This window comes from Salmo salar, chromosome 06 (genome assembly GCF_965601325.2).
Source record: "Salmo salar chromosome 06, fSalSal1, whole genome shotgun sequence".
In the NCBI taxonomy this organism is placed as follows: Eukaryota; Metazoa; Chordata; class Actinopteri; order Salmoniformes; family Salmonidae; genus Salmo; species Salmo salar.
In genome coordinates, this window is record NC_138296.1 from 27,401,476 (window position 1) to 27,689,833 (window position 288,358).

At 43.5% G+C, this 288,358-nt stretch overlaps 6 protein-coding genes, 2 long non-coding RNA genes, 1 other non-coding gene and 1 pseudogene across 20 annotated transcripts; 6 read left to right on the top strand and 4 right to left on the bottom strand.

Annotated features, from left to right (window-relative positions):
* Nucleotides 1-8,868: 8,868 nt before the first annotated feature.
* LOC106593273 (uncharacterized) lies at nucleotides 8,869-10,759 on the bottom strand. The gene is made up of 2 exons (XR_001325828.3): nucleotides 10,258-10,759; nucleotides 8,869-9,726 (listed from the first exon to the last, which is right to left on the bottom strand). It is a non-coding gene; the product is annotated as an uncharacterized LOC106593273 (long non-coding RNA).
* A 357-nt stretch (nucleotides 10,760-11,116) lies between these two features.
* On the top strand, nucleotides 11,117-22,413 carry LOC145879814 (uncharacterized). Of its 2 annotated transcripts, XR_014392620.1 has the most exons (15): nucleotides 11,117-12,603; nucleotides 13,663-14,108; nucleotides 14,478-14,638; nucleotides 15,080-15,197; nucleotides 15,483-15,554; nucleotides 16,977-17,033; nucleotides 18,411-18,801; nucleotides 19,049-19,279; nucleotides 19,676-19,849; nucleotides 20,547-20,886; nucleotides 21,016-21,133; nucleotides 21,214-21,305; nucleotides 21,406-21,516; nucleotides 21,845-21,946; nucleotides 22,264-22,413. It is a non-coding gene; the product is annotated as an uncharacterized LOC145879814 (long non-coding RNA). The 2 variants fall into 2 exon arrangements; XR_014392619.1 differs by lacking the exon at nucleotides 11,117-12,603 and having other exon boundaries at nucleotides 12,627-14,108.
* A 10,107-nt stretch (nucleotides 22,414-32,520) lies between these two features.
* On the top strand, nucleotides 32,521-32,639 carry LOC145879897 (5S ribosomal RNA). Its single transcript, XR_014392784.1, has one exon. It is a non-coding gene; the product is annotated as a 5S ribosomal RNA (ribosomal RNA).
* Nucleotides 32,640-49,902: 17,263 nt separating this feature from the next.
* On the bottom strand, nucleotides 49,903-66,276 carry LOC106606747 (cerebellar degeneration-related protein 2). The gene is made up of 7 exons (XM_014203109.3): nucleotides 66,033-66,276; nucleotides 63,876-63,988; nucleotides 57,211-57,359; nucleotides 56,863-57,039; nucleotides 54,095-54,400; nucleotides 53,737-54,010; nucleotides 49,903-53,668 (listed from the first exon to the last, which is right to left on the bottom strand). The coding sequence occupies exons 1-7, from the start codon at nucleotides 66,112-66,114 to the stop codon at nucleotides 53,399-53,401; spliced, it is 1,371 nt and encodes a 456-aa protein (XP_014058584.1). The 5' UTR covers nucleotides 66,115-66,276; the 3' UTR covers nucleotides 49,903-53,398.
* On the top strand, nucleotides 66,250-74,848 carry LOC106606752 (uncharacterized; annotated as a pseudogene). The gene is made up of 8 exons (XR_014392621.1): nucleotides 66,250-66,954; nucleotides 69,456-70,505; nucleotides 70,640-70,936; nucleotides 71,076-71,198; nucleotides 71,404-71,558; nucleotides 71,817-71,900; nucleotides 72,459-72,602; nucleotides 74,538-74,848. The product of XR_014392621.1 is annotated as an uncharacterized LOC106606752 (transcript).
* Nucleotides 74,849-74,987: 139 nt separating this feature from the next.
* On the bottom strand, nucleotides 74,988-78,680 carry LOC106606748 (immunoglobulin superfamily member 6). 2 transcript variants are annotated; one of them, XM_014203111.3, is made up of 6 exons: nucleotides 78,579-78,680; nucleotides 76,801-77,142; nucleotides 76,530-76,630; nucleotides 76,323-76,373; nucleotides 75,883-75,993; nucleotides 74,988-75,651 (listed from the first exon to the last, which is right to left on the bottom strand). In XM_014203111.3, the coding sequence occupies exons 2-6, from the start codon at nucleotides 77,135-77,137 to the stop codon at nucleotides 75,601-75,603; spliced, it is 651 nt and encodes a 216-aa protein (XP_014058586.1). In that variant the 5' UTR covers nucleotides 77,138-77,142; nucleotides 78,579-78,680; the 3' UTR covers nucleotides 74,988-75,600. The 2 variants fall into 2 exon arrangements, with proteins under 2 accessions (XP_014058586.1, XP_014058585.1); XM_014203110.2 differs by lacking the exon at nucleotides 78,579-78,680 and adding an exon at nucleotides 77,289-77,651.
* On the top strand, nucleotides 77,740-81,823 carry LOC106606750 (ER lumen protein-retaining receptor 2). The gene is made up of 5 exons (XM_014203112.3): nucleotides 77,740-77,978; nucleotides 79,284-79,384; nucleotides 79,693-79,851; nucleotides 79,997-80,249; nucleotides 80,506-81,823. The coding sequence occupies exons 1-5, from the start codon at nucleotides 77,888-77,890 to the stop codon at nucleotides 80,538-80,540; spliced, it is 639 nt and encodes a 212-aa protein (XP_014058587.1). The 5' UTR covers nucleotides 77,740-77,887; the 3' UTR covers nucleotides 80,541-81,823.
* Nucleotides 81,824-81,894: 71 nt separating this feature from the next.
* LOC106606751 (lipid droplet assembly factor 1) lies at nucleotides 81,895-147,621 on the bottom strand. 4 transcript variants are annotated; one of them, XM_082976404.1, is made up of 6 exons: nucleotides 147,403-147,621; nucleotides 86,093-86,198; nucleotides 85,783-85,951; nucleotides 85,451-85,589; nucleotides 85,289-85,348; nucleotides 81,895-83,531 (listed from the first exon to the last, which is right to left on the bottom strand). In XM_082976404.1, exons 2-6 carry the CDS (start codon nucleotides 86,186-86,188, stop codon nucleotides 83,492-83,494), a joined length of 504 nt encoding a protein of 167 aa, XP_082832530.1. In that variant the 5' UTR covers nucleotides 86,189-86,198; nucleotides 147,403-147,621; the 3' UTR covers nucleotides 81,895-83,491. The 4 variants fall into 4 exon arrangements, with proteins under 4 accessions (XP_082832530.1, XP_014058588.1, XP_014058589.1 ...); XM_014203113.3 differs by lacking the exon at nucleotides 147,403-147,621 and adding an exon at nucleotides 86,593-86,693; XM_014203114.3 differs by lacking the exon at nucleotides 147,403-147,621 and adding an exon at nucleotides 86,475-86,603 and having other exon boundaries at nucleotides 85,289-85,345.
* Nucleotides 98,313-111,531, top strand: LOC106606746 (interferon-induced protein 44). 2 transcript variants are annotated; one of them, XM_014203108.3, is made up of 9 exons: nucleotides 98,313-98,489; nucleotides 98,584-98,719; nucleotides 100,088-100,132; nucleotides 108,641-108,674; nucleotides 109,024-109,225; nucleotides 109,393-109,545; nucleotides 109,640-109,811; nucleotides 109,957-110,057; nucleotides 110,500-111,531. In XM_014203108.3, the coding sequence occupies exons 3-9, from the start codon at nucleotides 100,090-100,092 to the stop codon at nucleotides 110,686-110,688; spliced, it is 894 nt and encodes a 297-aa protein (XP_014058583.1). In that variant the 5' UTR covers nucleotides 98,313-98,489; nucleotides 98,584-98,719; nucleotides 100,088-100,089; the 3' UTR covers nucleotides 110,689-111,531. The 2 variants fall into 2 exon arrangements, with proteins under 2 accessions (XP_014058583.1, XP_045575975.1); XM_045720019.2 differs by lacking the exons at nucleotides 98,313-98,489; nucleotides 98,584-98,719 and adding an exon at nucleotides 99,244-99,395.
* LOC106593977 (C-Jun-amino-terminal kinase-interacting protein 4) lies at nucleotides 141,866-203,496 on the top strand. 5 transcript variants are annotated; one of them, XM_045720020.2, is made up of 32 exons: nucleotides 141,866-142,417; nucleotides 154,947-155,067; nucleotides 161,273-161,343; nucleotides 162,552-162,646; nucleotides 167,642-167,792; nucleotides 169,894-169,980; nucleotides 171,526-171,664; nucleotides 171,827-171,920; nucleotides 172,074-172,207; nucleotides 173,034-173,045; nucleotides 174,247-174,304; nucleotides 181,525-181,677; nucleotides 181,922-181,973; nucleotides 182,193-182,323; nucleotides 184,070-184,126; nucleotides 185,407-185,583; nucleotides 186,561-186,690; nucleotides 186,784-186,876; nucleotides 188,958-189,080; nucleotides 189,767-189,959; nucleotides 190,186-190,395; nucleotides 190,689-190,878; nucleotides 191,051-191,167; nucleotides 191,405-191,485; nucleotides 195,305-195,372; nucleotides 195,750-195,898; nucleotides 196,399-196,570; nucleotides 197,286-197,399; nucleotides 197,958-198,002; nucleotides 200,134-200,310; nucleotides 200,459-200,602; nucleotides 200,691-203,496. In XM_045720020.2, exons 1-32 carry the CDS (start codon nucleotides 142,118-142,120, stop codon nucleotides 200,807-200,809), a joined length of 3,957 nt encoding a protein of 1,318 aa, XP_045575976.1. In that variant the 5' UTR covers nucleotides 141,866-142,117; the 3' UTR covers nucleotides 200,810-203,496. The 5 variants fall into 5 exon arrangements, with proteins under 5 accessions (XP_045575976.1, XP_045575978.1, XP_045575977.1 ...); XM_045720022.2 differs by lacking the exon at nucleotides 197,958-198,002; XM_045720021.2 differs by lacking the exon at nucleotides 173,034-173,045.
* The last annotated feature ends 84,862 nt before the right edge of the window (nucleotides 203,497-288,358 follow it).

A 288,358-nucleotide genomic window follows, 5' to 3' on the forward strand; every position in this document is an offset into this window, starting at 1 on the left:
GGATATAAAGTTTAGAATTATAAATGTTTGTGCCAAATAACGAAATAGAGCGTAAGGTTTTATTTATTGAAGTGGGACAATGGAGTGTGGGAAATTGTATTGTGGTGGGGGATTTTAATGTGAAATTGGACCGATTGGATATGACAAGGGGAGCAGCTTTTAGAAATGATGCATCTAGAGGGGTTTTAAAGAAAATTATGTTTGAGAAAAAAAACTTATTGACATATGGAGAGATGACAATCACGATAAACGAGAATATGAGAAGGCAGGTGGTTTTAGGGGAATTAAAAACTAGAATAGATTTGATTTTAGTTAAAGAAGGTTTAAGGGATTTTATGAAAGATGTTAAGTATGTTTTTACAACTTTTTGTGATCATGCATGTTTAAGTTTCTCGGTGGGTTTAGACAAGGAAAGAATAGGAGGTGGTACGTGGTGTATGAATGCAAGTTATTTGGGGGATGAGGATTATTGTAAACAATTTAAATCTTTGATAACATGTGAAATGGAGGATAAGCAGAAAGGGGATGATAAGTGTATATGGTGGGACAAGGTTAAGGAAGAAATACAAGTGTTTAGTATAAGATATGCAAGGAAAAAGAGGCAGGATGAAAAGAAAAGAAAACAAGTTGAGAGCTAAATTGGATGAAGAAATGGGCAAGTGTGACAGTGAACCTAATTATAATATAGAAAAGTTTTTAGAGTTGAAAGCAAAATTGAGTAAATATGACATGGATAAGTGTAAGGGGGCTATTATAAGAAGCAAAGCAAAGTATTTTTTGGAGGGGGAGAAATGCACTTCCTTTTTTCTTGGATTAGAGAAGAGTACTCAAAGAAGAACATATCTTAGACAGATTGAAAATGTAAAGGGTCAAGTAGTAGATGATTATGTTGAGATTTTAGAGACAGTGCAGAATTTTTATAAGGACTTATTTAAGAAAGGGGAGGTGGATGAGGGGTGTTGTACAAGAAATTTTAGGTAGGGTGGAGGTGAAAATTAATGTGTGATGGGAAGATTACAGTAAATGAAGTTATAGATGCGATAAAGGATTTACAGGTGAATAAGAGCCCTTGTGTAGATCGTATCATTGCAGAGTTTTATACAATTTATGAAAGAAAGTCTTTTAGCACCTATTTTATTGGAGGTTTATCACTATATGGAGGAGAATGATTGTGTATCAGAATCGATGGTGACAGGGATGATAACTATTTTATATAAAAACAAAGGGAGTAAGGTAAAATTTGAAAATTATAGGCCTATTAGTTTATTAAATGTGGATTACAAGATTTTAGCCAAAATCTTAGCGAATAGGATGAAGAGTTTTACATGATATTATTGCACCAACACAGAATTATAGTGTTCCTGGGAGGGATATAGCTGACACAATTAATACAATTAGAGACGTGATACACAAAATGAATGGAGATAAGATGTATTGTTTTAAGCATAGATTTAAATAAGGCTTTTGATAGGGTAGAACATGAATTTATGTTTAGGAAAGATTTGGCTTTGGTAATAAAATAATAGGGTGGAATAAATTATTATATAGAAATGCAAAAAGTAGGGTGAAATGCAATGGGGTTTTAACTGATTATTTTACTCGAGAGCTCGGTAAGACAGGGATGTCCTTTATTGAATTTTTTATCAGTTGAACCTTTAGCGGCTTTTCTTAATAAGAAGGATAATTTTATTAATCGTGTAGACTCCACAGGGGGGTTTGAGTTTGATTCACCAATATGCAGATGACACAACTATAACAGTTAGAGATGAGGACAGTGTAAAAAGGGTAAGAGAGTGTTTTAAAGTATATGGAAGAGCATCAGGAGCTAAAGTTAATATGGAAAAGTCTGTTGTAATGTATATTGGGAAGGTTAATGAGGAAAATTTATTTTAAAGGAGGTCCAAGATTATTTTAAGATGTTAGGAGTTTTTTTAGGGGTAAAAGAAAAGGAAGCTAGGGATTTGACATGGAGTGGTGTGATAAAGTTAGGAAGGTTGTGAATATGTGGAAGGGGAAGCTGTTAAAATTAAAAAGGGGAAAGTAATTGTTATAAATTCTTTATTGATGTGAATAAAAATTGACGTCATGAATGTCTGGATTCCGTGATTCCGTGTGGGTGCGCCATATTTTATAGGGCCCTAGTCTATGAAGTTGTCATAAGTGTCAACATAGGATATGCCCTCTCTCAAATATAGGGCATGGAAATGTAAGCAAGGTTTGAGCTTTTCACCCTATGAGTGAGCGACACATTGACTTTATATAGTGTACCAAGAACTGGCCCTTCGCTTACGGCCATACCAGACCTGAGTGAGCACTTCCTGTTTGGAAAGTGAGACAGGTGTAGGTGATTGAGTTTGCTTGAGAGCTTTTTTGGTTCTTTTTCAATGTTTTTTGAAGTATAATTTAGATTTTTGCATTTTGGGGGAGAGTTTTTAGGTCTCATTTTGGTTTACTATGACGGACAACACGGTAATGACTAACGGAATGGACAAGGACAAAGAAAATGCTCAACGGAAGAAACATGGAGATGAAGGAGGAATGAAATACGGCAAAGAATTTACAGTGGCAGTGGAGTTGATGGGAGAAGATAAAGTTACAACGATGGAATTACAACGTTCGATTAAAGAGGTGTGTGGGGAGGTGGTGGGATGTAGAATGAAAGGAGAAAGAAAGTACGAAATTACAATGCGAAATGGAAAGGAACGCTTAATGGATGGTTTAATGATAAAAGACAAGGATCATGGCGAGAGATATGATTGCAAACGAGCTAGTAGTATCTTTCATGAATCTTCCAGTATACATCGAAGAAAGTTATACTGCATAAGCTGAGTAAGCTGGGGCGTAACTGCTGTCTCAGAAATCAGGAGGAGAGTTTGGCCAGGGACGGAGAGAGTGGATGGGACGAGATTTTGTAAAGTAAAATTCACTGAAACAGTACAAGCATTGCCATATTCGACAAAATTTGAGACACTGGAGGGAGGAGAGTATTTTAGAGTAATACATGATAAGCAGGCCAGGGTTTGTCGACTCTGTATCCAGCCTGGGCACATAGTCAAAGACTGACCTGAGTTTAAATGTTTCAAGTGTGGGAAACAGGTTCATTATGCAAGGGAATGTGTTGGAGGGCAGGAAATGGCTTTTTGTGGTGGATGCCGAACGAGACTAGAGGAGTGCAACTGTGGAGAGGTTTTGGCTGAAGAGGGGAGTCAGGAACTTTGAGGAAGCAGTTGTATCACCGCAAGAAGGAGAAGAATATGGAGAGGACGTGATAAATAAAATGAATCATGATAAGAAGGGGGGGGGGAGATTGTTTTAAACATAGATTTAAATAAAGCTTTTGATAGGGTGGAACATGATTTTGTGTTTAGGGTAATGGAAAAATATGGTTTTGGTAATAGAATGGATAAAATTATTATATAAGAAGGCAAAAAGTAGGGTGAAGTGTAATGGGGTTTTAACTGATTCTTTTATTCTTGAGAGGTCAGTGAGACAGGGGTGTCTTATCAGCTTTATTATTTGTTTTATCGGTAGAACCTTTAGAAGCATTTCTTAAAAAAGATCATTTTATAAATTGTGTACAGACTCCGCAAGGAGGTTTTAGTTTGATTCATCAATACGCAGATGATACCACTATAACAGTTAGAGATGAGGGAAGTGTAAAAAGGGTGATGGAGTGAGAGGAGAATCTGTTTTTGAGCAAGAGGAGATTTTGTCTGCCTAAATCGGCATTTATAGTATAATTGAGATTTTGTTTTTGGATTAAGTTTGCTTTTTATTTTGTGTGTGTTCCCTGGCAGCTGAGTGCTGTTAGGGGGACTCACCCCAGTTTGTGTACGGACTGATCTAATGGCTGAGACCCACGCGAGTATAATGACGATGAAAAAAGGAAAGGAGGCTGGTGAATCTACAAAAGAGCAGAAAATGAGTTATGAAAACCTTTGCGGGGCATAAAGGAAGTGTGTGGAACGGTGTGTGGCTATAGGTTCAAAGCGGACAGGAAATATGAAGTCACGGTGGCGAATGCAAGTGCAAAGGAGAGAATGCTGGATGGTTTCAAGATAAGAGACTCCAGTATTAATGGCAAAGGACTTGTTGAGGGATGAGATGGTGGTTTCGTTCCTAAACCTGCCAGTATATATCACGGATCAGGCGATAGTGGAGAAACTCAGAGTATGGCGAGTGTTGGCGATATCTCAAATTAAGAGGCGCTTCTGGCCAGGGACAGACATAGCGGATGGAACGAGATTTCTCAAAGTGAAGTTCACAGACACTGTGCGTTCGTTGCCGTATTCAACCCAACTTGAGACGCTGGAGGGGACTAAATATTTTTGTGTTATACATGATCGGCAGGTGAGGGTATGCAGGCTGTGCATTCAGCCAGGGCATGTACTACGAGACTGTCCAGACTTTACATGCCACAAGTGTGGAGTGCAGGGGCATTACACACGGGAGTGTGCGTGGAGGAGAGAGCGGCGCTGTCCAGGCTGTGGAAGTAGTGCAGCGCAATGTTCCTGTCCCAGGAGGGAGTGGTTCCTGAGACCCAATATGAGGATCTCAGCGAGGTGCGATGGAGGAGAGAGTGGCAAGGACAGGACGGGAGAGGAGAGTGGCGATGAGGAGAGGGGGGGAGGAGAGGAGACTACCCAGGAGCAGATGGAGGACGGAGAGGGGAGCTGTACCTGTGGTGGAGGAGGGCTCCAGAGAGGATGAACTAGGGTCGACCCTGGATGATCTGTATGGAGATGGAGGAGAGGGGTGGTGAGGAGGAAACGAAGGAAGCCGCTGGTCGAGGGGGTGTCTTTAGGATGGTGAGTCCTGAGCGGGAGGAAAATGGAAAACGGAAAGGGTCTGATGAGGAGCAGATGGGGGTGGAAGTGGATGCGATCCCTGAAAGGTGGAGGGAGAACATGTTGAATCTGTGCGCAAAGAAAGGGGAAAAAAAGGACTCAACATGATGGAATACATATATTTTCTCCTAATTATGTCCATAATGGTGAGTGACTTCTGTAAACATTAACGGACTACGTAGTGTGAGAAAGATGGAAGCATTCTCTGTGGACATATGCTTACAAGAGACGAATTGGACTGAGACATGTATTAAAAGCGTAAAGCAGAAATGGAATGGACACATCTATATGAGTAACGGAACAGTACGTTCATGTGGGGTTGCTATACTTAAAGAAAGGAGTGGTGAGTAACCTAAGACTAATAATGAGCGACAACGAGGGAAGGATGGTGGGAGTAGGATTTGAACATAAAGGGACAGAATATGCTCTATACTGTATATATGCACCGAATACGGAGAGAGAGCGATCTTTTTTGGAACATTGCGACAGAAGTGTGTGGGGAACTGCATAATGGTAGGAGATTATAATGTGTGGGTAGATAGGCTAGATGCATCAAGAGGGGTGCATTTCAGATCAGACTCCTCACGAAAAGTACTGAAGGAAATAATGAGTGAGAGAGGAATGGTTGATAAATGGAGAGAAGAGCACCCAGAGGCTAGAGTTTTTTCAAGGAGGCAGATGGTGATGGGGGAATTGAAACAATCCAGGATAGATTTGTGTTTGTTAAAGAGGGAGGTAGAGCACCTGGTCGGAGGGGTGGAGTATCAGTTAACGGCGTTCAGTGACCATGATGCTCAGTCCTTTACGCTAGGGCTGGAACAGAGAGTGGGAAGAGGGGGCTTATAGTGTTTTAATGCAAGCCTGCTTAGGGAGAAAGGGTTTGAGGAGGTGGTAAGAGAATGTGTGCTTGGCCATGAAAGAACAGATGTATGAGAGTGAAGTGTAAATTAAAATCGGTGACAATAGCTTTTGCAAAACAGGTAGGGAGGGAGAGGATGAAGAAGCAGGGAATAGACCATGAGAGGGTGGATGGTATCCCAGGGTATAATATAAGAGTATTTGAGGGTGAGGCAGGAACTGAGGGAAGTAGAAAGGCGGAAATGTGAAGGGGCTGTAGTGAGGAGTAAAGCACAATATGTGATATAGGGAGAAAGGAGCACAGCCTATTTCTTAGGTCTAGAGAAGAGAAAGCAAGAAAAGGGGAACATTTTAGAATTGGTGCATGAGAATGAGGGAAAAATGACAGATTTAGTAGGAATTTTGGACACTGTTCAAGCTTTCTATACAGATCTGTATACATCTGGGGGAGTGAATGGAGAGTGTATGAACCAAGTGTTAGGGGCGGTGGAGGACAGAGAGATAACAGAAGAAGGGATGAAGTGTGATTCAGGACTGACAGTGGAGGAGATTAAGGCAGCCATAATGGGGTTAAATCTAAATAAAAAGACCAGGGTCTGATGGTTTGACACTGTACAGAGCTTTTATTGATATACTGTCCCCTATCCTGGGTAGAGTGTATGAGAGTATGGAGAGAAGAAGGGTCGTGCCGGACTCTATGGGATTGGGGGCACTAACCCTATTATATAAAGGCAAAGGTGAAAAGAATAGTTTGAAGAACTACAGTGAATGTATGGTGTTTAAATGACGTACTGTCACATGCCAGGTACGCCATATATTCAAGGAGAAAATTAGCAAGGTTTGAGGAAAAGAGGGTAACTAAGGAAAATATTTGAAGGATTGGTAAGGAAGGATGTGGGGCTGATGTATAGGACAGGTCAAGGGGATTTTGAGAAGTTTGTTCAAATGGATTGTGGGTTTATCAGAACAGGGGAGGATGGAGGATTGGAGTTTGGTTTTTGAAGCAATCATGTGTTTTTTTTAAAGTTTGTTTTCGTTGATTTTCCGGGGGGCAGTGCCTGCCCGGTATTTTGAGTGCATGCCGGTCATATGGTGTGTAGGTACAAAGAATGTATTGTTCAGGATGTTTAGTGGTATGCCCATGTAACATTTTGATTTTGTCAATCATAGAGAAAGAATGGAGACTCCTGATTTTTGTTTTATGATTCTGTGAGCAGTAGAGGGCATAAGGGAGTGATGAGACTGTATAATTTTGTTGATGGAGTGGAATAATGTGAATGTTATATCTATGATTGTTTAGTATTTATATATATAAAATATTTTACAAATATGCCCGATCTCGGAAGCTAAGCAGGGTCGGGCCTGGTTAGTACTTGGATGGGAGACCGCCTGGGAATACCAGGTGCTGTAAGCTTTTTCTCCAGTAGAGGGTTCTCTTGTGTCATGCATGGAGCAACTGCCTTTTATTTATCGCCCTAATAATATAATGTATTTTTATTGGACTAAATGCAGTTTGTTAGTGCTTCCCCGCCCCACCCTGATCAAATCATGGACAGTGCGTTTCCCTCAAAATGTAGGCAGTATTGTCAGCATTTGTTTTTAGTCTAAGAGACTGTCAATGTCTTTAGTCCAATAGGGTAAGGTGAACAGATTTCTGAAATTAAAACCGGGGACATTTCCAGTTCGGCGGTCAATATATCATTAAAATATCCAATGTTATTATCTATGAAATAGAAAAGGGGACAATTCCAGTTTCATGTATTTAGTCTAACAGGCACACTGTGATAGAGAAAACAACTATATTACAGAAACACTACAGACAAGACAACTGTCCAATCTGAACAGCCATTCAGTGGTCCTGGTAGTCTGGGTAGAATAAGAACAGAAGAGAACATGAGCAAAATTTAAACAGAAAATAGTATATGTGAAATACTTACCAACATAATAAAGAAATAAGATGAGATTGGTAACTACATAATATACTAATACCAACCTAATCTGTATATTTCTCAGAAGAATGTATCTCCTTCAGGATTGCTCTGTCTTTGGCATGCTTCTCCATGAACTCCTGGCAGGGGAGGTTGAAGTTTGTCTTCACAATAAGCATGACCTTGATGGTAGGAACAGTGAACCTATTTCTTGCTGCTGTCCATATATCATTCATTTGGGAGAACACTCTCTCGACTGGTGCATTACTTCCAGGTAAGCACATGACAGCAGACGCTAATCTAGCCAGGTTAGTGTGTGGGATGTCGTTCTCTTTGAAGTGGGTAACCACCGGGCTCCATCTCTGACTAAGCGGTGTCTCAGATGTTTTCCATGCTTCAAGCGATCCCCCCCTTTAGGAACTATTGCAGGCCAGTAACATCGTCAAACAATGCATCGTCATTGATGGTCACATTGGGGCATTTTTCCTGCTGCCTTCTGGATCTCTTCACGCTGAGATTGCCTTTTTAAAAGGAGACAATGTAAATCTTCTAGATTATCTGTGTGCTTTCCCCATGCTTGCAAGTAGTTCACAGCCGTAGTGAAGAATGATTGGGATGTTTTGAGAAAGCTCTTGTTAGACATTGCTCCATTTCCCTCTAGCTCTCTCAGAAGTCCTCTGACCAAAACTGGAATGAAGTTGTCATCACATCTTGCAGTCAATTTTGCCTCAACGTTTCTCAGAATTGCAGCTGACTCCACAGCCCAGTGGTCCTAGCTTTCAAGCATCTTGATCGTGTCACTGAATGCGGTCAAGTTACCATGGACAAAGGCCAGCCAAAGTTCAGTCAGTGGATCTTCGAACATTGTTCGCAGGACAACAGGACATTTGTCTTCAGAAAAAAGGATTTCAATGGCACATACCTTTTCAGCACTCTTTCTAGCGCAGGGAGCATGGACAGCCAGCAAACATTGCTGTGTCCTAAAATGTTATGGTACTCCTGGCCAACAAACTCACAAAAGCTCTTCAGTCTTTCTACTCTGACGGTGAAAATATCCAAATATCTTTGTGAGCAGGTACTCAACATCAAGGGGAATCATATCCAAAGCTGTTCTGGCCATGTTATGAATGATGTGGGCAGGACAACCTAAGCCAATCACCTCCCGCTGCAGAGCACTTTTAACTTTGGTAAGGACATTGACCCTCCCCAGCCTATTCAGTCCTCCAAAGTTGGTATTTGTGTTGTCGGCAGAGAATGCCATGACTTTATTTTGCAGGTTACATTTTTGGATGACCACCAGGACCTCAGCTGCAATCTCCTCTGCTGTTTCTCCTTTCAATTCAACAAACTCAAGCAATTTTGTTTCCACAAATGTGTTGCCACCATATATCTTACAATATCTGACTACTATTGGCAGCAGCTTTACATGTCTATGATTGGACACATCAATGGACAGGGACACAAATTCAACCTGGTCTAGGTCCTGTGTTACCAAAGTAGTTGCCCATGGAGCTAACACGTTACTCACTATGGCTTCACATTTTGTCCTAGCACATGTAAACTTCGGCTCATAAAGCTTTCGTGTCAGTTGTGCTGTGCAGTCCATAGATCTGTAACTATGATTGTGTCGCATAGTGTGGTATGCAAAGACACCCTCCTGCACAGCTAAATCATATTCTTCTTTTAGAATGTGGTGACAGAGGGCATACCAACACGGGAAATCAGAGAGGCTTTATGCTTTTTTGTCTGTTGATGTTCTACCACTGCCGTTCTTCCCCCGCTGCCCATTGAAAAAGAAGAATTACAAAGGGTGCAGTTAACCATTCTATCGTCTTGACCTGAGCGTATAAATGGAAAGTCTCTCAGCATGTTGTCATTAAAATGGCAATTCCATTTCTTGGAAAGAGCCATTGTACCTCCTCTGTCAGCTCTTCTTCACTCTCCTTGTGTCACTCTTCTTACTCTCTTAACTTTTTCTTCTCCTCCAATCTTTCTCCACTCGTCTTCCTTTCCCACCTCACTCTTCCACACTCTCCTCGCTTCACTCTTTTTACTCCCTTAATTTTTCCTTCTTCTTCTTCTTCTTCTCCAATCTTTAATAAATAGTACACTATTAGATAACCAAAGTATTTTAACAGATTCCCATTACTTGCCCCATTTTTGTATTTTATCTCAAAAACATTGTTTGGAATAATAAATTGGCAGGCTCTGTAATCTCTTTCACTCTTCTTCCTATCCAGTCTTCCTCCTCTCCTTCCTCTCCACTCTCTAACAGAAAACATTATGCTAATGTTATGCATGAAAATGTCAAAATATGTTCATACTACTTATAATGCCAAAACATTACAATTGTAATCTACAAATAAATACTCATAATTGTGCATTAATTTAATATAATCATATTTTCAAAATAGCCCGTACACTGCATGTTTACATGTGAACGTTTTTTAACCTAGCTACCATGACAGTAGCTGGCTAACCTAGCTAGCTAGCTAACTTAGTCGACAGAGCTAATGTTAGCTAGCATAACCAATTTAAAACCTTATAAAGCAGAGCATCTATCTACATACTAAATTGTGACATTATAACATCATTAGCTAGTATTTCAAACGAGTGTAACTTACCTGGCTTGAAAAGATGTTTGTGGCGATGTTTTAGATTCACTTCACACTTGCTAGCTTCTGGCCGAGTTTTCCATAGCAGATTTCTCTAAAACTAGCGCGAGCAAGTAGTTAGAAGAAGAAGAGTGAATGAAGCTGATATACCGAGCAGCGCCCTCTGCTGGACAAAACAAGCACAACGCGATTGAGACGTCAACCGGTAGACTCTGCTCCGCGGTCTTTCTTGCCACGTAAAATATTATTTCACTTTGCAGTCTGTTTTTAACGCACAGTTAAAAACGGGTACAGGCCACCAAAAACGGGGACTGTCCCTGGAAAACGGAGACGTCTGGTAACCCTCTGTAAAATCCCTTCAATGTTTTGCCTGATTGACCACCCAAATCCCCCCTTTTCTCCGTTTCTGCAGGTTTTCGCTCTCAAAAGTACACCTTTCTAATAGAAAAACAACACGATTGAATGTTCTATGTCAATGACAATGTTTAAACTCTATCAGGAGACCACTTCTCTACCACAAGAAGGTTATCATTAGCCGCATGCGCACAGAAATTGGGCAGTCATGTGCCGTTCCTGAAAGTTACATGGAAAAACGAATCGCTGATGCATTTTGTTCATGTCTTATGATTCACTTGGGCAAATGAATGCATTTTCTAACAAGTTGAAGGGATTTAATTGATTTCCTCCTTAGGTCAATACATTTTAGAATATTGTTGAATTTCGGTTTAATGTCTGGATTCCGTGACTCCGTGTGGGCGAGCCGTATTTTCTAGGGCCCTAGTCTATGAAGTTGTCATAAGTGTCAACATAGGATATGCCCTCTCTCCCCCCCCCCCCCCCCGCCCACAAGAGTCAAATATAGGGCGTGGAAATGTAAGCAAGGTTTGAGCTTTTTCAGAGTGTGTCACAAAGTGGACATTTCTCTGTCTCGCTATGAGTGAGCGACACATTGACTTTATATAGTGTACCAAGAGTTTCCCCTTCGCTTACGGCCATACCAGCCTGAGTGAGCACTTCCTGTTTGGAAAGTGAGACAGGTGTAGGTGATAGAGCTGTGAGTGACAGAGTGTTGGCTTGAGAGCTTTTGTGGATATTTTCAACGTATAATATTTTGAATTAAAATAAGTTTATGTTTGGTTAGTCCCCCCCTGCAGTTTTGCTGCATGGGGGTGAGTTTTCGGGTCTTTTTTTCTTTCTTAATGACGGACAACATGGTAATGACCAACGGATAAGGACAAAGGCAATGCACAACGGACAAAACATGGACCTGAAGGTGGTTTAAAATACTGCAAAGAACAAACGGTGGCAGTGGAATTGATGGGAGAATACAGGATAATGACGATGGACTTATTAAGATCAATTAAGGATGTGTGCGGAGAGGTGGGGTGCAGAATAAAAGGCGACAGAAAATATGAAGTCACGACGCGGGATGGAAAATAGCGTTTAATGGATGGTTTCATGATTAAGGACACGAAGATAATGGCGAGAGACATGATGACAAACGAACTAATAGTCTCGTTTATGAATTTGCCGGTTTATATCGAGGACGGCGCTATACTGGAGAGTTTGGCCGGGGACGGAGATGGTGGATGGGACGAGATATTGTAAGGTGAAGTTCACTGACACCGTGCAGTCTTTGCCGTATTCCACCAAGTTCGAGATACTGGAGGGTGGCGAATATTTCAGGGTGATTCATGATAAGCAGGTCAGGGTATGTCGCTTATGTATTCAACATGGACATATTTTAAAGGACTGCCCTGACTTCAGGTGTTTTAAGTGCGAAAACCAGGGACACTATGCGAGGGAATGTGTCGGAGTGAGGGATAGGGCAGTTTGCGGTGGATGCCGGTTAAGAGCAGGGGAGTGCAACTGGAGAGGTTTGGGCTGTGGAGAGAAGTCAAGAACTGATCGATGAAGCAGCTGTATCACCGCAGGGAGAAGAAAATGGTAGAGAAGGGGACGTGGTGGATAGGAGATGAGGAGAGAGGGAAGGTGTAGAAGCAGAGGGCGGATGACATTGGGAGTAGTATGGATTCGGAGATGAGAAGAGGGAGTTTTCAGGAAGAGGGACAGGTTGGGCTGGGTGGGCACACTGGGGACTCACAGGTTTTGGGGGAAATCTCACACCTTGCGAGTACCTCGGGGGGTGAAGATATGGAGGGGAGTTTTATGTTGATGACAATACCAGAGACGGAGACACGGGGAGCACAACGGATGTGGGAGTAAAGAAATTGAGTTGGTTGGACGATATGGACTTGGAGGCGATATCTGTTACGGACGATGGGGAAAAGATAGAAAGAACAAGGGGAGGATACAGGAAGAGGGGGATGGAAGAGGAAAGAAACAGGACAACTGGTAGGACTATATATATATATATATATATATGTGTATGTTTGTTTGTTTTTAAATGGTTATATATTTGTTTGTTTTTAAATGGTTAATTTTATGTCCCTAAATGTAAATGATTTAAGGACAATGGATACATTTCAAAATATAGTTCAAATAAAGAATATGGATATTTATGTCTACAAGCAGCCCAACCTCACATTAAATTCGCGTATATATGTACAAAATGTATTTCAGCAGATTTCGTACGTTTTTGTGCATTTTTGTGTGGTTCAAATCGTTCGAAAATACACGAATTTATGTGCTACTTAATTCGTGCGAAAAGACACGAATTTAACCAGTAGGCGACACACAAGCATTTGCAACAACCATAGACGCAATAGTCTGTAATAAATTATTGATTTATTTTACTTTATGAATATATAGGTATGTTGTATTTTTTTTAATCCCTATTAAAACATTGTAGTTGTATGCCTATATGTACTGTTTTCGATTTTTCGGAACTGACTTTTCAGTATAGAATGAATGTAAGCAATGCATGATGGCGAATTGTGTTTTATTCGGTTGTATTTCTTACAAAAAAACGTGTAAACGATTTTTATTGACCAGAATGTAACTGAAAATACAATAGCAGCCTTGCCATTGTCCTTCAATACCAAAACATTTTTTTTCCGTACATTTTGGGAAACGTATGCAGTCATTGTAGTCTTAACTTTAGTTGGCCAACCAAAATGACCAACACGTTAACCCGTGCTAAGGCAAGGGTGGAATTGTACTATGAGCTGGCTGAGTGTAAATACATGGCTCTGAGTGTAAGCACCTTTTCACTCGAAACTTTCTTGCGTTCAAATTCCCATCAGTGCGAAATAGCTAGAAAGCTTTCGTATGTCCACTTGGCTGCACCTACGGTTATGAGAACGATAAATCAAGTGCAATACCTGCGTCGACCTGTGACGAGCAGCAAAACACCGGAAAGCTTCTCGGCTACCGGAAAGTTACAAGAAGAACAATAATGGTTACCTCATCCGGTCATGTGACATTTGTTGATTATAGATTTTTCGCCCACAGCAGACGTTGAGACCCTGGACAGATAACAGGTAGATCGCCAGTTCGTCCCTTGTTGTCAGAAATAAAGCAAACATACACATTTGTTGGGTTGGAAAAAAACGTGTTAAACCAGCAATGAAGGTTACTTAACTAAGGTGAATAAAGTTGCATACACAACATAGAATGTGTGGATATTTTTGGTGCATTACTTACATATATTTGGATATCATTCTCACTTATTATTTGAGCCACCTATACATTAGGCTATATATTCCCCTTTTTATTTTATTTTATATATATTCCCCTTTTTTATATATTCCTCCTCTGTGTGGAGGAGGATGATCTTCAAAGAAATACACATTGAGTGGCAATCTATTCATCTTGTGACTTCTCCTTGGAAGAAGGAGAGAGGGACCCTAGGAGGGACGTAAAGGAGTTGATGAAATCCTGTTCAGACAGACAATCAGGTGAGAGGAGGTCCTATCTAGTCAATGATCTAAATTGATCAAAACCTGTAGACACTGTAGCCTTTAAGGACTGGAGTTGCACACATGCCATAGAACAACATGAACAAGGAAGTGACAGACTAATAGTGCATTGTTGGTAAATAGAGACATACTGACTGATCTGCAAGTAATAATAGATATGTATTTGTTATTCAAAGTGATTTGTAGATCAGTCAGTCTGCGTGTGGGGGAGGATGAAGACCTTTAGTGACGTGCAGGACATAGTTAAACACACACGCTATCAATGACATGCAGCTTTTCTCATAGACGGGAGGTTACTATGTGAAGGAATGTGTTAGGATTGGAAGTTATCTTTATGTTTCTTTTGAGATGGTATGGCCTCTGAGGACCCACAAGACCAACTGGTTGAGGCTATTAAAAAGGCAGAACGCCTTGCTGAAGAGCTCAACCAAGAGAAGGACCCACAAGCCCAACTGGACGAGGCCATTAACGAGGCAAAAAGGCTGGCTGAGGAGCTCAACCCAGAACGGGTAATGTAACAAGTCATACATTACCGGTAATGTAACCCCTATAGCTCCCATACGTGGACAAATATTCCCAACACAACCCCAGCACCACAGCGTTATGATATCATTGCTTTTTGTTTGTCAAAGTAGACCCCACATGGCACAAATGTGAATTTAAAAGTAGACTCCGTGATATGCCCTGAACACGGGCATCAATGATATTGCCCATTGAGCATGAGGCACAGGGGTGCACTTGTTAGCATCCTTGTGAACTTCTACACATGTTAGCTGTGTGAGTGAGCCAGAACGTGGGTCTACTGCAGATGTATTTCCTCAGCTGACAAATCACTTCACCTTATGTGAAAATAAAAGTATTGCTTGTGCTCCATATGTGCACAAGCAAGCCATGCTTGTGGGAGACCTTTATTAGTGGGCCAGCCATTATAATTGAAATATACTTTTTAGGAAAATAATAAGAAAAAGACAAACAAGCCTCCAGTGATTAGGTTCAGATGGAGACAAAGGGATGAGAGAGGACAGATTGTTCCTCAAACCAGGAAGGCAACTACATCCACTTCTGTTGGTAAGTTTCATCCCGTCTAGGTGTTTAATTTTATTGGTCCCTGATCTGACTTTTTCCTTCCAAACATACTGCATCATAGCATATCAAACGTTTGTTGCCGTGCCATAGGCCGGTCTAGTACCATCTACCCACAGCAAATAATACATTACATGCAGGTCTGATCCCACCTTTCACGGTCTCTAACTGTTGTCTGTCTCTGATGAAAATACATATTTAACGAAAGGAGAGTCAGAACTCCAGCAAATCTTTAGAATTAAAAACCTTTTTATTACACATTTTTTTCAGCTCCAAGGGCCAGTACATCAAGAGCCAGACTAGTGCAACATTTTGGGCCAGTCGCTGAGGAGGAAGAATCAGGTATTGATCTATACAATTCCTTGTTATTCAGTGGCCTTGTAAAGAATGTATTGTATTTGTATTAAATCTGTGATCGGTAGTTGAAACCATAACAAAGCACACTCCCCTCCCCTGTTTTGGTTAAAAGCTGAGTGATGGGGTTGGCGAAATGTAACCACTTTCAATTTATTGACAGAGCTATTATTGTAATCGCATCTCTGCATGTCTGTCAGACATATCAGTGTGGATGACGGATCACCAGCTCAAGCTGAACCTCGGCAAGACGGAGCTGCTCTTCCTCCCGGGGAAGGACTGCCCGTTCCATGATCTCGCCATCACGGTTGACAACTCCCTTGTGTCCTCCTCCCAGAGTGCTAAGAACCTTGGCGTGATCCCGGACAACACCCTGTCGTTCTCCACTAACATCAAGGCGGTGACCCGATCCTGTAGGTTCATGCTCTACAACATTCGCAGAGTACGACCCTGCCTCACACAGGAAGCGGCGCAGGTCCTAATCCAGGCACTTGTCATCTCCCGTCTGGATTACTGCAACTCGCTGTTGGCTGGGCTCCCTGCCTGTGCCATTAAACCCCTACAACTCATCCAGAACGCCGCAGCCCGTCTGGTGTTCAACCTTCCCAAGTTCTCTCACGTCACCCCGCTCCTCCGCTCTCTCCACTGGCTTCCAGTTGAAGCTCGCATCCGCTACAAGACCATGGTGATTGCCTACGGATCTGTGAAGGGAACGGCACCTCCATACCTTCAGGCTCTGATCAGGCCCTACACCCAAACAAGGGCACTGCGTTCATCCACCACTGGCCTGCTGGCCCCCCTACCTCTGAGGAAGCACAGTTCCCGCTCAGCCCAGTCAAAACTGTTCGCTGCTCTGGCACCCCAATGGTGGAACAAGCTCCCTCACGACGCCAGGACAGCGGAGTCAATCACCACCTTCCGGAGACACCTGAAACCCCACCTCTTTAAGGAATACCTAGGATAGGATAAAGTAATCCTTCTAACCTCCCCCCCCCCCCCCCCCCCCCTTAAAAGATTTAGATGCACTATTGTAAAGTGGTTGTTCCACTGGATATCATAAGGTGAATGCACCATTTTGTAAGTCGCTCTGGATAAGAGCGTCTGCTAAATGACTTAAATGTAAATGTAATGTAATAACTTACCATCAATGTTATTAAAATAATAGTTTTAACCATGTTTAACCAGTGTTTTTTTTACATTTACTTTGTTTGCAAACATTGACTAAAACAAGCTTATAGTTTGGATTCTGATGGGTTATGACAGTTGAATTAAACTCATGAGGCATTAATATGTTATAATCTTCTAGAATCAATGGGTATATATCATTAATATAAGTCCAAAAATGGCTTTATCAACTTCTGAATGCCCCTGTAAGTCTAATCCTTTCCTTTTTTGCATATCTTATTTTAGAGACAAGGACCAGTGGATTAGAATCCACTCCAGTTTTAAACATTGATGAATAAATAGGTATGTTTAAATTGTTTTACTTTCAAAATAGGGGTTATCTTGGTGTTACTGAATTATACTGCACTACATCTTTATTTTGACAGTGATGCAACATTTTTAAATGTGGCTCAAGTCTCCAGAATTTCGGATTTGAGATCAAATGTTTGATATGAGGTTACAGTACAGAATTTCTCCTTTTATTTCAGGGTATTTTCAGACTTTTCTGATTTACCGTTTCGAAATTAAAGCACTTTATATGTCTAGTTGCAGGTTTTATTAGTGGTATGTACAGGATACTGATGGTAACCACATCCCACAAAATGCTTACTTGCAGGTAGCTTCTCGACAAAGCAATTCAAAATACTGGAGTATAGAGACAAGTTCAACATTTTAGCATCACTGTCCAAATATTTCTGTAGGGGAGTGCAATAACAAAATTCTGGCAGAGCTTTTTCCTGCACATTTCCTTTAATATGAAGCAATCTGCCATTCCACATTATGGAATTAGTCTTAGTTGAATTCATTCAAATCCACTATTGGAATGTTTACACAGTGTCGTTCCTTTTGCAACCGCTGTCTGTAATTGTGAAAGCATTTGCCTTTGAGGCGAGTTTACTCTGTAGTCAAAATACACTGAGTGTACAAAATACTCCTAATATTGAGTTGCACTCCCTTTTGCCCTCAGAACAGCCTCAATTCGTCAGGGCATGGACTCTACAAGGTGTCGAAAGCGTTCCACAGGGATGCTGGCCCATGTTGACTCAAATGCTTCCCACAGTTGTGTCACGTTGGCTGGATGTCCGTTGGGTGGTGGACCATTCTTGATACACACGGGTAAATGTGGATCGTGAAAAACCCAGTAGCGTTGCAGTTCTTGACACAAACCGTTGGACCTTGCACCTACTACCATACCCCTTTCAAAGGTACTTAAATATTTTGTCTTGCCCAGTAACCCTCTGAATGGCACACATACACAATCCATGTCTCAAGGCTTAAACATCCTCCTTTAATCTGTCTCCTCTTTATCTACACTGAAGTGGATTTAACAGGTGACATCAATAAGGGTCATAGCTTTCACCTGGTCAGTTTGTCAGCGAAAGAGAACGTTTTGTACACTCAGTGTGTTTTTGCTGTTTTAAGAACATTCAGAATTTCTATTCGACGATGGGATCAAGTTCTATTGTTTGATATTCCAATTTAGACTTTACTCAATATTTTGGTTTGCCCTGTGATTTAATTAACTGTAGAATCAAAGCTGAGGTTTTTGGCTTGTCACACCATAGATTGTGCAGAGATATATTTGCTGTGACCTACTTACAGCCCTATGTGCGTTTTAATAGATTAATTATATAATATTCTTAATTTAATCCTTTTCCCATTTTTGTGTTTTCAAAAAAGCAATACTTCCATCGAAAAATTAACATCCTCCTAGCTGACTTAGAAGACTCTGAGTGTTCAAATCCTGCTGTGCCTGGTGCATCACACAGTTGGAGTGTGAGGATGGAACTCACAGCATAGTTGGAGGGAGTCCAGGCCTGAGATTGTAGATTCTCTGCTGGCTGCAGAGCATGCTTCTCAGAAGATCTGTCAGTCATGCAATGTGAAAAGGGCTATTCTGCGATGTGGAGACTGTCTGCCGAAACAGCTTTACTGCGAAGACTGCAATGTCTCTACACATGCAAAGTTCCCCCGGCACAACAGTCCATGATGGAGGGATTCTACACGCCCCTTCCTCCAACTACAGCCATATCACTCCACACTGATGGCAAATATGCACTTCATGAACAGGGTGTGTTTTCATTTATTTTGCGGCTGAATGTATTATATCAAATTTCAAATGTATTCTTGTTTATTGTTGTATATAAATATTGTCCCTAGATTGATATGTGGTTGCCTGACTAGCACCATCCATGTTGGCCCTGGGAAACATATCCTCGTAGGAATAAATAGTATGTGCAATATCTACAAGAACCAAACAGTGATGTAGCAATGCTATGTAAAACAACATTAATTCAGACTACATTTTTTCCCTCAAGGTCGCTACAATGTTACAGTGCCAGTGCTGACATGCACAACCTGTCTTAGCACCTGGACAGCAAACTTGGCAGATCCGATAAAGAATGGCTTCTGGCCTGCCACTGTCAACTGTGACACCATATACCAGGTAGATCCGTTCAGCTCTTTTGAGGAGCTGAAAGTGTCAGCCCCAGGAATGTCCCGTCTGGCGTTTGTGGATTTTGGAGCAGCGAACTGACTTCTTTGGCAGGGTAACAATACATTATACTCAGCTTTACCAATGTATGACTTCAGGTTAACTATGTTACATTTTGTTACAACACTTTGTGTAACTTAACTTTATTTCCAGTACTACAACTATGTTAAAAGTTCAGGTCTCTTGCTACAGTATGTGTTAGCCTCCTGCACCACTGTCCTGCCATGCCCCTTATCTGTGCCCCTTATCTGTGCCCCTCTTGCATCCAATATTTCCTGTTCTTTACAACATAAGTACTCATCCTACTTTTGCATTGGCTTTCACCTGATTTGCTGTCAACACTATGTACTGGCCCTGCTTTAACTCAAATCCAGTCAGCCATAGTGAATTATAGTATGTTTTGTTTATACTATTGTTGTAAGTTATTTCATATGTATTTTTCCCTTACCAGAATGGAATGATCTGTGGGGACACTTTTCAAAAAAGCTTCTTTGAGTGGATGTACTGCCGCTCTGAAAATGATCAGGTCTGTGATATACAGTACTTTGACTGTTCAGTCTGTTCACCCAGCATGCTTGCAGTGTCAGTGGATGGGAACAAGAAGCTGTATCGATTCAAAAAAAGGGTATGTAAAACGATTCATAATTTATTAAATAACACCATACTCTATATCATTTAAACAATCCAAACAAGGTTTGCCTTTTCTTTGTCCAGTGTGAACGTTTTCAAATGCAGTTGAGTTTATTTTAGCTTAAATGTTTTGAGTTTGTAATTAAATTAATTATCAACATTGTCAAGTGTCCCACAATCAGTTACTGAGGTTGATTGCTATGTCATATTTAATGTATTTCACGTATCCTTTCAAGGACTGATGACAAAGGATTATTTAATGGCGTGTTTATCTGCAAGGATGAGGATGTGTCTGACTTTGAACTATGTCCATAGAAAGACTAAACATGTACGTTTCCTGTGTATCTTCTAATAAGTGAAATAGGACTGGCCTCGGGCCATCTGACTCAAAGGCAGACTCGTTATACACTATTCCAATAAAAACATTATTTTGGAGAGATGGTAATCCTCGCTCTTCAAGTCCATGGTCGTTACACTACTCCCTCTGTTCAGAAATGCAACACACTTTACAAGTGCTTCTTTTTGACAGTCAATCTCCAACTTCTGATCTCCATTGTAGCGAACATAGGGGGTAGCTCAGCGCCCTAAGCTAGATTTTAAAAACCTAACCACTGTCCCGTTAACACTTCCCCCCCCCCCCCCCCCCCAAAAAAACATTTTTTCTACCTATACTCTTCTACTTCCTTGTCTAGGGTTATGGAAAAGGGGCATGTGGAGCATCCCAGTTCACAGCAGCTAAACAGTCGTCGAAAACAAACGACAAACTTGATGAAGAGGGACTCGAAGTTGCCGTCTGCCGCCACGGAATACTACTAAGGAGCCTCAACATGATGCGTGAAGAGATATTTGCTGTTCTTGCAGAAGGAATTGTCTGGCAGCAGGAACATACAATTCATGTGTACAGATGTGATCTGCAAATTTTGGCCATACCTGACCAAAGTTGCCCTTCATTGTCTAGAGCTCGCCACTCTTCTAGACATGAAGCCACTTCTTTCCGTCATGCATGCAAAGGCACATCCTTTGAAATGCAAGGTAAGTTTTTCTTTATTAAACTGTTCTAAGAGAATTTCCAGCTTCAGTCCTTTACAAGGCTTCCCATTTAGATGTTTGTTATTCACATAATTGCAATATTAAGTCAATATTTTTTTAATGTAAATTAAGATTAAGTGGGGAGGACGGAATCAGGAAGGAGCTGGCACAACTCTGGGGGAGGAAGTGGAACAAGGGAACAGCTTCTTGTCGAAGGCTGCAATCTGTTCCAAGCAAATGTCCAAAGGAGGTAAACAATTTGTTTAAGGTTGTTCTATTCAGCTATGTTAATACTTATCTGGAATAAGGACTTCTATTTGGCTTTTCTAGCAAGAACAGACATGCTAACCATCCAGGCCATGGGGTGGAACAGAAGGAAGAAGAACAACCTGCACAGAGTATTGTCCAGAAGATACTTGAAGGTGTATTGTGTGGAACAATACATTTATTTTAGAAGTATTATATCTACGCATTTAATTTATTTTAAAACAATTATTCTGTTTTGTTTTTGTCAATTCTCAGACAACAGCAAAAATCCAGGAGACCCAGACTCTTGAAAAGTTTGAGAGATTTGGGTGTAGGCGATGAGACTCTACAACTGGACAACGGAAGTTCAGCAATGGGCTAATACAGGTAAATGAATACAAAAATATAAATAATCCTAAATGTAACTCTCCTGGACTGTCACCTTGACGTGGTGGAGAGGCTTGCGTATTCCAATGACCCCGAGCTAGCCCTTAGAGGGTGTATTCCACCGGCAGGTGCAATCAAGCTGGACAGGTGGAAGGGTAGGAGGCAGACAAAACATTCCCTGGTTCTCCAGGTTGGGGCTCACTCACCCCCCCACATAACAAATCATTTATTACAGAAACCTTCACAGGGCCTATGTTCCTCCAGGAAGTGAGTGCAACTACTCACCGTTGGAGATACGTTGTTAATTTATAGATTTATTGTATTTCAGAGGAAACAAATGAGAACATGGATGGTCCCCAGGTACTACAGAGAACTGAAGTCCTGTTTCTTAGCATCAAACAAAGGAAACAGAACCTCTACCGTCAGACAGGTTTGTTACATAGTTCAACTGCAGTACCCTATCAGATCCCAAAATATATTTTTTTCTACTCCAATGTTTGTAAACATACACTAGCATGTGTCAAACTCATTCCACAGGTGAGCCGAGTGTCTGTGGGTTTTTGCTCCTCAAATGATTGACGAATTAAGGTCACTAATTAGTAAATAACTCCCCTCACCTGGTTGTCTAGGTCTTAATTGAAAGGAAAAAACAAAAACCAGCAGACACTAGGCTCTCCCTGGAAGGAGATTGACACCACTGGACTATAGCCTGGAAACATGGTTTAAACTATGGTTACATTTCTCCAGCCCCATCCCTCTGCTTTTTACAGAACCATTGGCAGGGAGAAAGATTTGTTTCACCTGGTGATTTCCGATTTAAACATTGTTAAACTGTAATGTACTGTGCTTGTGTGTGCTTATTAGTTTAGTTAATAAAAAGGTCATCCTTGTCTTCAAGTAATCGTTTGCATCCTGATGGAGCTACATTAGTCATTTAAGTCAACGATTCCTTATGTATGAGATGTACAAATGCTTAACTAGTACTGAGTACTTTGACCAGTTACTTCTTTACTCAAGGAGTTTGAGAGGGCTACTTTACTTGTACTTGAGTACAAGAACTGACTCCCATCAGCTGCAGATAAAACCGGTTAGTTGAAAAATGTTGCCAAGAATCTACAGGCATTTGCAATGAATCATCAAAAGTATGGACACAGAATGATTGAAGTGATTATTGTATTTTATTATGCTGACCCAATTATGACCTATGACATCTTTTGGGAAGAGTAAGGCATAGATAGCCCTTGTGTTAAGCTGCAAACTTGGAAATGTTCCTATTGAAATGGGGGTTGTCCCATCCTGAACAGGCCAGTTGCAAGTAACATGCTACTATTAGCAACACCGTATTATTAAAATTAGATGAAAAAAAAGTTATGCAGGTCTGACAGTGGGAGAATTGTGAACATGCGCACACACACACACACACATATGCACATGCACATATATACATATGCACACACACATACATACACATACTGCTCAAAAATAAAGGGAACACAATGTAACTCCAAGTCAATCACACTTCTGTGAAATCAAACTGTCCACGTAGGAAGCAACACTGACAATAAATGTCACATGCTGTTGTGCAAATGGAATAGACAACAGGGGGAAATTAGCAAGACACCCCCAATAAAGGAGTTGTTCTGCAGGTGGGGACCACAGACCACTTCTCAGTTCCTATGCTTCCTGGCTGATGTTTTGGTCACTTGAATGCTGGCGGTGCTTTCACTCTAGTGGTAGCATGAGACGGAGTCTACAACCCACACAAGTGGCTCAGGTAGTGCAGCTCATCCAGGATGACACATCAATGCGAGCTGTGGCAAGAAGGTTTGCTGTGTCTGTCAGCGTAGTGTCCAGTGCATGGAGGCGCTACCAGGAGACAGGCCAGTACATCAGGAGACGTGGAGGAGGCCGTAGGAGGGCAACAACCCAGCAGCAGGACCGTTACCTCCACCTTTGTGCAAGGAGGAGCAGGAGAAGCACTGCCAGAGCCCTGCAAAATTACCTCCAGCAGGCCACAAATGTGCATGTGTCTGCTCAAACGGTCAGAAACAGACTCCATGAGGGTGGTATGAGGGCCCGACGTCCACAGGTGGGGGTTGTGCTTACAGCCCAACACCGTGCAGGACGTTTGGCATTTGCCAGAGAACACCAAGATTGGCAAATTCGCCACTGGCGCCCTGTGCTCTTCACAGATGAAAGCAGGTTCACACTGAGCACGTGACAGACGTGACAGTCTGGAGACGCCGTGGAGAACGTTCTGCTGCCTGCAACATCCTCCAGAATGACCGGTTTGGCAGTGGGTCAGTCATGGTGTGGGGTGGCATTTCTTTGGGGGGCCGCACAGCCCTCCATGTGCTCGCCAGAGGTAGCCTGACTGCCATTAGGTACCGAGATGAGATCCTCAGACCCCTTGTGAGACCATATGCTGGTGTGGTTGGCCCTGGGTTCCTCCTAATGCAAGACAATGCTAGACCTCATGTGGCTGGAGTGTGTCAGCAGTTCCTGCAAGAGGAAGGCATTGATGCTATGGACTGGCCCGCCCGTTCCCCAGACCTGAATCCAATTGAGCACTTCTGGGACAACATGTCTCGCTCCATCCACCAACGCCACGTTGCACCATAGACTGTCCAGGAGTTGGCGGATGCTTTAGTCCAGGTCTGGGAGGAGATCCCTCAGGAGACCATCCGCCACCTCATCAGGAGCATGCCCAGGCGTTGTAGGGAGGTCATACAGGCACGCGGAGGTCGCACACACTACTGAGCCTCATTTTGACTTGTTTTAAGGACATTACATCAAAGTTGGATCAGCCTGTAGTGTGGTTTTCCACTTTAATTTTGAGTGCCAAATCCAGACCTCCATGGGTTGATAAATTGGATTTCCATTGATTATTTGTGTGATTTTGTTGTCAGCACATTCAACTATGTAAAGAAAAAAGTATTGAATAAGATTATTTCTTTCATTCAGATCTAGGATGTGTTGTTTAAGTGTTCCCTTAATTTTTTGGAGCAGTGTATATATATTCCATAAGTCAATGGTGCCACCTGTCAATGATTTTAGAAGGCAGGATGATTTAAATGGTTTTACTGTCAACTCCAGACGTGGTCAGGAAGATCTGATCAAAATGCTTCTTTTAATCGTCTACACCTGTCTGAAAATGTGGGAACAATCAGACTGTGGACAAGATCAGGACATATAATGCATGTTAGAACCAGGTATAAACGGGGCTAAATAGAGGTAAGAAGGGCCCAAGGAAAGGGTGTGATGTGTGAGTGAGATAGCAGGTGAGTGAGCAGGTTTTGCGCATATGTGTGAAACAGAAAAGGTGTGTGTGTGGGAATGGTAGGCCATGGTGAAGAGGTGGGTTTTTAGGCAGGACTGAAAGATGATGATGGACTTAGAGTGACGGATGGCTGGAGGAAGGGAGTTCCAGAGCCTAGGAGCAACCCTGGAGAAGGCCCTGTCACTGAAACTCAGGAGCTTGGACCTGGGGATTTATTATTTTACCTTTATTTAACTAGGCAAGTCAGTTAAGAACAAATTCTTATTTTCAATGACAGCCTAGGAACAGTGGGTTAACTGCCTTGTTCAGGGGCAGAACAACAGTTTTGTACCTTGTCAGTTCAGGCATTTGATCTTGCAACCTTTCAGTTACTACTCCAACGCTCTAACCACTAGGCTACGCTGCCGCCCCAATGACAAGTTGGCCAACTGTGGTTGAGCAGAAAGAGCATGAGGGCTGGTAGGAGAGAAGGTCAGAGAGGTAAGGGGTAGCAAGGTGGGGGGAGAGTTTTCTTTAGGTCAGGAGGATCTTGTAATTCATGCGGTGCGAGACGGAGCCAGTGGAGTTCAGAGGATGGGGGTGATATGCTGCCAGGATGATTTAGTGTGGGTTAGAAGATGGGCTGCTGAGTTTTGAACCATTTGGAGCTTATTGAGGGAGTCTGTGTTAGTGCCAGGGAGTAGTGAGTTGCAATAGTCTATTCGGGAGAAGAAGAAAGCATGGATGAGAGTTTCGGCCCGCAGGACAGGAGAGGGAGAGGCTGATTTTGGCGAATTTGCCTAAGTGGAATAATTCGTTTTTTACAGTCTGACGGATGTGGTGGTTGAGGGATAGAGTCTTAAGGTAGACAAACATACATATATGTCCAAATACCTTTCACAATTGCCTCATACAACCTTTGGATTGCTGCCATTGAGGTCTGATTCATCATACCGCTGTGAGGACACAGTGCAGTCGACGGCAAAATGTTATCCTTCTTCCTCTTGCTGAGGAAGAGGGTACACTCCTACATTGTGGAACCTATGTACCTAGAATCATTAATGACAAAATAACTTCCAGAAACACAACAAATATCAGTCAAATAATGACATTTAGATTTACACTCTTAAATGACACAATGAGACAACAACAAATAAGTGCATAGGGCCTATCATATCCCTAAGCTAGAAATGCAGAAATCTTTTTAGAGGAAAACATAAAGCTTACCAGCTTGTTTGCTGCATTAACCAAGGTAGAATATCTTCCATGTCTTATTTGCCCATTCATCTGTAGCCTTCCTTTTTTGGGCCTCTAACTTGACCTTTAGCTGGATTGTTGCACCACAGAACTTGCACTTCTTTGATACTACTCCTATTGATGTGTTACAACTAGGACACAGCTTACGACTGGAGCCAGGAGCCATTCTGCATGAAAGGTGGATACAAAAGTGTCAGAAAGAATAGCCCTATACACAACTTTGACTGATGGAATGCACCAGGGAGGTCCACTCTGGCAATGGGCTTGAATTGACAAGGAGAACTAGATACTGAGATAAAAACTATACTAACAATAGCAATTAATAAAGAGAGTTTGGCCAACTAAGCAGCTAATGTTGAGCTCACATTAAACATCAAGCCCTGACCCTTCTCAAACCCACTAAAGAAGTGCTGTGTGTGTGTTTGAAGGTGACATGGGTTTCAATGACTCAATCATATGGGTCAGATCTGATAATGGACCTCGTCTAGTAATAAAACTAAGCCTGAGGCTTTAACATGCCACACTGTAACATGTCATACTAACTGTTGACTACTATTGTAATCTAGATGTTAGCTACCTGCCATAGCCTCAGGTGCACAGTGCAATGAGTGTCATTAGTTGGCAGATGAAACAATACCTGGGCCAGTGGGATTTGGTTACAGATGAAACAGTACCTGGGCCAGGGGGATTTGGTTACTTATTTTACGATACAATTTTTTTAATAATCTCCTCCAGTTGGTTTACATTTTAAAACTACAACCTGGTTTGTTTTTGAAAACAAGAAATGGGGAGAAAGCTGAATTAAAAGAGAAAAAGTCTCCACTTACTTAAAATGTAGCCAGAGGATGGATCAAGAGATCTGTATCAAGAGGATGGATAGAAAGAAGAGAGATAGAGAGACTAAAGGTGTCAGCCGTGGGTCTGAGTGGTCTGAAGAGAAGGGTGGTAGGTGTGAAGAGTTTATTTGGAGCTGCAAAGTAAAGAGAATAGAACAAGTTTAGAATTGTATTTCACAGCTGTATATGTAGGATACTTATTTTAATAAAAAAATGTAACTGTGGATTTAAATGTACTTAATTTGTAAGTGGATTACATCACAAAAACTACAGGTGGTGTACAAAAATGTAAAGAATGTGAATGATGGATAACAAGATGACCATTGGATAGATACACATTCACTGTGGATGGGAGCATTGTTGTCTGGTGGTCCCAATTCATCCATTGGTTGGAATTGTTTTCTCCACAAGATCTAAAACTGTCTTTAGAAAGGCTTTGCAAAGACCAGTTGAACTAGCTCTATGAAGCAGGGGTGTCAAACTCATTCCACAGAGGGCCAAGTGTCTGCTGCTTTTTGGTTTTTCATTTCAATCAACACCTGGACAACCTAACCAGGTGAGGGGAGTTCCTTAGTCATTTGTGACCTTCGTTTATCAATCAAGGGTGGAGCAAAAACCTGCAAACACTCGGACCTCCCATGGTAGGAGTTTGACTCATGTGGATTAAAGTAATTAACCACTCAAACTAGTTTAATCAGGTGTGTAGATGTTGCCCAGAACAAAACCCTGCACCTACCATGAAACACCAGACCGTAGCCTAGCTAAAGCTAGCTGAAACTGTTGAGTAGGCCTATAGCTAAGATTTTGATTGAAAACTTTGACAGATCAGTGAAAATGCATAGTGATTTGAGAAATGTCGTAAAAAGCAATAAATCAATCTCCATTACATTATATACTAACGATTACAACCACATGGTTTATTTGCATACTTCACTTACCGGGAAAGAGAATGATCGCATGGGAGGATCGGGTACGTTCCAAGTTGCCTTTTTTGTTGAGGTCATGATGCGCATTTGTGTTGTAGGTCAAATTACACAGAATCTGCACAGAATAAGAATATACATTCAAACTGCCTGGAAAAGCGTTTCTTAGATTAATTTAATTTGATATTCTTATATAAATTGAACAACACAGAAAGTAACCTCCCCTGCAGCCGATTGTGTTGACGAGCTGGAACGCTGTCCGCATTACATTGGGTTGAAGTTGCATATGTACAGTACTGATCTTGGGTCCGTTTTCCGTCATTTTCTCGTACGACTTGGGGAGAGAAAGCAACATCACCCGCAAGGGTTTTGATCGGCCAACATATTTTCTGACTGCAATGAGCGCAACACCCAAAAATATTAAGTGAAATCAAGCATAGAAAACTGTATTTGCCATTGATAATGTATTTAAATGTTCCCTGGCAAAGATCCCAAAGAGTGCCATTACTTGGAGTAATCTCTGAACGGTTTCAAAATGCCTACCTGTTGAATATCATCTTGTCTGCAGCAAATAAATGTATCGGAAGAGTGGAGTGGATGATTAAATACATTTCTTCCAATGGGAAAAAAAATTAAATAAATAAAAACACACCCATAAAATAAATCTGAAGACAGATGTAGGCTGCTATTACACATACTAATGCCTCGTTCATGTACTATCGAAGTTCTCGGGAATTCCTAGTTCCGACTGGGAAGTTTAACTTGAATGACCCTCCAAGTGGGAAATTAGAAATGTGTGTGGCCAATCTTATTGGTTTAAGAATTGTTCAGACTTCAAAAGCACTTGAACACAATCATGTCGGAGTTAAAACTACCCATTTTCCCGTTTCCCACGAGAATGTGAAGCCAGCATAATAATGCATTCAAGTGCCAGTCGGTACTAGGAAACTGACATTTCTGACTTGCTAACTAGTTGAACGCGTTACAGTAGCCTAAGTATATAACATGAGTGACATGACCGTAATAATCATAATGGAAAGGCCTTGGAAGTGCCATAAGTGTAAGCCAACATAATTCATTATTTTACATTCACCTGTTTAACATGTAATACATGCATCATGAAGAAAATTGTGTGATTTAGGCTCCACGAAATATGAAATGGGTTAAAATCGTGTACTGTTGCCTACATGACAAAAAGGCCTTCTGATTACAAGTGCACCTGTATCCAAAGTATTAAGCGAAATCAAGGACAGAAAACAGCATTGGCATAAATAAAACCCATTTTCCCACGAATTAAGTCGCACGTAAATGTGCGTCTTTTCTCCAGAATTCTGTTCAGAAAATCTAAAACAGTGCATATAGGCATTCAACGACACGTTTTAAAACAGGGTTAAACAAAGACAACATTTCTGTATATTCATAACGTTGAATTAGCCATTAAGAACAGCAAAAATGAAAAATAAACTATCGCGTCTATGGTTGTTGCAAAGCCTACTGGATAAATGTGTCTTTTCGCACGAATTAATCCACACAAAACGCACGAAATTTGCTGAAATGCATCATGTGCATATATGCACGAATTGATCGTCAGACTGTTGCTACAAGAGACGCATTGGGACAATGATTGTGTATTGAAAGTAAACAAAATATGGAGGGATTTTATTTTTGTGAATAATGGTAGAGGGAATTCTAGTGGGGTTGCTATTTTAGTGAGGAAGGATGTGGTGGACAAAGTGGTACATGATGATAATAATGGGAGGATTTTAGATTGAATATATGGTTATGATTTTTAGAATTATAAATGTTTATGCGCAAAATAACGAAATAGAGCGTAAGGTTTTATTTATTGAAGTGGGACGATGGTGTGTGGGAAATTGCATTGTGGTGGGGGATTTTAATCTGAAAAATGGACAGATTAGATATGACAAAGGGAGCTATTTTTTAGAAATGATGCATCTAGCGGGGTTTTAAAGAAGATGATTTTCAAGAAAAAACGTATTGACATATGGAGAGATTACAATCCCGATAAACAGGAATTTTCTAGAAGGCAGGTGGTTTTAGGGGATTTAAAACAAACAATAGATTTGGTTTTAGTTAAAGAAGGTTTAAGGGATTTTATGGAAGATATTAAGTATGTTTTTACAACTTTTAGTGATCATGCATGTTTAAGGAAAGAACAGGGGGTGGGTGGTACGTGGTGTATGAATGCGGGTTATTTGGAGGATGAGGATTATTGTAAACAACTTAAATCTTTGATAACATGTGAAATGGAGGATAAGCATAAAGGGAATAATAAGTGTTTATGGTGGGACAAGGTTAAGGAAAAAATAAACGTTTTTAGTATGAGATATGCAAGGAAAAAGAGGCAGGATGAAAATAAAAAATGAGTTGAGAGCTAAACTGGATGAAGAGATGGGGAAGTGTGACAGTGAACCTAATTATAATATAGAAACGTTTTTAGAGTTGAAAGCAAAATTGAGTAAATATGACAGATACGTGTAAGGGGGCTATTATAAGAAGCAAAGCAAAGTAGTTTTTTTGGAGGGGGAGAAATGCATTTATTTTCTTGGATTAGAGAAGAGTGCTCAAAGAAGAACATATCTTAGATAGATTGAAAATGTAAAGGGTGAAGTAGTAGATGATTATGTAGAGATTTTAGAGACCGTGCAGAATTTTTATAAGGACTTATTTAAGTAAGGGGAGGTGGATGAGGGGTGTGTATAAGAGATTTTAGGTAGTGTGGAGGTGAAAATTAATGTGTGATGGGAAGATTACAGTAAATGAAGTTATAGATGCGATAAAGGGTTTACAGGTGAATAAGAGCCCTTGTGTAGATCGTATCATTGCAGAGTTTTATACAATTTATGAAAGAAAATCTTTTAGCACCTATTTTATTGGAGGTTTATCACTATATGGAGGAGAATGATTGTGTATCAGAATCGATGGTGATAGGGATGATAACTATTTTATATAAAAACAAAGGGAGTAAGGTAAAATTGGAAAATTATAGGCCTATTAGTTTATTAAATGTGGATTACAAGATTTTAGACAATTTCAGCGAATAGGATGAAGAGAGTTTTACACGATATTATTGCACCAACACAGAATTATAGTGTTCCTGGGAGGGACATAGCTGACACAATTAATACAATTAGAGACGTGATACACAAAATGAATGGGGATAAGATGGGGGGTATTGTTTTAAGCATAGATTTAAATAAGGATTTTGATAGGGTAGAACATGATTTTACGTTTAGGAAATATTTGGCTTTGGTAATAAAGTAAAAGGGTGGATTAAATTATTATAAAGAAATGCAAAATCGAGCCTAATGGGAAACTTGTGTTTAATTATTAATTGGTCTTAGTGGTTGATTTGGGTTCTATTTATATTTCCCTTTTATTTCTCTATTGTAAGAGGATGAATTGTTCATCCCTATTTATTTTTAAAAAAAGGTTCCCGATCTCGGAAACTAAGCAGGGTCGGGCCTGGTTAGTACTTGGATGGGAGACCGCCTGGGAATACCAGGTGCTGTAAGCTTTTTGCTCCGGTAGAGGGTTCTCTTGTGTCATGCATGGAGCAGAGCAACTGCCTTTTATTTATGGCCCTAATAATATTGTGTCTTTTTATTGGACTAAATGCAGTTTGTTAGTGCTTCCCTGCCCTGATCAAATCAAAGCAAATATTGGACGGTGCGTTTCCCTCAAAATGTAGGCAGTACATTCAGCATTTCTTTTTAGTCTAGGAGACTGTCAATGTGTGTAGTCCATTAGGGCCCAGTAAAATCCCTTCAATGTTTTGCCTAAATCCCCCAAAGTCCCCCTTTTCTCCGTTTACATTTCCCCGTTGACCGTTTGTCCCTGTTTCTGCAGGTTTTCAACCTCAAAAGTACACCTTTGTAATAGAAATATAACACGTTTGGATGTTCTATGTCCACGACATTGTTTAAAGCCTATCAGGAGACCACTTTTGAGGTCTGGGAAAAATGGAAGACATTTCGATTTTGGGGTGTAGTTACCCTTTAAACCCGAGTGTGCGCCAGGGAGAGACCTTTGTTTGGTTAAGCGGTGTTGCTGTAGCGCTCATGTGATTGCGGAGTTTGCAAAACAAATGGCCACTGGATTGACGCAAATAATCATGATATAATTCTGCCAGGCTGGCATAGGCTACTTTGCAGTTAACATTTAATTGAGAAGGTTTTGGGGGAAGCCTTTCCTTCTCTACCACAAGAAGGTTATCATTAGCCTCATCGCTAACGGCTACACAAAGTGTAGACACGCGCGCGCTCCGCACGAATGCGCACAGAAATTGGGCAGTCCTGTGCCGTTCCTGAAAGTTGCATGGAAAAACGAATCGCTGATGCATTTTGTTCAAGTCTTATGATTCACTTGGGCAAATGAATGCATTTTCTAACAAGTTGAAGGGATTTAATTGATTTCCTCCTTAGGTCAATACATTTTAGAATATTGTTGAATTTCGGTTTAATGTCTGGATTCCGTGACTCCGTGTGGGCGAGCCGTATTTTCTAGGGCCCTAGTCTATGAAGTTGTCATAAGTGTCAACATAGGATATGCCCTCTCTCCCCACCGCCCACAAGAGTCAAATATAGGGTGTGGAAATGTAAGCAAGGTTTGAGCTTTTTCAGAGTGTGTCACAAAGTGTACATTTCGCTGTCTCCTTATGAGTGGGCGACACATTGACTTTATATAGTGTACCAAGAATTGTCCCTTCGCTTACGGCCATACCAGCCTGAATACGCCCGATCTCGTCCGATCTCGGAAGCTAAGCAGGGTCGGGCCTGGTTAGTACTTGGATGGGAGACCGCCTGGGAATACCAGGTGCTGTAAGCTTTTTGCTTCAGTAGAGGGTTCTCTTGTGTCATGCATGGAGCAACTGCCTTTTATTTATCGCCCTAATAATAATAATAATCATCTCTTTTTATTGGACTAAATGCAGTTTGTTAGTGCTTCCCTGCCCTGATCAATTTAATGTCTGTAGTCCATTAGGGCTCTGTAAAATCCCTTCAATGTTTTACCTGATATCAAATCCCCGCACGCATGCGCACAGAAATTGGGCAGTCCTGTGCCATTCCTGAAAGTTCCATGGAAAAACTAATCACTGATGCATTTTGTTCATGTCTTATGATTCACTTGAGCAAATGAATGCATTTTCTAACACGTTTAAGGGATTAAGTTGATTTCCTCCTTAGTTCAATACATTGCTTAATTTCGGTTTAATGCCTGGATTCCGTGATTCCGTGTGGGCGCGCCGTATTTTATTGGGCCATAGTCCATGAACTTGTCATATGTGTCAACATAGGATATGCCCTCTCCCCCCCCCCCCCCCCCCCCACAAGACTCAAATATATGGCCTGGAAATGTAAGCAATGTTTGAGCTTTTTCAGTGTGTCACAAAGTGGACATTTCTCTGTCTCCATATGAGTGAGCGACTGTTATGTGCACCTCTTAGAGGAGGGAACACAACACCCTGCTACAACTCAAAGGCAGAGAATTGATCGTTTACTGGGAATTTATTTATTCCTTCACACAGTAAATTTGGGGAAAAGTGGCTGGATGGAACCAAAGAAAAGAAAGTTGAAGTTAAATAGCCCCCTCTCCTACCTTACCTGCCTACAAACTATTTACCTAACCTTTTAGCACCACCTGGTGCGCTAACCAAAATACAGGGGGTGGTCCGCCCAGGTCTTACCTAGTGTGCATAGACAGTAAATACTAGGGGTTATGTATGCCCGCAGGCCTCTTGCCTAAGCACTCCCTAGGTGCCTTCCCCTTCCCCCCGGGAACAAAACAGAATAATACAACCAATTTCAATAATAAAAACAGTCCTTTGGACATAAACATACCTCCGCAGAACCGATTACAAAATACTTCACAAAAAATGCTTGAACCAATTAATTTGTAGTTTTGATTTCTGGGTGTCTACTACTTCCAACACAGGAGTGACGTTACCACCAGCAATATCGTTCCCTAGTAGCAATGCGACTCCTTTTACTGCAGTGTAGACACTACACAAACACGGAAACATCCTGATACCAATTCTGACACTAAGTGGACCCAGTGTAATGGTACAGGTACAGTTTGTCTCTATACCCTGTAATATGACATGCGAGCCACAATACGTTTCAGGAGACCCGGGTAAAGCATCAGTAATGATTACTGACTGCGCCACCCCGGTGTCTCGTAACATTTGTATCGGCTTTTGATCCGCTTGTTCTCCAGTTAAGGAAACACAACAGGCAGAGATAAACGGAGCATAGATATTGATTCACCAATTGGGAAACCGAATCCTAACTCTGTCCAACGGATGAGCCAAAGAATTGACTAAACCCACACTTTTCAATTTAGGGGATGGTGACAGGGACTGTTTCGGTTTATTTTTCAAAACCTGGCAGTCCGCAATCACGTGACCCTTTTGGTGACAGTAAAAACATTCACGGATTTCGTGCGAAGGCTTAGTGTTGTCGTTCGGCCTTCAAAACGAGGTGCACCAAAGACAGTCTTGTGTGTCAAAGCATACTCATCTGCCAACACTGCTGCCTGGGCCAATGTCGCCACTTTCTGTTCATTTAAATGAACTACAATTCTATCAGGGAGGTTGCTTTTAAAATCCTCCAACAGCATCAACTCCTGAATATCAGCACAGGTGTTAGCTTTGCTGGCTGAACACCAGCAATTAAACAGAGACAATTTGTCCCAAGCAAAGTCAACAAAAGTAAGGTGAGATGGCTTTTTGTAGTTCCTGAAGCGCTGCCTATAAGCTTCAGGCACCAACTCATAAACCCGCAATACGTTTGTTTTAACTATATCGTACTGTAAACTGTCTTCCAGGGAGAGAGCAGCTACTACTTCCTGGGCTTTCCCAGACAATTTACATTGTAACAGGAGCGGCCAAACCTCAAGTGGCCAACGCAGCGCAGCAGCCACGCGCTCAAACGCAGAGTAATAGGAATCAACTTCCGACTCCTGGAATGGAGGGACTAAAGCAATATTTTTACTCACATCGAAGTGGGCTTGATGATGAGCAGGTTGTGGAGCCAGCGTCTATCGCCAGTTGTCGGATCCTCACCTCTAGATCAAACGTCATCTGTCTCGCTCTCTCTATCGTTTTGTGCCATTTCCAAACGGGCCAGCCTCACCTTTAGCCTACCGGTCCCATCTGAAAGACCCGAAGCAGAAGCTAAAGGGTCATATCGGGGCAATGTAAAGGGGGTACGATGAACCCCTTCCTCCACCCCATCCTCAGACTTGGCATTGGAAGGTCTACCCGTCTCCTCTCCTGAAGCCTCCCTCTTGTCATTCAATGAGAAATTGTTTTCTCATTAAACCCTCCGACTTGCACCAAAAGCTCAGCCATTAGGGCGTTCTCAGGGACGAAGAGTCCATAATGGTCAGTTATGGCACAAAGGTCTACTTTACGCAACCCCACCAACAGATCAACAAAGGGCGCTTCAATAAACTTGGAGATTGCTGAGGCAGCCATTTTGTAGACAGCAGCTTACTGAACACAGGTAACTAAACAAGTCATCCAAACTCACAACCTACCGTCACACCCCAATCACAGAGAGCTCAGAGCAGGGTTTAATTAATTATCCCGGATGAGCCCCCATTATGTTACGAACGCCTCTTAGAAGAGGGGACACACCCTGCAACAACTCTACTCCCCGTGGAGGGATAGAGGAATGGGATTATAGGTGAAGGTAAGGATGACAAAGGCAGAGAATTGACCGTTTACTGGGAATAAAAAAAAAAGGGGCTGGACGGAAACAAAGCAAAGAAAGTAAAAGTTAAAGAGCCCCCTCTCCTACCTTACCTGCATACGATATTGTAACGTGAAATTCACTGACACCGTACAATCTTTGCCGTATTCGACGAAATTTGAGACACTTGGAGGGTGGAGAGTACTTTCGGGTAATCCCCGATAAGCAGGTCAGGATTTGTCGGCTATGTATCCATCCTGGACACATAATAAAAGACTGCCCTGAATTCAAATGGTTCAACTGCGGGAAGCAAGGACATTATGCGAGGTAATGTGTTGGAGGGAAGGAAAGGGCATTTTGCGGTGGATGCCGAATGAGACCAGAAGAGTGCAACTGTGGAGAGGTTGTGGCTGTGGAGGGGAGTCAGGAACTGGTTGGTGAAGAAGCTCTATCACAGCGAGAACGTGGAGAGAGGAAGGGGGGAGAAGATGGAGCAGAGGCCGGATGACATCGGGAGCAGTATGGACTCTGAGATAAGAAGAGGGAGCTGTCAAGAAGAGGGAAAGATTGGGCTGAATGGAAGCACTGGTGACTCACAGGTGTTGGGGGGAAGCTCAGCCCATGTGAGTACCTCGGGAGGTAGTGAAATGGAGGGGAGTTTGTTACCGACAGCTATACAAGAGACTGAAATGGACACAGGGAGCACAAAAGATACGGCACAGAAGAAAATGAGTTGGTTGGAAACATGGAATTAGAGTCTATTTCCGATTCAGAAGAATTTGAAAAGATAGATAGAACAAGGGAAGGCTACAGGATAAGGAAAGCGGTGGCGGATGCGAAAAAGGACGGCAGAGGGAAAAAAAACAAGAAAACAGGTAGAGGAGAATGAGAATATGTTTTCTATTTCTATTTAATGTAATGGTTAATTTCATGTCAATAAATGCTAATGGTTTAAGGATAATGGAAAAATGTCAAAGTATAGTGCAAATGAAGATTTCTGATATTTTATGTCTGCAAGAGACACATTGGGACAATGACTATTTTAGAAGTAAAATTAATGGAGATATTTTATTTTTGTAAATAATGTTAGGGGGAATTCAAGTGGTGTTGCAATTTTTGAGGAAGGATGTGGTGGAAAATGTAAAACATATTCATGCTGATAATAATGGGAGGATTTTAATTTTAGATTTTGAATATGAGTATGGTTTTTAGAATTATAAATATTTATGCGCCTAATAATGAAATAGAGCGGAAGGATTTATTTCGAGAATTAGGACAATGGTGTGAGGGAAATTGTTTTGTGGTTGGGGGTTTTAATGTTAAAATGGACAGACTTGATATGATGAGAGGAGCTACTTTTAGAAGTGATTCATCTAGGGAGGTTTTAAAGAAGATGATGTTTAAAAAATGAATTATAGGTTGGAAGCCAAGGATGTAGAACGCGTTTCCCTATTGCTCCTGAGTTAGTGACCAAATGTATATATTTAACCTTGCTAAATTGTATTATATATATATTTTCTGTTTGGCCAGGAGTCTGAAGAGACCCATAAACAATTCAGATCAGGTTTGAGAAATCTAAGTTTGTAATGTCGTCTACCCGGCCACAAACGGAGTCTGCAAGAGCAGGCCGCAGCAAGCCCGCGCCCTTTCCTGATTAACCCCCGCCAACGGACGCTGCTAATGCCGGACACACCGACTGTGGAGATGCTACATTCCCTGATAGGTGTAACCGATGTGAAATGGCTAGTTAGTTAGCGGAGGTGAAATTATTTCCTACACCGCACATGAGAACTAACTGGAAAGGGATAGGCTATCTATGTTAACACTCTGTATTCCCCAATTAGATGACATTTATGCCGTTTCACCATCCCCGGATATTTATAAGCAACGTTTAACTCTGCAAGCAGAATTTGACACATTATTAACAGACCAGGTTACTGAACTGATTGTCAAGTCTAGGAGCACTTACTATGAAGAAGGACATAAAGCCAGTAAATTATTAGCTCACAAGTTACGTCAACTATCATAATTTCATATTCCTAAAATTCGTACATCATCTGGGATATCGTTAGATCCTAGGGGGATCAATGATGAGTTCAAGAGATTTTACCAGTCTCTATATATTTCTGAAAGTAAAGCGGATACAATGGAATTGGATGATTTCTTCCACTTACTTGCTGTGCCTTCTGTCAGCCGGGATTTGGTTAAAAAAAAATAGCAGTCGCTGACTGCTTTAGAATTGTCTACTGCTGTCAAATCCCTTCAATCTGGAGAGAAACTCAGGGCCTGACGGCTACTCTGCAGAGTTTTATAAAAAGTTTATCCAAAATAGCCCCTATTCTAATTGAAATGTACAATGAAGCATTTGTAAATGGTGCTCTTCCACAGACTCTCACTCAGGCAACCATTTGTCTTATTCTTAAAGAGCCTGTCCAATTACTGTCCAATTAGCCTGCTAAATGTTGACTATAAAATTCTAGAAACGCGTCTGGAAACAGTCCTCCCATCAATTATCTCACCCGATCAAACAGGATTTATTAAAAATAGACACCCATTCCTCAATCTTCGACGATTATTTAATATTATATATAATCCTTCTGTCGTCAATACTTCTGAAGCCATTATATCCCTGGATGCGGAGAAAGCGTTTGATCGGGTGAAATGGAAATACCTGTTTTACACTAAATAAATTCGGCTTTGGCTCCAAATTCATGGCTTGGATAAGACTTCCGTACTCATCCCCTCAAGCCTTTGTCAGGACTAATAACACTCAATCAGACTGCTTCCCTTTGCAACGATCGACACGCCAGAGTTGCCCTTTAAGTCCCCCGCCATAGAACCACTTGCAATAACACTTCGCTCCAACCCCCTCAAAGGTATAGTCAGAAACGGACACAAACTGTCTTTATCTTTATATGCAGATGATTTATTATTATACACATCCAACCTTTCTGTCTCTGTTCCTGCTGCCCTTGCCACGTTTGCATCCTTCGGTCACTTATCAGGGTATAAACTGAATCTCAGTAAATGCGAATATGGTAAAAGATGAATAAGCTGAATATGGCCGCAAAAAAATCCCTCTACATAACTTGCCATTTAAAATTGCTCACAATAGTTTCATTTATCTCGGGGTACATGTCACAATCAGATTTGAAAAACCTTTTTCAAGGCAACTTAGCTCTTCTTTTGTAACGCTGGTCTTTGTAACGCTGGTCTTTGCTACAACTCTGGTCTTTGCTACAACTCTCCAATAATTAATTATATTAAAATGAATGAATACTCTCCCTAAATTCATCTCTATCAGTGCCTATCAGTGCCTTCCAATTTTTCTTCCCAATACATTTTTCAAAAACATCGACGGCCTAATACTACCCTTTATATGGGACAAAAAGCCCCCCAGGATACGAAAACAGCTTTTGCAGAGGCCCAAACCAGACGGCGGTCTAGCTCTACCGGATTTCAGAATCTATTATTGGGCCGCTAACCTTAGGATCATTCACTACTGGTTGCAGAGCAGAGAGATATTCCCACCCCCAATTTGGCTAGAGATGGAGGCTGCCTCGTCTATAGCAGCATCATCGTCTTCCCTCGCTCACTCCTCCGTTACAGGCCCTTACTCCTCCATCACCAAAAATATGTGTGTCAAAACAACATTGAAGATCTGGAATCGATTTAGGCGCCACTTTGGGTTTCAAACAACAGTATATTAACAATACATTTAGTACGTTTGAACAATTATCAGATACATTTGGTCTCCCAGACATACTTTTTTTAGGTTCTTACAAGTCCGGAGTTACATCCGCAGCATAAATCCAGGATTCCCCACCCTTCCTGGTGAAACCCAGTTTGACACATTTCTTGTCCCACTTCCTACTCTGAAAGGCACCTTGTCAATAATCTATAGTCAAATTTGCTCACTACAAGTTCTCATTAAACAATATTAAATCCTCATGGGAGGAGGAACTGGGTGAGGAAATATCTGATGAACTATGGGAAGGGGCACTCAAAAGGGTACATAGCTCTTCTATTTGCGCTCGACAAGGCCTCATTCAATGCAAACTCATTCATAGGGCCCACTGGACCAAAGCAAGATTATCCAAAATTTACAAGGATGTGAACCCTAATTGTGTATGATGTAATCATTCTCCTGCTAATCATGTACATGTTTTGGTGTTGCCCATCTCTTGTTGGTTTCTGGAAAGACATCTTTAACACACTCTCTGAATTAAGCGGCACACAGATTGAGCCAGACCCTTTTATTGCACTATTTGGGGTTTCCTTACCCACAATACAATTGACCAAAATGAATAAGGATGTAATTGCCTCTGTCACTTTGTTAGCGAGACGATTCATTTTACTTAGATGGAAATCCTCTGCAGCCCCTTCTCATGCTCTTCGGATTAAATCTGTTTTGAATGGCATAAAGTTGGAAAAATGTAAACACACTGCAGACAAATTCTACGCAATATGGGCTCCCTTCTTTCTTATGTTAAACGAATACATTTCCCTGCCGTTCCAGAGTGATGTATATTTATATATTGGTGACGTAAGAGGCCAGGTATGTGCAAACACGACATCTTGGATGTTAAGGACGGTATTAGAATATGTGGACAACTACAAATACCTAGGTGTCTGGTTAGACTGTAAGCTCTCCTTCCAGACTCACATCGCACATCTCCAATCCAAAGTTAAATCTAGAATTGGCTTCCTATTTTGCAACAAAGCATCCTTCACTCATGCTGCCAAACATACCCTCGTAAAACTGACCATCCTACCGATCCTCGACTTCGGCGATGTCATTTACAAAATAGCCTCCAATACCCTACTCAATAAATTGGATGCAGTCTATCACAGTGCCATCCGTTTTGTCACCAAAGCCCCATATACTACCCACCACTGCGACCTGTACGCTCTTGTAGGCTGGCCCTCGCTTCATACTCGTCGCCAAACCCACTGGCTCCAGGTCATCTTCAAGACCCTGCTAGGTAAAGTCCCCCCTTATCTCCGCTCACTGGTCACCATAGCAGCACCCACCTGTAGCACGCGCTCCAGCAGGTATCTCTCTGGTCACCACCAAAGCCAATTCCTCCTTTGGCTTTCTCTCCTTCCAGTTCTCTGCTTCCAATGACTGGAAGAACTACAAAAATCTCTGAAACTGGAAACGCTTATCTCCCTCACTAGCTTTAAGCACCAGCTGTCAGAGCAGCTCACAGATCACTGCACCTGTACATAGCCCATCTATAATTTAGCCCAAACAACTACCTCTTCCCCTACTGTATGTATTTATTTATTTAGCTCCTTTGCACACAATTATTTCTGTTTCTACTTTGCACTTTCTTCCACTACAAATCTACCATTCCAGTGTTTTACTTGCTATATTGTATTTACATTGCCACCATGGCCTTTTTTGGCCTTTACCTCCCTTATCTCATCTCATTTGCTCACATTGTATACAGACTTATTTTTCTACTGTATGTTTGTTTTACTCCTTGTGTAACTCTGTTGTTGTATGTGTCAAACTGCTTTGCTTCATCTTGGCCAGGTCGCAATTTTAAATGAGAACTTGTTCTCAACTTGCCTACCTGGTTAAATAAAGGTAAAATAAAAAAAATACAAATACAATTATCTGTACTACTTGACCCATAACAACTGTATCAAAATATATTTTTCCTTATTATCATTATTTAATTTTGTATTAATTTTTTTATGTCTGTCTCTCTATGTTTTGCTGTATTGTTGTCTTTGTGTTTTATACTACTACCAAATAACTTACAAGTGCAATTCTTTTCTAAATGCTGGTATTGAAAATTCAATAAACAAAGTGTAAAAAAAAAAGAAAGGAATTATGGATATGGAGGGATGAAAATCCAGACAAAAGAGAATTTTCTAGAAGGCAGGTGGTTTTAGGTTAATTGAAACAAACAAGGATAGATTTGGTATTGGTAAAAGAAGGTTTAAGGAATTTTATGAAAGATATTAAGTATGTTTTTACAACTTTTAGTGATCATGCAGCGTTACTATTCTCGGTGGGCTTAGATAAGGGAAGAACAGGAGGTGGAAAATGGTGTATGAATGCAGGGTATTTAGGAGATGAGGAATATGGGAAACAACTTAAATCATTGATAGAATATGAAATGTAAGATAAGCATAAAGGATATGATAAGTGTCGTTGGTGGGAAAATGTTAAAGCAAAAATTAAAGTATTTAGTATTAGATATGCAAGGAAGAAGAGATTTAGGATGATAAGAGAAGAAAATGAGTTAAGAGCAAAATTGAATGAAGAAATGAGAAAATGTGAGTTAACCTAATTATAATATAGAAACCTTTTTGGAATTAAAAGCAAAATTGAGTAAATATGAAATAGATAAGTGTAAGGGTGCAATTATCAGAAGTAAGGCAACGTGTTTGAGGGGGAGAAATGTACTTCCTTTTCTTGGTTTAGAGAAGAGTAAACAAAGGAAAACATAGAGAGATTGAAAATGTAAAGGGTGAAGTTGTAAATGATTATGTAGAGATACAGGAAACAGTGCAGAATTTTTATAAGGATTTATTTAAGAAAGGGGAGGTGGATGAGGGGTGTGTAAAGGAGATTTTGGAGAGTGTAGTGGTTCAAATTGATGTGGAAGACAAACAAATGTGTGATGAGAAGATAACAATGAATGACGTTAAAGATGCGATTAAGGATTTACAATTAAATAAGAGTCCTGGAGTAGATGGAATAATTGTAGAGATTTATAAAATATATGGAAGTCTTTTAGCACCTATTTTATTGGAAATGTATCAATATGGAGGATAATAATAGTGTCAGAATCTATGGTGACCGGGTTGATAACAATTTTATATAAAAATAAGGCGAGCAAATTGAAACTGGAGAATTATAGGCCAATTAGGTTATTAAATTCAGATAAGATTTTAGCTAAGATACTGGCAAATAGAATGAAGAAAGTTTTAAATGATATTATAGCACCTACACAGAATTATAGTGTGCCTGGTAGAGATATTGCTGATAAAATTAATACAATTAGAGATGTGATAAATAAAATGAATCATGATAAGAAGGGGGGATTGTTTTAAGCATAGATAGGGTGGAACATGATTTTATGTTTAGGGCAGGGGCGAAAATCTGATATCAACTTTGGAGGGGACAATTACATTACATTTTCTCAAGAGCAATTCCTGAGGGGGACACCAAAAGTAGTGCTGTAACACATAGCCTACGTTTAATATGGTAAATGTATATTGAGGAACCAAAGAAATAAGGTGTTTGCCATACTCCTAACTACCGGTACCCAAAACTACACAACTAATCACAACAGCAATACCATGCCTTTAACAAATCTTAGTTCAGTCACCAGTTTAAGTTGAGAGTGGGGGTATCCATGGCATTTTCCAAAATGTGCCTATTTTACAAGTAAAAAAAATGGCGAACCTTTCATAATGTTGCCAAACAAAGACTCAACAAACTTACCTGAGACTCCCTGTCTCTGCCAGTCTGTCCCTGCATATCTGTCCCCAACTCTGCTGTCTGTGTGCCATCTGTTGCCTGCTCTGCCTAATGACATCATTGTGAAACATTTCCATTAGAATTTCATTTCTTTCTTATGAACATTTTATCAACTAGTCTTTGAGATATTAGGCTACTAGGGTTCTTACTTTGCGTTTTGGTGTACTGAAAAACACTCTGATGTCCGTCTTTTTTCTTTTTTCTGCCATTTTTCTACCTGGCTGGCTGGCTGGCTACACACACACACAGGATGTAGGTTATTTACAGTAGGAGATGGGCTTCTATCATCTTATCTTCTATCATTCTATATGGGCTTCGATCTAAAAGGTTGCTAGCAAATGTGAAACGGATTGCAGTGACAAGAGTTGACAGCTGTATGAGTTCACCATTTACACAACATATGCTGCAACCTTTTGTAATTTTAATCGTTTGTTTCATATTGGCTGGCTTCTAACAATAGCTGAATTTGCAAAGCTAGCGAGCACCAATTCAGTGGTGTTTGCTATAATCTTTGCTACCCGGGTTAAATAAAGGTGAAATAAAATATATAAATAAAAGTTCCCTTGCGACAATTTAGCTTTTGCAACGAGACCATTAAATATATTTAAAACAATGGTAGAAGAGAGTGTAGTTCTGTTCAGTTTATCGCTAACCTTATCACAGGGACTTTGAAGCACTAACTTACATGCATGCTGATCTTGGAATAAATTGACGATAGCAAAGATTCCATCTTTGACGACGCCACATAAATGGAATAGGTACTAGCTAGCTTAATAGTTAATATTTGCGGACTAGCTCTGCATATTCAGCTAGTGTGTGTGCGCGATTGACTGGATTAACCTCACGTCAGTTACGTGCATTGAGTACCTTTCAGACAGTAGATACGACCTCTACGTTACCTCGCAAGCTAAGGAACTGGCAGTGGATCAAACCATTGTGAGGCAAAGGGTGGGGGGGGGGTCGCAATCTTTTGAAACTTAAAAACGAGCTTGAGTGCATTTCCCTCAAAATGTAGACAGTACATTCAGCATTTGTTTTTAGTCTAGGAGACTGTTAATGTCTGTAGTCCATTAGGGCCCTGTAAAATCCCTTCGAAGTTTTGCCTGATTCCCCCCCAAATTCCCCCTTTACATTTCGTCCCTGTTTCTGCAGGTTTTCGCTCTCAAAAGTATACCTTTGTAATAGAACATCCAATCGTGTTATATTTCTATGTCCACGACAATGTTTAAACCCTATCAGGAGAAAAAAAGACATTTTGATTTTGGGGTGGTGTTACCCTTTAAACGCAAGTGATGATACCATCTGTACTGTGCGGGATGGAGGGAGTGTGAATTGTCTGATGAAGTGTTTTGATGTGTATGGGAGAGCTTCTGGGGCAAGGTGAATGTTGAAAAATCTCTAATGTTATGTGCTCCTGATACGGTTGTGTCTACATTTAACATTCCTTTTAAGACTGCTACGGAACATTTGAGAATTTTGGGTGTGAATATTGGGGTAGAGGAGCGGGAGGCGAGGGACTTTACTTGGACAGGGGTGATTAATAAAATTAAGTCGACTTTGAATTACTGGAAACAAAGGAAATTAAAATTGAGGGGGAAAGTGGTGGTGGTGAATGCTCTGTTGATGTCAAAATGTGTCTATACTTTAGGGGTTCTGGACATGCCTGTATGGGCTCTGAAGGAAATTAATAATGTAGTGTCTGGTTTCCTGTGGGGTGGGAAGGGTGTGAAGATTGCTCATGATGTGATGATAGCAGATTATGATAGGGTTGGGTTGAGATTAGTAGATCTGGAGGTTAAGTTAAAAGCCATGCTGGTTAAGAGAGTGAAACGGTTTTTGTATGGGGAGGAGGGTCAGGGGTGGAAGGAGTTTTTTAGGCATTGGTTGCATAGGAGTGGAGGATGCGGTGACTATGGGTTGTTAATGTGTCTAAAGCCTAGCATGTATGCAGAGGTGCCTGCATTTTATCAGGTGTCCAGGGCCTGGGCTGAGTTTTTACCGCAGGTTAGCTATGAGTGTGACTCTATTGGGATGATTTTGAATCTACCGGTTTTTATGAACCCATTGCTGAAATCTGAGGGAAAGATGCTGGAGAGTAAGGTGCTTATGAGGGCAGGTATGATAAGAGTGAGGGACTTTAGGTATGAGGTGGTGCCGGGGTTCCTGCCTGATCAGGCGATCTTAGATACTGTCTGGGGTGTTGATGAGGATGTCAGGAAAGGGACGGTGTTGAGAATGTATGAGAGGATAAAGAGTGTTTTCCAGGGAGTGGGTGAGGCTGCTGGACAATCACTTGAGTAATGGGGTTTTAGAGACCTTGCCTGAGATGCAGGTGAAATGTGGGGAGTCTGTGCAATCCTTATCCTCTACCCAGGTGAGGGCCTTCTACTGGGCTCTTACCAGGAAGGTCAAGGCGCCTGCATCTGAGAAAGTGTGGAGGCAAGTGTTTCCAGGGTTGGATGTAGAGCGGTTGTGGGAGAATATGGTAGTGAGGCTCAACAGTCACATTTTGATTTTATGTTGAGGCACAATCGGGTTTTTACCAAGGTGGTGTTACATCAGGTAGACAGGTCAGTGTCTCGTGTATGTAGAGTTATGGATGAAAATCTGATGCACATGATGTTTGAGTGTGTTGATGTAGCTGGGTTCTATGTGAGGTTGAGGGACATGTTAGAAAGGTACTGGGGAGTAGAGTTAATAGGAGGGGTAGATTGGAGGTGTTTGGTATTGTTTGGAGTGTGTCAGCATGTGAGGGGGGTGAATATTGACTTATTGAATTTTATGCTGCCACATTGCAAGGTATGCTGTATATTCGAGGAGGAACTTGGCAAGGTTTGAGGGTGACAGTGTGGAAGGTGTTTGAAGGTTTGGTCAGGAAGGATGTGGGATTTATGCATAGGTCTAGGATTGTAGATTCATTGCTGTGGGGGAGGATGGTGGTTTGGTGTATTGGTTTTGATGTGCAAAGTTTTGGGGAGATATCATTAACAATCTTGAAAGCATTGTTTTGAGAATTTCTTAGATTTTATTTGATAGGGGGTTGCTTTGAACCTCTATTTTTGTGGAATTTGTTTTATCTTAGTCTTGCATGCAATGTTTGTATGTAGTTGGTTTTGGTATTTTTATTTCTTTGGGTTTTTTGATTTGATAGGGGGTGAATTGTTTACCTGCCTATGTTGTTTAGTCGTGTTGATTGAATTGGTTTTTGCAAATTGAATTGAAAATATTGTCAAATAAGATTTTCATAATAAAAAATACAATTTAAAAAAATACGTCCGATCTCGTCCATTCTCGGAAGCTAAGCAGGGTCGGGCCTGGTTAGTACTTGGATGGGAGACCGCCTGGGAATACCAGGTGCTGTAAGCTTTTTGCTCCAGTAGAGGGTTCTCTTGTGTCATGCATGGAGCAGAGCAACTGCCTTTTATTTATGGCCCTAATAATATTGTGTCTTTTTATTGGACTAAATGCAGTTTGTTAGTGCTTCCCTGCCCTGATCAAATCAAATCAAATATTGGACAGTGCGTTTCCCTCAAAATGTAGGCAGTACATTCAGCATTTCTTTTTAGTCTAGGAGACTGTCAATGTCTGTTGTCCATTAGGGCCCAGTAAAATCCCTTCAATGTTCGGGCTTGGTTAGTACGTGTATGGAAGACTGCCTGGGAATACCAAGTGCTGTAAGCTTTTTGTCCAATGAAATGCACTGCAAGCAAATAGTGTAGTTTGTGTAGACAATAGCAGCAGGAAATAAATTATCAATTTTTCCCATTCTATATTGTTTTATTTTCAATACAAATGGACTTTAATTTAAGCGCTTTCATATGCTTCTGAAATAGGCCACATGATAGAACTTGAGATGAAATTCAGTTCTTGCAAGATGAGATTACTGTTTCACCACTGTTCCTGCCAATGTGAGTGGCCTTATTGTTGATAGTGGATGAGAATAGACAAACACCAATACCTCAATCAAATCCATACAATAGGCTATGCCCATAATGTCAAGCTGATCAATAATATATTCTCCCTATCCCAGTCTGCTGTCCCCACATGTTTCAAGATGGCCACTATTGTTCCTGTGCCCAAGAAGGCAAAGGTAACTGAACTAAATGACTATCGCCCCGTAGCACTCACTTCTGTCATCATGAAGTGCTTTGAGAGACAAATCAAGAATCGTATCACCTCCACCTTACCTGTAACCCTAGACCCACTTCAATTTGCTTACCGTCCCAATAGGTCCACAGGTGATGCAATCGCCATCACACTGCCCTATCCCATCCGGACAAGAGGAATACATATGTAAGAATGCTGTTCATTGACTATAGTGCAGTATTCAACACCATAATACCCTCCAAGCTCATCATTAAGCTTGAGGCCCTGGGTCTCAACCCCACCCTGTACAATTGGGTCCTGGACTTACTGACGGACCACCCCCAGGTGGTGAAGGTAGGAAACAACATCTCCACTTTGTTGATCCTCAACACTGGGGTCCCACAAGGGTGCGTGCTCAGCCCCCTCCGGTACTCCCTGTTCACCCATGACTGTGTGGCCATGCACTCCAACTCATTCATCAAGTTTGCAGACGACAACAGTAGTAGGCTTGATTACCAACAACGACGAGACAGCCTACAGGGAGGAGGTGAGGTGTCAGGAAAACAACCTCACTCAATGTCAACAAAACAAAGGAGATGATTGTGGACTTCAGGAAACAGCAGAGGGAGCACCCCCCTATCCACATCGACGGGACAGCAGTGGAGAAGGTGGAAAGTTTTAAGTTCCTTTGCGTACACATCACAGATAAACTTAAATGGTCCACCCACACAGACAGTGTGGTGAAGAAGGCCTGACAGTGCCCCTTCAACCTCAGGAGGCTTAAGAAATATGTCTTGTCACCTAAAACCCTCAAACTTTTACAGATGCACAATTGAGAGCATCCTGTCGGGCTGTATCACCGCCTGGTACGGCAACAGCACCGCCCACAACCGCAGGGCTCTTCAGAGGGTGGTGCTGTCTGCACAACGCATCCCCAGGGGCAAACTACCTGCCCTCCAGGACACCTACAGCACCCGATGTCACAGGAAGGCCAAAAAGATCATCAAGGACATCAACCACCCGAGCCACTGCCTGTTCACCCTGTTACCATCCAGAAGGCAAGGTCAGTACAGGTGCATCAAAGCTGGGACTGAGAGACTGAAAAACAGCTTCGATCTCAAAGCCATCAGACTGTTAAACAGCCATCACTAACACAGAGAGGCTGCTGCCTACATACAGACTTGAAATCATTGTCCATTTTAATAAATGGATCGCTAGTCACTTTAATAATGTTTACATGTCTTGCATTACTCATCTCATATGTATATACTGTATTTTATACCATCTATTGCATCTTGTCTATGCTGCTCTGTCATTGCCCATCCATATATTTATATGTACATATTCTCATTCATTCCTTTACACTTGTGTAAGGTAGTTGTGGAATTGTTAGATATTATTGCACTGTTGGAACTAGAAGCACAAACATTTCGCTACACTCGCAATATCTGCTAACCATGTATGTGACCAATAAAATTGTATCTCTATAGATAATTAGAATAGGTAAGCCTACTGTAATGTTATAGGGTTGGCATACAGTGCAGAATTCATTAGAAATTGAATCATGAATCACAAAAACATGTTCTTTACATTTTCCACAGTGGTGTAAATCTTGAGGACAGGACAACCTCTGGGTGTTGTTGAGTTCCACCTGGCATACGTTCTGTTCTCTGCTGAGGTCACAGAGCTGAGGAATGCAGTGTGGAGTCTATACAATGAACTGAGACATACAGCTATGCATTTGGGACAGAGAGGCATGGGGACGTGCATAACATTCTGACTCCCACACCTCAGTCCAGCTAGCCAAAATATTTGAATGGAGTTCTGGCTCCAAGCTGGAATCTAATAAGACATTTCACATGTATATAGGAGCGCCATTGACAGGCTATAGCCTAGCCTACATTTCAGTCTCCACTTTGTGTTGCATTGAAGTTGTTACAGGCCTGAAGAGAACATACGTCGCTTTACCATTACAATCTTTTATCAGAAATCAATTGCAGGTTGATTTGAAAGCCAACACAAAGTTCTCTCAGTGTCCACAGAGTCCAGAGCCTTTGCAAGACAGTCTCTTTATGGCCGAGATTAGCGTGTAATCCCCTTTTGTGGAGGGTTAGTGGATTTGGGGGTTGGGAGTAGGGCAGGAAACTAGCCGTTATGTAAAAGCTATTAGCGGTCTGGAAGACAAAGCCCTATTATTGGCCTGAGAGGCGATCCCCAAGGACATTGGGGACTGAGGTGCTCGTTCAGAATTAGGGGGTGGGGGGGGGGGGGGGGAGATTTGTCCCTTGATCAGAAATACTAATTTGTTCTATAATACATGTAAAGTAGGATATCTAATATACTGTATGACACAAAAGTTGTCATACTGGCTGTATTTCTGCCTGCTTGAACGGCGAATAGCTCAGATACACAAGAAAACATTAAAATGACCCCGGGAATTGATAGAACATCGCTCAGAGATGCACAAATACGATATAACATCAAAAATGGGTTTCTTTAAGAGGAGGCCATTTTAAGAGTACTGTAGGTCTACATGTGTGACGGTTGTCTACTTTGTACCCTTTAGGATGGATTCTCTCACCATAGTTTGTCAGTTCACATGAATATTGAGAGAGATTAACATGCCCTATTTACTACTACAGACATTAAAACATGGAAGGAGGGCTGGCTGAGACAGCCCTCCAAGTAACAATGCAGGGACACGATGGTATCAATCTATGAAGCCTATTTTATCTAGCCAATATATATCCCACGTTTGCTTGGGCATGTTCTCCATGAGGCTCTTGTATGGGAAAGAATCATAACATCTCTTGCACAATTATTTTTTAATGGTTCACTGTAAGCATGTGTTAGTCATCATGGAGAACACTTGTAATGCTGATCTATGACATCTTACTATAAGCTGCATCTATATATTAATTGCAGTTGTATATTACTATGAAATTGCCATTTGTAATAGTTCTCATTTTCATTATATCAAGTATAGAATTAATAAATAGTTCAGCCAAATAATATCATTTCAAGTTCTAATTTGATGTAAAACACAAAATGTAAGTCAAGTTTGAGTCTCGGTCCAGGATAAGTAACGCCATAATGGACCCTGGTCGTAGAGGGAGAAAGGGCGACTTGCAGTTCACCATTGTTGATGTACAGCTGCATTTTGAGCCCAGAGACTGTTATGAGGTTTATTCAAAACAGAACAGTCATGGAGGTAATGGGAAACTACACAACAAAGAACATAGACCAGGGGATCAGTTAGCTTACATGTAAGCCATCTTCCACTGTTCTGAATAAGCTCCTGAAACAAAGAAGTAGGCTATAAGAGGAAATTCCTCATCTGACCGTTTGGCTACTGATCATCTAATCCAGATTGTATATTCATCTAATACACACAACTCTAGTCCTTGAAGGCTGCAGTCCTGCTGCTTTTATGTATCTCCTTGTCAAATTATAATTTATTTTTATTCCTTATGTCTGCCCTGAGACACCAAGTATTTTGAAAGGAGCAAAAAGGAAGTCAATATTGACAGGCTTTGTTTCTACTTTTCAGTCCATCACAAGTAAGAAACAGTAAACCCATCCGGAAAACCAGACACTGAGAAGCATTGGACTTGAGATGGAAAAGATGTCGATGTATTGATCTGACCTCTTGTTTTTTTCTGAAGTGTCTCAGTGTCTGTTTGACCGACTCCACTGCTCCTACCCTCATTTGTTGTGGTCTAAAGGCAGGATATTGCTGAGCACAGAACCACCAGTCTACCATTCTTAGGGCTTTGAGATTAAGCACCTTTTGTTGAGGGATCCACAAATTAAAAGACAACTCGCTGCAACCTTAATCATATCTTCTTTTTTCTGTTGTGTTAACACTTCCGCTTACAAAACCTAAGTTTCACATATTCAATTAAGAAGCACCTTAACATACTTTGAACCTCAGTGTCAGTCAAACTCAAAACCACTGAAGTCCTCTGAATCAGCATTCGCTACAGCAACAATCACATTATAGATTTGGAATACAGTGACAAATATTAGCATTGTGAAATAAATACCATCTCATCGTCTAAATAATTGTCAAATAAATACTTTTTTTTTTTAAAGTGTCAATGGAAAGTGCAAAGCCGCGATGTGTCCTGTTGGCATAGGTAGCTATAGGGACACACATTACACAAACGAACATAGAAACAGTGAGAAAAGACTGGGCCTTTTCCAGTGTTCACTTATGGTTCTCTAGTATTACAGGCCAATCTATCTATAAATCAATGTTGACTACTATAGGCCTAACCTCCATAAATACACTACATGACCAAAAGTACATGGACACCTGCTCATCGAACATCTCATTCCAAAATCATGGGCATTATATGGAGTTGATCCCCCCATTTGCTGCTATAACAGCCTTCACTCTTCTGTAAAGGCCTTCCACTAGATGTTAGAACATTGCTGTGGGGACTTGTTTCTATTCAGCCACAAGAGCATTAGTGAGGTCAGGCACTGATGTTGGGCCTGGCTGTCAGTCGGCGTTCCAATTCATCCCAAAGGCGTTCGATGGGGTTGAGTTCAGAGCTCGGTGCAGGCCAGTCAAGTTCTTCCACACTAATCTCGACAAACCCTTTCTGTATGAACCTCACTTTGTGCACTGGGGCATTGTCATGCAGAAACAGGAAAGGGCCTTCCCCAAACTGTTGCCACAAAGTTGGAAGCACAGAATCATCTAAAATGTAATTGTATGCTGTAGCGTTAAGATGTCCCTTCACTGAAACTGAAGGGTCTAGCCCGAACCTTGACAAACAGCCCCAGACCATTATTCCTCTACTACCAAACTTTACAGTTGGCACTATGCATTAGGGCAGGTAGCGTTCTCCTGGCATCCGCCAAACCCAGATTTGTCAGTCGGACTGCCAGATGGTGAAGCGTGATTCATCACGCTAGAGAACGCGTTTCTACTGCTCCAGAGTCCAATGGCGGCGAGGTTTACACCACTCTAGCCAACGATTGGCAATCTTACGCTCCCGCCATGGAAATCTTACGCTCGGTCATGGAAATTTCATGAAGCTCCTGACGAACAGTTCTTGTGCTGACGTTGCTTCCAGAGGCAGTTTGGAACTCGGTAGTGAGCATTCGGCGTTGCCGTTCTGTGAGCTTGTGTGGCCTACCACTTTGCGGCAGGACCGTTGTTGCTCCTAGATATTTTCACTTCACAATAACAGCACTTACAGTTGACCTGGGCAGCTCTGCCAGGGCAGAAATTTGACAAACTGACCTGTTGGAAAGGTGGCATCCTATGACGGTGCCACGTTGAAAGTCACGCAGCTCTTCAGTAAGGCCATTCTACTGCCAATGTGTGTCTATGGAGATTGCATGGCTGTGTGCTCAATTTTATACACCTGTCAGCAACAGGTGTGGCTGAAATAACCAAATCCACTAATTTGAAGAGGTATCCACATACTTTTGTGTGTGTGGAGATATATATAGATATATATAGATATATATTGCATAAGTACTTATTGAGTCTAAAGTACTCCATCTAGTCCAGTACTCTTTAGTTGGCATAATAAAAAGGTACACAAATGTAGTTAAATCTATAATCTGGCAATATGTACAGTGTGCACAAAAGGTATGGCTCCCCCGACATACTTAACACTAAGCGGATTGAACACAGACTGCTAGATAGTCTAAGCAAGTTCAAGATCTGTACAATGTTGGTTCTGTACGTGGTATCAGCGTACAAACAAACACTTTCAAACACAGCGTAGGCCTACTCATTAAGCTGCAAGACCAAATCTATGGTACATACACATACCATTCTAATTGCTATGATTACTTGAATTTAGTAGAAAACAAAAGAATAGAAAAACCCTGCTTGTTAATATTTTTTGCACCCACTGACCTCAAGCGAAGAGGTGGTGCAATCGAGCTAAATGAGGCATGAGAGCAGTCGGCTGCTAAGAGGTGATAGCATCAGGACTCAAACAATCCATTTATCAACATCTGACCTGGAAATGTTTGCACCAAAAACAAACTTGTAGATAAGGATGGAAAGTAGTCAAAGGGATGGACGGTAGATAAGAATAGTGCTTATTGATGAAACCATCGGAGCGTGTCGAGGTGATAGTGTTGACAGGATTGAAGGAGACAACAGGGTACATGTAGTATAAGAGGTACAGGTGTTAGTGCACGTGCGCACACACACACAGAAAACACCCTTTGGGATCTACTATTTGAGGCCCTCTCCTATAGCAATATCCTCTTGAGCAGTCCATTCAAAGGTGCAGAAAAAACAAATACTGCCATCACTGTCCCCAGAGTCAATGACCCTGACTCGGCCACTTGTTCTCACTTAGGTCCTCTTTGGTCTTCTGGATGCAGGTGAAGATCTCCTGGAAAAGGGCCTTGTACTCCGGCTGAGGCCCGTTGTCTTTGGGGACAGCTGGGAGCCCGATGGAGGTGGCTGAGCTTGAGAGGCGCCGTCGGGGGTAACTGACAGTGCCGTGGGAACTGTGGGGTGTCTGCACGGCCTTGTGACTGAACCCGTCTGCCCCCAGCTGGCAGCGCCGAAGAAGCTCCTCGTATTTGACCTGCAGGAGGCAAACGTTCAGTCACTCATTGGCAACTTTAAGCAATAATGATAAATGAAAACCTTTACCTGTAGTGCACTATACTGGGCGTCCACCTCATTGAGCAGGGAGATTCCTCTCTGCTTCACCGCCTCTGCTCTTCTGATACATGTACGCTCATGCCCCCGCCGGATGTCGTCTGCTAGTGTCCCCTTCAGAACACTTTCGCTGTTGCACCTCTGCAGGCTGCGCCTCCCCTGCTCCCCCACCTCCTTCTCCTCCTCCCTTTGTACCAGACTGGGCTTCTCCTCTGGGGCGAAGAAGACCGTGTCGGGCAGCAGTAGCCGGTCAGGTCTCCTGACGCTGGTGGAGTAGAGTATTGTCTTTATTATGCTGAATATACAAACAACATGTACCAAGTATGAATAGAAAGTGTTATGATCATACCTGTTGGCATAGTCGGCCTGCCACAGCTGCCGTAGCTCCTCCACCTCTGCCTCCAGCTCCCTCTGCCTAGCCCGGCAGCCCTCCAGCAGGGCCAGCCGCTGCTCCAGAGCCCCGTTCTCCCTGGCAGTCAGCTCAGTCTCCTGTTCCGCTGCCTCCCGCTTCCCCCGCTCAGAGGCCAGAACAGCCTGCAGGGTCTGGATGGAGTGCTGGAGCACAGAGTTCTCCTCCTCTGGGTCTGGGTCCTGACAGGACTCCTTCCTTGCTGGCCAGGAATGCTCCACACGCAGGCTCTCATAGGCCATGTACCTGGGACAGGGAAAAAGACTAAGGGTCAACAAGATGGTGAAAGTGGTTATAGAGGCCTGTTTTTTTATCATGTACAGTACCAGTCAAAAGTTTGGACACCTACTCATTCAAGGGTTTTTCTTTATTATGACTATTTTCTACATTGTAGAATAGTGAGGACATCAAATCTATGAAATAACACATCTGGAATCATGTATTACCAACAAAAGTGTTAAACACTCATTCATCACACACTCATTCTCTCAACCAGCTTCATGATGTAGTCACCTGGAATGCATTTCAATTAACAGGTGTACCTAGTTAAAAGTTCATTTGTGGAATTTCTTTCCTTCTTAATTAATGCGTTTGAGCCAATCAGTTGTGTTGTGACAAGGTAGGGGTGGTATACAGAAGATAGCCCTATTTGGTAAAAGACCAAGTCCATATTATGGAAAGAACATCTCAAATAAGCAAAGAGAAATGACAGTCCATCATTACTTTAAGACATCAGTCAATGTGGAAGGTCAGTCAATGTAGAAAATTAAGAACTTTGAAAGTATCGTCAAGTGCAGTCGCAAAAACCATCAAGGGCTATGATGAAACTGGCTCTCATGAGGACCGCCACAGGAAAGACCCAGAGCTACCTCTGTTGCAGAGGTTACGTTCATTAGAGTTACCAGCCTCAGAAATTGCAGCCCAAATAAATGCTTCAGAGTTCAAGTAACAGACACATCTCAACATCAACTGTTCAGAGGAGACTGCGTGAATCAGACCTACATGGTCCAATTGCTGCTAAGAAACCACTACTAAAGGACACCAATAAGAAGAGACTTGCTTGGGCCAAGAAACACGAGCAATGGACATTACACTGGTGAAAGTGTCCTTAGGTCTGATGAGTCCATATTTGAGATTTTTGGTTCCAACCGCCTTGTCTTTGTGAGATGCAGAATAGGTTAACGGATGATCTCTGCATGTGTGGTTCCCACCATGAAGCATGGAGGAGGAGGTGTGATGCTGCTTTGCTTGTGACACCGTCAGTGATTTATTTAGAATTCAAGGCACACTTAACCAGCATGACTACCATAGCATTCTGCAGTGATATGCCATCCCTTCTGGTTTGAGCCTAGTGGGACTATCATTTGTTTTTCAACAGGACAATGACCCAACACACCTCCAGGCCGTGTAAGGGCTATTTGACCAAGAAGGAGAGGGATGGAGTGCTGCATCAGATGACCTGGCCTCCAATCACCTGAACTCAATCCAATTGAGATGGTTTGGGATAAGTTGGACCGCAGAGTGAAGGAAAAGCAGCCAACAAGTGCTCAGCATGTGGGAACTCCTTCAAGACTGTTGGAAAAGCATTCCAGGTGAAGCTGGTTCAGAAAATGCCAAGAGTGTGCAAAGCTGTCATCAAGGCAAAGGGTGGCTACTTTGAAGAATCTCAAATATATTTTGATTTGTTTAACACTTTTTTGCTTACTACATGATTCCATGTGTTATTTCATTGTTTTCACTATTATTCTACAATGCAGAAAACAGTACAAATAAAGAAAAACCCTTGAATAGTAGGTGTGTCTAAACTTTTGACTGGTACTGTATGTGCTTTATCAATGGTTTTGTATTGCATGCTAAAACAGGCTACTAAACTATGTATGTATGTTAGTGTATGTATACAGGCTAGACTTAAATCTTTCAGAGGGGGTTATCTGCAGGGGATTATGTCCGAAAAGCCTTGGCCCAGACTAGGTGACCTGGGGACGCCCAGTCAGCACACGGCTGAGAATGGCGGTAATACATAGTCATTAGACTATGGACCCATCTCAATAGTCAAAAGTGTCTCTCTGCCTGTCTCCTTTTCTTAATATGTACTGAAAGGGAATACACAGTACGCAGATCACTATAAGGGGAAGAGAGGAGAAGCGGCTCTATGACTGCTGGTTTGACACCATTGATAGTGCAATTTCTATAAACTTTCAGAAAGACCTGTGCCTTGGCCAGACACACAGTTCCTGGAATGATGTACTTTAGCTTGGCCAGTGACAAACATTCAGGCTAGCTGAAGTAAAACATTCCTCTCAAGGCACATGCTTGTTACTGTACTTTAAAATAACATTTAAGGTAACTTCCTCTGTTTATTATTGTGTTCCCTGTCTTAGCATGCACATAATCTCCAAATTGTTTAGTTACTATAATCCGAGTGCAGGAAATTAGTGTTGTGACACAAAGTTCACGGTGACCATTCCCACTGCAGAATAAGGCCAGCTCATTTGGTTTCTCAGAGTTGGTCTCGTCTCCATCTACTCTCTTCTCAGCCTAGTCTTGGTTTGCATGGTTGAGATGAGAATTAAATTGATCAACATTGATTTGAGCTGAATAAAGCTGAACACATCTGGTTCTGTGGTGGAATGGCTATGTTTTAGAGTAACAATAACATTAGCAGTTTGTTGGTACCAGGTTCAATTGCACAGCTGCAGGACACTCACTTGTCTTTCTGCAGGTCATACAGCTCCTTGAGGCAGGACACACTCTGTGCTCCGAGGTTGTGTCTATGTTCGGCCAGTTCTCTCCTGCTCCGGTCAGACTGGGCTGTCCTCAGCTCCTCCACCTGGGTCTGCAAGTCCTCCATGTGGGTCTCAAGACTGTTGATCGTTTCTGTCAGGCTGAGAGAAGACAAGCATAGAAGTGGTTCAAATTACTGAGCTTTGTGGAGAAAATGTATTAAGCCAAAACCTTGCCACTTAGTAAATTTGGGTTCTAAGTATTTATACTGGGGGGGGGGGAAATGTTTGCAGTTACTATTTTCAGAAAGGAATCAAAGTCCTGAGTCTCACCAGTTGATCCTCTGCTGGGCGACGCGGTTGTCCAGAATCAGCCTGTGGTTGCCCTGCTCCAGGTCTCTGGCCGCCACATCTAGCTGCTCGTATACCTTAGCATGCTGGTCATTCATGTGCCTCAGCAAATCCACCTGCTTAGTCAGGTACTGGGAGGAGGTCAAAGGTAATTGCCATTGAAATAAGATGGATAGAACCGTTTTTGGGTCCACTAATAGGGTCCAGCATTTGTCAGGTGAGAGTTTATACTGTATGTAAGTATTAATCAAGCATTTAATTATGGTTCCATTATGACTGCTACAGTATGCGAGTTCTCTCATTCTTGCAATTTGATTCTCAGAACAGTGATCCATTACGAAACAGGTCAGTGCGTCTTCTGAAGAGGACCAGAAGCACCGAACACACTATTGGACTGGCAAAACACTGTGGCTTTGTGACCGGAATACTTTATGCAAGCATGGAGCTGGGACATATACCACTTAGCATTATCAGGATGGGTCACTGCCACTTGTTAAAGGACTCCTAAGTGATCCCCCTGTGTGCCCTCGAATTTAGGCTTAACCATCATGACTCATTCAAATCATTAGATTTTGATATTAACTGACTGGCAGACGAGGCATAGGAGGATAAAGCCCTAACCCACATCACTCAGTGAGCTCCTTCAGAGAGACACAGTTCAGTTGAGAAATACATCAATGGAACTTTGAGCTGGTTCAATTACATGTGAAAGATACTTTACTGATCTTGCAGTCAAAAATGTACAAAGATCTTAAGAGTCCAAAGTGAAACAAATAGCAGTGTCACAATACTGACAGATGAGTAACACTGTCACAGTAGTTGCATAGGTGACAATAGTACCTTGAACTTTACATATCTATCTAACCATTACCTGAAAATAAAAAGCCTATATTCCTCTGTTAAAGGATCCAACACTTTAAAATTACATACCCAAATCTAACTGCCTGTAGCTCAGGACCTGAAGCAAGGATATGCATATTCTTGATACCATTTGAAAGGAAACACTTTAAAGTTTGTGGAAATGTGAAATTAATGTAGGAGAATATAACACATTAGATCTGGTAAAAGATAATACAAATAAAAAAACATGCGCTCACTTTTTGTTCCATCATCTTTGAAATGCAAGAATAAGGCCATTACATGACTTAGGACTCTAGGCGCAATGTAGCTTTTGGCCACTAGATGGAAGCAGTATATGTGCAAAGTTTTAGACTGAGCCAATGAACCGTTGCATTACTGTTCAAAATCTTGTATCAAGTCTGCCTAAATTGGTTAATTGAATCATTTAAGTTCATAACAGTGCACTCTCCTCAAACAATAGCATGGTATTATTTCACTGTATTAGCTACTGTAAATTGGACAGTGCAGTTGGATTAACAAGAATTTAAGCTTTCTGCCCATATAAGACCTATGTCCTGGAAAATGTTCTTGTTACTTACAATGTCATGCTAATCACATTAGTGCACGTTAGCTCAACTGTCCCACGGGGGGGGACACCAATCCTGTAGAGGTTTTAACCCTCTAGTCTAAGACCTCTGTCTTGACGTTTAACCCCAGGATGTCTGACTATTACTGACTGTACCAACTGTCCCGTTCTATTTGAATTACTGGAGAGACCATCTAACTGACAGCAGGTCAACAAAGGACCTTAAAATTCTTTAGTGCTTATTATGAGGCCAATGCCTTCAGTGCTTAGAGTTGTAATCCCATGTATCTGACCATCTCTATATGTGGTGTCTGTACCTGGTTTTAGGCTACTCTTGGGCTATTCCACGATAACAGAATGATGGTCTGTGCTGTTTGTGCCGTCATTCTGTTACCAAACGTTGCCTCTGCACTGTTCTTCAAGTAAACGTGTTTTGGTAAAATTTTCTGTGGAAACTGTTCAAAGTAGTCCTTGTACATGAAGTTTTATGTTTTTATTTTTTTACTTTGCGATCATTGGTTTTTATTTTACGTACATTTGAAAGTGGAAAATCGGGAGTCTCAGCATCATTCTGTTACTGTGGAATTGGCATTTTTCGTTAATGTTAAAATCCCCTGTGGTTGGTTGTGTGCTGAACGAACACGTTGCGCCTGAACACCCTTTGAATGTATCACCTGTTTGTGTGAACTCATTGAGACTCCTCACCGAACACATACTGCTTGTTCCACCATGGTCGCCCAAAGCTAGCACCTGCGCAGTGCACATATTTGCCAATCTTTGTACAGATCTGTTGTTCATGCTTATTTCTTTGGAAATGAAGTGACTTACTGTACAAATCAGACCTGTTCCGCATGCCTGGCACCTATAGCTCAAGTTGACCCTTGTGAACAAGCAAGGAGTTCATACTTAAGAAGTGGTCACTAGACAGGATGATGGAGGAAAGGCAGAAAGGTCTGATACGAAAATGTAATGTTGTTTGCACCACCACCCTAACTGAGAACATGTGTGTTTGAGTACTCAGCAGGATACATCCCGTGAATATAGTGAGGGTACTATTAGGCAACCCCAAAATGTTGGTCGTTAAACACATCATGATACATTTTAGTCATTTAGCAGACGCTCTTATCCAGAGCGACTTTTTTTTTTTGTACTGGCCCGCCGTGGGAATCGAACCCACAACCCTGGCGTTGCAAACACCATGCTCTACCAACTGAGCCACAGGGAAGGCCCATATATCATGAGGTGTGAGGCAGGAAAAAGCATTTGCACACCAAGTTCTCTTAGGCTGTGCTGTCTAAACACAGCCTTAAATACCCTGTGTTGAGAGGCAGGATAACATCAGTAGTAACTATGAAAATTCACTACCTTGACTAAGCATAAAGCCGTTGGCCACTGCTCTCCTTACAGAGAGGAAGTGAAAGGTGTCCTAAAGGTGCCTTAACGATAGTAAGACAAATACCTGTCCATGCAATGCACCATGCCAAGGACCAATTAAGACATGAGCTAATCCAGACAGGCTTTCACTTGATCCCATTAAACGAGAGGAAACTAACGATCGGAAGAGCCTGACAAGAAAAGAGATTTGGGCGAGAGATTTGTCAACGTGGACTTTCGGCTCCCATTGACGGACTTGTTGGTCTGTGCGTAGGGTTGTTTCCTAATGACGTCATACAGTTGAGCTAAGCTTCTTATTGCTTTTGAACACCGGAAGTCCTGTTTTTGTTTATATACAGGACAGGTGCAGTTCCTTCGGAAAGTATTCAGACCCCTTGACTTTTTCCACATTTTGTTACAACCTTATTCTCAAATGGACTAAATACAACAAAAAATCCTCAGCAATCTACACAGAATACCCCATAATGACAAAGTGAAAACGGGTTTAGACATTTTTGCAAATTGATTCAAATAAAAAAAACAGATACCTTATTTAGATAAGTATTCAGACCCTTTGCTATGAGACTCGAAATTGAGCTCAGGTGCATCCTGTTTCCATTGATCATGCTTGAGATGCTTCTACAACTTGGAGTCCCCCTGTGGTAAATTAAATTGATTGGACATGATTTGGAAAGGCAAACCAAGACTAGGCTGAGAAGAGAGTAGATGGAGACAAGAGACCAACTCTTATTCTGCAGTGGGAATGGTCACCGTGAACTTTGTGTCACAACACTAATTTCCTGCACTGGGATTATAGTAACTAAACAATTTGGAGATTATGTGCATGCTAAGAGAGGGAACACAATAATAAACAGAGGAAGTTACCTTAAATGTTATTTTAAAGTACAGTAACAAGCATGTGCCTTGAGAGGAATGTTTTACTTCAGCTAGCCTGAATGTTTGTCACTGGCCAAGCTAAAGTACATAATTCCAGGAACTGTGTGTCTGGCCAAGGCACAGGTCTTTCTGAAAGTGCAATTTCTATAAACTATCAATGGTGTCAAACCAGCAGTCAGAGCCGCTTCTCCTCTCTTCCCCTTATAGTGATCTGCGTATTCCCTTTCAATACATATTAAGGGCACTGCGTTCATCCACCTCTGGCCTGCTCGCCTCCCTACCTCTGAGGAAGCACAGTTCCCGCTCAGCCCAGTCAAAACTGTTCGCTGCTCTGGCACCCCAATGGTGGAACAAGCTCCCTCACGACGCCAGGACAGCGGAGTCAATCACCACCTTCCGGAGACACCTGAAACCCCACCTCTTTAAGGAATACCTGGGATAGGATAAAGTAATCCTTCTAACCCCCCCCCCCCCCCTTAAAAGATTTAGATGCACTATTGTAAAGTGGTTGTTCCACTGGATATCATAAGGTGAATGCACCAATTTGTAAGTCGCTCTGGATAAGAGCGTCTGCTAAATGACTTAAATGTAATGTAATGTAAATATTAAGTAAAGGAGACAGGCAGAGAGACACTTTTGACTATTGAGATGGGTCCATAGTCTAATGACTATGTATTACCGCCATTATCAGCCGTGTGCTGACTGGGCGTCCCCAGGTCACCTAGTCTGGTAAATTAAATTGGTAAATTAAATTGATTGGACATCTATATAAAGGTCCCACAGTTGACAGGGCATGTTCGAGGCACAGATCTGGGGAAGGGTACCAAAAACAATTCTGCAGCATTGAAGGTCCCCAAGAAAACAGTGGCCTCCATCTTTTAATGGAAGAAGTTTGGAACCACCAACACTCTTCCTAGAGCTGGCCACCCAGCCAAACTGAGCAATCGGGGGAGAAGGGCCTTGGTCAGGGAGGTATGTATATACAGGCTAGACTTAACCCCCTCTGAAGGATTTATCTGCAGGGGATTATGTCCGAAAAGCCTTGGCCCAGATTAGGCGGTCTGGGTCTGTGTGACCTGGGGACACCCAGTCAGCACACGGCTGATAATGGCGGTAATACATAGTCATTAGACTATGGACCCATCTCAATAGTCAAAAGTGTCTCTCTGCCTGTCTCCTTTACGTTTGGAACCCCCAAGACTCTTCCTAGAGCTTGCCGCCCAGCCAAACTGAGCAATCGGGGGAGAAGGGCCTTGGTCAGGGAGGTGACCAAGAACCCGATGGTCACGGACAGTAAAAGGCACATGACAGCCTGCTTGGAGTTTGCCAAAAGGCACCTAAAGGACTCAGACCATGAGAAACAATATTCTCTGGTCTGATGAAACCAAGATTCAACTCTTTGACCTGAATGCCAAGCGTCACTTCTGGAGGAAACCTGGCACCATCCATACGGTGAAGCATGGTGGTGGCAGCATCATGCTGTGGAGGTGTTTTTCAGCAGCAGAGACTGGGAGACTGGATCAAGGGAAAGATGAATAGAGCAAAGTACAGAGAGATCTTTGATGAAAGCCTGCTTCAGAGTGCTCAGGACCTCAGACTGGGGCAAAGGTTCACCTTCCAACAGGACAATGACCCTATGCACACAGCCAAGACAACGCAGGAGTGGCTTCAGGACAAATCTCTGAATGTCCTTGAGTGGCCCAGCCAGAGCCCGGACTTGAACATCTCTGGAGTGACCTGAAAATAGCTGTGCAGCAGCGCTCCCAATCCAACCTGACAGAGCTTGAGAGGAAGAATGGGAGAAACTCCCCAAATACAGGTGTGCCAAGCTTGTAGCATCATACCAAAGAAGACTCAAGGCTGTAATTGCGGCCAAAGGTGATTCAACAAAGTACTGTAATGAAACAGGCAGGGAGCAGGTCTCGAACCCTCGACCTTCTAGCCCAGCACGACTTTGCCGCAAAAGCATGCTTGTGCGGCAGAGTCGATATCCACGCTTATAAACACAGGGTCGTTACACTACTCCCTCCTTTCAAAGAGCGCGTCCTCACGCTAGCTTGCGACTCTACGTCTTACAGGAACGCGCTCACCGGCCAAGCACACGCACTGTGTGGCTCAGTTGGTAGAGCATGGTGTTTGCAACGCCAGGGTTGTGGGTTCGATTCCCACGGGGGACCAGTACGGGGGAAAAAAATAATAAAACAAATGTTTAACATATATGCATTCACTACTGTAAGTCGCTCTGGATAAGAGCGTCTGCTAAATGACTAAAATGTAAAAAATGCACTGCCGTGGATGCAAGGTCCGATCACTTCTGACACCAATGTAATGAAACAGGCAGGGAGCAGGTCTCGAAGCCTCAACCTTCTAGCCCGAAGTCCAGTGCGCTATCGACTGTGCCGCAAAAGCATGCTCACGCGGAAGAGTCGATATCAGCACTTATAAACCCAGGGTCGTTACACTACTGTGAAAAGAGTCTGAATACTTATGTAAATGTGATGTTTAGTTTTAATGAATTAGCCAAAATTGAAAAAAAACTGTTTTTGTTGTCATTATGGGGTATTGTGTATGGCTTAATGAGGGGGAAAAAACTATTTAATACATTTTAGAATAAGGCTGTAACCTAACAAAATGTGTAAAATGTTGTGGGGTCTGAATACTTTCCGAAGGACAGGTTAGCTAAGACTAAGTCAATTTGGTGAATGAATGTAGGGCTACTCCAGTGGTATAGTATCTGCAAAATGATAATTTATTAACAGTCAATATTCCAGCCATAGTGACCTTCAGAGCAAGGTTTAAAAAGTGATTCATTCATATTACACAACTTGCAGCCGTTCAATATGTTGCGGACTGATTCTAAATCACTGGGGGGAAAAATTAACCTACAATGTGGTGTGCGTGTTTGTATTTGCTCTCAGTGGCTTAGTATGATCATATTTAGACTAGCTACCTCAATCTCCTGCAGCTGCTCCTGGTTGGTGGAGTACATCTGCTGCAGCCCCTGCTCCAACTCATGGTTCCGGTCCAGCAGGGTCTTACCCAGCTGAGCCGCCAAATGGAGATCTGTAAATAGATACACGCAAACAAAACACATTCATTGTATATGTAACCGGGTTGGTTATGTTTCCAACTTGCCTCTAAAGAAAAGTGTATTTAATGTTCAAGCATTCTTATTGGTTGGTTCAATTCCGATGACAATAAGGCGTGTTGTTATTGGCCCCGCTTGCAGATAGGGGGAGATCGCGAACGTCAGGTCTCCCCAGTATGAAAATGTGACGCAAGGGGTAGGTCAAGTTCTGAATACTGTTTTCTATTTGACAATGTGTTACATTGCTGATTTATACATGTGTGGGTATATGATTGCTGTATATAAGTGTGTTAGCTAGCATGCACCGATGGAATGGTCACATAAACCCACTGCTAACACAGTTGTTTTCGTGCTACAGATTTCACCATCAACAGCCATCAACATCATTAAGCCCTGCACAACTAACGTGCTGTTTCCTATTTAACAACAGATACTAAATAATGCTCAACTGGGACGATTTATTTATACAAAACACTACGCAAGGAGAGTACGATTATCATCTGTTACATATACACACTAAACATGGATCAGTTCACACTTTCACAAATGTGTACACACACAGTATGTTAGGCTCCTTTAGTCCAATATTGGGCTAACATTACTCCTTTTAGTCCAAGGACCTTACATGTTCTGTTTAAAGGTGAATTGGCTCTGGAAGTCAAAACAGCCAAAAACTCCATCTAAATCGATTCTCAATTGCGGTATGGTTCTAGAAACATAAATCCCTCTACTTTCATATCACAATATAATTTCCAAATGCAAAATACACACTTACTGTACACAGATTTAAGCGGTTTTAACACAGTTGCAGCCGACAGTATTTTTCAGTGACAACACATTTGTGGCGTCTGACTTCCGTTTACACAAGTGTTCGGATACGCAGATAGCTAATTTACACAGGTAGTCCACTTGTTGTTTTCTGTAAACAAGCACTGTAACATGGAAATATGGCTGTGTGGGAACCCTAACAAAATAAAGGTGTATCAATTTAACCTTTTGTTTTGTATAACGTGAACGTCTAGCAACCCAAAGGTTGCGAGTTCGAATCTCATTGCGGACAACTTTAGTATTTTAGCAACTTTTTCAACTACTTACTACTTTAAGCTACTTTGCATGTTAGCTAACCCTTAATCATTTTAGCCAACCCTTCCTTTAAACTAACCCCTTAGCCTAGCTAACGTTAGCATCCTAGCCACCTATCTAAAATTCGTAACATATTATATTGCAAACTCGTAACATATTGTACATTTTGTAAATTCATAACATATCATACAAAATGGGTGATAGACATCCACAAATTAATACATAATATACAAAACGTATCATACTAAATGGAGTGTGTTGGATTTACATACAGAATAATACAAAATGCTCTGAGACCAGGTTGCAGACAGCCACGTAACGTAATGTAATGAATGTCATGATCAACAACATACAGGTGCACAATAATAATGCAGTACACATGTACATGCAAATAGTGCCCAAACAAACTACAAAAACTGTAGCCTACACACACACAACACACAACAATCAACACATGGGAAGTGACAGCCTCAGGATATCCTGGCAACAAGAAGGCTCTCAGTAACTCTCAATATAGACCCCACTATTACTGACCGTGTGAGTGTCACAAGAGTTACCATTTACAATAAGATGTGTTAGATACAAATCACTCATTTTGTTGAGACTTTAATAAAAAAAAATGAGTTTTTAAAATGGAATGGATGTGGGTCTATGAAATGGTATCATTTGAGGCTTGCGGTTGCAATGTGGCAATTGCATGTCTGCCACTGAAAATGTAATCAGCCTGAGTGCAATAATCGTGAGGCTATTCACTGATTTTGTCTAGGACAGTTTAAACTGACCTTGTAATTATATTCTATCTGTAACCTCAGATGACTGTAGAATAGTGGAGTCGTATTGCAATAAGAGGCTGGTGATTGTTCTCTCTCAACTGCGGCTGTTTAGGGCGCAACCGAGCTATCCCTCCCTTCAACGCCCGCAACACAAGTCTCTTACCGTGCTCAAGGTCCTGTTTGCCATACCATGGCTCCTCATCCTTGAGCTCAAACTCTTCCTCCACTATCATATCGGTCAGCATTTTCCACTGACAATTGTATTCCAATAGAGAGTGCGCGCTCCACCCGGCAGAATCCTAAAACACCGGTGTGATAAACAGCCTGGAGTGACCAGACAATATCCTCTGGTGTCGTAGTCCGGTGTCTTTCTGCGGCAACGTGGCAATCTGCGCAGCCGGAGAACGAACTCAGCCCCTAAGGAAAAAGCAACACTACTTTTTTAGTGACAGTTCATTGACCAATAATTAGAAAGTAGGTGGGACCAGAGCACCTTTTTGTCCAATGTTTGTTTGTTATGGTTCGGTCACATGGATTATTGCCCCGCCTATTTCCGCATTTACAGAAACGGGTTCGATAGCTGCAAGTGAGGAGAGGAGCATAATGTTATTATTTTATATTAACACATAGTTGTGATTGTGTATTCATCAGTGAGGTTATCTTAATTAGTATTTGTAAAGCCTGTTTGCTGACTAAGCCGAAATAGTAGAAATCCTGCGCGCGACTGCAGCACTTTTGCCATGGAATATGAATAGCTGTGAACTCCGTTTCTATAACCTCACCTTTCACTCAAGTGACACTCGACTCACTTTGCAAATCTGTGGTAATTAGATCAAAGTGAGTAGCCTGGAGACATTAAACCACCACCAGGCATGACCTTGGAGAAACCAGCCGCAGGTGTTCGCACCTACGGCGGCCTGAACATCCTGAGGCACCTGGCGAGTCTGGGGGCTCACCCCGCCGCCGTGGCTTACTCCATGACCACCCTGGGAGCAGGCATGATGAACAGCATATTCAGCTTCTACTATGTCAAGCTGTTCCTCAACAAGTACAAGATATCAGAGGGAGCTTTCCATCAGTCACAAGTGAGTACTGTACTACAGTAACAGATACTGTAAACTTTATGAGAGGCAGGTAGCCCAGTGGTTAGAGTGTTGGGCCAGTAACCGAACCAAATTATTATTTATTAAACAGCAACTGTAGCCTTTGGGCCCTATGACTATGGTGCACTTGTATAATAATAGGCCTACATTGTGCACTGCCCAATAATAGTATGTCAATTCAAAATGGGAATAACTGGCTTGATATGTCAATGGAATAGTTGGAATATTTATATTTGAGTGTTTCAGCGAATGGTTAGTGAGGGAGGCCCTGCTCTCTCGCTTCCCCAGTTGTTTAGTTAATTTTCTTTCCAATCTCCTTTGCATTAGCGTAGCCTGTCAACTATGTGTCTGTCTATCCCTGTTCTCTCCTCTCTGCACAGGCTACACAAACGCTTCACACCGCATGGCCGCTGCCACTCTAACCTGGTGGTCCCAGTGCGCACGACCCACGTGGAGTTCCAGGTCTCCCGCAGCCTCTGGAACTGCCGGTCTGCGGCCAACAAGGCAGAGTTCATATCAGCCTATGCTACCCTCCAGTCCCTCGACTTCTTGGCGCTGACGGAAACATGGATTACCACAGAAAACACTGCTACTCCTACTGCTCTCTCCTCGTCTGACCACGTGTTCTCGCATACCCCGAGAGCATCTGGTCAGCGGGTGGTGGCACTGGAATCCTCATCTCTCCCAAGTGGACATTCTCTCTTTCTCCCCTGACCCATCTGTCTATCTCCTCCTTTGAATTCCATGCTGTCACAATCACTAGCCCATTCAAGCTTAACATCCTTATCATTTATCGCCCTCCAGGTTCCCTTGGAGAGTTCATCAATGAGCTTGACGCCTTGATAAGTTCCTTTCCTGAGGATGGCTCACCCCTCACAATTCTGGGTGACTTTAACCTCCCTACGTCTACCTTTGACTAATTTCTCTCGGCCTCCTTCTTTCCACTCCTCTCCTCTTTTGGCCTCACCCTCTCACCGTCCCCCCTATTCACAAGGCAGGCAATACGTTTGACCTCATCTTTACTAGATGCTGTTCTTCTACTAATCTCACTGCAACTCCCCTCCAAGTCTCCGACCACTACCTTGTATCCTTTTCCCTCTCGCTCTCATCCAACACTTCTCACTCTGCCCCTACTCGGATGGTATTGCGCCGTCGCAACCTTCGCTCTCTCTCTCTCCTGCTACTCTCTCCTCTTCCATCCTATCATTTCTTCCCTCTGCTCAATCCTTCTCCAACCAATCTCCTGATTCTGCCTCCTCAACCCTCTCCTCCCTTTCTGCATCCTTTGATTCTCCATGTCCCCTATCCTCCAGGCCGGCTCGGTCCTCCCCTCCTGCTCCGTGGCTCGACGACTCATTGCGAGCTCACAGAACAGGGCTCCGGGCAGTCGAGCGGAAATGGAGGAAAACTAGCCTCCCTGCGGACCTGGCATCTTTTCACTCCCTCCTCTCCACATTTTCTTCCTCTGTTTCTGCTGCTAAAGCCACTTTCTACCACTCTAAATTCCAAGCATCTGCCTCTAACTCTAGGAAGCTCTTTGCCACCTTCTCCTCCCTCCTGAATCCTCCTCCCCCTCCCCCCCCTCCTCCCTCTCTGCGGACGACTTTGTCAACCATTTTGAAAAGAAGGTTGACGACATCCGATCCTCGTTTGTTAAGTCAAACGACACCGCTGGTCCTGCTCACATTGCCCTACCCTATGCTTTGACCTCTTTCTCCCCTCTCTCTCCAGATGAAATCTTGCGACTTGTGACGGCCGGCCGCCCAACAACCTGCCCGCTTGACCCTATCCCCTCCTCTCTTCTCCAGACCATTTCCGGAGACCTTCTCCCTTACCTCACCTCGCTCATCAACTCATCCTTGACCGCTGGCTATGTCCCTTCCGTCTTCAAGAGAGCGAGAGTTGCACCCCTTCTCAAAAAACCTCCACTCGATCCCTCCGATGTCAACAACTACAGACCAGTATCCCTTCTTTCTTTCCTCTCCAAAACTCTTGAGCGTGCCGTCCTTGGCCATCTCTCTTGCTATCTCTCTCAGAATGACCTTCTTGATCCAAATCAGTCAGGTTTCAAGACTGGTCATTCAACTGAGACTGCTCTTCTCTGTGTCACGGAGGCTCTCCGCACTGCTAAAGCTAACTCTCTCTCCTCTGCTCTCATCCTTCTAGACCTATCTGCTACCTTTGATACTGTGAACCATCAGATCCTCCTCTCCACCCTCTCCGAGTTGGGCATCTCCGGCGCGGCTCACTCTTGGATTGCTTCCTACCTGACAGGTCGCTCCTACCAGGTGGCATGGCGAGAATCCGTCTCCGCACCATGTGCTCTCACCACTGGTGTCCCCCAGGGCTCAGTTCTAGGCCCTCTCCTATTCTCGCTATACACCAAGTCACTTGGCTCTGTCATATCCTCACATGGTCTCTCCTATCATTGCTACGCAGACGACACACAATTAATCTTCTCCTTTCCCCCTTCTGATAACCAGGTGGCGAATCGCATCTCTGCATGTCTGGCAGACATATCAGTGTGGATGACGGATCACCACCTCAAGCTTAACCTCGGCAAGACGGAGCTGCTCTTCCTCCCGGGGAAGGACTGCCCGTTCCATGATCTCGCCATCATGGTTGACAACTCCATTGTGTCCTCCTTCCAGAGTGCTAAGAGCTTTGGCGTGACCCTGGACAACACCCTGTCGTTCTCCGCTAACATCAAGGCGGTGACCCGATCCTGTAGGTTCATGCTCTACAACATTCGCAGAGTACGACCCTGCCTTACACAGGAAGCGGCGCAGGTCCTAATCCAGGCACTTGTCATCTCCTGTCTGGATTACTGCAACTCGCTGTTGGCGGGGCTCCCTGCCTGTGCCATCAAACCCCTACAACTCATCCAGAACGCCGCAGCCCGTCTGGTGTTCAACCTTCCCAAGTTCTCTCACGTCACCCCGCTCCTCCGCACACTCCACTGGCTTCCAGTTGAAGCTCGCATCTGCTACAAGACCATGGTGCTTGCCTACGGAGCTGTGAGGGGAACGGCACCTCCGTACCTTCAGGCTCTGATCAGTCCCTACACCCAAAGAAGGGCACTGCGTTCATCCACCTCTGGCCTGCTCGCCTCCCTACCTCTGCGGAAGCACAGTTCCCGCTCAGCCCAGTCAAAACTGTTCGCTGCTCTGGCACCCCAATGGTGGAACAAGCTCCCTCACGACGCCAGGACAGCGGAGTCAATCACCACCTTCCGGAGACACCTGAAACCCCACCTCTTTAAGGAATACCTGGGATAGTATAAAGTAATCCTTCTTCCTCAACGTCGTCTCTCCATCCTGTATGGTGCTCCCTTCTACGCAATCGCCTTCCTGCTCGCCTGGTTTCCATGGCAAGAGTACGCCCCCGGCGACTGGATGAGCGGCGTCCACCTGATGGTGGCGTTGTGTGCGTTCAACGGGATGCTGACGTTTGTGTTGCTGGCGCAGTGCGCCCTCTTTGCAGAGATATCAGGCCACCACCAGAGCAGGCTGAGACTCATCAAATACAACCAGGTAGGAAAGGGAGGTGTTTTGTGTACTGTTTTCTTTTACACGTTTTATTTTAGCCTGTATATGGTATTTATTTTGTTGTCTGAAGTCAGTAAAGTGTTCTCACGTTTGTCTCCTCTTCCCCCTCCTCTCCCCAGGTGGCGTCACTTATAGGTTCCTCCAGTGTTCTATTCTGCGGCCTCCTCTCCCAGAACATGGATGACTTCCCATCCTTCCAGGGCTTCACTGTCCTGGTGGCTGTTCTGGCTTGTGGCTGCATGATCTACACGGGCCTACACAGCAAGAGCCGCTTTGACACCAAAGGGTCAGCACCGGGGTCAAACTACCAAGGTTCTGGCCAATCAACTCTTTCCTTCTCTTTGGTGACCTCTATGACCTTGCAGATCCTGACCAATAGGAACTTCCAGCTCTTCGTGCTCATGAACTTCTTTCAGGTCAGAAAATAGACTGGGATACAGCCACTCAATGGGGCCACAGAATGTGGTTTGATCTGTTAATGGGGATGTGTGTATATGAGTGTGTACCACAGCTGACCATTACATTTATATTTCCTATCCATTGCACTTTTTCCAGGTCTTCATGGTGGCATTCTGTAATAACTTCACTATGATCTTCGCCGAGCATCTGATACCCCCCAACGTGCTTCCGTCACTGGCCAAGAGCTTCATGTATGGAGCTGGCTTCATCTGTCCTCAGGTAACATACCGCAGCTCAAAACACTTTATACTGACTGGAGGGAGTCACTAACCTCACTCAGCATCACCAATGTATTGCATTGAGTGCCTTGCCAAGTGCTGACCACACACTAGACCACCTATTTTATAACATTGCCTCATTGATTTATTTCCCAGTGTTACTTACTGTATCTTATTGTCATCTCTCTGTGGTGCGTCTCTCTCAGTTGGTTGTGCTGAGCAGTCAGAGCCTGCTCCACGGCCTAGGTTACTACAAGATCATCCTGCTCACCTTCTACGTGGAGGCTGGCATGGCTGCCGTCATGCTGGTGCTGGGGCCACATCACTACTACATCCTGGCATTCTTCCTGACCGCTAACATGTAAGAAGTTATGTTGTGGTAGTGTCATTTTAATGCTATTATATCATCTATTTCTATGTTATTGTAGCCACTGGCATTAATGACAGTGAATTTCCACATATATCAGTGTCAGTTATGTAATTCAGTAACATGATTTGCTCCATGAGTTGGATATTCAACTGTGCCATTTTACAACTGTTTGCTTTATCATACAAACACTATTTAATTGTAAAAATATATATATATATATATATATATATTCTCTTTGTCGCCATTAAGGGTCCTTGTCCAGGCAGCCTTCAGTCTGTTTAACCTGCCTCTGGCTGACATTATCGACTCAGACCTTCAGAGACACAAGCGCAGGTAAACCCAGGTCTGCTGTGTGACAGCACAGTTATAAAAGTGCCACATCAGCACACAGTGACCTCCACACGCCCAGCCATCCATTACAGATAGACAGAAATAGAACACTACTCTCTCAGGTGTGTTCTGTAGGTTAACACTGAGCTTCATTGGCAGTGCTACAGTACCTAACAGCCTCCCTTGGAAGGGCACCTACCTAACACTACAAAAGTAACAGAGGCTGTATGTACTTTGTAGGGCACATTAAGTATGTATTGATATTAACCCACCAAAGTAAGTGTGTAAGAGGAAGTTATTTGAACTTCAAATGCAAAAGGTTACAATCAATGTGCATCTCTGTAAGTCACGTACAGTACACAGACAGGAATGTAAACACAGTGATGGAGATAAACACTAGCAAGGGTATGGCTAAAAGCGCTTTGAGCCCTTGATGGAAAATATAAATCCAATCATTCCAATCCATGATTATTATTGTCATTGTTATATCCTTATGACGTTTAAGTAAGTGGATCAAGTATTAAAGCCTTGTTGTGTCCTTTCCCTCTGTGTCCCCTACAGCTCCCCCCTCTCCTCCATGGTGTTTGGGACCAATGCTCTGTTCACTAAACCAGCCCAGTCTCTGGCTCCTATGCTGGTGGTCTCCATCCTAAACCAGTTTGGCTATGAGAACCTAAAGGACGCTGGGAGGGATGCAAACCCCTGGTAAGGGCTGCTGGGAGGGATGCAAACTCCAGGTAAGGGCTGCTGGGAGGGATGCAAACCCCAGGTAGGGGCTGCTGGGAGGGATGCAAACCCCCAGGTAGGGGCTGCTGGGAGGGATGCAAATCCCAGGTAGGGGCTGCTGGGAGGGATGCAAACCCCAGGTAGGGGCTGCTGGGATGGATGCAAACCCCAGGTAGGGGCTGCTGGGAGGGATGCAAACCCCAGGTAAGGGCTGCATGTCAATAGTCTTATGTCCACTCCTTATCTCCTTTTTGCTAATTGTATTATTGTGGTGAGCACTGAATAGGTGAAAGTGAATTCCCTGTAGACATTGTCATGACATTGCCCTCTGGGGACAGCGAGCACCATCCCCCTCTCCCTCTCTATACCCCTTTCACCAGGCTCTGTAAGAGAGGTCGTAAATTCCTGTAGGAGATCCTCTCCTCATGGCCACAGTATAGAGAGAGAGTGAGTTTTCTTAGAGAGAACAAAGGAATTTCTTCCACCTCACAGAACTGGAGAACCGAACGAGATTTATGTTCTGGAGAAGGTATAAAAGATCGGTGAAGAATCCAGCTACGAACTGGTCCGTTTGGTACAATTTTGTGAAACTCATGAGAGACAATACCGCAACATTATCATAACCATGTTTATAGAAGACATTTGGGTTAAAAAAAGGTGACCCATTTTTCCCGTGTCCAAGGGCATTGAAATATTTGATATTGATTTATACACTTTGTTCTGTTGGAATTTAGAATTCCCAAATCAAAGCTTTTGAGATAGCAAAAGCTCAGGTTGCCCAGGCCGGCGGAGATACAATCTTCGGCAAAATCATTCGCAAGGAGATTCCTGCAAAAATATTATAGGATGAAGCTATTTGTGAGATGATGGGATGTAATGATGTTAATGTGAGAGAATTGTATTTCTGTTTAAAGTTTCACTAAGTCATTGGCACACCCCCCAGGGGCACAGACAGGACCTGGCGTCATGAGACAGCCTTTTCTATGTCCCGAATAAAACCCCCACCTAGGTTTTCTATCTGCAGACCACTAACGTGAGGTAAATAATAATTCATTAATTCGAAGACTAATTGATCAGATATTAGAATATCTGAAAGTTATATTAGGAAAATTATAACTTTGTAATCTGAATATTTTCCTTGGTGCCCTGACTTCCTAGTTAATTACAGTTACATGATTAATCAGTTTAATCGCATAATAATAATTAGAGAGTTATTTGATAAATAGGTCTTCAGTTTTAATGATGCCAAAGACACGACAACATCCATTTTGCTTTTATCTGATCTGTGTCTTCAGATAAGCGAGGCGAGGAAGGCACTTTAGATTATCAAGGACAACCATTTAGGATCCTGTTCTGTGTTTTGCATTATTAGCTATAATCCATGTTTGCTCTGCCAGCATGCAAATTAACTTTAGCCTGACCAAACCAGTCTTACTGTTACAGCCTGGTGTATTTTGGGGCTGAAGGAGTACGAATGATCTAGGATTGGTTCACAGCCAGCGAGTCACCTGCTGAATTAAAGTAGCATTTGATTCATTTCAGGTGCCGATATCACACATTGTTATCCGTAGATGTAGTGTTTCACAACTTGCTGGGGTTAAAGCTTGAACTCTAATGTTATGCTTACTGAGATGACTGCCTACTCCCCCTAGTGGTGAAATAGCTGCATTGACATGTTACATTAATTGTGTCAGTGAACCCATGGAAAGCAACTGCATTTATTCTACGACATAGTAGTTAATTGTACGTTACTTTAATGTATCTCTCTCATAGCATTATTAGATGTAATTTTTATGAATTGTCTTGCTACACAGACATACTGGTTGAATTCATGACAACACATTTCCAGTAGCTCCTCTATATCTTGTAACGTATCCTGTACTGTCTGAATAATGTCCTACTCCTCCCCTGCAGTGGCTTGGAGGCCCTCCACACCACCATGTTCTACCTGGTGTGTGTGGTGCCCATGTGTGTCGCCGCCCTGCAAGTCTTCGCCTGGAAGCCCTTCTCAATACGCAACAGTCACACCGTGGACCCCATGTATATCGACGGCACTCAATTTATGCTGTTTATGAGTCACTGTCTATGCTGTCTTTTAAGACTTGATAGGTTGCTGCAGCACTCCTAAAGGGAACATGGGGGTGTAATGGCCCGAGGGTACTGCAGAAGAAAACACTCCATCTGTATGTGTTTGTTATGTTTGTCGGTGAACTTGTCTGGTGGTGATGAAGGGAATGGTACTGACCCTAACTCTGGTAGCAGGAGCACAGTACCTGAGTCTGCTATTACTCTATGCAATAATATTGCTAGTTACTGTGAAAACTGTATGACTTAACCAAGTTTGAGGGATATTGTAGCATCAGATTACTTTCACATAGTTTATTAGTTTGCGGACTTTGTTCTCCAAACAAATTGAATGTAAAACAGATATTTTCTTTGACATTGTGTTTACTACATACTGTTATCATGGGACCTGAACCATTGTGATGTTGTGCCTTTGTCTAAATAGTTAATACCAAACAAATATGCAATTACTTTTCATTCAAATGATTTGCATTAATTTGTTGGGGAATGTTTTCTACAAGTCCATTTACACTGTTTCCATTTGAATTAAAAACAAGCCTTCATTCAAATAACTTGCACGTGTTATTTACGTTGACTTGAAACTGAAACATGGACAAAAAAAATGGATATTCAAATAGGTGAACTTCAGATTCAGTAGAGGGACTTCTGTTTTTCTTTCTGATTAATTTGAAGTTCATCAAATCGGGATTGTTTTTGTCTTGTTACTCTCTTTGGTTAAGGTCAGGGTCAGTTTTAGATTTTGGTTAGTCGTTTTGCAGGTCAGCAGTGTCCTTATAGTTTACAGTCTCCCCCGCCTGAAAATCAGTCTGTGTAGCCTGAAGATCAGTCTGTGTAGCCTGAAGATCAGTCTGTAGGGAAGTAGCTGTCATTAGCGGTTCTCCTTTTTGTTGAGTCACTGGTTTTGGTAAATGTCCTCTGGATGGTTGGAGTGGGGGCTTTCAACCTGCAAGACGATTCAGTTGAGTTTATCAGCTGTCGAGTCAACATGGTGTAGATTAGATGTGTTGATGGAGTAGAGTTTGCTTAAGAACAAGGTGTGATAATTTAGTCAATTGAAAACAGGTTGATATAACTGAGTCATAACATAAAATCTAAGCACTTTCCTAGCCTCTCTCATACTCAATAGGAAAGCCAATAAGCCATATTAGGAAAATGCAATGTGACCATCCCGTACCTTGTTTTGAGCAGGGCCACTGTGGTTGGGGTTTTTCTTGTTACTTCGTAACTTCCTCTTGCCGTACAGCTCTTGCACAACAGCACCAAACTGTACTTGAACTTTATTCTTCTGTAAGAGAATGAACAGCAAACAAATCGGTTACATCGCAGTGGTAAATAACAACTAAAAAGTGTTGTATTTCCTTGTCTTTCTGCAATGTAAACATACATTAAAGTCTCAACATTGTGAGACAGGATTATACTAGGAATTTACTGAAGAGGAATACCCCCTCTTACAAAACAATGATAGCAAGGGCTAGGGCTTGTTTAAGACATTGGGCTTTCCACAACATGGTGAAACTAAATATTGTGAACACATTGCACATTGTGGTGGTATCAAGTATTCTTTAAGACATCATGAACAACTTCAGTGAGGCAGTACAAAAGAGAAGACTGCACCTGGATGTCACTCTTCTCTGTGCCTCTGCAAACGGCAATGTCTTTCCCAGTCTAGTGTAGAATGAGCAGGTTAGAATCCAATGTAGACTAGATGATTATGATGGTTGCATGATTGGTCAATATATTTTATGCACTGTTATGTCTCAAACAACAACCAATTCACAATGATCATTATATGTATGTATCTAGAGTAATACAATAACTTACCTTCTTACGAATGATCAGAATCAGTATTGCCAGGCTGTACAAGACCAACAGGACAAACAGCAGGCACAGCAAAACATGCCAGGCCATCTGCATGCCCCTCTCTGAAAGCACACAGAACTGTCACTTGGTTTTCATATAGTTGTAAAGGCAAAACTTGAGTAGAACTGAAAAGTCCCCCTTGCTACCCCAAACACTCTAACCCATAGAGATACATTAAATGATGAGTAATAATTTCAAATGACACATGTTCTATTTAATTCTATGCTCTTACCTCTCACCACCAGCGTGGTGCCCTGCCCTATCTCCTGTGCCCGGCTGCATACCACGTCTCTAAACACGGCAGCACAGTGGTACACTCCGCTGTCATTGACCTGGAGTGAGTTGATATTTAGGCTGTTTCTCTCCAGGCTGTATTTGTGTTGCTGGGTCATCAGATCGACCGAGTGGTGAGCGTCCTGCTTGAAGACGAACCAGAGGACATCAATTTTCCTATTGGTATCATATGCGATGTTACAGGGGAGAGAGGCTGACTGACCCCCTATCCGCCAAATGTTCTCGTCTGGCTGGTGTAACGATAACCCTGCGGGGCAGTTTTCCTTGTTCTCCATGATGTCTGGAGTAAAAAGAGATACAGGTACAATCATAAAGTTGTACTCTCAATCGTTATAAGTGAAGCTAATATGGAATCAAAACAGTTTTAATCTGATATTTTATCATACTGACATAAAGATACATTTAATTTTGCTGATATGTCCTTACCGGCTGTCGAGATTAATTCGCGTGATAGAGGAGAACACTGATAAATCCGTTTTTATGAAAACATAATGTTGACACCATAAGTGTGTGCGCGTTGTGATCTCATGACTAAGTGTGCAATAGACAGAACAGGAAGATGGATGTTTTCACTTCTCTCAGTTTTCCATCCTGTTTACTAAGTATCTCATCATTATGTGTTTGGTGTTGTAATCCCAAACTAATTTTCTCACAGTTGTCAGTCAAAATTGTCTTCTCGTAGTAATGTTGCAGCATCAGCGAGACGTGGGAATCAATCTGTTCGCCGTTCTTCAAATTCAAGGCCCTGGCATGACGGTCACATTGAGTATTATTCAACTAGACATTCTTACCAATGGATGCTGGTGGGCGTGTTTAGCACAGGTGTCACTCAAACCGCTGTATCCAATCCGAACACAACTTGCTTTGTAATTTACGTTTTTCTTACGCCCCCTTCCACGTCGACTTGCCCTATCGCCATATTTCAACTCGTTGCATCAAAAAAGGGATAGTGAAGCCGGTTAAATAAATTAGATAGAAAGCTAGTTTAAACCAGAAAAAGTTAAAAGAAGGCATCAGCTCTAGCAATGAACATCTTCAGGTTAACGGGAGACCTCTCTCACTTGGCAGCTATCATCATTCTCCTGCTCAAAATATGGAAAACCAGGTCGTGTGCTGGTGAGTATATTAGCTACTAAAATGTATATTTCTTCAAATGACTTATTGGCTATGTGCTGTTTACTTATGTATTTAGTTTGCCGTCTGCCCATATTCCAACCCATCCAGTTAGCTGTAGTTTAGATCCCTGTAGACAGCTAGCTAACATGGATAGTTAACGTTATATTCCGAACCCACTGATATTTACCTGCTAACTGCAGAACAAACAAGCAATGAATGGCATTTTAAGTGCTGATCAGTATATATAATGCATCATGAAACAATTATATGCAGATCATGTTGTGTTCGCTAACTAGTGAGCTTCAATTGGTTGAACGTTAGCTACTTCACCACCGTAGCATGTCAACTTGTTAGCTGTCTATTCTAGCGCGGCAACTTGGATTGCTCTGATTTTAAAGTTAACTACTAGCTATACGGATTACTGTTTAATCAAAGCCTTCATTGAATATCTGGTTTGCCACCTATGTAACTGGTAGCTAACTTGCTACGCAAAACATGTTAACTACGGTATCTAATTAGCTAGTTACGTGTAACAGCCAAAATAGTCGATTAAAAAAAAAATCGATTGCTCATAGAGTGATGCAAGTTTGGACACTGTACCGTGCTTTCAGATGAGGTATTTATTAAGAACTTCTGTTTAAACATCCCGTCTAGTGTCACCTTGTTTTCTGCAACAGTCTGGCATGCGAGTTCACTCAATGTAGCCTGGCGTTTGATTGTTAGATCTGGACTCTGACGTGGCATTCTAGAAAGTCTCACGAAATTAAATTAGGTGGAAAGGAATCAATGCATTCCTACTCATAAGTAGTCGACACTTCTACATTTATGTCTCAAATTAGCTGAACACATCCTATATTCTAAACACTCGCACACGTTTCTCTCATCGTACTTGTTTGCATCGAATTAATTTGCCTTTGGGGCATTAGGATCTGCTGTCTTTTTCTAATACCAGTCACTGTAATATATGGAATAAATACGTTTTCTTGTGCACATTGCGATTAGGCCTACATGGAGATGCATTAGTTGCAGAGTGATCACCCTGGTCTTAAGATGCAGCTGCATTTCTTGATGTAGTCAGACATGGGGTTTGTCTCATTCACATTTCCAACTGCTGTTGATAAGATACTGTCATACTTGCAGCCCTGACCGGGCAGGGGCTTGCAAAGGAAGACTATTTCAGAAGTTGTGAAGGACTTGCCATTCTTCCAGAACTTGTTCTTGAAGTGATGCAAAACTAGAAGAATTTCTTATTTCATTCCAGGGTATTATCTGTCCTACTGTTGTAAAACTGGTTGTCCCTTCCAGGTATCTCCGGGAAGAGCCAGATCCTGTTTGCTTTGGTCTTCACTACTCGCTACCTGGACCTCCTCACCTCCTTCATTTCCCTCTACAACACCACCATGAAGGTAAGAGGATGGCAGGGCCTTAATACTGAGCCTTCGTTTCCTTCTCTCCATACCTCCAAACCACTGATAGTAGTGATTAAGTGTTATGAGTTGGGCCAGGCGGAATCTGTGGAATCCCTTACAGAGTTGACTGCATAAGCAATTGACAACGTCATCACCAAATCTCTCTGGGGCTTCAGATAAGTTCTATCTGTAGATTTCTTCTGGACCTAGTCCTTATGAGAGACGCTCTAGACTGTGCTACTATTTTCTTCTCAGCACCATTAACATGGGATACCTTCATTTTCTCCCTCTCCTCTTCCCTGCAGGTGATCTACATTGGTTGTGCCTACGCCACTGTCTACCTGATCTACATGAAGTTCAAGGCCACCTACGATGGGAACCATGACAGCTTCCGAATGGAGTTCCTGGTGGTTCCTGTAGGGGGCCTCGCATGCCTGGTCAACCATGACTTCTCTTTCCTAGAGGTTAGAGACATTTACATTACATATGAAGGAGAAACCCCTAGTTGATGGCTACTTAACCTATTCCACATGGTCAGTTGTTAGCGGGTGGGTGGATGAGATTAATGGCTAATATACAGTGTTGTGTTTGTCTTTCTCTTTCTATCAGATCCTGTGGACATTCTCCATCTACCTGGAGTCGGTGGCCATCCTGCCCCAGCTCTTCATGATCAGTAAGACGGGAGAGGCGGAGACCATCACCACCCACTACCTGTTCTTCCTGGGTCTCTACCGGGCCCTGTACCTCTTCAACTGGATCTGGCGCTTTTACTTTGAGGGTTTCTTTGACATGATCGCCATTGTGGCCGGCATGGTGCAGACCATCCTCTACTGCGACTTTTTCTACCTTTATGTCACCAAAGGTGAGTGTCCACCTAAATGTCCACCTCTGATTTATGTTCTGCCATCTGTGTATTCGCTGTTTGACCTTCTGGTATTTTATGTATGCGTAAGTAAGCATTGTTGAGTTTGTAGGACTACATCATATCCTAAACGAGTTATAATCTATCTAGATACACTTTGAATGTTGTAGTACACAGGAGTCAGCACACTGCAAGGGAAATGCATTAAAAAAATAAAATAATTGGACCCTCTGACATGTATCTCAATAATCCTCAGTGCTGAAAGGAAAGAAGCTGAGCCTGCCAGCATGAGCGGTTCAGACGGAGACCCCGTGTCTCCCAGCAGACTCAGGGTGCGTGGAGATAACATCATGGAACCCCACCGAGCGAACGCAAGATGCCTGAGAGACAGAGCGACTCAAGGGGGAAAAACACTAGTCTTCTTCATGAATAACTTTGAACTGGTAAACAACAAACGGCTCCAAAACTGAATGGGAGGTCATCCCAGGTCTTCACGCAGTCTTCAGATATCTATTTTTAGCATCTTGCCTTACCTTTTCTCATTGCTGTTCAAAATAGAAAGAAAACATGTTTTGTTTTTTCAACATGTGAGGTGTGCTCTTTGATGGCTCAATATGCATTGTATCGATTAGGGTTGACTCAATGCAAAGTACCATGCCAAACTTCAAAATGAGATGCAAAAATCTAGTCTGTATGATTAAGATGGAAACGATGTGTCAAGGAGTATTATGTAATGATTTTTATGTCTTGCTATTTTTTCATACATAGTTTTTTATGTGACTGTACCCCCTTGGCCAATGTATTATTCACAACTACATTTACTTATGTTTTGTAGGTGCTCTTTCATTTGGATATCCCACTTTGCACTCCTCTCTTGAAAAAGTTATCCTGCAAAGCCCACTTCTGGGTTCTTGTTTTTATAGAACCCTTTGCCCAATATTCTTTTTCTCCAGTTGCCCTTTTGACATTTTTGGTAAAATTTGCTTCAATGCAGTTGTCAAATTTGAAAAGCATAAATTCTTCATCTTTGTGTCCTCCATTTATGTACATACTTGCCATTCTAAGATGAAGTTCCCATCTTAACATGATACATATCACCTTTCACATCACCAACCAAGACGACTTTATTGCATTACTTAGGCCCAGCCTCAGCTTGTTCAACATTGGAAGTAATTTAGGGGTCCGTGTCAGTAAATGTGCTTCTCGCGATAGGGCTATTTGGTTTATTTTCAATGCAGTCATAGACTAAGGTTAATTTGATTGAATACTGTAATTGCCTTACTTGTCAGTTTTTTTAGCTGTTTAAATAAAGATGCAGTCATTTGTCACAGAGGTAAAAGACCCATTGAAATATACATGATATTCTAGAACAGGGTTGAGGAGGAATGTGTGTTAGATATGGTGTTTGGTATGTATGCATTTGAGTTAAATGTTGAGATTTGACCAATTTTCCCAGCTAAGTAAACCCCCATAGTCTTTTCATTTGAGTCATTCCTATAGCTTCTTTTGTTTTAAGTTGCATGATAACTGTGATACCACCTCACCTCCAATAAACTTTTTATGAAAAAGCACAATTTTACCTTGTTAATGTGAAAAAACACCTATGTACAGACAGCTAAAAAAAGATTAGCCAAAAAATGGTAAGTACTTTAGAATTACTTGTATTTTATTAGAATCCCCATTAGCTGTTGTGAAAGCAGCAGCTACGATTCATGGGGTCCACATTAAACATGACAATACAGAACATTTAACAAGAACTGCTCAAGGCCAGAACTACAAATCTGTGAAGGGTCAATTACAAATGGGCACACTTTTGTACATTAGAAAAATATCTTACAATATTGAGACACTGGCTTTCTAGAGCAAATCAATTTAGTGCAGTTGAAGTGATTTACTTGAAACATTCCATCAAAGTAACATCTCACCACTAATCTTCAGAGGAAAAGGTACATTCAATTGAATACATATAAAAACACTTTTTGATACAAATCATCAGTCACTATCTCTATTAGTGCATACTTGACATTTCTGGTTTACACAAACTGACATGACCTTAGTAACAGAAACTAGCTCCCACTGTTCAAATGGCCCACAGATTTTAAACTTAAATGACTGACCTGTTATTAATCCTATGTGGATCAAAACTAGAGGAGCGCATTTAATAAAATCTTTGGAAAATGTACAATATGGATTATAGCATACTGCACACATTGTTTACAAAATACACAGATTATTGTCAAATACAATGTAGCAGTAACATGTATATTATTTGCACTGCTACCTGGTCATCTGTCATGTTCTAAATGGGCTTCGTTTAACAAATCATTTCTACCATTACAGGTGCTTAGTCACCTCTCCATTGCAAATGATGAGGACAATAAAAACCAAGGTACATTCATTGCATGTAACATCTGACAATCAGACTAGCAACCGATAGCAGCTTGAATTTCAACTATGTTTATGTATAAAATATACATCTTTGTACTCTTAACCCTTAGAAAGATCAAGAAAATAGAGATAATAGTACAAATGCTATAATGCAATAAAAGAAATCAACAATCAATGTGCCTACATTGTCAGGTGAAATTATACAACCTCTAGAATCATATAAAGAAATATTAATACTTGTATCAAATGGTGATGATTCCATTGGACTGTTTGGATAATAGATTTTTGTAGTTAAAGGCCCAGGGCAGTCAAAGACATGATTTTTCTGTTTTATAAATATTTGTAGAGTATGAGGTTGGAATAATACTGTGCAATTGTGAAAATGATGCCCTTTCAGTGCAAGAGCTGTTTGAAAAGACCTGAAATTTCAGCTTGTTTTGGTGGGCTGAAAATGTGGCCTGCCTGTTGACATCACCTGGCAGTAAATTAGTTAATAGACCAATAAGAAAGTGAGTTCCAAACATCTCTGACAATAACAGCTATTTTTCAGTTTTTCCCTCCCCACTTAGATCTAAACAATTATTGCTTGAGAACATGCTCTTTGCTAAGAAGCAATTTTTTCTTGTTTTAATTTAAAACAAATCACAGTAAGGTACGTATTAGCCAGAAATGATTTGATATTGAGATAAAAACAGCTGCATTGGGCCTTTAATGAAAAGTCAACCTGAGGTTTTACTCTATCTAGTTCTCAAGTCTAGAGGAACCCCAATCTGCCAGTGAGAGGACTGCAGTGCAGTGATCAGTATACGATTGTGTCTATAGAAGGCCATCTCCATCACTGACGCTGCAGCTCCTTAAACCTCCGGCTTCCCATAGGCTTCTTCATCTTCTTCTCTGTCAGATTTTAAAGTAGGGGAGAGAACAAACAATTTGAGGATTAAATTAAAGGGACACTTTAAACTTATGAGCAACAACATTGTATGATAGTTAAAGTACACCTTAGCCAAATACCTTTAAACTCAGTATTTCACAATTCCTGACATTTAATACTAGTAAAAATTCCATCTTAGGTCAGTTAGGATCACCACTTTATTTTAAGAATGTGAAATGTCAGAATAATAGTAGAGAGAATGATTTATTTCAGCTTTTATTTCTTTCATCACATTCCCAGTTGGTCAGAAGTTTAGATACACTCAATTAGTATTTGGTAGCATTGCATTTAAATTGTAAAACTTGGGCCAAATGTTTCGGGCAGCCTTCCACAATAAGTTGAGTGAATTTTGGCCTATTCCTCCTGACAGAGCTGGTGTAACTTAGTCAGGTTTGTAGGCTTCCTTGCTCGCAAACGCTTTTTCAGTTCTGCCCACAAATTGTCTATGGGATTGAGGTCAGGGCTTTGTGATGGCCACTCCAATACCTTGACTTTGTTGTCCGTAAGCCATTTTGCCACAACTTTGGAAGTATGCTTGGGGTCATTGTCCATTTGGAAGACCCATTTGTGACCAAGCTTTAACTTCCTGACTGATGTCTTGAGATGTTGCTTCAATATATCCACATCATTTCCCTGCCTCATGATGCCATCTATTTTGTGAAGTGCACCAGTCCCTCCTGCAGCAAAGCACCCCCACAACATGATGCTGCCACACACGTGCTTCACGGTTGGGATGGTGTTCTTCGGCTTGCAAGCATCCCCCTTTCTCCTCCAAACATAACAATGGTCATTATGGCCAAACAGTTCTATTTTTTGTTTCATCAGACCAGAGGACATTTCTCCAAAAAGTACGATCTTTGTCCCCATGTGCAGTTGCAAACAGTAGTCTGGCTTTTTTTATGGCGGTTTTGGAGCACTGGCTTCTTCCTTGCTGAGCGGCCTTTCAGGTTATGTCAATATAGGACTCATTTTACTGTGGATATAGATACTTTTGTACCTGTTTCCTCCAGCATCTTCACAAGGTCCTTTACTGTTCTGGGATTGATTTGCACTTTTGGCACCAAAGTACGTTCATCTCTAGGAGACAGAACGCGTCTCCTTCCTGAGCGGTATGACGGCTGCGTGGTCCCATGGTGTTTATACTTGCATACTATTGTTTGTACAGATGAACGTGGTACCTTCAGGCATTTGGAAATTGCTCCCAAGGATGAACCAGACTTGTGGAAGTCTACAATTTCTTTTCTGAGGTCTTGGCTGATTTCTTTAGATTTTCCCATGATGTCAAGCAAAGAGGCACTGAGTTTGAAGATAGGCCTTGAAATACATCGACAGGTATACCTCCAATTTACTCAAATGATGTCAATTAGCCTTTCAGAAGCTTCTAAAGCCATGACATGATTTTCTGGAATTTTCCAAGCTGTTTCAAGGCACAGTGAACTTAGTGTATGTAAATTTCTGATCCACTGGAATTGTGATACAGTGAATTAAGTGAAATAATCTGTCTGTAAACAATTGTTGGAAAAATGACTTGTGTCATGCACAAAGTAGATGTCCTAACCGACTTGCCAAAACTATAGTTTGTTAACAAGAAATATGTGGAGTGGTTGAAAGACGAGTTTTAATGACTCCAACCTAAGTGTATGTAAACTTCCGACTTCAACTGTATATCTAGAAAGGAGTTTTTGTTCATCAACCAAATAATGTGTTAAGTTGAACACACCCATCTTGTTCCATGACTGTTATATTTGTTGCAGGCTCCAACCTAGTGACTCGGTACCTACTGGCATTGGGTGAAAGAGAGAAAGAAAGAGGGAGAGAATGAGAATCTCAAATGAAGGGCCTCTGTGTGTGTGTGTTTACTACAGGCTGTGTGTTTCGATACCGCTGGCTGTAGTAGAAGTTGAGCACATTGTTAGAGGTAATGTAACAGGCACCGAGGACCAAGGAGACCAGGATGGCGAGGATGGCCAGAGCAGAGAGCACACACAGCAGACTGACCCCTCCCAGGGATAGCAGAAACACTGGAGGGAGAGGGAGGAGGTAGGAATAATGAGGAAAAACAAGAAAGGGTGAGAAAGGGTTTCAGTATTAGCCACCATCATTGTCCCTGATAGACAGGCATTCAGGCTAGTTGTTACACTACACAGCTGGGAAGAGTGTATTGGTACTGTAGTAGTGGACAGTAGGTATTGTATAGGTAGTGTGGGGACTTACCCTCCAATAAAACTAAACCCATGGTGGCACCAATGAATGTAACAGTGGCAAAGGTCAGGAAAATCCCAATGGGTACAGTGGCCATGGCGCCAAATACCAACACAGCCAGGGCTAAGAATGGGTGGCCATTGAGGAACTGCCCCATTGACGTGTTCATCAGCTCTGCCACCTAGTGAGGAGAGAGAAGTGTCATGAACATGCTTCACATGACCTATTGTCCTATTAAGAAGTAATAGGTCCCTACATGCCTGTCACTGTTAGACCAAGAGTTTGTAACAGTGTTGCTGAAGAGGAGACAGGGTGCAGTTACCTTGGGGTCATAGTACAGGCTGTCCATCATGCTACTCAAACTGCCTCGAAGCTGCAGTAGCCCTTTGGGGATATTTGTCACATTGTTGCACTGCATCGTTTGGTTTCTGTCATGCACAGAGGTGGAAGAAGAGGAGATAACAGGAGGGGGTGAGGGATACATTTACAAATAAATAAATGTCGCTATGTCACATAGTTTAGCTTCCTCTCATGGAAACACACATATGAATACCGAGTATCTAGCTAGTTCACTTATAAGTCTATTTCAGCAAAGCGCCTTGATGACACATCAGCTAACGTTAGTAGTAGCTAGGTTTCTTGGTTTGTTTACTTTCACTAACGTTAGCCTAACTGAATCGCTAAAGCTATTTCCAACGACTTACTAGCTAAAAAAGCAAGCAACACATTTAGTTACTCCTCAATCACACACGACTTTAATTTTAACACAGCAAATCGTGTAGTTCGCTACTAATCCAAACGTTTTGCGAAGCTGTTCGTTACCTTCTTCTTCTATAATATTATGGCGGTCCGCAAACAAACGTTATCGTTGAATGCCGCCACCTACTGTACTGGAGTGTCTAGTCAATCACAGATTACGGACTAAAGAACCAAACCCTCCTATCTAATCCTGTACTACTCTGTTCGTTACCGACCTGTCAGTAAGTGTGCCGATTGGGTTGACGCTGCGTGTGAACTATCGCGAGGTTAACAAAAAGGTGTAAAATGCATAGAACAAAAATGACAAGGACTGAAAAGCATGTCTGACTGATACATAGAAATAGAACCTATAGAACAAACAACCCATTCAAGAAGTTTGCATCCAAATTATGTACCCTTCTCCCCAAGTGTACACAGAGAGGAATAGGCAGTGGTCAGTTTAAAAAAATATATAATAATAATCTTATACAAAGGACAACAGACAGAATCAAGGCTTGGACTGGCAACCCTTCAGTCTTGAGGCAAATGCTACATCCCTTTCTTCACAGATAAAATTACATAACTGTTGATGAGAACTGCACCTGTTTCTGGGAAATCATATGATACTGTAATACGAAAATAAAATATCTAGGTTATGTAAGAGCCCAGACAGCAAATAGATTACAACATGGAAGATCTCTATGCTAGGTGTGTTCACTGTGTGTGATATATGCCCTTCAGTAAGAGTGGTCTGGACACCCAAAAAAATTCTAACATTCCCCTAGATGTGGGCAGTGGGCTGTGCCTTCTCAAAAAGAAATCTGCAATAGTTTGGATCTCAGTACAAAATGTGAGACACATTGAAATATAATTAATAGAACTGAAAAAACACATAGAGACACATAGAAATTGAATTTATATAACTGGCATCCCCATTCAAGAAGGTTGCGTTCCAATTCTCTACCCTTCCCCCCCAAGTGTACACAGAGACGGATAGGCAGTGGTCAGTCAAATAAATATTTGCTTACTGGTCATGCAAAACTAAAACAGAAAAGCAACAAAACAAGATGATGCAAAATAACTTGTCTGTACTTCATGACAGAGAAAATAAACAGAGCCTGCCCACTGGTCATTCTCAAGCATGCCTCTCTTCCTTGCGCTCTTGCGAGCAGGGAAACACTGTGAGACATCTCACTCCTATTATCATAGAACCGGGGTTACACAAGTAGCCCTAAGTTCTATTTCAAATACTTGTTTCGATGTCTCACATTGGGATATAGCCAAGTCCCATATCGCAGACATGCTATCTGAAGCCAGGGTAGTCCCAACAGTATCACCCCTCAAAGGCTCCGACACTGAGAACAGTATGTGCCAATGAAGTTGTAATGACTTCCAGTCGGTAAAACCTCAAAAGTATGATTGGTGGCCCAACATGCCATCTCACAAATCTCTTATAAAGAGACGCCTTTGAACAGAGTTGACCCCCCTTACAGGAGGGCACCCAAGACACTAAGGAGTTGGTCACTGTTACGTCATACGCAAAGCACGTACTGTACATAAACAGTGGAGAAACTTCTTCTGTAGAAGTGAAGGGAGGCGGTTGGAAAGCCATAAGCTTTAAGGCGAGACAATTGTAATTGCAGCTGACCTTAGGCATAAATGCTGGGTTGGGTAACAATGTTAACTTGGATAACACCAGGGCAAACTGTAGGCACAACTGGTGGACTTTATCCTGAAAAGCCACCTTTAAGGTGCAATATTTCAACTCCACACTTTCCAGCGGTTCAAAAGGTTGCTGTGAAATCACCTCAAGCACAATAGACATATACCAAGATGGGGCTAAAGGCCTGGAGACTGGGCGTAAGCACCGCGCTCCCTTCATGAAATGACATAACAGAGGGTGTTTCCTTAATGTGTTGTTAAATCCTATCGACAGGCCGGCTAGATAGACCTTAACAGTGGAGAAAGCCTTCCCTCTGTCCAAAAGGTCCTGTAAAAACCATAAAAATTTGGATACAAAGCGATTGGTAAGGAATTATCTGTTTTAGATCACACCATGTCTCAAAAACACATCACTTGTTTCCATACAGTGAGCCTGTAGAAGGGGCTCTGGCACTTTGGATAGTCTCAATGACTCCAAGAAGCAAGCCTGTCGCATTTATCTTCAAGAGCCAGGCCAAGAGGGCCATGGTTAATATGTGAGGGTGGAACCTCTCTCTATTCACCTGGGTCAAGAGATCCCTGCATAGCACTAGTTGCCAGGGCTTGTTGTAAAGGAGGAGAATCTCCACTGACAAGAGTGTAGAGAGGAGTAGGCAGTCGCAGATTTGGAACTACTGAATGTATTTAAGCGCCATATATTAAAGCAAAACCCAACGTGCAAAATTATAAAGTACTCAGGAAATAGTAAGAGATTCCTCTCAGAAAAACAAGAAACATTTACAATGACCGACCAAGACAAATGACAGAGGGAGTATATATACAGTGATAGAGTGGGGATTGAAACCAGGTGTGTGTAATGATGACGAGACAAGTCCGGGTTGATGAGTGAAGGGTGTTTGCCAGCAGCAGGTTCGGCAGCAGCTAGAAGGCCTGCGATGGCAAACGCCGGAGCTGGATAGGAGGGGGAGCAAAAGCGAAGCATGGTGTGAAAAAGAGCTCCCCTTGCCATCAAAGGGGCTACAAAAATGAGAAATAATCCTACCCACCTCCATATTTATTTATTTTTTATTTAACCTTTATTTAACTAGAAAAATCAGTTAAGAACAAATTCTTATTTACAATGACGGCCTACCAAAAGGCAAAAGGTCTCCTGCGGGAACGGGGGCCTGGGATAAAAAAATAAAAAAATAAATACAATATAAATATAAAGGACAAAACACACATCACAACAAGAGAGACACAACACTACATAAAGATAAAGAGAGACATACGACAAAGTAACAAGGCAGCAAAACATGACAACACAGCATGGTAGCAACACAACATGGCAGCAGGACAAAAACATGGTACAAACATTATTGGGCAAAGTCAACAGCACAAAGGTCAAGAAGGTAGAGACAACAATACATCATACAAAGCAGCCCCAACAGTCTGTAAGAGTGTCCATGATTGAGGCTTTGAATGAAGATATTGAGATTAAACTGTCCAGTTTGAGTGTTTGTTGCAGCTCTTTCCAGTCGCTAGCTGCAGCGAACTGAAAAGAGGAGCGATCCAGGGATGTGTGTGCTTTGGGGACGCTTAACAGAATGTGACTGGCAGAACGGGCGTTGTATGTGGAGAATGAGGGCTGCAGTAGATATCTCAGATAGGGGGGAGTGAGGCCTAAGAGGGTTTTATAAATAAGCATCAACCAGTGGGTCTTGCGATGGGTATACAGAGATGACCTGTTTACAGAGGAGTATAGAGTGCAGTGATGTGTCCTATAAGGAGCATTGGTGGCAAATCTGGTAAAGAACATCTAGCCGCTCGAGAGCACCCTTACCTGCCGATCTATAAATTATGTCATGGTCATCTGAATAGTTTGGCAGCTGGGGTGAAAGAGGATTGATTACAATATAGGAAACCAAGTCTAGATTTAACTTTAGCCTGCAGCTTTGATATGTGCTGAGAGAATGACAGTGCACCATCTAGCCATACTCCCAAGTACTTGTATGAGGTGACTACCTCTAAACCCTCAGAGGTAGTAATAACACCTGTAGGAGAGGGGCATTCTTCTTACCAAACCACATGACCTTTGTTTTGGAGGTGTTCAGAACAAGATTAAGGGTAGAGAAAGCTTGTGGGACACTAAGAAACCTTTGTTGAAGAGCATTTAACACAACATCTGGGGAGGGGCCAGCTGAGTAAAAGACTATCATCTGCATATAAATGGATGAGAGAGTTTCCTACTGCCTGAGGTATGTTGTCGATGTAAATTGAGAAGAGCGTGGGGCCTATGATTGAGCCTTGGGGTACTCCCTTGGTGACAGGCAGTGGCTGAGACAACACATTTTCAGACTTTATACACTGTACTCTTTGAGAGGGGTAGTTAGCAAAGCAGGCCAAAGACCGCTCAGAGACACCAATTCTCCTTAGTCGGTCCACAAGAATGGAATGGTCTACCATATCAAAAGTCAATAAAAATAGCAGCACAATATTGCTTAGAATCAAGGGCAAATGGTGACATCATTGAAGACCTTTAAGGTTGCAGTGACACATCCATAACCTGAGCGGAAACCAGATTGCATACCCGAGAGAATACTATAGACATCAAGAAAGCCAGTCAGTTGATTATCGACAAGTGTTTCCAACACTTTGATAAACAGGGCAAAATAGAAATAAGCCTATAACAGTTAGGATTAGCTTGATCTCCCCCTTTAAAGAAAGGACGAACTGTGGCTGCCTTCCAAGCAATGGGAACCTCCCCAGAAAGGAGAAACAGGTTAAAAAGGTTTAGATAGGCTTTGCGATGATAGGGGCAGCAACCTTAAAGAAGAAAGGGTCTAAACCATCTGACCCAGATGTATTTTTGGGGTCAAGTTTAAGGAGCTCCTTTAGCACCTCGGACTCAGTGGCTGCCTGAAGGGAGAAACTTTGTAGCAGGGCAGGGGAAAAAGAGGGAGAAGCATCGGGGATAGTCGCATAAGAAGGGGTGGGAGATGAGGAAATGTTGGATGTTTAAGGAGGCATGGCTGAGTCAAATAGGAATCCTGACTTAATGAAGTGGTGATTGAAGAGCTCAGCCATGTGCTTCTTGTCAGTTACAACCACATCATCAACATTAAGGGACATGGGCAGCTGTGAGGAGGAGGGTTTATTCTCCAGGTCTTTAACCGTTTTCCATAACTTCTTTGGGTTAGACCCACAGAGAGAGAACTGCTTCTTAAAGTAACTAACTTTGGCCTTCCGGATAGCCTGAGTGCACTTATTTCTCATTTGCCTGAACGATAGCCAGTCAGCCTGAGTATGCATGTGCTAGGCCTTTCGCCAAATGCAATTCTTGAGGTGGAGTAATTCTGCAAGATCACGGTCGAACCAGGGGCTGAACCTGTTTTTAATTCTCATTTTCTTTATGGGGGCGTGTTTGTTAACAATGCCACTGAAAATATAAATAAAGATGTTCCAAGCATCTTAGACAGAGGGGATCAAGCTGATTCTATACCATTTTACAGAGGCCAGTTCATGAAGGAAGGCTTGATCATTAAAGTTTTTTAGCAAGCGTCTATGACAAATCAGGACAGCCATTACGCACACAGTGTAAACACTGTAAAACAGTGATCACTAAGGTCATTACAGAAAATGCAAGACTGATACCTATCAGAATTATTTGTGAGGATAACATCGAGGAGAGTAGCCTTTTCTGGGTGTTTGGAGTCATACCTTGTGGGATTGGTGATAATCTGAGAAATATTAAGGGAGTCCCATTGCTTTGGGACTTGGTCAGGTTGTTTAAGTATGTCCCAGTTTAGGTCACCTAGCAGGACAAATTCTGACTTAGTGTAAGGGGCCAGGAGAGAGCTTAGGGCAGATAGGGTACAGGCCGGTGGGAATGGAGGACGATAGCACCTAGCAACAGTCAACAAAGAGCTATTTCAAAGTTTAATGCTTAAAACCAGCAAATCAAATTGTTTGGGGACAGACTTGGTAGAGACAACCGAGCACTGAAGGTGATCCTTGGTAAAGATTTCCGCTCCCCCACCTTTGGAAGATCTGTCTTGCCTAAAAGGGTTATAACCAGAAAGGTTAACAGCAGTATTCAAAGCACTCTTCCTTAACCACGTCTCAGTAATGACCAACACATCTGGATTGATCAGGTAAGATGAATACAAAGCCGGTGAGAGGTGGTTAGAATAGGATGGGAGGCCAAACGTCTGTGTAACCAATAGAGAGTCAGAGTCCCGAGTGTGGGAACAAACAGTCTGTCCCACAGTTTGATAAAGAAAGTTTGTAGTCAACAAAGTACACAGGAGTCACAAGGCAAATAGCAAAATGCACAATATTTAAAAATATATATATAACGACTTGGGGCTAGCCATTATAAGTTCAGAGTCACTCGCCCCAACAGTGCGTGTGTGCTGGAGGCGAGCGAAAGCTCGGGAGAGAGGGGTGAGTGTGGTGGAGGTACCTGTACCAGACAGGGAGGCCAGGGCAGACGGTGAACAGATCGCCAGGTGGAATCCAAGCAGCAGTGCAGCAGGCAATGGGAGTAGGTGTTTTGACTTTTTAACATTCATTTCCTGCAATCTTACACATTTTGCCATGGGTCATAGAGAAAATGTTTCAGTTTTAAAGCAAGTTTGATGCGTTTCTACACATTTTTCCATGTGGCTGAGGGAACATTTTGCAGTTTTACAGGTAATGCCTTGCAATTCTACACATTTTGCCATAGGGTGCAGAGAAATGTTTGCCATTTTTAGGCTTATTTCCTGAAATTCTACACATTTTGCCTTGACTTATGGCATGTTAGTATGATATCTGAGTGAGAGTTACTTACCAGAGCTGGCTAGGCTAACTTGCTGACATGGGCTAATTGAGTGACTGTCAGTGACCCCAACTGAATTCCTAATATTTGGAAAGTGATTTGCGGGCCGTGCCGCCTTTTACCCAATTTCTTGCATAAAGCATTACCTTTGGCCAAGGGTGTGCCGGTATATGCAATCTCAGTGGTACATCTCCTGCTATCGCAAAGAACAACGGGCAGTGCGTGTTTTTGTGCGATGCGAAAAGATCTATGCTGGCTAGACCGTATCTCTCCCAGTCTTGGTTCACCACCTGGGGATGGAGCCTCCAATCCCTGCATAGGGGATTCCCTCTGGACAACAAGTTCGCTCTCACATTTAGTACGCCTGGGACATGACTCACGTGTAGTGAAAGTAGGTGTGCCCTGCTCCACAAAATAATCTTGACAGCTATTCTGTGTAGATGCAGAGAGCGAGTGCCACCCTGGCAGTTGATGTATGCCACCACAGTCGTATTGTCTGTCCCAACAAGCTCTTACAGTCTCACTGCAGAATTTGACATTCATCCACGTTCTCCAAATGTCAAATTTCAAAGTTGTTCCAAATGTCACATTTCAGTTTTTTAGTTAGTCCTGCTGCTCTGTATTGTTCCATTTCTCCAAACATCAAATTTTGAAGCTAAGGGTTAAGTTTAGGCACTCATTATGAATGGTTAGCGTAAGGGTTAAGGTTTGGGATAGGGTTAAAACCCACAATAAAAAAACAACTGGGATCAGACACACAACCTTCTGATCCAGAGTTGCAGTCATTCCAATGGGTAAGAGTTAAGGTTAGGGATACGGTTTAACAGGGAGAGGCACTGTTGGAACAACATGATGTGGCTGTCTGATAGCGTAGCCCGATAAGAGAGAGAATCCAGTATTCTATTTTCTGTGTAGGCATCAAACAGCTCTTTTTCTGGTTGATCTTGAACCATAACTCTTTGAGCTGGGTTACAAGGGAAGCCGTGTCTCGTACCGCTTGCTTGGGTGCTATAGCCTCCACACACTTACTGAATGTACGGGAAGCTAGGGCTAGCCCGAAGGGAACAGCAAGGTATTCATAGGCTGTGCCTTCAAAGGCGAACCTGAGAAACTTCCTGTGTGCTGGCAGAATATTTATGTGAAAATAAGCATCCTGAGGTCGACTGAAGTGAACCAGTTGCCTCGACAAATAGAACAAGACAGCACATTGATAATAAGCATATGGAACGTGAACTTCCTCAGGAAGCTGTTGAGGACCCGTATGTCCAAAAGGGAACCAGGAAGTACCGGGAGTAGAAGCCTAGATGGCTCTCTGCCACTGGTATTACTCTGCCCCTTTGATTAATAGAGAGGAAATGTTCTGCTCTAGTATGCAGTCTGAGTCGCCATTTGCTATTGAAACCAGAACTCTGCTGAAAACGGGTGGCTTCATAGAAAACTGCAGTCTGTACCCCTTTATGACTGTGGACAAGAACCAGGGCTGGACTGCCAGTTCCCTGCTCTTGCGGTGAGTCGCCCACAAGTCTGATGACTCTCGCACACCAGTGTCATATTTTTGCTCTGTCCCTAGGCAAGACGCCTGGATGCAACATACTTTTTTATTACAAAGCACAGTGTTAAAACACTGGGATTTGGGGACAGTGCTTGGTGGCAACTGGCAATTTGTCTTCCTGCCTCGCTTGCTTGTGAAAGCGATGATGAGAGAGCTATGGCACAGATAGTCACGTTTATGTCTCACCCAGAGATTAGCTGCGCTATATGAGCATTCAGATTCTCTTATGTGTAAATCCGGCTCATGTCAATAACACTATCTAGATCCCAGTAAGTGTTTTGAAGGAAAGACAAAAGAGACAGTCTGAATGCCACACTTGCTGTAAAGGAAAAGGGCAGGAGAGGAGGGATGGCAGGATGAGGAAGGTGATTTGTGAGAATAGTTGCCATGGTGACTCTGACATCCCTGAAGGCGTAGGCTTGAGTGCTTACTCACCCCATCTTCCCTGTGAGCGGATGCATAGAGATTAGCTGCTCTATATGAGCGGAAGGGTTTTAGAAGTGCGGATGTGGCGGGAGTCTGTGCTCCAGCTGAGAGGAGGCAGGCCAGGACAAGGAGTGAACTGTTGGATGCTCCTCAGAAGTCCCTTCTTTCCCCCAAGGGATTCAGGGTGCAGGACCCTGATGCGGTAGCAGCGAAGGATCGCTTCCCATACTGTCAGCCTCTGTTAGGAGAGCCGAACTGTGGGTTCGCTGCCTGCTGCATTTCTGGGGGTTTTGAGTTACGTAAAACAATGAAGCCCTGGCTCGTGGAAGGGGAGACCGGGTTACCACAGTACCCAGGTCTACGGGGCAAGCAGAAGTTGAAGGCTTCACCTTCATTCTTGCGGAGTTTGCACTTCTGCTGCATGGCAGCAACAGTTAATTTGGCACTATAGGAGCATCAATGAAATCTGCCTATTCTTTGTACGAGAGGTTGGACAAGTTGATAAGACTCATGATGCACCCACAGCCTCTGGAGGCTCGGAAGTTGAGATCTGCAATGATGCAGATCTTGTCCCATTGGTCCTGGTTGGCTGTGCCTTTGACTTAGAGAATGCTCATCTCTTGTAACAAATCCACCTAGTTAGTCAACAGTAGAGACGTTACGTTCAACGCCCGTACTGAACATGCCACAGACACGTATACCTTTTGGAATATGGAAGCGGTGAAGCACTCCATTTTCCTAGGGAGATCAGTGCTGTTCATAGTTTCCTCCCATTGAACCAGTCCCTCTTGGCGCTGCCACCCCCCATGGGTGCAGCCCATGTATTTGTCATCGGGTGCTGATGTGCGCTGAGGGAGGAAGAGGACCTCGAGCCAATGGATCTCGAATCTCCTTTTCCTCCTCTCCCTACTTTCACTTCTCGTCCTCCTTGCTGTTTCATCTTGATACAGCAAATCGAGGACCCCGTATTCCATAAGGCTAGGGTATGTGGGGTAGCCTCAAGACAAGTCTTGTTTAGGGGCTGCTCTGCACACTCGCCGATGGAGGGAGTTTGCAGGCAGTGCCCTACAATGTACACAGTACTTGTATTATTAAGCAAGTAAATCCAAGACACTCAATTTAGAATGTATGTTATGTTTCGTATGGTATGTATTAATTTGTGGATGTGCATCACCCATTTTGTATGATATGTTAGGAATAACAATTTGTATTATATGTTGCGAATTTGCAAAACATACAATATGTTATGAATTTGCTAAATTTACAATATGTTACAAAATCTGCAAAACTTATGTTATGTTATGAATTCTAGCTAGGTGGCTAGGATAATAACGTTAGCTAGCTGGCTTGGATGCTAACGTTAGCTAGCTGGTTAACGTTAGCTAGTCAGCTAGCTTGCTAAATAGCAATTTTCGTAAATTAACTTTGTCTCTACATTAACTAACATATTCCTCTCGACTGTACATTTTTTGCATGATTCGTTATGACATTTTAATTACTTACATTTGCTTCCATCCTAGTATTTTTGTCAGCCATCTTTGCTGAAGAATGTCTCCAGCCTAGGGTCGCATACCGTCAAATTAGTCATGGGAACCACTCGATATGATTGGTCATAGCCCAGTGGACTTCGCAGGTGATTTGCATAAAGTTGGGAAATGTTGAACTTTTTTACATCCTCCCACACCACGTTTATGCCACCCAATGGTCCCCCGCCCTCTCCGCTATCCAAGGCTTTTCTTCCATTGAAAATAAATGGGAAGCGGTGTTTCACCCCACCTCACCACATGCTAGTGTACACGGCGGGGCAAAAGAGCTTTCATTGTCTGCTTATATCCCCCCTTTATTTATCCTACAGTTCTGACTTGGTGTACAGGGAGAATACTGGAAGAACAGCCCATGTTCTGAATTCTGTCCTGTACATTTCAAAAGTCTTAGCTTGCTCATTAATGTCTTAATTGAAATTACTTATTGCCTCTTATCCGCTCGTCATTCCCTTATGCCACAGTTTGTATATCTCAATTTTCAATAGAAACCACATTAGTTTAAGCAAGTCAGCCATATCCGCTATGTTTCTTAAAAAGGCAGTAAATGAGGTTGAATATCTGTTTCATTGCCAGACAAGACTCCGCTGATAGCCAGGTGTAGCTGTGGTAAGGATTTACTCCATGGTGCTGAAAAGAAAGCTCTGCTGTTGGGACAGCTTTATGTAGGCCCTAACAGTTTGTGGGAACTGTTTGTCACCGTTATAGTGCAATTAATGTATTGTTTAATATTGTGTTGTGTAGTGGCTTTGCTGGCACACATGTAAAACATTCTTTGGGAGTTTGCCCCAACACGATTTACATGCTAAAATCGCCACTGAGAACAGGGTTTCCCAAACTCAGTACTGGAGCACTACACAGCTGATTAAAATAATCAACTCATCATTTTTATTTATTTTTATTTCACCTTTTTTTAACCTGGTAGGCCAGTTGAGAACAAATTCTCATTTACAACTGCGACCTGGCGAATATAAAGCAAAGCAGTGCGACACAAACAACACAGAGTTACTCATAAACAAACATACAGTCAATAACACAATAGAAAACTCTATATACAGTGTGTGCAAATGTAAGATTGGGTGGGCTATTTACAGATGGGCTATGTATAAGTGCAATGATCAGTAAGCTGCTCTGACAGCTGATGCTTAACGTTAGTGAGGGCGATATAAGACTCCAGCTTCAGTGATTTTTGCAATTCGTTCCAGTCATTGGCAGCAGAGAATTGGAAGGAAAGGCGGAGGAGTTGGCTTTGGGGTGACCATTGAAATATACCTGCTGGAGCGCGTGCTACGGGTGGGTGCTGCTATGGTGACCAGTGAGCTGAGATAAAGCGGGGCTTTACCTAGCAAAGACTTATAGATGACCTGCAGCCAGTGGGTCTGGCGATGAAATTTGTAGCGAGGGCCAGCCAACGAGAGCATACAGGTCGCAGTGGTGGGTAGTATATGGGGCTTTGGTGACAAAACAGATGGCACTGTGATAGACTACATCCAATTTGCTGAGTAGAGTGTTGGGGGCTATTTTTGTAATGACATTGCTGAAGTCAAGGATCAGTAGGTTAGTCAGTTTTACGAGGGTATGTTTGGCAGCATGAGTGAAGGATGCTTTGTTGCGAAATAGGAAGCCGATTCTAGATTTAATTTTGGATTGGAGATGCTTAATGTGAGTCTGGAAGGAGAGTTTACAGTCTAACCAGACACCTAGGTATTTGTAGTTGTCCACATATTCTAAGTCAGAACCGTCCACAGTAGTGATGTTAGACGGGCGGGTGCGGGCAACAATCGGTTGAAGAGCACGCATTTAGTTTTACTTTCATTTAAGAGCAGTTGGAGGCCACGGAAGGAGTGTTGTATGGCATTGAAGCTCGTTTGGAGGTTTGTTAACACAGTGTCCAAAGAAAGGCCAGAAGTGTACAGAAGGGTGTCGTCTGCGTGGAGGTGGATCAGAGAATCACCAGCAGCAAGAGCGACATCATTGATGTATACAGAGAAAAGAGTCGGTCAGTAGGGAAAGGGGGGATCAGTAGGGAAAGGGGGGAAACCTAGTGTTGTAGAACTGAATGCATTCAACTGAAATGTGTCTTCCGCATTTAGTATGGTGTTTATCAGTGGAAGCTGCTGAGGGGCTGGAACGGAGAGATTGAATGGCATCAAACACATGGAAACCATCTTATCGCCTTCCTCTTAATCTGCTCCAGCCATTACCACTAGACTGACCTCCGCAATTAAGGTGCCACCAACCTCCTGTTGTATTTATATGTAGTTGTAATTTTGCATTGTATTTTTACAATATGAAACCCACCAAAAAATGTATTTCCGCAGGAAATAGCATATAAAAACGAATTTCCTGTTAGAAGTTATATATATATATATATATATTTGAATAATTAAATCCTCTTGTGACAAAACTGGTCAAATGAATGTCCAACATTTGTTTTCTCTGTTAGCATCATTTATGATTTTATTAATCTGCTTTTTCCATGTTTCAGTCTAATGACCTTCATCAGGATTTATTTTCTGAAAAATATTCTGTTACTAGCTTGATTTTAAATTCATAGCAACAGCGAGCACATGTTAGACTAGATGTCTGTCTGAGATTATATATGTCTAACTGAGGAGTGTGAGGTCTAAAGTAGTCATGTAATTTATTAGCTCAGCCTGGATCTGGTCTTTTTCCTGTTTTCCAGTTTAGCATTTTTCCTCAAGCACCTTCATTCATTGGTTTAAAGAAGTCATGTGATTTACCAGAAGCGCACAGTATAAATAAAGATGGACATGCATGACGCAGACACAAAAAACGAAACTAAAATATTGTCAGAGGGGTGTGAAAAGCTGTGTTAATATAGCCATGACACTTTTTTGGGACATCCTTAAATACTTGAGAATTATTTTTCTTTGGATAACAGGTATAGACCATTTTTTGTCAATTTGTTTATTTTATATTATAATAATTGTATCATTGATGTTATGTTTACAAATTAGGCATACATTATATAGTTACTTATTTGGATACAGTGTTTGACCACTTATTTTAAAGGGATATTTAACTCAAAAAGTATCTTTTAGTGTTTTCTTAATTTGTCCAATGTTGATATGGTCCCAGAAAATTGTGCATCAGCAGTAATATTTTAAGATAACGGTAGAGCACTTTCAGTAAAAATCAAAAAGGATGTGCATTGCACCAGGATGCATTTTGCATCCTAGGATGCATTTTGCACACAACACTCACATAGTCTGAGCAGACCTGGGTAAAAAATATCAGCTACATAAAATGCACTAATAAAAATGATACAAACTGCAGCACACAGGTAATCTTGATTCCAACAAATGAATGGCTCTTTTAACTATTGTTTCAGTCTTGGTCGACCTTCATCAGGGTAGCTAAATAAAGTGCCCCTGAAATATTTGAAGTATTGGACAGTATGTATTTGACCCCAGGTCTGAGTCTGTGATACAGGCAGGGTTAGTTAGAGTCACACCTGTTTACAGAAATTGTGGCAGACAAGACAGAAGTGAAAGTAATAGTAGGAGACTGATCGGAGTGTGGGTGGGTAGTCTGTTTTATGTACAGTAATTCCATTGGACTTTGTCTTTAAAGGGATGCAGCTGTTTAAATCAACTACACCACCTATGCCTACTGCAGGTAAGTTGTAGTGTGTTTGTATGTACAGTATGCTCTCTGTTCCTGTATCGGTTGAACTCAGTTCACGTCCTATGTGTCTGGTGCGTCATAGCAGCTCGGCACATGATTTTATGCCAACCTCTTCATTAGCCCACTACAGGACCATTTACTTATAGAAGTACAAAAAATATAAACTATCAAATTCACAGAAAACCTTTGATGGTTCTATGTGGAATCATAATGACTCAAAGAACACTTGGAGCTCTTCAATGTTTTTTTGCAGTTCACAAAAGGGTTCTTAGCTCTTTTAGTGATAATTAAAATGTAGGGGAGGTAGCTTATTCAAATATTTTGGGGCGTGGTGTGCTCACAGCTATTTCTGTGCAACTGGGAGTGTTGTGTGTACCTAATTTGTTGTGTTTTGCCATTACATATTATATGACTATGGCCAGTGTCTTGTGAAAGAGTCGCATAACCTTGTGTCAATTGAGAATGGTTGTGGATGAAAAAAGGTTTGGCTCATTAATCTATATGGTCCAAATCAGGATGATCCATACTACTTTGAAAATATTTATTCCAATTTATTGAACTTACAGGCAACAAACGATCAAATCAGTGTTGTGGGAGACTGTCACGTCCTGACCAGTAGAGGGAGTATTAGTTATTGTAGTTTGGTCAGGACGTGGCAGAGGGTATTTGTTTTATGTGGTTCGGGGGTTATGTGTATGTAGAGGGGTGTTTTATTTATGTGTTCCGGGGTTTTGGTGTATGTTCTGGTTTTTGTATTCTAGGGTTTTTCTAGTGGTTATATTTCTTTGTGGTCTGTGTGGCTCTCGATCAGGAACAGCTGTTCATCGTTGTTCCTGATTGAGAGTCATATTTAAAGAGCTTGTTTTCACTTGTTTGTTTGTGGGTAGTTGTTTTTGCACTGCTTGTAGTTATAGCCTGCAAAACTGTTTCCTGTCGTGTTTTTGCTATTTTCTTGTTGTTTTTCCGTGTTCACGTGTTTAATAAAATATGATGATGAGCATGCAACCCGCTGCGCCTTGGTCTCTACATTACGACACCCGTAACAGAACTACCCACCAAACAAGGACCAAGCAGCGGGGGAAGGAGCAGCAGGTAAAAAATTATATGGACTATCAGGGGAATTGGACATGGGAGGAAATTCTGGACGGGGCTGGACCTTGGCATCAGGCTGGGGACTACCGTCTCCCTCCGGAGGAAATAGAGGCAGCCAAGGCGGAGAGGCGTCGGTATGAGGCTTTGTATGCGCTGAGGGAGAAGCACGAGAGGCACCCCCAATAAAAAATATTTGGGGGGGGCACACAGGTAGTTTGGCTGGGCCAAGGGTGAGCCCTAAGCCAGCCCTCCGTGCTTATAGTGAGGCTCGTATGGAGTGGAGGGCGCTGAGGTATGCAGAAGTGCGCACGATCTCGCCCATACGCACGCACAGTCCGGTGCGAGTGATCCCAGCCCCTCGCAAATGCCGTGCTAGAGTGGGCATCCAGCCTGGTAGGAGGATGCCTGCGCAGCGCATCTGGTCACCGGTGCGCCTACTAGGTCCAGGCTACCCTACGCCCGCTCTATGCACGGCAACCATCAGGCTTCTGCACAGCCCAGTTCGCCCTGTACCAGCACTCTGCTCGTACAGGGCTACTAGTTCCATCCAGCCAGGACGGGTTGTGCAGGAGGTGCGATCGAGACCGCCTGTGCGTCTTCATGGCCCGGTATATCCACAGCCAGCATCACGCACCAGGCCTCAAGTGCGTCAGCCCAGTCCAACTCAGCCTGTTCCCGCTCCCCACACTAGCCCTGAGGTGCGTGTCCCCAGGCTGGTACCTCCACTACCAGCCCCATGCATCAGGCTTCCAATGCGGCAGCCCAGTCCAACTCAGCCTGTTCCCGCTCCCCGCACTAGCCCTGAGGTGCGTGTCCCCAAACTGGCACTTCCAGTACCAGCACCACGCATCAGGCTTCCAGTGCGTCAGCCCAGTCCAACTCGGCCGCTTCCTGCTCCCCGCACTAGCCCTGAGGTGCGTGTCCCCAGGCTGGTACATCCACTACCAGCCCCACGCATCAGGCTACCAGTGCGTCAGCCCAGTCCCGAGCTTTCGACGACATAGCCCCGTCCAGAGAGTCCGGCAACAGTACCCCGTCCAGAGTGTCCGGAGACAGTACCCCGTTCAGAGTGTCCGACGACAGTGCCCCGTCCAGAGTATCCGGCAACAGTACCCCGTCCAGAGTATCCGGTAATAGCGTATAGCCCGGAACCGAGTGAGACGGCCTACAGTTCGGAACCAAGAGAGACGGCCCACTGTTCAGAGCCGAGTGAGACGGCCCACAGTTCGGAAAGGAGTGAGAGGGTCTACAGTCCGGAACCGAGTAAGACGGCCTACAGTCCGGAACCAAGTAAGACCGCCTACAGTCCGGAACCAAGTGAGATGGCCTACAATCCGGAACCAAGTGAGAGGGCCTACAGCTCAGAACCGAGTGAGTCTGCCTACAGCTCAGAACCGAGTGAGTCTGCCTACGGTCCTGAACCGAGTGAGTCTGCCTACAGTCCGGAGCCGAGTGAGTCTGCCTACAGCTCAGAACCGAGTGAGTCTGCCTACAGTCCGGAGCCTTGCGGGTCTGCCTACGGTCCGGAGCCGAGCGGGTCTGCCTATGGTCCGGAACCGAGCGAGTCTGCCTACGGTCCGGAACAGAGTGAGTCTGCCTACAGTCTGGAGCTTCCAGAGTCGGCCTACAGTCCAGAGACGCTATACAGCCCTGAGTATTCTGCAGGGGTGGACAGGTTGGGTGGGGGTTGTAGACCGGAACCTGAGCCACCTCCAGTATAGGTTGGTTGGGGAGGGGGGGGTGTAGCACAGGAGCCGTCGTTGACGGCAGCCACCCTCCCTTCCCTCCCTTTTAGTTAGGGGTTTATTTATTTTTTTTATTTTTTATTTAGGTGCATACGGGGTCTGCACCTTTGGGGGGGTAATGTCACGTCCTGACCAGTAGAGGGAGTATTAGTTATTGTAGTTTGGTCAGGACGTGGCAGAGGGTATTTGTTTTATGTGGTTCGGGGGTTATGTGTATGTAGAGGGGTGTTTTATTTATGTGTTCCGGGGTTTTGGTGTATGTTCTGGTTTTTGTATTCTAGGTTTTTTTTTGTGGTTATATTTCTTTGTGGTCTGTGTGGCTCTCGATCAGGAACAGCTGTTCATCGTTGTTCCTGATTGAGAGTCATATTTAAAGAGCTTGTTTTCACTTGTTTGTTTGTGGGTAGTTGTTTTTGCACTGCTTGTAGTTATAGCCTGCAAAACTGTTTCCTGTCGTGTTTTCTCTATTTTCTTGTTTTTCCGTGTTCACGTGTTTAATAAAATATGATGATGAGCACGCAACCCGCTGCGCCTTGGTCTCTACAATACGACACCCGTGACAGAGACCATAACACAGTGTTAAGTACCTGAATGAACCGTAATGGAAATCACTCTATAAACTATCATCACCGTGCCCTTAAGGAAATCACAAACAGTATGGGCACATTAGAAATAGTGGATATTTGGAGACTAGTGAGATACACACGAAGGAGACTTAATCAAGCTAGTCGTCTTGACAACTTTCTTGTCTCTTTCTCTCTTGCATCAAAGTTTAAAAAAGTTTTAATAGGAGACAGAACGTGATTGAATAATTATCTAATTGGCCTTCACATAACTCTCATAGGATTTTCACGTGGACAAGGATATTGGAAATTTACTCAAAGTTTACTGGAGGACAATTTAATTTTTAACCTTTTAGGGACAGACGTTCCGCTGTCCCTAAAATGGTAGAGCGTGGCGCGAAATACAAATACTTCAAAAATGCTATAACTTCAATTTCTCAAACATATGACTATTTTACACCATTTTAAAGACAAGACTCTCGTTAATCTAACCACATTGTTCGATTTCAAAAAGGCTTTACAGCGAAAGCAAAACATTAGATTGTGTCAGGAGAGTACCCTGCCAAAAATAAGCACACAGCCATTTTCAAAGCAAGCATATATGTCACAAAAACCAAAACCACAGCTAAATGCAGCACTAACCTTTGATCTTCATCAGATGACACTCCTAGGACATTATGTTATACAATACATGCATGTTTTGTTCAATCAAGTTCATATTTATATCAAAAACCAGCTTTTTACATTAGCATGTGATGTTCAGAACTAGCATACCCACCGCAAACTTCCGGTGAATTTACTAAATTACTCATGATAAACGTTCACAAAAAACATAACATTTATTTTAAGAATTATAGATACAGAACTCCTTTATGCAATTGCGGTGTCAGATTTTAAAATAGCTTTTCGGCGAAAGCACATTTTGCAATATTCTGAGTACATAGCCCGGCCATCATGGCTAGCTATTTTGACACACACCAAGTTTGGGGCTCACCAAACTCAGAATTCCTATTAAAAAATTAGATTACCTTTGCTGTTCTTCGTCAGAATGCACTCCCAGGACTTCTACTTCAACAACAAATGTTGTTTTGGTTCCAAATAATCCATAGTTATATTCAAATAGCTCCGTTTTGTTCGTGCGTTCAGGTGACGCGCGAGCGCATTTCGTGACAAAAATTTTCAAAATATTCCATTACCTTACTTAGAAGCATGTCAAACGCTGTTTAAAATACATTTTTATGCTATTTTTCTCGTAAAATAGCGATAATACTCCAACCAGGCAACATTGTATTCATTCAAAGGCTGAAAGAAAAAAATGGAGTAGTCTCGTGGACGCGCATCTCCAGTGTCACTGTTCCCAGCCTGACCACTCACAAATTCTCCTGCTGTTCTTCGCCCAGAAACTGCAGACTCCCCATTCCACTTTCTGGCATCTTCTGAGAGCCAATGGAAGCCTTAGAAAATGCCTTAGAAAATACAGCACAGATGCTGTATTTTCGATAGAGATGCTACAGAAGGACAACAAATTGTCAGACAGGGCACTTCCTGTATGGAATCTTCTCAGGTTTTGGCCTGCCATATGAGTTCTGTTATACTCACAGACACCATTCAAACAGATTTAGAAACTTTAGAGTGTTTTCTATCCAAATCTACTAATTATATGCATATTCTCAGTTCTGGGCAGGAGTAGTAACCAGATTAAATCGGTACGTTTTTTATCCGGCCGTGAAAATACTGCACCCTATCCCAAACAGGATATTATTAACTAAGACAAAATAATTTATAACAGAATTTTTCCAGTATACAATACCAGTCAAAAGTTTGGTTCATCTACTCATTCCACAGTTTTTCTTTATTTTTACTATCTTCTCTATACCACCCTACCTTGTCACAACACAACTGATTGTCTCAAACGCATTAAGAAGGAAAGAAATTCCACAAATTAACTTTGAACAAGGTACACCTGTTAATTGAAATGCATTCCAGGTGACTACCTCATGAAGCTGGTTGAGAGAATGCCAAGAGTGTGCAAAGCTGTCATCAAGGCAAAGGGTGGCTACTTTGAAGAATCTGTATTTGAAAATAGATTTTGATTTGTTTAACACTTTTTTGGTTACTACATGATATCAAGCCTTTTTTGATATACTAAAAGCTCCATTGTTAGCTTGTTTTAACTACTCCTATAGAAATGGTGGCTCTGTCAGGAAGTTCTGATGTCACTATTATTAAAACAAGACCCAGATGGCAAGTATAAAGATCCAGTCTGTCTAAAAAAAACTGGAAGCCTCTTACACTTCAAGGTTTGATGCAAAAATACTAGCGAAATGCATAGCACACACCTGGTATTACCATGTATTGTTCATTCTGATCAGACAGGTTTTTTTTAACATGGATGATACGTTGGAGATAATGTACGACAACTACTATAAATAATAGAAAAACATGAAACATCTAAGAAGGGTGTCCACTGTCACCATATTTAATCATTATGGCCATCGAAATTGTTCTCAAGTAGATTACTAAGAAAAGCTCATCCATTGTTTAAAAATGTCATTTTTGCTTTTGTGCAGATTGCCATGTCTCATTTCTAATTAATTGAAAATTGAACTTTTTTCAAAGTATCTCTCTTTTTCAAACTAACATTGCAGAGCTGGCTACAATTTACATTTCATCCCCCTGAAAAGATACAACAAATACTATGGCTGAATTCAAATGTACTGTTTGATAAAAGACCTGTATTTATGGAAAAGATGTTTCAAAAGGCTATTTTGTTTTTAAATGATATTGTAAATTGGAATGGTAGAGTCAAGGCTCAGGAGAAGACCCAGATGAAGACAGATTCGAAGTAACAAAAGTGTATTACAAAAACAGGTGGGGCAGGCAAACGACAGGTCAAGGGCAGGCAGAGGTCAGTAATCCAGGGTGGTGTGATAAGGTACAGAACGGCAGGCAGGCTCAAGATCAGGGCAGACAGAATGGTCAAAACTGGCAAAAGTAGTAAACAGGAACTAGCGCAAGCCAGGAGCACGGGAAAAAACGCTGGTAGGCTTGACGAAACAAAACGAACTGGCAACAGACGAACAGAGAACACAGGTATAAATACACTTGGGATAATGGGGAAGATGGGAGACACAGGGAGGGGGTGGAGATAAGCACAAAGACAGGTGAAACAGATCAAGGTGTGACAGGTAGAGTTATGTATTTCATGAAGTAATCAGAAGGTCGGCTCAATCCAAGATTACAGCATTACCCCAAAAATGGTGGAGGCAGGTGGCAGTGGGAGGACGTAGGGAACTGGTCTGTCTGCCTAATATAAAGGATCAAAACTGGAGAGGAATAAAAATAGCATAAATAGGAAAGTATGCCAGTTTCATTTGAGGACCAGGATGTTGACAGCTGTGCCATAGAGATTTTTGATGTACTGATTCCATAGTACAGGGTGTATGAGTTGATATATAAGATTCAAGACTTTTCATCAAAAATTATTTTACAGAATTCTTGCCACCAACAAAATGTTGAATATTTGGGGCATACAATCATCGCAGCTCTGCAGATTTTGTTGTGAGGATACAGAATCAATAGACTGTTTATTTTGGTATTGCCCTCAGGTAGCCTGTTTCTGTCTCAGGTTCGGGAATGGCTGAAAATGCATAACATTGATCTAAAATTGACCCTAGAAATAGTATTGTTTGAAGATCTGGAGAGACCAGGTTCGTCAGTTACTAATATACTAATACTCTTAGTAAAAGTACTTATCTTCATCTCGCAATCTGTGGATTCTAATCGATTAGATAGATTCAAATTGTATGTTAAATATCACAGAATAGTTTAAAGATATATGGTGCATAGAAATCCGAAGAGGGTGGATGGCAGAGATAGGTGGGATGGGATGAGGGAAGCTGAGGGTTGGGATGTGGAATTGGAGACAAGTGTGAGTGGAGTTGCTGGGCTGGGGATAGAATGACGGTCAAAGATAAAAAGTACAAAAATAACGTTGAAATAAAACATAACAAAAAGTACGTTTGAATGACACGGAGGGGCACTGTTGCTACAACTAATACCTGTTTGCCCGAGGCTGATGCTGCGCAGGTGTTTGTACACATGCATATACACACACTTTCATTAAAGTGCACATACACGGACACACATACACACGCGTAAATAGTGCCATACATGCATTCAAACATATTCAGTTGGCCTTGATGTCTTTTGTTTTTGCATTTCTGTTTTCCTTTGTTGGTTGTAGGTGCTTTGGGGGATGGGGGATTGGGGGTGGGCAGTGGAATTTTTTTTTTTTCTCGGGGGGGTTAACGTGGGGGGGTGGTTGAAGGGCTGCTCTTGGGGAACTGTGGGGGGGATCTTGGAGAGCTGGTGGCCTGGCGGTTGGGAGCTTGGGCCGATGGCTGATGGGTCGCTGGTTCGGGTCCCCGTTTTTAACCTTGTGGGAGATCTGTCGACGTGCCCTTGAGCAGGGCGTTGACCCTGGTTGCTTCTGTGGGTCACTCTGGATGGGAGTCCGTTAGATGACAAGGTGATGTAAATGTTGAGCGGTTTCACTGCAAGTTGATTGTATGTTTTAAATAAACTTTTATTTTTATTTTTAATAAATAGAGAACAGTTGAGTAAATCAGTCAGTGGTTCTCAATTCTCTCCTCAGGAACTCTCAGCTGTTCCAGAGATAGCTCACATGATTCAACTTGTCAATTAACACAATATTAGCTATGGAATTTGAACAATATAAAATGGCTGACCAGATTAAAAAACCCTGTATAACCATGGATCAAATGGATCTACAAAGAACATTGCAGATTGAGAATGGTTCTATAAATAACCTTTCACCATAAAAGTTCTATAAAGAAGCATAAAACCTCTTCCAAAAGAGTAGTAACCATAGCAGAACCATTTGTTGGTGCTATGTAGCTTCTTTATATAACCTTCAAAAAGTGTTCTATATAGCACCAAAAAGGGTTCCGCTATGGTTATAAGCCAAAGAACCCCATCTGGTACTATTTAGAATTTGTTTTGTGTGTGTGTGATCCAAGATCATAGTAGTATATCGTAGTATATTGCATTTATATCAAAATATGTTTGTTTAACAGCTTTTGACAAGGAATGGAGGATCACACCCTGGGGGTATGTTTGAAAATACTGTGTACACTGTTCACCTCCCATCAAAACCTAACATTTAACTAAATGGCATCATTCCAAGTGCGTCTATTTGTTTAAAAGGTACACTCGGTGATATGACAGCATCATACAAATGGGGCGACTTCCTGCTTACAGACATACAGTAACAACAATAAAACAACAGATTGCAAACCAACCAAAACGGCCACTTCTGGCTCTTCACAAATTATGCCTTCCCAATTTATGTGGCAGTCTTGGCACATGCTGTTGATTTCTGTAAGCAGGAAACTGCCTGCTGTGTCATGTCATATCGCTGAGTCTACCTCTAAACTTGTTCTCTACTCCCCTATGACAGTCAGAAAGAGGTAATACTGCAGAAATTGAAAGACTATGTTCCTGGAAACCCTGATATTAAGAGTATCCGAGTCTTCCTCCATGGACCAGTCGGAGCGGGCAAGTCCAGCCTTATCAACTTCATCAACAGTGTCTTTCAGGGTCGCATTACCAGCATCGCACTAGCTGACAGTGCTATTGCAGCTGAAAGCTTCACCATAAAAGTAAGTTATTTACCAAGTGTTATATGAAACCCATTGATTGAAACCACAACATATTACCACAAATGCCTGTGAACTATTCTGAATTATTACTGCAAACTCAAATTGCAATGCTTTCAAATCTGCATTCTGTGTATAATTCATTAGAAATGCCACATCCTATTTTACAGTACCAAACCCACAAAATTGAAAAAGGGAAACATGGAATCTACTACCCCATCGTCTTCAATGATGTCATGGGTCTGGAGGAAAGCAGTGGCAAAGGTGTGCATAAGGATGACATCATCAACGCCCTAAAGGGCCATGTAAAAGAGGGCCACAAGGTAATGTGAATAAAGTAAAACACAATATCACCAAGGAATCTCTGTTTCAGTCAGTATAGATTAAAACACATTTTTATTCCTCATCCTTGGCTAGTTTAATCCCATGTCACCGTTATCAGAAGAGGATCCTGGCTACATAAAGATCCCCAGTTCAGAAGACAGAGTTCACTGTCTAGTCAGTGTCATGCCAGCTGATAAAATGGCTTTCTTGGGAAAACATGTCATCCAGAAGATGAGGGACATCAGACTAGCTGCCGCTGATATGGGTAAGAGGGCAAAATATTGTTTAGTAGTACTTGTTGGCTATACAAACTAATAGTATGATAGGTGTACTATGTCTTTGAGTATGAACATCATTGCATTGCCTGGAGAGAAAAAGGACTGCTGGATTAAATCAGTTTGCTCTGGCAGGGATTCCCCAAATGGTTGTTCTCACCAGAGTGGATGAAGCCTGTCCATCAGTAAGGAAAGACGTGAAGAACATCTATCTGAGCAAGTACATAAAGGAGAAAGTGAGTAAAAAAAAAATGCTTCTATACTAGAATTCTTTAATATAAGACAATCAGCCATATACACACACATATACACATAGATATATGCTACTGTCACGCTGGTATAAAGGATTTGGAGACAGGTGCAGGAATACATAATAGTTTTTTTTTTTATATACCCAAAACAAACACGAATACAAAACACTGGGATGTACCCAAACAAAAGAGCGAGGGTAAACCTCGTAGGGACGAGACCCGTAATACACAAAACACGCAGCACAAAAGCTGAACCAATGCATGGTTACTCACACAACCAATGGACATGGGAACAATAACCAACAAGACACGTCGACCGGTGACGTCGACCTCCGGAACTGGTGAACAGAATGAGCAGCAGTACCGGGCGGATCCATGACAGCTACAGCTCATTCCATTGCATTCCAACTGTATTCTTTCATTGCAGATGGAGCAGTGCAGTACCGAACTGGGAGTACCAGTGAACTGCATCCTGCCTGTGAAGAACTACCATGAGGAAATTGACTTGAATGAAGACATGGATGTGCTGCTATTGAGAGCACTGAGACAGATGGTGGACTTTGCAGATGACTTCATCAAAAATATCCCTCTCAAAATAACCCCACAAGGTAACTGAGGATGCATGTATATTAGGGCTGACCCCATTTAGTCGACTGGTGGATTAATTGGTCGATAGGCTATTGGTCGTTGAATTGTTATGTCCAGCAGTTGCAAAAAAATTTTTGATTGACGCCTGTCTCAGGGGACTAATCTTTTGCGGAGGCCGCGGGGATGTCACACCAGTGGTACATTTACCGTTAATTCCCAGAATTTCTAATCTACAATGTTTGTTTGGTGACCGTAATTTCTGTTAATGTATTCAATATATTATTATTAGTCTTTTACAGTTTTCATTGTGGAGTGGACACATTATTTGTCATAAAATAGGCCTACCTGTCTTATTCCTTGTGCAAATAGCCTACAGCTGTGTCTGTCCAGAGCTCACTGGTGCCAGAAACTCTGAGGGTCCAGAATATTTTATACCATGTTTTTATTTGTTGGCTTTAGTTTTTTGCATAATTGGTAATGGCAATAGAAGTTACTTAAAGATTTGAATAATTTTCATTCATTAGATTTAGATATCATTTTTATTAATCACATGACAATGATTGAGATATGATGACTTTATTATAAAATAAATGAAACTGTTCCATGAAAATGTGCATATTAAAATCCTAACTGGCACGCAGATCGGTAGAAATGATAAGATGAACAGGTACTCCAATTGGAAAAGGTTGCCGACCCCCTGGTGTAGCATATTACCGACAACGGAGCATAATGGCAGAATCTGCAAAGGCCAGCAGCAGTGGGAGGAGGTGGTTCGGGAACAGGTTTTCACTTTGTAACACAATAAAATGTGAAGAAATCCAAGGGGTATGATTACTTTTGCAAGGCACTGTATATAAATAATTGTCTCAGACGATTGTTTTTGTTTGGTTTTTGTTGGTTTTGGTTTTGGAGAGATGTCCCCCTCTCGCTATGCTCTTTTAGTAAATCACATGATCTCATCAAACTTCTCAGTTAGAGACCTCAGACATCTCTAATCTGTGTTTACTGTTCCCATTAACATGGAATCAAGTAACAGAAAGAAATGTTAGAAGATAAATCTTGATGAAGGTCATTAGACTGAAACCTGGATTAAACAGATAGGACCAATTTATGAAATTGTTTTTTCCCCTCATCAATCTACACACAATACCCCATAATGACAAAACAAAAACTGGTTTATATTTATAAAAAAATACAACTGAAATATAAAATGTTTCAAAAGTATTCAGACCCTTTACTCAGTACTTTGTTGAAGCACCTTTGGCAGCGATTACAGCGTCGCATTCTTGGGTATGACGCTACAAGCTTGGCACACCTGTATTTGGGGAGTGTCTCACATTCTTCTCTGCAGATCCTCTCAAGCTCAGTCAGGTTGGATGGGGAGCATTGCTGCACAGTTATTTTCAGGTCTCTCCAGCAATGTTCGATCAGGTTTAAGTCCGGGTTCTGGCTGGGCCACTCAAGGACAATCAGAGACATTCCAAAGCCACTCCTGCGTTGTCTTCGCTGTGTGTTTAGTGTAGTTGTCCTGTTGGAAGGCGAACCTTCGCCACATTCTGAGGTCCTGAGAGTTCTGGAGCAGGTTTTCATCAAGGATCTCTCTGTACTTTGCTCCATTTATGCTTTCGTTAAAAAAATGATGATAAAAATACTCTTTCAAAATGCAATGTGCAACTTCTTCTCAGATAGAGTTCAGTGTGTCAAATCGGAGGGCCTGTTGTCCGGACCTCTGGCAGTCTCTATGGGGGAGCCACATCGTTCAATTCTCAGGCCGAATCTTTTCTCTGTATATATCAATGATATCGCTCTTGCTGCTGGTGATTCTCTGATCCACCTCTACGCAGATGACACCAATCTGTATACATCTGGCCCTTCTTTAGACACTGTGCTAACAAACCTCCAAACGAGCTTCAACGCCATACAACACTCCTTCCGTGGCCTCCATCTGCTTTTAAACGCTAGTAAAACTAAGTGCATGTATAACGATGTGAAATGGCTAGGTAGTTAGCGGGTGCGCGCTAATAGCGTTTCAATAGGTGACGTCACTCGCTCTGAGACCTTGAAGTAGTTGTTCTCCTTGCTTTGCAAGGGCCGTGGCTTTTGTGGAGCGATGGGTAACGATGGTTCGAGGGCGGCTGTTGTCGATGAGTGCAGAGGGTCCCTGGTTCGGGGCGAGGAGAGGGACGGAAGCTAAACTGTTACAGTGATGCTGTTGACCCGGATCACTGGTTGCTGCGGAAAAGGAGGAGGTCAAAAGGAGGATGAGTGTAACGATGGGAAATGGCTAGCTAGTTAGCAGGTGCGCGCTAATAGCGTTTCAATCGGTGACGTCACTCGCTCTGAGACCTTAAAGTAGTTGTTCCCCTTGCTATTTAGTTGAGCGATGGGTATCGATGCTTCGAGGGTGGCTGTTGTCGATGTGTGCAGAGGGTCCCTGGTTCGAGCTCAGGTTACACATGCTCAACCGATTGCTGCCCGCACCCTCCCGACCGACTAGCATCACTACTCTGGACGGTTCTGACCTAGAATATGTGGACAACTACAAATACCTAGGTGTCTGGTTAGACTGTAAACATTCCTTCCAGACTTACATTAAGCATCTCCAATCCAAAATGAAATCTAGAATCGGCTTCCTATTTCGCAACAAAGCCTCCTTCACTCATGCCGCCGAACATACCCTCTTAAAACTGACTATCCTACCGATCGTTGACTTCAGCGATGTCATTTACAAAATAGCCCCCAACACTCTACTCAGCAAACTGGATGTAGTCTATCACAGTGGCATCCGTTTTATCACCAAAGCCCCATATACTACCCATCACTGCAACCTGTATGCTCTCGTTGGCTGGCCCTCAATACATATCCGTCGCCAAACCCACTGGCTCCAGGTCATCTACAAGTCTTAGCTAGGTAAAGCCCCGCCTTATCTCAGCTCACTGGTCACCATAGCAACACCCACCCATTACACTGGTCATCCCCAAAGGCAACACTTCCTTTGGCCGCCTTTCCTTCCAGTTTTCTGCTGCCAATGACTGGAACGAACTGCAAAAATCTCTGAAGCTGGAGTCTTATATCTCCCTCTCTAACTTTAAGCATCAGCTGCCAGAGCAGCTTACTGATCACTGCACCTGTACACAGCCAATCTGTAAATAGCACACCCGACTACCTCAGCCTCATTTTATTACTTACCCTCTTGCACCCCAGTATCTCTACTTGCACATCATCATCTGCACATCTATCACTCCAGTATTAATGCTAAATTGTAATTATTTTTGCCTCAATGGCCTATTTATTGCCTACCTCCCTGCTCTTCTACATTTGCACACACTGTACATAGATTTTTCTTTTCTTTTGTGTTATTGACTGTTTACATTTCTCCAAAAAGTACGATCTTTGTCCCCAGGTACAAAAGTTTATATATCCACAGTAAAACGAGTCCTATATCAACATAACTTGAAAGGAGGCTCAGCAAGGAAGAAGCCACTGCTCCAAAACCACCATAAAAAAGCCAGACTATGGTTTGCAACTGCACATGGGGACAAAGATCATACTTTTTGGAGAAATGTCCTCTGGTCTGATGAAACAAAAATAGAACTGTTTGGCCATAATGACCATCGTTATGTTTGGAGGAAAAAGGGGGAGGCTTGCAAGCCGAGGAACACCATCCCAACCGTGAAGCATGGGGGTGGCAGCATCATGTTGTGGGGGGTGCTTTGCTGCAGGAGGGACTGGTACACTTCACAAAATAGATGGCTCATGAGGAAGGAAAATTATGTGAACATATTGAAGCAACATCTCAAGACATCAGTCAGGAAGTTAAAGCTTGGTCGCAAATGGGTCTTCCAAATGGACAATGACCCCAAGCATACTTCAAGTTGTGGCAAAATGGCTTAAGGGCAAAAAAGTCAAGGTATTGGAGTGGCCATCACATAGCCCTGACCTCAATCCTATATACAATTTGTGTGCAGAACTGAAAAAGTGTGTGCGAGCAAGGAGGCTTACACCCTGACTCAGTTACACTAGCTCTGTCAGGAGGAATGGGCCAAAATTCACCCAACTTATTGTGGGAAGCTTGTGGAAGCCTACCCGAAACGTTTGACCCCGTCACGGGCGTCATAAGGATAGGACCAAAGCGCAGCAGGTATAGCGCTGCATCTTCTTAATTTATTTAAACACTTAAACAAAATAAACAAACCGACGAAACAGTTCCGTAAGGCAACTCAGGCTATACAGGAAACAACCACCCACAAAACACAAGTGAAACAAACACCAACTAAATATGGCCTCCAATTAGAGGCAACGACAACCAGCTGCCTCTAATTGGAGGTCCTACCACAACCCCAACATAGAAATATAAATCTAGATTTAAACATAGAAATAGAAAACATAGAACCTAAACCAAAACCACCGAAACACACAAAACAAACACCCCCTGCCACGCCCTGACCAAACTACAATGACAAATAACCCCCTTTTACTGGTCAGGACGTGACAGACCCAAGTTAAACAATTTAATGGCAATGCTACCAAATACTAATTGAGTGTATGCAAACTTCTGACCCACTGGGAATGTGATGAAAGAAATAAAACCTGTTAATAAATCATTCTCTCTACATTTATTCTGACATTTCACATTCTTAAATAAAGTGGTGATCCTACTGATCCTAATTTTTACTAGGATTAAATGTCAGGAATTGTGAAAAACTGAGTTTAAATGTATTTGGCTAGGGTGTATGTACACTTCTGACTTCAACTGTATGTTCTGTTCCAAATCTGTAACCACTCCAATCTGTTTTCATATTTATACCGGCATTTTTAAATGTGGGAATGTATTCTCTTTTATTGGTTGGACAGCTGTGTACTGAATTACTAAGAACATTTGTAGCTAAAGGATTTTGAGCACATATCCAATTTCAGATTTGTAAACATGTATATCATTTTTCTTAGTACCTGTCTAATGACTTTGTATTTTACAGGTGTTTCTCAGCATTGTTTGTATCAGGAGTTATCAACATTTCTCTTGACGATCCACAAGTCCAGTGGTACCACACGTTTCTACACCATGATAAAGTTGGTATGAGATTTGATGTTAGCCTTACATTCGGATCTCCAATAGCTTGCGAACGATTTGAGCTACACACCTCAGGTTCTTTATGAAAAAAAAGTGTACAACATTGCACAGGTCTTATTTTCCCGATTCTGACGCGAGTTTCTTAATCACAAGGCAACAGTGTAGGCAGCCTGGAGCACCGTCAATGCAACTAGCTCGGGACCATCAGAAAAGTGCATGATCCCAATATTCAAATTTGAATAGCCCTTCAATCATATGATTTAGCGACCTCATTTCAACTGCCCATTATTCCTTATTTAGAGAAGCACTTTGCACATTTAGTTTTCATAAAATGTTTCCTACATTTTATATATATATAAATAACTCAGCAAAAAAAGAAACGTCCTTTCACTGTCAACTGCGTTTATTTTCAGCAAACTTAACGTGTAAATATTTGTATGAACATAACAAGATTCAACAACAGAGACATAAACTGAACAGGTTCCACAGACATGTGACTAACAGAAATGAAATAATGTGTCCCTGAACAAAGGAGGGGTCAAAATCAAAAGTAACAGTCAGTATCTGGTGTGGCCACCAGCTGCATTAAGTACTGCAGTGCATCTCCTCCTCATGGACTGCACCAGATTTGCCAGTTCTTGCTGTGAGATGTTACCCCACTCTTCCACCAAGGCACCTGCAAGTTCCTGGACATTTCTGGGGGGAATGGCCCTAGCCCTCACCCTCCGATCCAACAGGTCCCAGACGTGCTCAATGAGATTGAGATCCGGGCTCTTCGCTGGGCATGGCAGAACACTGACATTCCTGTCTTGCAGGAAATCACGCACAGAACGAGCAGTATGGCTGGTGGCATTGTCATGCTGGAGGATCATGTGAGGATGAGCCTGCAGGAAGGGTACCACATGAGGGAGGAGGATGTCTTCCCTGTAACGCACAGCATTGAGATTGCCTGCAATGACAACAAGCTCAGTTCAATGATGCAGTGACACAGAATCAGGGGTGGAAATCCCGGGGGGGATGGGGGACACACCACCCCCCCATCCTGGGAAAAATATGATTTGTCCCCCCCAATATATCACTGTAAACATAACTATGTATTTTAAATAATAGTAATAATACACAATGAAAGCAATTGTGCTGATTATAGACACTTAATAGCGCGTTTTTAAGGTTCAAAAGATTGCGACTCTCCACCCTTTGCCTCACAATGGTTTGATCCACTGCCAGTTCCTTAGTTGGCAAGGTAACAGAGGGTTCCTATCTACTGTCTGAATGGCACTCAATGCACGTCACTGACGTGAGGTTAATCCAGTCAATGCGCCATAGCAATGTTTTGTTTTATGTTGGCAGGGTTCACACACACACACTAGCTGAATTTGCGGAGCTAGCGCGCAAATATTAACTAATAAGCTAGCTAGTACCTATTCCGTTTATGTGGCGTCGTCAAAGATGGAATCTTTGCTATCGTCAATTTATTCCAAGATCAGCATTTGTAAGTTAGTGCTTCAAAGTCCCTGTGATAACGTTAGTGATAAACTGAGGTCCAAACTGAACAGAACTACACTCTCTTCTACCATTGTCTTAAATATATTTAATAGTCTCGTTGCAAAAGCTAAATTGTCGCAAGGGAACTTTTATTTATTTATTTATTTATTTTATTTCACCTTTTTTTAACCCGGGTAGCAAAGATTATAGCAAACACCACTGAAACGGAATTGGTGCTCGCTAGCTTTGCAAATTCAGCTATTGTTGGAAGCCAGCCAATATGAAACAAACAATTAAAATTACAAAAGGTTGCAGCATATGTTGTGTAAATGGTGAACTCATACAGCCGTCAACTCTTGTCACTGCAATCCGTTTCACATTTGCTAGCTACCTTTTAGATCGAAGCCCATATAGAATGATAGAAGATAAGATGATAGAAGCCCATCTCCTACTGTAAATAACCTACACACTGTGTGTGTGTGTGTAGCCAGCCAGGTAGAAAAATGGCAGAAAAAAGAAAAAAGACGGACATCAGAGTGTTTTTCAGTACACCAAAACGCAAAGTAAGAAGCCTAGTAGCCTAATATCTGAAAGACTAGTTGATAAAATGTTCATAAGAAAGAAGTGAAATGCTAATGGAAATGTTTCACAATGATGTCATTAGGCAGAGCAGGAAACAGATGGCACACAGACAGCAGAGTTGGGGACAGATATGCAGGGACAGACTGGCAGAGACAGGGAGTCTCAGGTAAGTTTGTTGAGTCTTTGTTTGGCAACATTATGAAAGGTTCGCCATTTTTTTGACTTGTAAAATAGGAACATAATTGGAAAATGCCATGGATACCCCCACTCTCAACTTAAACTGGTGACTGAACTAAGATTTCTTAAAGGCAATGGTATTGCTGTGATTAGTTGTGTAGTTTTGGATACCAGTAGTTAGGAGTACGGCAAACACCTTATTTCTTTGGTTCCTCAATATACATTTACCATATTACAAAGTAGGCTATGTGTTACAGCACTACTTTTGGTGTCCCCCTCAGGAATTGCTCTTGAGAAAATTTCATGTAATTGTCCCCTCCAAAGTTGATATCAGATTTTTGCCCCTGCACACAACCCCAGACCATGACGGACTCTCCACCTCCAAATCGATCCCGCTCCAGAGTACAGGCCTCGGTGTGACGCTCATTCCTTCAACGATAAATGCAAATCCGACCATCACCCCTGGTGAGACAAAACCACGACTCGTCATTGAAGAGCACTTTTTTCCAGTCCTGTCTGGTCAGCGACAGTGGGTTTGTGCCATAGGCGACGTTGTTGCCGGTGATGTCTGGTGAGGACCTGCCTTACAACAGGCCTGCAAGCCCTCAGTCCAGCCTCTCTCAGCCTGTTGCGGACAGTCTGATGGAGGGATTGTGTGTTCCTGGTGTAACTCGGGCAGTTGTGGTTGCCATCCTGTACCTGTCCTGCAGGCATGATGTTCGGATGTATTGATCCTGTGCAGGTGTTGTCCTAAGTTTTCATAACTGTGACCTTAATTGACTACCGTCTGTAAGCTGTTAGTGTCTTAACGACCGTTCCACAGGTGCGTGTTCATTAATTGTTTATGGTTCATTGAACAAGCATGGGAAACAGTGTTTAAACCCTTTACAATGAAGATCTGTGAAGTTATTTAGATTTTTCTGAATTATCTTTGAAAGACAGTTTCCTGGGAAAAGGGACGTTTCTTTTTTTGCTGCGGTAATATTATATATATATATATATACACGTGTATACAAGCTGATTATACAGCATGATCATTACACAGATGCTGGGGACAATAATAGTTATTGTGCTGACATTGCTTCCAGAGGCAGTTTGTAACTCGGTTGTGAGTGTTGCAACAGAGGACAGACGATTTTTACGCGCTATGTGCTTCGGCACTCGGAGGCCCCGTTCTGTGAGCTTGTGTGGCCTACCACTTCGCGGCTGAGCCGTTGTTGCTCCTAGATGTTTCCACTTCACAATAACAGCACTTACAGTTGACCGGGGCAGCTCTAGCAAGGCGGAAATTTGACAAAATGACTTGTTGGAATGGAGGCATCCTATGACGTTGCCACGTTGAAAGTCACAGAGATCTTCAGTACGGGCCATTCTACTTCCAATGTTTGTCTTTGGAGATTGCATGACTGTGTGCTCGATTTTATACACCTGTCAGAAATGGGTGTGGCTGAAAAAGCTGAATCCACTAATTTGATGGGGTGTCCACATACACTAATATAAAGGTATCGCTCAGATATAGCACAGACACTTCAGGACAAACTTCCTGTAGATTTTTTGGGGGTTGATTATCTGTTGTTCCATGTAGTGAATCTGTAATTCCATGCGTTTGTCTGGGCTAATAGCAGTAAGGCCAAATCACATTTTTCATCAAATAATTTGGATACTTAATTTAAGATCTGTGTGCTCTATTGATGTCTGTTTTGATCTGAGTTTGATTATACCTAGAAATTCCTAGAGGTGCATGCTATGTTTGTTTTGTGAAAAGACTTATTACAAGTGACTTGAAGCCAAAATCTACATCTCTTTGCTACTTTTTTCTATATTTCCCCCTTTCGGGGAATAACATTTCGGAAGCACTGCTGAGATTAATGCGCCTAGGATCGTCGCCACAAGATACAAAGACACCTCAACTGACAACAATGGAGGCTGCTGAGGGGAGGATGGCTCATAATGGTTGAAACAGAGCGAATGGAACGGCATCAATCACATAGAAACCATGTGTTTGACACCATTCCACTCAAATCATTACCACGAGCCCGTCCTCCCCAATTAAGGTGCCACCAACCTCTTGTGACTGATATTCATCTTAAAAAAAGGAACTCAGGCAGACGACAGACTGGACGATGGAGGTTAGACAGACACTGAAAAAGGAGTGCGTGCAAACGGAGGTCGGAGTGAACATCGGGGAGCAGCAAGATCTATTCAGTAAGAGAGACCCTTAATTAACCCTTGTTTGGTATTTGGGTCTGTGGGACCCATTTTCAATGTTTACTAAAAGACAAATGATACAATGAATTATTTTTTCAACCTGAGACTCATTGGCCTTGGCTCATTTTATGTGCAGAACATAAAATAACACATTGTCATTGAGTGCACACCCCCTTTACATTTATATTACATATGTGGCATTCGTGTCCACTGGACCCGAGGGAAATAAAAGTGTGGAAAAGAGTGTGTGTAGGTGAAAACAAGTATAAAATGAAACAAAAAGGTTTTCCCCCTCCCTGGGCCTGCTGTTTCAACATAGCACCAAGATCCTGCCTGTCTCCCACTTTTCCCGCACTCTTTACCCTTTGTAGTGTGTGAAACTACACAATGTCTTGCGGGAACTTGCACAATGTTATTTCAATACATTATTTCGATACATGATTTCGATACATTGTAAAAAATGAAGTATTTTCCCATACTCTACCCCAGCAACGTGCAAATTGGCGGAGGGACACAACAAATAAACAGCTTTGCATGTGTGGCTCTTTACCATAATCAATCAGTATGGCAAAAATGATCTCTGCTCAGAGGGCTTTAGACATTTTTTTTTACCAGAGAGAGTAGTATGGAGTGGAAGATGAAGAATTTTCTTAATATTATTTTGAGGATTGTGTCTCTGTCAATTCGGAGTCTGATAGTGAGTTGGAAGAAGAGGATGAGATTGACCCTCAGTCAGCCCCAGCCCGTCAGCAGCCAGCCCCAGGACCAGCTGGTCAACAACCAGCTCATCAGCGGCCTGCAGGAGGAGAAATATGGATGTCAACATTTTTTTAAATTGAATGGTCTTCTTGCCCAAAGAATGAGCTACCCCGTATGGCTGCCAATGTGATAAGGATGCAACCAGGGCAGACGCGGATGGTGGTTACTCATGTGCAGGAAAAAGTATTCTATTGAACTGTTCATCCCAGACACTATCCAGAAAATCATTCTGGACTGCACTAATTTGGAGGGAAGGTGTGTTTTTGGAGAGAGATTGAAGGAGATGGACAAAGCTCATTTACATGCTTACTTTGAGGTTCTTATCCTTGCTGGTGTTTTCAGATCCAATGAGGAATCCACAGAATCCCTGTGGATGTATGCAGAAACTGGCAGAGAACTTTTCCGTGAAACAATGTCTCTGGAAAACCTCCACATAATTTCCAGGATTATCCGCTTCGATAACCGAGTCACCAGACCAACTCGGCGGCAGAGAGACAAGCTAGCTGCAATCAGGTCAGTGTAGGACAACTGGGTGGACCGCCTTCCCCTGTTTTACAACCCTGGGCCCAACAGTACTGTTGATGAGCAGCTTATGCTATTTAGGGGCCGCTATCCCTTCAGGCAGTACATACTGTTTAAACCCGCAAAATATGGAATCAAGATCTGGGCTGCCTGTGATGCTGCTTGATCATATGCGTGGAACTTGCAAGTGTATACGGGGAAGCCAGATGGAGGAGCCCCTGAGAAGAACCAAGGGATGTGGGCTGTCCTGGACGTGACATGGGAACGAGGCCACAACATCACATGCGATAACTTCTTTACTTTGCACAAGCTGGGACAGGAGCTCCTCAAGAGGGAGCTGACAATGGTAGGAACAGTACGAAAAAACGAGCCAGAGCTCCCACCTCAGCTGTTGAATACACAGAACAGGCCTATCAATTCCTCTAAGTTTGTGTTCACGGCCGACATGTCCTACGTGCCAAAGAAAGGTTGCTGTCTATATTGCTTGTAATTGATAGAAGTCAACAACTAAGTATTAAGTATTTTCACGTAAATTGTATTGGCTGTATTGTTATAAAAACCCAATAATTTTGTGGGTCCAGCAGACCCGCAAACATTGAGTGAATAATAAAAACATGAACACCACACAAGGGTTAAAAGCGATGTTGTCAACTTTTCTGCTATTAAAGAGAATCAGCATTAAAGGATATGCAAATGGGAGTGGAAGGAACATTGTATGAACTGACTAAAGATAATCTTATTGAAATAAGTGACTTTTTGAAAATATCAGGACCAAACCAAGAAAATGTAAATTGGAAAACACGCATTGCCCTTGTTTCACTTATTAAATATCTTGAAAGGGATGAAGTAAAAGGGCTAGAGGATGATGGTATGTCTGAACTGTTGAACCTTAAAGACATGATAAATGAGATGCAGGAGGTTAGTGACGTTAGCTCCACATCGAATTGAAGAGCAAGAAAAATTGCAATTTTTTACATTTATTTTATTTTTATTTCACCTTTATTTAACCAGGTAGGCTAGTTGAGAACACGTTCTCATTTACAACTGCGACCTGGCCAAGATAAAGCAAAGCAGTGCGACACAAACAACAACACAGAGTTACACATGGAGTAAAACAAACATACAGTCAATAATACAGTAGAAAAAAAGAAAGTCTATATACAGTGTGTACAAATGGCGTGAGGAGGTAAGGCAATAAATACCATAGTAGCAAGTAATTACAATTTAGCAAATTAACACTGGAGTGAAAGATGTGCAAGTAGAAATACTGGTGTGTAAAAGAGCAGAAAAGTAAATAAAAACAATATGTAGATGAGGTAGGTAGATTGGATGGGCTATTTACAGATGGGCTATGTACAGCTGCAGCGATCGGTTAGCTGCTCAGATAGCTGATGTTTAAAGTTAGTGAGGGAAATATAAGTCTCCAGCTTCAGTGATTTTTACAATTCGTTCCAGTCATTGGCAGCAGAGAACTGGAAGGAAAGGCGGTGATATTGAATTTCTGTTATCAATGTTCATAAACTTCAATTAATCTACTCAGTCTGCAACCCAGAGTTTGTAAAGTTCTGGTTTAAATGAAACAGACAGAAATCCCACCTAACAATAGTCAAATCAATGGTTATTCTCGAGGGCGCTCTGAAGCCTATTATACAAAGACATTGTTGATGATTAGTTATTTGAGAAGGAGACCAAGTCAAGACGCTGGACCGGGTGGATTCAGTTTATAGTAAGGCAGTTTATTATGAGACAAAGATATTTGGCAAAGCGTGCACGGACTCCTTCGTTTAGCTCATAGGGAACTAGCAGAAGAGAGCCCCGAAACATAGTGTGCATCTAATTTATACAATGAAATGACAGTGTGTTGACGTTGAGTCTAGTAGGTCCGCTCTCCTGACTGGTCGATGAGTGGAGGGACGGTCCACACTCCAGGTGGTGTCGACTTCCCATTGGCCCTTGGCAGTGTCCTTTGTCCTCGGAGTCCAACACACCTAAGTGTGTGTGTGTGTGTGTATTTCTGGTAATTCGTGTCTGGGTGCTTGCGATATTCATGGAATGTTGTTCTTTACACCAGTGGTAGGTTCGTGTGGCTAGGGTGCTTTCATGTCTTGACATTTTTGTGTGAGTGCTTAGTCCGCCATCAGTCTCTGGGTGTGGTCGTGATTGGTATCAGTTGGTTGCTCAATATGTCTCTGGAATTTTGTTGTGTGCTGTTGTGAAACATGTTGTGCAAATGCCCTCCTTATATATCATTAGGTAAAACGTTAGATTATCTTTATTACAACATCCATTTTATAGTTCACTCATTACTTACACACATACATCCACACAAACATTAAGGAGATATATCTTCTTCTCCAGAACTCTCACCACTGTATATCACTACCCAGCCGACAGTTCCATTCCTCTGAGATTAGGGAAACCTTGAGGGGTCCTCCCTCTCATATCATAAACTCTGAGAGTTCTAGCTATGTCGGTTCAAACTTATAGTTTAATGGTTCTCGGTGTTTTCTTAAGCACACACACACACACACACACACACACACACACACACACACACACACACACACACACACACACACACACACACACACACACACACACACACACACACACACACACACACACACACACACACACACATTCCTCTCTTTCCCAGTCCAACCTAGTTAGATTTATGTTTAACATTTTAATTATTCATTATACATGCTACATAAACTATATTGCTAATAGTTAAGTTTCAGGGTAGAATTATTTAATGATTATCTTTAAACATAGAAATTATTTTATCTGGCGGTCAAAGGAGGTGTTGGCTTTGGGGATGACCAGTGAGATATACCTGCTGGAGTGTGTGCTACGGGTGGGTGTTGTTATCATGACCAGTGGGCTGAGATTAGGCGGCGCTTTACCTAGCAAAGACTTATAAATGACCTGGAGCTAGTGGGTCTGGCAACGATTATGTTGCGAAGGCCAGCCGAATAGAGCATACAGGTCACAGTGGTGGGTGGTATATGGGGCTTTGGTGACAAAACAGATGGCACTGTGATAGACTGCATCCAATTTGTTGAGTAGAGTGTTGGAGGCTATTTTGTAAGTGATATCACCGAAGTCGAGGATGGGTAGGATAGTTTTACTAGGGTATGTTTGGTGGTGTCACGTCCTGACCAGTATTAAGGGTTATTTGTTGTTGTAGTTTGGTCAGGACGTGGCAGAGGGTATTTGTTTTATGTGGTTCGGGGTGGTGGTGTATGTAGTAGGGTGTTTGATTTATTATTTCCGGGTTTTGGTCTATGTTCTATGTTTTGTATTTCTATGTTCTTTCTGGTTTGTTGTATTTCTATGTTTAGGTTGATGGGGGGTTGGACTCTCAATTGGAGGCAGGTGCTTTCTCGTCGCCTCTGATTGAGAGTCCTATATATGGGTAATTGTTTGGTTTGGTGTTGTGGGAGATTGTTTCTTGTTTTGCTGTGTGTGCATGACAAGACTGTGTAGTTCGTTTTTGTATACGTGTTTACTTTGGTTTTTCCTTCTTTGTCCTAATAAAGAAGGTGAGTATGCACTTCCCTACTGCATTTTGGTCCTCTCCTTACGACAACCGTGACAGGCGGCGTGAGTTGCGAAATAGGAAGCTGATTCTAGATTTAATTTTTGATTGGAGATGTTTAATATGAGTCTGGAAGGAGAGTTTACAGTCTAACCAGACACCTAGGTATTTGTAGTTGTCCACATATTCTAAGTCAGAACCGTCCAGAGTAGTGATGCTAGTCGGGCGGGTGCGGGCAGCGAACGGTTGAAAAGCATGCATTTAGTTTTACTAGAGTTTAAGAGCAGTTGAAAGCCACGGAGGAAGTGTTGTGTGGCATTGAAGCTCGTTTGGAGGTTTGTTAACACAGTGTCCAAGGAAGGGCCAGGTGTATACAGAATAGTGTGAATTAAGGTTTTCACTAAAACAAAAGGAAAGTGAGATGCAGGAGCTCGTTAACAAAAATAGAAATGACACAGACACAAACCAGACCACGCAACCCTCCTCAAAACACAGTGCCAATACAGGGACACGCCACAGTATGGCGCAAGGAGTTCAAGACATCCGGTCAAATAGGTGAACTAGGCCAGAAAGACAGTCTCACGTTCTCCAGTCTAGCTCACCAAATCGAAAATGGACTGACTACAGGGTATCCAGAGATAGAAATAGTGGATGCAGTGGTAAGAGCTATTGCACCAGGGCCACTAATGTGGAGCTATCTGGAAGGAAAGTCAGAAATGACTCTCCACACACTGAGGAGAATAGAGTGCCACAATATGAGTCATAATACCCATAAAACCTAGATGTCAAACAGGGAAATGGGTCCAATCCTTTTTCCACCATTCATTTTAGAAACACTTAAAATAAAAACTGTTTTGTGTAGGCTTACCCTAGTGTGACATTTTGATAACCGTGTAAATCTCTCTGGAACAAGGTAACTTTTAACAATATATATTCGCCTGTATTTACACATTTCCATGAAGAGCTCTGTCACTTTCAAAGTGGCACCGCCATAGGATGCAACCTTTCTAGCTGTTATTGTGAAGTGGAAACGTCTAGCAGCAACAACTGCTCAGACGCAAAGTGGTAGGCCACACAAGCTCATCAGCACAAGAACTGTTCTGTTCATCAGGAGCTTCATGAAATGGGTTTCCATGTCCGAGCATCCGCAATGCCAAGTGACGGCTGGAGTGGTGTAAAGCACGCCACCATTGAACTCTGGAGCAGTGGAAACACGTTCTCTGGAGTGATGAATCACGCTTCACCATCTGGCAGTCCGATGGACGAATCTGAGTTTTGGGGATGCCAGGAGAAGACTACCTGCCCAACTGCATAGTGCCAACTGTGAAGGTTGGTGGAGGAGGAATAATGGTCTGAGGCTGTTTTGATGGTGTGAGCTAGGCCCCTTCGTTTCAGTGAAGGGAAATCTTAACGCTACAGCATACAATGACATTCTAGACAATTCTGTGCTTCCAACTTTGTGGTAACAGTTTGGGGAAGGCCCTTTCCTGTTTCAGCATGACAATGCCCCCGTGCACAAAGCGAGGTCCATACAGAAATGGTTTGTCGAGATCGGTGTACAAGAACTTGACTGGCCTGCACAGAGCCCTGACCTCAACCCCATTGAACGCTTTTGGGATGACATGGAAAGTCGACTGCGAGCCAGACCTAATCGCCCAACATCATCAGTGCCAGACCTCATAAATGCTCTAGTGGCTGAATGGAAGTACCCTCAGCAATTTTCCAACATCTAGTGGAAAGCCTTCCCAGAAGACTGGAGGCTGTTATAGCAGTGAAAGGGGGACCAACTCCATATTAATGCCCATGATTTTGGAATGAGACGTTCAACGAGCAGGTATCCACATACTTTTGGTCATGTAGTGTAGTGCCATTGTAATCATATGATGTTTTTGTTATCCATTATTTCAGTTATTTCAGGTGATATATCAGGTATGCTCGATAGCATAATTTATGGTTTTATCATTTCTGTTTAATCCACATTTCAGTCTAATGAACATTAGGGTTTATCTTCTAACATTTATTTTCTGTTACTAGACCCCATGTTAATGGGCACAGGAAGGACAGTTTAGAGATCTCTGACTGAAAAGTGTGATGTGATTTACTAGAAGTGTGTGGTGAGAGGGGGACATCTCTCCAAAACCACAAAAGAAATAACAATCTGAGACAATGATTTATATACAGTGCCTTGCAAAAGTAATCATACACCTTAAATTTCTTCACATTTTATTGTGTTACAAAGTGATTTTTGAATGACTAACCATTCCTCTGTAAGATTCCTCAGACAAGTATTGAATATCCACAATAATGACTTAAATAACTCAGTGAAGAGAAAAAAATATATATAAGAATAAATGTATTCCAAAACATACATCTTGATTGCAAAAAGGCACTACGCTAATGTAATATTGAGAAAAAAACATGGCAAAGGAAAACACTTTTTGGCCTAAATGCAAAGCCTTATGTTTGGGGCAAATCCAACACAACACAACTGAGTAACTGACTTATATTCATGTATGTTGGTGGCTGCATCAAGGTATGGCTATGCTTGACATCAGCAAATACTGGGGAGTTGTTCAGGATAAAAAGAAACAGGATGGGGCTAAGAACAGGTAAAATCCTAGAGGAAAACCTGCTTCAGTCTGGTTTACACCAGACACTGGGAGAGGAATTCACCTTTCAGCAGGACAATAACCGACAATACAAGGCCCAATCTACACTGGAGTTGCTTACCAAGAGAACAGTAAATGCTCTTGAGTAACCAAGTTGCAGTTTTGACTTAAATCTGCTTGAAAATCTATGGCAAAACTTGAAAAATGCTGTCTGGCCTTGATCCCCAACATCTTGACAGAGCTTTAAGAATTATGAAATGAATAATGGGCCTTTCTGGAGGGCTGGTGCCATCTCTGCTCCTGGGAAATGTAGCTTGGTGGTGCGGTTTTGATGCCGGTGCTGATTGTATCCAGAAAGCCAATCCGAAGTCCAGCCACATGATTGTACTTCTCACCTACCCCAGCCACACAGGTACAGTGCGTCCTTGCCACTGGTCCTGTATTATGGATGACCAGTCCAGTTTGTTCATTTTATTTCTTTAACTTCTATGGGCTATGTGGGACGCTAGCGTCCCACCTGCGGGACACAGCCAGTGAAATATCAGGGCGGCAAATTCAAAAACAACAAAATGTCATAATTCAAGTTTCTCAAACATACAACTATTTTACACCATTTTAAAGATACACTTCTCCTTGATGTAACCACATTGTCCGATTTCCAAAAGGCTTTCCAGCGAAAGCAAAACATGAGATTATGTTAGGAGAGTACATAGACAAAAATAATCACACAGCCATTTTCCAAGCAAGGACATGTGTCAATAAAACCCAAAACACAGCTAAATGAAGCACTATCCTTTGACGATCTTCATCAGATGACACTCCTAGGACATTATGTTACACAATACAAGTATGTTTTGTTCGATAAAGTTCATATTTATATCCAAAAACAGCGTTTTACATTGGCGAGTGATGTTCAGAAAATGTATTCCCACCAAAACGTCCGGTGAATGTGCACATCAATTTACAAAAATACTCATCATAAACGTTGACAAAATATATAACAATTATTTAAAGAATTATAGATGGACTACTCCTGGATGCAACCGCTGTGTCAGATTTTAAAATAGCTTTACGGAGAAAGCACATTTTTCAATATTCTGAGTACATAGCTCAGCCATCACGGCAAGCTATTCAGACACCCGCCAAATTCGGGGCAACCTAAACTCAGAATTAGTATTATAAATATTCTCTTACCTTTGCTGATCTTCATCAGAATGCACTCCCAGGACTGCTACTTCCACAAGAAATGTTGTTTTTGTTCGAAATAATCCATATTTATGTACAAATACCTCCGTTTTGTTCGTGCGTACAGATCACTTATCCAAAGGCATAACGTGCGAGCGCGGAACCAGAGACGAAAAGTCAAAATGTTCCATTTCCGTACTTAGAAGCATGTCAAACGCTGTTTAAAATCAATCTTTATGGTATTTTTTATGTAAAATTGCGATAATATTCCAACCGGACAATAGCATATTCATTCAAGAAGAAAAAGAAGGAACGGGCCTCGCGGACTGCGCATATCCAATCCCTTTGTTGCCAGGCAGACCACTCAGTAACTGAGCTCCTATTTTCTGCCCAGTGACAGGAGAATGCTCAAACCACTTTCTGAAGGCTGTTGACAACCAATGGAAGCCTTAGGAAGTGCAACGTCCCCCACAGACACTGTAGTTTCGATAGAGAATCAAAAGAAGAACTACAATTCTCAGACTTTCCACTTCCTGCTTGGATTTTTCTCAGGTTTTTGCCTGCCATATGAGTTCTGTTATACTCACAGACACCATTGAAACAGTTTTAGAAACTTCAGAGTGTTTTCTATCCAAATCTACTAATAATATGCATGTTCTAGTTTCTGGGCCAGAGTAGTAACCTGTTTAAATTGGGTACGTTTTTCATCCGGCCGTGAAAATACTGCCCCCTAGCCCAGACAGGTTAAATCAGGCAAGGACTTTGGCCCTGACATGAGTAGCATACTGCACCTTGTTGAGTTCCACCTCACTCGCTCACATGGCCTGACCTAAATACATTGTACCCTTCCTGAGAGGCTGCTCTGACCACAGCTAAAAACACCAAATTTACATCACTCTCCTCCCCAGACTGAACTTCCTCTTCCCTTATTCCCATCGTTCTCTTTGTGAGGAACTCCACTATTGAGCGGTAAGATAATTTCAAAATACAAGTAGATGAAAATGAATATTGGAATGTATTTGGAAATACAGTTGGAAAATATTGGCATGTATTTGAAAATATACAAATACTTATATACTCCATGCATTTGAACCCTGTCTGGTTGGTATTTGAAATAATGTATTTGGAAATAAGTATGTGAAAATACTTTCAAATTATAAGGTTAGGGTTAAGGTAAGGACGTCCCAATGAATCCCACATAGCACTGGCCAATATGGTGCATTGGGATGCTATCAGAAACGTTAACATTTGAAACAAGCATGGTAACAAGCATTCGTTGTTACACCTCTAATTACAGACTGCAATTACCACCAGTTACATGTTATTACTGTGTAACTATGAATTATTACAATAATATGAAGTGTTACCCAATCATTTGAAAATAGGTAGATGAGTTGGCCACATTATTTTAAAATAATGAAATACACATGTATTTAAACACAGGTCTGATTAGTACTGTACATTGATATTACTTTGTTGCTGACACAAACTAATGGTATGATAGGTGGACTATGTATTTGAGTAGGAGCGTCATTGCATTGCCTGGAATGCTGAATTAAATCAGTTTGCTCTGGCAGAGATTCTCCAAATGTTTATTATCACCAGAGTGGATGAAGCCTGTCCATCGGTGAAGAAAGACCTGAACAACATCTATCTGAGCAAGTACATAAAGGAGAAAGTGAGTAAAAAAAACATCTGATTGTATTATGAAAGACTGTAAGATTTGTTAACCATCAAAGGCTGTCTAGCCAGTGTCCCTAATACATATTCCATGGTACTTAAATAGACAGGTACAGCTCATTCCATTGCATTCCAACTGTATTCTTTCATTGCAGATGGAGCAGTGCAGTGCCAAACTGGGAGTACCAGTGAACTGCATCCTGCCTGTGAAGAACTACCATGAGGAAATTGACTTGAATGAAGACATGGATGTGCTGCTATTGAGAGTAATGAGGCATAGGGTGGACTTTGCAGATGACTTCATCAGAAAGCCCCCACAAGATATCCAGTTGTGTTCAACACCACTGAAAGGGAGAAGGATTCAAGACAGAGACCGGAGCAAATCCAGTCAGTCAAGACCAAGACCAGAGGGGGGCGAGAACGAGTCAAGACCGAGATCGGGAGGGGTGTGAGGGGTTCGAGACCAAGTCAAGACTGAGACCAGAAAAATCTGAGTCCAATTCAAGAAGACCATGGTTGCCACTAGGGGTGTGCCGAGTGCTCGGACCAAACAAGTATCATAATGGATATGGAGAATTTTCAGAATACGATTATGACACAAGTATTTTATTGTCGTTTTCTTTGTAGTTATGCATGATCTGAAAAAAGTAATTTTCAGCTGCCAGCACGCATCAAATCACATTTATTTATATAGCCCTTCGTACATCAGCTGATATCTCAAAGTGCTGTACAGAAACCCAGCCTAAAACCCCAAACAGCAAGCAATGCATGTGAAAGAAGCACGGTGGCTAGGAAAAACTCCCTGGGAAAAACTCCCTAGAAAGGCCAAAACCTAGGAAGAAACCTAGAGAGGAACCAGGCTATGAGGGGTGGCCAGTCCTCTTCTGGCTGTGCCGGGTGGATATTATAACAGAACATGGTCAAGATGTTAAAATGTTAAATGACCAGCATGGTAAAATAATAATAATTATAGTAGTTGTTGAGGGTGCAACAAGTCAGCAACTCAAGAATAAGTGTCAGTTGGCTTTTTCATAGCCGATCTTTGAGAGTATCTCTACCGCTCCTGCTGTCTCTAGAGAGTTGAGAACAACAGGTCGGGGATAGGTAGCATGCATCTATCTCTCTTTCACTCAAAGTGTGAAGCGCTATGTGTTCTAAACAGCTATTGGCTAGTTATTCTGTCTGTAAAGAAACAGGTGGGGTATTGGTTGAGCCTGCTGCAGTGATTGAATTAGAACTAGCCACTCTCCCTCTGCTTTCATTTCCCCACACAGACACACACAGAGCTCTGTTTCACTCACTCACTCACTCACTCACTTTTCTCAGGGCACAAGTCTCCACTTCTCCAAACATTGTTTATGAATCAGAATCCGTTGCTAGTCTTTGTTGTTCAATCTAGTTATTTCCTGTGAACTTTGCTGTGGCTATATAGTTGTTGTTTTTTCGGTTTACTTGGCATTGTTTAGTAGGTCTACTTTGTATGTCATATAATTGTTATGTCGTGATCCAAGCCCATGCTTGCTTGCTATTATTTATTCTCGCCCAGGCATGTTTACTGAGTGACCGATCGTTAGAAAATAAAATGACAAATGTAGATAGTTTATTTAGATTTTACAAATGTTGTGGCATAATTGTCAGTAGAGAATTAGCCTACCTTAATCTCAGTCTGTTAGTATAAATGCAGGCAGTAGTAGCCAGCCATGCATTAGGCTATTTATGTGCATTTTGATCTGTCGGTCGTTTACCTTTGAACAATGTGTGTTAAATGAATGAAGGAACATAATGATGCTCTCTGCAATGCGCTCTGAGTGATATCGCAGTAATGCACACTTGAAGTATAGGCTTTACAGGAATTTAAAGTGCACGCCGGGGGTTTTCTGATCAAGAGCAGTGGAGATTTTAGCATGTAAATCTTGGTGGGGCAAAAATTATTAAATAAATAGGGATGCATGTCAGGAAAGCTACTACACAACACAATACTTTAATTGCACTATAATGGTGACAAATGGAGCCCACAAACTGTTAGGGCCTACATAAAGCTGTCCCAACAGCAGTCCCAACACCTTACCACTGCTACACCTGGCTATCAGTGGAGCCTTGTCTGGCAGTGAAACAGTTCATTCAGCCTCAGTTTAAAAAAACATGGCTAATTTGCTTAAACAAATGTGGTTTCTACTGACAATTGAGATGTACAAACTATGTCATAAGGGTATGACGAGCGGATAAGAGGAAATCCGTAATTTCGATTAAGACATTAAGGACGGATGAGCTAGGACGGATGTAGTCAATATAACTATTTGTTCAATACTTTTGAAATTTACAGCGACAGAATTCAGAACATGGGTCTTTCTTACAGTGTTCTCCCTGTACACCAAGTCAGAACTGTAGGATAAATAAACAGGACATATAAGCAGACAATGAAAGCTCTTACTGTCACAACTGTCGTCATGGAGAGAAGAAGTGGACCAAAATGCAGCAGAGTTAGTGTTCAGCATCATTTAATAAAAAAAAAAGATCACTGGAACACTACAAAACAAGAAAATACCGACAGCTCAACAGTACTGACAGCATAACACACTGAACAGAAACAATTACCCACAACCCCAAAGAAAAACACACACTCCTATATAGGACTCCCAATCAAAGGCAACTCAACACACCTGCCTTCAATTGGGAGTCCTAATCACCAACAACCATTCACACACACACACAAAAACCCTGCCACATCCTGACCAAAACTAATCCAATTGCTCCCTCTGCTGGTCAGGATGTGACAGTACCCCCCCCCCCCCCCCCTCAAGGTGCAGACCCCGTAATGCACCTTACAAAAAGAAAACGCAACAAAAAATCCCCAATACCCCAACAAAACCAATAAACAATAACCCCTAAACAATAAGGGAGGGAAGGGAGGGTGGCTGCCGTCAACGACGGCACTGAGCTACACCCTCCCTCCCCAACCCACCTATCCTGGAGGTGGCTCAGGTGCAGGACGTGGACCTCGCTCCACCTTCGGCGTCGCCCACTTCGGTGGCGCCGATAGCTGCGCCGGGCAGCCGGGCCACTCGGGCTGACCCTGGCAGACGGACCACTCGGGCTGGGCCGGAGGACAGGCGGGCCACTCGGGCTGGGCCCGGAGGACAGGCGGGCCACTCGGGCTGGGCCGGAGGACAGGCGGGCCACTCGGGCTGGGCCGGAGGACAGGCGGGCCACTCTGGCAGACCCGGGCAGTCGGGCCACTCTGGCAGACCCCGGGCAGCCGGGCCACTCTGGCAGTCCCGGGCAGCCGGGCCACTCTGGCAGACCCGGGCAGCCGGGCCACTCTGGCAGACCCGGGCAGGCGGGCCACTCTGGCAGACCCGGGCAGGCGGGCCACTCGGGCTGGGCTGGAGGGCAGGCGGGCCACTCGGGCTGGGCCGGAGGGCAGGTGGGCCACTCGGGCTGGGCCGGAGGGCAGGCGGGCCACTCGGGCTGGGCCGGAGGGCAGTCGGGCCACTCGGGCTGGGCCGGAGGGCAGTCGGGCCACTCTGGCAGACCCGGGCAGTCGGGCCACTCTGGCAGACCCGGGCAGTCGGGCCACTCTGGCAGCTCCTGACTAGCGGGCGGCTCTGGCAGCTCCTGACTAACGGGCAGCTCTGGCGACTCTTGACTGGCGGGCAGCTCTGGTGACTCTTGACTGGCAAGGCTGGGCTGACGCACTAGACGCCTGATGCGTGGGGCTGGTACTGGACGTGCCAGCCTGGAGACACACACCTCCACGCTAGTGCGCACAGCGGGAAACACCGGACCGTAGAGGCGCACCGGCGGTCTTGAGCGCAGGGTTGGCATCACCCCTTCAGGCTCGATGCCTACTTCGCCCTGGCACATGCGGGGAGCTGGTACTGTGCCTACCGGCCTGAAAATCCCAGGCCTCACCACAGCCTCAACCCCAAAGCACGGGACCTGTCCAGTCTGCCCTACAAGGGTACGGGGAGCTGGCCTGGGACTCCAATCTCGCCCTGCCAAATAGCCTTTGTGCCCCCCCCCCCTAAAAAATTCTTGGGGCTGCCTCCCGGGTTTACTAAACTCTTCCATAGCCCTGGAAACGCTCCTCCTTATCTCTGCCCACGTCCATCCTTCCTCCTCATTCCTCTGCTGCTTGGTCCTGGTTTGGTGGGTAATTCTGTCACAACTGTCGTCATGGAGAGAAGAAGTGGACCAAAATGCAGCAGAGTTAGTGTTCAGCATCATTTAATTAAAAAAAAAAGATCACTGGAACACTACAAAACAAGAAAATACCGACAGCTCAACAGTACTGACAGCATAACACACTGAACAGAAACAATTACCCACAACCCCAAAGAAAAACACACACTCCTATATAGGACTCCCAATCAAAGGCAACTCAACACACCTGCCTTCAATTGGGAGTCCTAATCACCAACAACCATTCACACACACACAAAAACCCTGCCACATCCTGACCAAAACTAATCCAATTGCTCCCTCTGCTGGTCAGGATGTGACACTTACAATATATTCGATGACATTTCTATAAAGCAGTCTATAGGCTACATGTGCACCACCAAGTCAGAACAGTAGGCTAAGTTATGAGGGGAAAAGGGACCAAATTATTAGGGTGAGGCACATGGGCTACTAATATCTTACTACACAACATACACTTAGTATTACGTTCTTAGCTACAGTGTATATATCTCCCTGGCATATTAAAGTATTTATGCAGCAGCATGCAATAACAATTTTTTGACTCGCCTTGTTGTGCTGTGCTCACTTGAACAGGAAGTTGGAGCGGAGGTCCTTTGTGGGAACATTTTGTCATCAAAGTCTGGCATTCTATGGATCTATGGTGCTTTCAAGACAACTGGAAACTCTGGAAAAAAACAAGGTTGAATCATGACATCGGCGCTCTAGAAAGAGGCCCGAGTTCCCAACTTGGAATTCCGAGTTGGGTGACCATTCAAAACGTATTTTCCCAGTTGGAGTTAGTTTCTTACAGAGTTCCCAGTTGTCTTGAACTCACTGAGATTTCCCAATTCTGAGTTTCCAGTTGTCTTGAAAGAGGCAGAAGTCATGCTGGATTGACAGCATGGCCAATGTTGAATGTTTATTCTTTTAAGCTTGGAAAAGAGACCCTTAAACCCAGACTTGGACCACAAACCCACTCCACTAAATAGCAGGCTAGTGAATGCTTTGCAATGCTTGCAGTTAGCCACTGATTCCTTCCAAACCACTCATTGTTGAATTTGCAATTTCCAACTTGCTGTGTAATGTTCATGTCCAATGGCCGATGAGCACCGATACTGTTTTCTCTATGATTTCTCTTCAACAAGGATTGAAAAGGATTTGCCAGTAGATTGTTGACTTGATTCATGATGATGCTTGCTAGCTAAGATTTTGAAAGTATGATGATGGCATGATCAGTCCAATCAAAGCTACGGTAGATATTACGTAATATTACATTTATCTGTGGCCAATGGCCTTGAGCCTTCTTGGATGGGCACTTCTTATGTAACTCTATAGCAGCACCCAAGGGGCTTGAATTTTTGAACTCTCCCCGTAGATTTTGCAGTGACGTAGTGTCCCCATGAGTGACAGAACACTGAGCCAATCACGGCATAACTACAGAACATTACCAGCCCCTACAGTCTGTATTTTCCGCTGGCTGCCCCACCACAGAAAGCACTGAGCTAGGCTGAAACACCTGTATTTTGGAGCTGCCTTACTAAAGAAAGCAAAAAAGAGAATGTTGGTATTCGGCTTTATTAACTTGTCACGTCCTGGCCAGTATAAGGGTTCATTGTCATTGTAGTTTGGTCAGGACGTGGCAGAGGGTATTTGTTTTATGTGGTTCGGGGTGGTGTTTTGGAAAAAGGGCGTTTGATTTAGTATTTCCGGGTTTTTGGTTTATGGTCTATGTTTATGTATTTCTATGTGGAGTCTAGTGAGTGTGTTTCTATGGTTGATTAATTGGGGTTGGGACTCTCAATTGAAGGCAGGTGTTTTCTCTTTGCCTTTGATTGAGACTCCCATATATTAGGGTGTGTTTGTGTTTGTCATTTGTGGGAGATTGTTTCTTGTCTAGCGTATGTGAGCCTGAGAAGACTGTCTATATCGTGAGTTCGTTTTGTTATTTTGTATGGTCATTTTGAGTCTAATAAATGTTCAAAATGAGCCAACACAATTCTGCTGCATATTGGTCCTCCTTTTCCGACGATGATTTCGCCATATCGTCTGACGACGACGAAATCCCTGACAGAATCTCCCACCAAACCAGGACCAAGCAGCAGAGGAAGGAGCAGAGGGATTTTGAAGTGGACAAACGGGAGAGATGGACATGGGAGCAAGTTATGGCCGGAGAGGGCCCATGGAGAATGGCTGGTAAGGACCGGGAACGTTTCCGAGGATCACGACTGGTGTTGAAGCACGAGAGGCACCCCCAAGAAATGTTTTTTTTTTGGGGGGGGCACATGGGTAGTTTGGCTAGGCCAAGGAAGAGCCAGAAGCCAGCTACCCGTGGTTATATGGAGGAGCGTATGAGGTGGAGGGCGCCATGTTTCGCTGAAGAGCGCACTATCTCACCCATACGCACGCACAGTCCGGTGCGCGTTATTCCAGCCCCTCACAGGTGCCGTGCTAGAGTGGGCATCCAGCCTGGTAGGAGGATGCCTGCGCAGCGCATCTGGTCGCCGGTATGCCTCCTAGGACCAGGCTACCCAACTCCCGCTCTACGCACGGCAACCATCAGGCCCCTGCACAGCCCAGTCCGCCCTGTACGAGCACCCCGCTCGTACAGGGCTACTAGTTCCATCCAGCCAGGACGGGTTGTGCAGGAGGTAAGATCAAGACCGCCTGTGCGCCTCCATAGCCGGTGTTTCCAGTTCCTGTCTCTCGTGCGGACCCGGAAGTGAGTCAGCCCAGTCCGACTTGTCCTGTTCCCGCTCCCCGCACTAGCCTGGAGGTGCATGTTCCCAGTCTGGTACGTCCAGTACCAGCACCACGCACCAGGCTTCAAGTGCGTCATCCCAGTCCGACGTCGCTAGAGCTGCCCGTCAGTCAAGAGTCGCCAGAGCTGCCCGTCAGTCAAGAGTCGCCAGAGCTGCCCGTCAGTCAAGAGTCGCCAGAGCTGCCCGTCAGTCAAGAGTCGCCAGAGCTGCCCGTCAGTCAAGAGTCGCCAGAGCTGCCCGTCAGTCAGGAGTCGCCAGAGCTGCCCGTCAGTCAGGAGTCGCCAGAGCTGCCCGTCAGTCAGGAGTCGCCAGAGCTGCCCGTCAGTCAGGAGTCGCCAGAGCCGCCCGTCAGTCAGGAGTCGCCAGAGCCGCCCGTCAGTCAGGAGTCGCCAGAGCCGCCCGTCAGTCAGGAGTCGCCAGAGCCGCCCGTCAGTCAGGAGTCGCCAGAGCCGCCCGTCAGTCAGGAGTCGCCAGAGCCGCCCGTCAGCCCGGAGATGCCAGAGCGGCCAGACTGCCCGGAGATGCCAGAGCGGCCAGACTGCCCGGAGCTGCCAGAGCGGCCAGACTGCCCGGAGCTGCCAGAGCGGCCAGACTGCCCGGAGCTGCCAGAGCGGCCAGACTGCCCGGAGCTGCCAGAACGGCCAGACTGCCCGGAGCTGCCAGAGCGGCCAGACTGCCCGGAGCTGCCAGAGCGGCCAGACTGCCCGGAGTTGCCAGAGCGGCCAGACTGCCCGGAGCTGCCAGACTGCCCCATCGGCCAGGATCAGCCAGAGTGGCCCATCGGCCCAGAGTCTGCCGATTACGAAGAACCAAGGGAGTCGAGCAGCAACCCTGAACTGAGTAAGCCTGACAATCCAGAACTTAAAATTATTAACGGTTCAATTAATGAGTCTGTATACAGGGTGGAGAGGAGGAGGTCTGCCCAGGATCCAGAGCAAGGGGAGTCTGCCTACGGTCCGAGGCTGATCGGGGTCGGCACTCTGGAGGACAATAGGCCGGAGCCTGAACCACCACCTGCATAGGTGGGTTGGGGAGGGGGGTGTAGCACAAGTGCCGTCGGTGACGGCAGCCACCCTCCCTTCCCTCCCTTTAGTTTAGGGGGATTTTTGTTGTTGTTTGGGGTTTTTGTTTTTCTTGAGGTGCTTCCGGGGTTAGCACCTTTAGGGGGGGGGGGGGGGGTACTGTCACGTCCTGGCCAGTATAAGGGTTAATTGTCATTGTAGTTTGGTCAGGACGTGGCAGAGGGTATTTGTTTTATGTGGTTCGGGGTGGTGTTTTGGAAAAAGGGCGTTTGATTTAGTATTTCCGGGTTTTTGGTTTATGGTCTATGTTTATGTATTTTTATGTGGAGTCTAGTGAGTGTGTTTCTATGGTTGATTAATTGGGGTTGGGACTCTCAATTGAAGGCAGGTGTTTTCTCTTTGCCTTTGATTGAGACTCCCATATATTAGGGTGTGTTTGTGTTTGTCATTTGTGGGAGATTGTTTCTTGTCTAGCGTATGTGAGCCTGAGAAGACTGTCTATATCGTGAGTTCGTTTTGTTATTTTGTATGGTCATTTTGAGTCTAATAAATGTTCAAAATGAGCCAACACAATTCTGCTGCATTTTGGTCCTCCTTTTCCGATGATTTCGCCATATCGTCTGACGACGACGAAATCCCTGACATAACTCAATAAAAAAATTTTTACATTGTTTGCAACAACAAAAATATACATTACTGTGCAAAAGTTTTAGGCAGGTGTGAAAGAAATGTTGTGAAGTAAGAATGCTTTCAAAATTAGACATGTTAATAGATTGGTAAATATAAACTAAATGCAAAGTGAGTGAACAGATGAAAAATATAAATCAAATCCATATTTGGTGTGACCACCCTTTGCCTTCAAAACAGCATCAATTCTTGTAGGTATGCTTGCACAAAGTCAGAGATTTTGTAGGCATATAGTCAGGTGTATGATTAAACAATTATACCAAACAGGTGCTAATGATAATCAATTCAATATGTAGGTTGAAACACACTCATTAACTGAAACAGAAACAGCTGTGTCGGAGGAATAAAACTGGGTGACGAATAACCAAACTCAGCTAACAAGGTGAGGTTGCTGAAGATAGTTTACTGTCAAAAGTCATACACCATGACAAGACTGAGCACAGCCTTGCATCAGCAAGGTCTCTCCCAGGCAGAAATTTCAAGGCAGACAGGGGTTTCCAGATGTGCTGTCCAAGCTCTTTTGAAGAAGCACAAAGAAACGGGCAACGTTGTGGACCGTAGATGCAGTGGTCGGCCAAGGAAACTTACAGCAGCAGATGAAAGACACCTCATGCTTACTTCCATTAGCAATCGGAAGATGTCCAGCAGTGCCATCAGCTCAGAATTGGCAGAAAACAGTGGGACCCTGGTACACCCATCTACTGTCCAGAGAAGTCTGGTCAGAAGTGGCCTTCATGGAAGACTTGTGGCCAAAAAGCCATACCTCCGGCGTGGAAACAAGGCCAAGCGAGTCAACTATGCACAAAAACACAGGAACGGGGGTGCAGAAAAATGGCAGCAGGTGCTCTGGACTGATGAGTCAAAAGTTGAAATATTTGACTGTAGCAGAAGGCAGTTTGTTCGCCGACGGGCTGGAGAGCGGTACACGAATGAGTGTCTGCAGGCAACCGTGAAGCATGGTGGAGGTTCCTTGTATGTTTGGGGCTGCATTTCTGCAAATGGAGTTGGGGATTTGGTCAGAATTAATGGTCTCCTCAATGCTGAGAAGTACAGGCAGATACTTATCCATCATGCAATACCATCAGGGAGGCATCTGATTGGCCCCAAATTTATTTTGCAGCATGACAACGACCCCAAACATAGTTCTTAATGACTCGCTATATCTTCAGCGTAAAGAAGAACAAGGAGTCCTGGAATGGCCCCCACAGAGCCCTGATCTCAACATAATCAGGTCTGTTTTTTTTATTGTACCTTTATTTACCTAGGCAAGTAAATGTAAGAGTTCCAAATGTCCACGATTTGTTCATATAGTATTTCACAAGAACATATGAATTCTTTAGACATACAGAACTGTGACAAATGCATGCTGAGGGCAAATAGAGAGCCACTCACCAACTCAAACAGTTCTATAATAGATAAAAATACAAAATATTCCCCCAGTCTCACCTTACTAATAGTGAGCTAGCAACTTTCAAACAATGATCCTCACTCTTCCCTACCAGCGAATCAAGGACATTTCTGAGGCACACTACACAGTTTTGGGATATTTTTCAATTAAAGTAAAGGACAGTATTGTTAAGAGTAAAGTAGGAAGACCAGAAAATAGTTGATAAGATATTAATGTGTCATGAAAGGAGGGTGGCTATTTGGCCTGGCGAAGCGGTTTTGTGGGCTGACTGAATGGGAGCTGATGATTGAGTTTTTCAATCAGCTGGTCTTGGTTGGTCTCGGCAAGAAATTATGAGTCCTCATTGTCCGAGACCGAGTCAAGACCGAGTAAAAATGTATCTGACACAGAGACTCCCAGGCCGGACTAGAGTAGGCTACTACAACACTGAAGATAACTGAGGGATCCATACATTATCCAGAGTCACTTGCCTACACTGAATAATAATACAAGTGGGTCTATCATACAGCCACATAAAACCCCACTGAATAGTGTAGGCTACTTCTTCCTTGCTTATAACTGACAAACATGATCCCTCTCGAGTGGGACAATTTTGCCAATTGTTTTTTGTTGTTTGTTTTAGTCTGCCGTTTAGGTCTTTGGGTTTGTGAGATAGTTGGTTACAAATACAATTTATAATTTGAGGAAACATTTTATTTATTGTATTTTATTTATTGTATATATTATTTAAATATAGTTTTTATTATTTAGTTACTTTGTTGAGGGAAACTTTACTATGACTGATAGTGCATTCATCATAAGAAAGCTAACTGTAAATCGCTCTGGATAAGAGTGTCTGCTAAATGAATAAAATGTAAATGTAATCATTATTAGAGCAGGGTCTTAAAGTATTTTGTAGACACAGAAATTTAAATAAAGATGCCTTTATTAACAGTATAGTGTCGTATTACTATGTTATTACTATGATGTGTTTGACTATATGACTAGCCCTAGGTTTAACGTTGTAGGATACAAATATTCGGTAAAACTACATTCCCCGTGTAAATTCCCCGATACGACGTCATCACGTGAAAGTCTATTCAGCTGGGCTGCGTTCAGTAAGTTTTGCGTTCTGGAACATTCAATTGAACAGAAACGGTGCTGTACTGAACGACCAGTTGAATAACGGGGAGATTGTGGGTTGGGGAAACTGAGGTATAATAAGAACGGTTGGGGAACACTGCCCTTTAAAGCGTCACTCCTTGCTTCAAGCCACTCATCGCCACACCCACCAAACGGGAGCAAACGTACAATAACGTTTTTGAAAACGTGTCATTCAGTACAAACACTTATTCAACGTAGCAAACGTTCAAGCGAACTGAACGCACCTCTCTTGTGAAAAGACGAAACTGGAGGAAAAAAATAATCCACGTCTATCGAACGCTTCCAGGGAGGTACTATTGCACGAATATTGTCATTTCAATTGAAGCTTTTAAAGGGAATACGCATTACATTTTCGTAAAGAAAATAACGGAATTCATAGTGGCGGGGTAAGTGTAAATCCAATTCACAGGACCTATTTGTTCAAGGAAGGGAAGAAAATGGAGTTGGAGGACGGAGTAGTGTACCAGGACGACCCGGGGACATCGGCTATGATGTCGGAGCGGGTATCGGGCCTGGCCAACTCCATCTACCGCGAGTTCGAGAAACTGATAGGAAAATACGACGAAGACGTGGTGAAAGAACTGATGCCGCTCGTCGTGGCTGTGCTGGAGAACCTGGATTCGGTGTTCGCAGAAAACCAGGAGCATGAAGTGGAGCTAGAACTGTTAAAGGAGGACAACGAACAGCTCATCACGCAGTATGAACGGGAGAAAGCGCTGAGGAAACACGCAGAGGAGGTGAGTCCGGGCAGCGAACGACGGAGAGAGAGAGGACATTGACAGCCGATTTGAAACGCTGCCTCTCGCTGCAAGGCCACTCAAGCCAGTGTTTTTCATCATCAAAGCATCCATACGGATGTCTATGTGTTGTGTAGAACATGCACGTGGTGCAACGTTGTCAACAAGGGATACCCACGAGGCAAATAATCTTATATTGTGTAAGGAGAGCCACGTTCGTAATATCAGCTCCCCAGTTAGATGAGTAACTGCATGATTAGTTTAGCATCATGCTAACAATAGCCTACCCATCCATGGTGGATTGATTCACAGTAGCCTCAATTTCATCATCACGCACTAACACGCGCAGAATGCACGCGACCGAGATGTTTTTCTCCTCCAACTCCTCCATCCTTTTTTGTCAGACTGTTTGCCTGCTTGGCTATTGTAGTTTACAGAAACAGCTGTCAGCCTCCTCTCACTTTGCATGTAAATATCTTTAGTATATTGTTTCTTCTCCAGAGGTAGACAGAGACACTGGGAGAACAGTCTTCCTGTCACGGTAAATCCGGTCATGGCATCAGAAACATCCCACCTGTGTTCTGCTCTCACAGCCATTAGCTCCTGTCTAGACCAGTGATGTGTTTTAACCATGTATGCCTGACAGGGGGTGCTGTATTTAAGCCACCCAGCAGTCATCTTGGTACTTATCAATTGTATGCATTTATCAATGTCTACATTCGTTTCTGACACGCATATTATATTACAGACACTTCAATGCATACTTTAAGTAAGTCAGGTGAGAGGCAGCCTCACCGCTCTCAGACTGACCATCAGATGCAGACCATCAGTCCCAGTAAAAAAATGCAAATGATTATGCTCACTCAGCAGTGCCTTGCAAGTAATACAACAAATGTTATATTACCAGTGTGATCATATGTTTTCAATATAATTTCTAAATGGTCTGTGAAGAACAACATTGGCAGGGCAATTCAAGCATAGCCAACATGCAGTGATGATGTATTGGGCCTATAGTCTACTGCACAAACCTCCTTGCTACAGAACTGTTTTTAATTGGTTCATGTTGCATAGGTTTAGGTAAAAAAAAAAATCTGAGTGGTAGATCTCAGATTGCATTTTGACTCAAAGTGATCTTGAATCAGTAAAGGTTGGTGACCATTGCTCTAAACTAAAGCATCAGTAATCAGACAAGAGTATAGACAAATACAGTCAGGCTATTATACAGCGTCCATAAGTGGGCAGCACTTACCTATTGTAGTTAGGAAAACCCTTAACTGTTTATGAATGAGTAGTTACACATTTACATTTATGAGAAGGGTGAATCAGGCCTCATGTTATAGAGAGAAACATTCCTAATCGGGGCAAGGTACATTGGACACACAGATGCTGTATTGTACCTCAGAAGCAGCAGGTTTAGTGACTCAGCAGTTTATCATGACTGCTCATCAGATGGAGAGAGGAGGGGAGGATGAGGTGAGAAAGGACAGAACAGAATTAAGAGGACAGGACAAGCGAGTGGAGAAGAGGACGGGAGAGGAGGAGAGATAAAACAGAACTGTGTTTTACTGGCACTTGCAGTATGAAGGGCTTTCATGCTATTTCTGTAGACACACCTTTCTCACTGTATCATCCTGAATGAGTTGTTACTTGAGTAATCATGACATTGCTACTCAAATATGTAAAAATCTAAAATCATCCGGAGTGTATAATACTGTGAGAATAAAGTTCCTTCTGTCAGTTCCATCCGTCAGTCTGCATCGTTGCAACTGCTTTGGATATGCGTCTGGGCGGCGGCGCCGGGGGGCAGGCAGCCTAGTGGTTAGAGGCAGGCAGCCTAGTGGTTAGAGGCAGGCAGCCTAGTGGTTAGAGGCAGGCAGCCTAGTGGTTAGAGGCAGGCAGCCTAGTGGTTAGAGGCAGGCAGCCTAGTGGTTAGAGGCAGGCAGCCTAGTGGTTAGAGGCAGGCAGCCTAGTGGTTAGAGACAGGTAGCCTAGTGGTTAGAGGCAGGTAGCCTAGTATTTAGAGTGTTGGGCCTGTAACTGAAAGGTTGCTAGATCAAATCCCTGAGCTGACAAGGTAAAAATCTGTCGTTCTGCCCCTGAACAAGGCAGTTAACCCACTGTTCCTAGGCTGTCATTGTAAGTAAGAATTTGTTCTTAACTGACTTGCCTAGTTACATAAAGGTTAAATAAAAAGATATGTGTCTTAAGCTCCTCCCTCTAGTAAAGGTAACATCTTAAGCTCCTCCCTCTAGTAAAGGTAAAGAAATAGGCATCAGGAATAGAAGAGGAATTTAGCATCTGTCCAGGCCCATACACAGAGTAATGACCCTACCTCAGTGGGTAGAACGATCACCATAGAGCTAAAGGTTGCCTTGCCCCTACAGCAGACCTAGGATCAGCTCATCCCACCACAATTTTTACCTCAGCCAACTGAGCTTTGATAAGTGGTTACAGACAACTTCATCCAAGACTCCGAGACTGGGACTACAGAGAGACTGACGGTCTGAATCACATCCAGTTCTCCTTCACTAAGACTCAGGGCCAGGCAGCAAAAGGTCCAACAAGCACACACACAAGGACACAAACCAAAAAACACAGAAATAGGTCAAACCAGACTGGGCAGTGCAGTTCGGCTTCACTTGCTGCACTGCCCAGTCTGGTTTGACCTATTTCTGTGTGTTTTTTGGTTTGTGTCCGTGTGTGTGTGTGCTTGTTGGACCTTTTGCTGCCTGGCCCTGAGTCTTAGTGAAGGAGAACTGGATGTGATTCAGACCGTCAGTCTCTCTGTAGTCCCAGTGCTGTTTCAGGCCCCTCAGCTCTGTCCAGGCTGTGACACAGAGACAGTGAGACACACACACATTCTTCCAGCCCGCCTTGGGTTTCTTAATCCCAGGAAGCCCTGTGTTCCCCAGAAAAGATGCAGATGAGGAGGAGGGGGGGTGGGGACCGAGGTTTTGGTATTGTAGGCTGTGCGGGTTATGATTTCCAGGTCATGTGATCCATTGTGATGGCCAGGGCTCACTGAGAGGGAGAGACCTCCCTGTGCCTTGGCTTCTATTATGTACTCTTGGGCCTGGTGTTGCACCGTAAACCTTCCCCATTTTACTCAATATTGACCTACTCTGTTTCCAAGGGAATGGTTTGTCAAACCCTCTTGGATTTTATCCAGCAGAAAATAAAGAGCAACATCTGTTCCCCTAATGTCTTATAGGCCACTCTGAAATATATAAAGGAAAACGCCACATTGCTGCTCAAGTACCTAAGTGATGTTATTATATCAACGTTTCCACCCTTAGGTCTTCATCAGCCAAAAGTACCTGGATGTGCATGTGTTCTTCAGCTTTTATAGGCCACTCTGCCACGCATTGATTCTGTTGTCGGTATTTAACAGATCGCTCAAATCGAAAACACAAACCTGGAAAAATAAAAAAGGGTGTTTGGGTGTGTGCATCTTCTCACCACTATGAGGAATAAAGTCTCCATGATATAGTAGTTTATCACGCAGTTTCCTTTGTAAAAATGATTGATACACTGTTTGACTGTTTATAGAAATGTGAGTTAGCGTAAGTAGGTTTCACTCCAGTTCGACATTAATCCCTATGGTGTGGTTATAAACTGCCACTTTACAGACATGTGGCAAGTAATACTTCATCCTTAACCAATGTTTTGAATCACTATGAATCCACATGGATGCAAACAATGTCCGCTCCCTCAGAGGTGGCACCACCAGTTCAAAAGCGGTGTGGCAAAATTCGTCTGCGTCTTTTCTGGGGCCTGGAGTTTTTCCTGATCATGACCTGGTCAGGTAAAACTCTGGGTCCTATTCGTAGGCTATGACAAAATATTGTTATTATACACAGCTTCCATTTTCATCTGTGTTATGACTATAGGCCTGTGGTTTTAATTGTCTGGTCATGTGAATTGAAAACAATCTTGACCTAAGGTGGCTCAAACTATCACAAACCTGGTTGTTATTCATTCTGAATATAATATCAAAAGAGCCATAGACAACAACTTCTGTGGACAACATACTCTGTAGTTTAGTGAACTACTATAGCAGGGCTGAGCGTTCTGCAAAGAATGGTTACAATGACTTTAAATATGATTTACACTCTACACACACACACACACACAATGTTAAGCAGTGGACTTTGAAAAATAAATACAGACAGGTTTCAATGTAGAAAGTATACATTTTATGTCATCTGATTAAAGATGAACTTCTGCAATTAATTCTGTAAGCTTTATGTAAGGCAGGGTTACATATAACACTATACACAGTAGACTTTGTAACAGTTTTTTTTATGTGAAAGTGATAAAACCACTAACCTTGTGTTGTTGTCTAACAATGTTGTTATTATCATGGCTGGCCAGCCTAGTGAAGCAAAGACACAGCCAAGGCTTGTTCATCAGAGTAGTGACTGACTCATCTACAAATCTCCTTGCATCATATGTAACTAGGCCTACTCATTATTATTTGTAAATTAGTCAGTCACCATTTACCCACAATGCATTACATATAAACAGAGCAAAAAAATTATCTTCCCCTTTTCAACACACCCTGTCTTTCAAAGATGATTCGTAAAAATCCAAATAACTTCACAGGTCTTCATTGTAAAGGGTTTAACACTGTTTCCCATGCTTGTTCAATGAACATGCACCTGTGGAACGGTTGTTAACCTCTCTAGTATCATTGGGACGCTAGCGTCCCACCTCGACAACAGCCAGTGAAATTGCAGGGCGCCAAATTCAAACAACAGAAATCCCATAATTAAAATTCCTCAAACATACAAGTATTATACACCATTTTAAAGATAAACTTCTTGTTAATCCAACCACAGTGTCCGATTTCAAAAAGGCTTTACGGCGAAAGCACACCATGCGATTGTTAGGACAGCGCCTAGCCACAAGAAACCATACAGACATTTTCCAGCCAAGGAGAGGACTTGCAAAAGTCAGAAATAGCGATTAAATGAATCACTAACCTTTGATCTTCATCTGGTTGTACTCCCAGGACTCCATGTTACACAATACATGTTTGTTTTGTTCAATAAAGTCCCTTTTTATGTCCAAAAACCTGTGTTTTATTGGTGCGTTTAGTTCAGTAATCCGAAGGCACAAAGCGCGCTCTCAACATCCAGACGAAAAGTCAAAAAAGTACAATAAAGGTTTGTAGAAACATGTCAAACGATGTTTAAAATCAATCCTCAGGTTGTTTTTGTCATAAATAATCAATAATATTTCAAAATCTTCGTCAATAGAAAAGGAGAAACAAGAAAGGCTCTCTCCCGATCAAACGCTGGGCTCATGTCTGGAAATTTCCACTGTCCACTCATTGAAAGTGCTGTATCTCCCTCATTTTTCAGAGTAAAAGCCTGAAACAATGCCTAAAGACTGGCCACATGTAGAAGAAGCCATAGAGATAGTGAACTGGGTCCTAAGTCTTTGTATGGTGGATAGGCTTTCAATGGAAAAACAGCCTTTCAAAATAATAGTACTTCCTGGATGGATTTTCCTCAGGTTTTTGCCTGCCATATCAATTCTGTTATACTCACAGACATTATTTTAACAGTTTTGGAAACATTAGAGTGTTTTCTATCCGAATATGCATATCCTAGCTTCTGGGCCTGAGTAGCAGGCAGTTTAATTTGGGCACGCTTTTCATCCAAAATTCCGAATGCTGCCCCCTACCCTAGTGAAGTTAAGTCACTAACAGCTTACGGACAGTAAGCAATTAAGGTCACAGTTATGAAAACGTAGGACACTAAAGAGGCCTTTCTACTGACTCTGAAAAACACCAAAACAAAATTCCCAGGGTCCCTGCCCATCTGCGTGAACGTGCCTTAGGCATGCTGCAAGGAGGCATGAGGACTGCAGATGTGGTCAAGGAAATAAATGACAATGTCCATACTGTAAGACGCCTAAGACAGCGCTACAGGGAGACAGGACGGACAGCTGATCGTCCTCGCAGTGGCAGAGAACATGTAACAACACCTGCACAGGATTGGTACATCCGAACATCACACCTGCGGGACAGGTACAGGATGGCAACAACAACTGCCCGAGTTACACCAGGAACGCATAATCCCTCCATCAGTGCTCAGACTGTCCGCAATAGGCTGAGAGAGGCTGGACTGAGGGCTTGTAGGCCTGTTGTAAGGCAGGTCCTCACCAGACATTACCGGCAACAACGTCGCCTATGGGCACAAACCCACCGTCGCTGGACCAGACAGGACTGGAAAAAAGTGCTCTTCATTGACGAGTCACGGTTTTGTCTCACCAGGGGTGATGGTTAGATTCGCATTTATCGTCGAAGGATTGAGCGTTACACCGTTACACCAAGGCCTGTACTCTGGAGCGGGATCGATTTGGAGGTGGAGGGTCTGTCATGGTCTGGGGCGGTGTGTCACAGTATCATCGGACTGAGCTTGTTGTCATTGCAGGCAATCTCAACATTGTGCATTACAGGGAAAACATCCTACTCCCTCAAGTGGTACCCTTCCTGCAGGCTCATCCTGACATGACCTTCCAGCATGACAATGCCACCAGCCATACTGCTCGTTCTGTCCGTGATTTCCTCCAAGACAGGAAAGTCAGTGTTCTGCCATGGCCAGCTAAGAGCCCGGATCTCAATCCCATTGAGCACGTCTGGGACCTGTTGGATCGGAGGGTGAGGAATAGGGCCATTCCCCCCAGAAATGTCCGGGAACTTGCAGGTGCCTTGGTGGAAGAGTGGGGTAACATCTCACAGCAAGAACTGGCAAATCTGGTGCAGTCCATAAGGAGGAGATGCACTGCAGTACTTAATGCAGCTGATGGCCACACCAGATACTGAGTCTTACTTTTGATTTTGACCCCCCCTTTGTTCAGGCACACATTATTCCAGTTCTGTTAGTCACATGTATGTGGAACTTGTTCAGTTTATGTCTCAGTTGTTAACCTCCCTGGGCAAGGTACAGCCAGTGGAATCGCGTGGCGCGAAATACAAATACCTCATAAATGCTTTAACTTCAATTTCTCAAACATATGACTATTTTACACCATTTTAAAGACAAGACTCTCATTAATCTAACCACATTGTCAGATTTCAAAAAGGCTTTACAGCGAAAGCAAAACATTAGATTATGTCAGGAGAGTACCCTGCCAAAAATAATCACACAGCCATTTTCAAAGCAAGCATATATGTCACAAAAACCAAAACCACAGCTAAATGCAGCACTAACCTTTGATGATCTTCATCAGATGACACTCCTAGGACATTATGTTATACAATACATGCATGTTTTGTATTTATATCAAAAAACAGCTTTTTACATTAGCATGTGATGTTCAGAACTAGCATACCCACCGCAAATTTACTAAATTACTCACGATAAACGTTCACAAAATACATAATTATTTTAAGAATTATAGATACAGAACTCCTTTATGCAATCGCGGTGTCAGATTTTAAAATAGCTTTTCGGCGAAAGCACATTTTGCAATATTCTGAGTAGATAGCCCGGCCATCACGGCTAGCTAATTTGACACCCACCAAGTTTGGCCCTCACCAAACTCAGATTTACTATAAGAAAAATTGGATTACCTTTGCTGTTCTTCGTCAGAATGCACTCCCAGGACTTCTACTTCAACAACAAATGTTGTTTTGGTTCCATATAATCCATAGTTATATCCAAATACCGCCGTTTTGTTCATGCGTTCAGGTAACTATTCGAAGGGTGACGCGCGAGCGCATTTCGTGACAATTGTTTTTCAAAATATTCCATTACCGTACTTCGAAGCATGTCAAACGCTGTTTAACCTCTATGTGACCGGCGGGACGAATTCGTCCCACCTACGTAACATCCACTGCCAGCCTGTGGCGCGATTTTCAAAATCTTCAAAATCCTATTACTTCAATTTCTCAAACATATGACTATTTTACAGCCATTTAAAGATAAGACTCTCGTTAATCTAACCACACTGTCCGATTTCAAAAAGGCTTTACAACGAAAGCAAAACATTAGATTATGTCAGCAGAGTACCAAGCCAGAAATAATCAGACACCCATTTTTCAAGCCAGCATATAATGTCACCAAAACCCAGAAGACAGCTAAATGCAGCACTCACCTTTGATGATCTTCATCAGATGACAACCCTAGGACATTATGTTATACAATACATGCATGTTTTGTTCAATCAAGTTCATATTTATATCAAAAACCAGCTTTTTACATTAGCATGTGACGTTCAGAACTAGCATACCTGAATTAACCAGACAGTTGCTTTGGTTTTTGATGTTGTTACGGCTCTGTGTTACACAAAGTTTAATATTCCATTGAGGTATGTGTGTAAAGCTATTTTGTAGGCAAACTGAATGCGCACAACAGTAAACCGATAATCTCATAGATAACCTCACCTGAATACCATATTCATAATGTATCAAACTTACGGGGAATTCGCTAACATTTTACTAAATTACTCACGATAAACGTTCACAAAAAGCATAACAATTATTTTAAGAATTATAGATACAGACCTCCTCTATGCACTCGATATGTCCGATTTTAAAATAGCTTTTTGGTGAAAGCACATTTTGCAATATTCTAAGTATATAGCCCAGGCATCACGGGCTCGCTATTTAGACACCCGGCAAGTTTAGCACTCACCATAATCATATTTACTATTATAAAAATGTCATTACCTTTTGTTGTCTTCGTTAGAATGCACACCCAGGACGTCTACTTCAATAACAAATGTTGGTTTGGTCCAAAATAATCCATCGTTATATCCGAATAGCGGCGTTTTGTTCGTGCGTTCCAGACACTATCCGAAATAGTAAAGAAGTGTCGCGCGCTTGGCGCAATTCCTGACAATAAAATTCAAAGTATTCAATTGCCGTACGTCGAAGCATGTCAACCGCTGTTTAAAATCAATTTTTACGTCATTTTTCTCGTAGAAAAGCGGTAAAATTCCGACAGGGAATCTCCTTTTCGGCAAACAGAGGAAAAAATCCCAAAGGCGGGGGCGGTCGGGGTCACGCGCATAAGCTAGTGTCTCTTGATGGGCCACTTGAGAAAGGCGATAATGTGTTTCAGCCTGGGGCTGGAATGACGACATTCTCTTTTTTCCCGGGCTATGAGAGCCTATGGAAGACGTGGGAAGTGTCACGTTAGAGCAGAGATCCTTAGTAAATGATAGAGATGGCAAAGAAGTTCCAGAAATGGTCAGACAGGCCACTTCCTGTAAAGGAATCTCTCAGGTTTTGACCTGCCATTTGAGTTCTGTTATACTCACAGACACCATTCAAACAGTTTTAGAAAATTTAGGGTGTTTTCTATCCATATGTAATAAGTATATGCATATTCTAGTTACTGAGTAGGAGTGGTAACCAGATTAAATCGGGTATGTTTTTTATCCAGCCGTGTCAATGCTGCCCCCTAGCCCTAACAGGTTAAAATAGCGATAATATTCCAACCGGGCGACGTTGTATTCATTCAAAGGCTGAAAGAAAAACATGGAGAATTCTCATGAACGCGCATCTCCAGTGTCACTGTCCTCAGCCTGACCAGTAACAAACAGAGCTGCTGTACTTCGCCCAGAGACTGCAGACATCTCATTACACTTTCTGGCGCCTTCTGAGCGCCAATGGAAGCCTTAGAAAATGTCACGTTACAGCACAGATGCTGTATTTTTGATAGAGAGGCTACAGAAGGACAATAAATTGTCAGACAGGGCACTTCCTGTATGGAATCTTCTCAGGTTTTGGCCTGCCATATCAGTTCTGTTATACTCACAGACACCATTCCAACAGTTTTAGAAACTTTAGAGTATTTTCTATCCAAATCTACTAATTATATGCATATTCTCATTTCTGGGCAGGAGTAGTAACCAGTTTAAATCGGGTACATTTTTTATCCGGCCGTGCAAATACTGCCCCCTAGCCCCAACAGGTTAAATCTTGTTATGTTCATACAAATATTTACACATGTTAAGTTTGCTGAAAATTAACACAGTTGACAGTGAGAGGATGTTTCTTTTTTTGCTGAGTTTAGATGTTCTCGACAATGGATATTGAAAACATATTTCACCCTTCAAGACTCTGCTTGCCTAGACTCACTGCACTGCTTCCAACAACACATTGTTGGGACATGAGACGGTCGATAAAACACCAACGTTTCAGATGACACAAACTGACACTGGTAGTAATCCAAAAGAAATTATGCAATTTTAACCATCGGTTCAAGAAGTATCTCTGGGTAGGCCAAGGGGCCCGTTCAGAAGAACAACATTAGATAACTAAAGTGCTGCAGTGGAGAGTGGAGATGATGACAGGGCAGCCCGTTTCCCAAATGGCACCCTATTCCCTATATAGTACACTACTTTTGACCAGAGCCCTAAGGGCCCATTTGGTGCACTACATAGGGAATAGGTTGCCATTTGGGACGCAATAACTGTTGAACCACATTAACCAGAGTCCTTATGAGGGGTAATATGAATCGTGGGGATATGGAATGTTCCACGCTGTAATTCCTCATATGCATCCTCTCCTCTCTCCTTTCCTCTTTATTGTGTCCATCCTTCCCAGCATAGGTTGGTTCCCTTGTGCTCACTGTAGGAACTGATTTCCTGTCAAATCCATATATTCAATTATTAAATCAACTACTTTCAACATTTTAATTGAAAATAATGTACCCCTTTTCATGAAGTAGATTTTATTGAATGTTACTCATTCTGTTGCACTATTTTAACCAAACCTGCATTACCAGTTCATATCAGTAGGTGTCACTCTGCTTTAGCTAGTCGAAAAAGATGGCTGCCTGTCTCTGTAGTTGTGAAAGTTATGGTGGTGCTAGAATCCACAAATTCACTCTTTATGGTTGGACAAAAGTGTGTTCATATTGTCTGTAGACTGCTCTGCGGTGGAATTTGTAGATTTTGTACTTTTGAGACAGTAAAATTTGCAACACAAACCTTTGTGAATAATCACCAGCAGTGCAAATAAAATAATATGTCAACGAACATTACTGGACTAACAAACTGTCTGACTAACCTTTCCAGGAACTTCCGTATCCATTGTCCTTGGGTAGCAGCAGCAGATCGTTTCATCTTCTTTATCCTGTGCCAAACACTTTATTCAGTGAGTCTAAATCATAATGTTAGCTGCTGGCTGCATGATTGCATCAACCTAGCTAGCTAATGTTAGCTAGCTAGCTATCTAGCAAGGCTACTCTAAAGCTAACGTTAGTAGTTTTGTTAGCTAGCTAGCTATAGATTGGATCAGTCTAGATAGTTTTAGATGACTAAACTGCTTTTATTAACTGCTTTTATTCACACATGCCTTGTTTTCCATGAGAATGTGTGTTCGCTCTCTGATGAGGAGGGTTTCCACTAGATAACACGACCACAAAGTCAGATTACTCCAGGATTCCACACTGGAGAGGAGCGTGAGCGAAGAAATAAACCAAGTCCAGAGTCAAAAAACGATGTGCTGGTGCAACCAAACATAGTTGCTGAGAGGCGTGGTTGATTAGGCTCTGTAGGCTGTAGCTAGGAGACCACTGTGACTGACAAGTGAATCCACCTGTCACAGCAAGCATGGGGGTTACCACGTGAAATCCCAGGGACAGGGTTTTATTCACTAAAACATGTAAACGAGCTGAAATTGGGGGAGGTACTATGTCAACTTGTCCAATAAGAAATGCCTGCTTTCATTTCTGTTGCAAAATGTTTTTCTATGACGTGAACTATTGAATTTGTCTGGTAAACATGTTCAATGCCGCTGCATTCACACCAGATTGAAGTACTGGGGCAAATGCTGTCTTGCCACACGTTTTCCAGCGGCTTTGCGCTCCCTGGTTTGTTCTTCTAGGGGAGAGGAGCACAGAAGGCCTGGATAATACAGTATGGTGGCCAGATGATTAGCTGCGGCCTTTCTAGCTGTGTTGAACGTTACAGGTAGAAATGTATTGTATAGAATGTCATGGCTTTGTTCAATGACTAAAAAATATCATTATCTGATGTACTGTAGGTAGCTCTAATTTCAATGCATCTACAAATGTGAAAACAGAAAAGAAGAAAGGAGAGGACTGAAGAGAGGGCTAGAGTAAAGGATTACAGCTGGCAGGATGTGGAAACGCACACACACACACACACACACACACACACACTGGCTTTCTGTCCAGGACACACTTCTCTGACACACCAGGAGGATGTGGGAGGGGAGGGGACCTGCATTTCCTGGTGAACAGAAGACTTCCAGATCCTGGTCTCTCTATCCTGTGGGAGTCTAACGTAGTAGTAGACATCCTGCTTCTTAGAGTGTAGTCTAGACTATGTTGTGGCAGTAGATACACATGTACCCCTCTGCATAACGTACAGAGGGGTCCTGTCTTTGGTCAAATAATAATTCAGCTTTCTATATTCACAGTGTCTCTTTGTGTTATGCAATGTGTGGTGCGTGTGTGTGTGTGGTGTGAGAGAGTGGTGTGTGTGTATGTGTTACTGACGAGAGAGAGTTACTGAGAGTCCTCTGTGTGTCTCTGAGCAGAAGTTCATGGAGTTTGAGGACAGTCAGGAGCAGGAGAAGAAGGACCTTCAGAACCATGTGGGCAGAATGGAGTCCCACTCCCGCCAGCTTGAGCTCAAGATCAAGAACTACGCAGACCAAAGTAAGTTTACACACCACTCACTCACTCCCACACACTCTCTCTCTCACACACACACACACACACACACTCTCCCACACACTCTCTCACACACAAACACACACACACACACACTCTCTCACACACACACACACACACACACACACACACACACACACACACACACACACACACACACACACACACACACCCACACACACACACACACACACACACACACAGACTGAAACCCGAATCAACCCGTTACCCTCCACTTGCGCGTTCACATGCACCTCCGCCATTAGCACAAGTGTCCTAAAGCTGAGTGAGTGAAAACTATCGAGGGTGTAGGGGCTTGTTAGCCCCTCCGGTAGGCACTTCGACTGAGCCTGCAACACTGCCTGCTCCATAGCAAAGTGCAATCCCATAAAGCACTGCGTTATTTTTGAGTTTGCCCAATTTCACACAAAAGAATGGAGAGACGTGCCTTATGCGTTTGTTTATGTCTAATGTCGAGACTTGACACATGTAAAAGATGAAATACCTCCCAAATTAAATGTTTAACTGTTGCTGAGGTTTAGATTTTATAAAACGACAGGGTGGATTTGTTCATTTGAATTTCATGCTTGTTTTATTATTTAAAAGTGGAACATGAATTGCATCATTTAAGTCAGGAGTGTGTCCTGACGTTGATGGGTTACTGATCCCCTCGCCACTCTCTGGAAGTCACCCTCAGAGTTTCATCAGAAACACGTGACAACGGAGTGATTTGGATAGGGGCGAGGAGGTGGTTTGGGATTCACCATCTCACTCCTCTTTCTCCTCTCTCCCTCTCACACTGAATCCACACATACATTACCCACCCACACACCTAGGTACATACATGCATTTCACATCATTGGTATGCCTACCATTTTGCACACAGCAGTCCATATATAGCATCTCCATGGAGCCCAGTGCAAATGTATTTCCATGGTATTCTCTGCCTCCGCTTTTCTCGTCTCCCATTAATCCCTCTGATAATTAATTAGACACACACACACACATACACACGCATGCGCGCGCGCGACACACACACACACACACACACACACACACACACACACACTCACACACACTCATTCATTCACACTCTTTTTGGGTGACAGTAATGGGATTACAGGATTACTGTTACTCCCATCCTCTTTAAGTGGCATCCTTTAGGGAACACATGCATCCACAGTCTGATGTGATAGCGCAAACCCCTGTTAGCAGTGACTTATTGAGGAGGAGAGAACCATAGTTTCATAAACTGACATACTGCTGTTGTTCTTCAGTCTTAGGAACATGCCAATCTGACTGCCAGTTCCTGCTTCAGCCATTTCCTTTATTGTTGTCATGCGAAACAGTTACTGAAGCAGAAACAGACTGGCAATCCAGGACTGGGAAATGCAGATCGTAACGGCACACGCCCTGTGTGTATAAACAGTCACGAGTCCCATCCGTGTAGTTAACCATCTGTAGAGCACGCTGCCCTGGCTGCTGCCACTCCCAGTCTGTGGTGAATAATTCATGGGTCATTATGTTGTTCCAGACAGGCGTTCTCCGACCAGGGCAGAGTCCACAGCTACTCTGTGTAGAGTAGCCCACAAGCTACTCTGTGTGGATAGTCTTAAACTGCAGGCATCTTCTCTTACTTGCCCTCCTACTTCAATTGGGAAGCTTGTATGAAAGGAGAAGATGAGTGGCCTTTCAGATCCGTGGTTACTTTGCAGGACAATGGTACACTAGACTGCTGTTTAGACATGGTGTGTATCTGCAGCAGGGTTGTGGTCAATTCCAGTAAATTCTGGAAGTACACTGAAATTCCAATTATTTTCAATGCTTTTCAGTTATGAAAATTGGATTTTGGTTTACTTTCTGAATTGCCTGGAATTAAAATGGAATTGACCCCAACCCTGATCTGCAGACACAACTCTTGGTTTCTTTGGCAATGGCGTTCATTGTCTTTTGTCAAAAGAAGCAGAATATTGCATAGATGCAGTTCTTCCTCTCACCCAGTCCACCCAACAGAGTGAGCCAACGTTCTAAACACACTAACTCGGTCTACATCATACCCACTCTCGCCACTCCTCAGGGAAGGAGCTGTCCTGCGGATGCCTGCAGGGCAGGCAGACATATAGGCCCGTCCCATAGCTGGCCACAGTCACTGTGGTTCGTATGAATGGCTGGGAAGTATTTCCACCACAATGTGTATGTTAATGTAATACACTGCACTGATGCTTAAAAAATGTGATGAATCAATCCATCCATATGGTGACGGTTAGGCACCAGGCTAGACATGTACAGTATACATGGTAAATGAGTGCAGTTGTATAGCACTTACAGTATATGGCTCTGGCTAATTAGACCTAAGACAGGGAAGACCTGAATGGAGATCAGAAGACAGTTAGCTACTATTCAATAATGCAGTATTTACATAGCCTATACTCTTACGTACAGATCTGAGAGCCGATCTATCCTACCGAACGAACGAACGAACGAACGAACGGTCAGAACAACCTGTCCTCCTCTATGTGATGTGGAGTAGTGGTCCCTCATTCAGGAGATGTGTAATGGCTTCATATAATATCAATAACACCACATGGAGATGATGTTAATTAGGGAGATGGGGATGGGGCCCTTATCATGTAATATACAGTCAGATAGAATGAATTCATTGGTCCCTGCTATGTTGATCAAAGGGAATTTATCCACCAAAGAGGATCTGATCATGCTGTAATGAAGACCCATGAATAACGACATGCTGCACCCACTACTGGACTGCACTGCACTGCCAGTCCGATGACATCATCATAAATGGCCCACCACCACAGCCTTGTGTGACATGCATTCCTAGTGCCAGTAGGCTACATCATGGAAATGGTACTGTTGACCTTGTTGTAGTGGTGCCATGTTCCCATGTTACATCATTCTCCCAGTACGCAATTATCTGACTTTACAGATTATTGTAGGGTTACCCCTGTACCAGAACATCACCATGAAAACCTCTAGCCGCTTCAACTCTGTTTCATCTAGACACAGAGTTGAGGTGCTCTGTTTCATCTAGACACAGAGTTGAGGTGCTCTGTTTCATCTAGACACAGAGTTGAGGTGCTCTGTTTCATCTAGACACAGAGTTGAGGTGCTCTGTTTCATCTAGACACAGAGTTGAGGTGCTCTGTTTCATCTAGACACAGAGTTGAGGTGCTCTGTTTCATCTAGACACAGAGTTGAGGTGCTCTGTTTCATCTAGACACAGAGTTGAGGTGCTCTGTTTCATCTAGACACAGAGTTGAGGTGCTCTGTTTCATCTAGACACAGAGTTGAGGTGCTCTGTTTCATCTAGACACAGAGTTGAGGTGCTCTGTTTCATCTAGACACAGAGTTGAGGTGCTCTGTTTCATCTAGACACAGAGTTGAGGTGCTCTGTTTGATCAGTATTCATCAACAGCACATATAAATTCATCACATGAAGTTACCCCGCCCTTATTTTCCTTTCACATCAGAAACAGACACAGCATCCCTCTAGAATAGTCATGGCATTTTCAATTCAAACATTACCATAACATCACAGCAGTATTTTCAATTCAAACATTACCAGTGTCCCAGCAGCGTTTGAAGAGTGTTAATGTCAGTGTAATTGATAGTATCCCTGTGCTGTGCTCTGGCTGTTGTGCTGCTCAATGCCAGGTTTAGGCTAAACCAGACAGACTAATGGGAGGATTAAGGTTTTTTGTCACGTCTTAAATCGGGCCTATTTAAAATCCTTTGAGAGAGATTACCTCCTCTCAGTACTGTGAGTTCCCCGCCCCATTGGCGTCACTCAGCATTCTGGTGTCTGATGGCTTATTACTGTTGAACTGAGGACACCTAGTGGCAGATCATTGTCATTACAGGGAGTAGAGTATAGCTAGTCCCACATCTTTCCATGTTGGGCTGCTTTTAATTGATGTTGATAATGTGGGCTGGCTGTAGTGGCTATAACAGCATTGATAACAGACACAGTCGTCTCTCTGGAAACACAAGAATATGAAAGTATTTTATCTCAGTTCAGAGCAGTTCTATTTGTGTGGTCATTGAAGCTTTACCTTTTGTCACAATATGGTGTTACTAATGACTCATTGGTTAGCCTCTATGCCTGTGTGTTTCCTTATAAGAACAGCTACTCATTAAACAGCTGACTAGACTGGCGTTGGATAAGACTGACTGACTGACATCATCTGACTGACTGACTGACTGTCTGTCTGACAAATTGATCATCTGACTGACTGACTGACTGACATCATCTGACTGACTGACTGTCTGTCTGACAAACTGATCATCTGACTGACTGACTGCTGACAAACTGATAATCGGACTGACTGTCTGTCTGACAAACTGATAATCGGACTGACTGTCTGTCTGACAAACTGATAATCTGATAATCTGACTGACTGTCTGACAAACTGATAATCTGACTGACTGTCTGACAAACTGATAATCTGACTGACTGTCTGTCTGACAAACTGATAATCTGACTGACTGTCTGTCTGTCTGACAAACTGATAATCTGACTGTCTGTCTGACAAACTGATAATCTGACTGACTATCTGTCTGTCTGACAAACTGATAATCTGACTGTCTGTCTGACAAACTGATAATCTGACTGACTATCTGTCTGTCTGACAAACTGATAATCAAACTGACTGTCTGTCTGACAAACTGATAATCTGATTGACTGACTGTCTGACAAACTGATAATCTGAGTGTCTGACAAACTGATCTTTTGTCTGACTGTCTGTCAGACAAACTGATAATCTGACTGTCTGTCTGACAAACTGATAATCTGACTGACTGACTGTGACAAACTGATAATCTGACGGACTGACTGTCTGACAAACTGATAATCTGACGGACTGTCTGTCTGTCTGACAAACTGATAATCTGATTGACTGACTGTCTGACAAACTGATAATCTGACTGTCTGACAAACTGATCATTTGACTGACTGTCTGTCTGACAAACTGATCATCTGACTGACCGTCTGACAAACTGATCATCTGACTGACTGTCTGTCTGACAAACTGATAATCTGACTGACTGACTGTCTGACAAACTGATAATCTGACTGACTGACTGTCTGACAAACTGATAATCTGACTGATTTACTATCTGATAATCTGACTCACTGTCTGTCTGACAAATTGATAATCTGACTGACTGTTTGACAGACTGATAATCTGACTGACTGACTGTCTGACAAACTGATAATCTGACGGACTGTCTGTCTGTCTGACAAACTGATAATCTGACTGACTGTCTGTCTGTCTGATAATCTGACTGACTGTCTGTCTGTCTGACAAACTGATAATCAAACTGACTGTCTGTCTGACAAACTGATAATCTGATTGTCTGACAAACTGATAATCTGACTGTCTGACAAACTGATCATTTGACTGACTGTCTGTCTGACAAACTGATCATCTGACTGACCGTCTGACAAACTGATCATCTGACTGACTGTCTGTCTGACAAACTGATCATCTGACTGACTGTCTGTCTGACAAACTGATAATCTGACTGACTGACTGTCTGACAAACTGATAATCTGACTGTCTGTCTGACAAACTGATAATCTGACTGACTGTCTGTCTGACAAATTGATAATCTGACTGACTGACTGTCAGACAAACTGATAATCTGACTGACTGTCTGTCTGACAAACTGATAATCTGATTGACTGTCTGTCTGACAAACTGATCATCTGATTGACTATCTGACAAACTGATAATCTGACTGACTGACTGACAAACTGATAATCTGACTGACTGACTGACAAACTGATAATCTGACTGACTGTCTGACAAACTGATAATTTGACTGACTGTCTGTCTGACAAATTGATAGACTGACTGACTGTCAGACAAACTGATAATCAGACTGACTGACTGTCAGACAAACTGATAATCTGACTGACTGTCTGTCTGACAAACTGATCATCTGACTGACCGTCTGACAAACTGATCATCTGACTGACCGTCTGACAAACTGATAATCTGACTGATTTACTATCTGATAATCTGACTGATTTACTATCTGATAATCTGACTGATTTACTATCTGATAATCTGACTGATTTACTATCTGATAATCTGACTGACTGACTGTCTGACAAACTGATCATCTGACTGACTGTCTGACTGATGTTCTTTCTTCTTTTCTCCTTCAGTCGGCAGGATGGAAGAGCGAGAGTCTGAGCTGAAGAAGGAGTTCAACTCACTCCATCAAAGACACACAGAGGTAAAGAGAGAGAGAGAGAGAGAGAGAGAGAGAAAGAGAGAACTCTTCCTATCTGTGTTGTTTTTCTAAGAATAAGATTTAAAGTAGCAAAAGTAAAACTAACCTCTCTGTTCTGTCCATTACAGATGATCCATAACTACACAGAGCATGTAGAACTAACCTGTCTGTTCTGTCCATTACAGATGATCCATAACTACATGGAGCATGTAGAACTAACCTGTCTGTTCTGTCCATTACAGATGATCCATAACAACACGGAGCATGTAGAACTAACCTGTCTGTTCTGTCCATTACAGATGATCCATAACTACATGGAGCATGTAGAACTAACCTGTCTGTTCTGTCCATTACAGATGATCCATAACTACATGGAGCATGTAGAACTAACCTGTCTGTTCTGTCCATTACAGATGATCCATAACAACACGGAGCATGTAGAACTAACCTGTCTGTTCTGTCCATTACAGATGATCCATAACTACATGGAGCATGTAGAACTAACCTGTCTGTTCTGTCCATTACAGATGATCCATAACTACATGGAGCATGTAGAACTAACCTGTCTGTTCTGTCCATTACAGATGATCCATAACAACACGGAGCATGTAGAACTAACCTGTCTGTTCTGTCCATTACAGATGATCCATAACTACATGGAGCATGTAGAACTAACCTGTCTGTTCTGTCCATTACAGATGATCCATAACTACATGGAGCATGTAGAACTAACCTGTCTGTTCTGTCCATTACAGATGATCCATAACAACACGGAGCATGTAGAACTAACCTGTCTGTTCTGTCCATTACAGATGATCCATAACTACATGGAGCATGTAGAACTAACCTGTCTGTTCTGTCCATTACAGATGATCCATAACTACATGGAGCATGTAGAACTAACCTGTCTGTTCTGTCCATTACAGATGATCCATAACTACATGGAGCATGTAGAACTAACCTGTCTGTTCTGTCCATTACAGATGATCCATAACTACATGGAGCATGTAGAACTAACCTGTCTGTTCTGTCCATTACAGATGATCCATAACTACATGGAGCATGTAGAACTAACCTGTCTGTTCTGTCCATTACAGATGATCCATAACTACACGGAGCATGTAGAACTAACCTGTCTGTTCTGTCCATTACAGATGATCCATAACTACATGGAGCATGTAGAACTAACCTGTCTGTTCTGTCCATTACAGATGATCCATAACTACATGGAGCATGTAGAGAGGATCAAGCTCCACCATATGAGTGTAGTAGAGACTTCAGACTCTGGAACAGTGGGCAGAGTCAGGTAAGTCTTGGTGTTATACAGGTAACTGCCAAAATAATGGAAACACTTGATTAAATGAGGGTTCAAAGTCTATTGAAAACAGGTACTTCCACACTGGTCTGTTTCCTGAGATAATTAAGGAATTAATATGCCATCATGCATAAATATTCTGGGCAGGTCATTATTTTGGCTACCATGGCTATCCCCCCATAGGATGACAAGGTCCCATCCACAGGGGATGAGTGGTTTGATTATTTTACTTTTTTAAATTTAAACTTTATTTAACTAGGCAAGTCAGTTAAGAACAAATGGTTATTTACAATGACGGCCTACCCCGGGCAACACTGGGCCAATTGTGCACTGCTGTATGGGACACCCAACCACGGCCTGATGTGATACAGCCTGGATTCAAACCAGGGACTGTAGTGATACCTATTGCACTGAGATGCAGTTCCTTAGACTGCTGTGCCACTCGGGAGACAGAGTTGTGAGCATGAAAAAGTACTTAAGTAAATATACACTGCTCAAAAAAATAAAGGGAACACTTAAACACAATGTAACTCCAAGTCAATCACACTTCTGTGAAATCAAACTGTCCACTTAGGAAGCAACACTGATTGACAATAAATTTCACATGCTGTTGTGCAAATTGAATAGACAACAGGTGGAAATTATAGGCAATTAGCAAGACACCCCCAATAAAGGAGTGGTTCTGCAGGTGGGGACCACAGACCACTTCTCAGTTCCTATGCTTCCTGGCTGATGTTTTGGTCACTTTTGAATGCTGGTGGTGCTTTCACTCTAGTGGTAGCATGAGACGGAGTCTACAACCCACACAAGTGGCTCAGGTAGTGCAGCTAATCCAGGATGGCACATCAATGCGAGCTGTGGCAAGAAGGTTTGCTGTGTCTGTCAGCGTAGTGTCCAGAGCATGGAGGCGCTACCAGGAGACAGGCCAGTACATCAGGAGACGTGGAGGAGGCCGTAGGAGGGCAACAACCCAGCAGCAGGACCGCTACCTCCGCCTTTGTGCAAGGAGGAGCAGGAGGAGCACTGCCAGAGCCCTGCAAAATGACCTCCAGCAGGCCACAAATGTGCATGTGTCTGCTCAAACGGTCAGAAACAGACTCCTTGAGGGTGGTATGAGGGCCCGACGTCCACAGGTGGGGGTTGTGCTTACAGCCCAACACCGTGCAGGACGTTTGGCATTTGCCAGAGAACACCAAGATTGGCAAATTCGCCACTGGCGCCCTGTGCTCTTCACAGATGAAAGCAGGTTCACACTGAGCATGTGACAGACGTGACAAGAGTCTGGAGACGCCGTGGAGAACGTTCTGCTGCCTGCAACATCCTCCAGCATGACCGGTTTGGAGGTGGGTCAGTCATGGTGTGGGGTGGCATTTCTTTGGGGGGCCGCACAGCCCTCCATGTGCTCGCCAGAGGTAGCCTGACTGCCATTAGGTACCGAGATGAGATCCTCAGACCCCTTGTGAGACCATATGCTGGTGCGGTTGGCCCTGGGTTCCTCCTAATGCAAGACAATGCTAGACCTCATGTGGCTGGAGTGTGTCAGCAGTTCCTGCAAGAGGAAGGCATTGATGCTATGGACTGGCCCGCCCGTTCCCCAGACCTGAATCCAGTTGAGCACATCTGGGACATCATGTCTCGCTCCATCCACCAACGCCACATTGCACCACAGACTGTCCAGGAGTTGGCGGATGCTTTAGTCCAGGTCTGGGAGGAGATCCCTCAGGAGACCATCCGCCACCTCATCAGGAGCATGCCCAGGCATTGTAGGGAGGTCATACAGGCACGTGGAGGCCACACACACTACTGAGCCTCATTTGACTTGTTTTAAGGACATTACATCAAAGTTGGATCAGCCTGTAGTGTGGTTTTCCACTTTAATTTTGAGTGTGACTCCAAATCCAGACCTCCATGGGTTGATAAATTGGATTTCCATTGATTATTTTTGTGTGATTTTGTTGTCAGCACATTCAACTATGTAAAGAAAAAAGTATTTAATAAGATTATTTCTTTCATTCAGATTTAGGATGTGTTGTTTAAGTGTTCCCTTTATTTGTTTGAGCAGTATATTTTAAAGTGCTACTTAAGTAATTTTTGTTGGTATCTTTATTTATTTTATCTTTATTTAACTAGGCAAGTCAGTTAAGAACAAATTCTTATTTTCAATGACGGCCTAGGAACAGTGGGTTAACTGCCTTGTTCAGGGGCAGAACAACAGATTTTGTACCTTGTCAGCTCAGGGATTTGATCTTGCACCCTTTCGGTTACTAGTCCAACACTCTAACCACTAGGCTACCCTGGCGCTCCAGTATCTGTACTTTACTATTATTATTTTTGACAACTTTTCAAATAAAATAAAATAAAATTGTACTGGTCACATGCGCAGAATACAACAGGTGTAGACCTTACAGTGAAATGCTTTCTTACAAGCCCTTAATCAACAATGCAGTTTTAAGAAAATCCCCCCCCCCCCCAAAGTAAGAGCTAAGAGCAGCAGTAAATAACAATAGCGGGGCTATATACAGGGGGTACCGGTACAGAGTCAATGTGGAGGCTATATACAGGGGGTGCCGGTACAGAGTCAATGTGGAGGCTATATACAGGGGGTACCGGTACAGAGTCAATGTGGAGGCTATATACAGGGGGTACCGGTACAGAGTCAATGTGGAGGCTATATACAGGGGGTACCGGTACAGAGTCAATGTGGAGGCTATATACAGGGGGTACCGGTACAGAGTCAATGTGGAGGCTATATACAGGGGGTGCCGGTACAGAGTCAATGTGGAGGCTATATACAGGGGGTGCCGGTACAGAGTCAATGTGGAGGCTATATACAGGGGGTACCGGTACAGAGTCAATGTGGAGGCTATATACAGGGGGTACCGGTACAGAGTCAATGTGGAGGCTATATACAGGGGGTACCGGTACAGAGTCAATGTGGAGGCTATATACAGGGGGTACCGGTACAGAGTCAATGTGGAGGCTATATACAGGGGGTACCGGTACAGAGTCAATGTGGAGGCTATATACAGGGGTACCGGTACAGAGTCAATGTGGAGGCTATATACAGGGGGTACCGGTTCAGAGTCAATGTGCGGGGGCACCGGTGTCGAGGTAATTGAGGTAATATGTACATGTAGGTAGAGATTAAAGTGACTATGCATAGATAATAACAGAGAGTAGCAGCAGAGTAGAAGGGGGGGGGGCAATGCATATAGTCTGGGTAGCCATTTGATTAGATGTTCAGGAGTCTTATGGCTTGGGGGTAGAAGCTGTTTAGAAGCCTCTTGGACCTAGACTTGGCGCTCCAGTACCGCTTGCCGTGCGGTAGCAGAGAGAACAGTCTATGACTGGGGTGGCTGGAGTCTTTGACAATTTTTAGGGCCTTCCTCTGACACTGCCTGGTATAGAGGTCCTGGATGGCAGGAAGCTTGGCCTCAGTGATGTACTTTTACTTCACCTCATTCCTAAAGAATATTATGTCCTTTTTACTCCATACATGTTCCCTGACACTCAAAAGTACTCGTTACATTTTGAATGCTTAGCAGGACAGAAAATGGTCAAATTCGCACACTTATCAAGAGAACATCCCTGGTCATCCTTACTGCCTCTGATCTGGCGGACTCACTAAACACACATGCTTTGTTTGTAATGATGTCAAGAGTGTTGGAGTGTGACCCTGGCTATCCGTAAATTTTAAAAAAAACAAGAAAATTGTGCTGTCTGATTTGCTTAATATAAGGATTTTTTTATTATTTGTACTTTTACTTTTGAGACTTAAGTATATTTTAGCAACTACATTTACTTTTGATACTTAAGTATATTTAAAACCAAATACTTTTAGTCTTTTACTCAAGTAATATTTTACTGGGTGACTCTTACCTTAGTAGTGATTTTCTATTAAGGTGTCTCTACTTTTCTTCAAGTATGAGAATTGAATACTTTTTACACCACTGCTTATGGGAGATTCCATAGCAGCACCTGAGACAGCATTTTTCACCACCATCAACAAGACAACAAATGATGGAATTTCTTGTGGTAGAATGGTGTCACGTCCTTCCAATAGAGTTCCAGACACTTGTAGACTCAATGCCAAGGTGCAATGAAGCTGTTCTGGCTCGTGGTGGCCCAACGCCCTATTAAGACACTTTATGTTAGTGTTTCCTGTACTTTGGCAGTTACCTGTAGATGATTATAACATCTGTTATTATAGCAGGTGGAATTTTATGACTTGGACTTAGAACATTCTAAAAGTATATATTTTTAAATGTTTTATTTAACCAGGGGAGCCCATTGAGACCAAACATTAACATTCAAATAAAACATTTCTAAAAACTACAGGTTACAATTTAAAAAACTACAACTTCAACATCAGAGTAAATGTTGACATTTAATCAAGACAAATGCAATTCCTATTTAACCAATTCAACATTAGACTCCTAAACTGCCCTAGTGGAACCAGGTAATCAGGACACCAGGAGTTCTGCAGGTTATTCCAAAAATGGGGGGCATTAAAACCGAAGGCGGATTCACCTAATTTGTTTAGTAGAGCTTTGTAAACAAAAAGGGAATAGTGAAGTGATCTTTAGGACTTTAATGAGTACCAGCCAACCTTTTGATACAGGATGCAGTGAGGAGTATTAAAACTGTCACCTGTGATAAAGCGAACGGCGCTGTGGTAGACGGCATCCAAAGGTGTAAGAGTAGTGGCTGCTGCATTCTGGTAAATGGTGTCACCATAATCAACAACTGGCAGTAAAGTTGACTGTACAATCTGCTTCCTGCTGTTTAGGGAGAGGCAAGATCGTTTGTAAAACATAAGCCCACTTTAAGTCTTAGCTTTTTAACTCCCTCATCAGAATGTTTTTTAAACGTTGTCAATACGAATGGCCAGATATATTTATAGTGTAGTTAGTGTAGCCAGTCATGCTCAACATGCCCCTCACACTGTATAATCTGAGTGACCCTCTTCCTCTTCTGTCTCTCTAGGAAAGAGCGTCCCATGTCTCTGGGTGTCTTCCCCATGTCAGGAGGGGGGTCAGTTCTGACCCCTGACCTCCAGGCCAGGTCTGAGACGCCGGGCGCAGAGGCCTGGAGGTTCAACGACCTGGAGCGTCCGCGCTCCAATGCCAGCCTCAAGGTGGGAAATGGGGACGGCTCGATAACAGATACATGGAGATGTGATTGGCACAGCCTAGAAAAAAAGGGGGGGAATGAAACTGTCTATTTTAATGATCAGATACATTTGAATAAACCTGAGTCTGTTTATTTCTGCTTGGGTGAGGCTATATGTTCAAATACATTTGAAATGCCTCTTTCTACAAGAAGGGGGTCTTTGGACTAATCACAGACAATGTGAGAGAGCAAGGGTGCACCTCAATAGTCTGAAGTGGCTGCCTCCTATTGTTTCCTCCCCCTCGTGTGCTTAGAGCACAGGGCTCTGGACTAGGCACGCTTAGCATGCCTAATGAAGAGGTCTTTGGAAAGGGCTCTGAGAGGGGAGAGAGTCGGCACCCCTCTGTGATGTCTTCTAGAAGGATCTGACAGGGGCTTCTGTGTATTCATACAACCGCCCTCCCCTCCTCCTCAGTACATATCCAAATGAACCCCCAAACCAGCCATTCAGAGCATGTTTCAGAGGGCCAACTTCATGAATATGCATAACTTAGCAGGATAGAATGCTCCTTATTTAGTAATTTGTCCTCATCCTGTTAGATGTCTGTCAGATGGTAACATAATGACATCATCGCTCTCTGGCACTGGATGAGATTCTCAGTAGTATACCAAATGCCGTCACGCTCCCCCACAGACCCACAGTCACAAAGACTTAGTGTGTTATTGTACCGTCCTGAAAGGGGCTTTGCACTTCCTTTACATAAGCGGTAGGAATGAGCATCACCACTTTGAATATTACTGCATGGAGTCTGTATACATATCTATTTTTCTCTTCAGTGATGGTAAAATACCCTAAGGGTGCCTGTGTTATTTCGGCTGCTGCTCTGCTTCGTTCAGAAGTGGGGCATGGTCTCGGTGACGAGGGGTAGATGGTCTGTGCCGTGGTAGATTCTGGGATAGAGGCTGCTGGCAGGCACCCAATCACTGGGGGAGAGAGAGCGCAGGCCGGCACGTGATTGGATGTTTTGACTCTTTGTAAATGAGTAGTTGTATTGATTGTCAAAATGTTCCACTACATAACATTTTATGGTATGGCCAACCTAGAAATAGCTTTTTCTTTATGGAATCGTCTATTGTTGATCTGTAAGTGTAGTGACAGTGGTATCTCTTATAGACTGTATTGGTTTTCTTTATATAGGCTAAAAATACTCAGTCCCAGCGGTCAAAGCTGGTTGAAATGATGTCATTAGAACCAGTTGGGGGCTATGTGCAAACCCCATGTTGACATGACCATAGTTTTCTGACATGTATTCTCTTCAGATGAACTGCTCTGAGTTCATTAACAAATGCCATCGGTCACACACTACCATTGATTGAGCACTGCTCTCTCGTCCAGCTGTCAATTCAAACAGCAAACATATGTCTCGCAGCCATGAACTAAATGCTGTGTGCCATTTCAACCAGATTACCACTGCTTCTGATGCCTGGACTTTTAGAATAGTATCGGAATCATTCATTGCAATAACCTGTCTCTTACCCATACAGAAGAACCTAGAAAAGGGAGATTGCAGCCACCAATGAAAGATGTGAACATATGTATTTTCAGATTTAGTTTGGAATTCGAGTGTGTTCAGGGTTTTTGGGTTCTCCCATAAATAAGGGCGACCTCATAAGCGTTCAACCCCAAGAGTCAGTATGTGAGTAACTCAAACCCTAAACTTCATTGACACAATAATACTCTGACTATGTAAGTAGGGTTCTTCTGTATGGTTCAGTGACTGGACTTCATAGGCTTCAGTCAGCTGTGGTGAGATGGCTTCAGTCAGCTGTGGTGAGATGGCTTCAGTCAGCTGTGGTGAGATGGCTTCAGTCAGCTGTGGTGAGATGGCTTCAGTCAGCTGTGGTGAGATGGCTTCAGTCAGCTGTGGTGAGATGGTAGTCACTGGGCTAGTCGGTCACCTCAAAACCTCCGACATGTTGAATCTAATAACCTTGACTTTCAGCCAGCCATCACCAGCTGTGAGCAATGTAGACCGACACTCACACACACGCACGCTTGGCAGTGTGTGTTGCCTCAGTGCTTCTGCAGAAATGCGCTTCTTCATTGTAACTCTCTTCCCAAGCAGTTGGATGCAGACGACCCCCCAAAGAAAAGGGATGGTTACAGTACGCTGCAGATCTCTTGGGGGAATTCACTCCCAGACGACTGCAAGGTAGTTGTCTCTGTGGTGGTGGATAAGAAAACCGTCACTGTAAGCCGCTTGTACATGCCATGGAGAGCCCCATGTTGTGTGTGTGTGTGTGGGCTTTAGTAGTTGTCTTCAGTGTGCTGTTTCATTTTTTCAGAGCAAGCAGCATCTCTTTGCGCATTATTCAAATTATTCAAAGTCCCTCACTTCACAGACCACCTGAGCCCAATGCAACCATGTCAGGTTTCCCTTCAAATCCTAGATGGATCCTCCTCAGTGAGCTAAAGGAACAATCAATGATCACCTCCATTTAGTTTCCCCCCTAAAATGAGCTGTTTTGATCAGTCAGTGGTCTGTAGAGTGGGGAAGGCGTGGTTCCATTCAGCTTCTATGTTGTCGTGTTTCATTTTGCCAAACTGCATGGTACTAGCTGTACTTCTTTCACACGCTGTTGCTGTCCTAGCTCCGTTTCATTTTTTTCACGTGAACTTGGAAGAAAATTGTCTCACAGTATGTTGTTATCTCAGTTTTAGCATGTATACCATTCTCCGTAGTTAAATAACAGTCTTCGTAGTTATAACACTCTTTGTAGTTTTACACAGTAGAACTACACTGTAGTTTTAAATCTTATTGTACTCTATGTAGACTTAGCATTGGAGATTAGATCACTTATTATTGTGTTGTCATTCATAGTGAATCTTGTGTTTGTTTCTGTTATGAGCTGACCTTTGAGTTGTGTGTGTGTTCTGTGTTGTTGTCTCTCAGGGAAGGAATGGCACTCCCTACTGGGCCCATGATTGGTTTATGTTCTGTGTTGACCTGTGACCTCTTGTGAAGTCCATGTGAACCCTGTGATCTGATGTGAAGTGTGAATTTGTGTGTATTAGCTGTCTTCTCCCAATTAAAAAGTGATCACTTCAAAGAAATACCTTTAAGAAATGTTATATATTAAAATGAAAGATCTTTACTCCCGAGTGGCGCAGTGGTCTAAGACACTGCATCTCAGTGCAAGAGGCGTCACTACAGCTCCTGGTTAGAATCCAGGCTGAATTACATCCAGCTGTGATTGGGAGTCCCAATGGGCGGCACACAATTGGCCCAGCATTGTCCGGCTTTGGCCGTTGTAGGCCGTCATTGTAAATAAGAATTTGTTCTTAAGTGACTCATAATAGAATACATTTTTTCTGGAAGTTGATGGGAGTCACAGGCCATGGGTTTCTGTCTGTACTACTTGTGTCCTCAATGTCTGTAACTAGTGCTTGCTTAGTTTTGTCCCCAGCTCCAGTGTGACTGCTTTAAGCCAGGCTGAGCTGTGGTGTTGTGGTGTCTTCCCTGTCTGACCTGTTACCATGGTGACGTCCCTGTGTTCCTTAGTTCCTGTCCTGTCTCTACTGTACCTAGCACTAGAGACAGGAGTTTTTCCTCTGCACATGACCTTACCAGGAAAAACTCCGGGCCCTAGTTCAGGAAAATGTTATCCCTTAATGGGTCAAGGTCAGGGTTAGGGTTAATCTTTGACTCTTGACCTCTCTATGACCTCTATGATGACCCTATCGGTTGTGGTTGCAGGACGAGCTGTCGGACCTTGGCTCGAAGTCGGTCACTCCCATGTCCACCACAGCCTCGGACGTTGCCATGGAAGGGGAGAGGCCAAACAGTAAGAGCATGGAGTTGCTGGCGGCACTGGGGAACAGGTCAATATCAGTGGGTATGAAATGTTACTCACGATACTGCAACTAAGTCCTCACGACAAGTATTACAATGGTAGATGACAGAGAGATTTGTCTTTGTAGACATTCTTGATGATCTAATAGCACATAATAAAGTTCTCTTTGATTTGATTCTATTCTGTATTATACGTGTCCTGTAGGTTTGCCAGAGAACGAGGATAGCTCAGAGGTGCATGACATCATTGAGTCCACCCCTGAACTGGACATGGACCTCAGTGGATACAAAGCATCCAGGTAACCCCTACAAAACCATAACCATATAGTCAACTTGGGATAAATCCTCTCTTTCATTGACAAATTGAGACTACAATTTAGACCTTGAAATACATTGGGTATTACTCCTGTACAATCTGCTAAATGCTAACTGCTAATCCCTCCACTATGCAGCACCCCGACCAAAGGAGGCATTGGCATTGAGAACATGGCGTTTGACCGCAACACAGACTCTCTGTTTGCGGAGCTGTCGTCTGCAGGCATAGGGGACGTCATCGGAGACGTGGACGAGGGGGCGGACCTGCTGGGTAAGGGAGGGAAGGAACTCTTTCCTATAGCAGCAAAACACCTCCAAGGATGTGTAGCGTTTAGCATTGTAGTAACATTGTTATAACACTAGTGACTTTATGGTAAGTAAATATAACACCTTTAACGATCTGTTGCTATTAGCATTTTAGTAATGTTGTAGTAACATTGTAGCAACGTTATGATAATGAATTACAACACAAGGATCGATTTCTATATAAGCTATACTGTAAGAACTAAATTAAGCCTGACACCTTCAAGGAACAGTATTCATTTCCCCCCAACATTACAGCAACTTTTGGGAAGATTTCTATATTTAAAAAAATGGACGTACAAACTGTGTGACACTGTCAAATACAAAGTTCAACCGTTGGATTCATTTAAAAGTTTATCTTTGGAATGTCTCTTAACAGATGGAGTTAAACTAGTTTTGGAATGTCTTTTGACAGATGGAGTTTAACTAGTTTTGGGATGACTTGTGTTAACCCCTTGTGAGTGTCTGAGTGTGTTGTTTACCCAGGTGACCTCCCTACGTTGTTCCTGCTCCTGTCTTCAATACATGCTAACTCCTGAATTACTATAGTAGCAGGCCACTGAGTTAGACAATAAACGGACACTATTTTACTACATTCAGCTCACTAATACACACTGGCTGTTGCACTAAAGTGAAATAACTCTTGCTGTTAGGTAAAAAAAAGCTAAACTGGATTTTGAAATTCTGCTTGTATAAGTTAAAAGTCATTCTCTGCTGTTAGCTCCATCAGTGTCTAACCCGCCTCTCTCTCTCCTCATTGTGTCCTCTCCTCTGGCTTTTGTCCCTAACCCCAGTGGAGTACTCTGGTGTGTATTATGACCTCAAAACCTCTCCTTTGCTCCTTCTCCTTTGTTATTTCTCCTCCGATACCTCTCTCTATGCCCTCAGAGGAAATCTCTATTCCAGGGATGGGTATCTGCAGTTGTGTGTGTGCAGGATTTTGCTCCACCCTAACACACCTGACTTAATTAAAGTTAACATGTTCTATATTGGAAAACCATGGCTAGTTTATTAGGCTTTGTGAATCTGGTGTATTTTAATGCTGGGCAGGAACAAAAGCCTGCCTGTATACACTGTGGCCCTTCAGGACCAGTTGCCCATCCCTGCTCTACATTCGGCCTCTCACCACCTCATATCTACAGCTCATAGCTCTACTACTACTGCCTTGACCTGCATTTGACCCCCGCTCCTCGCTAGCATTACAGTGGCAACAAAAGTTGATCACAAGATGAAACCGGACATATGAAAGCTGTTAGAAGGGCTAAATGCATTTAGAACATTTTTGTTCTTCATATAACTGCTTTGGTTATACTGATTTATGTCTAAAATGCACCATAAGCATGAAGAATAACTCATCGTACAGCTTTAATAACACATTTTTTACTTTACAGCTTAAATAGTTTTAGTTTGTGTGTTTGTTTTTATAGCTTCTCTAGCTTTCCCAACTGTCTTTCTACCCCAGAACTGTAACTCATTTCTTTCCCCACTAGCATGTTAGGAGTACCCTAGCTCTCATTCCTCCGTTGTGTTTCTCATACATACCTCATGTCTCACTCTCTCCACCTCTCTCTCGTTCTCTTGCTTGACTTGGATTGCATGGTTTTCTCAGATCTTAGCTTGCTTGGTAAGACCTCACCCGCTCGCTCCATCCTTCTCTGTTGCGACATGTAACATGTTCTGTTTGGTGGCTGTTGGGGTTGTCCTTGTTTTGTATTTCTTAGAAATATCTCACTATGATATTTAACACCCTGAATGGACTGATTCTTTATTATATCTATATGAATATTTAAGTCAGTCAATGTGACTGTGTTCATCCATTGAAGTAAATGCACCTCCATAAATATAGATTTATTTTGGATAAAGATTTAAAAACATAGTAGATTAAGAACTATTTGATAGATAAGAGAATCTATCCAGGCCTTCTATACATGCTGTTCTATAAACTCCAGTTGTATGAACACAAAGCAGAAAACGAGTTCATTTCTCGGTGTTGCTCCTTGTTTACAGGTATGGGTCGTGAGGTTGAGAACCTGATCACGGAGAACACACAACTAATGGAGACAAAGTAAGAAAAACACACTGAGAGTGGTATAGTTTTAGATTTATTTGACATTTATACTGAACAAAAATATAAACGCAACATGCAACAATTTCAAGGATTTGAGTTACAGAGTTCCATAAATTCAGGCCCTAAATCTATGGATGTCACATGACTGGGAATACAGAAATGCATCAGTTGGTCACAGATACCTTAAAAAAAAGGTAGGGGTGTGGATCAGAAAACCAGTCAGTATCTAGTGTGATCACCATTTGCATCATGCAGCGTGACACATCTCCTTCACATAGAGTTGATCAGGCTGTTGATTGTGGCCTGTGGAATGTTGTCCCACTCCTCTTCAATGGCTGTGCGAAGTTTCTGGATATTGGCGGGAACTGGAACACGCTGTCCTACACGTCGATCTAGAGCATCCCAAACATGCTCAAGGGGTGACATGTCTGGTGAGTATGCAGGCCATAGAAGAACTGGGACATTATCAGCTTCCAGGAATTGTGTACAGATCCTTGCGACATGGGGCCGTGCATTATCATGCTGGAACATGAGGGGATGGCGGCAGACGCATGGCACGACAATGGGCCTCAATATCTCATCATGTTATCTTCTATGGGCTAGGTGGAACGCTTGCGTCCCACCTACTCAACAGCCAGTGTAATCCCGTGGCGCGTTATTCAAATACCTTAGAAATGCTATTACTTCAATTTCTCAAACATATGACTATTTTACACCATTTTAAAGACAAGACTCTCGGTAATCTAACCACACTGTCCGATTTCAAAAAGGCTTTACAACGAAAGCAAAACATTAGATTATGTCAGCAGAGTACCCAGCCAGAAATAATCAGACACCCATTTTTCAAGCTAGCATATGTCACATAAACCCAACCACAGCTAAATGCAGCACTAACCTTTGATGATCTTCATCAGATGACAATCCTAGGACATTATGTTATACAATACATGCATGTTTTGTTCAATCAAGTTCATATTTATATCAAAAACCAGCTTTTTACATTAGCATGTGACTAGCATTCCCACCGAACACTGCCGGTGAATTTACTAAATTACTCACGATAAACGTTCACAAAAAACATAACAATTATTTTAAGAATTATAGATACAGAACTCCTCTATGCACTCGATATGTCCGATTTTAAAATAGCTTTTCGGTGAAAGCACATTTTGCAATATTCTCAGTAGATAGCCCATCATCACAGGGCTAGCTATTTAGACACCCAGCAAGTTTAGCACTCACCAAAGTCAGATTTACTATAAGAAAAATGTTATTACCTTTGCTGTTCTTCGTCAGAATGCACTCCCAGGACTTATACTTCAATAACAAATGTTGGTTTGGTCCCAAATAATCCATTGTTATATCCAAATAGCGGCGTTTTGTTCGTGCGTTCAAGACACTATCCGAAAGGGTAAATAAGGGTGACGAGCATGGCGCATTTCGTGACAAAAAATGTCTAAATATTCCATTACCGTACTTCGAAGCATGTCAACCGCTGTTTAAAATCAAATTTTATGCCATTTTCTCGTAAAAAAGCGATAATATTCCGACCGGGAAAGCCTGTATACGTACAAAGAGAGAGAAAATAAATACATCTCGTGCCCTCGTGCACGAGCGTGAGTCTCAGAGTACTCTGACCAGCCACGATCCAAAGGCGATAATGTGTTTCAGCCTGGGGCTGCCTCGATATCATTCGGCTTTTTCCCGGGTTCTGAGAGCCTATGGGAGCCGTAGGAAGTGTCACGTTACGGCAAAGATCCTCAGTCTTCAATAAAAAGAGCCAAGATGAACAACAACTTGTCAGAGAGGGCGCTTCCTGTTTGGAATCTTCTCAGGTTTTTGCCTGCCATATGAGTTCTGTTATACTCACAGACACCATTCAAACAGTTTTAGAAACTTTAGGGTGTTTTCTATCCGAAGCCAATAATTATATGCATATTCTAGTTACTGGGCAGGAGTAGTAACCAGATTAAATCGGGTACGTTTTTTATCCGGCTGTGTCAATACTGCCCCCTAGCCCTAACAGGTTAACTGCCCATACCATAACCCCACCGCCACCATGGAGCACTCTGTTCACAACGTTGACATCAGCAAACCGCTCGCCCACCCGATCCTATACATTTGGTCTATGGTTGTGAGGCCAGTTGGCTGTACTGCAAAATTCTCTAAAATGACGTTGGAGGTGGCTTATGGTAGAGAAATGAACATGAAATTCTCTGGCAACAGCTCTGGTGGACATTCCTGCAGTCAGCGTGGCAATTGCACACTCCCTCAATTTGAGACATCTGTGGCATTGTGTTTTGTGACAAAATATGACATTTTAGAGTGGCCTTTTATTGTCCCCACCACAAGGTGGACCTGTGTAATGATCATGCTGTGTAATCAGCTTATTGAAATGCCACACCTGTCAGGTGGATGGATAATCTTGGCAAAGGAGAAATGCTCACTAACAGGGATGTAAACAAATTTCAGCACAACATTTGAGAGAAAGAAGCTTTTTGTTTCTGGGATCTTTTATGTCAGCTCATGAAACATGAGACCAACACTTTACATGTTGAATTTATATTTTTGTTCAATGTATACCTGTCATATTCGTGAATGTAGGTGGCAGGGAAGTCAGGCGCAGGAGAAACCAAGTTGGTTAAATATGGAGTATTTAATAAAAAACAAACTCCATAACCAAAGTACAAAATAAACTGGGTAAAGAATACCCGTCGCACACCGAAACACAAATCCACGTAACATAACATACAAACAATCACTGACAAGGACATGAGGGGAAACAGAGGGTTAAATACACAAGTAATTAATGGAATTGGAAACATGTGGGATGGAAGACAAGACAAAACCAATGGATAATGAAAAACTGATCAATGATGGCTAGAAGACCAGTGACGTCGACCGCCGAGCAACACCCGTGCAAGGAGGGGCATCGACTTCGGCAGAAGTCCTGACAATAAGCAGTGAGCGGCGTCCCACGTCTCCTCCGTGCGCCGGAAACAATAGTCCACCGCAGGAGCCTCGGTCTGACTCTGATTCCAAGGGGCCAGAACCGGCTGATTCCCTTTCAGTGCATGTTGGGGTGAGAGGTTAGTTGAGGAGTGGCGGAGCGAATTTCTGCCCAGGGCACGAAGGCCGCCCACTTCCCCGGCCGGTCCTGGCAATAAGACCTCAGAAACCTACCCACATCCTGGTTAACGCTCTCCAGCTGCTCGTTACTTTCAGGGTGAAAACCTGAGGTAAGGCTGACCGAGACCCCCAGGTGTTCCATGAACGCCTTCCAAACCCTTGACGTGAACTGGGGACCCCGATCAGAAACTATATCCTCAGGCACCCTGTAGTGCCGAAAAACATGTATAAACAGAGCCTCTGCAGTCTGTAGGGCCGTAGGGAGACCGGGCAAAGGGAGGAGACGACAGGACTTAGAAAAACGTGGTGTTACCTTGTGAAGGTGGAAGATCGGTTATAAAATCCACTGATAAATGTGACCACGGCCGTTGTGGAACGGGTAAGGGTTGTAACTTACCTCTGGGTAGGTGTCTAGGAGCCTTGCATTGGGCGCACACTGAGCAGGAGGAAACATAAACCCTCACGTCCTTAGCTAAGGTGGGCCACCAGTAACTCCCAGTAAGACAGCGCATAGTCCGCCCAATCCCAGGATGACCAGAGGAGGGTGACGTGCGAGCCCAGTAGTTCAATCGGTCGCAGACAGCAGACGGAACGTACAGACGCCCAGATGGACACTGAAGGGGAGCGGGCTCTGCACGTGACGCCCGCTCAATGTCCACGTCCAGCTCCCATACAACCGGTGCCACTAAACACGAGGCTGGGATTATGGGAGTGGGATCCATGGACCGCTCCTCTGTGTCATACAGCCGGGACAGGCCGTCTGCCTTAATGTTCTGGGAACCTGGTCTGTAAGAAAGGGTAAACACAAAACGGGTGAAAAACATGGCCCACCTTGCCTGGCGAGGGTTCAGTCTCCTCGCCTCCTGGATGTACTCCAGATTGCGGTGGTCAGTCCAGATGAGAAAAGGGTGTTTAGCCCCCTCAAGCCAATGTCTCCACACCTTCAAAGCCTTGATGACAGCTAACAGCTCCCGGTCCACCACATCATAGTTTCGCTCCGCCGGGCTGAGCTTCTTAGAGAAGAAGGCACATGGGCGGAGCTTAGATGGCGTACCCGAGCTCTGAGAGAGCACAGCTCCTATCCCAGCGTCCGACGCGTCCACCTCCACTATGAATTGCAAAGATGGATCCGGATGAGCCAACACAGGAACCGAGGTAAACGGAGCCTTCAGTTTCCTAAAAGCCCTGTCCGCCCCAGCCGACCACTGCAAGTGCACCGGACCCCACTTCAGCAGTGAGGTAATGGGAGCAGCCACCTGACCAAAACCCCAGATAAACCTCCGGTAGTAGTTGGCAAACCCTAAAAATTGCTGCACCTCCTTCACCGTGGTGGGAGTCGGCCAATTACGCACGGCTGCAATACGGTCAACCTCCATCTCCACTCCTGACGTGGATAGGCGATACCCTAAGAAGGAGACGGACTGTTGAAAGAACAGGCATTTCTCAGCCTTGACATACAGGTCATGCTCCAACAGGCGACGAAGCACTTTGCGCACCAGGGACGCATGCTCGGCGCGTGTAGCGGAGTAAATCAGAATGTCATCGATATACACCACTACCCCCTGCCCGTGCAGGTCCCTGAAAATCTTGTCTACAAACGATTGGAAGACTGATGGAGCATTCTTTAACCCGTACGGCATGACGAGGTACTCATAATGCCCAGAGGTGGTACTAAATGCTGTCTTCCACTCGTCTCCATTTCGGATACGCACCAGATTGTACGCACTCCGGAGATCCAGTTTAGTGAAGAAGTGCACCCCGTGCATTAACTCAATCGCCAGGGCGATCAGGGGTAGCGGGTAACTGTACCCCACCGTGATTTTATTGAGACCTCGATAATCAATGCATGGGCGCAGACCTCCATCCTTCTTCTTCACAAAAAAGAAACTCGAGGAGACGGGTGAAATGGAGGGCCGAATGTACTCCTGATGCAGGGATTCAGAGACATATGTCTCCATAGCCACTGTCTCCGCTTGCGACAGGGGATACACGTGACTCTTGGGAAGTGCAGCGTCTACCATGAGATCTATCGCACAATCTCCCTGTCGATGGGGTGGTAATTGAGTCGCCTTCCTTTTACAGAAGGCGAGAGCCAAATCGGCATATTCGGGGGGAATGCGCACGGTGGAAACCTGGTCTGGACTTTCAACCGTAGTAGCACCAACAGAAACCCCTACACACCTACCTGAGCACTCTCGCGACCACCCCGTGAGAGCCCTCTGTGGCCAAGAAAAAGTGGGGTTATGACTAGTTAACCAAGGTAGGCCCAGCACTACAGGATACGCAGGAGTGTCAATAAGGAAAAGACAAACTTTTTTCTTGTGACCCCCCTGCGTCACCATACTCAAAGGAGCTGTAGCCTCCTTGATCCATCCTGACCCTAATGGTCGACTATCTAAGGTGTGAACGGGGAATGGAACATCCACGGGTACAATGGGAATCCCTAAACTACTAGCAAAAGCTTGATCAATGAAATTCCCAGCCGCGCCTGAATCTACTAGCGCCTTATGCTGGGAACGCTGGGAAAAAAATCAGGAAAAGTAACAGACACAAATATATGTGCAACAGAGGGCTCTGGATGAGAATGGTGCCTACTCACCTGGCGTGGCGCCAGAGCGCCCTGCCTGCTACCTCGATTCCCAGAAGAACCTACCCGGCACCGACCAGCAGTGTGACCTCTGCGGCCACCGATGGTGCACGAGCGGGAACCCCCTCCGGTCTCCCTGTGCACCCTCTCTCCCGGCTCCCTGGGTATAGGAGAGGGGGTGCGGGAGGATGGAACCACCAGACCCCGATCTGGACGTCCGCGAGCAGCCAGCAAGTTGTCCAGCCGGATGGGCAGATCCACCAGCTGGTCGAAGGTGAGGGTGGTGTCTCTGCAGGCCAGCTCCTGATGGACGTCCTCACGCAGACTGCAGCGATAATGGTCGATCAGGGCCCCGTGATTCCATCCCGCACCGGCTGCCAGGGTCCTGAACTCCAAAGCAAAATCCTGGACGCTCCTCGTCTCCTGCCTCAGATGGTAGAGGCGCTCACCCGCGGCTCTGCCCTTGGGTGGGTGGTCGAAGACTGCCCGGAAACGGCGGATGAACTCCTCATAACGGTCCAACGCCGCATCTCCTCCGTCACACACAGTGCTGGCCCATTCCAGGGCTCTCCCGGTGAGGCACGAGACGAGGGCGAAACTCTTCTCACGGTCTGATGGAACTGGTTGGACCGTGGCCAGATTAAGGTCTAATTGGAGGAGGAAACCCTGGCAGCTGGCAGTATTTCCGTCGTACCCCTGAGGCATGGATATTCGGGATTCCACCGGGTTCAGGTTGAGCAGGGGCGTGCAGTATAGACCCCGGTTGGGCTGGTGGAGGCGCTGGAAGAACTCCCTGTCTCTCCCAGCGGTCCATCTTCTGGACAACGCGCTCCATGGCGGCGCACAGATGGTGAAGCTTCTTCGCTTGCTCCTGGACGCGCTCCTCCACCTCCATGTCCGGGGTATCCTCTCCTGCTGACTTCAATATGCGGGTCGGTGATTCTGTCATATTCGTGAATGTAGGTGGCAGGGAAGTCAGGCGCAGGAGAAACCAAGTTGGTTAAATATGGAGTATTTAATAAAAAACAAACTCCATAACCGAAGTACAAAATAAACTGGGTAAAGAATACCCGTCGCACACCGAAACACAAATCCACGTAACATAACATACAAACAATCACCGACAAGGACATGAGGGGAAACAGAGGGTTAAATACACAGGTAATTAATGGGATTGGAAACAGGTGTGATGGAAGACAAGACAAAACCAATGGATAATGAAAAACTGATCAACGATGGCTAGAAGACCGGTGACGTCGACCGCCGAGCACCACCCGTGCAAGGAGGGGCATCGACTTCGGCAGAAGTCGTGACAATACCCCCCAAAGTCATTCAAATGTTATCAGTCTTTTAAACTGGTCTAAAGTCTATTCCATATTTAGATAGCTTTATAGATCCCACTATTCCGGACTATATACTGGAAGCACAACATAACACAAACATCTTGCATGCAGTGTTGTAAGGTGTCACATTCATTCCTTTCCCCCCTTGTTTCCTGTAGGAACGCTCTGAATGTGGTGAAGAATGACCTGATAGCGCGGGTGGATGAGCTGTCGTGTGAGAAGGAAGTGTTGCAGGGGGAACTAGACGCCGTGACACAGACCAGGAAAAACCTGGAGGAGAAGAACAGAGAGCTGGAGGAGGAGCTCAAGAAGTGGGTCAATAACAACAACAACACACGATAACACACTGATCATGTAAGGTCTACACCTGTTGTATTCGGCGCATGTGACAAATCAGATTTGATTTGATTTGACAACAGCAACACAACATATTAATATGGCCACCAATTGTAAGACTGTTTTTAGGGAAATCACCAAGAGTAAACTGTCAACATGAACACATGGCATAGCATATTGTTGATGAACCTGATTGAACCAATTTTTCTGTTTTTCCAGAGTGCGTGTGGAGATCGAGGAGGTGAAAGGGAAGCCAAACGAGGAAGAGGATGTGAGTGCCTCTTACCATATGTATAACATTGTCCTGTATAATGTGACTGTACCTCTTCATGTCCTATAGTGGTACCCCTTTCTATATTGTAATCACTGTTAAATGTATATTTTTATCATATTGCTGCAAAATGTACCTTCCTTAAAATTCAGCTTGTTACTATGATTGGTGCGTTGTATGTCTGACCAATAAAAACACCCTCTCTCTCTGGTGTTCCAGAGTGATGTTCCTACAGCCCAGAGGAAGAGGTTCACCAGGATAGAGATGGCTAGAGTCCTCATGGAAAGGAACCAGTACAAGGAGCGACTGATGGAATTACAGGAGGCTGTTAGGTGGACAGAGATGATCAGGTGAGGAGGAGGAGAGTAGGATTGAAGGGAATAGAATAGAGCCAGTATACAATGCAATCCCTCAGCTAACCATGTATTTTTAAACAATATGGCCAATTAAACAATTTGGTCAATTATATCACCACATTTTACACTAAACAAGGACTTTCCTCTTAATCTGAATGCTAGACTTGAAACTAGGCCACTGCCATACACTTGAGTCAGTGGCGGTCGGTGCCATTTAAGATCAGGGAGGACAATTTTTCTTTAATGAGCATGGCCTTACTATTACAGCATATTGGATAAATGTCATTCACATTCCCCATTTTTTTCCGCTTGCTTTCCGTTTAAGATTTGTTTTTCAACAGAATCGGCAGAATGAATACACCCCTGATCACCCGCAAACACAGTTCACTTTCATAGAAGCCACATACAAACAGCATAATCACTTTGCTTGTTGTATGATTCCTTCTCACATCCACGCTCTCTCCTCTGCTCACCTTTTCCCTTCGCTTGTGGACTTCATTGCACAACACAACAGCTGTCTGTGACCAGGCGCAAATGATCGCTAACCACTACACCAAGCCTACATTGTTGTCACCATGTTAGCTAATGTCATAGTCAACATATCTACTAGAACTAATGTGTTAGTAAACCTGCTACAATCATGCAGTACGGTGTACAGTCAGTAAGCAGTTACACTGGTGAGCCCAGTGGCAATACATTTATTAAACCAAAAGCTTACCTTGACATGGTGTTGGATAGCCATAGCTAACGAGAGAGAGAGGCTATATATATATATTTATTATTATTATTATTATTATTATTTTTTTTTTTAATTTCTAGAATCAGATACCTATATAAAGGAATAGGCAAAGGACTATGGATACAACATATTAATCCTTTCCCCAGTTGTTTCCATGGCCTCTGCTATAGTAATATGCTGCAGTTGCTTAATAACTGGTTCCCAGAGTGACGTCAAAGTCCATTGTTTCAGAACACCAAACGTCCAGAATGTTCAAAAGTAAATAAACATTTTTGGAGATCAAATGTTAAATAGAATGAAACATAATACTATGTTGCCTAGTGAAGGGTTTCCTTCTCCACAACCCCTTTCATATACACTCTTTAATCTCCACTCTGAGACTCCACTGAAATCATCCTTCTGCTTGCTCTACCAATTTAAATGAATGAGTTGAAGGGATAGTTCAGAGAAATTACATAGTTATCTAAATATCTCTTTACTTAGAAGGCATTTTATGGACAAGGAGTGACTGCAATCAACACTTTGGTTTTGTTAAACTGTCACAGGCGTCGTAAGGGACAGACCAAGGCGCACCGGGTATAGTGCTCATCTTCTTACTTTATTTTGATTAAAGTGAACACTTAAACAAAAATACTAACCAACGACCAAAATGACAGTTCCGTAAGGTACAAGACTATAACATAAAACAACCACCCACAAAAACACAGGAAAAAACAGGCTGCCTAAGTATGGCTTCCAATCAGAGACAACGAAAGACACCTGCCTCTGATTGGAAGCCATACCTGGCCACACATAGAAAAAGAAACATAGAAATAGAAAACTAGAACCAAAATCCCTTGGAACCAAAAAAAAACTAAACACACAAAACAACATGCCCTGACCATACTACAATTACAAATGACCCCTTTACTGGTCAGGACGTGAAATAAACTAACCAATGTCGTAAGTAATTCTGCTGAACTGTCCCTTTAACATGATGCCATGTTGTGTTGTCTTACCAGAGCCTCCAGAGAAAACCCTTCCCTTACTGAGAAGAAGAAATCCAGCATCTGGCAATTGTAAGCAGTCTCAAATAATCTTTCCTTCAATGACCAGCTGTACGAAATAACTCATAGGAATTATATACATTTCTGATATGATGTAACCAACACTATCAACATGATATCATATGCTAACATTCTGGAAATTCCATCCCTGTTTTCTTTCTTTTTGGATGTGCTATTAAATGTTCAGTCTTAGGTAAATGTTTTAAAAGTCATAGCCATCCCTCTCTTGCCCCTTGGTACAGTAACTACAGTCTAGCCATGGGTTTAAATACTATTTCAAATACTTTAGCTTTGCTTGATTGAGCTTGCCTATTGCAACGGAACCAATAGAAAATTCCCAACTGCGCATATCCCGCCCACCTGGCAGTCCATGCAGGCTAAAGCAAACGTTCAAAGTATTTGAACAATTTTAAATAGTATTTGAACCCAGGTCTGCTACAGTCCCCTGAACTATAGACATATCCTGGATGTATACTACTCTCTTCATGTTTTCCATCCAATCCACAAACAAATCAGTCCAATGTGATTCTCTTGCCCTCCCTCCCGCCTGCCTCTGTTGCCTTACGTTGTCCTGCTAGTCTGCTTAAAGACTGCTGAGAGGGAGAGGTCTATGTCAGCTGATTGTATCTCCTTCATGTCCTCTCAGAAGTTTTATTTGTTTAGAGGACAATTTATGGACAAGTGCTTCATTCTGCATAGGCCTATTACCTGCTGTAATGCAGAGATTTAAATATGTCCAACTCTTTATTAATGTGCACTCTTGTAAGATCTACTGTCCATTACAGTATGATGTGTAGACATATGAAGAAAATAATACAAATATAATTGCATGCTTCTTTTGATCAACTGACAGAGGTGTCCTCCTTCATCCCTGTGAGTTTTACTGTGACTGACTGTCTTAACATGGGGCTCTTTCCTCTTACTGTGCTGTGGAGCTCATTGTAATCACATGTTATGCAGTCTATTGACTAACTTTCAAATAACATATGCCAAAACGTATATACAATGTATAGTACTAGTGTACTGTATGTAGGCTTATAATACTATATATTAATATGTATGACTCCCGTTCAGTTAAGGGGCCACGAGTGGTATTGTGATGGGTGGGCCTTGGCTCTGTTAATCAACGTACCCAAATCCCCAGCATGCTTCACTTCACTATACTTGAGGTGGTGGTGGTGGGTGACTGTTTACTGTTGGTTGGTGGTTGACCCCTGGCCTTGCTCCTCCCTATACCACCCCCCCCCTCCCCCTCCCTTCGCATCCCTATGGTTTCTCTCTCCCCCCCGCAGCTTCAGCCGCCTCTTTAGCCCCTCCTCCTCCTTCACGGCAGTGATGAAGAAGGCGGAGTCCCAGGGGAGGGAGGTGAAGTACACGCCCCCTGCAGGAGGGGGAATGAAGAAGAGGAGCAGCACCTTCTCCCAGTTCCCCACCGAGAAGTCCAAGGCCTTCGACTTCCTCAACGAGGAGTGAGTAGTGACACAGCACTCATTCTGTCATGTGTTAGTACTGTTGTAGCTCTCCTTATTCCTCTCTTGACCTCTGCCATGATGAGCCATGGTCATTCACTCCATGTATTACACAGCACTTATAATATAATCATGGATATGTGGGTCAACTACTTATGAGGGTTAGAACTGTTCATAACCTGTTCTATTTTACAACTGTTCATAACCTGTTCTATTTTACAACTGTTCATAACCTGTTCTATTTTACAACTGTTCATGACCTGTTCTATTTTACAACTGTTCATAACCTGTTCTATTTTAGAACTGTTCATAACCTGTTCTATTTTACAACTGTTCATAACCTGTTCTATTTTACAACTGTTCATAACCTGTTCTATTTTACAACTGTTCATAACCTGTTCTATTTTACAGCTGTTCATAACCTGTTCTATTTTACAACTGTTCATAACCTGTTCTATTTTAGAACTGTTCATAACCTGTTCTATTTTACAACTGTTCATAACCTGTTCTATTTTACAACTGTTCATAACCTGTTCTATTTTACAACTGTTCATGACCAGTTCTATTTTAGAACTGTTCATAACCTGTTCTATTTTACAACTGTTCATAACCTGTTCTATTTTAGAACTGTTCATAACCTGTTCTATTTTACAACTGTTCATAACCTGTTCTATTTTACAACTGTTCATGACCAGTTCTATTTTACAACTGTTCATGACCAGTTCTATTTTACAACTGTTCATAACCTGTTCTATTTTACAACTGTTCATAACCATGCTACATTCACCATTCACATAACCATTCACATACTCCTAGGGCTTGTTTCACATGACCCATATTGGGTATATTTCTGGACCTCAAAGCCTTTTCATTGGAGAATCTCATTTGACAGTGCTTTCTATTCCAGGATTCAGCAAACCAGCCCATAATGTCATTTTTTGTAATGAAATTCCCTTTTTGTCTTGTCTCCCTGTCAGAATGGACCCATGCGCCTCTCCGTCCCGTAGGGAGCAAAAGAGGGCCCAGTACAGACAGGTCAAAGCCCACATGCAGAAGGAGGATGGACAGGTACAGGCCCACGGATGGAGTCTACCCAGCAAATCTAAGGTAGGAGAGGATGGGGAGGGGAGGGAGAGAGTTCGCAATAATAACCATATCCAAGTTTTTCTTTTTTATATGACATCTTGTGTGTCCTTTCAGGCAGTGAACGGGGGCCCAACAGAGAACAAAGAGAAGAATCTACCTGTGCCAGTCTACCTGAGGCCCCTGGACCAGAAAGATGCTTCTATGAAGGTGAGCACAGCCAGGGGCGAAAATCTGATATCAACTTTGGGGGGGACAATTACATAAAATTTTCTCAAGAGTAATTCCTGAGGGGGACACCAAAAGTAGTGCTGTAACACATAGCCTACATTGTAATATGGTAAATGTATATTGAGGAACCAAAGAAATAAGGTGTTTGCCGTACTCCTAACTACCGGTACCCAAAACTACACAACTACATTTACGTCATTTAGCAGATGCTCTTATCCAGAGCGACTTACAGTAGTGAATGCATATATTTCATACATTTTTTTTTCTTCTGTGCTGGCCCCCCGTGGGAACCGAACCCACAACCCTGGCATTGCAAACACCATGCTCTACCAACTAAGCTACAGGGAAGGCTAACTACTCACAACAGCAATACCATTGCCTTTAACAAATCTTAGTTCAGTCACCAGTTTAAGTTGAGAGTGGGGGTATCCATGGCATTTTCCAATTATGTTCCTATTTTACAAGTTAAAAAAATGGAGAACCTTTCATAATGTTGCCAAACAAAGACTCAACAAACTTACCTGAGACTCCCTGTCTCTGCCAGTCTGTCCCTGCATATCTGTCCCCAACTCTGCTGTCTGTGTGCCATCTGTTGCCTGCTCTGCCTAATGACATCATTGTGAAACATTTCCATTAGAATTTCATTTCTTTCTTATGAACATTTTATCAACTAGTCTTTGAGATATTAGGCTACTAGGGTTCTTACTTTGCGTTTTGGTGTACTGAAAAATACTCTGATGTCCGTCTTTTATTTATCTGCCATTTTTCTACCTGGCTGGCTGGCTACACACACACACACAGTGTGTAGGTTATTTACAGTAGGAGATGGGCTTCTATCATCTTATCTTTTATCATTCTATTTGGGCTTCGATCTAAAAGGTAGCTAGCAAATGTGAAACGGATTAAAATGACAAGAGTTGACAGCTGTATGAGTTCACCATTTACACAACATATGCTGCAACCTTTTGTAATTTTAATAGTTTGTTTCATATTGGCTGGCTTCCAACAATAGCTGAATTTGCAAAGCTAGCGAGCACCAATTCAGTTTCAGTGGTGTTTGCTATAATCTTTGCTACCCGGGTTAAATAAAATAAATAAATAAAAGTTCCCTTGCGACAATTTAGCTTTTGCAACGAGACCATTAAATATATTTAAGACAATGGTAGAAGAGAGTGTAGTTCTGTTCAGTTTGGACTTCAGTTTATCGCTAACCTTATCACAGGGACTTTGAAGCACTAACTTACATCATCTGCATGCTGATCTCGGAATAAATTGACGATAGCAAAGATTCCATCTTTGACGAGGCCACATAAATGGAATAGGTACTAGCTTGCGTAATAGTTAATATTTGCACGCTAGCTCTGCATATTCAGCTAGTGTGTGTGTGCGATTGACTGGATTAACCTCACGTCAGTTACGTTCATTGAGTGCCTTTCAGACAGTGGCTAGACCCCTCTGTTACCCTGCCAGTGGATCAAACCATTGTGAGGAAAAGGGTGGGGGGGGGGTCGCAATCTTTTGAAACTTAAAAACTCGCTATTAAGTGTCTATAATCAGCACAATTGCTTTCATTGCGTATTATTAATATTATTTAAATTACATAGTTATGATTCAGTGATATACTGGGGGGGACAAATCATATTTTTCCCAGGATGGGGGGGTCGTGTGTCCCCCGTCCCCCCCGCGATTTCCGCCCCTGAGCACAGCACACACTGGGATTAAGTTAACTTCATTTTGATCTGTGAAAACATACATTACTTTTGTGCACAATGCAACATTTGAATACCAAGTTGTGATACTCAAGTATAATACATGTTTTGCAATGGAGGCTGCTGAGGGGAGGACAGCTCATAATGGCTGGAATGGAGCAAATGGAATGGCTTCAAACACATGGAAACGTGTTTGATGTTGTTGATACCTTTCCACTCATTCCGCTCCAGCCTTTACCACGTGCCCGTCCTCCCTAATTAAGGTGCCACTAACCTCCTGTGGTGTATTGAGCTTTTTTAAATGCAATTTCTATAAATGTTACGCTGTTTGATTGATTGATGTGTCTGCAGCTGTGGTGTGCTGCGGGTGTGAACCTGTCAGGAGGGAAGATCAGAGAGGGAGGGTCCATGTTGGAAGGACAGAGCAGGAAGGGCTCTGTGAGCAGCCTGGACCATTTAGAGACAGAGAACAAGGTAAGGGGGAGGTGTTTTGAGCATGTTGGCCAAGGGGGGTGTACCCGTACCTTAAGCACCTTCACATAAGGAGGGTGTCTCATCAGGATCACAGGACAGTATATGGAAACTTCTGACTGTTTTTGAGAGCTTGTATATCAGTCAACAAAAGTACTGTATGCTGGAACTTTATACAATATAAGTGTTTAAAACAGCTTATTACTGTTTTTGAGAGCTTGTACTGTAAATGACTGGAGAAAGAAGACTGGATAGTAATACATACAGACACAAGTTAAAGCTCATATTTACGAGCACTGGCCTCAAGCCATCATGACAGGGCTCAGTCAAGTCAACATTGTTAGCCCTTACACATACTAGTCCTGGTATAATGGAGCCCTTACACATACTAGTCCTGGTATAATGGAGCCCTTACACATACTAGTCCTGGTATAATGGAGCCCTTACACATACTAGTCCTGGTATAATGGAGCCCTTACACATACTAGTCCTGGTATAATGGAGCCCTTACACATACTAGTCCTGGTATAATGGAGCCCTTACACATACTAGTCCTGGTATAATGGAGCCCTTACACATACTGTCCTGGTATAATGGAGCCCTTGCTCATGATCAGTCTGTCCTGTCCTTGCTCATGATCAGTCTGTCCTGTCCTTGCTCATGATCAGTCTGTCCTGTCCTTGCTCCAGGAGCAGGAGAAAGGTGACCAGGAGAAGGAGAAGGAGCTGCGTCTGCAGGATGAGATGTCCTGCAGGGTGTGGATCTGTACCAGTACCCACTCCTCTACTAAAGTCATGGTGCTGGAGGCCAACCAGCCCTCTGACCTGCTGGACAGCTTCTACGCCTGCAACTCACACGTCCTCTGCATCGCCAGCATACCAGGTTTGTGTGTGATGTTTGTGTGTGTATGTTTGTGTACAGTTTATGAGGAATTTATAATATTAAGATAGTACGTATGTTTCAAGATGGGTCTGTATATGTCAGTGTTGGCTGGTGTTACTTTCAATCAGATGAAGGGGTCATTGTAATGTCTGAAATGAATGAATAAAACGGTACTGTGTGTGTGTGTGTGCTCACTTCTGTGTGTTTTCACATGTCTGTTTCTCAGGTGTGTTGGAGACAGACTACCCTGCAGGGGAGGAGCTACCTGTACCCCAGGACCAGGAGTCCGGGCCAGTTGATGGCGTGTCGTTGACAGGCAGCGTGGCCAGTCTGGGCTCCACAGGCAGCGACGGCGCCTTGGCAACAGAAGGGACCACCGCCGTCCTCCAGATGGCCGGGGCAGGGCTCAATGACCTCCCGGCTCAGCACAGCTCAGGTAACACAGACACAGGAACTGGCCGTGGTTCAGGACATTATAGCGGTGGTCACCTCCATCACTAGTCCTGGAGAGATACAGGGCTTGAAGGCGTTTGTTCCTGCCCAGAACTATACCATTTGATTCAACCAGGAGTAGTTGAATGAGGGGTTTTAGTGTTGGCATTTTCACACTTTCACACACCTTAAAACTGGGGTATGCCCTGGGTTCCACCCTCAATCATCCTTTTGTATCTAATGCATAATAACTGTAATATTTTCTCTCTACATATTCCCCCTACCTCCACCCAACAGTGGATCTGTCCAGAGAGCCCAGTCCTGCAGAGGATGGGGTCCCCACGGCGGAAGAGGCCACAGAGGCTACAGAGGAGGGGGAGGAGAGCCAGGGGCTGGTCGTCAGTCAGCCAGGCATCTACACAGAACACGTGTTCACAGACCCTCTGGGAGCCGGCCACCATGAGTCCTCCACTGCAGACACACAGAGGTGAGACTGTCTGACCTAGTACTAGTTAGTAGTGACCTGACCAGGGAGAACTCTGGTCCCTTGTTTAAGGCACTGGGTTATATACATGAGTAATTAATGAATGTATGACTTTCTTAATGTGTGTTTGATACACTAAAGCTCACCAGCCCTGTTCTTTCTCTCTGTCTCCCAGGGACCAGGAGGGGGTGGGCGAGGCGTCTCTTCCCGACGACATGCTCCCTGCTGGGGAGGACGTCCAAAGGATGAGCAGCGCCCTGCCCACCATGTGGCTGGGGGCCCAGAACGGATGGTGAGGACAAGGGAGTGGTCACCAGGGGCCACTTGGGCCACACAGAAGTAAATTAGTATGGAATATACAGTAGAATCTCTTTGGTCAAGAAAAGAAAAATGTATTATACATTTTTAGTAATTTCTCTGTTAATCTTTATTTTTGTTTATGCATCCTGATCTGTATAATTATCTGTAGAAAATCATCCCCATTTATTTGGGGATTGTGTTTTTTAATCTTTGTCTCCTGTCTCTCTAGTTTGTATGTGCACTCGTCTGTGGCTCGGTGGAGGAAGTGTCTTCATGCCATCAAGCTAAAGGACTCCATCCTCAACATAGTGTGAGTACTCTGAGGACTCCGCTCGTACTCAAGGTCATTTATATACAATACCAGTCAAAAGTTTGGACACACCTTCTCATTCAAGGGTTTTTCTTTATTTTTACTATTTGACATCAAAACTATGAAATAACACATATGGAATCATGTAGTAACCAAAAAAAGTGTTCTTCAAAATTGACACCCTTTGCCTTGATGACAGCTTTGCACACTCTTGGCACACGGATTCGGTATCGGTACCCCCTGTATATAGCCTCGTTATTGTTATTCTTGTTGTGTTACTTTTTATTATTACTTTTTATTTTAGTCAACTTGGTAAATATTTTCTCCTTCTTGAACTGCACTGTTGGTTAAGGGCTTGTCAGTAAGCATTTCACGATAAAGTCTACACTTGTTGTATTCGGCGCATGTGACAAATAACATTTACATTTACATTTTACATTTACGTCATTTAGCAGACGCTCTTATCCAGAGCGACTTACAAATTGGTGCATTCACCTTATGATATCCAGTGGAACAACCACTTTACAATAGTACATCTATATCTTCTTTTTTTGGGGGGGGTTAGAAGGATTACTTTATCCTATCCCAGGTATTCCTTAAAGAGGTGGGGTTTCAGGTGTCTTCGGAAGGTGGTGATTGACTCCGCTGTCCTGGCGTCGTGAGGGAGCTTGTTCCACCATTGGGGTGCCAGAGCAGCGAACAGTTTTGACTGGGCTGAGCGGGAACTGTGCTTCCGCAGAGGTAGGGAGGCGAGCAGGCCAGAGGTGGATGAACGCAAGTGCCCTTCTTTGGGTGTAGGGACTGATCAGAGCCTGAAGGTACGGAGGTGCCGTTCCCCTCACAGCTCCGTAGGCAAGCACCATGGTCGTGTAGCAGATGCAAGCTTCAACTGGAAGCCAGTGGAGTGTTCGGAGGAGCGGGGAGACGTGAGAGAACTTGGGAAGGTTGAACACCAGACGGGCTGCGGCGTTCTGGATGAGTTGTAGGGGTTTGATGGCACAGGCAGGGAGCCCCGCCAACAGCGAGTTGCAGTAATCCAGACGGGAGATGACAAGTGCCTGGATTAGGACCTGCGCCGCTTCCTGTGTAAGGCAGGGTCGTACTCTGCGAATGTTGTAGAGCATGAACCTACAGGATCGGGTCACCGCCTTGATGTTAGCGGAGAATGACAGGGTGTTGTCCAGGGTCACGCCAAGGCTCTTAGCACTCTGGGAGGAGGACACAATGGAGTTGTCAACCGTGATGGCGAGATCATGGAACGGGCAGTCCTTCCCCGGGAGGAAGAGCAGCTCCGTCTTGCCGAGGTTCAGCTTGAGGTGGTGATCCGTCATCCACACTGATATGTCTGCCAGAAATGCAGAGATGCGATTCGCCACCTGGTTATCAGAAGGGGGAAAGGAGAAGATTAATTGTGTGTCGTCTGCGTAGCAATGATAGGAGAGACCATGTGAGGATATGACAGAGCCAAGTGACTTGGTGTATAGCGAAAATAGGAGAGGGCCTAAAACTGAGCCCTGGGGGACACCAGTGGTGAGAGTACGTGGTGCGGAGACGGATTCTCGCCACGCCACCTGGTAGGAGCGACCTGTCAGGTAGGACGCAATCCAAGAGTGAGCCGCACCGGAGATGCCCAACTCGGAGAGGGTGGAGAGGAGGATCTGATGGTCCCCAGTATCAAAGGGAGCAGATAGGTCCAGAAGGATGAGAGCAGAGGAGAGAGAGTTAGCTTTAGCAGTGCGGAGAGCCTCCGTGACACAGAGAAGAGCAGTCTCAGTTGAATGACCAGTCTTGAATCTTGAGTGATTTGGATCAAGAAGGTCATTCTGAGAGAGATAGCAAGAGAGCTGGCCAAGGACGGCACGCTCAAGAGTTTTGGAGAGAAAAGAAAGAAGGGATACTGGTCTGTAGTTGTTGACATCGGAGGGATCGAGTGTAGGTTTTTTGAGAAGGGGTGCAACTCTCGCTCTCTTGAAGACGGAAGGGATGTAGCCAGCGGTCAAGGATGAGTTGATGAGCGAGGTGAGGTAGGGGAGAAGGTCTCCGGAAATGGTCTGGAGAAGAGAGGAGGGTCAAGTGGGCAGGTTGTTGGGCGGCCGGCCGTCACAAGATTTCATCTGGAGAGAGAGGGGAGAAAGAGGTCAAAGCATAGGGTAGGGCAATGTGAGCAGGACCAGCGGTGTCGTTTGACTTAACAAACGAGGATCGGATGCCGTCAACCTTCTCCGCAAATAACATTTGATTTGATGAGGAATGCTTTTCCAACAGTCTTGAAGGAGTTCCCACATATGCTGAGCACTTGTTGACTGCTTTTCCTTCACTCTGCTGTCCAACTCATCCCAAACCATCTCAAATGGGTTGAGGCCGGGTGATTGTGGAGGCCAGGTCATCTGATGCAGCACTCCATCACTCTCCTTCTTGGTCAAATTGCCCTTACACAGCCTGGAGGTGTGTTGGGTCATTGTCCTGTTGAAAACAAATGATAGTCCCACTAAGTGCAAACCAGATGGGATGGCGTATCGCTGCAGAATGCTGTGGTAGCCATGCTCGTTAAGTGTGCCTTGAATTCTACATAAATCACGACCAGTATCACCAGCAAAGCACCCCAACACCATCACACCTCCTCCTCCATGCTTCACAGTCGGAACTACACATGCGGAGATCGTCCGTTCACCTACTCTGCGTCTCACAAAGACACAGCGGTTGGAACCAAAAATCTCAAATTTGGACTCATCAGACCGCAGGACAGATTTCCACCTGTCTAATGTCCATTGCTCTTGTTTCTTGGCCCAAACAAGTCTCTTCTTCTTATTGGTGTCCTTGAGTAGTGGTTTCTTTGCAGCAATTCAGCCAATTCACAGTCTCCTCTGAACAGTTGATGTTGAGATGTGTCTTTTACTTGAACTTTGTGAAGCATTTATTTGGGCTGCAATCTGAGGTGCAGTTTACTCTAATGAACTTATCCTCTGCAGCAGAGGTAACTCTGGGTCTTCCTTTCCTTTGGCGGTCCTCATAAGAGCCATTTTCATCATAGTGCTTGGTATTTGTTGCGACTGCGCTTGAAGAAACTTTGAAAGTTCTTGAAATTTTGCGGATTGACCGACCTTCATGCCTTAAAGTAATGATGGACTGTCATTTCTCTTTACTTATTTGAGCTGTTCTTGCCATAATATGAAATAGGGCTATCTTCTGTATGCCACCCCTGCCTTTTCACAACACAACTGATTGGCTCAAATGCATTAAGAAGGAAAGAAATTCCACAAATTAACTTTTAACAAGGCACACCTGTTGATTGAAATGCATTCCAGGTGACTACCTCATGAAGCTGGTTGAGAGAATGCCAAGAGTGTGCAAAGCTGTCATCAAGGCAAAGGGTGGCTACTTTGAAGAATTTCAAGTATTAAATATATTTTGATTTGTTTAACACTTTTTGGTTACTACATGATTCTATATGTGTTATTTCATAGTTTTGATGTCTTAACTATTATTCTACGTAGAAAATAGTAAAAATAAAGAAAAACCCTTGAATGAGAAGGTGTGTCCAAACTTTTGACTGGTACTGTACATGATTGATATGATTTATTGATTATTTCACACACAAAGGTTCCCAAAGAGAGACAGACATGTCTTGTAGTGAGTATTCAGGCCATGTATATCTCACCAGACATGTCTTGTTGTGAGTATTCAGGCCATGTATATCTCACCAGACATGTCTTGTAGTGAGTATTCAGGCCATGTATATCTCACCAGACATGTCTTGTAGTGAGTATTCAGGCCATGTATATCTCACCAGACATGTCTATGTGTGCTTTCTGTCTGCAGGCATGTGAGAGGAAGAGTCCTGGTTGCCTTGGCGGATGGCACGTTGGCTATATTCCACAGAGGCCTGGGTAAGGATGCATTGATTCAAGCCATATTGTGATGCAGGTTAGCGTTTTTGTAATGAATCTTCTAGCTGGCCCAGCCACAAAGTAATACAATATTATTTTAAACCTAACCATAACCGTAACCACACTGCTAACCCTAATGCCGAACCCTAACCTTAAATTATGACCCAAAAGCAAATGTGTGTTTATATGCATTTTTACAATATAGACAATTGTGACTTTGCAGCTGGCCTATCTAGCGGAAATCGCTCAGTTCTGCCTCCAGGACCAGACTCTAAGAAACGTCAACCTGCTATTGTGATGCTCCCTGGAGTAAAACGGCTTGGCAGCCATTTTGTGTCACAGGCATATAATTTCTCTGTGTGTTTCTCCCTATGCAGATGGACAGTGGGATCTGACCAACTACCACCTACTAGACCTGGGCCGGCCGCACCACTCTATCCGCTGTATGACAGTGGTGCATGACAAGGTGTGGTGTGGCTACAGGAACAAGATCTACGTCATCCAACCCAAGGCCATGAGGATAGAGGTACATCATCTGACATGGTTTATACTGTAAACCTTCTGATGGTACAAGGGGGGACAGTGTAAAGCGATTTGTGTTTCAGAAAAGTGCTAGATAAATGTGAATCCTTATGACTTTCCCCACAGCTGTTAGAAGTCTTTTCCAAAATTCCCAAAAGGAAGTTTCACAAAATGACACTAAAGTTATTGTATAATCTCCCTTTTGGTTTGAAGATGTTTTGTTGTCCTAATTGTTGTAGTTCTACTTTTAAGTCTTTCATCCATGAAATTGATAAAGGTGACTTATTCCACATAGGTTAGAATAACTCCAGCCCACTTTGACCTTTGAGATCAGTGTCTTATGTTTCTTGTGATCTAACATTTGTGTATTCTCTCAAATGTACAACCACAATCAAATAGAGTATACACTGTATATCAGCCCATGATGTCTGTGCAATATCTAATAGTGATATAGTGTGGTTTAACATGGTTATAATGCTAACTTATCTATTTCCTCCTGTGTAGAAGTTGTTTGACGCCCACCCCCGGAAGGAGAGTCAGGTGCGTCAGCTGGCCTGGGTGGGAGATGGGATCTGGGTATCCATCCGCCTGGACTCCACCCTCAGACTGTTCCACGCCCACACCTACCAGCACCTCCAGGACGTCGACATAGAGCCCTACGTCTCCAAGATGCTGGGTACTGTACATTGACTCACTGTTCAAATCAATACTGCTTTATTGGCATGAGGTACTGACATTGACAAAGCAGAGGAGTTTTAGGATGATAGATGTAAAAATAACTTTGTTTCAGTAGAATGCATGGGGAATACATGAATGATGGTGCTTAGGGCTGTTGCGGTTACCGTATTACCACCACACCGGCGTCATGAGTCATGACCTCAGTCAAATTCCACATGACCGTTGATTCACAGTAATCTCCTCTTATGCACTCTGGACATGCGTTGGTACAGTAGTACCCAACTCGCTAACGGCCGTCAGGTCGCTAACGGCCGTCAGGTCGCTAATGGTCCGGTACTCAGGGCTCTATTGTCCCTCTAACCACTCTGACATCAATGCAAATGAAAATCACATCAAACACTTATCATCAAACAGTACCATGCTTACATTTCTTGTCTTGCCCATTCACCCTCTGAATAACACACACACAATCCATGTCTCAATTGTCTCAAGGCTTAAAAATCCTTCTTTAAACTGTCTCTTCCACTTCATCTACACTGATTGAAGTGGATTTAACATGAATAATGGATCATAGATTTGACCTAGATTCACCTGGTCAGTCTGTCATGGGAAGTGGTTTGTACACTCAGTGTACGTTACCCTGTTACACTGTCAATTTAGCATGAGTTTATGCAGTGTTATGACCCTGTTCTCTCTTCTCTCCCCTTCTCTAGGTACGGGTAAACTGGGCTTCTCCTTCGTCAGGATCACAGCCCTCATGATATCCTGTAGCCGACTGTGGGTCGGAACAGGAAATGGTGTCATCATCTCCATCCCGCTGTCAGAAGGTAAGTCCATACGAGCTACATCTCAGTCATCTAAGATGGCCTCCTCTCCTCACCTTCCCTCATTCATTGTTCCTTTCCCCTTGAAAAGGTTCACGTCCCTCAAAAGACCAAGTTTTATAACAACGTAACGATCAACAAATATTTTTCAAGCCACTGTATGAAGTTGTTGGATGGTGAAAAGGTGTATCTACTTAACTTGGCCCATTCATTCACGCAGGTTGACGTTTATTGAGTGATTTCCACTTGATGGACCAGCTGCAAAGTCAAAATTGGCTATATTGTAAAAAGTCATGAAAACAGAAAAGAGCTTTTTGGTCTTAATTTAAGGTTAGGCATAAGGTTAGCAGTGTGGTTACAGTTAGGGTTTAATGTCTGTGGCTGAGCCAGCTAGTGGCTGTCCTGCTGAGCTGCCTCAGTACACCTGCTTAATTAACACTCATACAGTGAATGAACCAGCTCCAATTAGCTGTCTGTAAAGGAGAGAGTGGGTATTCATAGACTCTCTACTCCTCCACTGCCCCATATATCCCTCCTCCTCTCCTCCCTCTTTCACTGAAGCTATAGGTCCTCCTCAGCATGGAGTCTTACTGAGGGGCCTCAGGGGTGAGTCTCCAGCACACAGCAAGCTAAACCAGACTTCTCTCTTTCTTTACTACTCTGTTTCTCTCCCTCTGTCCCTCTTAACCAGACTTCTCTCTTTCTTTACTACTCTGTTTCTCTCCTTCTGTCCCTCTTGCATCTTGTCTTTTCCAAGTCTCCTGCTCTTTCTCTCCTCCTTGACTCTTTCCTGCTGTCTTGCTCTTTCTATCTCTAGTGCTTCTATTCCTAGTCAGTTCCATATAGCTGCATCTTCTCCTCTTTTCCTCTCTACCCTTCTCTCTCTCTATCCTCCTCTCTGTGTATGTATTTGGGCCTGGTTTGTGCTCTTTGGTCAGTTCTGGTCTCTCCCTGCCTGTTGTTTCTGATCCTAGTAGTGGATCTCTGGTCTCTCCCTGCCTGTTGTTTCTGATCCTAGTAGTGGATCTCTGGTCTCTCCCTGCCTGTTGTTTCTGATCCTAGTAGTGGATCTCTGGTCTCTCCCTGCCTGTTGTTTCTGATCCTAGTAGTGGATCTCTGGTCTCTCCCTGCCTGTTGTTTCTGATCCTAGTAGTGGATCTCTGGTCTCTCCCTGCCTGTTGTTTCTGATCCTAGTAGTGGATCTCTGGTCTCTCCCTGCCTGTTGTTTCTGATCCTAGTAGTGAGTCTCTGGTCTCTCCCTGCCTGTTGTTTCTGATCCTAGTAGTGGATCTCTGGTCTCTCCCTGCCTGTTGTTTCTGATCCTAGTAGTGGAGTCTCTGGTCTCTCCCTGCCTGTTGTTTCTGATCCTAGTAGTGGATCTCTGGTCTCTCCCTGCCTGTTGTTTCTGATCCTAGTAGTGGATCTCTGGTCTCTCCCTGCCTGTTGTTTCTGATCCTAGTAGTGGATCTCTGGTCTCTCCTTAACCTGTGTTCCTGTCCAACAGTCTCCTGTACTCTAGTGCACAACAACAGTTAGTTTTCTGCTTCTCTCTATGCAGCTAGACAAACAGACAGACAACAGTTAGTTTTCTGCTTCTCTCTATGCAGCGAGACAAACAGACAGACAACAGTTAGTTTTCTGCTTCTCTCTATGCAGCGAGACAAACAGACAGACAACAGTTAGTTTTCTGCTTCTCTCTATGCAGCGAGACAAACAGACAGACAACAGTTAGTTTTCTGCTTCTCTCTATGCAGCGAGACAAACAGACAGACCCAACTGACTGCTTCCTTGTCTGTGCAGGGCAATCACAGTCATTGTTGCTCTGTTGACGACCCATAACCTGTCTTTTAGTTTTAACTTGTCTGTATTGTTTCTAAACGTTTCACTCCATTCATTCATTTCATAATGACTCCTTCCTTTCCAAGTGTAGCATGTTTACAGCGTGACCTTGGCTTTGGGTCGACTGTATGTGTTTTCAGGATGGCCTTGCAGTTACTGACTGACATTTTACTATCTACAACATCCTTTCCATTAATCCCTCTCCTCTCCTCTCCCTCTCCTCTCCTCTCCTCTCCTCTCCTCTCCTCTCCTCTCCTCTCCTCTCCTCTCCTCTCCTCTCCTCTCCTCTCCTCTCCTCTCCTTTTTTCAGTCTTCTTCCCATCTTCACAATCACTCTTTTCTTGCTGTCTGAGTCATGTTTCACCCCCTTGTTCCATATGACACATGCTGTCATTTGTATGTTTACTCCAGGTAAGAGCTGGGCTGTGATGTCATCATAGTGCACCCATGGCCTTGTGGTATATCTACGCAATAAGGCCCGAGGAGGTGTGCTATATGGACAATATACCACGGCTAAGGGCTGTTCTTAGGCACAGCCCTTAGCCGTGGTATATTGGCCCTATACCACAAACACCCAAGGTGCCTTTTTGCTATTATAAACTGGTTACCAACGTAATTAGAGCAGTACAAATATTTTTTTTGTCATATTCGTGGTATAGGATCTGATATACCATGGCTGACAGTCAATCAGCATTCAGGGCTCGAACATCCAGTTTATAATGGAGGCTTTGCAGTGTGCTGCTTGCTATGGATGGATAACAAGCTAAATGGATTCACTGCGCAAAACATTACAGTTAAGAAATTCTTAATTTAAGGCCAGGAGTTTTTCCTGACATCATTACTCTATAGGTTTTGTTTTTAACTCTAAAGTTGTCTTCTTGTTGTTGTGACGTTGTAGCCAACAAGACAGCGGGTGCAGTGCCAAATCGCCCTGGTGGTGCTGTGCGGGTGTTCAGTGAGGAGGGCACGGAGAGCACTTTGCCAGGCAGCTTCGTGCCCTACTGTTCCATGGCACAGGCACAGCTGTGTTTCCACGGACACAGAGACGCAGTCAAGTTCTTTGCAGCCGTCCCAGGTAAGCAGCAAGGGGTAGTGATCATTAGGGTGTGCAACGAGAAACATTTTGCAACAGAAAATTCAAATGATTGTGCGCAAGCAGTCCCTAGCTGTTTCATTCAGTTTTCTTCCTGAGGAAGTACTCAATACTTAACTTCCTGTTTCAGGTCAGGTGATCCCGTCCCCCGGACACGGAGGGGATTCTGGGTCGGATGACCCTGCCTCTGAGTCGTCTGACATGGCGACCTCTGAACCTGCCAAAACCTTCCTGGTCATGAGTGGAGGAGAAGGCTACATCGACTTCAGAATGGGTGAGTGTGTGTGTGTGTGTGTGTGTGTGTGTGTGTGTGTGTGTGTGTGTGTGGGTATGATGTTATATGACGTATCTCTCCTCAACAGGTGATGATGAAGGAGAGGTGGATGGCAGCCTATCGGAGCCCACCATGAAGCAGGCCACCCCCGCCAAACCAGAACGCAGCCACATCATCGTCTGGCAAGTCACTTCCTGCCAGGAGTGAGCCAATCACAGACTGCCACATCACTACTCGGTCACACAACCCCCCCGCATGCCCCTCCCTTAGGTTTTAAGTTGTTATTATTGATATTATTATTACTACTGTGGATGACTACATTGTTGCTAAGGATTCTTTTAGTGTCTGTTTTAAATGTATCCATTAATTTGGGGCCATAATGTTTGCCAGGCAAGGTTAAAGTGAAGTAGTGAAGTCAACTCCTGATAAGTGCACATGGGATAGATAAGTGCACTCTTTAAGTGCAGTGCACTTCACCGGGCCCTTTTCAAACCGTTGTTTTCACTTGCTCCAGATATCTGCAGCACAATCTAGAGGTCGACTGAGGTATAAATGCAGCTCAGTGTTTTAAAGTAACTGTCCAGTGAAAATCTCACTTTTAGAAGTTTGTATTCTGTTAACTCATACTCAAATACTATTGTTGACACTTCAAAACCCCCACCTCAAACTTGTATCTCAAACAGACCGTTTCAAAAATACTTGCTATTTCCTCATTGAGGATGATGTCATCCTCCTGAGGAGGATGAGCTGGCCAATCAGCGGTCTACTCACATAAATATTTTGAATGACCGGTATGTGCCCACCCCATTCTGTTGTTGGGGTAAGCCCACACCATTCCATAGAAAAGCAGCTTTTTTTAACCTATTTTAATTTTTAAAACTAGGAAAACAATTTCACTCATATTGTCATTAATTATAGGTCATATTTCATTGAAATCTGGAAACACTGGACAGTTAATTTAAAGGGACCGGCTTATTATGCCAGGTTATTACATATGTACTGTACCACCATGTGTAGGTGCTACGTACTTCCCATAGTTCAATAAGGATCAAATAACGTCATTTTCCTGTGAGGCAAACTTCTTATATGATATTTACTGCACATACAATAATGGCACAGGATGAACAAATAATTAAAATAACAGTACAGTCAACAGAGATGAGGAACTGCATTATATTGATTTAAGATGACATTAAATAAGGGAACATCAGTATTGTATGTTTAGAAACAGAAGACAAAAGGGAATGGTTAAGTGGTTTTGCACTGAATTGATGATATCTTATTTTGTAAAGTTATGATATGGGACTGTATGTGTGTGGGTTCACTGTCGCCTTTACCATGTCGAGCATTTTAGATCGTAACCTTTGAACAAAACAGATTTATTTTTGCTACCTTTGTGGTGTTGGTAACGTGAGCAAAGTTTGGGTACCTATGTGTGCAGAAAGGACTGTGAGATGTTCCAATACTTTAAAAAGCCTTCCTTATTTCCTCACTTTCTTGAAGTAATCGGGGAGAAAAGATCAATTTTGAAGTATTGTAACGGTGCCGAAGTTAGTATCAGTCTGCATGGGGAAGTCTTGTACTGTATCTCCGTCCAAATGTCTGCTTGCTCTGCCATTTTGGGCCAAACTCTCTGTTCCGCCATTTTGGGGAAATGTGCTCCTGCTGCAATTTAGGATCTTCCCTCATGCTAGAGCTCCCTGGCACTTTTAAACATAATGTAGGCCGCTTGAAGTAGAACACCCGTCCGTGGTAATGTACACCTATACTAAAAATGTGCTAACTATTTTAGGTGTAACGGACTATTTATTCCTGTCAAGGCGTACCCAGTTACCAAAAAAATGAAGTATGAAAAGAATATTAAATGTCATTCGTATCTAACATTAACCATTTGCATCTTCTCTGGGGGTTTTAAGTAAAGTCATAATAGCAAGGATTTGATGATGAATATATATTTTTTAAGGTTTCATCTCTGAAAATCTTTATATTTCACAGGGAATTTATTAATGAACGGAAGTGTTTACGTTGCACCTTAAAAATCATTGTCCACACAGAACTAAGTTGGCTTTGTGTTTCATTTGTTTTTGTGTTTTTACAAATGCATTCAAATAACTTTTTTTACTTTTGATTTTGTGCTCTTTGTACTTGTCTGTGAGACACTTCTATAAATTAATCTGTATTTTGATGGTGTCTGTAACCTGAAAGCAGAAAAACCGATAAACCGAAGTGTTTCATTTTTATATATTTGAAGAAAAATAACTGGGTTGGGATTGGTTAGGCCTCGGCCTGTTTATTTTCCAATTCAGAAGAAATAACATTCATACCGTGTTGTAGCCATTCCAGTATTTATTTTTCTTATTGAGCCTCAGTGGTTCAGAATGTAACTTTCTACATGGAAAAAACATAATAGGAGAATATTCAAACTGATCAGTAATAATGGTGCCATAAAATGAAACCGTGGTCAATAGAAAATGGAAAATACACAAGGATCAAAGCTAAACAGTCCAGTAACGTCTGTGAACTGATCAGGAGAACAACACATTCATGGTACTAAGCTATGCATGTTTTTTTTAAAGAACACTGCTATGTATTGTTTGGTTCCTATCCCTGTTAACTGCCACCGTTTTGGGTGGGTGGATGTCTGCATGTGTGTGTGGCTTGCATTTGAGTGTGTGTTTGTGTGGGTGTGCGTGCGTGCTTGCGTGCGTGCGTGCGTGTGTGTGTGCATATGTGTATCTCCAGTACCCCAGAGGATGGTCTGTAGTATGTACCAGGCCTTTCTCTGGGCCCCTAAAGCCGTATGGCCATAACTGTGGTTTCTCCTGGTAAATGTTTGCTAAAACAGCATCATAGCCTTATTTTTAACAATCTATTAAACTCAATTTCATTGGGAATTCATGACGATTGATTTATTGATTCAGCTGATTGATTCATTGATTGATTGATTGACATTTATAAGTCAAGTTAACATAGCAGTTGTACGTCAATGCATTCCACAGCTGACAGCCAGGAAGCGGCATAACATCACACACAAATACTAAATATCTGATTCAGAGGGGTTGGGTTAAATGCGGAAGACACATTTCATTTGAAGGCATTCAGTTGTACAATTGACTAGGTATCCCCCTTTCGCTTAAAATATTATGAATTATTATGTGACCTTAAACCTAGTGATAACCTGTTTCAAATGCAGAAGTTACATGTTAAAACAATACATTCTCACTTTTATCTCAATGAGACAAATGTGTTGTAAAAAGTGGAGTAAAAATGGATAGATGAGTGGCACAAATCCATTAGCAGCATTCAATGTGGCATTTGTATTTTTAACAGAGCTTAGAGCCATGCATGTCCCATTCTCTACCAGTAGGGGGCAACATTATTCTGCACACAGTAAAGGGCTACAGCACCTTAAAAACTACTTCCATGAAATTGTATTGTGATGTAATTTTACCCCTCCTCCCACTCCCTGCTCCACCCATCTCCTCATAAGCCATGCAGGGGCTGTGCCCAGTCTATCCTACGGACATATGTACACGCATGCTGACGTGCTTGGGTGTCTGATGTCACGCATAACCAGAGAGGGGATTCTGAGTCTGTCATGTAGCCTAGCGAGCTACTGCTACTGTTGCCATTCGTTCAGCCTCAGAGGGATGATGGTACTCTGTTAGAAAAACACCTCTGACGTTCAATAGCCTGGTCTGCATCGTTTTAATGCTGTTTATGAAGAGAGAGACAGTTATGGTACACAGTCCGAACACCTCTGGCATGCCAGCTATAGCTAGTGTTTATGTAGATACATCTGTGTTTTTGTGTGCCACCCTGTCACCTCTTTCCCTCCCTCTCCTCCCTCTCCTCCTCCTGCCTGTAGGTCCAACTGCTCTCCAGGTGATGACTCCACAGCAGCAGCAGGGTAACGGTATACTTGGTTATCAGGTGGATTTCACGGATCGTCTCCCACACACGTTACACAGAGGGAGATGGGGGGAGGTGAGAGAGAATAAGAGACTGTTCTGGTGGGACATGCAGAGATACAGAGATCCTCTGTACTAGGTAGTATGGTGCTCTGTGGTAGGCTGTCGTTACAGCAGTCAAGGGGTAGACTAGCCCAGTCTATCCTACCCTATCTCCCAGACTAGCCCAGTCTATCCTCCCCTATCTCCCAGACTAGCCCAGTCTATCCTACCCTATCTCCCAGACTAGCCCAGTCTATCCTACCCTATCTCCCAGACTAGCCCAGTCTATCCTTCCCAATCTCCCAGACTAGCCCAGTCTATCCTCCCCAATCTCCCAGACTAGCCCAGTCTATCCTACCCTATCTCCCAGACTAGCCCAGTCTATCCTTCCCAATCTCCCAGACTAGCCCAGTCTATCCTATCCTATCTCCCAGACTAGCCCAGTCTATCCTCCCCAATCTCCGACTAGCCCAGTCTATCCTCCCCTATCTCCCAGACTAGCCCAGTCTATCCTCCCCAATCTCCCAGACTAGCCCAGTCTATCCTATACTATCGCCCAGTACATGGAGTTAGACTCGGCTACAGTATTACATTACCAGACCAGCTGTTCTCTCTGTGTTTTCCATTTCTCTCTCTGTCTCTCTCTTCCTGTCTGTCTAGTGGTCTCAGACAGAGGCTAGGGTGGGATGAGGCTCTGGTGCCTGTGCCTTTCTCTAGTCTTTCTCTAGTCCACCCATCCATCCAATCCGTCTGTCTAACCCTGCCTCCAAACCAGCATAACTCTGTCTCTCACCCTGACTGAGCCCTAAGGATGAGGGAGTCAGATGAGGGTGGGAGAGGTGAAAAGTGAGAGACAAGGGAGAAGAGAGAGGGTGATGACATGTAGTGACAGAACAGGGACTTGGCCCTCCTGCCAGAGAGGGGAGTGTCACAGGGCAAATAGCCAGGTCAGAGAGAGAGAGAGAGACGGTGGGAGAGGTGGAGGAGAGAGGGTAGATGAGGGGAGAGGGAATACAAGAATAGATTGGGTGAGGGGAAGATTTTAAAGGAGATAGGAAAGGGGAGAGGCTGGGCAGATGACAGGAAGGAGAAGAGGAGAGAGAGAACTTCCTGTGTATATGTACAGCAGCCTGTGTGCGAGCATGCCTACATAATTCTGTGTGTGAGCACATGCACAAAATGTCTCCCACCTTTGTCTCCCCCACAAACTGTTCTGCCACAGCTATTGTTGTTAATGTGTGTATAGATGCCCACGTGTCCCGGCAGACATTTAACACTGTCTACTCCACAGAGCCTGACCAGACACAAAACACACACATACAACCATGTATTGAACTCTGCCCCCATAGAGGACTTCATGGACACCCATGTCCAGCTCAGTCCAGCAGTGACTGATTCTCTTCAATTACTGACCCTCACTCTCTGTGTTTCTGTGTCCAGGATGTTCAGGTGCAGGGAGGGCCTGACCATTAACGGGGACAGGAGGACAACAGGACCATAAAAATTACCTTCTCACCTATTCTGCAGTGGGGATGTGTGTGTGCGTGCGTACGTGCACGCTCATGTGTGCACTCACGTGTTTATGTTGTGTGTTTATGTTGTGTGTGTGTGTGTGTGTGTTTATGGTGTGTGTGTGTGCGTGTGTGTGTACCTCCTCCAGTGCTGTGTGATTTAAAGCCCCTGAACAAGGAGTGTTTGCCCTTGTCCGTCCGTGGAAGCGTGCAGTATTTCACAGTCACGGCTGCAGTAAGCATTTTCCTAGCCAGCGCAGCACAGTACAGCACTGTCAGGAGGCACACACAACGCACACAAATAAACAGAAAACACAGGGCTGGGCGGGGCTTGGACATGATTGACAGCTCCATATCGACCAATAAAAGGTCACAAGGGCAGGTAAACAATGATTGACATCTCTGTATCGACCAATGAGAAGTTGTGAGGGGTGTGGGGACCCTGTGTGAGTTATTTGTAGAGTGTGACGGAAGCGCTGAGGGGTTGAGAGGGGGACGGTATTCAGCGTAACACCATGTGCTCCGTGAGTGAGGGAGGTCATGTCCATATGGGTGCAGTGGAGAGAGACTGGTTCCTTCTATATTTATGCTGGGTATAATGCACAGTCCTGTCAGTCCTATCTATCTGTCTACGTGTATGCATTGGGGTTGTTGTTCTGTGGCCCACTTTTTCATGTTTTCTGAGCAAGAGAACATGGAACTGTTTCTCTCTCTCTCTCTCTCTCTCTCTCTTTCTCTCTCTTCGTCTCTCTCTTTCAATTTAAAGGCTTTATTGGCATGGGAAACGTATGTGAAAGTGAAATAGATAATAAACAAAAGTGAAATAAACAATAAAACATTAACAGTAAACATTACACTTACAAAAGAATAAAGACATTTGAAATGCCATACTATGTATATATATACACAGTGTTGTAATGATGTGCAAATAGTTAAAGTACGAAAGGGAAAATAAATCAACATAAACACAGGTTGTGTCTTTCTCTCTCTCTCTGTCTCTCTTTTTCTCTCACTCCTCTCTCATCTCCCTATCTCTCTCTCTTACTCCTTCTTTCTCTGTCTCTCTCTGTCTCTCTTTTTCTCTCACTCCTCTCTCCATCTCTCTATCTCTCTCTCTGTCTCTCTCTGTCTCTCTTTTTCTCTCACTCCTCTCTCCATCTCTCTCTCTTACTCCTTCTCTCTCCGTCTCTCTCTCACTCTCTTTCTCCGTCTCTCTCTCTCCGTCTCTCCCTCTCTCTGTCGCTCTCTCTATCTCTCTCTTACTCCCTCTCTCTGGCTCTCTCTCCATCTCTCTCTCCTCAACTCTCTGTGTCTCAGACCATTCCCTCTATCTTTTCATCCTATCTCTAAGCAGTGTTTCTCATGTGCCCTAGGGAGTGAGATAGCTAGGAGAGTATGAGGAGGTGAGTGAAGCAGAAAACAGGACTATGGCGGTTATACACTAGAGAGTGGGTGAATGAAGAAGTGAATAGGTGAGTTAGTGAGAGAGTGGTTTAGTGAATATGTGAATGAGGGAGTAAGTGTTGTTGAATAGGTGATGAGCGTCAGAGTGTAGGAGACCTGCTTGTGTGGGGGTAAAAGAGATGTGAGGGCGTTGGATTGTGAGTATGTGAGAGTGAGTTGCCCACATGAAGAAATACTACAGTTTACTATAGAATACCACAGTACTTACTACAGAATTCTAAACTGTAATATACTATAGGATACTATACTACACACTGTAGTATCCCTCAATCATGGGTAATACTTTACTATAGCATGTTGTAGTATACTGGAGAATACTACAGTAAAAACTACAGTATTACAGTGCATTCGGAAAGTATTCAGACCCCCTAACTTACAGCCTTATTATAAAATAGATTCAATTCAACATTTTCCTCATCAATCTACACACAATAACCCATAAAGTGAAAACAGGTTTTAAGATTTGTTTGCAAAAAACAGAAATACCTTATTTACATAAATATTCTGACCCTTTGCTATGAGACTCGAAATTGAGCTCAGGTGCATCCTGTTTCCATTGATCATCCTTGAGATGTTTCTACACTTGATTGGAGTCCACCTGTGGTAAATTCAGTTGATTGGACATGATTTGGAAAGGCACCTGTCTATCTACAGTGGCTTGCAAAAGTATTCACCCCCCTTGGCATTTTTCCTATTTTGTTGCCTTACAACCTGGAATTAAAATAGATTTTTGGGGGGTTTGTATCATTTGATTTACACAACATGCCTACGACTTTGAAGATGCAACATATTTTTTATTGTGAAACAAAGAATAAGACAATAAAACAGAACTTGAGGGTGCATAACTATTCACCACCCCAAAGTCAATACTTTGTAGTGCCACCCTTTGCAGCAATTACAGCTGCAAGTCCCTTGGGGTATGTCTCTATAATCTTGGCACATCTAGCCAATGGGATTTTTGCCCATTCTTCAAGGCAAAACTGCTCCAGCTCCTTCAAGTTGGATGGGTTCCGCTGGTGTACAGCTATTTTTAAGTCATACCACAGATTCTCAACTGGATTGAGGTCTGGGCTTTGACTAGGCCATTCCAAGACATTTAAATGTTTCCCCTTAAACAACTCAAGTGTTGCTTTAGCAGCATGCTTAGGGTCATTGTCCTGCTGGAAGGTGAACCTCCGTCCCAGTCTCAAATCTCTTGATGACTGAAACAGTTTTCCCTCAAGAATTTCCCTGTATTTAGCTCCATCGATCATTCCTTCAATTCTGACAGTTTCCCAGTCCCTGCCGATGAAAAACATACCCACAGCATGATGCTGCCACCACGCTTCACTGTGGGGATGTGTTGTCGGGGTGATGAGAAGGAAACCTGTTTCAGTCTTCACTAGATTGGGTAATTTTGTATACATTTATTTAAAATTGCATCGGGGCGCTTCTGGGGTGATTCTGGTAAGATGCCGGAAAAGTCAGCTGAATTCCGGTAGACGGAAACGGCCTGATGTACTTGGGCCGATTCTGGGCAGTCATTCATTTTGAGGACATCCTCTAGGGTGTCGATGTTCTCCCCATCAAAGGCCATTCCGGGCCGATTCAATCAGTTCCAGCCCCCCGGAAGAGCGCTGCTTCTGGGCCAATTCCTCATTGCTAGCTGGGGTGTGTGTGTGTGTGTGTGTGTGTGTACAGTATGTCAATAAGTACATTCGTGCATGTGGGTCTGATTCTGTGTCCTTGTGTGTGTGTGTGTGCGTTCGTAACTATGTGCATGCGTCCGTGTCTTAATGTGTGTGTCTGAGTGTTGGGACGTGAGTGAGCGACATCAGCACCTAGTGGAGCATGACGGTAGCTGGGGGCAGCAGGAGAACATGGGTAATATAACACTCCTTCTCTCCTTTATAGATCCCCCTTGCCCCTTAGCCCCGGCTACTGTTACACAGATGACAAACACACACTGCCTGCTGTTCTCACTCTCTCGCTTAACTCTTTCCTGTCTGTCTGTCTGTCTGTCTGTCTGTCTGTCTGTCTGTCTGTCTGTCTGTCTGTCTGTCTGTCTGTCTGTCTGTCTGTCTGTCTGTCTGTCTGTCTGTCTGTCTGTCTGTCTGTCTGTCTGTCTGTGTCTCTCTCTCTCTCTGTTTCTCTCTCTCCCCCCCCCCATTTGACGTACCACACATTCCCTCTGCTCTGGTGTGCGTCACATGTCCAGTAAACACTCACCCAACGTCACCTGTCCCTCAGAGACCTGACCAACTACTGTGCAGTGGGTGAGAGGAGAGGAGGGGGGTGGACAGTTGTTTTCAACTTATCTCTCATTCCTTTTGCTCCCACCTTTCTCAATTCACCCTTTACCCTTTTCTCAGTTCTACCCTATGGTTATTCTTCTCTACCCTGTTTTCCCCACAACCCTTCCTCTCTCTGCTCTCCTCTCCCCAACCCTTCCTTTCTCCCTCTCTCCTGTCCCCAACCTGCCTACCTCTTTCCATCTCTCCCTCCTCTGTCCCATCCCCATTCCCTCTCCCGCACCCCTCTCTCCCACTGGACCTAAAGCTCCCCTGACCTTTCCCCAGCGCCATGGCCTGCCCACCATCGCCCCCTCACTCTGATCACACTGACGACCCTTGAAGCCTCAGCCAGGGAGAAATACTGACTCTGTTGCATCACATTCTCCATTACTCTGCCAAGCTGTTGGGCATTATGTGTATCTTTGTGTATGTCTGTGTGTTGGTTCTTTGTGTGTTTCCTCGTTTGCATCTCACCCCCTTTGTTTTGTCTGTCATCACCCTTTGATGAGGAGGTGACATGAAAGCTTCCTCCTGTTCCTTTCAGCACCTCTCAGACGTGTGTGAGTATACGTAAACAGCACGACCAACAGCTGGAGAGGTTTTTTTTTTTTTTTTTTAGTTTTTGCCCAATTGTTTACACACTAAAACTGGCCCACGAGACACAATGACCCACACGTTTAACTCGTTTAGCAGAACCAGACACCAGATCTACAGTACTACTGACACAGGTTTTACTTTACACTCAGATTGCAATTCTATAACAAACATTTGGCAAAACACAACACACAATTCTCAATCTTTGGCACAACCTTTACAACGAGTTTATTAAAAACCCTGCCATCTTCCATAACATCAGAGGGAGCTTATCAACCATAACCCTCATCCTTAAGAAACTCCATATCCGGATGAAGAAAATCTACAGTCCCATTTGAAAGGAATTCCCCGAGTGAAGGATAAACGGTGTGCAAGTAATTAATGTAGTAGTATTACACTCTTGAAACATTGGAGACTCATTGATGTTGCCAGTGAACTTTACTATACAGCAATTACAGTATTTACTGTCATTTCAGAGAATCATGGAGTTGGATGCAAGTCCTATCCCCCAGGAACTCATATTCATAGATGAGGCTGGATTCAATTTAGCAAAGATGAGGAGGAGAGGAAGGAAGATCATTGGTCAACGCACCATTATTGAGGTAATGTACCTGGCCAGCGCGGGGGAAATGTCACCATATGAGCAGCTATGAGCCTCAATGGGGTTCTCCACTGCCATGCCACCCTTAGACCATACAACAAAGCCCATCTCCTTCATTTCCTGAACACCTTTTCAGGCAGAGCAGAGAGGGCAGGTGATCCTGAGCAGTAAATGTATGTTCTAATTTGCGACAATGTTTTCAGATCCGCAGCTGGTTCCATGACCATCCCAGGTTTACAGTTCTCTATCTCCCACCATATTCCCCATTTCTCAACCCCACTGAGGAGTTGTTTTCAGCATGGCGGTGGAAGGTGTATGATCGCAAACCCCATGAACGTATGGCCTTTCTCCAGGCCATGGAGGATGCCTGTGGTGCCATTCCAGCAGAGTCCTGTCAGGGGTGGATGCGTCATGCCAGAAGATATTTCCCCCACTGTCTGGCAAAGGAGAATATTGCCTGTGATGTTGATGAAAATCTGTGGCTGGAACAAAACAACAGACATTTCGGATTTTGTTTTCGCAATGGAGCATTTGCTTCTTGACCTATGATCTTGATTTTACTGTATTCTATTCCATACAATTGATCTAACATACAGTATTTATTCCTTTGCATATGCAAAATATATTTACTGTATGTTTGCATTTTTACTGTGTTTGCTGTTTGACATGTATTGAGTTGTGTTGAAATATAAAACAAAAATTGTTGTATTTGTGTTTCTTTCTTTTTGGAGTACACACGAACAATATACAGTATAACAACAAAATCTTAGTCTTTACACTGAAATAGGTTCTGATAGTAGTGTTTTGAATATGTCACATTAGTGTGATCTCAGTTGTCACTAAGTTAGATTCATTTGATTCGTGTTTGTGTCTCATTTGTATGCAGAGTTTCATTTTGAGCAGGGAGTACATGATTTTGATTGCTGTGTTTCATTTTGCAAGATGTCTGTGGGGTTTGGGGAAATTGGCCAACTGTTTTGTTTTTAGAGTTTTGAGCACCTGAGGTGTAGTTTCAGCAAACGTGTGTTAACAACTGGGAAAAACTGTAAGTCAGGAGGTGTGAAGTGAGTTGCGAGCCGCTGCAGAAAGGTTTCCAGACTCTGTGTGTGTGTGTGTGTGTGTGTGTGTGTGTGTGTGTGTGTGTGTGTGTGTTTGTATGTGTGTGTGTGTGTGTGTGTGTGTGTGTGTGTGTGTGTGTGTGTGTGTGTGTGTGTGTGTCATGCATAGGAGAAAAGTGGTGAGCTACTGATTAGCTCCGACCCCAAAGAGATGTTACCCTCGTGGGTTAAAAATCTGTCAGCCTTGGGGGTAAGCTAACTCAAGCCCCATAACACCTTGAGTGCGAGCTATGGTGGGAAGTGGAGAAAGAGGGGCAGAGGGGGGTGTAGGGGAGAAGTGGACTGTGAAAACAGGCCTACATTTGGAGAGGGGACCCAGTCAGTGTGGGTGGTCCTGTTTAAAAGATGTACAACCTGAGACCATGAAAGTGTTACTCACTAATATATACATAGACAGTCTATAGATACAGAATATGTGCTGTATATATTAGTCTACACATTCTACCTATACATGGTTTATGGAGTGTCTTTCTATACAACTGATGAGAATATACAGCTTATAATAGAGCCTAATCACCGCATCTTTTACACAATCACCAGTTGTAAATGCCCACACGTGATTCTGATTAAATGGACCACTGGAGAAATGTAATTTAATAGATGGTGTGGGTTCTTGCAACAGATCTGTTTGATGATGCATGATGATGAGATGATTCATTAAAATGTAGATAACATATTTTACAGCAATGAGGATCTCTCTGTCCTTGACTGCGACTTCTAAACTGAGGCTGTCTATTATTTTGCTGTGTTCACAGAATTCTGTGTTCAGGGATGTGAATTCTGTGTTCACAGACACTCAGTCCTAACTGTAACTGTTTTTGAGGGAAGCTATGAGATGTGAAAAAAGGAACAAGTTGACACCTTGTAATCAAATCAAAGTTTATTTGTCACATGCGCCGAATACAACAGGTGTAGGTAGACCTTACGGTGAAATGCTTGCTTACAGGCTAACCAACAGTGCAATACATTTTTAAAAAAAGGTATTAGATGAACAATAGGTAAATAAAGAAATAAAAACAACTGTGAAAAATAACAGTAGCGAGGCTATATACAGGCACCAGTTAGTCGGGCTGATTGAGGTAGTATGTACATGTAGATATGGTTAAAGTGACTATGCATATATGATAAACAGGGGGTAGCAGCAGCTTAGAAGGGGGGTGGGGTGGGGGCACACAATGCAAATAGTCCGGGTAGCCATTTGATTACCTGTTCAGGAGTCTTATGACTTGGGGGTAAAAACTGTTGAGAAGCCTTTTTGTCCTAGACTTGGCACTCCGGTACCGCTTGCCATGCGGTAGTAGAGAGAACAGTCTATGACTGGGGTGGGTGGGGTCTTTTAGGGCCTTCCTCTGACACCGCCTGGTGTAGAGGTCCAGGATGGCAGGAAGCTTAGCCCCAGTGATGTACTGGGCCGTACGCACTACCCTCTGTAGTGCCTTGCGGTCGGAGGCCGAGCAGTTGCTGTACCAGGCAGTGATGCAAAAATGCAGACGACCAAAATAAGAAGGCCAAAATAGCTACATGAGGACTAGTGGTATACTGTAGCTCATTTAAAGTGCACCATGAAAACATACAGATTATTATTAATATATATCCTAAATTATAAATCACCAACCCTAAATGTTCTTACATGTATGAGGTGTGTACTGAAGTGACCAACAGTTTGTTTTTCCTCAACAACCGGAGTCCTGAAGTGTCCATCTGGAAAACAGTCTGGTGTTAGATGGAGGTGTGGGCTTCCTCTTTTATTTGAAGGTGTGCGTGAGTGTGTGCATGTATCACCCTCAGAACCCTCAGCTGTAACCTACGTCTGTTTGTATTGGGCTACTTTACAGACACGGGCAACTTGACTTTCCATGTAGGGCCTACAAGGAGTGAGAACACAATGTGTTGTTTACAGTATGAGTAGTCTGCCAGTGGATGCTATGTATGGCATGGTAATAGAGATATGGCAGTCACTATGCTACAGTCTGGACTATGGAAGGGGCTGACGTCATATCATTAGTTGGCAGAGATAAGGGATATCAGCAGGCCTGAGGTCACCAGCCATTAGCCCTGACAGAGGGTTGACATGGAGCAGGAGACGCCCAGCCAACCCAGTGTCACACTGCCACACTGACATGTCAACACCTAGGGATGTGGCTGGAAGGTTAATGTATGGATTGGACTGAGGGTGTGACTCTTTCTCTATCACGATGTCTCTCTTTCTCTTACTTTCTCTATGTCAGTATGGACTGAGTGTGACTCTCTCTCTCTCTCTCTCTCTTTCTTCATAACATGTCCTTGAGTAAAATGAGTCTCTCTTTGTGTTCTCTATGAGTTTCTCTCTGCTTAATTCTTACCCTCTCTCTGTCACACTCAGTAATATAGAACACTTTCACCCTCTCATGTATATTATGGTGTGGTTGTGTCATAGAGACACTGCTTTGTGGTAACATCTGCTAGTCTGCATTACCCCTGGAATGGATATGAGGTTTGTACATTCAATGCTGCAGGGCTCAACCGAAAAAGTGAAAGTACACACCCGCACACAAACACTGTAGAGCAGTGAAGAGTTCAATCTAACCGTCCCTCCCATGCAACCATGTGCTGTTTGGGAGATATTATATACATATCCGACTCCAAGGAATGCAGAACATTGCTGACTACATCTATTTTTTTCAACACAGGCTTGGATCATATTGGAAAATGCAATTCAATATATGCAGACTAAAAAGCTGAGGCAACTGCTTAGCCTAAAAATAAGTACAAGGATTTAAGAGGAAGACGGTATCAGAATCTGTTCGGCTCTAAGCTCATACAGGAGGCCTGATATCCCTGGCTTCTGAATTTTATAAAAATTCACGTGGAAGGTGGACCCAAATGTGAGCACAGACACACATAGAGAAACACACATGCAAACAATCTTATCTCTCTCTCTCTCTCTCTCTCTCTCTCTCTCTCTCTCTCTCTCTCTCTCTCTCTCTCTCTCTCTCTCTCTGTGTGTGTGTCTATATGGCCTATGGTATGATGTGTTTAGTGTGTAGTGTTGAGTGCTGTGTAGTGTACTTGTGGTGAGACTGTGTGATGAATCTCTGACAGGGAGACATGAGAGCAGAATGCCTTTTTACCCCTTACTGTACATCATTGTCACTACGACAGCAGGAGAGAACTTTACATCATTCTCACTACGACAGCAGGAGAGAACTTTACATCATTTTCACTACTACAGCAGGAGAGAACTTTACATCATTGTCACTACGACAGCAGGAGAGAACTTTACATCATTCTCACTACTACAACAGAAGAGAACTTTACATCATTCTCACTACTACAGCAGAAGAGAACTTTACATCATTCTCACTACTACAGCAGGAGAGAACTAGGTAACTCAGGCTTGGATGTAAATGCCACTGTTATGTGGAAGCTACGGGCCATGTGACCTGACAAAGATTAACACTGGTTTGTTTTGAGAGAGAGACATCCTGGCCAATCACTGTCACTGTGAGTAGACTCCCTTTCCTCCTCTCCTTGTTGTTCCCATGACAACCTCCATACAGCATCAGGGACGTGAAGCCTTGTAAGAAAGTATTAATGGGAGTGTAAAGAGAGTTCAGGTGGGCTCAGAGTTTTCTGAAGGCTGTTTCATTCTCTGGTATCTATACTGCAACAGTTTATGTGCTGGGGGCTAGTGTTCTGCTGTCTTATCTGGTGTCCTGTGTGATCTTAGGTATGCTCCCTCTAATTCTCCCATCTCTCTCTCTATCTCTCTATCTCTCTCTCTCTGGGGACCTGAGCCCTAGGACCATGCCTCAGGATTACCTGGCTTGATGACTCCTGGCTGTCCCCGTCTCCAGTCCACCTGGTCGTGCTGCTGATCCAGTTTCTGCTGTTCTGCCTGTGGCTATGGAACCTCTCCCCTCCCTCTCTCTCTTTCTCTCTCTCCATCCCTCTCTCTCTCTCTTTCCCTTTTTCTCTCTCTACCGCACCTACTGTCTCAACCGCTGAATGCTTCGCTCTGAAAAGCCAACTGACATTTACTCCTGAGCTCCTGACCTGTTGCACCCCATATAACCACTGTGATTATTATTTTAGCCTGTTGGTCATCTACAAACGGTTATACATCTTGAAGATCAATCTGGCCTTAATGGCCATGTGCTATAATCTCCACACGGCACAGCCAGAAGAGGTCTGGCCACCCCTCAGAGCCTGGTTCCTCTCTAGGTTTCTTCCTAGGTTCCTGCCCTTTGGATTTTTTCCAAGCCACCGTGCTTCTACTGTACATCTGCATTGCTTGCTCTCTGGGGTTTTAGCCTGGGTTTCTGTATAAGCACTTTGTGCTGATGTAAAAAAGGTTTTATAAATACATTTGATTGAATGTGATTGATTGTAGACAATGAATATGGAACGTACATGGAGTTTTGATGTTTAAATGTTATGTGGTGTATGTGAGTGCAAATGTGTGTGTGTGTGTGTGTGTGTGTGTGTGTGTGTGTGTGTGTGTTGATATGCATACCGCCTAAACAGACCCACAGATGACGCAATATCAATCTCACTCCACACCGCCCTTTCCCACCTAGACCAAAGGAATACCTACAGCTGAAGTCGGAAGTTTACATACACCTTAACCAATACATTTAAACCCAGTTTTTCACAGTTCCTGACATTTAATCCAAGTAAAACTTCCCGGTCTTAGGTCAGTTAGGATCACCACTTTATTTTAAGAATGTGAAATGTCAGAATAATAGTAGAGAGAATGATTTATTTCAGCTTTCATTTCTTTGATCACATTCCCAGTGGGTCAGAAGTTTACATAAACTCAATTAGTATTTGGTAGCGTTGCCTTTAAATTGTTTAACTTGGGTCAAACGTTTCGGGTAGCCTTCCACAAGCTTCCCACAATAAGTTGGGTGAATTTTGGCCCATTCCTCCTGACAGAGCTGGTTTGTAGGCCTCCTTGCTCGCACATGCTTTTTCAGTTTTGCCCACAAATTGTATATGGGATTGAGGTCAGGGCTCAGTGATGGCCACTCCAATACATTGACTTTGTTGTCCTTAAGCCATTTTGCCACAACTTTGGAAGTATGCTTGGGGTCATTGTCCATTTGGAAGAAACATTTGCGACCAAGCTTTAACTTCCTGACTGATGTCTTGAGATGTTGTTCAATATATCCACATAATTGTCCTCCCTCATGATGCCATCTATTTTGTGAAGTGCACCAGTCCCTCCTGCAGCAAAGCACCACCACAACATGATGCTGCCACCCCGTGCTTCGCATTTGGGATGTTCTTCGGCGTGCAAGCCTCCCCCTTTTTCCTCCAAACATAGCGATGGTCATTATGACCAAACAGTTCCATTTTTGTTTCATCAGACCAGAGGACATTTCTCCACAAAGTATGATCTTTGTCCCCATGTGCAGTCTGGCTTTTTTATGGCTGTTTTGGAGCAGTGGCTTCTTCCTTGCTGAGCGGCCTTTCAGGTTATGTCAATATAGGACTTGTTTTACTGTGGATATAGATACTTTTGTACCTGTTTCCTCCAGCATCTTCACAAGGTCATTTGCTGTTGTTCTGGGATTGATTTTCACTTTTCGCTCCAAAGTACGTTCATCTCTAGGAGACAGAACGCGTCTCCTTCCTGAGCGGTATGACGGCTGTGTGGTCCCATGGTGTTTATGCTTGCGTGCTATTGTTTGTAGAGCTGAACGTGGTACCTTCAGGCATTTGGAAATTGCTCCCAAGGATGAACCAGACTTGTGGAGTTCTACAATTATCTTTCTGAGGTCTTGGTTGATTTCTTTTGATTTTCCCATGATGTCAAGCAAAGAGGCACTGAGTTTGAAGGTAGGCCTTGAAATACATCCACAGGTACACCTCCAATTGACTCGAATGATGTCAATTAGCCTATCAGAAGCTTCTAAAGCCATGACATCATTTTCTGTAATTTTCCAAGCTGTTTAAAGGCACAGTCAACTTAGTGTATGTAAACTTCTGACCCACTGGAATTGTGATACAGTGAATCATAGGTGAAATAATCTGTCTGTAAACAATTGTTTGAAAAATTACTTGTGTCATGCACAAGGTAGATGTCCTAACCGACTTGCCAAAACTATAGTTTGTTAACAAGAAATTTGTGGAGTGGTTGAAAAACGAGTTTTAATGACTCCAACCTAAGTGTATGTAAACTTCCGACTTCAACTGTATGTCTCTTTCACACAGATAGAATCACATATACACCAGAGGAGGCTGGTGACGGGAGGATGTCTCATAATAATGGCTGGAATGGAATGGTATCAAAAAACATGGAATAAAATGTTTGATGTGTTTGAGACCATTCCATTTATTCCGTTCCAGCCATTACTATGAGCCGTCCTCCATATTTAAGGTGCCAACAGCCACCACTGATCTACCCTATATCCATCACTATTCTGTGAGGTTGATAGAAATTACAGCTGATTGTCCTGTCAAATTCTTTAATTAAAATGTCTCTGTTTTATTCTATTCATTCCATAGTGTTGTCAGTATCACCACGTCTAGCTCAGCAGTAGAGAATTATTGCGTGTGTTGCTAGATCTCTAGCAGTAAAGAGCTCTCCCTGAGAAATGGCTATAAGAGGCCACATATTAAAATGGAATATTTCATGCCAAATAAATAAATAAAATACAATGTAGCGTACAAAGCTGGCCCAGTGAGAATTTGGATTTTACACACATTTTCCCCGTCCACTGAGAATTATATTCCAATACAGGGACCCTACACATGCATGTTTATATGTTTGTATGCATGTATAGTATACTGCTCAAAAAAATAAAGGGAACACTTAAACAACACATCCTAGATCTGAATGAAATAAATAATCTTATTAAATACTTTTTTCTTTACATAGTTGAATGTGCTGACAACAAAATCACACAAAAATAATCAATGGAAATCCAATTTATCAACCCATGGAGGTCTGGATTTGGAGTCACACTCAAAATTAAAGTGGAAAACCACACTACAGGCTGATCCAACTTTGATGTAATGTCCTTAAAACAAGTCAAAATGAGGCTCAGTAGTGTGTGTGGCCTCCACGTGCCTGTATGACCTCCCTACAACGCCTGGGCATGCTCCTGATGAGGTGGCCTGATGAGGTGACCTGGAGGTCATTTTGCAGGGCTCTGGCAGTGCTTCTCCTGCTCCTCCTTGCACAAAGGCGGAGGTAGCGGTCCTGCTGCTGGGTTGTTGCCCTCCTACGGCCTCCTCCACGTTTCCTGATGTACTGGCCTGTCTCCTGGTAGCGCCTCCATGCTCTGGACACTACGCTGACAGACACAGCAAATCTTCTTGCCACAGCTCGCATTGATGTGCCATCCTGGATGAGCTGCACTACCTGAGCCACTTGTGTGGGTTGTAGACTCCGTCTCATGCTACCACTAGAGTGAAAGCACCGCCAGCATTCAAAAGTCACCAAAACATCAGCCAGGAAGCATAGGAACTGAGAAGTGGTCTGTGGTCCCCACCTGCAGAACCACTCCTTTATTGGGGGTGTCTTGCTAATTGCCTATAATTTCCACCTGTTGTCTATTCCATTTGCACAACAGCATGTGAAATTTATTGTCAATCAGTGTTGCTTCCTAAGTGGACAGTTTGATTTCACAGAAGTGTGATTGACTTGGAGTTACATTGTGTTGTTTAAGTGTTCCCTTAATTTTTTTGAGCAGTGTATATTGTAATCAATGTTCTGTATGGTACAGTATGCAAACTCTCCCAAATGACTCATTATTGGTTGCATTGACATGTGGAGACATGTTAGAGACTTGCCTGGACATGCTCTGATTCAGTGTGGACTATGTGATAAGACAGAGAAAATACAACTCCCTCTCGCCCTTTCTCTTTGCTCCACTCCCTCTCTCAAGAATTTCTCTGTATGTACTTTCAGATTCCTTGAACAACAATTACTTCACTAGAACCAAACTATTCCAAGTAGTCTTCCACCTCCGCGTATCTCCACCACTAGCACCACCACTCTAGCACAAGCCCCAACACATCCACTTTCAGACAAAACCACCGACAGCTTCTTGAGCTCTTTGAGATACAATCTCCTCTGTAACTCCAATTTATTAGGCTCCCTCCCCAGAGACGTGAACCCTGCGGCTCGTAAATATTCCACTAAATGATAGTCTTCTTTCTTCCAGCACGCCCTGACACGTGAAATACAGCAGGGTTCCCTCCCTCTGCTTCCTAGGGCCCTCCTCGCCCTCCTTCTTGACTTTTTGGGTACATCCCAAATTGCATACTATTCCCTATGTAGTACACTGCTTTTGACAAGATCCCTATTGGGGAAAGTAGTGCACTATGAAGGGAATAGGGTGCCATTTGGAACACAACCTTTGACACCAGTACCTGTGCAGATGCATACATCTCCAAATGTATCGAGGTGAATCAATATCTACTAATATATCGGGGTGAATCAATATCTACTAATGTATCGGGGTGAATCAATATCTACTAATGTATCGGGGTGAATCAATATCTACTAATGTATCGGGGTGAATCATATCTACTAATGTATCGGGTGAATCAAATCTACCAATGTATCAGGTGAATCAAATCTACTAATGTATCAGGTGAATCAAATCTACTAATGTATCGGGTGAATCAAATCTACCAATGTATCAGGTGAATCAAATCTACTAATGTATCGGGGTGAATCAAATCTACTAATGTATCGGGGTGAATCAAATCTACCAATGTATCGTGGTGAATAAAATCTACCAATGTATCGGGGTAAAGCAAATCTGCTAATGTATCGGGATGAATCAAATCTGCTAATGTATCGGGATGAATCAAATCTGCTAATGTATCGGGATGAATCAAATCTGCTAATGTATCGGGATGAATCAAATCTGCTAATGTATCGGGATGAATCAAATCTGCTAATGTATCGGGGTGAAGCAAATCTGCTAATGTATCGGGATGAATCAAATCTGCTAATGTGTCGGGGTGAAGCAAATCTGCTAATGTATCGGGGTGAAGCAAATCTGCTAATATATCGGGGTGAATCAAATCTACTAATGTATCGGGGTGACTCATATCTTCTAATGTGTCGGGGTGACTCATATCTTCTAATGTGTCGGGGTGAATCAAATCTTCTAATGTGTCGGGGTGAATCAAATCTTCTAATGTGTCGGGGTGAATCAAATCTTCGAATGTGTCGGGGTGACTCATATCTTCTAATGTATCGGGATGAATCAAATCTGCTAATGTGTCGGGGTGAAGCAAATCTGCTAATGTATCGGGGTGAAGCAAATCTGCTAATATATCGGGGTGAATCAAATCTACTAATGTATCGGGGTGACTCATATCTTCTAATGTGTCGGGGTGACTCATATCTTCTAATGTGTCGGGGTGAATCAAATCTTCTAATGTGTCGGGGTGAATCAAATCTTCTAATGTGTCGGGGTGAATCAAATCTTCGAATGTGTCGGGGTGACTCATATCTTCTAATGTATCGGGGTGAATCATATCTTCTAATGTATCGGGGTGAATCAGATCTTCTAATGTATCGGGGTGAATCAAATCTACTAATGTATCGGGGTGAATCAAATCTTCGAATGTGTCGGGGTGACTCATATCTTCTAATGTATCGGGGTGAATCATATCTTCTAATGTATCGGGGTGAATCATATCTTCTAATGTATCGGGGTGAATCAGATCTTCTAATGTATCGGGGTGAATCAAATCTACTAATGTATCGGGGTGAATCAAATCTTGTAATGTATCGGGGTGACTCATATCTGCTAATGTATCGGGGTGAAGCAAATCTGCTAATGTATCGGGGTGAATCAAATCTACTAATGTGTCGGGGTGACTCATATCTTCTAATGTGTCGGGGTGACTCATATCTTCTAATGTGTCGGGGTGAATCAAATCTTCTAATGTGTCGGGGTGACTCATATCTTCTAATGTATCGGGTGACTCATATCTTCTAATGTATCGGGTGACTCATATCTTCTAATGTATCGGGTGACTCATATCTTCTAATGTATCGGGTGACTCATATCTTCTAATATATCGGGGTGACTCATATCTTCTAATGTATCGGGTGACTCATATCTTCTAATGTATCGGGTGACTCATATCTTCTAATGTATCGGGGTGAATCAGATCTTCTAATGTATCGGGGTGAATCAAATCTACTAATGTATCGGGGTGAATCAAATCTTGTAATGTATCGGGGTGACTCATATCTTCTAATGTATCGGGGTGACTCATATCTTCTAATGTATCGGGGTGAATCAGATCTTCTAATGTATCGGGGTGAATCAAATCTACTAATGTATCGGGGTGAATCAAATCTTGTAATGTATTGGGGTGACTCATATCTTCTAATGTATCGGGGTGACTCATATCTTCTAATGTATCGGGTGAAAGAGGTCTTCTAATGTATCGGGGTGACTCATATCTTCTAATGTATCGGGTGAAACATGTCTTCTAATGTATCGGGGTGACTCATATCTTCTAATGTATCGGGGTGACTCATATCTTCTAATGTATCGGGTGAAACAGGTCTTCTAATGTATCGGGGTGACTCATATCTTCTAATGTATCGGGTGAAACATGTCTTCTAATGTATCGGGGTGACTCATATCTTCTTATGTATCGGGGTGACTCATATCTTCTAATGTATCGGGGTGAAACAGGTCTTCTAATGTATCGGGGTGACTCATATCTTCTAATGTATCGGGGTGAAACAGGTCTTCTAATGTATCGGGGTGACTCATATCTTCTAATGTATCGGGGTGAAACAGGTCTTCTAATGTATCGGGGTGACTCATATCTTCTAATGTATCGGGGTGAAACAGGTCTTCTAATGTATCGGGGTGACTCATATCTTCTAATGTATCGGGGTGACTCATATCTTCTAATGTATCGGGGTGAAACAGGTCTTCTAATGTATCGGGGTGACTCATATCTTCTAATGTATCGGGGTGACTCATATCTTCTAATGTATCGGGGTGACTCATATCTTCTAATGTATCGGGGTGACTCATATCTTCTAATGTATCGGGGTGAAACAGGTCTTCTAATGTATCGGGGTGACTCATATCTTCTAATGTATCGGGGTGAAACAGGTCTTCTAATGTATCGGGGTGACTCATATCTTCTAATGTATCGGGGTGACTCATATCTTCTAATGTATCGGGGTGACTCATATCTTCTAATGTATCGGGGTGACTCATATCTTCTAATGTATCGGGGTGACTCATATCTTCTAATGTATCGGGGTGACTCATATCTTCTAATGTATCGGGGTGACTCATATCTTCTAATGTATCGGGGTGGGGTTGGAAACTGTGGCCAACAGTAGTTCTAGTTATTCATGTTCTCGGTGACAGTGAGAGAGAGCGCTGAGAAACATCATTCACTTTGATGGCTGATGGGTGAAGCAGTGATGTATCGTGGGTTGGGAGGAATGCCACTTTTGAATTAGCGAACACAACATCGGGTACGTTTTTATTTTATGAGACTTCCCTTAGTCCTTGAAAGGAAGTGGCTTTCATGTGAATCCCAGCGACTGTGGTGTGAAATAGGTGATAAAGTAGGAATCAATAGGTCAAGATGATAGGTCAGGATTGTTTTTTTTATTTTACATTTCACCTTTATTTAACCAGGTAGGCTAGTTGAGAACAAGTTCTCATTTACAACTGTGACCTGGTCAAGATAAAGCAAAGCAGTGCAACAAAAAACAACAACACAGTTACACATGGGATAAACAAACATACAGTCAATAACACAATAGAAAAATCTATATACAGTGTATGCAAATGGGGTAAGGAGGTAAGGCAATAAATAGGCCATAGTAGCGAAGTAATTACAATTTAGCAAATGAACACTGGAGTGATAGATGTGCAGATGATGATGTGCAAGTAGAAATACTGGTGTGCAAAAGAGCAAAAGAAAGTTAATAAAAACAGTATGGGGATGAGGTAGGTAGTTGGATGGGCTATTTACAGATGGGCTGTGTACAGCTGCAGCGATCGGTACGCTGCTCAGATAGCTGATGCTTAAAGTTAGAGAGGGAGATATAAGTCTCCAACTTCAGCGATTTTTGCAATTTGTTCCAGTCATCGGCAGCAGAGAACTGGAAGGAAAGGCAGCCAAAGGGGGTATGGGCTTTGGGGATGACCAGTGAGATATACCTGCTGGAGCGCGTGCTACTGGTGGGTGTTGCTATGGTGACCAGTAAGCTGAGATAAGGCGGAGCTTTACCTAGCAAAGACTTATAGATGACCTGGAGTCGGTGGGTTTGGCGACGAATATGTAGCGAGGGCCAGCCGACGAGAGCATACAGGTCGCAGTGGTGGGTGGTATATGGGGCTTTGGTGACAAAACGGATGGTACTGTGATAGACTGCATCCAATTTGCTGAGTAGAGTGTTGGAGGCTATTTTGTAAATGACATCGCCGAAGTCGAGGATCGGTAGGATAGTCAGTTTTACGAGGGTATGTTTGGCAGTGTGAGTGAAGGAGGCTTTGTTGCGAAATAGGAAGCCGATTCTAGATTTAATTTTGGATTGGAGATGCTTAATGTCAGTCTGGAAGGCGAGTTTACAGTCTAGCCAGACACCTAGGTATTTGTAGTTGTCCACATATTCTAAGTCAGAACCGTCCAGAGTAGTGATGCTAGTCGGGCGGGCGGGTGTGGGCAGAAATCATTTGAAGAGCATGCATTTAGTTTTACTAGCATTTAAGAGCAGTTGGAGGTCATGGCAGGAGTGCTGTATGGCATTGAAGCTCGTTTGGAGGTTTGTTAACACAGTGTCCAAAGAAGGGCCAGATGTATACAGAATGGTGTTGTCTGCGTAGAGGTGGATCAAGGAATCACCAGCAGCAAGAGCGACATCGTTGATATATACAGAGAAGAGAGTTGGCCAGAGAATTGAACCCTGTGGTACCCCCATAGAGGATATGGTCCAGAGGCTCTGAACCACTGAACCAGACCACCGTTGAGCCCTCTCAGATCCAGTTTCATGTGATACGTTTGGACACTATCACAAGCTAACACAATCACACGTTCACAGACCCAACACACAGGTCATGCATAATGATGAGGGAAATTAGATTGCATGGAACTGTGTCTGTGTATAATTTGAGTGTTGAGGAAATGTGATATCTAATCACAATGACACAGAGAGATAATGATGACGTTGGAGTGAAATTATAAAACAGTAACCATGGAGTGGAATGGACAGTGTAATTACATTACAATCAAACCCATAAAGCCTTGGAGTTGTGTGTGTGTGTGTGTGTGCAGAGCTATGAATCATAGGTTGAAGTGTTTGACAAGCTTTCACTCTAAAAAAGGACCTAGTCAAAAAGACTGAGTTCCATTTACTTGAGCACACACACTTGTATAGACACCTTTTCTCATGACACTGCAGTCACTTTCATGAGAACAAAAAAATTGATTGCATATATTTTTTATCCATATTTGATTGAATATATCCACTGACAAATATATTGTCTTACTTCTATTTACCAAAACAAAATTGTTACTACCCAGTTGCTATTAGCTTTTCAACCCTGCTAGAAAATCCTCAGATTGGTCTCTATAATGGTAGTACTGTGTCTAAAGTCCATACCATGGCACTGTTATCTAAAGTGTTTTGTGCAGGTTGACATTTATTGTCAGCAGTCTTGTCCTCGAGGCAGAACTGAGCGGTTTCCCACTTAGATAGGCCAATTGCAAAGTCAAAGTTGGCTATATTATAAAACTCCATGAAAACAAAAATGAGCTTTTTGGTCTTAATTTAAGGTTAGGGTTAGGCATTATGGTTAGCAGTGTGGTTAAGGTTAGGGTTAGGCATTATGGTTAGCAGTGTGGTTAAGGTTAGGGTTAGGCATTATGGTTAGCAGTGTGGTTAAGGTTAGGGTTAGTCATTATGGTTAGCAGTGTGGTTAAGGTTAGGCTTAGGCATTATGGTTAGCCGTGTGGTTATTTTTTCCTGATAGGTCATTACTCCTCATGTCTGTGTAGTGTCATCTTATGTTATGACATTTAAGGTGTGTGTGTGTGTGTGTGTGTGTGTGTGTGTGTGTGTGTTCGCCAGCCAATGCAGTGTTGGAAGGTGTAAACCAGGCTACTCCCTTCTAGGCTGCTGTGTGAACTCAGGTTTGATGGATTCATACACCCTTGAGGCTATAACTGGTATTTGGGTTGATTGTGTAAACTTGTGTTCATCCACTATTCCACACAGATGTGAAGGGTTGTTTGTCTGCCAAGCTATTTCTTTTTGGCCAGCTCTTCCCACGATGATTGAAATGCTGACACAACCATTTTGAAATCCACAAATCAACAAAGGCGGTACATCCAGAGAATGATTCCTTAATACATTATGGATGACTAAGGTCCTATCATGGTCCATACACACCAACACAGTCGTGAAGAGGGCACGGCAACGCCTATTCCCCCTCAGGAGGGTGAAAAGACTTGTCATGGGACCTCAGATCCTCAAAAGTTTATACAGCTGGATCATCGAGAGCATCCGTTGCGTCACCGCTTGGTATGGCAACAGCTTGGCAACCGTCAGAGGAAGACCCTAAAAATTGTCAAAGACTCCAACCACCCAAGATATAGACTATTCTCTCTGCTACCGCACTGCAATCGGTACCGGAGCGCCAAGTCTGGAACCAAATTGCTCCTTAACAGCTCCTACCCCCAAGCCATAAGACTGCTGAACAGCTAATCAAATGGCTACCAGGACTATTTACATTGACCACCTTATTTTATCATTATCTATTATTATCTTTTGCACTGACTCTCTTGCACAGGATCGATGTACACTCACTGGACTAACCACACACTCACACTTACTACACTGACACTCCACACACACACACACACACACACACACACACACACACACACACACACACACACACACACACACCACACACACACACACCACACACACACACATACACACACACACACAAAATATATTTGTATTTGATTAACACTTTTTTGCTTACTTATTGATTCCATATGTGTTATTTCATAGTTTTGACGTCTTCACTATTATTCTACAATATAGAAAATAGTAAAAATAAAGAAAAAACCTTGAATTAATAGGTGTGTCCATACTTTTGACTGGTGCTGTACATATTATCTCCTTTACCTCGTACCCCTGCACATTGACTCGGTACCGGTACCCCTTGTATATAGCCGAGTTATTGTTATTTTATTGTGTTACTATTTTTCCTTTAGTTTATTGAGCACATTTTTCTTACTTTTTAAAAATGTTGCAATGTTGGTTAAGGGCTTGTAAGTAAGCATTTCACGGTATGGTTGTATTCAGTGCATGTGACAAATCAAATTTGATTTGATTTTAGGATTTTAACTCTTTACCTACTTTGAAAAAAATTGTATTCAGCCTGTTACGTAGAAACTTAGTCTATATCTCAGCTTTTTGATGGATTAAGGATCTGTAAGATGTTTCATCCTCAAGGCGTTACGGTTTTAAGCTTTGATGACGAGGAAAATAGGCTAAATCTTTATCTAAGCGTTGAGAATGGTCGATTCCACTTACGAAAAAATCCAAACACCCAATCAAATTTGACCCTTCTTACAGTAGATGACCCCATGCATTTTTTAAATATGTGACTGAATTGAAAAATGCATTACTCACCATCTTATTTGGACATACAGATGTAGAGATTTTAGCATGGAGGCACTCCTCTCTTCTAGTCATCCTCCATAAATGTTTGATCCCATATTGACTTATACCTCCAATACCCCTGTTACCAAGAGAGGTTGTAAAAATACATGAAGCGTATGAGTACGGCTAAACTGAAAATACGAGAGCTGAGTTTTCTAAAGCCCCCAGAAATGTATTCAAATAAAAATACAGATGGCGTTACTCAATATCAAACTGAATACTGCCACATTACGTGAAAAGCTATAGTTGTATTGATTAAATACACTGAAAGCACTGTGAAGGTATGCGTGTCCTGTACTGTACTGGAGGAGCACACCAGCCTCCCGGGCTGCAAAGTGAGTGAGCTGAACACTGATTTAAGGACAGTTTTCAATTGAACTTTCATGGTTAAGGATGGGATTTGATGATGGTAAGGTGATCATAGATCTTTGCAACTTCTACCCGCTATATAGAGTCAATGTGAGTGACGTTGTTCTATTTGCTGTCAGTACTCTCAGACAGATTCTCCCTCTCCCCTCTCCTCCCACCTCATCTCCCTCTCCCCTCTTCCTCTAAACCTCTCCTCTCGCCTCATCCCCCTCTCCCTCATCCCTCCACCCACAGCACTCTTATACCTTCACATTAATTAAACACGGCAACCAGCCTCGTACCTCGACAACCAACAGCCATAAACCACAACCAGAGAGGCTCATAAACTTTATAAAGTTTCAAGCTCCCCAATTTCTATTCAGATAAAATGAACCAGATGCACATTGGAATGTCAAACAGTCTGTGGACAATGTGGCTAAACCCTCATTATGATCAAATATGAAGATCACATCATCTTATTTTTAATTTTCAATTTAAGATGGGGGATCCCTGGTCAAGATGTAACATCATAATACATATAAATAACATTTTAATGATGATAATTGGTGGCGTAGTCGGCTGAATGTTAGGCCCACTAGAATGCTGGGTCACAGCTAGCAGGAAGCATCAGTCAGTCGGCAGGGCTATTAGTGACTATCTAAACTGCTACCACCCACGTATTAGCAATTAGCTACTGTAGAGGCTTGGGCAATAATCACCTTGGGAGAAAGTGTTTTCCTTTTCAAAGCTCTCTCTCTCTCTCTCTCCCACTTTCTTTCTCTCTCTCTTTTTGTGTCAGTCTCTTTCTCTAACACCCCTTCTCACCCTCTGTCCTTATCTCCCCCTTTCTCTTTCTCACCCTCTCTCCTTATCTCCCTCTCTTTCATTCCTCCATAATTTATCTTTCCTCTCTCCCTTGCTCTCCCTCTCTCCCTCTTTCTGTCTCTCTCGTTCTTCCTCTAGCTGTGTCTCGCTGTCTGTCTGTCTCTCTCTTTCTCTCTCTCTCCCCTCTCTCCGTAGTCATCTCATTTCCGTCTGTAGGAACATAAGCCTTTTAAGGGAAACTTGCAGGCTAGCTTGGTTATTCCATAAGCAAATATTCACGCCAGGGAAGTGAACTTGTGGAATGCTGAAGAGGCCGAGACGCTCTCTGACTGAGAAGCAGCTCTCTGTCTCTTTCACTTCTCTTTCACTCTGCTTTCTCACTCTCTCACCCACTGCTCTCTCTTGGTCTCTCAAATCTCTCTCTCTGTCTGCTCTTCTTTAATTTCAGCTTTCACTCTCTTTTCTCTCCACCTCTTTGTCTTATTGCTTCCACACCTCACAGAGACAGCACTGGATGAGAGATATCGAAAAAAGCTGCTGATAATTTAACAATCTCAGTGTTGGAAACATGCATTATATGATAGTGTAGCCATAAACTCACATAGCTTTCTCTAGCGCCTCTTGTCCTTATTTTAGCTGTCCAGAGTGTTGTTGTGTTTACACAGTAAACATGGAGGTGTTAGGCAGGCAGGCTGGGTCGCTGTTGTCTAAATGCCATGGACATGCTGCTAATCCCCAGGATGCGTACTCAGAGCATGCGCAGGCCAGCTGGCAAGTGTCTTCACTGACATTTTCCTCTCCCTGACCCAGTCTGTAATACCTAAATGTTTCAAGCAGGCCACCATAGTCCCTGTGCCCAAGAACGCCAAGGTAACCTGCCTAAATGACTACCGACCTGTAGCACTCACATTTGTAGCCATGAAATGCTTTGAAAGGCTGGTCATGGCTCACATCAACACCATCATCCCAGACATGGACAAATTACGCAATATTTATTGCACTCCATGCAGCCCTTTCCCACCTGGACAAAAGGAACAACTACATAAAAATGCTGTTCATTGACTACAGCTCAGAGTTCAACACCCTAGTGACTTCCAAGACCATCACTAAGCTAAGGACCCTGGGACTGAACACCTCCCTCTGCAATCAGATCCTGGACTTCCTGACGGGCCACCCCCAGGTGGTGAAGGTAGGCAACAACACATCCTCCACGCTGACCCTCAACATGGGGCCCCTCAGGGGAGCGTGCTTTCTGATCGTGGACTACACACCCACATTCACATCAAGCACAACCACATTCACATCAAGCACACCCCCATTCACATCGACAGGGCTGTTGTGGAGCGGGTCGAGAGCCTTAAGATCCTCTGTCCACATCATTAAAGACCTATCATGGTCCAAACACATCAACACAGTCGTGAAGACTGGTTGCATCACTGCCTGGTACGGCAATTGCTCGGCCTCTGACCGCAAGGCACTACAGAGGGTAGTGCGTACAGCCCAGTACATCACTGGGGCTAAGCTGCCTGCCATCCAGGACCTCTACACCAGGCGGTGTCAGAGGAAGGCCCTAAAAGACCCCACCCACCCCAGTCATAGACTGTTCTCTCTACTACCGCATGGCAAGCGGTACCGGAGTGCCAAGTCTAGGACAAAAAGGCTTCTCAACAGTTTTTACCCCCAAGCCATAAAACTCCTGAACAGGTAATCAAATGGATACCCGGACTATTTGCATTGTGTAGAAATGCATTGTTGAAAATTTGCATTGTTGAAAATGCATCCAAATGCCTATTAATGTGTAACTTAGACTGGCTGACTCTCAGCTCAGTCATAGACACATTCAGAGTGGTAAAGGGCATACTTCACTGTTTGCAGTGTACTTGCTGACATTGTTATTTTTAATCATAATTCGGATCGTTTTATGCAGCGTAGCCTAGGCTGTAGACTATGCAAACATTAGCGAAATGGTTTATCATCACTGTGTAAACATTTGCTGAATATCTAGAAGGAGAAAAACAGAGCATATCTCCTTACACCAGCCAGGCTGTATAATATCAGCCAAGCTAGAGGAGACACTGGGAATGTGTGACCAGGACTAGGTAGATATTTAGACCAAAGGGCTGGCCTTTAACCCCGTAAAGGCATGTAAAGAGTGTGTGTGTGTGTGTGTGTGTGTGTGTGTGTATGTACTACATGCATACATCAACATACCAGTGTGTGTAACTCACGTCCATGTCCTGATCCCACTTTACTCTGTGTAATAAGTCTGTCTCCATCCCTCCATCCTCTGTGCCAAGGCGTCAGTGTGTGTTTTATGGAGGAGAGAGCACATCGGCCGACACGCCTTCACACCCCTCAAGGTCACCACAATAGCTCTGTGGCTTTGTCCCAAATGGCACCCTATTCCCTATAGTGAACTACTTTTGATCAGAGCTCTATGGCACCTGACCAAAAGTAGTGCACTATAAAGGGAATTGGGTGCCTTTTGTGATGCAGCCTCTGTGTCACACTAAAACAGGCTTACCCCGTACATCTGGCTCCTAACAATCTAAAAATATAAACTCCTCAAATCCTTCCGCTCAGAGATTAAAATGGCTACCAAAACAGCCCAACATTTGCCGCCAATAGCCTTGTGTTAGCCTGTCTATTGACAAAAACAGTTACGGGACATGATATTATTTGGAGTGGAGTCGTGGTAGATGGGATTGGAGAGTGTGAAGGAAAGGGGGGAGGTTATTCCCACATTTTTATTTTCATCACTTCAGCAGCATGTACCCGTGGATTTATGCCCCCTGTCGAATAGCTCTCTGCCCCAATGCTTTATGGGTCTAATATGAATCACGAATCACAGCGAGGACAGGAAAGGAGATGAGGGGGGGGGGCGGGGGGAACAGGTACAGGGAACAGTACAGTACATGTGCTCACTTTCACACCTCACAGGAAAATCTCTCTGTACCTCTAATACAGTAATGCATCCTTTAATATAGGGACCTGCCTTTATTGGCTATGTATGAGAGACGACAGAGTTACTGTTTTATATCATGAACAACCTTTATTCATGTTCTGTTGCTGTGGCCTGTGGATTCGCTTTCAAACTGTTGAGCCTCTGTGTGTTGGGGGTAGTATTGCTCATATGTCGGCTAATGTATATATGGATGAGAGAATATAGCTATTTATTTTTAATGTACAGTACCAGTCAAAAGTTTGGACACACCTACTCATTCAAGGGTTTTTCTTTATTTTGACTATTTTCTACATTGTGGAATAATAGTGAAGACATCAAAACAATGAAATAACACAAATGGAATCATGTAGTAATCCAAAAAGTGTTAAACAAATCAAAATATATATTATATTTGAGATTCTTCAAAGTAGCCACCCTTTGCCTTGATGACAGCTTTGCACACTCTTGGCATTCTCTCAACCAGCTTCATGAGGTAGTCACCTGGAATGCATTTCAATTAACAGGTTTACCTTGTTAAAAGTTCATTTGGGGAATTTCTTTCCTTCTTAATGTGTTTGAGACAATCAGTTGTGTTGTAACAAAGTAGGGGTGGTATACAGAAGAAAGCCTTATTTGGTAAAAGACCAAGTCCATATTATGACAAGAACAGCTCAAATAAGCAAAGAGAAATGACAGTCCATCATAACTTTAAGATGGACCGTCAATCCGGAAAATTTGAAGAACTTTGTTCAAGTGCATTCGCAAAAACCATCAAGCGCTATGATGAAACTGTCTCTCATGAGGACCGCCACAGGAAAGGAAGACCCAGAGTTACCTCTGCTGAAGAGAATAAGTTCATTAGAGTTAACTGCACCTCAGATTGCAGTTCAAGTAACAGACACATCTCAACAACAAGTGTTCAGAGGAGACTGCGTGAATCAGTCCTTTATGGTCGAATTGCTGCAAAGATACCACTATTAAAGGACACCAAATCTCAAATTTGAGATTTTTGGTTCCAACCGCCGTGTCTTTGTGAGATGCAGAGTAGGTGAACGGATGATCTCCACATGTGTGGTTCCCACGTGAAGCATGGAGGAAGAGGTGGGGGGGTGCTTTGCTGGTGACACTGATCTGTGATTATTTAGAATTCAAGGCACAGCATGGCTACCACAGCATTCTGCAGCAATACGCCATCCCATCTGGTTTGTGCTTAGTGGCAGTATCATTTGTTTTTCAACAGGACAATGACCCAACACACCTCCAGGCTGTGTTAGGGCTATTTGACCAAGGAAAGTGATGGAGTGCTGCATCAGATGACCTGGCCTCCACAGTCACCCGACCTCAACCCGATTGAGATGGTTTGGGATGAATTGGACCGCAGAGTGAAGGAAAAGCAGCCAACAAGTGCTCAGCATATGTGGGAACTCCTTCAAGACTGTTGGAAAAACATTCCAAATGAAGCATGCCAAGACTGTGCAAAGCTGTCATCAAGGCAAAGGGTGGCTACTTTGAAGAATCTAAAATATCAAATATATTTTGATTTGTTTGACAATTTTCTGGTTACAACATGATTCCATATGTGTTATTTCATAGTTTTGATGTCTTCACTATTATTCTACAATGTAGAAAATAGTAAAAAATAAAGAAAAACCCTTGAATGAGTAGGTGTGTCCAAACTTTTGACTGGTACTGTATATATTTTCATATGAACATACAAGATGCTGCAATAACACACAATCCCTGCGACGCACTGCAGTAGTATGCCACAGTATTATGAGATGTGTATTTCATTGGGTAATACACTGTCATTCACATAGACTGCACATGAGCAGATCATAGACAGGTGTGGTCTTACAGTATATTAAAGACTGCCTGTCTTCAAGTAGGCCCACCTTGGATATACTGTACATCGATAGTGTTTTCAGTTGTCTGTACAAAGCCGACCTAGGGCGGTACTCCCTGAACTTGTGCAATAATGCCATTTTTTTATTGTTTTAAAACATTACCTGTTTCATGCCAATCGAACACGACCCTGATGTCACCGTAAGGTTTAGCGTCAGCTAAGGTTCAGATAGAACTCTTTGAAACCCTCTCTTGTTGTCAAAGTCAGTTTCCAAAGCATCTGTACACAAAAATCTCTGCAAGACTATATCTGCTTTGAAAAGTGCTGTTCCAGGAACTGAGCACCTCTAGAGGGTCTAAGTATCCATAATTCACCAGCTGGGTTGGTAACGATGAGGGGTTAGAACAGGAAGAAGTCCAACGCCACCTGTCACACAGTTAGCCAATCACCAGCTTCTCTGGCTTGTTACCCGTGGCAAAAAAAGAAGTCACCAATTTGTTTTGACCTAATCAAAGATAAAAGAAGGACTGAGCTGGTGAGCCATCTGTTTTGGATGTGCTCTCTCTCTCTCTCACTCTCTCTCACTTTCCTCCCCGTCTCCCTCCCCATGGAGCTTTTAAGGGATTGGGAGGGATATTTGTACAGAATGCGTTCATATGTACTGAAGAGAAAGCACAACACTCGGCACAGGCTTTACTCAGAAATCAAATCCTAAAGAGGAACACAGAGGGAACGTTCTCCCTGATTGGTTGAAGTGGGTCTGACAGTAAAATGTTACAAACAGGCCAGTTCAGACGGGAAGACTTTTGTTAGGCAGTAGAACATGAGACTTGCACTCGCTCCCTGATATCTGCTGCCGTTTGCGACTGGGGAGCCTTTAGCTGGATGATTTTACCAGATGGCTCCTGCTGTTTTCTATCATCTATTCCTCTATCTTCTCCTTTTACTGGTTTACCTCAGTAGGTTCCCTTTAGGGTGAATAGGTTGAATGACGAGCAGAGGGGTGTGTGTGTTGTAGGTGTGTGCATGTTCACTTGCTTGTGCGTCTGTGCACGCGTGCATGAGCATTTGCGTGCTGGCATACGTGTGTGTGTGTTAGCCTGTTTGTCAGAAGGCTATTAGCCTCCATAAAGAGCAGTGCTTGTGTCCTGATCCTCAGGCCCAGGGGGTGAGTTGTGGCTATTTGTCACATTAGAGTGGGGGAGACATGACTCCTGTCCCAGTATAGACTCCCAGCTGTGTCCTGTGACAGGAGCTGTCTGAGGGCCTCAGAGGACATGCCTGGATGGCTGCTGCTGTCACTGACATAAACATGCAGGCAACAATACATGCACATGCAGGTGTGCACACAAAAAAAGTACAGATATTTACACACGCACACAGGACAGCCTGCAGACAGTCATTAGGAGGTTGCCCTTTCTCTCACTACTAAGGGAGGGGTGCTCCTCTCTCTCTCTCTCTCTCTCTCTCTCTCTCTCTCTCTCTCTCGCTCTCTCTCTCACACACACACACACACTCTCTTATACTTCTCTACTTATCTCTGTCTCACCCTCTCTCCCTTCACTCTTTCTCAGCCATACAGTAGATATGGAATGTATAGATTTTGGTTTGAATAATGTTCTGAATGTTTGAAACATTACAGTCAAGTTTGCTCTCTTGACTTATTGCAGTAGTTAGGCAACACTTTTACACCGTCATGAGTACTGGCATTACTAGTTGTTTTTGCTCCTTCCTATAGCACCATGAAAGAATACACAGGCAGAGTCTCAAATGGCTCCCTATTTCCTATGTAGTGCACTGCTTTTGACCAGGACCCATGGGGCTTTGGTCAAACGTAGTGCACACTGTAGAACAGGGGTGCCATTAGGGACACACCACAGTTAGTACACAACAGAGGGGAGTTTTTACAATGTGGAAACCTAAACCACAGAGTGTTTTTTCAGTCTTAAATTAAACTGACAAACAAACTTGAATTATCCTCAAAGTGTTAGCCTCTCACCACTAATACAGAGATTGGAGAGATTGGAGAGTGTTGCTAGTTTGAGCTTGCACATAGGACTGTTTCTGGTTGATCAGGATAGCCAGAGGGAAGCTTTTGGGTGGAAAGCTATGTGGTTCAGGCCTTAGGCAGTAGGGAGCTTACAAGAAAAACATCATCAAGGAGCTCTGTGTGACATTCAAGGTCAAATATGAGATACTGTACCAACAGAGTTAGGAGTAAAAGTTGATGATAAACAAGCTATTTTACTGTTATTATTCTGTCTGTTAGCTAATTGCACGAACACATCAGACACGTACACACACACACACACGAACACACACACACACACACACACACACACACACACACACACACACACACACACACACACACACACACACACACACACACACACACACACACACACACACACACACACACACACACACACACAATGTCTTGTACAACTAACCTAGTGCACACACACAACTCAGTCCCATTCAAAATCCTATTTACCCTAACCCCGAACACAATTCAGTCCCATTCAAAATCTTATTTTCCCTAACCCCTAACACAACTCAGTCCCACTCAAAATCCTATTTACCCTAACAATAACCCTAAACTTAACCCTAACCTTAACCCTTAACCCAAAAACATAACCTTAACCCTAACCCTAAACCTAAACCTAATTCTAACCCTAACATTAAATCTAACCTTAACCCTAAACTCCCTAGAAATAGCATCTGACCTTGTGGGGATCAAAAAATGTCCCCAGTTGGTCAAATCTTTGTTCGCTTACTATTCTTGTGGGTACTTCTGGTTAAACACACACACACACACACACACACACACACACACACACACACACACACACACACACACACACACACACACACACACACACACACACACACACACACACACACACACACACACACACACACACACACACACACACAGCTGGGGGTAGTCACTTGTGTTTATGGTCGTGGGCTAGATATCCACCTGTGGCTCACTACCCACACAGCCCCCACTGACACCTGCTGTGTGTGTGTGTGTGTGTGTGTGTGAGAGAGAGAGAGAAAGCGAGAAAGAGGCTACCCTCTCCCCTCAGCTCTGAGCTCATGTTTTATTTTGAACCCCCCATAACCTGTCCACCAACTGTACCCCTCTATGTCAGCTTCAGTGGTGGGGGTTGGTGAACTCAAATTGAAGATAACGACAATAACATGCTAATTTAAAGCTGAAAGCATTTCAAGTGGATGGGCACTCTAGATCTAGCAAATTCTTGTTTAACCCGACAACACCAACACCAGCAAACATATTGATTGTATAATCACTAACCATGTATTCAAAGATACAAATTCAATTCTCTGTGTAACCGCACAGAGTTCGTGCATTTAGACCTAAGCAGAGATGATTTACATCCTTCTTCTGAGGTGGTTGCGGAATATGTAAATGAGGTGGAGAGAGGACCAGCTGCTCTGCAGGGTTGTATTCCTATACAAATCACTTGAATTCTGCATAGAATTAATGGACACATTAACCAGACACAGTCTGGCTGGCAGTAACCAGCCATCTGATCCTCACTCTTTGAGGTGACCAGACACACACACATAGAAGCAGCCATGCACACGCTTGATCACGCATGGTCACAAATACACGCACACACACACACACACACACACCACACACACACACACACACACACACACACACACACACACACACACACACACACACACACACACACACACACACACACACACACACACACACACACACACACACACATGCATTCACACATGCTCATCATGCAGCCATTGTGTTGACACTGATAGGTAATCAGTTTGTGGGTAGTAAATAGCCTGCTGTAAAAAGCCCTTCAAAGACAGCCTCAATGCATTCCCTCTCTCTCCCCACTGTGCTCAACATACAAAGCAAACATCGGTTGCATTCTCTCCCCGTGTGTGACAACATAACACTGCCATACAACAAACACGCTGATTGCGTGTCACATGTAAAATATCTGATTTCCAATTATAGCAACGAGTGGCATCAGTGCTCCGGGTCAGGGCCACTTCATTAACACACAGAATATAAACACAGGGGTCGTCACCTCTGCGTATACACTGAGTGTACAAAACATCAAGAACACCTGCTCTTTCCTTGACATAGACTGACCTGGTGAGTCAAATCAAATCAAATGTTATTGGTCACATACACGAGTTTAGCAGATGTTATTGTGGGTGTAGCGAAATGCTTGTGCTTCTAGCGCCGACAGTGCAGTAATATCTAACAGTTTCACAACATATACCCAAAATACATGTACATCTAAGTAAGGAATGGATTAAGAATATATATATATATATATATATATATATATATATATATATATATATATATATATATATATATATACACATATATGTCAGAGCACCATTGGACTAAGATACAGTGGCATAGTATAGAGTACAGTTTACACATATGAGATAAGTAATGCAAGGTACGGAGACATTATTAAAGTGGCTTGTGTTTCCTTTCCTTAAAGTGGCCAGTGATTCCTAATCTCTGTCTAAAGGCAGCAGCCTCTGATGTGCTGGAGATGGCTGTTTAACATTTAGTGGTGTAGTATAGAATACAAGACTGTATATACATATGAAATGGGTGATGTAATATGTTAACACAATGTAAAAGTGACTAAGATACCGTAGAATAGTGTGGAGTGCAGTTTATACATATGAGATGAGTAATGCTAGATGTGGGAACATTATTAGTGGCTAGTGATCCATTTCTAAATGTGGCCAGGTATTCCTAATCTGTGTCTATAAGCAGCCCCCTCTGATGTGCTAGTGATGGCTGTTTAGCAGTCTGATGGCCTTGAGATAAAAGCTGTTTTTCAATCTGTCGGTCCTAGCTTTAATGAACCTGTACTGACCTCGCCTTCTGGATGATAGTGGGGTGAACAGGCAGTGGCTCGGGTGGTTGATGTCCTTGATGATCTTTTTTTCCTTCTTATGGCATCGGTGCTGTAGGGTTCCAGGAGGGCGGGACGTTTGCCCCCGGTAATGCGTTGGGCAGACCGCACCACCCTCTGGAGAGCTTTGCGGTTGTGGGCGGAGCAGTTGCCGTACCAGGCTGTGATACAGCCCGACAGGATGCTCACAATTGTGCATCTGTAAAAGTTTGTGAGGGTTTTAGGTTTAAGACAAATTTCTTTAGCCTCCTGATCCAGGTGAAAGCTATGATAACTTATTGATGTCACTTGTTAAATCCACTTCAATCAGTGTAGATGAGGGGGAGGAGACAGGTTAAAGGATTTTTAATCCTTGAGCCAATTTAGACATGGATTGTGTATGTGTGTCATTCAGAGGGTGAATGGGAAAGACAAAATATTTAAGTGCCTTTGAACAGGGTATGGTAGTAGGTTCCAGGCCTATCGGTTTGTGTCAAGAATTGCAACGCTGCTGGGTTTTTCACGCTCAACAGTTTCCTGTATGTATCAAGAATGATCCACCACCCAAAGGACATCCAGCCAATTTGACACAACTGTGGGAGGCATTGGAGTCAACATGTTCTAAGGGCAAAAGGGGGGTGCAACTCATCATTAGGAAGGTGTTCCTAATATTTTGTACACTCAGTGTATAATTATCAGAACCACCAACCACTTTCCTGGATTGAATTATGAAAGTGATTGTTTGCCGTCAAGCTATAGCCCAATCAATAGGCTGTTGGTCTCTGATTGGCTCCTGCAGTACGTTTCTTTGTCATTTCTCATGTATTGAGGCGAGAGGAGTGCGGTAATGATATTACCACCAGTACAAAAAAAAATACATGAAATGAAATGTATGCATTCACTACTGTAAGTCGCTCTGGATAAGAGCGTCTGCTAAATGACTAAAATGTAAAAAATGTCAAATGTAAAAATATTGACTGACTAGGATTCAACTCCATCTCATTGGGTGTGGGGAGCAAGACGTCGTTGAAATACAAATGAGAGCATATAACCTTTAAACGGGACCTTTCAATGAACCCGAGCTGCCAAACAAGTGTTTTTCTTTCAGAAAGAGACAGAGACAGAGAGAAAGGGAGAAAATAACCTCCATCTGTTAATGATTGGTGATGTGTAGTTATCTGAATGGTCAGCATCACATTCTGTTCAGCTCGGCCTTTTCCCTGTAGAGCTAATAAAATATACTATTCCCCGGTCTGCTCGCCTGCTTTCCTGGTCCTCACTGCTTCGGGCCAGAGTGACCGTGTTTATTTTTCCTTTTTCCTCCCCCTGTTTTTTTCCATGCCTTGCTATCTCTTCTCGGCCTGAGAACGAGAGCAGGAGGAGGGGAGGGCACCCGTCGTGCGATGCCAGGTGGGAGAGGGATGGAGGGGAGCAGAGTGGAGGGACAGAAGGGTTGCCACTGGCTGGTCCTCCAGTCAGCCCACGGGAGAGAGCGGAGATTGGGCTGGCCTGTGATAAGATAGCACTGACCTTTAGAGAACTGCCATGCAGGAAAATAAGGTTGAATTTTCCAGGTCTCTGACCTTCGTCTGGTGATCTGAGCGGTCACTGCTGTCTTCACAGCTGAGACTGACAAAGGACACCAGACAGAATTCAATGATTCCCAGGGTAATGATATTGATGATGAAATTCTTGTGTTGTTTTATTCGTTTTAAACGTGCTCTCAACTAACATTGTTGATGGTTTATTTGATATGATTTAGCCTTTGGAATAGTGATGACCTCTTAAATGTTGATTATTGTTCATTGTCCATGTCAACTAAATGAAAGATGAAATAGTGGAGGAACCTTTGATGAGACCTTGTCTCTCCTCCTTCCTTAACTCTCTGTTGTTATGACCAAATGCCCTTTGTTTGGGATCAGCTGTTATCGCAGTAGGGACATCAAATAGCCACGCTGATAGTTCCTACTATCGTCTACCCTTTACACACAGCCCAGGCAAAGTCCATATACTGAATACTACTCAATGTAATGCAACCCACTGTTAGAACTCACTGTCAGTATTAGTCCCTTTCGTCACAGGAGCTGGTTTGTTCTACTTTACTAATGTCTAAAGTTTACACTCTATCACCACCCTCTTTGGCCAAACAAAGTGAATGGAAGGTGAAAGGTCATGTACGTGGTGAGTTAGTTTATGACGTGCAATGCTCTGTAGCATGGGAATCAAAGGTGGATTGCTGGCTGGATTGGTGGGTGGGATCTGAGTGTGTGCAGAGGCCACCAATCATGTGTGATATGCTGATAGGGCTCCTCCTCTTTTTGTACTTTCCAACGTTTTTGGCAGGACATCCCTTCCTCTCTCTCTCCTTCTTTCCTTCTCGCTCTCTCTCCCCATCTCTCCTTCTCTCCCCTCTCTCCCCCCCTCTCTCCCTCCCTCTATCTCTCTCTCTCTTTCACTCTCTCTCTCTCTCTCTGTTGGCCCAGGAGGAGAACTGTGTTGTGTACCAGGCCAAGTGATGCAGTGCCCTTTGGAGCTCAGCCCATCTGCTGCCTGGGAAATACAATATGCATCAGCAGGGAACAACTTACACTACATCTACCCATTTAGCAGACCACGAGTGCAGAACTCGGCATAAACAATGATGCAAAAATACACCAGTTGATAAGCGCTAATTATTAACCAGAGGTATTCTAAAGGAAATAGCCACTTGACAACTAACAGTAAAAAGTGCATTGACGTCAAAGCATGACTTGCTTCAAAATGACTGTGCATGCAAATTGTGCATGTATTTGAAGGTAGGATTTGTTCCACATCTGTATTAGCATACCATTTGAATACAGTGTGCATATGCGGCTTCCATGAGGGCTAATCAACACCCTTCTATCTACAGTACATATTTCTATCTTCCTCTCTTCTCCACATGGAGTTCCATGTCCCCTCTGACAATATTTAAACCCAAAAAGCCTCCTCTCTTTATCCCCACAGATCCTGCTTTCATTACTGTTTGATTTCCTGATTCGTTGAGGTTTTACAACTCCGGCAAATACGGGCCCACCTTGTGCTGAGAGCTACTGGGCTTTGCAACGAGTCACAATCAAACACTGTAAGGACAGAGTGTGCATGCATGCATGATTAGCTCTGAATGTGTCCACATGTTGTTTATATTCATCTATCCACTTCTCCAGATAGGGACGCACAATATGGAATTTGATGTTCACACTGATCCTTCATTATGATCGATAGTATCAATGTTTCCCAAATGGTGGGTTTGGGACCAGTAGCATCTCAAAACTGGATTGTGGCTAGAAACACTAGTTTTGTTTGTAGTGTGGCTCACCAGAATATTTATGTCTTTCAATGGGTTCCAGACTGCATAACACTTAAAAAAACACAGTCAGATAAATGATTGGAATACAAACCATGATTTATGAAAATGAATATGTTGTTGGCTACTCAGTCATATTTCTGGATACTGGAAAATTCTACCATTTGCCTGTTATGAAAAAGTGTCCTTCACTCATCCTGAGATTTGTAATATTTGGTAAGACTTGTTCCCATCCTCCCACCACAGATACGTCATACCAGAAATAGAGGAGATCAAGAGAAAATCAAGCTTGACATTTGCGACCGTCATTGATTTGAGCTCTTGCAACCAATCATACTCACACCAACCAATCATACTCACACCAACCAATCATACTCACACCAACCAATCATACTCACACCAACCAATCATACTCACACCAATCAGTCATACTCACACCAATCAGTCATACTCACACCAACCAATCATACTCACACCAACCAATCATACTCACACCAATCAGTCATACTCACACCAATCAGTCATACTCACACCAACCAATCATACTCACACCAATCAGTCATACTCACACCAACCAATCATACTCACACCAACCAATAATACTCACACCAATCAGTCATACTCACACCAATCAGTCATACTCACACCAATCAGTCATACTCACACCAACCAGTCATACTCACACCAATCAGTCATACTCACACCAACCAATCATACTCACACCAATCAGTCATACTCACACCAATCAGTCATACTCACACCAATCAGTCATACTCACACCAATCAGTCATACTCACACCAATCAGTCATACTCACACCAACCAATAATACTCACACCAATCAGTCATACTCACACCAATCAGTCATACTCACACCAATCAGTCATACTCACACCAATCAGTCATACTCACACCAATCAGTCATACTCACACCAACCAATCATACTCACACCAATCAGTCATACTCACACCAATCAGTCATACTCACACCAATCAGTCATACTCACACCAATCAGTCATACTCACACCAACCAATAATACTCACACCAATCAGTCATACTCACACCAATCAGTCATACTCACACCAATCAGTCATACTCACACCAATCAGTCATACTCACACCAACCAATCATACTCACACCAACCAATAATACTCACACCAATCAGTCATACTCACACCAATCAGTCATACTCACACCAATCAGTCATACTCACACCAATCAGTCATACTCACACCAATCAGTCATACGTCCAGGTGTAACATTGTTTATTCTCATGAACCAACTCATGTTTAAATTCATAGTGCTAACAAACCTCTGCCTTCTCATCAGAAAGCAACCCAAACAGGTATAAAAAACATTATGTTTTTTACAAGTTATCTGCTGAGGACAACTGGACATTGTGTTCCTGTCCCTTTAAACATTTACTGTTGAATTATTTGTCTATTTGGAACAAGACGATAAAACTGGAAAATGAATATGATCCACCCTGCATGCATTTATGATGTAACATTATTATCATCAGTATGAATCAACAGCAGCCTGTTTTAGGTGCCACTGGGGCATTACGACTGGATGTTAAAAATATGGAAACGGGGAAAGGATTTGCCTTTGACAAAACAACAACGTTAACTGATGATGGATGGAGCAGGCACGCTAAGCTCACTGATCCCATATTTCATCTATCTGACTAGGAGTGTGTGTGTGTGTGTGTGTGTGTGTGTGTGTGTGTGTGTGTGTGTGTGTGTGTGTGTGTGTGTGTGTGTGTGTGTGTGTGTGTGTTTGTGTATGTGTGTGTATGTGTGTGTGTATGAGATGAGGTTTTGTTGACATGAGAGAGAGAGATAGAATGTGAGAGCGTTAGAAGAGTGCAAGTGACCGGAAGCAAGTGAGAGAGAGGTCATGGTTGATTATATGCAAATCAACTCAAGTCACCGTGTTCTCTCCTCTTAATGTCAAGTGCAAATTAGCCACGTGTGTCAGTCTAGACCCCCTGCCTACTCTAACAGCACAGTATGTGTCACTGTGTCTGCCCTCAGGGTCACAGCCACCGGAACCAGAGAACAGGGATAGCAATACAAATGAAGTCTCGTCACTTATTTAGTCCGTTAGTCAGTCACAAGTTGGAAGTCGGTTGAAGTTGTTTCCAACCACCGATCTGGAATCAGAATAGCCTACAACCAAATCCTAAACTTAACCATTAGAGGGATTACATAACATCTGACCCTAGATCAGTGCTTGGGGGAAGACATTTCTACCTACCTACCTAGTCACTCACTCGCTCAAACTGCTCCCTTCAGCAGAGACACAAGAGTTCCAAAGGGAGGGGCCACCAAGGCTGTGCTGACCAATCAGATCAAGGGGTGGAGGAGTGTTTTTACCCAGCAACAGGCATAGATGGTCTCCTATTGCTCAATAGTGCTCAGGTGGGTAGTTGGAGCAGCCTTGGGCTTGCGTGGCTGTCAGCCTGTGTAGTATTCACTCTGGCCCTATCTTGATGAGTGACTCATCACTGCATGTTGAATGTTATGGCTTGGTAACTAAACTGAACTTTTTTCTCCTTTTCAAATGCTTTGCTTTCCCTTGAAACTTATAAAGGCATTGAGAATGCCTTGGATATTAGTTTGCAGCAGAGCTGTGATTATTGAAAGGAATTCTGAAGTATTATTTCATGGAATGTTATGCAGAGTGGCAGAGTTACAAACCAGCAATGGGTGTATGGTGTAAACGGTGTTGACACTGCAAAGCGTCGGAGAGAGACAATAAAAGTACATATTTCTGCAAATCCAGTACATGGGGGACAGACATCTGAAAACGTCAGACGGGAGCGATAGAGGCAGTGAGTGAGAGAAAGAGAGAGAGAGAGAGAGAGAGAGAGAGAGAGACTTCTGCAGTAGTCCGAGTCAACATTGCATTTCTTTAAACTTGGCAATTAACCTGGCAGAGTGAGTGAAACATTTACATTAACACTCTCCAACCTTTGTTACTGCTGTGAGGAACTGGGCTGGAGTCCGAATGGGTTGTCAATAAAATAACAAACAATCTGAAATGTGTGTGTGGTTTGTGTGTGTCAAACACGGTTCTATAGACGGGTTAGTTGTTTAGCAACAAAACCGACGTGTGCTCAACTATAGGGCAAAACAGACAGGGTTGGCTTCGATTGTTGACCAAATTATAAGATACATTTAATCTCCAATGTTTATTGAAGACATAAATAAAGTTACACAATGCGGACTTGTTGTCTCTCAAATACGTTGTTACATTTGATGATTAGCTAGCTAGCAAATTTTTGCCATATTAGCATAGACGTGACATCCGTCAAAACACCTGAAAACAAGACATGGTATCAAGAACAAGATAAAACTAGCTGAAACGAGACACTTAAGATTCCCGATACGGCAGTTTCTTGTCATTGTTGCTAGCTATCTGGCAATCCAGAATCACAACAACCCACGGCCTTCTGCCTAATTAACTTATCACTCCCAAAGTCCTTAGATGAAACTAGCTGTGTGCCTGGTCGTGCTGGTCTCATTTCAAGCTAACCTCCTCTATACATTTGTGGTCTGTATGTAAGTGGTGTGAAATGGCTAGCTAGTTAGCGGTGTGTGCTAGTAGTGTTTCAATCGGTGACGTCACTCTCTCTGAGACCTTAAAGTAGCTGTTTCCCTTGCTCTGCAAGGGCACCATGGCTTTTGTGGAGCGATAGGTAACGATGCTTCATGGGAGGCAGTTGTTTATGTGTGCAGAGGGTCCCTGGTTCAAGCACAGATTGGGGTGGGGAGAGAGTTGGACGCAATACTGTTACATTACATTGACATTGTTGACTGGATTCCCTCAGTTGGGCCCTACCCAGCTGCTGGAGTTGCTGCGGAGAAGGAGGAGGTCAAAGGGGGTGAGCGTAACTGATGTGAAATGGCTAACTAGTTAGAAAGGCGCTAGTAGTGTTTCAACCGGTGACGTCACTAACTCTGAGACATTGAAGTAGTTGTTCCCCTTGGGTATAGGTAACGATGATTCGAGGGAGACTGTTGTCGATGTGTTCAGGTTGTGACACTGTTGCATTTGTAGTCTATACATGCTACATTTGTGGGCTACAGAATGTCCTTCAGATCATGAGTCCTCTGTTCTGTGTTCTCTATTCAGCACATGAAGTCAGCAGCCATTTGTTCCAGTCTCTGACACCTGTGTTAATGCAGTTCATCTTGGAGAGGGTGGAGGCAGATTGACATCGCCAATTCATGCAACAAGGCAGATTGCTGAGTACACACTTTAAATACACAGCCGTCATGTTACCACAGAGTAAGGCTACTGATGAGGTTGTTTTGTCCTTCATCTTCTTCTCTGTCTTCATCTTCATTGCTTCATGACTTAATTTCTCTAGGAAGCAATCACAATCACACTGTATCAGCACAGTGAAGAGAGTTTTGTGTTTTATTTTAAAAACATTTTACTGCAGAAATGGTTGTTAGTTTGGTTGAAGGGTATTTAAAAAAATGTTCAAAACATTTTTGCTAAGCAAGTCAGTTAAGAACAAATTCTTATTTACAATGACGGCCTACACCGGCCAAACCTGGACGACGCTGGGCCAATTGTGCGCCGCCCTATGGGACTCCCAATCACGGCCGGTTGTGATACAGCCTGGATTCGAACCAGGGTGTCTGTAGTGACGCCTCTAGCACTGAGATACAGTGCCTTAAAACGCTGCGCCACTGGGCTGCACCATAGAGTACCTAAACCCAGAGGCCCAACATCGCAAGACTTCCGGGAACCATGCACACTCTCTCCTTATAGTTTTATATCTAATGGAGGATAAATAATAAAGATTCACTACTCTCTGACTCACTATCATTAGCTCAATGCTTTGCCCTTAGGCTGCTCCAAGTATCCCAGCTTTGCTCACATTAAACATACAATACGGTTCTTCCAAGTCAATAGTTACTCAGTAAGACTGAGAAAGCGAGGCACTCCAAACTAAGTGTGGCATTATACTGTGTGACTTCATGCCTTAAACAAAGTAAGAGCATGAGTGTTTTCTATAGGTGTAGAAGATAATTAGGACCTTGTGAGCAGACGGGGAATACGTCCTGTCTGTCTGGTCCTATATGTCATCTATGTAACTAAGTGCTACAGGGTTCAGCAGCAGCAAGCCAGCGGGAGGAAATAGGAGCTGCATCTACAGCTATATAGTATAAACAGGTACCATCCCAGCTAAGGTGTTGATTTGACTCAATGGCTCTTTTGAGGCTGGGCTGTGGTGTGTGTGTGTGTGTGTGTGTGTGTGTGTGTGTGTGTGTGTGTGTGTGTGTGTGTGTGTGTGTGTGTGTGTGTGTGTGTGTGTGTGGGGGTGGGTGTGGGGGTGGGTGTCAGGGTGTGTACTGTAGGTCAGTGCTCTCTCCCCCTAGACAAACAACCCATGTAAAGCTGGGCTCTAACCATTCACAGAAACTGGGATCTATTTCAGTGGACAGGATGTGGAGGGGCACTGCTACTTCCTAAACACCTCTCAGAATGCATACAAGGGTGTTTTCTTCAAGCGTGTTTTTTTTCCTACTGAGGCGTTTTAAATGAGGACACTGGGGCAATTGACCTATTGGGATGTTACTCACTAGGCTAATACACAGAGTATTCAACAGTCAAACAGTTTCGATGTTTCAAAGCAACGCATCCACATTGACTTTACATACAGTAGCTGCATTACTTTCAATATAATGCCTGATCACCTTTTCTTTCTTGCCCAGTGATCTATAAAGAATGTAAACAAAAAAGGAATATTGTTGGTTAAGGGCTTGTAAGTCAACATTTCACTGTAAGGTCTACACCTGTTGTATTCGGCGCATGTGACAAATAACATTTGATTCTATTTTATTGCACCGTTCGAGCCTTCCACACTAATTCCTCCCAGGCCAATGTGTAAGTAGTTCTAAGCAGTAAAATGAGTTTTCTGTCAGGGAGGCCAGAGGAGGAGTGGAGGAGAGTGTGTTCTGGCCACGTCGTAGGGTTAGTGATTAGCATAGCACAGTCAGGCATGTGCTGCTGGATCCAGGCTGCAGGCTGGGAGAGTGGGAGGATGGTGATGTCACTGGTCAAAGGGTGACAGATGGGAGCCATAGGCTCCTGAGGCTGTGCATGGGCGCGTTCCAGAAACAGTGACTCAGAAGAGGCGTGTGCAGAATATCAGATCTTAATATCTACAGTGCCTAGAGAAGTTGTCACGCCCTGACCTGAGAGAGCCTTTTTATGTCTCTATTTAGGTTTGGTCAGGGTGTGATTTGGATGGGCATTCTATGTCTGTATTTCTATGTTTGGGATTTCTTTGTTTCGGCAGGGTATGGCTCTCAATCAGGAACAGCTGTATATCGTTGTTGCTGATTGGGAGTCATACTTAGGCAGCCTGTTTTTCCTTTGGGTTTTGTGGGTAGATATTTTCTGTTTAGTCATTTTGTTACCTGACAGAACTGTTTAGCTGTTGCACGTTGTTTTTTTTTATTCAGTGTTCATTCTAATAAATTACATTATGAGCACTAACCACGCTGCGCCTTGGTCTACTCTTTCAGACGGCCGTTACAGAAGTGTTGAACGTCTCAGGATCCACATCAATATGATGTTATGAATCTTGTAATCTACACAGGCCTGCACAGAATGTGTATATCTGGAAGAAACAGGCAGAACGGAGAATGACGTGAGTTTTTCCTGGTCAGGTCATGTGGTCTGAACGAAACTCCTGGCCCGAGGCTTGATGAATCTAATCAACATATTAACACACATCAGTTACAGATTCAATGACTAGAGTGAAAATGTTCCATTTGACACATTCTCATTCAGTTTCTGCCTGTTTGACGGTGACTGGTTAGATAACCGTTTTAGGTTGTTAGACACATTGACTTGTCACACTGGATCAGTCCGGGCCTTTTATACAACGACCTTGTCTCTCATTAGAACCACAGCTACATGGGCAGAATTCAGTTCCAACAGCCAGTGACATTGAGGAGAGCTGCCTGCCTGTCTGCCTGTGGTCGTTAGGGAAAAGAAAAGGCGTTTCAAACTACTTCTGTTGCGCAATAGCACTAAAGCGTTTAGCCAGATTTTTACTGCAGTGTTACACTGTGTGGCACTGGGAATGTATGCTTACTTTTACGTGATCTGTACAAAACTATGCACAGATAAAGTATCGTGTTGTGTTCTATCCTGATTCTATTCTATTGCCTGCTACACTCACAGCTTCACTACATGACTTACTTATTAGCCTGACGACTCACACTGCATTGTTCTGTTGCTCTGTCGTTCGCTACATACTTTAGTCTGAGACTGCCGTCATTGAAGTTGTTTGTGGTGACCAGGGGCACCAGGGGCGTGGCTTTACACATATGTTCTGGCCAAACCCATTGGTTTCTGGACCAATCAGACGGCTCCGAATGTGTTAGCATTCGGTGAAGGGTCAGGGATGTACTCAGATCCACAATCATTGTGGAGAAGAAACTTACATCCGTGGGTGTGGCGTAGCCTTTGACCAGTCAAGGAGTCTGGGTAGCCAGACAACTACTTACACCCACCAACACTACAATACATCTTGGCCATCAGCCTACACTGCAAAGATCCAGACAATAACATGTTTTGTTGTTTTTCAAGTTTCGTACAAACAAACTGAAGACATGTCCAGTAATGGCGACTGTCAGAGGTCATGGAAGCAGGTTGAAGCTGTGGCTTGGGTCAACCATCAACCCTCAGGTGACTTGTTGGCACTTTAACGAAGCATGAAAATGGCCCCCGCAAGCTCCCAGAAGGCTCCTGTGGCCCGAGTATTGATTATATTATGGGAAAGCTTGGAGGACAAGAGTGACTAAGCTCTTTTCTCAGGTCCAGTGGGCGACCATTTTGGAACGCTTCTCTCTGTCTCTGTAGATTCTGGAGACACTCACACGGTACATTCCTTCTTGGCATCACCCCAGAAAAATCAGGCTGAACTGCAGTTATGAGGGTTCAGTCGTCCTTCATAGACGAAGTTGCTGAATTAAGGATGAACAACAGACAATGAAATGACTTAATTGATGGAAAAAGATTCCTTGAGATTGCTGTACTAAACCTTTTGCCATCATTTCATATTACATTTTCCAAAGACTGAGAACCTGTAAGGAGTGCGTACTGGCGGCAGAGAAGTCAGACGCAGGAGAGCAAAAACTGTGTTTCCAAACGGGCGCAATTTAATAACAAAAAAACCAATCAAAATAATGGGTACATAACCCGACACACACCAGGACAGACGTGCACAAGCACTTATAATAAACAATCACCGACAAGGAACAGAGGGTTAAATACACAACATGTAATTGATGGGATTGGAACCAGGTGTGATGGAAGACAAGACAAAACCAAAGGAAAATGAAAAGAGGATCAGCGATGGCTAGAAGCCGAACGTCGCCCGAACAAGGAGAGGGACCAACTTTGGCGGAAGTCGTGACAGCACCCTTATTGCGGTTCACTAAATTGCTGTTAATAAAAGATGTAGGTTTGATAGGTATTATACAGGTCTACAGGGTGCTGTACTTTAATATATCAACCTTTTTACAGAATATGACATGCTAAATGAACACACGGTTTAGTCAAGTTGTTAGCGAGCTAGCGCTTTGAGAAGTGTTACATGGGCGTACAGTGTCTTCTTCAATGAAGTTGTGGCTTCCTGTCCCTTTTCTCTGGAACAGGAGCCACTCCTCCTTGAAAGAAGCCGTGTGGCCCATGTTAGAAGCTATAGCTGAGGCTGATATATGAAAGACTGTAGCAGTGTCTGGTGTAGGGTAATGGAGGAAAGGATTTAGTGGTGATTTAATAGCCTTGTGCCTTGGCAGAACGCCATGTCTCTGAGGGTCAGGAGTTGAAATTGAGAGATGAGACCACTTTTACTTCCAGCCTCTGCTGCTGCTGAAGAGTGCATTCTCTCTCTCTGACACACACACACACACACACACACACACACACACACACACACACACACACACACACACACTTTGATATCACAAACACACTTTCATACACTTAAGTTTTCCATTAGATATAATGATGGGACATTGTACAGAGTATGATGTGTTGAAGTATCATTGGTCAGAGTAGAGGTCGTTGATATTGCTGTTCTCTACCGCAGGGACAAAGTGATAGGAGATCAGTGTGTGGTCAGCAGATGATAGAAAAGTGTAATAATGCCTGAAAGACTTGCACATGGGTTGTGTCATTAATCTAGTGACACATACACACACACACACACACACACACACACACACACACCACACACACACACACACACACACACACACACACACACACACACACACACACACACACACACACACAAGGACACACACAAGTACACGTCCTAACCCTAAATCTAACCTGTAACCCTAACCTTAACCCCAAAACCTAAGCCTAACCCTTAAGCCTAAAATAGTATTTTAACCAATTCTGAACATGAAAGAAGTCCTGACTTTTCAAAAATGTTCTTGTTTATCTACCTTGTCAGGACATTCTGGTCACTTGTCAGGACATTCTGGTCCTGATAACGTAGGAAAACATGTACACACAGCTTCACACACGCACACACACGCACAGCTGGCACACAGGTTGTGTCATACATCTACTGACACACACACACACACACCCATGGACAGACCTCAGGACTGGATGTAAGGCGAGGGTCGTTAGCGTGTCCTTGGAGACGAGATGGACTGTGACGGCAGAGACACTAAATTAAATAATCCCCAGCATGAATTACATTGGGATATGTATTTGTGTGTGTGTGTGTGTGTGGTGTGTGTGTGTGTGTGTGTGTGTGTGTGCTTACGTGCGTACATGCATCTGCAAATGTGAGTGGGCTTATTGTATGTGTACGTGTGTGCATGTGTGCGTCTGAAAATGTGTACGTGTGTTTTGTGCGTTGCAGCACCACAGGACAGATTACTTGGCCACGGGCATCTCTTCCCCGAGGACAGTGTTCTATGGATTTTAAACATTATCAAAAAGCTCTTTCATCAGCCAATGGTTTTATCATTAACAGCATGTCTGTGTGTTTATGCACACAGTCGATAGTTTAGATTGGTGAAAACAAAACGCTTCTCTATTGAACTATTCAGGACCAGCTCTCTATTCAGGACCATCTCTCTATTCAGGACCAGCTCTCTATTCAGGACCAGCTCTCTATTCAGGACCAGCTCTCTATTCAGGACCAGGTCTCTATTCAGGACCAGCTCTCTATTCAGGACCAGGTCTCTATTCAGGACCATCTCTCTATTCAGGACCAGCTCTCTATTCAGGACCAGCTCTCTATTCAGGACCATCTCTCTATTCAGGACCAGTTCTCTATTCAGGACCAGGTCTCTATTCAGGACCAGTTCTCTATTCAGGACCATCTCTCTATTCAGGACCAGCTCTCTATTCAGGACCATCTCTCTATTCAGGACCAGTTCTCTATTCAGGACCAGGTCTCTATTCAGGACCATCTCTCTATTCAGGACCAGTTCTCTATTCAGGACCAGCTCTCTATTCAGGACCAGCTCTCTATTCAGGACCATCTCTCTATTCAGGACCAGGTCTCTATTCAGGACCAGCTCTCTATTCAGGACCAGGTCTCTATTCAGGACCAGCTCTCTATTCAGGACCATCTCTCTATTCAGGACCAGTTCTCTATTCAGGACCAGGTCTCTATTCAGGACCAGGTCTCTATTCAGGACCAGCTCTCTATTCAGGACCAGCTCTCTATTCAGGACCATCTCTCTATTCAGGACCAGGTCTCTATTCAGGACCAGGTCCCTATTCAGGACCAGGTCTCTATTCAGGACCAGTTCTCTATCCAGGACCAGGTCTCTATTCAGGACCAGGTCTCTATTCAGGACCAGGTCTCTATTCAGGACCAGGTCTCTATTCAGGACCAGGTCTCTATTCAGGACCAGGTCTCTATTTCGGGCCAGTTCTCTATCCAGGACCAGGTCTCTATTCAGGACCAGTTCTCTATTCAGGACCAGCTCTCTATTCAGGACCAGTTCTCTATTCAGGACCAGGTCTCTATTCAGGACCAGTTATCTATTCAGGACCAGTTATCTATTCAGGACCAGTTCTCTATTCAGGACCAGGTCTCTATTCAGGACCAGGTCTCTATTCAGGACCAGTTATCTATTCAGGACCAGTTATCTATTCAGGACCAGTTATCTATTCAGGACCAGGTCTCTATTCAGGACCAGTTCTCTATTCAGGACCAGTTATCTATTCAGGACCAGTTATCTATTCAGGACCAGTTCTCTATTCAGGACCAGTTCTCTATTCAGGACCAGGTCTCTATTCAGGACCAGGTCTCTATTCAGGACCAGGTCTCTATTCAGGACCAGCTCTCTATTCAGGACCAGTTCTCTATTCAGGACCAGTTCTCTATTCAGGACCAGTTCTCTATTCAGGACCAGCTCTCTATTCAGGACCAGGTCTCTATTCAGGACCAGGTCTCTATTCAGGACCAGTTATCTATTCAGGACCAGGTCTCTATTCAAATTCAAAAAGTCTAAAGCATGTTTCAGAATACTTTCTTATGTTAGGCATTGGAAAGTACACAGAGTTTGTTCGACGATCATGACGCACAAAGTGGAATCTCATTCACACCAACGGAGCGAATATGGTGAACCCAGTTTCTAGAACAAATTTACTGGCTGCACTTGCAGATTATTTCCTATTTACCAGTAATCTTAGGAACCATCTAGTGGAGCCCAAACCCACCAATTCAATGCAAACACGAACATCATTCATTTGAACAGAGCAATGTGAACGAGATTACAGGTCTCCCTCCTATTCCTTTTATATACAGTGTATACATTATTTCTATAGTCCTGTTCCATAATACATGGTTTTCCATCACACTCTATGCCTATACAATCCAGTGGGGTTTTACAAAGCCCATAGGCCTATACCAAAGATTGTCTTACAGTACATTGGTGACATCCAATCCAACCTTTCACAGGCTGGCTCAGTAAGCGCTGTGAAAAATATCAAATGGGTGTGACTCTCCAACACTGCAAATGGAGACCTTTCAGTGCGTCTGCCTTGGCTGCAGTGCTATTGACAGACAGCTAGCACCTTAGCCTGGCTTCCTTTCTACCAGGAAGAGAAGGAATTCAGACACTTCAGACAATTCAGATACTCCATGTGGTGCAACTAAGCTGTGACCTTCTGTTGCTCCTGGAGCTGCTGAGAGAAAATAAGGAATATTCTTCAACTCCTCTTATCCCCATCACCATTTCCTTGGAAAGCTACGTGTCTGTCCTCTGAAAAGACAACAAACTGGTGATGCAGGAATTGTCCTGTCACACTATAGATGGTTATTCTTGCTATTAGAGTATTTGCTTGGATGCAGTTTGAATGCTCTGTTCAACATAACTGTCCAGTGTACACATATGTAATCTAGATGCATAATCACCATTACTATTCTGACAGCCTGGAGTACATTTATACAAGTGGTCTACTATGTTCACACAGTGGGGCTACTTTTCTTATTTTATTGAGTTCTCTCTCTCTCTCTCTGTCTCTCTCTGTCTCTCTCTCTTCTCTCTCTCTCTCTCTCTCTCTCTCTGCCTTCTATATTTGCTATTGACTTCTTTCATGAATCATACATCCACAATCTAAAGAGACAACATACCCACATTCAAGTCCCCCCCCCCCCCACACACACACACACACACACACACACACACACACACACACACACACACACACACACACACACACACACACACTGTTCCTCCTATCCAATGAGGCAGAACCCCGTTACTGTGCCAGAGAGCTGCAGGTGAATAATTATGGCCTGATACAGAATGCCTCATGTACATCATGTACCAGATCTAACTGCATAGAGCACTGTTAACAGGAAATAAGAGGTTCTCATTTCAGGTCTACATCAAGCCACTACATTCATGCGTCTGGATGTAAGGCGAGGCTCCTGCTGCATCAGTAAGGCGATGTGGTGATGTCAAAGCCACTAAATGTTGCTATGTTATGGCCTTTTCTCTTTCCAGCACTCATATTTCATCTAACTGTCTGCTTGGGTCTACATATTTTTAGCTATATTAGCTGTATTGATTGTATGGTGCTCAGCTCTATTTTCTTTCAGGCAGGCAACTTGGAGGGATGCCACATTCCTGGGTCCTTTGTCCTTGAGGGGGCCAGTGTTGTTATCTCCTCATGATCATCATCCCTCCTGCCTCCGTCAGGGTCTGAGACTATAGACTGCCCTTCCATTCCAAGAGGGGACAGGACTACATGCAGAAGATGGGATAATACATCATTGCTTACATAATCAAAGTGCACTACATGACCAAAAGTATGTGGACACCTGCTCGTCGAACATTTCATTCCAAATCATGGGCATTAATATAGAGTTGGTCACCCCTTTGCTGCTATAACAACCTCCACTCTTCTGGGAAGGCTTTCCGCTAGATGTTGGAACATTGTCGCGGGGACTTGCTTCCGTTCAGCCACGAGCATTAGTGAGTTTGGGCACTGATGTTGGGCGATCAGGCCTGGCTCACAGTTGGCATTCCAATTCATCTCAAAGGTGTCCGATGGGTTTGAGCAGGGCTCTGTGCAGGCCAGTCAAGTTCTTCCACACCAATCTCGACAAACTATTAAATAGGACCGCACTTTGTGCATGGGGGCATTGTCATGCTGAAACAGGAAAGGGCCTTCCCTAAACTGTTGCTACACAGTTAGAAGCACAGAATCGTCTAGAATGTAATTGTATGTTGTAGTGTTAAGATTTCTCTTCACTGGAACTAAGGGGTCTAGCCCGAACCTTGAAAAACAGCCCCAGACCATTATTCCTCCTCCACCAAACTTTACAGTTGGCACTATGCATTGGAGTAGGTAGCGTTATCCTGGCATCCTCCAAACCCAGACTTGTCCGTTGGACTGCCAGATGGTGAAGCGTGATTCATCACTCCAGAGAACGCGTTTCCACTGCTCCAGAGTCCAATGGAGGCGAGCTTTACACCACTCCAGCCGACACTTGGCATTGCGCATGGTGATCTTAAATTTGTATGCAGCTGCTCGGCCATGGAAACCCATTTCATGAATCTCGAACAGTTCTTGTGCTGACGTTGCTTGAAAAGGCAGTTTGGAACGCAAATCAAAATCAAATCAAATTTAGCAGGCATTAATGCAAGTGTAGCGAAATGCTTGTGCTTCTAGTTCGAACCATACAGTAATATCTAACAAGTAATATAACCTAACAATTTCACAACAACTACCTTATACACACAAGTGTAAAGGAATGAATACGAATATGTACATAAAAATATATAAATGAGTGATGGCCAAACGCCATAGGCAAGATGCAGTAGATGGTATAGAGTACAGTATATACATATGAGATGAGCAATGCAGGGTATGAAAACATTATATAATATAAAGTGGCTAGTGATAAATTGATTTCATAAATTTTTCCATTATTAAAGTGGGTGGAATTGAGTCAGTATGTTGGCAGCAGCCACTCAATGTTAGTGATGGCTGTTAAACAGTCTGATGGCCTTGAGATAGAAGCTGTTTTTCAGTCTCTCGGTCCCAGCTTTGATGCACCTGAACTGACCTCGCCTTCTGGATGATAGCGGAGTGAACAGGCAGTGGCTCGGGTGGTTGTTGTCCTTGATGATCTTTTTGGCCTTCCTGTGACATTGGGTGGTGTAGATGTCCAGGAGGGCAGGTAGTTTGCACCCGGTGATGCGTTGTGCAGACCTCACTACCCTCTGGAGAGCCTTCCGGTTATGGGCGGAGCAGCTGCCGTACCAGGCGGTGATACAGCCTGACAGGATGCTATCGATTGTGCATCTGTAAAAGTTTGTGAGTGTTTTTGGTGACAAGCCGAATTTCCTCAGCCTCCTGAGGTTGAAGAGGCGCTGCTGCGCCTTCTTCACCACGCTGTCTGTGTGGGTGGACCGTTTCAGTTTGTCCGTAATGTGTACGCCGAGGAACTTAAAACTCTCCACCCTCTCCACTACTGTCCCGTCAATGTAGATAGGGGGCTGCTCCCTCTGCTGTTTCCTGAAGTCCACGATCATCTCCTTTGTTTTGTTGACATTGAGTGAGAGGTTATTTTCCTGACACCACACTCCGAGGGCCCTCACCTCCTCCCTGTAGGCCATCTCGTCGTTGTTGGTAATCAAGCCTACCACTGTAGTGTCGTCTGCAAACTTGATGATTGAGTTGGAGGCGTGCATGGCCACACAGTCATGGGTGAACAGGGAGTACAGTAGAGGGCTGAGAACGCACCCTTGTGGGGACCCAGTGTTGAGGATCAGAAATGTGGAGATGTTGTTACCTACCCTCACCACCTGGGGGCGGCCCGTTAGGAAGTCCAGGACCCAGTTGCACAGGGCGGGGTCGAGACCCAGGGTCTTGAGCTTAATGACGAGTTTGGAGGGTACTATGGTGTTAAATGCTGAGCTGTAATCGATGAACAGCATTCTTATATAGGTATTCCTCTTGTCCAGATGGGTTAGGGCAGTGTGCAGTGTGATGGCGATTGCGTTGTCTGTGGACCTATTGTGGCGGTAAGCAAATTGGAGTGGGTCTAGCGTGTCAGGTAGGGTGGAGGTGATATGGTCCTTGACTAGTCTCTCAAAGCACTTCATGATGACGGAAGTGAGTGCTACAGGGCGGTAGTCATTTAGCTCAGTTACCTTAGCTTTCTTGGGAACAGGAACAATGTTGGCCCTCTTGAAGCATGTGGGGACAGCAGACTGGGATAAGCATTGATTGAATATGTCTGTAAACACACCAGCCATCTGGTCTGCGCATGCTCTGAGGACGGGGATGCCGTCTGGGCCTGCAGTCTTGCGAGGGTTAACACGTTTAAAAAAAAATCTCACATTGGCCACAGCGAAGGAGAGCCCGCAGGTTTTGGTAGCGGGCCGTGTCAGTGGCACTGTATTGTCCTCAAAGCCAGCAAAAAAGTTGTTCAGTCTGTCTGGGAGCAAGGCATCGTGATCCGCGACGGGGCTGGTTTTTCTCTTGTAGTCCGTGATTGACTGTAGACCCTGCCACATACCTCTCGTGTCTGAGCCATTGAATTGCAACTCCACTTTGTCTCTGTACTGACCCTTAGCTTGTTTGATTGCCTTGCGGAGGGAATAGCTATACTGTTTGTATTCGGTCATGTTTCCGGTCACCTTGCCCTGATTAATAGCAATGGTTCGCACGTTCAGTTTTGCGCGAATGCTGCCATCAATCCATGGTTTTTGGTTGGGGAATGTTTTAATAGACGCTGTGGGTACAACATCACCAATGCACTTGTTAATGAACTCGCACACCGAATCAGCGTATTCGTCAATGTTGTTGTTCGCCGCAATGCGGAACATATCCCAGTCCACGTGATGGAAGCAATCTTGAAGCGTGGAATCCGATTGCTCGGACCAGCGTTGAACAGACCTGAGCACAGGCACTTCCTGTTTTAGTTACTGTCTATAGGCTGGGAGCAACAAAATGGAGTCATGGTCAGATTTTCCGAAGGGAGGGCGGGGGAGGGCCTTATATGCGTTGCGGAAGTTAGAATAACAGTGGTCTAGGGTTTTGCTACCCCTGGTAGCACAATCGATATGCTGATAGAATTTGGGGAGCCTTGTTTTCAGATTAGCCTTGTTAAAATCCCTGGCTACAATAAATGCAGCCTCAGGATATGTGGTTTCCAGTTTACATAGGGTCCAATGAAATTCTTTCAGGGCCGTCGATGTGTCTGAGCCATTGTTGTGGCTGAGCCATTGTTGCTCCTAGATGGTTCCACTTCACAATAACAGCACTTACAGTTGACCGGGGCAGCTCTAGCAGGGCAGAAATTTGCCAAACTGGACTTGTTGGAAAGGTGGCATCCTATGACTGTGACACGTTGAAAGACATGGAGCCAATATTTCTCAATGGAGATTGCATGGCTGTGTGCTGGATTCTATAGACCTGTCAGCAACGGGTGTGACTGAAATAGCCAAATTCACTAATTTGAAGAGATGTCCACATACTTTTGGCAATGTAGGGTATCTTTGATGGTAATAATTCTCCTTTACCCTCTAAGAGGTGACTTGATTCCAGAGTATGAGTTTGATAGTATAAAATGTGTTTTATCGCAATATTGGGTTGTGACATTTGGTTTCAAGAATACTACAGGGATCCTTACAGAGTGTTGTGGTTCACTAGTAGATGGCCTGGGAATTCAGTGTTGAAAAGTATGATGTCATGATTGATAAAAACGTTACACCTCTGCTTTGAGTACAAGCCCTCCTACCTACTCTTGGGCTTGTGTCATAGGCTTCTGTATGTATTTCTTCTTTATGAGCCAAATAATGACAAGCTAGACATTCATTATGTTGGGAATTGTGAAATTCCATTTCCACAAAAAAATATTTGTAAACTATTCCTTTCTCATTCCCTCTCCCACCAGCTGAATCATGCCTGAGTGTCACGATTCCCACCGACGGTGGCGCCCCCTCCTGCTCGGGTGGCGCTCGGCGGTAGTCGTCACCGGCCTATTAGCTGCCACTGATTCCCTTTTTTGGTTTTCCCTTCCTTTTGGTTTTGTGCACCTGTGTTTAGTTTGGTTAATTAGCGGGGCTATTTATGTTAGCTGGTCCGCTTCCGTGTTGTGCGGGATTATTTCTATTGTGACGGTTCATGTTCGTGTCGGCGCTATTTTACGGCGTGTGTATTTTCTCCCCTGTGTGTGGGAGTATTTTGTTTAATGAGTGAGTGTACATTAAATACGCCACTACCCTGTGCTCGCTGCTTCCTGTGCCTCATTCCTTCACCACGACTGCCAATCCGTTACAGAATCCCGCACCACGAAAAGGCATGGAATCAGCAGGAGCAGCGGCCACCCCTGTCCCCTCAATGGAGGAACGCATCCTCCACCACACTACGGTCCTCCACCGCATAGGATCCGCGATGGACCAGATGATGGAGAGGATGGACCGATGGGAGAGAAGTGGTCTCCTCTCTCCACCTCCGGCTCCTCCGATGCAGCCACCTCCTCCTCCCACTACGTCTGGCTCAGGCGCGCTTCGTTTGGCGCTCCCGAGGGAGTATGATGGGGCGGCGGCTGGGTGCCAGGGATTTCTGCTCCAGCTCGAGCTGTACCTGGCCACCGTCAGACCTGCTCCCTCAGGAGAGGAGAGCGTGAGTGCCCTCGTTTCCTGCCTGACGGGCCGAGCTCTGGAGTGGGCTAATGCGGTCTGGAATGGCCCAGACTCGGCGAGGGACCATTATCCAGAGTTCACCCGCCGCTTTCGGGCCGTGTTCGACCACCCTCCGGAAGGAAGAGCGGCGGGTGAACGGCTGTTCCACCTCAGGCAGGAGACGAGGAGTGCTCAGGACTTCGCGCTGGAGTTCAGGACCTTGGCTGCTGGGGCGGGGTGGAACGACAGGGCCCTCATACACCACTATAGATGCAGTCTCCGGGCGGACGTCCGCAGGGAGCTGGCCTGTCGAGATGCCGCTCTATCCCTGGACGAGCTCATCGACGTGTCCATTTGTTTGGACAATATGCTGGCTGCCCGCGGGCGTTCGGAGAGGGTCCTGCCCGTTCCACCTCCGTGCACCCCTGCCCCTACCCCTATGGAGGTAGGGGGGGCCATGCCAAGGGGCACCGGAGGAGCTGGCTCCTCCTGCACCAGCTGTGGTCGGAGAGGACACACGGCCGACCGGTGCTGGAGGAGCCAGTCTGGGAGTCGAGAGGGCAGGCAGAACACTTCTCGGTCACCCCAGGTGAGTCAGCACCAGATTCACCCAGAACCCCCTGTTGGTCACGTGTTCTTACCTGTTTTGTTTTCTAAATTTTTTCCCTCTTCCCAGCATAGGGCGCTAGTCGATTCAGGCGCAGCTGGGAACTTTATGGATCGTGGACTTGCCATTAAGCTGGGCATTCCGCGGGTGCCGATAGACCCCCCCTTCCCCGTGCACTCCCTAGATAGCCGACCATTAGGGTCAGGGCTAGTCAGGGAGTCTACGGTGCCACTGGACATGGTAACGCAGGGGAATCATAAGGAACGCATTAGTTTTTTCCTTATTGATTCGCCTGCGTTTCCGGTGGTGCTGGGGGTCCCCTGGCTGGCTGGTCACAATCCCCGTATTTCGTGGAAACAGGGGGTTCTCCAGGGGTGGTCAGAGGAGTGTTCAGGGAGGTGTCTAGGAGTTTCCATAGGTGCCACGTCGGTGGAGAGTCCAGACCAGGTGTCCCCCGTGCGCATTCCCCCTGAGTACGCCGATTTGGCGATCGCCTTCTGTAAAAAGAGGGCGACTAAATTACCACCCCATCGACAGGGGGATTGTGCGATAGACCTCCAGGTTAATGCTGCGCTTCCCAAGAGTCACGTGTACCCCTTGTCACAGGAGGAGACAGCGGCTATGGAGACATATGTCACTGAATCCCTGGGACAGGGGTACATTCGGCCCTCCATCTCACCCGCCTCCTCGAGTTTCCTTTTTGTGAAGAAAAAGGAGGGAGGTCTGCATCCGTGCATTGATTACAGAGGTCTAAACGCTATCACGGTGGGGTTTAGTTACCCACTACCTCTCATCGCTACGGCGGTGGAATCATTTCACGGAGCAAAGTTCTTCACGAAACTGGATCTCAGGAGCGTGTATAACCTGGTGCGTATCAAGAAGGGAGACGAGTGGATCACAGCGCTCGGGTACGCCATCGAAACTCCGCCCCTGCGCTTTCTTTTCGAAGAAGCTCAGTTCGGCGGAGCGTAACTATGATGTGGGGGACAGGGAGTTGCTAGCGGTGGTAAAAGCTTTGAGGGTGTGGCGGCACTGGCTTGAGGGGGCTAAACACCCCTTTCTCATCTGGACCGACCACCGAAACCTGGAGTACATCCGGGCAGCGAGGAGACTGAATCCGCGTCAGGCAAGGTGGGCCATGTTCTTCGCCCGGTTTAGGTTCACTATCTCCTATAGACCGGGTTCCCTTAACACTAGAGCCGACGCGCTGTCCCGTCTCTATGACACGGAGGACCGGCCCATCGATCCAACTCCCATCATTCCAGCGTCTAGGCTGGTGGCACCGGTGGTATGGGAGGTGGACGAGGACATCGAGCGGGCATTAGTGTTGGAACCTGCGCCTGTGCAGGTTCCCGTGGGTTGCATGTATGTGCCGCTCGGTTGTTCGTGATCGTTTGATTCGATGGGCGCACACGCTACCTACTGCGGGTCATCCTGGTGTGGCGAGGACAGTGCGGAGTCTCAGGGGGAAGTACTGGTGGCCCACCTTGGCTAAGGACGTGAGGTCCTATGTCTCTTCCTGTTCGGTGTGCGCCCAGAGTAAGGCTCCTAGGCATCTACCGAGAGGGAAGTTACAGCCCCTCCCCGTTCCACAACGGCCATGGTCGCACCTGTCTATAGATTTCTTGACAGATCTTCCCCCCTCTCAGGGGAACACTGCGATTCTGGTGGTTGTGGATCGGTTCTCTAAGTCCTGCCATCTCCTCCCATTGTCCGGTCTCCCTACGGCCCTGCAGACTGCGGAGGCCCTATTTACCCACGTCTTCCGGCACTACGGGGTGCCGGAGGACATTGTCTCTGATCGAGGTTCCCAGTTCACATCCAGGGTCTGGAGGGCGTTTATGGAGCGGCTGGGGGTCTCGGTCAGTTTGACCTCCGGTTATCACCCCGAGAGCAATGGGCAGGCGGAGAGGGTGAACCAGGAGGTGGGCAGGTTTCTGAGGTCATATTGCCAGGACCGGCCAGGGGAGTGGGCGAGGTACATTAGGTTAGCCCAGAACTCACTTCGCCACTCCTCTACTAACATGTCACCCTTTCAGTGTGTTTTGGGTTACCAGCCGGTCCTGGCACCATGGCACCGGAGCCAGACCGAGGCTCTTGCGGTGGAGGACTGGGTACAGCACTCCAAGGAGACCTGGAGAGCTGTCCAGGACTCCCTGAAGGAGGCCAGTGGACGGCAGAAGAGGAGTGCTGACCGCCACCGCAGTGAGGCACCCGTGTTCGTACCAAGAGACAGGGTCTGGCTCTCGACCCGGAACCTGCCCCTCCGCGTGCCCTGCCGGAAGCTGGGGCCGCAGTGTGTGGGGCCCTTTAAAGTCCTGAGGAGGATAAACGAGGTGTGTTATCGGTTACAACTCCCTTCCTATTACCGTATTAACCCCTCGTTTCATGTGTCTCTCCTCAGGCCGGTGGTAGCTGTTCCCCTGCAGGAAGGTGAGGTACCGGAGGTCCCTCCACCCCCTCTGGACATCGGGGGGTCCCCGGCGTACAGCATACGGGCCATTCTGGACTCGAGACTCCGGGCGAGGGGCCTGCAGTACCTCGTGGACTGGGAGGGGTACGGCCCGGAGGAGAGGTGCTGGGTGCCGGCGGAGGACGTCTTGGACCCATCCATGTTGAAGGATTTCCATCGCCTCCGTCCGGATCGCCCTGCGCCTCGCCCTCCGGGTCGTCCTCGAGGTCGGTGTCGGCGCTGCGGGAGCCGCGCGTCAGGAGGGGGGTACTGTCACGATTCCCACCGACGGTGGCGCCCCCTCCTGCTCGGGTGGCGCTCGGCGGTCATCGTCACCGGCCTATTAGCTGCCACTGATTCCCTTTTTTGGTTTTCCCTTCCTTTTGGTTTTGTGCACCTGTGTTTAGTTTGGTTAATTAGCGGGGCTATTTATGTTAGCTGGTCCGCTTCCGTGTTGTGCGGGATTATTTCTATTGTGACGGTTCATGTTCGTGTCGGCGCTATTTTACGGCGTGTGTATTTTCTCCCCTGTGTGTGGGAGTATTTTGTTTAATGAGTGAGTGTACATTAAATACGCCACTACCCTGTGCTCGCTGCTTCCTGTGCCTCATTCCTTCACCACGACTGCCAATCCGTTACACTGAGTATCTATTTTGGTTTCTTTTTTCTACTGTGTCACAGAAACCGGTAGACGCAAGTTAGACATCATTTTGCTTGGCAACATGACATCGCTCAGCAACATGACACACACACACACACACTGTAATGATAAGGCCCAGCAGCATCTTAAACGGTGTCCACAGATAAGAGCCCAATAATAGAAATGATCATTCTCTCTCTCTGCCTGGCTCCCTGCATTTGCATTTGTACCATCACTTGGTACAAATGCAATGCCCCTCCTCCTGTGTCTCCCAGCCCCACCTCCTCTCACATTCTCCATCCCTGTTGGAAAGCAGCTTCTGCTGTGTGATGTATACGCCCTCCCTCCTCCCGTTCCCCCCAGGCCCCCCTGACGTATCTGTTCTGTGATGTTGTGATGATGCTCCCTCCCAGACTGTCCCGAAGGGGATATGGCTGGATTACAAGCGCTACGCTGTGATTGGAGGAGATTAGCCGCTGCCCCTGCTGAAGAGAGAAAGGAAGTACTCAGGATGACCCAGAAACAGAGTTCATGAAGAGAACAAAATATCTCTCTCTTTCTCTCTCTCTCTTTCTCTCTCCCTGGGGGGTAGGAGCGTTGGGCCTGTACATGAAAGGTTGCTGGATGGAATCCCAGAGCCGACAAGGTAAAAATCTGTCATTCTGCCCTGAGCAAGGCCGATAACCTGCAACAACAACTGCTCCCCGGGCACCGATGATATCGATTAAGGCAGCTCCACGCACCTCTCTGATTGGGTTAAATGAGGAAGACCAATTTTAGTTGAATGCATTGTTGTGCAACTGACTAGGTATTCCCCTTTCTCTCTCACTCTTCTCCTCTTCCTCTCCTCATAGTGTTTCCCACATCAACCCCTTAATTTGAACTTATTCTCCTCTTGTCCTCCTATCCGCACAATGCTGTGGCCAGTTGTCATTAGCCGTTGTCCTTGTTTATGTTGTCGTTTATCCAGTCGACCATGTCTTTTGTCTGCTCCCTCTCCTGGCACTGTCCTCTCACTTTCATCCTCTCCTATCTCTCACACATCTCTCGTTCATCTATCGTTCATCTATCGTTCATCAGTCATGCACAAAGGGGTGAGGAGGGAATAGCAGTTCTACAACTTTCCAGGGCAGTAGATCCAAACAAGAACCTCATTCTACTATGTGGGAGTACGGGCCAGCGTAGCGATGAGGGACACTGGACAGACACTGGATAGGCTGGTATTTAACAGGCATTCTGTCTGTTGATCAAAGACTGGGGAGAGGACCACGGCACTGGGCGCTAATGGGACCACTGGATGGATGGATCTGCACTAGGAGGAATGGGAATGAAATAGGGTTTTCAAGACTGTACTGGCAGCGGCTGGTTCTGATTTGATTGACTCAAGGTGACATTAGTGTGGTTGTACAGGGAGGAATTTAATTACTTTTATTGCATGTGGACTAAATAAGTAATACGTGTGTGTGTGTGCATGTGCGTGTGTGTGCGTGTGCATGTGTGCATGTGCGTGTGTGTGTGTGTGGAATGGACAAGCAGTCGCTATTGATGGAAATCTAAAGGAATGACTCACTGATCAGTAAACGTATGCTGCACATGAAGAGGTATTTACAGTACATACAGTATGCTCTGTTGAGCACACATTTCTATCATGGCTCTGTTGACTTATCAACTATGATGAATGGAACAGTTTTAGAACAGTCTCTCTCGTTCTCAGTCTCTCTCCGTCTCCTATAACCACCCCTTTCTCTTTGATGAATCCCTGATGATTTCTGTTCATATGAGAGGACACCATTCAACCAGGATGAAACCCTGAGAAGCAGTGTTGTTAGACCTCTATAATGATTGACAGGGGAGCCCTGTTTCCAGTTGAACTTGGTGTGCTTGTTAGGGAGACCTGACCGCTACATGACCACTCTGACCGGTCCTCCTGACCCATGGATCGGTCATAGTAGGGCGGAATGGGCATACCTGGTCAAGGACTTGGCATCCATGGTCTAGACGGACGTCATGGTTCTTAAAGGGACAGTAGTATTGGCACTGAATGATAACAACACGGCTGATCCAAATATCCTTTGTTACTTAGATATAGTTTTAGTTATATTGAGATAAAACAACATTTTAGTGAGCTGTTTAAAAACTATAGCAGATTAAAATTGAATAGTATAACAACGACAACTAGTCAAACATCAAATAGAATTGGAATATGAGTAGGAGTAACACACGTTACAGTACATACAGTAGCTACATAAACACTATTAGAGAAAAAGGAACCTGAAAGAGTTCGTGAAGGGTTCTTCGGCTGTCCCCATATCGAGAAGCCTTTGAAGAACCCTTTTTTGGTTTCAGGTAGAACCCTTTTGGGTTCCATCTAAAAACCTTTCTACAGAGGGTTCTACAGTACATGGATCCCCAAAAGGGTTCTTCTACCTGGAACCAAAATGGGTTCTCCTATGGAGACAGCCAAAGAACCCCTTTCTAACCCTTTTTTAAAAACTTTCTCACAGTTCACCAGATCATGTGTTTGTACATGTAATATTACAGATACTCTCCATCTTCCAGAGATTAAGCATATGAGTGTGAGTTGAAGTACATATTACATATACTGAACAAAAATAGAAACCCAACATGCAACAAATCAGTCAAATGAAATAAATTCATTAGGCCCTAATCTATGGATTTCACATGACTGGGCAGGGGCGCAGCCTTCGGTGGGCCTGACAAGGCATGGGCCCACTGACTTGGAAGCCTGGTCCACCCAATGGGGAGCCAGGCACAGCCAATCAGAATTAGTGAGTGGAATCTCCTCCGTCTCTAGTACTGGCTGTAAAAATAGACCCTGCATGGCTTTCATAATAAATGTGTTTGAATGAGAGAGTGGGACTTTTCAATGCCAGCAGCAGGTTCTCTGACAAATCAGGGATGTGTTCATTAGGGCACACTGTAGCAAAATGTTTTTAACAGAGAAATGGAAATTAGTGTTTCTTATTGGGCACTTTCGGAGAGTCCCTGTTTCAGTCTGTTTACATGTGTTTGATGTCTAATCAAATCAAAATAACATTTTATTGGTCACATACACGTTTAACAGACGTTATTGCGGGTGTAGCGAAGTAATATATAACAATTTCACAACAATACACACCAATCTAAAGTAAAGGAATGGAATTAAGAAAATATAAATATTTGGACGCCTTCTTCACCACACTGTCCATTTCAGTTTGTCAGTGACTGCGGTCCCGTCGATGTGGATAGGGGGTGCCCCTCTTTGCTGTTTCCTGAAGTCCACGATAAGCTCCTTTGTTTTGTTGATGTTGGGTGAGAGGTTATTTTCCTGGCACCACACTCCCAGGGCCCCCACCTCCTCCCAGTAGGTTGTCTCGTCATTGTTGGTAATCAGGCCTACTACTGTTGTGTCGTCTGCAAACTTGATGATTGAGTTGGAGGCATGCGTGGCCACGCAGTCATGGGTGAACAGGGAGTACAGGAGGAGGCTGAGCACGGACCCTTGTGGGGCCCCAGTGTTGAGGATCAGCAAAGTGGAGGTGTTGTTTCCTACCTTCACCACCTGGGGGCGGCTCGTCAGGAAGTCCAGGACCCAGTTGCACAGGGCGGGGTTCAGACCCAGGACCTCGAGCTTAATGATAAGCTTAGAGGGTAGTATGGTGTTGAATGTTGAGCTATAGTCAATGAACAGCATTCTTACATAGGTACATCAATATCATACAAATGCAAATCATTTTATAACATTATTGACATGCGTTTTTCAGGATTTTTTTGTTGTTATTCTGTTTCTCACTGTTCAAATAAACCTACGATTAAAATTATAACCTGATAATTTCTTTGTCAGTGGGCAAACGTACAAAATCAGCAGGGGATCAAATACTTTTTTCCCTCACTGTATTCCTCTTGTCCAGATGGGCAGTGTGCAGTGCGATGATGAACACAATCCAGGTTAGTATTGGACATCATGGACTGGAGAACATGTGCTGGATAGTCGTCCACACAGGCAGGTATTTCGGAAAGAAAATATGCTGGGGTCTGAAAACAACATTTATTGCATTAATCAATTCATTGTTGTTTAGGTCTATTGTTACAATCTAAGTAACTGATTCCATTAATGGCAGTAGTAATAGATAGGGCCATGAGAATCACTCAGTGCAGGCATTTTACATTTTTAAAGCATGAAACACACCAAGAATCTCACTGACGATAGACTGCCGATAGGTACTTATCACAGTGGGAGGCTGTTGCTTGTCTTGTTAGAACAAAAGCGGTACCAGTAGAGACAAATCTACCGATTGTACTTGTAGAATCACAATGCTCAGTGGCCAATAACTTGACTTTGAGCCAATCAGAGAGCACGAACCCCCACGTGGGGAGCCAAAAACAAAAATGGATAAAAGAGGACATTTTCTCAGTAGGCTACATCCATGGATGAGCCAGTTACACTTCATATGCAATGTAGGCTTGGGTATGGTAGCTAGCTAAGTGTACAGACGCAATGCACACAACACTAAAGACTTCCTCTAAGCTAGCTAACTACTGTAGCTAGTATTGATATTATCATTAAATCATTAAATTAGACTTTACCCTTTGCAAAAGTTTAAAAAATGTGCGCGGTTTAGAAGGAGTGCAAATAGGATATCGTTAGCGCGTCCTTGGCTCTACCCACCTCCTTGCTAGTTAGCATGAAACAGCTGCCTTTGTTAGCTGCTGAGTTAGCTAGCTAGTTACCGTAAATTCCGGACTATAAGCCGCAACTTTTTTCCCAGGCTTTGAACCTCGTGGTTTAAACAATGACGCGGCTAATATATGGATTTTTCCCGCTTTCAATTTTTGTTTCTCCAAAAAAAGACATTCTGTGACGTGCTCAGTCTTTTGGCGGCATGAAGCTTTCATTAGACCAATGAAATTGCCGAACGGGTTACGGTCAAACAACTTTTTTGTTTACTGTTTAGATGAAATCGAGCGCTCTCAAACTTCCCATCATTCTGATTACGGTAGTCATTTTGTCACCCTCATCATGGCAAAGACACGGAGAAATGCATATGATGCAGCTTTCAAGTTGAAGGCAATTGATCTGGCTGTTGGAAAAGGATATAGAGCTGCTGCACGGGAGCTTGGTCTTAATGAGTCGATGATAAGACGTTGGAAACAGCAGCGTGAGGAATTGACTCAGTGTAAAAAGACAACTAAAGCTTACTGCAAATGTTTTATTTTTTGTTACAAGCCGTGTTTCGTTAAAGCCTATTTATTTTTGTTACAAGCCGTGTTTCGTTAAAGCCTATTTATTTTTGTTACAAGCCGTGTTTCGTTAAAGCCTATTTATTTTTGTTACAAGCCGTGTTTCGTTAAAGCCTGTGTAAAGTTCATTTGTTTCAATGTACCGGTAGGCACCTGCGGCTTATAGACATGTGCGGCTTATTTATGTTCAAAATAAAAATTAAATTAAATTCAGTGGGTGCAGCTTATATTCAGGTGCGCTTAATAGTCCGGAAATTACGGTATGTCACAGATAGAACAATGAGACAGATATTTCACTGGATGTATAAATGTGAAGCATCCGGTTGTCATTTCAACTGATCACCAAATATGGTAGTGAGAGGAAGCTCACTGGTGGGCAGAGGGAGAAGATGGAACAAGGTGGATTTTGGCCGACATTCTACACATTTTCTCATCGATTAAACATTTGATCTCAATACAGTTTTCTGTTCCCAAAACTAGAATCTGTTATGAACAGAGTGGATTACGTTTTGTAGACTTTACCCTTTGCAAAAGTTTAAAAAATGTGCGCTGTTTAGAAGGAGTGCAAAGGCAAATTGAGTTACCGCACTTCAGAGTAGGGGTCCCCTAATGGAAATATGCAGATGCGTACTAGAACGCACCAATAGGATATCGTTAGCGCGTCCTTGGCTCTGCCCACCTCCTTGCTTGTTCTGCCCACTATGATCCATTGGAAATGACAAGCTGTGGTCTATCTTGGGTTAGTTGTGAAAATCTTTGCGCTACCTAGTGAATAAGCTGACGTTAGCTAGCTAGCTAAACATTTGACTATGGGCTGGCACTGGCAGTATGGGATTACGGAGGGAATTATATTGTTTCTTCGTCATCTTGCTAGGTAGTTATCTAACTGTGGCCATCTGGCTAGTATCAACAAGGGCTTTCTACAAAATAGCAACATTAGCGCAGATAGCTTGGAATCTAGACCATAAGCAATACGCATGGATATGCATTGCCAAACAATGCTACTGCCACCTTCTGGTTTGGAGTATTTTAACAAGGCTGGCTGAGAACTTCAAAGGTCTTTGCAGTTTGAACACAAAAGAGATTGACTGCCAACACAAACGTTTGACAATTCTACCGGTGTGTCTGAGTTTTAAAGGAAAAGTCACAAAGGTGAGCGAAAGCAATCACACATGCACATGTGCACACACACACAGGTACGTCTATTGGACGTAGTGTGTTTGTATGTGTGTGTTTGCGTGAATGTGCGTGCATGTGTGTGTGCATGTGTGTGTTCTCCCCCTCAACCTTCCCCTAGCACACAGGAGTACAGTAAAAATAGCTCTCTCTCTCAGCCCACTGGCTGCAGTCTGAGCAGCAGCAGCTGGAAGAGGCCCCCTCTTCTCCCCAATCTTCCTTTCTCACTCTCCCTAGCCCTTTCTCTTTACCCTCCCCAAATCTCTCTCCTTCCTATCTCCTTACTTCTCTGCTCCTTCCCTTCCCCATTTCTCTCCTCTCCCTCTCTCCTGCTCGCTTTCTCTCTCTCTCTTTCTCCTTCCCCCTCCCTCCTGCTCTCCCTCTATCTCTCCTAGCAGAGTGCACCGTCATTGTTGCTCCTAGCATTAGAGAACAGCAAGGGGATCAGGTTTCTGATGCTGAACATAGAGAAAGTGTTTCTGTCTTTTTAGCATTTAGACTACAATCTCTTCCTTCACTTTATGCAACGCTCACATCTGTCTGGCCTATCATCTATCATCTATCATCTATCACCACGAAGATACATCCCATCCATCTGAGGATACACGTCTAGCCCTCAGCCCTCGCTCATAAATCATCTATCATCTATCACCACGGAGATACATCCCATCCATCTGAGGATACACGCCTAGCCCTCAGCCCTCGCTCATAAATCATCTGTCTGGCCTATCATCTATCACCACGGAGATACATCCCATCCATCTGAGGATACATGCCTAGCCCTCAGCCCTCGCTCATAAATCATCTGCCTGGCCTATCATCTATCATCTACTTTTTTATCCCCCTTCTCCTTCCCTCCATTCGTCCTGCCTCTACCAATCGCTGATTATTTTTTAAACGGCTCTGAATGAAAACGTGAGGACGGTCCCAATAGTGATGGAGTCGTTTGGAAGAATGATAAAGGGCTAAGCGATAGAGAGGTGACAGATGTGTGCCACTGACCCTTTCTTCAAAGTGAAGCTGACCCGACCCTCCTCTTCTCCTCCCTCCCTCCCTCCCTCCCTCCCTCCCTCCCTCCCTCCCTCCCTCCCTCCCTCCCTCCCTCCCTCCCTCCTCCCTCCCTCCCTCCTCCCTCTCCATCTACTTTCAGAGATCACATCACTCTCTTATGTGTAAATCCGGCTCATGTCAATAACACTATCTAGATACCAGTAAGTGTTTTGAAGGAAAGACAAAAGAGACAGTCTGAATGCCACACTTGCTGTAAAGGTAAAGGGCAGGAGAGGAGGGATGGCAGGATGAGGAAGGTGATTTGTGAGAATAGTTGCCATGGTGACTCTGACATCACTGAAGGCGTAGGCTTGAGTGCTTACTCAATGTGAGTTTCGTTTGTGTTGAAGGCAAAAAAGACGAGAGAGAGAGAGAGAGAGAGAGAGAGAGAGAGAGAGAGAGAGAGAGAGAGAGAGAGAGAGAGAGAGAGAGAGAGAGAGAGAGAGAGAGAGAGAGAGAGAGAGAGAGAGAGAGAGAGAGAGAGAGAGAGAGAGAGAGAGAGCTTCAGTGACAGGGCTTCTGGGCTCCCGAGTGGCACAGCGGCCTAAGGCACTGCATCTCAGTGCAAGAGGTGACACTACAGTCCCTGGGTCACTTCCACCTGTGATTGGAAGTCCCATAGGGCGGTGCACAATTGGCCTGGGGTAGGCCGTCATTGCTTTTTTTATTATTATTTCACCTTTATTTTTTAACCAGGTAGGCCAGTTGAGAGCAAGTTCTCATTTACATCTGCGACCTGGCCAAGATAAAGCAAAGCAGTGCGACACAACATAGAATTACACATGGGATAAACAAACGTACAGTCATTAACACAATATAAAAATCTGCATACAGTGAGTGCAAATGTATGCAAACGTTTGCAAATTGTAAATAAGAATTTGTTCTTAACTGGCTTGCCTAGTTACATAAAATAAAAGATCAAGACCTGTCACTCAACAGTCCACGGATGCACACACCCACACACACACAGTACACTGACAAGCCCCACAGCTGGACACAGTCGTAGCCCGTAACAATAGCTGCAGTGATGTAACTCAAAGGACTCTTTTAATTTCCCCTCTCTCTCAACAATACAGAAATTGCAGCCATTGAATTGTCTCTGCAGGGAACCTGGGAGATGTAGTTTGATGTAGTTTTTGTGTCTCTGACTTGACCTGTGCTGAGAGGACCTTGCAGGGGGTTGACATTTTTTGTTTGAGTGTTTTGTGTCCCGTTGGTTTGGATAAAAAATGAATACATCTTCAAGAAGAGTGTTTGCTCCATTTATTGGAATACACAACCTGAGCTTCAACCCCAATCTGAGGACAACAGTGAATTAACCTACACTCACCAAATGAAAACTATTTTTGTCACCTTTAGGCACCTTTCTCTGTTTATTACACCCTCGTCATAGAATACTGTTGCACTATTCTATCACATGCTACAGATGTAGGATTTTAAATGGAGCCAGTTTGCTACAGCAGGAGAATAATCCTGCAGCAACAGGAAATGTGAATTATTAATTTAAAAAAATTGTTGAGGTTGCTACATTTTTCATAAAGGAAATTACAGACTTCAGAAGACAAATACAGTACAAGTTTTAATTTCCTGCATTGCAGGAGAATCAAATTAAGATCCAACATCTGTATAACAACTGCTTGCCTAAATGTTGGTTCCCTAACTGCACTAACAAAAGGTCATAACGTTCTTCTCTTTTCCTCCCTCTTTACTGATTTCCCCCGTATCTCTTTCTCATCCCACCAGTTGTTGCCTAATGCCTATAGATACCACCAGCAACACCAATGGGTCAAACTAAGATGTGTTCGTGTCACGTGGATTTGCAGTCCTCGCGGGTGGAGACACTAGTGTCCCAGTGACACGGATAACACGGGCAGTGAGATGACACCATATGCGTGTCACTGGGGATCAAGGGTCAGATGTATGGAAACACTGTGTCATACCAGAGCAAGGTCGTGTTCATGTGGCACAAAACAGAAGAAAAAGGAATGAAAACGCTTTTCTCTGGTGTGTCCTAATGTATACGACCCTAGTCTTGTGACAGTGTGTAGTTGTGGGCTTTCTCTAGCTGCTGCTGAGAAGATTAAGGGAGGGATGGAGGAGGGGGAGGGAGGACGGGGGTACCGGGTCATGTGATTTGGTGGGGTACTTTTGGGGGTGACTTTGGAACATCCCAGACTATATGTGGTAAACAAGAGTGTTTGATTGATTGAGTCCCTCTTATCGACGGTGAGTGAAATTCGCAGTCAATCAATACTTAGACCTTGTTGAAAACTTGATATAGTTTAAACATTCAAGCTGGACATATTTGTGTTGTGTGTGTGTGTATGACTAGGATACAAGCTATCAGTCTTTCAGCAAAGGATATACCACTGAGTCTGCTATTGTGGAGAGAGAAAGAGAGAGAGTACCACTTAGTCTGCTATTTTAGACTGCTATTTGAGAGAGAGAGAGAGAGAGAGAGAGAGAGAGAGAGAGAGAGTACCACTTAGTCTGCTATTTTTGACAGCTATTTGAGAGAGAGAGACAGAGAGAGAGACAGAGAGAGAGACAGAGAGAGAGAGAGAGAGAGAACTCAACAAAATGAGAAAAGTAGCCCCACTGTGTGAACATAGTAGACCACTTGTATAAATGTACTCCAGGCTATCAGAATAGTAATGGTGATTATGCATCTAGATTACATATGTGTACACTGGACAGTTATGTTGGCAAAGTGTGCTTCTGTTTACTTTGCATTCTTCTGATTTGCCAGATCCCTCCCACTGTTTCATTCATTACCTGGTTTTGCATTTCTTATTCATAACCAGTTCAGATGCCATCTGATAATGTCTCACCTATTTGGTTCCATGAGACAGAAGCTGACTAAATGAAGGGAGGGAATGTGATGTACCCATTTAACTATGCATCACCTTACCTGCAGTGATCAGGTGTTGTATCTGTTTCCAAAACAGGTAGAATTATTATTATGGCACGACTTGCCCTGCTGGAGTCACATGGTCATAGTCATTGTCGGCGTGCGTGCGTGTGTGTGGCATGGGCTGATAAGGCCGCGAGGGATTTAACATAGACCCTTGACACATTCTCTGAGTGTTAATCTGAGAGAGGAAGAGGCTGGAAGGTGCTGCAGACACACACACACACACACACACACACACACACACACACACACACACACACACACACACACACACACACACACACACACACACACACACACACACAGAGCGAAAGGCAGAGGTTATGAAATGTCAATGTGTCAGCTCCAACGTGATAGCCCATGGGGCAAAGTGTGTCTTCCCAGAGCCTGGACACAAAAGCTTGTGTAAACAAAAATGCCTTTGGAATTAAATGTCCCACACATAGAGCTACATACCACATACATAGAGCTACATACCACATACATAGAGCTACACACCACATACATAGAGCTACATACCACATACATCGAGCTACATACCACATACATAGAGCTACATACCACATACATCCAGCTACATACCACATACATAGAGCTACATACCACATACATCAAGCTACATACCACATACATAGAGCTACATACCACATACATAGAGCTACACACCACATACATAGAGCTACATACCACATACATCGAGCTACATACCACATACATAGAGCTACATACCACATACATCCAGCTACATACCACATACATAGAGCTACATACCACATACATCAAGCTACATACCACATACATAGAGCTACATACCACATACATAGAGCTACACACCACATACATACAGCTACATACCACATACATCGAGCTACATACCACATACATAGAGCTACATACCACATACATCAAGCTACATACCACATACATCAAGCTACATACCACATACATCAAGCTACATACCACATACATCAAGCTACATACCACATACATAGAGCTACATACCACATACATCAAGCTACATACCACATACATAGAGCTACATACCACATACATAGAGCTACATACCACATACATAGGGCTACATACCACATACATAGGGCTACATACCACATACATAGGGCTACATACCACATACATAGAGCTACATACCACATACATAGAGCTACATACCACATACATAGGGCTACATACCACATACATAGGGCTACATACCACATACATAGGGCTACATACCACATACATAGAGCTACATACCACATACATAGAGCTACATACCACATACATAGGGCTACATACCACATACATAGAGCTACATACCACATACATATGGCCACATACCACATACATCAAGCTACATACCACATACATAGAACTACATACCACATACATAGAGCTACATACCACACACATCAAGCTACATACCACATACATAGAGCTACATACCACATACATAGAGCTACATACCACATATCTACATACAACACAGCTACACAACACTTACATGGAGCTAAATACAATAATATTAGTGTTGTGAGTTTTTATTTGAACTAAGAAATACCTGTTGCATTCATTCAAATCAAACCCCACACTGTAGCTACAAAGGTACTGCAAAGAAAAAGAAATAGAGAGAGAGAGAGAGAGAGAGAGAGAGAGAGAGAGAGAGAGAGAGCCAGATGACATCACTGAAACCAAACGCCAGACTGTTCTGATTCTTATCTCCAGGGCAATATAACACCAGCACTGCCAAGAGGAAGGGAAAAGGGACATCCAGCTGAAGTTACCAAACGGTTAGTCATTGTCAGTGACATTATTTGCAAAGTGGAGCAAGAGACCAACTGTGTCATATGTTATGATAAGGTTGAGATAGGTATTATACAGTTGGACTAGATGATCAAAACCTTCTTATCCACACAATGTGAAAATGTGTCTCAATGGAGACATGATACACATCAGATTTAATCGGTATGGTGGGCAAAGAAAAAAGCTACAGATAAGATATTACATTATCTCAGTATCTCAATATGTCAGTAGTTTGGTATTATGAAACAAATGTTCTTTGCCTAAAATAACTAGGATGGATAGAGGGCCATTGGCGTGTCATCTTCTGTGACTAATACAGCAAAACAGCACTCTTCAGAAGCCTCGTTGGCAAAGACACAAAATACTACATGGACACATACTAGTGGACGAAAACAACCTAACATGAATACATAAAATGCCTTCTAAACCCATTGTATGTAGAATTGGAATAGAAATTAGCTCTTTGAAGCCATATAACAATCCATATAATTTACTCAGGACTTTCTACTCGTCTGCCATACAAAGTAAATGCCAATTGCCTATAAAATGCTGATGGAATTTGAGAGGGAGAGGAAAGCCTGACTGCATTTGTCAAACTCCTCTCTCTGTGGGTGTCTTGTTAGTCACAATGTAAAACCTTGTCTAAATCACCTTTGTTTACCAGATTGGGGGGGGGGTCAGATTTACGCCGACGTCACAATTCATTGTGAGCAGCTATTCTGACATCCCAAACCAATGTAATGTCAATTCGGTTGTCTTTTCTAGGTACATTGATAAGACTAAGTATTGGAATATTGATTGTAGTAGTAATAGAAGAGCTGCAGGATCCAGTGTTATAACCTCGTCACAAGGGATGCTAGGGAGTAGAGTAGTCAGAACACTAGAACGTCCCAAAATAATATTAGCAGTTTATGAAGCCGTCTTCATACCTCACAGTCTCCTTTAGAGATGGATGAGATAGTTGTGGGTGCTTAACCGCTCCATCTACAGTACATGGGTTAGAACACACACACGGTGTATTTTCCTCTCCTGGATGTCATTACATTGTGAGACGGTGTGAGCGATCTGTGTGTGTGGATCTGTGTGTATGGATGAGGTAGACTATCAGATTCACTGGGTGTATTACTTCATTGCCATGAATACAAAGCAGCTTCCTCACAGCACCATAGCCAAACAGAAGGTGTTCATCCTCCTCTTTTCCCATCTTCCTTCTGTCCCCGTTGTCTTCTCCCATCCCTCTGTTCATCTATCAGATGCAGGGATCATTTTGAATGGGTAATATGATATGCACATTAAAATCCACACTGACTTTGATAAGTAGTCTCTTCTGTTGATGCGTTTTCTTTCCTTGGTGTTCTTCATGGTCTGTTTGGTCTATTCTGGTATTTCACTGAAATGAGACAGATATCAGTGTTGTTGTCTCTCTCTCTCTCTCTCTCTCTCTCTCTCTCCCTTTAAAACCCAGTCCTTGCCCTCAGGCTACTGTACCCCCATCCCTCCTCACATCCACTAGTCTCAGACTACTGTACCCCCATCCCTCCTCACATCCACTAGTTTCAGACTACTGTACCCCCATCCCCTAGTCTGACTACTGTACCCCCCCATCCATCTTCACATCCCCTAGTCTCAGACTACTGTACCCCCATCCCCTAGTCTGACTACTGTACCCCCCATCCATCTTCACATCCCCTAGTCTCAGACTACTGTACTCTCATCCCTCCTCACATCCCCTAGAATAACAGTGATTTTAGGTCAGAGTCTAAGGGGACTAGTGGGTAACTTCATCCTACTCGTCTCTTCTTACTCAGGACATTGCTTCAGTTAGAGGATGTTATGGAGGAGACTGCCATGTCATTAGATAGTGGCAACTCACAGTGTCTTCTATATTAGCAAAGCTGCTAGTCTGACTTACTAACTATTAGAAATGGGACGCACTCTTCATTAAGTTAATTTAATAGCTAGTAAGGTTTTAAGCAGAGTTTAAAAACAACAGCTTAATTTTGAAATGACACACGATTTCTAACATCTGACATAAAAAAAGCTGTCAAATGATTGCAATTCTGCAACATCTATAAAGCTAAGACGTGATTCAGCTACAGATGTAGAAAATGATGAGAAAGAAAAAGAAAACTACTTGAAAAAGTGACAGTAGTATATCACATGAATAATAGAGAGATCGTTAAATGTGTCAGGGGGATAGAAAAATAGCCCTGATTCATTTCACTACCAGGTAAACAGTACATGATAAATACAGTGGCCTACCTCCTCAAACACTTTCTTTAATCACAAAAGTAATCAATCTATCTTTTTTCACGTGAATACATGACTTCATCTGAAAATATACCATCCACTTTATTTTTAGCTATAGGAAAATCACATTAACAAATTTCGGAATATCTCTCTCCCATCCCCCCCACCCATGTATACAACACAGTGAGCTTCTCAAACGGAATGTGTTGCTCTATTTCTTTTTAAAACATACTCTTTAATCTCATTATGTTGTCATATGATGATGATTTGTATCCTCAACAAGGTTCAACTACAAGTATTTGATGACATGCCTGCCATTGAAAAGGAAAACAGAATAAAAAGTATTCAGATATCACATGGTTTGTGTGGTGTCATTCATTACTGTAAACAGTTCTGAGGACTCCCTGAGAGTATTCACCATATCTAACATAATTCTAGGAAACCTAGCTGTGGCTAAACTTGCCCTATTTTTCACCCCTTGATAAAAAAGCTATTTTGCTGCAGTTGTCTTTGATCTGTCATTAGTTGGGTGATGCTGTTAGGATTAAAACTGATCTGTCATTAGTTGGGTGATGCTGTTAGGATTAAAACTGATCTGTCATTGGTTGGGTGATGCTATTAGGATTAAAACTGATCTGTCATTAGTTGGGTGATGCTGTTAGGATTAAAACTGATCTGTCATTGGTTGGGTGATGCTGTTAGGATTAAAACGGATCTGTCATTAGTTGGGTGATGCTGTTAGGACTATGACTGATCTGTTTTGCTGTGACAGACAGACTATTTAACATGGAGGACAGGCCTCATTATGACATCACAGATCACATCACCTCATGCTACTGTGTATTATCTATCCTGTTGCCTAGTCACTTACCTATATGTACATATCTACCTCAATTACCTCGTACCCCTGCACATCGACTCGGTATGGGTACCCCGTGTATATAGCCAAGTTATCGTTACTCATTGTGTATTTATTCCTTTTGTTATTATTTAACAAATGTTCTCTCTGCATTGTTGGGAAGGGCCCATAAGTAAGCATTTCACCTGTTGTTTATGAAGCATGTGACAAATAAAATTTTATTTGATTTAACACATCTGATCCCAATCAGATTTTCATGCCTCTCTCACTCTATTCCTCCATCTCTCGATCTGTTTACGGTATTCACTCCTTCTTCCTTTCTGCAGAGTCATAGGGCAAAGACAACAAGGAAAGGAACAAGGAAATACAAAAACAAAGTCATCTTGTATGCACAGAAATCACTGTCACACAAAAATGTAATGTACCAGGGCCCTATAAAATCCTTGTTGCAGAGAACGCGGACGGAATCACGGAATCCAGACATTAAAATCAAAATTCAGCAATATTCAAAAATGTATAGAACTTAGTAGGAAATGTCCCCATTTGTCAGCACCATTTCCGTTTCCATTCAATTGAACATTCCAGAACGTACAAACGTACTGAACGCAGCCCAGGAAGAAAATGCCCTTCAGGTCAGTGTGTGCGCGGTCACCGTGTGTGTGCGTGTATGTGTGTGTGTGTGTATGCTTATTTGCCTATGTGTGTGTGTGTGTGTACAGATGTAGGATTGTGGATTATAATGAAGATGTGGATTATAATGAATACAAATTTTTTGTCGGGGTTGATACATCTTTCCTAAGGGAAAATCAAGTCTTACATTTCAAAGTGGAAATTACAAACTTCAGAAGCCTTTTCAAATACACTACAAGTTTCCTGCAACAGGGGGATCAAATTGAGATCATACATCTGTATATTCTACATGTGTTAACCTTTTGACTGTTCCCTGTTGTAACTCAGGAGGGAGCGAGACCTGCATGGAGAGCATTAGCCAGGGCCTCATGGGATTCAGTGTGTCCTTGCCTGGCTGTAGTAGTCAGTGTGTTATTACTGGAGCTGTAGACCCAGCTGCCCTACTACCCTGATGCAGATGTTATGTATTCACACATCAGGAGTGTTTGTTGTGTTCTGTGAGCAGTGTGTGCGTGTTTTTAGATGTGTGTGTCAGGCCAACAGAAGGGGTAGTGACATGTGCGTGTGTGTGTGTGTGTGTGTGTGTGTGTGTGTGTGTGTGTGTGTGTGTGTGTGTGTGTGTGTGTGTGTGTGTGGTGTGTGTGTGTGTGTGTGTGTGTGTGTGTGTGTGTGTGTGTGTGTGTGTGTGTGTGAAGTGTTAGCTCTACCTGAAAGGCTACACAAGCTATGATTGCTTACTCTGTGTACCCTTTCAAGGTCAGAGGGAAAGAGACATAATTATATATGCTTCTACATTGGGTTATTGCATGAATGCCAGATGCCTAAAAATACAGTAGATGAGGAATTCATTCAGGATGTAATCAAAGCTATGGCAGATGAGAAGAGGTCTTAACTAAAACCTACGGTAAGATACTGTACATATAAGAGCTATTTTGTAGCTCCCACTTTCTTCTGTCACAAGAAAATCTATAGGAAGGTGACCTGCATTGTTTTTGGTTGAAACTGGGCCATGATCCATTTGTGCATTTCAGCAAGCCTTCTTTAGATTTACAGATAGGAAATGTGTCTATGTTGACTGTGTCCCAGTCAGTGCTCCGCTGTCTGTGGATGATTTATTGAAGAGGCCAAGTATTTTTTTTTAAACCTTTATTTAACTAGGAAAGTCAGTTAAGAACAAATTCTTATTTTCAATGACAGCCTAGGAACAGTGGGTTAACTGCCTTGTTCAGGGGCAGAAGGACAGATTTTTACCTTGTCAGCTCGGGGATTCAATCTTGCAACCTTTCGGTTACAAGTCTAACACTCTAACCACTAGGCTACCTGCCGTTATAAAGGCAGCCAGCTAAGTTCTCCTGGTGCTGCTGCTGTCGTGGGAACTGATCTCATGACCTTGGCGTTTGCATGTTCTGTATCATGTAAGTCCTTGCAAGGCGTAAGTGTGTGTGTTTAAGAGAGAGGAAGAGAGAAAGGCAGAGAGTGTGTGTGTGTGTGTGTGTGTGGTTCTGACTATGCATGTGCTGAGCCTGACTGCAGACTTGTGATGTGTTCTATTTAATGAGTAACCAAACATAGTGACAGCCTGTTCAAGAGGAGAGAGAAGGAAATCGTTTTTTCTCAGTGACACAGTAAAATATCAGGGTTACCCATTTTAAATGTAACCTTTATTTAACTTTAAAGTAACTCAGTCATAAAAGTCCAGTTGTTTATAAAATACCCTTGGTAATTAGTAGCCCTGGTGCCAGCCCTGATACTGTATATTACCATTCATCTCATTCATATCTACAGTACCATACAATACAAACAGCTACTCTGTTTATTATCTATGCAAAGTCACTTTACCCCTACCTACATGTACATATTACCTCAATCACCTTAACTAACTTGTACCCCTGCACATTGACTCGGTACTGGTACTCCTTGTATATAGCCTCTGTAACGGTCGTCGTATGGAGTAGACCAAGGCGCAGCGGGTTGAGTGCTCATTTTAACTTTTATTGAACACTTAAATAACAAAACAAGAAAAGAAAACAAACGAACACACAGTATTACAGGCTAAACACAGCAGTGCAAAAACAACTTCCCACCAAAACCCATTACAAAAACACCCCTCTATATAGGACCTTCAATCAGAGGCAACGAAGAACAGCTGCCTCCAATTGAAGGTCAAACCAATAACCCTAAACATAGAACTAGAAAGACTAGACCAGAACATAGAAATATACTAACATAGAACATAACCCCCAAAAAAACGGAACACTCTAAACAAACACCCCTCTACATAAACACATAGCCCATCAAACCCCGAAACACTCTAAACAAATGCCCCCTGCCACGTCCTGACCAAACTATAATAACAAATAACCCCTTATACTGGTCAGGATGTGACAGCCTCCTTATTGTTATTTTACTGTGTTACTATTTCTTTTTATTTGTGCTAATTTTCTTTTAAACTTTGCATTGTTGGGAAAGGGCCTGTAAGTAAGCATTTCACGGTAAAGTCTGCACCTGTTGTATTCGGTGCATGTGACAAATACAATATATATATAGAGCAAAAGTATTCAAACCTCTTACAGTGAGGGAAAAAAGTATTTGATCCCCTGCTGATTTTGTACGTTTGCCCACTTACAAAGAAATGATCATTCTATAATTTTAATGGTAGGTTTATTTGAACAGTGAGAGACAGAATAACAACAAAAGAATCCAGAAAAACGCATGTCAAAAATGTTATAAATTGATTTGCATTTTAATGAGGGAAATAAGTATTTGACCCCTCTGCAAAACATGACTTAGTACTTGGTGGCAAAACCCTTGTTGGCAATCACAGAGGTCAGACGTTTCTTGTAGTTGGCCACCAGGTTTGCACACATCTCAGGAGGGATTTTGTCCCACTCCTCTTTGCAGATCTTCTCCAAGTCATTAAGGTTTCGCGGCTGACGTCTGGCAACTCGAACCTTCAGCTCCCTCCACAGATTTTCTATGGGATTAAGGTCTGGAGACTGGCTAGGCCACTCCAGGACCATAATGTGCTTCTTCTTGAGCCACTCCTTTGTTGCCTTGGCCGTGTGTTTTGGGTCATTGTCATGCTGGAATACCCATCCACGACCCATTTTCAATGCCCTGGCTGAGGGGAGGAGGTTCTCACCCAAGATTTGACAGTACATGGCCCCGTCAAATGATGCGGTGAAGTTGTCCTGTCCCCTTAGCAGAAAAACACCCCCAAAGCATACTGTTTCCACCTCCATGTTTGACGGTGGAGATGGTGTTCTTGGGGTCATAGGCAGCATTCCTCCTCCTCCAAACACGGCGAGTTGAGTTGATGCCAAAGAGCTCCATTTTGGTCTCATCTGACCACAACACTTTCACCAGTTGTCCTCTGAATCATTCAGATGTTCATTGGCAAACTTCAGACGGGCATGTATATGTATTCTTCAGCAGGGGGACCTTGCGGGCGCTGCAGGATTTCAGTCCTTCACGGCGTAGTGTGTTACCAATTGTTTTCTTGATGACTATGGTTCCAGCTGCCTTGAGATCATTGACAAGATCCTCCCGTGTAGTTCTGGGCTGATTCCTCACCGTTCTCATGATCATTGCAACTCCACGAGGTGAGATCTTGCATGGAGCCCCAGGCCGAGGGATATTGACAGTTCTTTTGTGTTTCTTCCATTTGCGAATAATCACACCAAATGTTGTCACCTTCTCACCAAGCTGCTTGGCGATGGTCTTGTAGCCCATTCCAGCCTTGTGTTGGTCTACAATCTTGTCCCTGACATCCTTGGAGAGCACTTTGGTCTTGGCCATGGTGGAGAGTTTGGAATCTGATTGATTGATTGTTTCTGTGGACAGGTGTCTTTTATACAGGTAACAAGCTGCGGTTAGGAGCACTCCCTTTAAGAGTGTGCTCCTAATCTCAGCTCGTTACCTGTATAAAAGACACCTGGGAGCCAGATATCTTTCTGACTGAGAGGGGGTCAAATACTTATTTCCCTCATTAAAATGCAAATCAATTTATAACATTTTTGACATGCGTTTTTCTCAATGTTTTTGTTGTTATTCTGTCTCTCACTGTTCAAATAAACCTACTATTAAAATGATGGACTGATCATTTCTTTGTAAGTGGGCAAACATACAAAATCATCAGGGGATCAAATACTTTTTTCCCCCACTGTACCTTTTCCCACATTTTGTTACGTGCCAGCCTTGTTCTAAATTGGATTAAATAAAAACATTTCCTCATCAATCTACACACAATACCCCATAATGACAAAGCAAAAACAGGTTTTTTGAATTTTTGGTAATTTATATAAAAAAAATAAAAAACAGAAATACCTTATTTACATAAGTATTCAGACACTTTGCTATGAGACTTGAAATATAGCTCAGGTTCAGGCTGTTTCCATTGATCATCCATTGAGTCCACCTGCGGTAACTTCAATTGATTGGACATGATTTGGTAAAGCACACACCTGTCATTATAAGGTCCCACAGTTGACAGTGCATGTCAGAGCAAAAACCAAGCCATGAGGTTGAAGGAATTGTCCGTAGAGCTCCGAAACAGGATTGTATCAAGACACCGATATGGGGAAGGGTACCAAAACATTTCTGCAGCATTGAAGGTCCCCAAGAACACAGTGGCCTCCATCATTCTTAAATGGAAGATGTTTGGAACCACCAAGACTCTTCCTAGAGTTGGCCGCACAGCCAAACTGAGCAATTGGGGGAGAAGGGCCTTGTTCAGGGAGGTGACCAAAAACCTGATGGTCACTCTGACAGAGCTCCAGAGTTCCTATGTGGAAATGGGAGAACCTTCCAGAAGGACAACCATCTCTACAGCACTCCACCAATCAGGCCTTTATGGTAGAGTGGCCAGACGGAAGCCACTCCTCAGTAAAAGGCACATGACAACCCGTTTGGAGTTTGCCAAAAGGAACCTAAAGGAATCTCAGACCATGTGAAACAAGAACAACTCAGCCAGGGTCAACCCATCTAACATGTCAACTCAGGGAAAGTGCTTGATTGGACACACTGAACTAAACTGTGTGTGTGTGTGTGTGTGTGTGTGTGTGTGTGTGTGTGTGTGTGTGTGTGTGTGTGTGTGTGTGTGTGTGTGTGTGTGTGTGTGTGTGTGTGTGTGTGTGTGTGTAGGGAAATGGGGAAACCTAGTCAGTATTACAACTGAATACATTCAACCGAAATGTATCTTCCTCATTTAACCCAACCCCTCTGAATCAGAGAGGTCCAGGGGGCAACTGCTGAGCATGGAGTTTGCTTCTGAAGAAAGAGAGAGAGAGAGAAAGAAAGAAAGAAAGAGATAGAGAGAGAGAGAGAAATAAAGAGAGAGAAAGAGAGAGAAAGAGAGAGAAAGAGAGAGAGAGAAAAAGAGAGAAAAAGAAAGAAAGAAAGAAAAAGTAAAAGAAAGATAGATAGTGATAAAGGAAGAGAGAGAGGAGAGGCAGAGGGAGCAAGAGCCTCATTTAAACAGCTACAGTATCTGTTTCTCCCTCCCTCATTCTCTCATCCTCTCACTCTCTGTCTTTTACACACTCCCTTCGTCTCTACTTCAAAGGGAGCAGTGAGGTGTCTGTTGTGAAGAGCCCAGGGCTCTCTGCAGACACATGTTAACTAATAAGAAGTAGTGACGTAAAAGACTCTGTCTGGGCTGCAGGGATGTGTGTGTGTGTGTGTGTGTGTGTGTGTGTGTGTGTGTGTGTGTGTGTGTGTGTGTGTGTGTGTGTGTGTGTGTGTGTGTGTGTGTGTGTGTGTGTGTTTATGCATGTGCGTGTTTGATCCCATTGTCCTTGATGCGCTCCATAGCTACGCCTGTCACAGCTTAATGTTGTCATTTAGTTTTTCCTGCTACAGTAAAATATGATGTTTCTGTTGCGGTGGTGGTGTGAGAACAGCAACATCAGAGACCATTAAGTCGTCACAGACCCAGTCACGTCGTCACACTCCTAACCACTCCCCCCCACACTCCTATCACCCTATCCCAGCCGGCTGTGACGTCACAGACAGGGAGTCAGGGAGGACAGTGGTGGGCTACAGTACAACTGCCGTACAACACTCATAACCTACAGACATTTAATAGGACCTCTGCTCACTTTTTACATTTCTTTTATATATATTGGAACAGTACAACTGCCGTACAACACTCATAACCTACAGACATTTAATAGGACCTCTGCTCACTTTTTACATTTCTTTTATATATATTGGAATTATATTGGAATCTCTCTCTGATTTTATTCAACAATTTAAACTAGGCAAGTCAACTATAGGAAGCACTACCACAGCCTAACCAAGAGGCAAAACACAGCAACACTATAAAAACAATGCGTCACATTGTCGTAGTTTAGCTAACACTCCTGCTAGGGACCTACACAGCAGAGGAGGCTGGAGGGAGGAGCTATAGGAGGGCGAGCTCATTGTAATGGCTGGAATGGAATAAATGGAACGGTATGAAATACATCAAACATATGGACACCACATGTTGGATCCGCTCCATTCCAGCCATTACAATGAGCTCCTCCCACCAGCCTCTGATACACAGTCAGTCCATACTAAACTTGGTCTGTTGTGAGAAGCTTGATTACCTCTGCTCCCCCCTTTCCCCTTCTATTTCCCTTTCCTCTTCCCCTTCTCTCACTATTCCTGGAGGGAGGAAGAGCAAAGCGAATCACTTTGAAGACTAATTGAGGATTAAAGACCTTAAAGCACCGTGCCACTCCTTCAGGGTATACATGTACCAGAAGAGGCAGTGAGGGGAAGATACAGTATGTTATAGGATTACACCTAAGACAATATACCTAAGACAATCAGGTGGCTTCTTTGTCTCAGCAAGACACACACATACTGTATACACACATGTCTGCCTGACACACACACACACCACAGGAGGCTGCTGACGGGAGGACGGCTCATAGTAATGTTTGGAACGGCGCAAATGGAATGTCATCAAACAATCCGTGGAAACCATGTGTTAGATGAATTTGATACCATTCCACTATTCCGCTCCATCCATTACCCCAAGGCCGTCCTATCCCAATTAAAGTGCCACCAACCTCCTGAGACACACACTCTATAAACACACTAATTTACCACATTTACCATACGCATGTATACGCAAACGTACCCACATATTAATGACATGATACACAAACGTACCCACATATCAATTACATGATTGTTTTTGTTTAGAAACAGTCAACAAATTCAGAGCTCCAAGACAGTTGTAATTTCTTTACGACCACAAATCAAAATGTTATGGACGGCTCTGAGGTCAACATGGAGGTAGGTTAGTATGCTGGAGTGTTATGGACGGCTGTGAGGTCAACATGGAGGTAGGTTAGTATGCTGGAGTGTTATGGACGGCTGTGAGGTCAACATGGAGGTAGGTTAGTATGCTGGAGTGTTATGGACGGCTGTGAGGTCAACATGGAGGTAGGTTAGTATGCTGGAGTGTTATGGACGGCTGTGAGGTCAACATGGAGGTAGGTTAGTATGCTGGAGTGTTATGGACGGCTCTGAGGTCAACATGGAGGTAGGTTAGTATGCTGGAGTGTTATGGACGGCTGTGAGGTCAACATGGAGGTAGGTTAGTATGCTGGAGTGTTATGGACGGCTGTGAGGTCAACATGGAGGTAGGTTAGTATGCTGGAGTGTTATGGACGGCTGTGAGGTCAACATGGAGGTAGGTTAGTATGCTGGAGTGTTATGGACGGCTTTGAGGTCAACATGGAGGTAGGTTAGTATGCTGGAGTGTTATGGACGGCTGTGAGGTCAACATGGAGGTAGGTTAGTATGCTGGAGTGTTATGGACGGCTGTGAGGTCAACATGGAGGTAGGTTAGTATGCTGGAGTGTTATGGACGGCTGTGAGGTCAAAATGAAGGTAGGTTAGTATGCTGGAGTGTTATGGACGGCTGTGAGGTCAACATGGAGGTAGGTTAGTATGCTGGAGTGTTATGGACGGCTGTGAGGTCAACATGGAGGTAGGTTAGTATGCTGGAGTGTTATGGATGGCTGTGAGGTCAACATGGAGGTAGGTTAGTATGCTGGAGTGTTACGGACGGCTGTGAGGTCAACATGGAGGTAGGTTAGTATGCTGGAGTGTGTAGCTCCAGGACTTCTATGGCTTTGGTCATGGAGAGCGCATGACCGTGGAAACCTCTGAGCTGTTTGCAGTATAAACAGACCGGAGGCCTTGCCAAGCCAAGGCCACTGAGCTCTCTGTGCAGTACACTCTCTCTCTCTGTACGCTGTATGCATGCCACCAAGGTGTAGATCAAGACACTAATCGAAGCTCAGTTGGTTTTTCCTCCCTAAAAAGTTAAGTGAAGGATTCATGGAGGAAAAACTGATCTGAGATCTGTGCCAAGAGGGCCGGGGCAGCTTCTATCTAAAACCCACCTGTCAAATAATGTGTCCTCCCTTTCTATATGGTTAGACTGAGAAGCTATTGTAGACTTATTATAAACCTAATATCCAACATCCACAACCACCTTTGGATGTCTTTATGCGTTAACAGCTTCCAGTCCCCGACCTGCACTACAAC

Bases quoted from the DNA above. Each gene is read 5' to 3' on its own strand.
- LOC106593977 (XM_045720020.2), top strand. From the start codon at position 142,118: ATGGAGTTGGAGGACGGAGTAGTGTACCAGGACGACCCGGGGACATCG. The intron at 174,305-181,524 runs GTAAGAAAAACA...TGTTTCCTGTAG, and splicing joins ACACAACTAATGGAGACAAA to GAACGCTCTGAATGTGGTGA. The intron at 186,877-188,957 runs GTGAGCACAGCC...ATGTGTCTGCAG, and splicing joins AGAAAGATGCTTCTATGAAG to CTGTGGTGTGCTGCGGGTGT.
- LOC106606747 (XM_014203109.3), bottom strand. From the start codon at position 66,114: ATGCTGACCGATATGATAGTGGAGGAAGAGTTTGAGCTCAAGGATGAG. The intron at 57,040-57,210 runs GTGAGACTCAGG...GTCTTCTCTCAG, and splicing joins GCCCAGCAGAGGATCAACTG to CCTGACAGAAACGATCAACA. The intron at 53,669-53,736 runs GTAAAGGTTTTC...TGCCTCCTGCAG, and splicing joins CCCAGTATAGTGCACTACAG to GTCAAATACGAGGAGCTTCT.
- LOC106606746 (XM_045720019.2), top strand. From the start codon at position 99,269: ATGACGCAGACACAAAAAACGAAACTAAAATATTGTCAGAGGGGTGTG. The intron at 99,396-100,087 runs GTATAGACCATT...TTGTCTTTAAAG, and splicing joins TATTTTTCTTTGGATAACAG to GGATGCAGCTGTTTAAATCA. The intron at 110,058-110,499 runs GTGAGTAAAAAA...CTTTCATTGCAG, and splicing joins GCAAGTACATAAAGGAGAAA to ATGGAGCAGTGCAGTACCGA.
- LOC106606751 (XM_082976404.1), bottom strand. From the start codon at position 86,188: ATGCAGTGCAACAATGTGACAAATATCCCCAAAGGGCTACTGCAGCTT. The intron at 85,590-85,782 runs GTAAGTCCCCAC...CTCTCCCTCCAG, and splicing joins GGGTTTAGTTTTATTGGAGG to TGTTTCTGCTATCCCTGGGA. The intron at 83,532-85,288 runs GTGTGTTCAACT...AAAATCTGACAG, and splicing joins ACAGTCATGGAACAAGATGG to AGAAGAAGATGAAGAAGCCT.
- LOC106606748 (XM_014203111.3), bottom strand. From the start codon at position 77,137: ATGGAGAACAAGGAAAACTGCCCCGCAGGGTTATCGTTACACCAGCCA. The intron at 76,374-76,529 runs GTAAGTTATTGT...ATTCTACACTAG, and splicing joins TTCTGATCATTCGTAAGAAG to ACTGGGAAAGACATTGCCGT. The intron at 75,652-75,882 runs GTACGGGATGGT...ATCGTCTTGCAG, and splicing joins GTGGCCCTGCTCAAAACAAG to GTTGAAAGCCCCCACTCCAA.
- LOC106606750 (XM_014203112.3), top strand. From the start codon at position 77,888: ATGAACATCTTCAGGTTAACGGGAGACCTCTCTCACTTGGCAGCTATC. The intron at 77,979-79,283 runs GTGAGTATATTA...TGTCCCTTCCAG, and splicing joins GAAAACCAGGTCGTGTGCTG to GTATCTCCGGGAAGAGCCAG. The intron at 79,385-79,692 runs GTAAGAGGATGG...TCTTCCCTGCAG, and splicing joins TCTACAACACCACCATGAAG to GTGATCTACATTGGTTGTGC.